Here is a 265,577-nt window from a genome sequence, read left to right on the forward strand (position 1 = left end):
TGATTCTTTGCCTAGATGATCTGTCTAATATTGACAGTGGAGTGTTCAGGTCCCCTGCTATTATGGTATTAGTGTCTATTTCCTTCTTTAGGTCTAATAGAGTTTGTTTTATAAATCTGGCTGCTCCAACATTGGGTGCGTACATATTTATGATTGTTATGTGTTCTTGATGGATCAGTCCTTTTATCATGAAGTAGTGTCCCTCATTGTCTCTTTTTATGGTTTTTAGTTTAAAGTCTATTTTGTCAGATATAAGAATAGCCTCTCCAGCTCGTTTTTCTTTTCTGTTTGCATGGTAAATCTTTTTCCATCCTTTCACTCTTAGTCTGTGTGAATCTTTATGGGTGAGGTGGGTCTCTTGTAGGCAGCATATAGTTGGGTCCTGCTTTTTGATCCAGTCAGCCAGTCTGTGTCTTTTAATTGGGGAATTTAAGCCTTTAACATTAAGAGTTGTTATTGAAAGGTGTTGATTTATTCCTAGCATTTTATTGGTTGTTTGGTTGTCTTAGGTGTCTTTTGTTCCTTGCTTTCTGATTTACTGTTTGGTTTCTTTGTTTGTTGGTTCCTTAGGTTGTAGATAGTGTTTTTGTTAGCTTGTTTTCTCTTCATGAATGCCATTTTTATTGTACTAGCGGGTTTAGATTTTTCTTAGGTTTTTATGGCAGTGGTAGTTATTTTTCAGGAACCAAACCCAGTACTCCCTTGAGGATTTCTTGTAAGGGTGGTCTTGTGGTAGTGAACTCCCACAGTTTTTGTTTGTCTGAGAAATATACTATTTGCCCCTCATTTCGGAAGGATAGCCTTGCAGGGTAGAGTATTCTTGGCTGGCAATCTTTGTCTTTTAGTATTTTGAAAATATCATCCCATTCCTTTCTAGCTTTTAGGGTTTGTGATGAAAAGTCTGATGTTAACCTGATTGGGGCTCCCTTATAGGTGATTTGACGCTTCTCTCTTGCAGCTTTTAAGATTCTCTCTTTGTCTCTGAGTTTTGCCAATTTGACTATGACATGTCTTGGAGAAGGCCTTTTTGGGTTGAATACGTTTGGAGATCGTTGAGCTTCCTGGATCTGAAGATCTGTGATTTTTCCTATACCTGGGAAGTTTTCTGCCACTATTTTGTTGAATATGTTTTCAATGGAATCTCCATTTTCCTCCCCTTCTGGAATACCCATGACTCGGATATTTGAGCGCGTGAGGTTGTCTGATATCTCTCTCAGATTTTCTTCCATGTCCTTGATTCTTTTTTCTTTCTTTTTGTCTCCTTGTGTTATTTCAAACAGCCCATCTTCAAGTTCAGAGGTTCTCTCTTCAACTTCGACAAGCCTGCTGGTTAAACTCTCCGTTGTGTTTTTTATTTCGCTGAATAACTTCTTCAGTTCAGCAAGTTCTGCTACATTTTTTTTCAGGACATTGATTTCCTTGTATATTTCCTCTTTCAGATCCTGTATACTTTTCCTCATTTCATCATGATGTCTAGCTGAGTTTTCTTGTATCTCATTCAGTTTCCTTAGAATTATCACTCGAAATTCCTTGTCAGTTATTTCAAGGGCTTCTTGTTCTATAGGATCTAGAGTATGAGATTTATTAACTTTTGGTGGTGTACTTTCTTGATTTTTTGTATTTCTGGTGTCTTTTTTTTGGTGTTTATTCATTGTGGCAGGGGGTTTCACAGTCCACCGGTTTGAGACTAATGACTAACTAGGATGTTGCTGTGGTTGCCAATTTGGTATGGCTCCCGCCGTGACTGCTCAGTTGGCCTCTAGTGTCTTGTGTGTGTGGTTGCCTCGGGTCTTGGGCTTCTCCGGGGATCCACCTTTCTGGTCAGCTTGTACTCTGCTGGGCTGGTGGATCACGTACCACAGGGTGTGTGATCTCTGTCGAGCTTTCACTTTCTGTACAGGACTTCTCCCCGTTCCGTGTGCTCTGGCCCAGGCTGTTAGATCGTGCAGTGGCGACCCCACAGGGTGTGTGGTTTCTGTCAAGTCTCCGCCTCCCTGGCCGCACGTCTCCCTCCTCTGTGCACACTGTGCTGGGCTGGGGTGTGTCTTCTGCACCCCTCGTCTATCAGCTGGGCCTTCAAGACCCTGCTCAGCACCGCCTCGCCCAGGAAGTCTACCAGGTTTCTGCTAGGCGCAGACGACCGGTCTCTCTGGGTGCCTTTGTAGCACTGTGTAGATCTTTCTCGGGTCTTGTTCACCTTTGTATCCCCCCGGTATAAACCGAGTCTAGTGCCCGCCTGCAGCCTGCTCTCCGGCAGGTTCAAGCGGACCTGGGAACTCTCCTACCACACTATTCCCAACCAGAAATTCGTTAGGCTTTTTTCCAAACTGGTGGTCGCAGAGATGGTATCTGCCTCCCAGTAACAGGAAGTTTACCGGGCCGGAGTCCAGGGTGTGGTGGAGTGACAGTCGGCCCGCCCGTACTTCCTAGCCCTCCCAACACTGGTCGGGACGCCCCACACCCCCAGCCCCGCCAGAGAACCATGGAGGGAGTGGGAGAGGAGGCCGGCCCGCAGGGTCCGGAAAGCCCTGCGCCAGGCCAAGCAAATGGGCTCAGTGATGGCCGAGCAGGGCGGAGCTGCCCGCACCTGGGAAAATGGAGGCAGCACCGGGGCAGTGAGTGGCCTGGTGGTGCAGGCAGGAGCCGCGTGGGCATCCACCCCCCGAACAGAACTGTGCCAGGGATCACTCACAGTGCTGTGCCAGGTCGGGCGCTCGCTCTGTCTCTGGTTTGTTGCCTTCCGTGTTCTCGGCGCTGCCGCCTCGGGCTGTTCAGTCGTGGCGCCGCTCGGGCGCTCCCAGGAATCTTCTTTAATGCCGGCCTGAAACTTCGAATCCTGAATAGGGCAGCTGGCCGCCTTCAGTGCGGCCCCAGCCTCCGGGATCCTGGCTGCATCCACAGCAGCCCTGGCGCCGTGTTCCCTGTTTCAAGACTCGCTTTTGCAGCTAACAATCAGTTCTTTTCCTGCTCCACACTTCAAAGCTGTTGCCTGTCAATGAGGCAGCCTCTCCTGCCGGGGGCAAAGTGGCGTTGAGCCCCCACGACCGGCCAGCAGCAGCAGTCCTCCCTTAAGAGGTGGCCAGAGGAAGGTCCACAAGTTTCCCGGCTGCCTGAGGCCCAGTGGCCACCTTTTCCACCTCAGCTACTCCGCGCCAGCCGCCGCAGCTGCCGCCATCTTGAAACTCCTATATTCCTGATTTTTAAAGTAAAGGCGAAGGCATTCAAGAGACATTCAAGAGGCAAGTCAAGGTTTTCTATGCAAGTAAGGTCTGAGATGCCCAGGAACAAAAATTCTTTTTAAAAATTTATGTTCTAAAGATCCACCATAGCTGTGAAATTAAAAAGACTGGCAACACAAAATTTTGACAGAAATATAGAGCATACAGAACTCCTGAATTTTTGGTTGGGTATGTAAAATCCTTTTCTGAAAATGATTCAAGAGTTTCTTAAAGAACTAAACATATACCTGCCCTATGACCCAGCAATTCTACTCATTGACATGCATCCAAGAGAAATGAAAAGATGTGTCCTTGCAAAGACTCATACAAGAATATTCATTATAGCTTCATTAATGATAGCCAGACTGGAAACACCCCGAGTGTCCGCATAAAGAATGAATACACAAACCGTGGTGTATCCATAGAATGGAAAATGGTCAGAAATATAAAGGGAAAAGTTACTGATAATAGCAACACAGATATATTTCAAAAGCATTATGCTGAATGTAAGAGCCTTATCCAAAAGAGTATATACTGTATTATTCCATTTAAACGAAGCTCTAGAAAAGGCAAAGTTACCCGATAATTTGAAAAAAATCATAATAGTGATTGCCTTTTGGGTGAGGAAGGGAGTGCAGGAATGGACTGGGAACAGACCCAAGGAAATTTTATGGAGTGACGTTAATGCTTTATATCTTGATAGCGATTTGGTTTACATAGGTGTAAGCATTTGTCAAACTCAAAAAACATAACTTTTATTCATTTTGTGTACATTTTGCTTCTAGAGAAAAAACTATAAAAAATACTGACCTGTAATGATATGCATGCTAATACACTTTAAAATGCATCCAAAAGATGGATTGATGATAGAGAGATGGATGTAATATATGATGAAGTAGTATATTAAAGACTAACCATATAATCTGGGTCCTGTGTATACTAGCATTAACTCTAAAATTCTTCCAACTTTGCTGTATGTTTGAAATTTTACATATTAAAATGTTTAGAATATGTGTGTGTGTGTGTAAAGGCAAACTACATTATTGTTTTTCAAAGACTGTATTGACATTGTAGGGGTAACTAAGCTTTACCTTTACCCCTCATAGTTCTTAGTTGGCATGGACCCTGCCTTAGGTTGAATGTCCCCCCAAAACTTAATTCCCACTATAACTGTTAAGAGAGTGGGAAATCCTATTTATAGTAATTGAAAGGTGGGACCACGAAGAGGTGATTAGATTGCAGGACCACGCTGTAGTGAATGGATTAGTAATGGTGGTCAGGGGCATGATCTGAGGGCTTTAAAAGAAGAGCACATGAGGAACTATGTTCTCTGTTCTGCCAGTTTCTGCCATGTGAGACTCCTGGGTCACTGTCGCCACCACCAAGACCCTCGCCAGGTGTATTCCCTGGACTTTGGACTTCTCAGCCTCTGAAACTGTAAATAATAAATTTCATTTTCTTACAAATTACTCAGTTCCAGGTATATTTTTTTAAGCAACAGAAAAACTAAAACAGACCCTTAAACAAAAGACAGATTAACAAGAGAAAAGCAAACAAGTTTTTCAAAGTGTGCAGCACAAATCACATGGGAAAAAAACCTTAATGAAAAGTAAATTGAAATAGTGGCTTAAACTCCACTTGTATAGCATCTTCAACAAAGAACAATAAATTTATAGGAAAATGATAGTTCAAAGGAAAGCAGTTTTAGCCTTCCAAAGAGAGAAAGCTGTGGGAAGGTAAATACATGGGTGGGAACTAAAGAAATAAGTTTTGTTTACAGATTTCTCTCATGCCATCTCTGTGCTGATAAGAGTCTACATTTGTCTCAAGTAAAGAAGAATTTATATGCAGTCTTTAAGCAGAAAAGTGAGAGGATAGAGAGAGCTTTTCCTCCATTTGGTGCTTCTTAATTAAATTCAGCTCAAAAATAATTTTTATCTTAAAAAGGCATATTTCAGGGTTACACACTCTGATTTCGTTCAACATCTAATTTAAACTGCTATATAACATCCAGTTGTATCTGCTAGCATTTAGTATCTTCTTATCCAACATTCTTTGTTGATCAATTAAGAAAAATGTCAAAGTGGAAATAAAAACTATTGATGCATGCATATCTTAAACATCTTATTTTTAACTATAAACATATAAATATATAAGATTTTTTAATGTTTTATTCTAGGTTTACTTATCATTATTGTTTTATGAGCACAAGTTTCATGTCAGTTTTTTTCATGAAAAATAGTAGATGCATTTTCATAATGCATCATATACTATTTCCCTTTATGGTTTCTTCAAATTAGAGAAAAATGTAACCCCAAAATAACTGAATGCATAATTCTTATATATTTTTATTATTTCTTTTAGAGTTTTCTAGCCTACACCTAATGGGTCAAAGAATCTTCCTTAAAATATGTCTTTATAGAGTTCTTTCAACACATTCAATAAAAAAATTCACTTTTCCTTGTCATATTTCACTTTTGGTACCATATATTAAATTGTTTTACAAATTATTACCTATCTATAACAGCAAATATACTTGGCATGAAGAGATTTGGTCAAAAACACAAATGCAACTTGATACAGGTTGAATATTTGTCCCCTCTATAGCTTATGTGGAACCCCGCCCACACCCAGGCACACTGCCAGTGCTTCCAGGCCCCACCCAGGTGCCTGGGGCTTGGAAGCTGAGGACCAGACCCCCCACCACAAGAAGGTACACCACCAGCACCAAAGAGCATGCCAAAAACATCACCTCCATGTGGGGGCCCACCCAGCCACCACAGTAACCACAGCTTCCATGAAAGTGGCTAGATATCACAACCACCATGCAGATGGTCCACCAGCCACTGGAGTGCAATGACACAAGGAGAGTCACCAGTAGAGACCAAAGAAAAGAAAAGGATGTCTCTCTCCACAAAGCCCATTCCAGAGTTACAGAAGAAGCATCTGCTCTATGATTATATTGGGGGACCTGAACACACCTTTCAGCATTGGACAGATCATCTAGGCAACAAATCAACAGAGTAACCATTACTCTTTCAGAAGGAGAGAAGAAATCTAGGGTTATCAGTGGTGGGAGGGGAGAGGAAGAAGGGGATAAGGAGAGATTGGACAAGGGGCATAAAGAATAAGTATTTGTAACAATATATATAGTAGTAATATTGATTTGATCAACATATGTCAACGTTGAATCCTCAAAATATGTATAATCTATTACGATTCAATAAACAAACAAACAAAAAAAGAAATAGAACTATAGAACACATGTGTGTATATATATCTGGAAACACATACACACACACAAAAAAACCTTTAATAGTGATTAGTTCTGGAGACAGGTGTGGGGTTGGGTGTGTGTAAAGGTGACTTTCCCTTTTACATTAGCAGGGGTTGAACAACATTTTCTGTAAAAGTGCCAGCAAGTAAATATTTTAGGCTTGTAGGCCAAACAGCCTCTGTTGTAACAACTCAATTCTACCATTGGAACACAAAAGCAGCCATAGAGGAAGAAGTGTGGCTATATGCAATAAGACTTTATTCATGAACACTGAAAAATAAAAAAATAAAAAAAACAAAGCTCATGTGGAAGATTGATCCCCAATATGGTAGTATTGAAAACTGGGGCCTTTAGGAGGTGATGGATCTTAAGGATACTTTCCGCATGAGTGGTGTAGTGTATTGAATTATGTCCCCCCAAAACTCACTGAAGCTTGAATTGTGTCCCCCAAGTTTTAGGGATTAGAAACTTAGCCCCCACTGTGACTGTTAAGAGGGTGGGAAGTCCTATTATGGTAATTGGAAGGTGCAGCCTTGAAGCGGTGATTGGATAGTAGGACCATGCTTTAGTGAATGAATTAAAAATGGTGGTCAGGGGCGTGGTTCTGAGGGCTTTAAGAGAAGAGGAGAAACTGTCTCACTCTCTGCTCTCTCTCTGCTTCCACCATCTTGCAATATGAGACCACTGGGTCCCTGTTGCCACCATCAGATGGACTTTGGACTTCTCAGCCTCAGAAACTATAAACGATAAATTTCATTTTCTTTATAAAATACCCAGTTCCAAGTATTTTCTTATAAGCAACACAAATGGACTAATACAAGTGGATTAACCCATTAATGGTTAATGGGTTATCATGGATATGAAGTGGTGGCTTATAAGAAGAGCACATTAAAGATGCTTTTGCCATTCTCACCTTGTGATTGCCTGTATCACCATGGGACTCTGCAGAGAATTCCCATCAGATGTGCACCCTGTACCTTGGGCTTCTCGGTCTCTAAAACTGTAAGAAATAAATTTTGCTTCTCTATAAACTACCCCATTTCAGATTTTCTGTCATGAGCAACAGAAAATGAACTAATACACAGTGAAATAATCAAAATTCTACGATAACATAAAATTCAATCTGATTTTAGTATTTAAAAAACTTTACTTAGAAAGAAAAATAAAATAACACTTTCTGTGTGTCATTCAAAAACTATTGTTTGGTTATGTAGTAGTTCTAAATTCTCTTCAGCACAGTCTCATTCGATTCCTATTCAAAATTTCACTCCTGAGAAATTCTTCAAAATGCTAACTTCCTGTTTTCACTTATTACCAGTCCCCAGGTATGCCTTTATCTGATCATCTCACTCTCTCTCTCTCTTCCTCTCTTTCTGTGTCACCTATTCATTTTCTCTTCTGCATGCATCTCTACTATTATCAGTATGGTAGATGCTCTATGTTGGCTTCCTCAATACATATTCAAAATAATGAAATTCCCAGCCCACCTAAATGTGATTGTATGGCATATTTCTGGACATTGAAGTATCAACAGAAGTCCTTAGACAGTGCTTATCTTTCTGAATAAAATCAAACAGGATCTTAAGTAACATCCAGTTTTCAACCAAGTAAAAAACATTCAATTATTTCCTGCATCCAGTATTAAGTCAAAAGAATTTCAAAAAAATTTTTTAACAAGACTTAAAATGAAAAAGGGGTTTTCTGTTTAAGAAATGACTAACAAAATTTATCTTATCTTTATAACCTATTCCATAAGTTGATTGGTTTATTCATACAAAATGAATGAACAACAACAACAAAAAGTGGCCGTACCTTTTGAGTAGATACCGTAACATAATGCTTCTTAAACTAAGATAAGTGTACTTAAGTGTAGGATAAGTAGGATATATAGTACTATCTTAAGGAGTATATGAAATAACAGAATGAACATGCCATATCTAGTATTCATTTTCTTTGAGAGTAAATCATTTTAAACATTATGCTCATATTTTAAAAACAGGTAAAATATGGAATGGAATAAAAAAAAACTTGCATTAATATAGTTCTTAAAACAGAAAAACTGCTTTAAATGATGTCATGAAGAACATTAAAAGTTGAGCTTCTGGGTACAGATGACCTTTTGCTTTTTCCACTGACTTTGTGCAGGTCCATATGAATAATAAATCACATAGCTGAAATCTATGCTGTCTCATCAACATCACTGTATGAAATAAAACCGCAGAGATCAGGAACTCTCTGATACCCTATGTACGGATTCAAAACAGCCTATGAAATCTGCTTTTAGGATTTCTTTCTCTGTCTTTACTACCAGTCAAAAGTAGGAATTAGAATAAAGTGTAAACACTCAGCCCCTGACTTTAACTCTTGAACAAGTGAGACAGGGATGTTTGCATTCACGGTCCTTTCAGTGGCCTGGGCAACAACAGCAGGATGTGGCCCAAAGTCTTCCTACAGGACAACCTCAGAGGAGCTTCTTCCTTACAGGTTCCCCCAGCTCTACCCACAACTGTCTTGAGTCCTGCTCCTCTTTTTCCAAGATTGGGTTTTCAAACTTCCAATAATTCTGTGAACCTGGAAAAAAATTTTTTAACATATTTACATTTTTGCTTAAGTTAATCACAATTGATTTTTGTTTCTAGGCAACAAAGACAGACCACCTCTGACTCAAATAATAGGAATGGTGAGATAACTCAAATGGGACACCACCAAAGTTAGGCCAAACAATCACAACCCCAGGGATTTAATAGCAACAGGGAAGGCGATACTATGCTCTAACTTGATACTATTTTATAGTAATTATTTATATTTTGTTAAGAGTAACTGCCCTGTTTTTCAGATGTTCCAAAGTTCTGGTAGGACTCAGAGGAGGAATGTCTCAACCTAAGTACTGTCAAGTACTTCACCGAACACCCATATCTAAATCTCATGGGACGCTAGTTTAAAAAGCAGAATCTTCAGAAGGAACCTGAGAATCTGAATTTTAAACAGCCTTGTATTGATTGACTTGCAAACTAAAGTTTGAGAACAATGTGCCTAGGCATTTTTTAAGATGTACTAAAACAAATATTACACATGTTTTATTAATAGCAGTTAAAAGTTTTCCTCTTAATCTTTGGTTAAAACAATAACCATAGTATAGTCATGGTGCTATATGAAGGAGTGAATGCTTGAGTATCCCCTTCTAGCTCTATAAATAACAAATTGTTATCTTCTGATATCAATAAAATATAAAGCTTTCCTTCCTCATTTTTCTCCTCTGTATATCCTCCTCTTCATATTCTCTGCCCTAAAGAATTACCTTGATTAAAATGAAAAATAAATAAATGAAGAAAGGGCAACAGCACATTACTCACCAACTCTTACCTGTTGTGGCATGTACCATTTAAGTGATAAATTGCCTGTGCTTGTTAGTGGCTCAACAACTTGGTTATTTAGTTATTTTAGAGATTTCAGTCAGCCTCCTTGATTTACCGCCTTGGGAAATAATAACACATTCCAAACCAGAGAGATATCTCTGTAGATATCTAAAATAGAAGATAAATTTTATTCCAGAATCTGCAGCACAAGAGAAACCACTAGAGATTAAAGTGAACAATGCAGGATCTTCTCATTTATAATACCGAGAAGTAAGGGAATACATAAACACAAGCTATAATATTCAAAAGGGGATAAACAATTAATCTAATTTTACTTTTTTTCTTTCATTATATGACTTATCTTTGATAATAAAATCTCTAAAATTTCCCTTTTATACATCAAAGGCATAGTGATAAATGTATGATATCAAATATACCACTAGACTTTTAAAAAGGGCCCTTGGAGGGGAAATCTCTTTGTGAAACATTAGTTTGTAGAGTTACGAAACAAAAAGAATAAATAAAATGATGTCAGAGGCCTAACAATCGTAGGAAGAATCTTAAGACCTTCTCTTTCCTCGTTTCCTTCCTTGGTCCTCAGTCCAGGATAGGTCAGGGTCACAAGTAAGCTCATTTTGATGGGTCTCAGTGCCTCAGGTTGTGATATTCACAGTTGTGAGCACACAAGTTAAAGATCTGGGTCTCTTTGACTCTGGTTCTCTTTCTAGCTCCCTTTCTCCACTGAATCTCTATTCCCATGTGGCTGCAAGAGGAGGATCAACCACCGCTGAGGAGCTGCGCCACCCTGCAAAAGCCCCTAGTGAAGTACCTAAGCCAAGTCTTAGAAGTGACACAGCAGTACTATTTTTTCTACCAGGCCATCACACTGCTGGTGAGCCTGAGCTTTTCTTATCATGAAAGCCTGAATTAGAAAGACCAGGAATTGTCTGGGCTTAGAGTAAACAGAGCAGAGAAGCCCACTTTGATTCCAGGATTAGGTCTACCTACTTTAGGTATAAAGAATCCTCTACATAGTCCTGCCTAGCTCCCTAAGTGACTGAATCGGGGTTTGGGGGAAATCCTATGATAATGATAAAGTGCTCTTCTGTCTGCCCTTATCTCCTAAACCTTCTATCTCACCAAAGAAAAGGAAAAAAGGATGAAAAGGAAGGTAGAAGAGGGGGTGACCTTTTAGTACAAGACTGAGGAATTTTCAGTCTTGAGTTCAAGCTAACTCTCTCTCTAGGTTTACCCCTTTTATTAGATTAGTTAAAAGTTTGAATTCTAAAAAGTTTTACACCTACAAATATGTGACTGTGTGTATGTACACAGGTCAAGAATTTTGGTTATTTGTATCACTAATCCAGTAGTAATTAAAAATACTTCCTATCAATCTCTATGCTTATAGTATATTGCAATGACAGCACATGCAACATTCTGCAATTAATAGTGATAATACAGAAAATAGAAAATGACACATTTTAATAGTTGAAATCCTCTTATGTTCTATAATGTATTATATATATATATGTACATCACACTGTGCAAAACTTGATCATCTTTCCTTAGCAAAAAAAAAAAGTACTTAAACTACCATATAGTATGACAATTATAGGAATTGTTTGATATAGTACTTCCCTTTTAAAAAAAAGCCCACTCAAGTAGTCTATGAAATATACAAGCAAATTATGTGCTGTTTACCTATATTACTTGTTACTGCAATGTATATTCCAAGGAAAAACATTTGCTTTAAATAACTATAAAATCACCCATTAGTCATGGAAAAGTTTTCCCTTAACCTGCATTCCTTTTCTAGAAAAACCACAGAAATCCGCTAGTTATGACATTACAGTTGTTTTCAGATCTATACTAATAATAAAAACAGTATTATATATTCTTTACAATTAATAAAAATGTAGAACTTGTTAAACCTTCCAGATGAAAAACCTGCTACAGAACTTTAAGGACTCTCCATCAAAACAAAGGATAATTGGGTATTTCTCTATTAAGAAATACTGGCACTAGAAAGCAACCTGGTATGCAGTTGGAAAAAAAAGAACAATTCAATCAGAAAATTCATGCTGAATCCACTGAAGTGGAAAAGTAGAACAGGCCAAACATGAGTCATCTCCACCATAATGGAATGACTGAATAGACGTCCTATCAGCAATATCTTCTCAGAACATATTAGATAATAGATACACAGAGAAAAGAGACTAACTATAATTACCACTTAAAAGTATACCTACTGAGTCCCCTACATGCTCTGTAATAATAGTTTGAATGCTCTCTACATGGGTTTGCATTAAATTTAGTAAGAGTTAATAATAATATCTGACAGTTAATGAGCGTTTATCAGTGCCAGGCACAGTACTAAATGTTTTACAAGGATTATCTCATTTAATGTTCAGAACAAGCCCACAGAGTACTATTAAACCCATTTTTAACAAAGAGATAACTGTCTTAGATTAAGTAGACCAAACAAAATCACACAGCTCTTAAAAACTGGAGCCCAAATACAAAACTAGCCTGCTAACTTAAGAGACTTGCCTCAAAAGTACTATGCCACCTTTGAAAAATATTACACAAATTACAAAATTTTACAAAGGGGGAAAAAATGAGCCCTCGAGTTTTAAAAATAATTTTTCAAAAACTAATAAATAGTTGGATTTTTTTGTGAACTCAAAGGTGCTTGTGCTTTGACTATGCCATATACTACTGGCCTTTCAACAAACAGAATCAGAAAAAAACATTAAGCTTCTGGAACAAAGACTGAGTTCGAAAAAGTAATCCATAGAAGGAGATGCAGATTTCTCCATTTTCATTAATCCTTCTTTTATTTACAACTACTATGTTCTTTGGGAGCAATGTAACAACAGGAAGCAACATGTCTGAATTTCATCACTCACCAGGCAGGCAAGAACACCAGTTTCCAGACTAAACATTATTTTGAAATCACTTTACACTAAGATTGCCAGAAGAAGATGTCACAGCTTTGCAGTAAAGAAACAAACACATGACTTCTGTTGGGCATAATATTTAGTTCCATGGTAAGCAATGAATTAAAGGATTTCAATTCCAAGCTGATATGTAAGACACAATAACTGTGACTGCTAAACTCAGATAATTAATGGAACTTCTAAAGCATATTTTTCTAAGGAGACTTAACGACATGTAATTTTCAATAATTTTAAATAGTTTATGTCTAATTGTTTGTATCAGTCTGCTTACATCTCTAAAGTAATCTTACAGTGGTTGCTAGCACATAGTTTGAATATTCAATAGTTTGGATAAATTCAGAATGAGTAGCATTATCACTAAGAGAGAAAAATAGAAACAGCTCATTTACTCTGAGCATATGTTAAAGAATTACATTAATTTGGGAGACTTTAAAGATGATCTAATCTGACATTTTCTACCTATAGGAGAAATTTAGACACTTGGATTTAATTTTCTGGGTAAGATAACATCTAACTAGAAAACCCTAACACCATTTTCTTCACATAAAATATCTAACTAGAAGAGCAATACACAACATTCTCACTGAAATGTTTATGAAAATCTGGACTATGTATGAAAACTCAATGTGGTAAAACTTACACTTACATTTAACCTATTGACAGATCTATAAAGAAATTTCAAAACCTACACAATATATGGTACTTAAAATCATAATAAAACTTGACACGTGCTTTGTCATTGCTAACAAAGAAAACAACAACAGCACATTGCTCTAAAAGTTGGTAGAAGACGCTAGGTCCTCTTAGTTTTTTTTCCCTTGCTGAAAGTCCCATGAGTTGTACCTACCATGAAGTGAGCAGGCATGTGGTTATCGTTTTATGAGATGACCAGATTGCCTCCTTCACCACAATTAGTATTTCACCTCCCCCAAATATTCAGAGATGGCCCCAGATAGTGGAAATTGAAAAAGGTTAACCATCAATCCAAAAGAGTGGAGTTAGCCTAAATAAATTCCTGCTAGCCACAGTAAATTGGGCAAAGAACTGTGCTTATTAATCCTTTTTGCATTTGTAAACTTAAGAAACTACATATATCCAAATGGGCTGTTACTGCAGCCAAAAATAAATCACAATCATTCTGTTGACAAATATTGACAAAAATAAATCACAGTCATTCTGTTGGCAAATAATGAGGGAAGTGATGGTAAGAAAGCTAAATTCTCATTTTTCATGGTAGAAAATCAAGATAATATCAAATTTAAAATCAAGAAATTATAGGAGGGCATTGAAAGAAGAGGAGAGTCTGTCTTTCTCTCTCTCTGCTCTCTCTGCTTCCACCATCTTGCAATGTGTGACCTGTGGGTTGTTGTTGCCACCACCAAATGGACTTTGGACTTCCCAGCCTCAGAAACTGATTTTGTGGAAGTTGGAACTTAGGAGTTGTGAACCAGAACATTTGGCTGAAGAAATTTCTAAGGAGCAAAGCATTCAGGAAACTGCACTGCTACTTGCAACAGCCTACTCTGAGTTATGGCAGCAAAGGCATGATGTAATGCCAGAATTTAAAAGGGAAACAGAATGTAAAGATTTGGAAAATTTGCAGCCTGGCCATGTGGTAGAGAAGCAGAGAGCATTTTCAGAAGGAAAATTCAGTGGTACTAAGAAGATAACACAAAAGTATGGGATTATTAAGAGAAGGGGAAAAGGGCCCCGAAGGCATTGCAGAAGCCTCTGGGGCCAGTTCTTCCATTTCAGGCCCAAAGAAGGGAGAGGAAATGGTCTTGGGGAAGAGGCTCACTGCTCTGGGCAACCTTGGGAAGCTGCTTCCAGGACCAGCACCCCAGCTGTTTGGGCTGCTCCGGCTGTGAGTAAAATGGTCCCAGGTGTGGCTGGACGTGCAGCTTTGGAAAATACAAGCCGGAAGCCTTGGCAGTGTCCGTGTGGAGTTAGGTCTGCAGGCTCACAGAATGCTAGAGCTGTGGAGACTTGGGAGCCTCTACCCCAATTTCAAAGGATGTATGGAAAAGTCTGGGGGCCCAGGAAGAGATCTGTTGCAGGGGCAGAGTCACTGCAGACAACCTTAGCTAGAGCAATGCCGAGTGGAAATGTGGGCTCAGAGTTGCAGCAGAGAAACCCCATCAGTGCCTTATCTAGTGGAGCTGTGAGAGTGGAACTGCCATGGAGACCCCAGACCTGTGGAGCTAATAGAGTGGAACACCAGCCTGGGAGAGCTGAAGTAATGTTTCACTAGAACCTTTATACATGTTCATTGTAGAAATCACAGATACAAAGAAGGAAAAGGGACCAGGAAAACCAGAGGAGCGAGGCTGCCAGAGGACGTGGGGACCCAACTCCCACAGCAGCATGCAGGGTAGGTCGGACATGGAGTCAAGGTACCTGATTCGCCAACTTTGAAATTTAATGCCTGCCCTGCTGGGTTTTGGACTTGTTTGGGACCTGTTACCCCTTTCTTTTGGCCTATTTCTCTCTTTTGGAATGGGAATATGTATGCTATGTTTGTCCCACCATTGTATCTTGGAAGTAGATAACTTGTATTGATTTCAGAACTGGGACTTTGAACTTTGGACTCTTGAGTTGAAACACGGTAAGACTTTGGGGATGAAATGAATGCATTTGCATGTGAAAAGGATATGCATTTTGGGGGGCCAGGGGCAGAATGTACTGGATTGATTTATGTCCCCCCAAAACTCCCCAAAGCTTGAATTGTATCCTCCATGTTTTATGTATTAGAAACTTAGTCTCCACTGTGACTGTTAAGAGGGTGGGAAATCCTTTTATGGTAATTGAAAGATGGAGCCTTAAAGAGGTTATTGGATTGTAGGACTGTGTAGCAGTGAATGGATTTAAAATGGTGGTCAGGGGCATGGTTCTGCGGGCTTTGAAAGAAGAGGAGAGTCTGTCTTTCTCTCTCTCTGCTCTCTCTACTTCCACCATCTTGCAATGTGAAACCCCTGGGTCGCTGTTGCCACCACCACCAAACGGACTTTGGACTTCCCAGACTCAGAAACTGTAAGCGATAAATTTCATTTTCTTTATAAATCACCTAGTTCAGTGTACTTTGTTATAAGGAACAAAAACAGACTAACATATATGTGTGGGTTTATTTCTGGGCTGTCTCTTCTGTTCCATTGGTCTATCAGTCTGTTTTTGGTTTTTTGGTTTTTTTTAATGCCAGTAACACACTGTTTTGATTACTATAGCTTTGGAGTATAATTTGAAATCAGGAAGTGTGATACCTCTAGCTTTGTTCTTCTTGCTTGGTTACTTTGGCTATTTGGGGTCTTTTGTGGTTCTATATAAATTTCAGAATTGTTTTTACACTTTCTGTGAAAGATGCCATTAGAATTTTAATAGGGATTGCATTGAGTCTGTAGATTGCTCTGGGTAGTATGGACATTTTAAGAATATTAATTCTTCTAATTCATGAACATGGGATATTTTCCACTTATTTGTGTCTTCTTTAATTTTTTTCATCAATGTTTCATAGTTTTCAGTGGACAGATATTTCACCTCCTTCATTGAATTTATTCCCGAGTATTGTATTCTTTTTGATGCTATTCTACATGGAATTGTTTTCTTAATTTCTTTTTTGGATAGTTCATTTTATTAATATAGAAATGCAGCTAATTTTTGTTATGTTGACTTTTATATCCTCAAACTTTACTAAATAAGTTTATTAGTTCTTAGATTTTTTAAGAGTCTTCAGGGTTTTCCATATATAGGATCTGTCATTTGCAAACAGAGAGAGTTTTACTACTTCTTTTCCAGTTTGAATGTCTTTTATTCCTTTTCTTGCATGATTGCTCTGATAGACTTTCAGTACTATGTTGGATAGAAGTGGTGAAACTGGACAAACTGTCTTGTTTGTGACCTTTCAGCTTTGTACTTTTGACTATAATGTTGGCTGTGGGCTAGTAATATATGTCATTTATTGTGTTGAGGGTCCTATACCCAATTTACCTAATTTGTTGAGCATTTTTTTTAATCATGAAAACATGTTAAATGTCATCAAATGCTTTTTTGCATCTGCAAAAAAAAAAATCAAGAAATTATAATATAAACTTATTTTGTAGAAATATGGCAGTATTGTTTGAAGAATTCACTAAAATATTTTACAATGGTTGCCTGAAATGAAAAGAGCTAGGTTTAAAAAGATTATGAGGAAATAAAAATGTATATTAATAGAATTAAAAACGCAGTTGATTATAGACTAGAGATCAAAGAAATGAATTAATGGTATTGAGAAGAATTTTGATGTTAAAATGTATACCATGTTCAAGAATTGTAATTCACAGTATTGTGAAATTCCCCCTCAATTTAATTATAGATTGAATGTACCCCAAAACACCCCAAATGATTTGCTATAAGAAGGGAAAGATTTGAGCAACTGATATTAAAATCTGTATGATGATATCAAGAGCCAAGAATAGCCACTATACAAATGAAAAATAATGATACGATGGCATAGTACTTGCCATGTCAGATATCAACACTTATTACAAAATTTAAATAACTAGAAGACTGTGGCGTTAGCCAAAAAAAAAAAAAAAAAAAAAGCATAGATGAATAAAACAAAATAGAAACCCAGACAACAATGCCCAGGTATACCAACCTTTGATTTATGGATGTTGCAGGTGCTGTTAACAACTCACACCTCTGAGTTTTACCAGAAGAATGTCCTTGGGTGATTATAGCCATCTGACTTGGGGGTGTCTGGAAGTTATGCCCTACAACCCAGGAATTTTCATAACCAATGACTGAAATTTTTTGGTATAAAAGTCCCATTCCTTTGCCTCAAGACAGCAGAGAATCTGCAGTGAAGTGCAACTTATGTTCCACAGCTTCCTGTAGAATCAAGTTAAGGCTAAACTTCCCTTCTAACCACATATTTGCTTAGCTACCCCCTTTCTTACAATGTTTTCTTCTCCTGCCTACATAACCAAAGGGTGCTTCTGTAATAAACCATTGCCCTAGAAAACCCACTTCCATCTCTGCTTCTAGAAAACACAAATTAAGACACAGCTGAATGCCAATTAAACTACCCTTATTATTGATATATTCTTATCTTCCAAATAAGTCTATATTAGATAGATAGAGGATAGATAGAAAGATGTGTATACATTTTATATATCTATAAAATCTTTATAATGAATGTGTGGCATGTTGCATGTTCTCCATCCAACACACTGACAGTGCCTCAGTGAAGAGATAAGTTAAAATTTACTATTAAAGAAAAAGATTTGACAATATGTATCAAGGCCACCGTTACAGCCACAGCCACCCATACTGTGTGACTCCTGCCACTTCTGCTGCCAGCCACAGCCACAACTGCAGTTTCAGCCACCACCACACAGATAACCACACAACTGCATTATTGATGCAGGGAAGATCATGAACAGAGCCACTGGAAAGAGGTGAGCAAGTGCAGTCCTGTGTCCCAGTGGCCCATAATTACTCCACAGGGGTAGTTATGCTACCCCATGGTCCCACACCCAGGAGGTTGGAACTACTTGCACAGCCTACATAACTGCCTTGATCTTGGAAGTGACATCCATGGAGCTGCTGGTGAGTGCAGAAACCCAGGATAGCCAAATAGAGTATGGAAGAAAATTCCTAGCCACCAGCAGTCCATCCCCTCACTGGATGCTTATGACTCAGGAGGACCACCTCCCTTTAGGAAAAGGGAAACAGAAATACAGCTTAGGGTCGCCCATTCAAGCTGAGGAGCTACAATATACTCCAGTGCACTTATCAGGGACATGGGACACTAGTTGGGTGCCAACGAATCTTCCTAAGGTCAAACACCACAGCCCAGGAATGACAGGGCACCCAGGCACTTCTCCCAAGAAGTTGAGATCTTTCCCACATTCTTGATTACCCAAAACAGTGTCAATCACTTCAACAAGGAACCACTAAGTGCCCCATGCCTAGGCCACAGAGATACTCACACACAACTCCAACACTGAATATAGCCCAGGTAAACTACACTGTCCAACTAGAACCAAAACTAAAACACCCTGCCCAATAGTTATTATAAAACATATCTATGGGAGGGAGTCTCTCTCTTCAAAATCCACTTTAGAGTAATAGAACAAGGAACTATACTGCCACATCACCAGACATCAATGTAGGGATACTAGAAATATAAAAAACAAGAAAATATGAAACCACAAAAATAATACAATAATTTTCAAGTACCAGACACTGAACAGCAAGAAACACTTGAAGTGACTGACCAGGAATTCCAAGCAACAATCTTAAGGAAACTCAATGAGATACAAGAACATTCAGTTAAATGACAAAATGAAATGAGAAAAACTATACAGGATATGAAGAGAGATTTTACAAAGAGATAGATACCTTAAAAAAGAATGTAGCAGAACTCTTGGAACTGAAGGATTTATTTAACAAAATAAAAATTACAACTGAGAGCTTAAGCAGCCAACTAGAGCAAGCAGAAGAAAGAACTTCTGATCTTGAACACAGTCTTCTTGAAGTAACCAGGTGGACAAAAATAGAAAAAAGAATTTCAAAAATGAAGAAAATCCCTGAGAGCTATCAGACAACCTTACATGCACAAACATCTGAATCATAGGTGTTCCAGAAGGGAAGGAGAAAGGAAAAAGCATAGAAAACCTATTCAACAAAATAATAGTGGAAAAATTCTCAGCAATTGGGAGAGATCAGATCCAAGGTGCTCAAAGATCCCCAAACAGATTCAACACAAAAAGGTCCTCTCCAATTCACATCATAGTCGAACTGGCAAAAGTCAAAGACAAAGAGAGAATCCTAAAAACAGCAAGAGAAAAGTGTCAAGTCACCTAAAAGAGATTCCCCATCAGAGTAACAGCAGACTTCTCAGAACAAACTTTATAGGCCAGAAGAGAATGGAATGATATATTCAAAGTCCTAAAAGAAAAAAATCACCAGCCAAGAGTATCATACCAAGCAAGGCTATCTTTTAGAAATGAAGGAGAAATAGTGTATTTCCCAGATAAACAAAAGCTGTAGGAGTTCGCCACCACACAACTAGCCCTACAAGAAATCCTCAGGGGAGTCCCACATCCAGAATCCAAAAAATGATAATTAGCAAGATGAATTCACAAGAAAGAATAAAACCAATTGGCAAAACAGAAATGTAAATAAGAAAGAGAAAGAAACTGTGTCTTACCTCAAAAAACGAACAAACACCAAAGGCAAACAACAAAAAGAAAAGAAAGGAGCAAAAGATATTTGAAACAACAAAGTGAAAATCAATAAAATGCCAAGAGTGAAACAATATCCTTCAATAACATCCATAATTGTAAATGGATTGAATTCCCCAACTCAAAAGACATAGACCAGCTAATTGGATTATAAAACTAGACCCAACTACATGCTGCCTATAGGAAATTCACTTCACCTGTAAATACTCACACATACTAATAGTGAAGGGATGGAGAAACATATTCCACACAAATGGAAACTAAAAACAAGCAGGAGTTGCAATCCTTATATTGGATAAAATAGACTTTAAACCAAAAACCATAAAAACAGACAAAGAATACTGCTATATAATGATAATGGTATCTATCCAGCAAGAAGACATCACAATCATAAATATATGTGCACCCAACATCAGAGCACCCAGATATATAAGGCAAACACTATTTACCTAAGGAAAGAAATAGTACTAAATATGATAATAGTTGGGGACCTGAACATCCCTCTCTCAACATTGGACAAATCATCTTGGCAACAAATCAACAGGGAAACACAGGATTTAAACCACACTTTAGGTCAATTAAATTTGGCAGATATCTACAGAAAATTTTATCCTACAACCACAGAATACCCAGTCTTCCCATCAGCATGTGGAACATTCTCTGTGATAGACCACATTAGGTCACAAATCAAGCCTCAACACATTTGAAAAAATTAAAATAATTTCAAGTATCTTCTCTGACCACAATGGATAAAACATAAAAATCAATAGCAAGTAAAACTCAGGAAACTATATGAACACATGGAAATTAAACAACATGCTTCTGAATGACATATGGGACCGTGAAAAAATTAAACAGGAAATCAAATTATCCAAAGCTATCTATAGATTCAATGCAATCCTCATCAAAATACCAATGACATTCCTCACACACACACACACACAAATCCTAATATTCATATGGAACAAAGAAAGACTTAATCACAAAAGCAGTTCTGAGCAAAAATAATAAAGCTGGAGGCATTACACTACCTGACTTCAAATTATACTACAAAGATATAGTAATCAAAACAACACGGTACTGACTTAAAAACAGACACATGGACCAATGGAACAAAATAGAAAAAACAGAAATCAATCCACATACTTATGGCTAATTAATCTTTGACAAATGTACTAAGAACATATATTGGGGAAAGGACAGCCTCTTCAATAAATGATGCTTGGAAAACTGGATATTCACATGTAGAAGAATGAAACTAGACCCATACCTGTTGATATATTCCAAAATCAACTCAAGATAATTGGGTTGGTGGTATGGTGGTGAGCATAGCTGCCTTCCAAAATCAACTCAAAACAGATCAAAGACTTAAATATAAGACTTGAAACTACAAAACTCCTAGAAGAAAACATAGGAGAAAGACTTCAGGATGTAGGACTGGGCAAAGAGTTTATGAATAAGACCTTAAAAGCACAGGCAACCAAAGAAAAAATAAACAAATGGGACTATATAAAACTGAAAAGCTTCTGCACAGCAAAGCAAACAATCAGCCGAGCAAAAAGACAACCTACAGAATGGGAAAAAATATTTGTAAACTACATATCCAGTCACAGAAAGACAAACACTATATGATCTATTTATATGAGGTAAGAGAGAGAGAACCAGCAAGCAAGCAATCACAATATTATGTTGAACTTTCAAAGGAGAGCAGAACTGTAATTATTAGAGGTGGGAAAGGGGGATGGGGGTTAAGAAGTTGGTTAAGGGTCACAAAGAATGATTACTTTTGTAATGATGAATATACTAATTATCCTGATTTGATCATCACATATTGTACATATTGATATTCAACTCTATACCTCACAAATATGTATAATCATTATGTTTCAATTAAAAAAAAGTCTAAAAGTGATTAAGCAGGGTTTACCTGTATAAATTCTTATCATTGAAATAAACAGAAAAAAAAGATTCATATACAGAGATCATTGTCATGGCAGTATTTATAATCATTGCAAACGAGCATTACATTTGAATGGCTGAAACAAAGGAATATGCAGCCACTAAAATCATATTTTTGATATGTGTGGGAAGAGGAATGATCCAAAACTGTATATATTATATAATCCCACTTGTGCTTAAAGCGAAAATATTTTCATGGGTGTAAATGGAAAAAAACCGGAAGCAAACAAAGCACATCAAAATGGGAACAGTACTCATCTCCAAATGATAAAATTATGATAAATTTATTTTTATTTATTCTTTCCTATAAATTATAAAATTTCTATGATTAGCATGAATTATTTTTATAATCTAAAAAATACATATTTAAGAGATTTTGTATTGTGTCTCAGTTTTGAAATTCATTAACTTAAATATATTCCTGCAGTTTTTCATAATGATTATCTCACCAGTGATACAGTTATTCATTACTGTGTGTAAAGTGTTTAGAAATCTTTGACTTCTAAAAAACTGCTTTCTAAAATTAAATAAATTGTTAATTTTTGGTAACTATTTTATGGAACAATTAGCCACTATCATTTAAAACATATGCTTTTTAGATCCTGAGAAAGTACTGGAAAAGACAAACTAATTTTCTGAATTACCACCAGCTCTATCTTCCCAGGCCCATCATTTCTACTGAACCTTCCGAACATTTTCAGTCTGTGTCTAAAACTACAAGGTACCTTGTTTTGTAGGACAAACATAGTGAAGTACTACAGGGCTTCAGAGATTCAATGTGTTTCTTATCACAGGAACATTATCAGTGATGGCCTTATGTGTTAAGGCTGAACATTCAATCACTGTTTTATTTCACAAAACTGCTTAAAGCTTAAGATAAAGGAAGTCAGTGTATTTTTATTTTAGCAATGTTCTGAAAATTTTTCCAATGCAACTTGGCATAGAAACACCCCAAAAGGCACTCATATTTTCAACACAGCTCAGTTAGGAACAAAAATTTTACAAATAGAAGGCACTTAGAGACCTACTAATTCAACCCCATCATTTTTCAAATGAAACTAAAGCTCACAGGTCTAAAGAAATTGTCCAAGTTCAAATTTACTTACTAGACACTGTGTGTCTAATTCTATATTGTTTTAACTTTAAATACTGCTCAGCTACACAAGATCAGAAATGGTTAAGTTTGTGATTTCTAACACTTGGAAAAAAGGAAGGCCATATGAAGAAAAGAAAATGAATGCAGGAGAGTTGCACACTGGATAATTATCTCTACCTTGGAGGAAAAAATAATTGTTTTCTTTTTTCCTAAACAGTAAAAAGGTTGTATTTATATAAAGTTTTCTTGCATTCATTATTAACTTTTCTACTAAAATTCTGTGAGTGATGCTAGTGGCGCATTTTGCTTTCTGTTAATGAGCCAAATATGCAAGTATTACCTCTAGTTAATTAATCTTGATAAGCAAGCCAGTATTTCAACTTCGGTTTTGATGTGTGAAAAATAATTCACTTTTAGGACCTGATTCTGGAAGATCTTACTTAATAATCTATAATTTAAAAAATAGCGTGCAAGGAGTCACTCACCTCATGGCCTCACTGTATGAGAACACACAATTTCAGTACCAGAGAAAAACAAGACAATTTTTTTCTGCTGCTTATAAATGGTAAATTGAAGACACAACAATTTATAAAGAGGTTTATTCATGAATAGGTAAATACTGACTTAAGAAGAGAGAATTCTGTGTTGCTCTAAATTTTGCCTTCAATAATGAGTATATAATTTAAAATATAATTTAGAGGTAACTGTTACACATACTGTTGTGTACTGGAAAAGTATTGATAAATCATAAGTCAGAATTATCAACATTTCAACATTTTGAATTACAACAACTTCCAATATTTTTTGTTTATCTAGGATTTATTTGTATTCAGTTTTGTTCCAATTGTAAACTAATAGTGGCTTTCAAAAATACATGAAACATAGGAAGACAGCAGAAATATAAAGTTTTTAAGAAAAAATAAGACAAAAGTAAAATTAGTTTAGGAAATATGAAGGAACCAAGTGTACAGGAGGTGGGGAGAAGAAAGAAAAGTCTAAGTATGCTAATGTTCTCATTTATAGCTGAAAATCTGTAGCTATTCTAGTATTGAAAACTGTAGTTTAAAAAGGAAATAATCCCAATCTCTTAAATTTTTTAGATATTTTTTTAATTTTGGAGAAATATTCCAAGGACTAATATCACTTTCTAATTAAAACACAAACATTTAGTCTGAAGTTAAATTACTGCAGTTTTAGTTTTTTTATTACATACAGATTAAATATTATGTTTTAATTAAACATTGTTTGTAAACTATTATCCAAAGATGCTTCAAAATTATTTTTACCTAACTACCTATCTTTCTCTTTGTATATACACACGACATACTTTAAATTTTATTCAACAAATACCCATAATGATTACTTCTGTAATGTGTACTTTGACTGATTTTTTTACTTTCTTCTTTGAATTTTCCATATTTAGTTTTTTATATGTAATGAAACTATCATTTTAATGAAAACAATAAATACATTCTTTTTTAAAATAAAAACCTACAAGTTGTGATTTTTAAAATATGTTAATGCAGGTGTTAAACATTTGGATGAGTTTAAATGTGTTCAATTTCATGTGTTAGTAACCTTGTTCCCTAGTTATATCATACTTTGGAATAATAAGAGCTAAGATGTCTGTCAGCACCACGCTCACCCAGTGAGCAAACCGGCCATCCCTATATGGGATCCGAACCCGCAGCCTCGGCACTCCCAGCGCCACACTCTCCCGAGTGAGCCACGGGCTCGGCCCCTAAGATGTAATTTCAATCATGTAGAGCTCCATATCCAAGCCCAGTTCTTTTTTTTATTATTTTTACTTTTTGTTCTTTTGGTTATTTGTTTTATCTTTTCAAATTTATTCTATTTTTTATACCTATTTTTAATTGTACATATTTGTGGAGTATGGTGTGTTGTTTCAATACATGCATATATTGTACGATAATTCACTTAGGGTAGACAGCTGTTCTAGCACCTAAACATTTATCTTTTCTTTGAGGTTATTATGGTCAAGATTCTCTTTCCTTGCTATTTAGAAATATAGAATATAATATTATTAGCTCTAGTCAGCCTACAACACCAGAATTTATTCACCAGCCCAGCTTTATGAATAGAACAACTACCACAACCACCACACACACACACACACACACACACACTGTTCTCTCCATTTACGGACTGGTTTCCACTCTGTTTAAGTGAGTGATTACTGCAGCCAAAGAAGAAAAAACTATTAAAACTATTAATCCCTTACTTCTGGGAAATCTTATATTATTGTTATTTATATTTCAACTTTCTCACTCCTATTCTTCTGCAAATACCAATGGAAGAATTACCTAATCTCTTTCAAGCAATCATCAGTAATTAGACCACTAATGATTAAGAAGATAACCTCATTTTCGGGGGCTGTGGGGAGTCTCTTCTAAGAAACCCATTGAAGTTCTCAAAAGCAGGCACTAAAGGGCCATTTGAACCAACCTAGTGAGAAGCACTAAATTTTCAAGGCAACAGTAACATCCATTGCCAATGTAATAGATGATCTCCAGTATTACTCCACACCCCAACAAGAAGTAAACTTGCAGAGATTAAAAACCAAGACTGCCAGCCTGAAACCACTAAAACTTGGGAGAAGCGGAGAGACCTGCTGAGTCTATGAAAATGTGGAAAGCCATAGAAATCAAGAGAAAGAATCATCCCAATCAGTCCCATCCCCAGCTTCTCCCCTGGCCAGCATGCTGTATGTAGCACACAGAACTGCAAAACCACCATAGCACTTTTTGCTTGAAGCTATTTGGAGCCTGCAGGGACTGAAAGTGCTGTGACCACTGGTAAAAAAAGATCACTTCAGAATGTCACATCCAGTTTCCCAAGTGAGGTTCCCCTGTGCCTGCATAGGAGGAAGGGGCCACAACTAGTGAGAGAAAAACATCACTTCAGAATGCTCCATCCCCCGACACCAAAGCCAGCATAGCACCACACAGAGAAGGCCTCTGAACCTGCTGTCTTAGAGGTGAGAGGAAAGTGGGTATCTGATTGGCCCAGTGGTCTATAAGACTTGGCAGGGGACTCATATGGGGCCTATGGAAGACATTTGGAGTACTGGGAGGGGGGCGATCAACCAGGGATGAATTGAGGCACAATGTTGGCAGCTGATCTGCATCCTAATCAGCATGGGCACCACACAGTGGAGACCAGCCAGCATGACAGAAGTACAGGGGGCACAATTCGCAGGAAAGACTCAGTCCCAGGCGGAATTTTGGCAAAGCTCAGTGCTCTTGTGGAGTCTCCCTATGACCCAGAAGTGACTTAAAGGCTAACAATTAAAATCTGGCTTGTGCAAAAAGTCTTGCCCAGACTGAGAAAAAAGTGGCAAGACAGCAATTTAGCTCAGGCACAGAATTTAAGTTCCAGTCCCTGCAGTAAGTCTTCCCCAACCCAGGAATTAATAGCAGGACAGCAAATTAGTTACAGTGCAGTGTTTAAGTGGTGGTGGTTGCTATTAATTCACCAGAGAACAGAAAAAACTACAGACAAGAGATGAAATTCTGATATAGATCACTCAAGTTCCAACACCACCAAAGAACACCTACAAAACCTGGGAGAGGTAGCCATCTTCTCAAATGTGCAGGCATCGATGTAAAGACACAAAGATCAAGAAAGAACAGGGAAATACAAAACCACCAAAATAAAAAAAATAAAAATTACAAAGCACAGCAATGAACCTAGAACACTGGATTTATGAAATGTCTCAGAAAGAATTCAAAATAGTCCTCTCAAAGATGTTCAGGGAGTCACAAGAAAATAAACATAGAAAGGTAAATATTTGGAAAATAATCCAGGAGCAGAACAAGAAGCTTTACAAAGGAGTAGAATAATTTTTTAAAAAATAGAAATTGTAGAAATAAAGAATACATCATTAAAACCAAAAAACTCTATAGAAAGCTCCAACATCAGACTTGATCAAATAGAGAAAAGAATTAGTGAACTTGAATACAGGACATATGAAATTACTTGATCAGAGAAGAAAAAAGAATAAGAAAAAATGAAACAGAACTGCAACAATTATGGGACATTGGCAAGCAAAATAACCTTCATATAATTGGTGAGCCTGAAAGAGATGAAAAAGGAAGAGACCTAGGAAACATATTAAAGAAAATAATGGCTGGAAGTTCCCCACATAAGGAGAAAGATGACAGTATCTGGATACAGGAAGCTCAGAAGTCACCAATCTAATTCAACCCAAACAGACATACCCCATGGTACATCAAACTAGAAAAGACCACAACAAAGAAAGAAAACTACAGATCATTATATCCAACAAGCACAGATGCAAAAATCCTCAACAAAATACAGTGAACAAAATCAGTGAACTGATTCCAACAACACATCAAAAAGGTCATTCACCATAATAAGTGGCATTTACCCCAGGGATGCAAGCATGCTTCAATATATGCAAATCAATAAATCTGATACAGCACATTAACAGAATAAAGTGGAAAAAATGTTCATTTCAATAGATGCAAAATAAGAATTTGGTAAAATCCCACACCCCTTCATTTTAAAAACACTGAACAAACTAGATATAGAAGGAATATATCTCAACACAATAAAGGCCATATATGACAAACCTACAGCTAATATCATATTGAATGGACAAAGTTGAAGGCTTTTCCTCTAAGATGTGGATTAAGACAAGACTGTCCACTTTCCCCTATCTTATTCAACACAGTACTGGAAGTTCTAGCCAGCACAATAACACAAGAGGAAGCAATAAAGGGCATCCAAATCAGAAAGGAGGAAGTCAAACTATCGCTATTTGTAGATGACATGACCATATATACTGAAAACCCTAATGACTCTAACAAAATAATTGCTAAAATTAATAAAGAAATTTAGTAAAGTGTCAGGATACAAAATCACCATACAAACACCCACTGTTTCTATATGCCACTAGCAAAATAGCTGAAAAAGAAATCAAGAAAGTAGTCCCACTCACATTAGGTACCCCAAAATTGAAATACCTAAGATTTCATTTAACCAAGGAGATGAAAGATCTCTACAATGAGAACTATAAAACTTCTATGAAAGAAATAGGAGAAAACATAAATAAATGGAAATATATCCCATGTTCATGGATTGGAAGAATTAATACCATCAGAATGTTCATATTACCCAAAGCACTATACATATTCAATGCAATCCCTATTAAAATACTCATGACATTCTTCACAGAAATACAAAAAAAAAAAATTATCCCAAAATTTGTGTGGAATGACAAAAGACCCCATATAGTCAAAGCAATCTTGAACAAAAAGGACAAAGCTGGAGGCATCACACTACCTGACTTCAAAATGTTCTATAAATGTATAGTAAACAAAACGGCATTGTACTGGCATAAAAATAGACAAATAGACCAATGCAACAGAACAGACAGCCCAGAAATAAAGCCACACATTTACAGACAACTGATTTTTGACAAAGGTTCCAGGAATGTACGTAGGGGAAAGGACAGCCTCTTCAATAAAAGGTGCTGGGAAAACTAGATATCCATATGCAGAAGAATGAAACTAGACACCTACCCCTCACCATACACAAAAATCAACTGAAAATGAATTAAAGACCTGAATTTAAGACCTGAAACTGTAAAACCACTAGAAGAAAACAGGGGAAATGCTACATGAAATGGGAATGGGCAGCACCTTTTTGAATAAGACTACAAAGGCACAGGCCACTAAAGCAAAAATAGACAAATGGGACTAATTCAAACTAAAAAGCTTCTGGACAGAAAAAGACACAATCAACAAAGTGAAGAAACAACCTACAGAATGGAAGAAAGTGTTTGCAAACTATACACCAAAAGGCTAATATCCAGAATATATAAGGAACTCAAACAACTCAACAGCAAAAAAACCCACAATAACCTAATCAAAAAATGGACAAAGGACCTGACCAAACATTTCTCAAAAAAAGACATGCAAGTGGCCAACAGGCACATGAAAAAATAATCAACATCACCAATCATCAGGCAAATGCACATTTAAACCACAATTAGATATCATCTCACCCCAGTTAGAATGGCAATCAACAAGACAGAAAATGAAAAATGCTGGAAAGGATACGAAGAAAAGGGAACTCTTCTACATTGGTAGTGGGAATGTAAATTAATATAGTCATTATGGAAAACAGCATGGGGTTTCCTCAAAAAACTAAAAACAGAACTACCTTATGGCCCAGCAATCCCACTACTAGGTATATACCCTAAGGAAATGAAATCAAAGTATTGAAGAGGCACCCGTACTCCCATCTTCATTGCTGCACTATTCACAATAGCCAAGAGATGGAATCAGCCTTAAAGCCCATCAGTGGATGAATGGATAAAAATAGTGTGGTGTATATATACATAATGGAATACTATTCAGCTACAAAGAATATGAAATCTTATTGTTTGCAGCAACATGGACGAAACAGAAGACCATCATGTTAAGTGAAGTAAGCCAGGCACAGAAAGACAAATACTGCCTAATCTCACTCATGTGAGAATCTAAAAAAACTGTTCTCATAGAAGCAGAGAATAGAATAATTGTCATCTGAGGCTGGGAAGAGAGGAGGGGCCAGCGGGGATTGCGGGGGAAGAGTGGGGGAAGGAAAGGGGTGGATTAACGGGTACAAAATTATAGGTAGACAGGAAGAATAAGTTCTGGTGTTCTAGGCTGACTAGAGCTAATAATATTATATTGTATATTTCTAAATAGCCAGAAAAGATCTTGACTGTAATTATCACAAAGAAAAGATAAATGTTGTACATTTATCATTGCACAATATATGCATGTGCCAAAACAGCATACTGTGCCTCAAAAATATGTACAATTAATTTTTCAATTTTTTAAATGAAAAAAAATTCAAAGCAGTTCTTACCAGTCATAAACTAGCATTCCGAGAAATATTTTATGTGCTTTTCCTCTTATTCTGGAAGAAGAAACCAAGGCTGGGTTTGACTCCCATTCCTGACTGTTACTGAGCATGTGACTCCAGCACTTGATTTAACTTCAACGTATCTTATTTTCTCACCTGTAAAATGAGGATGTGTTGTGAGGATTAAGTGAGATAACTGAAAATGCCTAGTACAATATCTTACCCCTCAGAGGTAGGAATTCAACAGATCTTTCCAAGTCTAACTGTAAGTCCTGCCTTACTTTCCTGGTTTTTTCCTTACACAATAGTTAATACTTAAATACTATCCTTGCTTTTTAAGATTTCCTCTATTCTACTGCTTGTTTCCCTTTCTCTGTCCTTCCACTCCCAGATTATTTTTCTAGTACTTGTACTCCAGAGCTTCTGAGCACCTGACCTCAGAAGTTATTAACTCCTCCCAACAACTTTCCCAGAAAGTATAGGAAATCCAATGGAAATATAATGTCCAGAGTCTAGACTTGACTTTCCACAGACCCTAAGATGAATAACTACATTAGACACTGTAAATCACAGTTACCTGTGTAGACTTCAAGGAAAAGCTGCCATTATTTTAATGTTATTCGAGGGCCAGCAAAGAACAAATGAAATCTGTAAAATCTTTGTTTATGATATAAAATTCATATCAAATATGAGCTACTTGACACATAAATATTAATGATAAGATCAAAGGCTGTCTGGTTAGCTCAGCTGGTTAGAGTGTGGTGCTGATAATACCAAGGTTCACGGTTCGATCCCTGAATTGGCCAGCTGCTGGAAAATAACAGTAATAATAATGATAAGATTAATAAATATTTCCATATAATTAATGAGTGATTATTGTGTCTGTTTAAAATTAATATAATGCTGTTCTTGATCTCACATGTTCACAGAGTATTACCTTCTGCCAGAACTTTTAAAAAGTAGAAAAAAATTCAGTTATGATATCTGACTTTTATCATAGCTCTAACACTAGCTCACTTTTTCTCCTGGAATTAGTACTGTAACATCTTTGGCCCTTGATTCCCTCATTTATAAAAAGAGGAGTTTGGATTAAACAATCCAAATAGCACTTTCTGCCCATAAATTCAATAGGATTGTTCACTCCTTATTTTAAGAATAAGATAATGACAGTGTGTGCCGCACAGCATTTCATTAAAGAATCATTGATCTTCATGACCCTTACTTGTCACTATTGGGCATATAATGATAGTCTAGTGTCTCTTCTTTTTTTAGAATATCCACATGATAGCACAAAACATCAACATCAATTACACCCTGGAAACTCAACCTGCTTTTTCAGTGCTCATTATCTACAACCCAAATGAAAAGCAGTGGTATCTGTGAGTAAGCACCTCTTTGGTTTATTGCTAATTTCTATCAAAATATGTACAATATATACAAAAGAGAAGTAAAGTAGACAGCCATTTGATATTCAACTTTCGGTCAGAAATTATTCACGCCAATTAACTAGAATGCTGAGGTGTTCCATTTATTTTAAAACACTCATTTTCTAGCCCAGGAGGTTTAGATTTTCAGGTAGCAGTGGTTATGTTCTACCAAGCTCAGGGAAAAATATGCTTTTTCAAATCTCTGTAAGAAATATTATTAACATTTTGTTTAAAGTAACCATACATTCATTTGTTCAACATTTAATGATTATAACTTTGTTAAGAACTGATGACACCTTGATGAATAAGATAAATTCCCTGCCCTTTGGAAGTACATGGTTCAGTAAAAGAAGCAGATAAATAGGCAAATCTTAATAATTCAATTTTATAATAAGGATGTACACAGAGAGGAATGAGAAGGGTCTGGGTATCAAGTAATTATTCATGAAGAATTGGCTAGCACAGTGCCTGGCACATATTTGGGGCTTAATAAGAATTCGCTGAATGTTAAATGAGTTGGCTTTTGACCTAACAGTTTGAAAGACATGTAGAGACTTAATGAAAAGATAGGGAAGGACATGTTAAGTAGAAAAAACAGTCTATGCAAAACATATTGAAATATTACACTCTGATATGTGCAATAGTTTAGTGAGATAGATGAGGCCAACGCAATAGGCAAGTCGTGACTTCTAGTGACCTTGTATGCCAAGCTGAGTTTCAGATTTGCCATAATGGATATGGGTCACATTTGCATTTTAGAAAAATGACTCTGGAAGAATCTGAAGAAGGAAAAGATAGACTCCATGTGAACATATGAAAAGGATATAAGAATAATCCATGCAAAGAAATCCAGAGCTGCAACCCTTTCAGAAAGAAGAGATGCATACTGGAAGTGATTTAGGGGGTGACAGTTTATCTAGAGCACAAGGTAAGATAGAGAGAAGTATCTAGAAACATTCTTGGCATACTGACTTGAAAAAGTCAGTTAATAGTAACACTATTTACTGAGAATTTAGGAGAAAAATGCACAAGAAAGGTGCTGTAGACTATTTGTGTTACCCAAAATGTATATGTTGAAACTTAACCCCCAATGTGATGGTACTTGGAGGTGGGGTCTTTTGGGGGGTGATTAGGTCATGAGGGTGGAGCCCTCCTGAAAGGAATTAGCAGTCTTATAAAAGAAGCCACAAAGAACGCCAGTTCTGCCACATAAGGACATACAGAGATGACACCACTTATGCGCAGGCCCTCACCAGACACCAAATCTGACAGTACCTTGATCTTGGACTTCACAGCCTCCAGAACATTGACAAATATATTTGTGTTGTTTATGAGCAACCTTGTTTATGGTATTTTGTTATAGCAGCCCAAATGGTCTAAGACAAAGGCAAAATGGACTACAATAACATACTGAGATTTGGACATGTTGAGTTTTAAATATTTGTGTAGTATCTAGGATTACACATTCATCTGTCTAGAGGAAAAAATGGAAATGAAACTAAAAAGGACAGATTCTTCTACACATAAAACCTTAGAGCCATTATTTTTCGCATAGTGTTTGAAATTGCAGGCATTCATTAGAGAGATAACCTAAGACAAGTATGAAGGGAAGAGTGCACAGAATGGGACTCCAGGAAAGGTCAATGTATAGGAAAAAGAAAAGCAAATAAAACCACAGAGTGGGTAGAGGCCAAAGAGAGGTGTGAGAAGAACTGAGTAGTTGTTACAGAAGGAAAAAGAGGGAGGCAATTTAAAGAAAGAAATCACAGTAATGCCAAGTTCTGCAAAAGGTCAATTAAGATGAGGAGGAAAGCCAACATCATTTATGATCACCCATGCGAACAAGATAGTTATTTATGTAATTTATCATATTAATAATTTTCAAAAGCCTTGAGTAGTATATTATTTCACTCATCTTACAGTCAGGAAATGGAGACTCAGAGAATTATGCATGTCTTTCCTTATAAGGGTAAGAAATAGAAATCAAACTCAAGTCTGCCTATTCTAAAGCCCTTGTTCTTACCAAAAATACCAAAGATTCTCAGAAAATTTAAAATTTTCATGTACTAGTCTAAAATGTGAAATGATGATGGTAAGCTTCTTGGCTTGGAAAGTATACGGCTAGAAAACAATGATGGCTGAGTTGGTTTGCCATGAACAAGAAGTTAAATACACACAAAGAACAACAATTTGTTTCTGAAGGCCCCACACTTCTAGGGTTCACATGGGAAATAAGAGGCTCAGGTCTGGGCAAAGTATAGCCACTTCCACCATGTAGAATGCAAAGATGCCATGGTACCCTCTTCACACTCCAGGCTGCGACTTGCACATCTCTTCCCTCTCTACCCAACAATGCATTTTATGCACCACTGCCAGATTATGATTTCTAAAGCCTTGTGTCCCAACAACTCAAAAGAATTTTATGGTTGTCCTCTATCTCCAGAATTCTAAATTTCAGAGCCAGGTATTCAAGTCTATTCACAATATTTTCTCAAATTTATCTTCATCTTTGTTACACCTATATATATTAAGTAAAACTGAACCATGAAGATCATGCAGATCCATGCAGACACTCCGGATTTTCACCTCAGTCCTCATTCCATTTTCTTGCCCTGGAATTCCATTTCCCTGTGGCTTCTTGTGTAACATCTACTAATGCTTCAACACACTTGTAAATACTACTTCCTGCTAAAAACTCTTTTTGTTCATTCAAAACTGCTACTTATTGACAAAAGTACTTTGGATAACCATTATCCATGTAACATTAACTAAATGCTTGAGGTAGGTACTGTTAATTCATTAAAATCATAATTATTGCCTTAATTACAATATACATATGCATATATTATGGTATTTACATAAATAAAACATAATCAATATGTATCTTAAATGTGTTACAATAAAACACAATTAATGTGTATCCTAAATGCCAGTGTTTACATTCCACATTATTTTTCCGAAGTGGTGTTAAGTGTATTGTCACTAATTAAAATTCATACTAATAATTTCTCCTTGGAACATTAATGTCTTATTAAACATTTGATTAATTACTCTGTAAAAGCATGCTTTCTACATAGCTCTTAGCATTTGGCAGTCCTAAAATATTTCTGCTAATAGCTGTTTTATATTTAAACTTTAAAGATCTGAAATAAATTTCCAAAAGGGTTCTTATTCCTATAAAATTTTCTTTGACCCTGAAACAATTTCCAGCTTTTTCAAAATTTTGTCTTTATGACAGCTTACTTTCTTTGTCTTATGGAAAGTTTGGGAGATGAATCGGTTTGCAACTGCTGCTTACAGGCTACATAAGTGAAGATGTTGATAGGAAAGTTAGAGACATAGGCATGGAGCTTGGAAGTGAAAGTGGGTCAAGATTTAAACAGATGAGTTACTCATACTGAAAGGATAACAAGTCATTGGAGGCAAAAGGGAGTGGGGCAATAAGTAAGAGAGAAAATATAAAGACTGAAGGGAAAAAAATTGTCAAACACAAACTGAGGAAGGGAAGAAGAGAGACAACCCATAAAAGAACAACTTAGAAAGGAGAAACAATTTAATAGACTGTCATGGCTGACAAGATAGGAGAAAGTTTTAAGACTGTAATTATCTACTCTATTTCAAATACCTCAGAGAAGGGGGTGAAAAAAAATTTAATTGTTCAGTCACTGGTAACAGTGGAGAGAGCATTTACTGGAGTGGTAGAGGTGGAATCTAGAATGACATAGTGGTAAAGCTGTGTGGCTGGAAAATAGGTTACTGTTTGGGGAAGATAAGTGGTAAAAGGAAGATTTAAAAGGGTATATCTCTGGCAGAAAACTTCCCAGGTATGGGAAAAATCACAGATATTCAGATGCAGGAAGCTCAATGATCTCCAAATGTATTCAACCCAAAAGGGCCTTCTCCAGGACATGTCATAGTCAAATTGGCAAAACTCAGAGACAAAGAGAGAATCTTAAAAGCTGCAAGAGAGAAGCGTCAAATCACCTATAAGGGAGCCCCAATCAGGCTAACATCAGACTTTTCATCGCAAACCCTAAAATCTAGAAAGAAATGGGATGATATATTGAAAATACTAAAAGACAAAGATTGCCAGCCAAGAATACTTTACCCTGCAAGGCTATCCTTCCAAAATGAGGGGCAAATAGCATATTTCTCAGATAAACAAAAACTGGGGGAGTTCACTACCACATGACCACCCTTACAAGAAATCCTCAAGGGAGTACTAGGTTTGGTTCCTGAAAAATAACTACCACTGCCATAAAAACCCAAGAAAAATCAAAACCCACTAGTATAATAAAAACGACATTCATGAAGAGAAAAGAAACAAACAAAAACGCTATCTACAACCTGAGGAACCAACAAACACAGAAACCAAACAGTAAATCAGAAAGCAAGGAACAAAAGACACCTAAGACAACCAAACAACCAATAAAATGCTAGGAATAAATCAACACCTTTCTATAACAACTCTTAATGTAAAAGGCTTAAATTCCCCAATCAAAAGACACAGACTGGCTGACTAGATTAAAAAGGAGGACCCAACTATATGCTGCCTACAAGAGACCCACCTCACCCATAAAGATTCACACAGACTAAGAGTGAAAGGATGGAAAAAGATTTACCATGCAAACAGAAAAGAAAAACGAGCTGGAGTAATATCTGACAAAATAGACTTTAAACTAAAAACCATAAAAAGAGACAATGAGGGACACTACTTAATGATAAAAGGACTGATGCATCAAGAACACATAACAATCATAAATATGTACGCACCCAATGTTGGAGCAGCCAGATTTATAAAACAAACTCTATTAGACCTAAAGAAGGAAATAGACAGTAATACCATAATAGCAGGGGACGTGAACACCCCACTGTCAATATTAGACAGATCATCTAGGCAAAGAATCAGTAGAGAAACACAAGATCTAAACAAGACTCTAGACCAATTGGAATTGGCAGATATCTACAGAACATTCCATCCAACAACCTCAGAAAATTCATTCTTCTCATCAGCACATGGATCATTCTCCAGGATAGATCACATATTAGGTCACAAATCAAGTCTCAATAATTTCAAAAACATTGGAATTATCCCATGTATTTTCTCAGACCACAATGGATTAAAACTAGAAATTAATAACAAATGAAACTCTGGAAATTATACAAACACATGGAGAATAAACAGCATTCTACTTAATGACATATGGGTCCAAGAAGAAATAAAGCAGGAAATCAAAAAAATTATTGAAACTAATGAAAACAATGATACATCATACCAAAACCTGTGGGATACTGCAAAAGCAGTATTAAGGGGGAAATTTATTGCATTAAATGCTCACTTCAGAAGAATGGAAAGATGGCAAGTGAACAACCTAACACTTCACCTTAAAGAGCTAGAAAAACAAGAACAATCCAAACCTAAAGTTAGGAGACAGAAAGAAATCATTAAGATCAGAGCAGAACTGAATGAAATTGAAACCAAAAAACAATTCAAAAGATCAATGAATCAAAAAGCTGGTTTTTTAAAAATATAAATAAAATTGACAAACCATTAGCATGGCTAACAAAAAAAAGAAGAGAGGAGACTCAAATAACAAAAATTAGAAATGAAAAACGAGATATTACAACTGATTCATCTGAAATACAAGGAATCATTCGAGACTACTATAAACAACTATCCGCCAACAAATTTGAAAATCTGGAGGAAATGGATAAATTTCTGGACACACACAAGCTCCCAAAACTGAACCATGAAGACATAGAAAATTTGAACAGACCAATAACAATAAAGGAGATTGAAGCTGTTATCAGAAAGCTCCCAACAAAGAAAAGACCTGGACCAGATGGATTCACAGCAGAATTTTACCAAACATTCAAAGAGGAATTGACACCGATTCTTTACAAACTATTCCAAAAGATTGAAATGGACGCAAATCTTCCACACTCATTCTATGAAGCAAACATCATCCTGACACCAAAACCAGGTAAAGATATAACCAAAAAAGAAAACTACAGGCTGATATCCTTGATGAATATAGATGCAAAAATCCTCACTAAAATACTAGCAAACAGAATACAGTAACACATACGTAAAATTATTCACCACGATCAAGTGGGATTCATCCCAGGGATGCAAGGTTGGTTCAACATACGCAAATCAATAAATGTGATACACCATATTAATAAAGTCAAACACAAGGACCATATGCTCATCTCTATAGATGCTGAAAAAGCATTTGACAAAATTCAGCAATCATTCATGACAAAGACCCTCTATAAGTTAGGTATAGAGGGAAAGTATCTCAACATAATTAAAGCCATATATGACAAACCCAATGCCAATATCATCCTTAATGGGGAAAAGCTGAGAGCTTTTCCTTTAAGAACAGGAACTAGAGAAAGGATGCCCACTCTCACGACTCCTATTCAATATAGTGTTGGAATTAATAGCCAGAGCAATCAGAGAAGAGAAGGAAATAAAGGGCATCCAGATTGGAAAAGATGAAGTCAAACTGTCCCTCTTTGCAGATGACATGATCCTATATATTGAACAGCCCAAAACCTCTACAAAAAAACTCTTGGAATTGATAAATGATTTCAGCAAAGTAGCAGGATACAAAATCAACACACAAAAATCAGTAGCATTTCTTTTCTCCAATAGAGAACATGCAGAATGAGAAATCAAGAAAGCCTGCCCATTTACAATAGCCACCAAAAAAATAAAATACTTAAGAATTGAGTCAACCAAGGAGGTGAAAAATCTCTATAATGAGAACTACAAACCACTGCTGAGAGAAATTAGAGAGGATACAAGAAGATGGAAAGATATTCCATGCTCTTGGATTGGAAGAATCAACATAGTGAAAATGTCCATACTACCCAAAGTGATATACAAATTCAATGCAATCCCCATCAAAATTCCAAAGACATTTTTCTCAGAAATGGAAAAAACTATCCAGACATTTATATGGAATAATAAAAGATCACGCATAGCCAAAGCAATGCTGAGCAAAAAAAATAAAGCTAAAGGCATAACACTACCCGACTTTAAGCTATACTACAAAGCTATAATAACCAAAACAGTATGGTACTGGCATAAAAACAGACACACTGACCAATGGAATAGAATAGAGAATCCAGAAATCAACCCACACACTGCCATCTGATCTTTGACAAAGGAACCAAGCCTATTCACTGGGGAAGGGACTGCCTCTTCAGCAAATGGTGCTGGGAGAACTGGATATCCATATGCAGGAGAATGAAACTAGACCCATACCTCTCACTATATACTAAAATCAACTCAAAATGGATTAAGGATTTAAATATACACCCTGAAACAATAAAACTTCTTAAAGAAAACATAGGAGAAACAATTCAGGAAATAGGACTGGGCACAGACTTCATGAATACGACCCCAAAAGCACGGGCAACCAAAGGAAAAATAAATAAATGGGATTATAGCAAATTAAAAAGCTTCTGCACAGCAAAAGAAACAATTGAAAGAGTTAAAAGACAACCAACAGAGTGAGAGAAAATATTTGCAAAATATGCATCTGACAAAGGATTAATATCCAGAATATATAAGGAACTCAAACAACTTTACAAGAAGAAAACAAGCAACCCAATTAAAAAATGGGCAAAAGAGCTAAGTAGGCATTTCTCTAAGGAAGATATACAAATGGCCAACAGACATATGAAAAAATGCTCAACATCACTCAGCATCCAGGAAATGCAAATCAAAACCACACAGAGATACCATCTAACCCCAGTTAGGATGGCTAAAATCCAAAAGACTATGAACGATAAATGCTGGCGAGGCTGCGGAGAAAAAGGAACTCTCATACATTGTTGGTGGGACTGCAAAATGGTGCAGCCTCTATGGAAAATGGTATGGAGGTTCCTCAAACAATTGCAGATAGATCTACCATACGACCCAGCTATCCCACTGTTGGGAATATACCCAGAGGAATGGAAATCATCAAGTCGAAGGTATACCTGTTCCCCAATGTTCATCGCAGCACTCTTTACAATAGCCAAGAGTTGGAACCAGCCCAAATGTCCATCATCAGATGAGTGGATACGGAAAATGTGGTACATCTACACAATGGAATACTACTCAGCTATAAAAACGAATGAAATACTGCCATTTGCAACAACATGGATGGACCTTGAGAGGATTATATTAAGTGAAACAAGTCAGGCAGAGAAAGAGAAATACCACATGTTCTCACTTATTGGTGGGAGCTAAAAATTAATATATGAATTCACACACACACAGACACACAAAAAAAACCATGGGTGGGGGAAGAAGATATAACAACTACAATTACTTGAAGTTGATACGACAAGCAAACAGAAAGGACATTGTTTGGGGGAGGGAGGAGAGGGAGGAGGGAGGGAGGTTTTGGTAAGGAGCAATAATAATCAACCACAATGTATATCAACAAAATAAAATTTATAAATAAATAAATAAATAAAAGGGCAAAGCTCAAAGGGGTATTTAACATGAAAGAAGATTTGGCATTTTGTTGTTTTGTTTTTTTTTTTTGCTAAGTTCTCTGTTTTTGTTTTGTTGTTGTTATTGATGCTGGAGGGTTGTTGTATATTTCATTTTGTTTTAATTAAGTTATATGTTTATCTTTAAGCTCCTCTTATTTTCTCCTTAACTTGCACCAGTCCCACCACTTTCATCCCTCAACACCTCCAAAATTTGTCCTGTTAAGGTCACTATAACCACCATGCTATCAAATGTCAGAAATAACTTCTCTGTCTACCATGTTTGAAATTTCAGCTGCATTTACAATAGTTAATCATTTCTTCCTTCTTGCAATGCTTTCTTTTCTGGCTTCTATGACCCATCATTTTCCTGTTTTCCTTCTAGCTCACCCAATTGGATTCATTGTTGTCTCTTCCTCCTCTGCTTAACCTCCAAGTATCAGGAGTACTCCAGTGTTCACCATGAACCTCCACCTCATCTCTGTATTCTGCTCATCTCTACAAAATCCCATGGCTTTAAATACCATCTCTCACTCAACATTTTTCAAATCTGTGTCTGTTCTGGAATGCCCCTCTGAATGTCAGACTCATAAATACAACTTGCCTACTTTATATATCCATTGGCTGTTTAATAAGCATCTCAAACATTATGTGCTCAAAAGAGAATTCCCAGTCTTCCAACTTTTCAACCATATTCTTCTCCACACATTCTTGAACACTCTACCCCATCCTTCATGTCTCCTCTACCTCTATAAACTGCACTATTAATGGTTCATTTGCTTAAGCCAAAATCCTAGGGTCATCCCTAATATTCCACTTTCTATTCACTACCAAATTCTATTAACTCAGCTTTTCAAAACAGTTCTTTAATCCATCTATTTCGGTCCATCTCCACTACTACTATCTCAGTCCAAGCCAACATCATCTCTCACTCAGAATATGAAATAGCCTTCTAATTGCATCCTGTCTAACACTCTGGCTCCACTTCAATCTATTCTCCACACGACAGCTAAATGAATCTTCTAAAAAATAAATCAAATTATACCACTGCCCTGTGCATTGTACTTAAAATAAAATCTACAATGTTGTACTTATATTCTTTCCTAAGAAAACCTACACCTTCAAATCCTAGCCTACTTTTGAGACATCATCCTGTGCCACTCTTCACTTTGCTTAATATGCTCTGGCCTTAGCCTCAGTTTAAAGCCACATTACTAAAGTCTCCACTTGGAATGCACCCTCTGAAATTTGACTTCACTTTTTCTTGTTATTCAACTGCACTTGATTGTCTTTACTAATAGGTAGAAAGAAAAGAAGAAGAATTTGCCTGACCTATAGCTGTATACCAGGGCAAAGTTAATTTAATCAAGTAAAGAAACAGATTCACCAACAACTGCAGAATACATATTCTTCTCATCAGCACGTGGGACATTCTCCAGGTTAGACCACATGTTAGGCCACAAATCAAGTCTCAACAAATTTTTAAAAATTAAAATCATATCGACTATCTTTTTAGACCACAATGAAATAAAAGCAGAAATAAATAAAATAGAAATTTTGGAAATGGTACAAATACATGAAAATTAAAGAACATATTCCTGAACAACCAATGAATTAAAGAAGAAAGTATGTATGAAATCAAAAATGCCCTTGAAATGAGTAAAATAGAAACACAACTTACCAAAACCTATGTGATAGTGTGAATCAGTTCTAAGAGGGAAGTTTATAGTAATAAGTGCTTAATCAAAAAAAAAAAAAAAGATTTCAAATAAACAACCTAACATTGCACAAGATTTAAACCACACTTTAGAACAATCGAACTTGGTGGGTATCTACACAACATTTCATCCAACAACCACAGACTATACATCCTTCTCATAAGCACATGAAACATTCTGTACAATAGACCACATGTTAGGTCACAAAACAAGCCTCAACACATCTGAAAAAATTTAAATCCTTTCAAGTATCTTCTCAGAACACAATGGATTAAAACTAGAAATCAATAACAAGTAAAACTCAGGAAACTATACAAACATATGGAAATTAAGCAACATGCTCCTGAACAACATATGAGTTCAAGAAGAAATTTAACAGAAAGTCAAAAAAATCTCTCTAAACTAATAAAAATAAAGGCACATCGTACCAAAACTTGGGGTGCTGCACAAGCAGTTCTAACAGAGGAGTTTATTGCAAAAAAATTTACAACCGTAGGAAGATTTCAAATAAACAACCTAATGCTACACCCCAAAGAACTAGAAAAATAAGAACAATGCAACCCCCAAAATGAGAAGACAGAAAGTAATAATTAAGTTTAGAGCAGAACTAAATGAAGTAGAGACCCAAAAAATAATACAAAAGACCAATAATACAAAGAGTTATATTCTTAAGAAGATAAACAAAATAGACAAAATATTCACTAGGCTAACTAAAAAAAAGAGACCAGAAGACCTAAATAACAAAAATTAGAAATGAAGAAGAAAACATCACAACTGATAGCACAGAAATACAAAGAATCATTAGAGGCTATTATAAACAACTATATGCTAACAAATTTGAAAGCCTTACAGGTGAAACACTGTAAGTCATTGGTCTCAGCAAAAATTTTATGGAGAAGACTTCTGAAGCACAGGCAACAAAAACAAAAACAGACAAATGGGATTATATCAAACTAAAAGCCTTCTGTACAGCGAAGGAAACAATCAACAAGAGTGAAAAGGCAATCAGCAGAATGAAAAAAATATTTGCAAACTGTTCATTTGAAAAGGGATAAATATCTAGAATATCAAGTAAAGTTAATCAACTAAGCAGCAAAAATAAAAATTATCCAATTAAAAAATGGCAAATTAACTGAATAGATATTTCTCAAAAGAAGACATACAAATGATGAACAGGTATATAAAAAAATGCTGAACATCACCAGTCATCAAGGAAATGCAAATCAAAACCAAAATGTGATATCATAACACCCCAGTTAGAATAGCTATTATCAAACAGACAAAAAATAACAAGTGCTGGGAAGAATACAGAGAAAAGGGAATTCTTATACATCATTGATGGGAATGCAAGCTAGTAAAGGCAATATGGAAAATTGTATTGAGTTTCCTCAAAACACTAAAAACAGAACTACCATATTATTCAGCAATCCCACTACTGCATATTTATCCAAAGAAAGGAAATTAACATACCACAGAGGTATCTGCAACCCGATGTTTATTGCAGCACTATTCACAATAGCCTGTACATGGAATCATCCTAGGTGTCCACTGACTGATGAGTAAGTAAAGAAAATGTGATATATACATATAATGGAATACTACTCAGCCATAGAAAAGAATGAGATCCTATCATTTGTGGAAACATGAATGTACCTAGAAGACATGTTAAGTGAAATAAGCCAGGCACTGGAGGATGAATATCAAATATTCTAATTCATATGTGGGAGCTTAAAAATAAATTGAGCTTATAGAAGTATAGAGTAGAATTGTGGTTACTAGAGACTGGGAAGGAGAGGGCAGTAAAGGGATAGAGAAAGGTTGGTTAATGAATACAAAATTATGGCTCAATAGAAAAAAATAAGTTCTTGTGGTCTACAGTAAGTGCTAGGCGTCTATAATAAGAATTTATTGTATGTTCTCAACTGGCTAGAAGAGAGCTCAAATGCCCTCATCATAAAGAAATGATAAATTTGGGGGATGATGAATATCCTAATTACCCTTATTTGATCATTACATATTGTATATATGTATTGAAATATAATCTATATCCCATAAATACATACAATCAATATGAAAATAAATACAAAACACTACCTGAAAATGAAGTCACTATCTGATCAAGTTTATGATACTCTGTTTTTCTCCAAACTCTGGCTGTATTCTGCACAAGACAAATAGACAACTTTTTTTTTTTTTTTTTTTTGTCTTTTTTGTGACCGGTAAGGGGATTGCAACCCTTGGCTTGGTGTAGCTCGCACCGCGCTTAGCCACTGAGCACACCAGCCATCCCTATATAGGATCCGAACCCGTGGCGGGATCGGTGCTGTGCTCCCAGCTCCACACTCTCCGAGTGAGCCACGGGGTCGGCCCCGAATAGACAACTTTAATGGAGATGTAACATGAGTTACCATCCCTTTTTCTTTCAAGTATTTGACAGTGCCACAAATGTCTGAAATCCTTCTAGGAGAACTGTACTGCTATGTTTGCTATTATGGCAAGAAGAGACAGTTCCATGATTTTTGATTTGACCCTGTTTGTCACTCAATAGGTCAAGGATCCAATATGGGTATACCCTCTAATTGCTGAGTATTTTCCTTCTAGAAAATGTTGTGGTCTTTCTGAGTCAAGCAGCAGTTGCAGCTGGCAATATAACAATGCTGGATTTGCCATCCCCATCCATGTGCTATGAAAACAGAAAAACTCACTTAGATGTGACTGATCCTGAAGTATTCTGTTGAGCCTGATGCCATCAACATCAGCTTCAGAACATAGATCCCCACTTGTGTGTATACAAATACAATTACTGACACAACGATGTTTCAGTTTTACAGAGACAAATTTATTTGCCTCTTCTGACACCCAAACAGCCTTGGGTTATGCTATGTATAGTGACTATAGTGGATTGAATTATGTCCCCCCAAAACTCACTGAATCTTGAATTGTGTCCCCCAAGTTTTATGTATTAGAAACCTCGCCCCCACTGTGACTGTTAGAGGGTGGGAAATTCTACTATGGTAATTGAAAGGTGGAGCCTTGAAGAGGTGATGGGATTGTAGGACTGTGCAGTAGTGAATGGATTAAAAATGGTGGTCAGGGGCATGGTTCTGAGGGCTTTACAAGAAGAGGAAAGTCTGTCTTTCTCTCTCTCTGCTCTCTCTGCTTCCACCATCTTGAAATTTGAAACCCAAGTCACTGTCGCTATCACCAGATGGACTTTGAACTTTCCAGCCTCAGAAAGTGTAAGCAATAAATTTTGTTTTTCTTTATAAATAGCCCAGTTTTAAGTTATCAGCAACAGGAATGGACTAATACAGTGATCAAGATTGCAACTACTTGAATACACTGCCCATGTGGCCAATCGAAAACAATGTAATGGTCATCCAGATTAGGTTTACCAACAAGTCCAAAACTGCAGTTACCTGAGTCCTTCAAGTTTTGTTTGTTTGTGATGGAGAGTGAGCCACAGAATGTTTCTTCACTGGAAATGAGGATTTTTTTTTTATTCCTATCAATTGCCCCTGTAACTATTGGCAATAAAACCAAAGATCAGCAGGTCATCCTAAATAACCTTGAAAAGATCACAATGGATAATAGATTGTTGGCCTTAGATTATATCCAGCCTATCTAAAAAGAGGCCTACTCATCCCCCTAGGACTTATTTACAGTTGACTCAGTTCAGGACCTTGGGGAGCATAGTTGAGGTCAATACTGCAGGTAGGTTTCACCTTGCTGCTTGGAGTCCTGTTGAGTATCCTTAATTTCACGCAGCGTGAAATACATTAAATGGATTTGGTCTGAGCCTCTTTTCATAAGATTAATCAAAGTGGCCAGTGGAGTGCACATGCATGTAAAAATTTGAGTTTGACCAAGAACATTGAGGTTTGAAGAGAAGAGTTCTGGGAAAGGTAATTTTGCCATGGACTCTGAGCAAAACTGTATGCTCTTGCCAAGTATTCTATGAATACAAGGTTCTGATTACTCTTTATCAAAGGCATTTCTCATGGTTATGCTTTCAGTGATCACCCTTCAGATATGTGGTAATGTTCCTGTCAGAGCATGCTTGCTATAAAATAGGTGGATTCACCAAATTCGTAGTTCCTCAGCTACAACACAAACCTACTGCATGATCACCTGCCCAGGCCCTCTGAATTATTCCCTTGGGACTTGGATAACATGGGAAAATGACACAAACATGATGCCCATGCTGCTTGCTATGCTGTGAGTAATAAAATTTGTTCTCTCTGAACCAAGAGTCTCATCCATAAAATTGTAACAGGTATTCATGAAACTGTAGCAAGCTAACTTAGTAGATTCTAAGGAGAGTAAAATCAAACCCCAGACCCTGAAAATAACCATTGTTGGGTTGAGGTTTTAGTTAACCATTTGAGCAAACTCTTAGAGTCTCTACTAGGTGCTCAAGATAGCACATTAAATCCAGAATCTTTAGATAGATAGATAGTGTAATGGATTGAATTATATTCCCCCAAAGCTCACTGAAGCTTGAATCATGTCCCCCAAGTTTTGTGTATTAGAAACTTGGCCCCCACTGTGACTGTTAAGAGGGTGGGAAATCCTATCATGGCAATTGAAAGGTGGGGCCTTGAAGAAATGATTAGATTTAGGGCCATGCCATAGTGAATGGATTAATAATGGTGGTCAGGGGTGGGGTTTGGAGGACTTTAAAAAGGAGAGTGCACGAGAGGTTAGTCTCTCTGCTCCACCATTTTCACAGTGTTGTATACTCTGCCATCACTGTTGCCACCACCAAGACCTTCACCAGGTGTGTTTCCTAGACTTTGGTTTTTGCAGCCTCAGAAACTGTAAGCAATAATTTCATTTTCATTATAAAATGCCCAGTTCTGCATATTTTGTTATAAGCAACAGAACAGACTAATACGGGTAGATAGGTAGAGAAAGATAGATGATAGAGATAGACAAATCCATATTAGTCTCAGGTTTCTGATGAAGCAAATTGGCAAAATCTTATCATTTCAGCAAATTTTGTATCTCCTCATAATTCACACTTTGTACCCATCTTCCTGTGACCTATAGGAATTTGAGTCTAATTATAGGTCTAGAAAAAAATGAAAGGAGGTCTGACTGAGTTTTAAGGATGATCAACATTCTCCAGAAAGGTGATTACTTCAGGAGAGCTCATCATAGGTTCCTCATGCAAGGGATACTATTCTCTTCAGACTGCAGAGGAAGACCTGCTTCTATTGACAAGGGAGTCCCAATGGAATTTGAAAGGCCCAAAGGACCATCCAAGGAAGAACATTCCTGAAAATGTACTTTCCAGCCTCAGAATGAATTGGTGATGATGCTGGATTTACAATAGACTAGCTGAAGTAAGCATTCATTTATTATGTAATTTTTCAAGCACAATGGTAAGATAAAATTTCCCCAAAGTGTATCTCCTACTCCAAATCATACCTAATTTGAATTTCAGTTGTGAATGTAGGCAAAACCAGGACTTTTTCCTGTGTTAAAATGCAAATTTGAAAAATTTAATAAAATGTCTATGTCAATATGAATGAATCATTAAGATGTTTCCTTGAAATCAGGTTTCACAACCTCAACATTCATATCGAACAACAAAAGACCCCCAATAGCCAAAGCAGTCCTGAGCAAAAAAAAAAAAAAAAGCCAGAGGCATAACACTACCTGACTTCAAATTATACTACAAAGATATAGTAACCAAAACAGCATGGTACTGGCATAAAAATAGACTCTCAGAACAGTGGAGCAGAACTGAAAACCCAGAAACCACCTGCTCAGGCTTACAGCCATCTGATATTTGACAAAGGCAACAAAAACATACATTGGGGAAAAGTCTGCCTCTTTAGTAAGCAGTGCTCAGAAAATTGGATATCCATATGCAGAAGAAGGAAACTAGACATGCACCTCTCACCATATACTAAACTCAACTCAAAATGGATTAAAGACTTAAATATAAGACCTGAAACTGTAAAATTACTAAGAGAAAATATTGGTGAAACACTTCAAGAACGAGGACCAGGCACGGACTTTATGAACATGAACCCAAAAGCACAAGCAAAAACAACAACAACTAAAAAGCCTCTGCACAGCAAAGGAAACAATCAACAGAGTGAAACAACAACCTACAGAGTGGGAGAAAAATTTTGCTAACTGTGCATCCAACAAGAGATTAATACCCATAATATACAAGGAACTCAAGCAATCACACAGTAAAAAAACAAATAACCCAATTAAAAAATGGGCAAAGGAACTGAATAGACATTTTTCAAAGGAAGACATACAAATGGCCAACAGGTACATGGAAAAATTCTCAACATCACTAGTCATCAGGGAAATTCAAATTAACAACACATTGAGATATCAACTCACCCCAGTTAGACTGGCTATAATCAAAAAGACAGAGAATAACAAATGCTGACAAGGATGTGGAGAAAAGGGAACACTCCTACACTGTTGCTGGGACTGTAAATTAGTACAACCACCATGTAAAGCAGTATGGAGCTTTCTCAAGCAACTACAGATAGATCTTCCATATGATCCAGCAATCCCAGTTCTGGGTATATACCCAGAGGAATGGAAATCATCATGTCGAAGGGATACCTGCATTCCCATGTTCATCGTAGCTCTGTTTACAATAGCCAAGAAATGGAACCAACCTAAATGTCCATTGATGGATGATTGGATGAGGTAACTGTGGTATAGATACACCATGGAATACTACTCTGCCATAAAAAAAAGGATGAAATTCTGCCATTTGCAACAACATGGATGAGCTTGGAGAAACTTATGCTGAGTGATATAAGCAAAGCACAGAGAGATAAATATCATATGTACTCACTCATAAGTGGGAGCTAAGAGAGAAAGAAGAAAGGAAAGAAAGACACAGTGATGCGTTGGACTTGCAGAGGGAGAGAACATACCTGGGGACACAAAGTGGAGTGGGGATACAAAGTGGAGTGGGGAAAGAGGGATGGGGAGGGAGGTTGGGAGTAATTGGGGGGATAATTGGGTGGGGGACACAGGGTATAATCACAATTTGTGATAATGGGCATGCTGCCAGTATGGATCTGGCCATCACATCTTAGGCACGAGTGGTGACAATTTGCTTTGTACCCCATGAATATTCATAACCAATAAAAAAATCAAATTGGGAAAAATGGCAGAAAGCCAACTATTACACTTTAAATAATCTATTCAGGTAAGTAGGAAAAAAATGAAAACAGAAAACCTAGAAATTTAAGTTACTGAGAGGGGTCTCTACCACAAAATAACAAGAGGAGAGGAGAGTAAAAAAGATATTGGAGAAACTAGCTACAGTTTTGCCTGAGGGAAGCCTGAGTGGAGTAAGGGAGAAATTTTCTTCTGTTTTCAAGGTAAAACAATCACAATAACTTAAAGAGTCCTTGTTAAATTGTCACAAAAAAATTATTGGTTTTAAAACAGGTCATTTTACAGAGAAATAAAGATTTCACTTTATGTTATATTTAAACTTTTAATAATTGAAACATAAAATAAACAAATTTACCATGACACTCATGCTATAAAATACAGTTGTGCCTTTATCAGGCAAATTTGAATTCCTCTTTGCTCCTATTAACAGTTAGCAGTATTTTTTTCTATGTTATATTGAAACAAATTTTAAGTGGTAGGATTATTTTTATGGGTCTCTCCTACAAAAAGGAGAATTTATTTCTCAGTAAATTCATTTACCTGCTGTTAATTGGTAGAAGTCTGTAATCTGAGAGGTGATCATGCAATTGAGAAAGCTGAATTTCTTGATGTGTTTTCTAGGAGTATGAAAGATTCCTAAATAGCTGCAAGATTGGGCTAGCACACACACAAATCAACAAAGTTGGAGTCCCTAATTCATTTCCACTAGTTTACCCCAGTTGATATAAAAGAAATTGTAATTCCTAAAGAAAATACCTAGGCAAAATTTCCTGAATAATATGGAAAATATATCTTGGTAAGAAAAAAGAGAGAGGATTAAAATAAACACCAGCATTTTCAGAACATGATCAGAAGAGCTGAGACTAGCAATCCCCTGTTGATATATGATAGGAAGCACTGATGTAAAGTGCCTTTCAAGATACTGGCACTATGAACTGAATTCATTGAAGAACATTATTTACCTGCACTGTGTCTGGGAATGTACTATGCAGAAAATGATGATAAAGATAAAAAATTTCAATCTTACTGACAGTGCCTAGGGATGATGCTGTAAGATAGTGCTGTCGACATCACCTTAAAGTTCTGTTTTCAATTGATTATAAATTTCCTCCAAAAAAAAAAGAAATACATCAGTGCTATGTTTCTTTCTTTCTTTCTTTCTTTCTTTCTTTATTTATTTATGTATGTATGTATGTATGTATGTATTTATTTTTAATTTAATTCTTTTAACATAGTTGAATGCACATATCTGTGGGGTACAGAGTTGAATATCAATACTCGTGAGCAATATGTGATACTCAAATCATAATAATTATTATATTCAATAATATACACTGTCATTGCTATTCATGGACCTTTACCAATTCGTTCCTCCCCCATCCCTTACTGCTTCTAGTAACCTCAGTTCTCCTTTTGAAAGTTCAATGTATTATTGTGAATGTTGTATCTTTCTTTCTTTTATTTATATGTTCATTATTTTAGCTCCCACTTATGAGTGAGAACATATGGAATTTCTCTTTCTGCACCTGGCTTATTTCACTTAATATGGTTTTCTCTTGGAGATGCTATAAGAAATATTGAGCAAAAATCTATTCAACTGTTTTGTGTATTTCATCTAGTAAATATTTATTGCTTCCTGATATTAATCTATAAACATGACACCATATGGTTCCCTGTGCTGATCAAAATACATTCTCTGGGACCTAGGTTTACATAAATTCTATAAGCACAGTAACTAGTAAATTAAGGTTTTAACACAACAGAAAATGAAAAACAGAAGACTGGGCAAGAAATACACAATATAAAGTATAATAAAGTATATTAGCCCAAGTCACACTCTTCGGTAAAGCACATTTATTATCTTATAAGTGTATTTTCACACCAATTTAATAATGTCTCATCAAGAAGACTCCTAAGCGTGCCTAAGGAAAACGTTCACTTGGATGATTGCAAATGTGTGCCACCACCTTCTCTAAATGGCATCTTCCTTAATGTCTAAAATTTTATAATTGAATATTTCTTTTTTAGACTAAAGCATTTAAATTGGTTGTTGAAAATGATACATTAAGCCTTTTCAGATTTTTTACCTTTAATGTAGAGCATTAATCTGATTCCTTTCTGAGTAAGGAATTCAATATGGCAAGAGTGTGACCTGAAGAGCCATGGAAATTATCTTTTCCCTCTCTTCCCAAATTTCCAAGGCCTTAACTCTGGTCCAAAATCCCTGGGAGATAGGTCCAAGGAAACTGTAACTAATCTGTGGGGTCATCTCATAAAACAGGGAAGTTTTCAGTACAGGGCTCTCTGAGACGTAGAGCATGGCTTACGAGGAACCACAAAAAGATCCCATTGGTTCAGTAGTAGTTTAAGAGATGGTTTAATGCAAAGGCAGAGATTAGATCAAGAGTGAGTCTAAGCAAATTCGTCTACCGTCTCTTTCAGAGTCCCCTGAAATGAAAGAATGTGTGCACGTGCATGCGTGTGCGTGTGTCTGTCTAGGGAGGACACCCAGACCTAGGTAGAAGTTCTTAATATTGGCTGTACATTAGAATTACCTAGGGAGCTTGTATAAATCCCAATGCCCAAGCCTCACTCCAACTAATTATGTCAGAATCTTTAGAGGAAGATCCAGACTTTGGTACTTTTGAATTTCCACAGGTGAATCCAATATAAAATCAAGGACGTGAAGCACTGTCCTTAAATAGATATTCCATCTAGAGTCAGAAGCAAAAAAAGAGCCTAAAGAAATCCTAAGTATCTACCAGGAGTGCAGAAATTTTTAAAATATAATTTTTAAAAGATTAATATGAAATTATTAATATGAAATAGAGGTTCCAACAGGAAGATGCAGAGTTGATTCAGGGACAGGAGTGGCAAAGTACCAGTTGCCTCACAAAGTAAATAGAGGTCATAGTTACGAGCCTTGTAACAGAACTACTAAGGCCCACACTGGCTCAAAGACTGCTGTCAGCCCAAATATCATCGCGGGGCATGATCACAAAAGAAATGGAAAAGGGTATGCTAAACAATACAAGCCAAAAGAAACTGGCTGAGGTAAAACAAATATCAGTCAATACAGAACTTAAGGCAGAAAAGAAAAAATGAACAGGGACAAAATCCCTAGGGATTACATAATAATAAAAAGATCAATTAAAGAAAATAACCATGGTTATGCATATATCTAAACACAGACTTTATATATATATAAAGAAAAATATGTTCAAATAGAAGGAAAATGTGAAAAGCCCCCAGTCATTTGGGGAAAAGTTTACATATATGACACTGATATGTCAAGACATTTTATTGAGTATATAAATTTTTATAAAACAATTAGTAAGTGTGATCTAAGACATATAACACAAGCACTGAGGTTTTTCCTTCAGATATATATGGAATATTTACCCCCAAAATGACCTCATACAAAATAACAAAAGAAAAGTTAAAAGATATCAAAAAATTGCATCATATACACCATGTTCTCTGATCACAAAACGAATTAGAAATCCGTAGGTAAAAACAGCCTCTCACTCACTCTCACTCTCTCTCTCTCCATACATATATACACACACACAAGTATACTTTCATATATGTGTATGTATATGTGTGTGTGTGCTTATATATACACATATGTATATACACATGTATATATATATATTTGAAATTTTCAAAATTCAGTTCCAACTAACTTATGGACTACCTCAGTGACAATAATAAAATAATACGGAGTGAAAAATGCAAGTACTACACATGGCATGAGGCTTAGTGGTACTGAAGTTTAATTTACAGCCACAAGTACCTATATTATAAAACAAGAGATTAAAAACAAATGAATTGTGCTCAATTCAACATGCTAGAATAAGAGCAAGAAAGTAAATCTACAAAATGAGGGGAGGAGGAAATTTAAATAGACAACTGAAGACGTTGTACAGAAAACTAAAAGAAGAAAATAATAATTTTTAATTAATGAAATCAACATATCTCCAACAAGACAGGAAAAAGAAAGCTGCAGCTAAACAATACTGAGAATGAGAAATGAAATGAAACTTAAGTACATTGAAGATTGTTGATAAATGTTAAATATAATTCTCTAGAAAGACGAAGATTACCAAATTGACTCAAGAAAAATAAAATTAACAGATAAACATTAAATAAATTAATCATCCATCAAAATCTCTTCTCTCAAGACAGGCTGCCCAGACAGTTTTTCAGGCCAGTCTTCTCAACCTTACCCAAAACAAACGAACAAACTAACAAAAACATTTTTAAAATACAGCAGCTTTAAGCCAGGGTGAAGAAAAACAAGAACTCATATGTTGCTAGTGGGTTCATAAATATTAAAACCACCTCAGAGAACAATTTTGCATCATCCTATGAAGTTGAAAATGTCCATAGATAAGATACTACAATTCCAATTCTAGGCATTTATATAAAAAAAGTTCTCAAACATATTTTCACGAGTAGTATACCTGACTGCTTGTTGCAACATCCTTTGCAATAGAAAAATTTGGAAACATTTTATAAGTTCTTCAACAATAAAATAGGAGTATTTATATTGTGATATACTTGTAGTGGAATACTAATCACCAAGGAAAATAAACAAATTAGAGTTACATCTAACAACATGAATATTTCTCAGATAGGTAACATTAAATGAAGAAAATACATGGCTCATAATGATGCCTACAAGTATGATGCCATCTAAATAAAATTAAAAACACACATGAAAACACAGTATATGCTGTTCATAAACACATACGAATGTAACAGCATGTAAAAACAAGAATAAAGATTATTTTTAAAAAGTCATTTTCTCTGGAAAGGAAAGAAGAATATCTATAATGAAGAAAATCAACATAACCAAGAAGAGAAAAGAATATTTGAATTAGTTATTTATAAATATGCTCTACTCCAAAATTACATTTTTATCTCAGAGTTTTAAATAATCCGCAAGAGTTAAAAATCTCTATTTGCTGTTAATGTCAAGGTTTCTTAAGATTTGCCTAGCTCTTTTTTATGATAATGTCAGAAATTACTCACAAATTTTAAACAAATATCTGTATCGTACTCCATAATATGTCTGTTCTTGATTTTAGTAGTACTGAAAAATCCTGAACACTGAGAGTAAGAAAACACAACCCAAGTGCTTGCAAGACTGTTTAGCACAGAAAGATGCAATCCAGTTCTTCATCACTAGTTGATACTGTCTTCTAACGTTTTGAGGAAATTAAAGCCTATCTATAAGCACTGGCTGATGAAAGGGAATTATAAGTACTAGGAGGTAACTGTGTAAACCATGAGATGCTTATTAATTATCTGATGATGATTTAATACTAATACATATTAGTCTACTTGTCCTTAGAAAAAAGAAAAGATAATAACACCAGCTGCCAAAAAGAAAAAAAAAATTGTTCATTATGAGTTTTAATATCTTGTAAATGTTTATCTGGATGTTTATCTGGCAATCTATTAAAATTATATAGATATATTTCTAAACAGAGGTAATACTTAAAGTACTTAACAACCAGCATGGCATGGGCAGCAGTCAATCAGAAAATCAGACTGACCAATCAGAACAGAAGCTGACCACAAACAAAAGGCAAATAAGACCCTTCTATTAAAAGGATAAGAAAAGGTGGAGATAATTATTATTTCCATACTATATGTGTCCCTGCTTTCTCATTATTAGAAATGATTCTCAAACTTTAATTTGCATATGAATCAACTAGGAACCTTGAGAAAATACAGATTCTGATTTAATAAGTATAGAGTGGGCTACAAAATGTTGTTATTCAAAGTGTGGTGCTCAGATCATCACAACAGGGAGCATCTGGGAGTTTGTCAGAAATCTGAAATATCAGGGACCTTCCCAAACCTACTGAAGAAGAATCTACATTTTGACAAAATCCCTGGATAATTCATGTACCAAATATTAAAGCTGAGAACCACTAGTCTACATGACATATGACCTGGTACCTCTAAGGCAAAAAAGGAAGTGGGGAAGATTTTACAGAATGGAAAAAAAAAACACAAGAAACATAACAACCAAGTACAATATGTGGTATCGGGTATGCAGATTGGAATAATAGTAAAGCATTATTGCTCATTCTGTCAGCTGTGATAATGACATGTGGTCATGTTAAAAAAAACAGCAAAATATTAACAATTGCTCGAACTAGACAATGGGTATATGGAGGCTCATACACAAATCTTTCTATTTTGTGTATGTTTAAAATTTTTCATAATAAAAGGTTAAATAATGATCCCCAAAGGTTAATAATTTATTCATTTAAAAAGAGGTATAAAAATATTGTGCTAAATTTCTTCTCATACCAACCAGAGAAACATTCAAGGTATTCCAATTATGTACATTATCTAAAGTTCCAAACCCCAAACTTTATTTGCTCAAACTCCAATTTTCATAGCACATAAGTATATATAGTCTTCTGAATAAGTACCCAATATAAGGCACAAGGGATAATAGCAAAAATAAAAGATTGTGAAAAAATTATACTTGCTTTCAGCAAGCCCGTTTGCAATAGTCATTTTAAAAAAGCCTAGGAATTAATTTAACCAAGGAGTTCAAAGATCTCTACAATGAAAACTACAAATCACTGCTGTAAGACATTAAAGAGGATACAAAAAGATGGGAAGACATTCCATGCTCTTGGACTCAAAGAATTAACATTTTAAAAATGCCCATACTACCCAAAGCAATCTACAGATTCAATGCAATCACCATCAAAATACCAATGACATTCTTCACAGAAATACAAAAAACAATCCTAACATTCAAATGGAACAACAAAAGACCCTGAATAGCCAAAGCAATCCTGAGCAAAATAAATAAATAAACAAATAAAACTGGAGGCATAACACTACCTGACTTCAAGTTATACTACGAAGCTATAGTAGACAAAACAGCTTGGTGCTAGCATAAAAAGACACTCAGACCAATGGAACAGAATAGAGAATCCAGAAATTGACCCACAAACTTACAGCCAATTGACATTTGACAAGGGCAACAGGAGCATACATTGGGGAAAGGACTGCCTTTTTAATAAACGGTGCTGTGATAACTGAACATCTGTATGTAGAAAAATGAAACTAGACCTATACCTCTTACCATATACAAAAATCATCTCAAATGAATTAAATACTTATATATAAGACCTGAAATTATAAAACTACTAAAAGAAAACATAGGGGAAACAACTCAGGAAGTAGGACTGGGCAAAGACTTTATGAATATAACCCCAAAAGCACAGGCAACAAAAGAAAAAATAAACAAATGTAATTATATCAAACTAAGAAACTTCTGTACAGCAAAAGAAACAGTTAACAGAGCAAAAAGACAGCTAATAGAATGAGAGAAAATATTCATGAACTATACATCAGACAATGGATTAATATCCAGAATATACAAGGAAGTCAAACAACCTAACAGTAAAAAAATAAGTAACCTGATTAAAAAATAGCAAAGGAGCTGAGCAAGCACTTCTCAAAGGAAGATATACAAATGGCCAACAGACACATGAAAAAAAATGTTCAACATTACTAAGCATCAGGGAAATAAAAATCAAAACCACACTGAGATATCATTTCACCTAAGTTAGACTAGCCATTATCAAAAAGACAGAGAATAACAAATGCCGGTTAGGATGTGGAGAAAGGGGAACCTTCTTATATAGTGTTGGTAGAATTGCAAATTGGGGCATCCATTATGGAAAATGATATGGAGGTTTTTCAAACAACTACAGACAGAACTGCCCTATGATCCAGCAATCCTGCTGCTGAGAGTACACCCAAAGGAATGGAAATCATCGTGTTGAAGAGATACCTGCACTTCCATGTTTATTGCAATTCAATTTACAATAGCTAAGAGCTGGAATAACCTCAATGTCTATCATTTGATAACTGGGTAAGGAAAATGTGATATATATATGCACAATTGAATAGTACTCTGCCATAAAAAGGAATGAAATTCTGCCATTCACAGCAACATGGATGAACTCAGCAAAAATTATGTTTTGTGAAATAAACCAAATACAGAAAGAGAAATACCACAATGTCCACATTCATTAGTGGGAATTGGAAAAATAAAATAAAATAAGCAAAAAGAAAGAAAGGAGGAAAAAAAGAAAAAATGAGAGAGGGAGGGGGAGGGAGAGAGAGAGAGAAAGATAGGAAGGAAGGAAGATCACAATAATTCCTTGAATTTTCAAAAGGAGAGAACAGAACTGAGGACATCAGAGATGAGAAAGGGGGAGGGGGAGGGGAGGTTAGGGAGAAATTGGTAAAGGGCCACAAAAAAGGTTTACATTGTGTAATGACTAATTAATTAATTAAAATAAAAATATAATTGCTTTCATTAAAATATATTCCAGAAAGATGATAGTAAATCTTTTTCCAAAAATATTTTCTAATTTTTTCAACCATTTTTCTCACTCCTATACCAGTTACCTTTTCCTGTCTAAACTCCGATTACCTTAAAAAATATCTTTAGTTTAGGTAGCTCCCTAATAATGTTTCTAAAATATGGCCTGTGCATTATCTGCATCAGGATTATTCAGTGTACTTACAAAAATAGAGATTGCACCATTCCCCAAACACTGGGGTGGGACCAGATAATCTGAATTCATCAAAGCACTCAGATAATTTTTAGGAACACTGAAGTTGGATCTTTTAACTTTTAAAAATGTGCTGTGAATGAATTTCCACTTCCAGCATGAAAGATTAATTTTTCTTCCAACATAAGCAAGTAGAAAACTGGATAAATATGCAAAACTACTGTTTTCAGATGTTGGACAATAGATACCATAGGATTTTGATTCTTTAAAAAATATAAACAAATGAGATAAGTGCTAGAATTGTCTCAGCTTACTCCCTGGAGGTAGTCTCATCAACTAAAGAAAGAAAATATTGAGTTCACAGGGTCCTGAGGCTAGAATTTGCAGGGTAGAGTACAAAAGAGGAAAAAGGTGCAAGAAGAGAGAGCTTGAAAATCTGCAAAGGAATTTCCCCCACATTTGTATAAAATGGGATAAAATCCCATGACACAGATAAGTAACTACCAGAAATCACTAAGATAAACAATTCCCAAAGCTAACACAGAACTAAGAATGATTCCTATGAAGAACCCTAATAATATGTGGGATTGATTCTCCAGAAAGGTAACATCTTGGTAGTGGGGCTAAAGTCCCATAAGAAAGGCTGACCTGGATTCACTCAAACAAAGGTTAAAAGAAAGCATGAAAGAATCAAAATGATCCATAAACACTCACCCACTTCTCAGAGTGAATTTCAACACTCTTTAAAGAAATACAACAAAATCTTTCTACCCAATAATGTAAATTTTACAATGTCAGCACCAAACCAAAAATTACCAGGCATGTAAAGAACAAGGAAATATAAACATTAAACAGGAGAAAAAACAGTCAATAGAAACAAGCCCAGACATGGTGTAATAAGTCATTTCAGAATGATGTAATAAGCAGAAAATGACCTTAAAATAGCTATTAGAAATATAAAAATGCTCAAAGATTAAAAAATAAAAGCATAAATACAATATCTGAATTGTAAATACACTGGGTAGAAACAAGAGATCAGACACTTAACAAGAAATATCAATGAGCTTGAAGACATAGTAATTGAAACTATCCAAAATGAAATAGAAGAAAAAAATTTTTTAAATAAACAGAGTCTCAGTGACATGTGGGACAATATCAAAAATTTACAATGTATTTAACTGAAGTCTCAGAAGGAGCTCAGGTTGGGGGGGGGAGATTATGTAAAGACAAAATGACCAAATTTTATTTGCAAATTTAATAGAAATTATAAAGGTACAGATCCAAGAAATTCAACAAAATCCAAACAATGAACAAAAAACACACCAAGGTACATAATAACAAAATTCATAAAAAATGGTCATAAAGAGAAAATCTTAAAAGAAGACACATTATTTACGATGGAACAAAGATAAGAATGGCAGCAAAATTATCATCAGAAACTATGTGAAAGTTGAATGAAATCTTTAAATTGTTGGAAGAAAATTTTAAAACCTTAACCTAGAAGTCTAGACCCAGCAAAAATATCTTTTATAAATGAAGATTAAATAGAGGCTTTTGAAACAAACAGAAAGTAAGAGTTTTCATTGCAATGCTGCCAACCTGGAATAGGAAAAATGTTAAAGAAATTTCTTCAGGCACAAGGAAAATGATAACAGATGGAAGTGATAAATTTGTGGATGAATATAAAAGGTAATTTTTTAATTTTTATTTTTATTAGAAGAAAACTTGTATTACTGAGGTAGGCTAGTTGCTCTAATAATCTCAAATTTTCAGTGGCTTAATACAGTAACAGTTTGTTTCTTACCCAGGCAATAACCAATGTGGGTCAGCAAAATGAGCTCTGCTACATGCATTCACTCAGGTCTCCAGGATTATTCTGTCTTGTGACCCTGCCCTTGTCTAGTGCTTTATAGTCTTTTCTATTCAGCAAATGGAGAAAGAAAGAGACATTGCCTGTTGAACTTTTTAGGGGCCAGGACTGAAAATGGTGTACATCGCTTATACCAGATTTCAGTTGCTTGGACACCACTAAATGCAAAAGGGACTATGTGTCTAACAGGAAAAGGGAATCTATGAATTAAATAACTATCCAGTTTATGCCCTAAGAATCTTCTAATCTGTACATTTTAATTTACGTAGAAGTATATTGGGGTCCAAGGAGATAAAGATCACGTGGCAAGTAAGAGTCAGCCTGGGCCCAGAAGTTACATGCTTTGATCCCCATTTCAGTGTCCTTGCCTTTCTATCAAAAGGTGGCAATTTGCTCTTACTTCTATTCTACTTTCATCATTGTTTGTTTGCCCTTTAATTGAATTAATTTTAAATTCAAATACTGTCAGTCTTTTTAGACTGCTGTAATAAAATACCATAAACTAGGTAGATTATAAACAATGGAAATTTATTTCTCACAGTTCTGGAAGCTGAGAATTCCAAGATCAAGGCACCAGCAGATGTAGTGTCGTATGAGGCCTACTTTCTCACTGAGAGCCATCTTTTCACACCAACTTCACATGACAGAAGGGGCAATGGGTCTCTTTTTGCCTCTTTGACAAGGGCACTAGTTCTATTTATGAGGTCTCTGACCCCATGACCTACTTTCCGCCCATTGGCCCCACTTCCTAACACCTTCACCTCGAAGGTGAGGATTTCAACATACAAATTTGGGGTGGATATAAATATTCAGATCATAGCAAATATTAAAATGAATTCAAAGCTGAAAAAATAAAAATTAAGCTACTGTCAAATTATACAGCCAAACATTATTTCAAAGTCAAGTTTATTAGGGGTTCAGTTTGCCATGTAAACCACAAGTTCGTAAAACATATAAAGTGTTTTAAACTATCTCCCTGAAATAAGAAATGATAAATGAATTGTATTTAATTGTATGTGCAAAGGTAACTCAGTTGTGAAAAATGTAGCCCTTGGTACTGACTCTTGCATGCCACTGCTATACATTTTCTTATTTCCCCATAAATAACAGATTTTCTTAATTAAACAAATATATCATCTATACCTTGTGATTACAATGCAACAATTAAAATCCTGGAATTAGAAGAAGCGTCATTTATTTTAGAGCACGCAGAGTTGTTCATCTTTCCAAATAACTACAGAAAAGAGGCTCCCCACAGTTCATATACTGGTTATGAAGGTAATATTGTATAACTCATCACTAGATGAAACATGACAGACAAATTCAAAGAAAGCAATGGCATTTTAATTTTTGAGGTTGATGAAGCATATACAATAGCAAAACATTCTGCTTGTTACAATTTCATGTTATTAGAGCCTGAACTTTCTCTCACCTTAGACCCAGTTAAAGTTACTATTAAATTCAGTGTTAGTCTTAAACTGTTTTTTCTTAATCTTTCCATGTCACCTATGTAAATAAATCTACTTCACATTTTCTCCTACTACATTTGCTTAAATAATCCCTACATGTATTTTACCATTAATTTCTTTCAACTCTCCTTTTCAATTTATTTTCCCATCCTTAGACCTCATAATATATGTTAGCTATGGTTTACGCCCTGAGTAAGGAAGTCTATAACCTTCTGTCATATATGAAAGTTTGTCTTGTCCTCATGAAATAAATAGATTTCTACCATGAATGAAGTTAAATGCTCATAATTCAAAGACAAATTATCTGTGCTGGGCTCCAAATTAACCGTGTACATAAGTGTGCCATTCACAAGTCAGATCATTCAGATATGTAAGTAAAGATGAGGTAATCATAATCTCCAGTAAGTTACAACTTGATAGAACCATCCCACCCTAAACATAGTCTCCTGGAGAATTTGATAGGATTTTTAATGTAAAATCTAACATCCCCAATTATTTTCTGTGACTTGGAGCCAAACCCAGTATAATATGTGAATTTATTTTGCCAACATTATACATATCAGAAAGGGCATAAATACTGAAATGACCTTGAATTCCAGAAAAGTTCAGAAACATAAATTATAAGGCAAAGACTATTTAGAAAACTTAGGAAGTAATGTGATGAGGATAAATACATAGGTCAGTTCACGTTCAAATAATATTTTAGAAATAAGTAGATTTAATCATCTGAGGAAAAACAATATTGTATCAAGAATACAAGTAGAACCAAAGAACAAGGACACTGAAAAATACATGCCATTTTAATGTTAATTGGTGTTTATAAGATAAATTTAAAATAACTAGCTTGGAGGGTTTTGTTTGTTTTTATGCACAATTAAGATTACAAAAGCAAATTACTGTGTCCACACATTTGAAAGGGAACCAACCAGAATTAGACTATCACTGAGAAAGGACTGCATAGTTAACAAACAAGATAGCCTGCAACTCCAAATTTCTTTCCATATTATGTGACTAGATAGCACAAAAAAAGTAGATGTCCAAGCCTAATAATGGCACAAAATAAGCAGTACTTTGAGTATTATTCAGGAATTGGCACATTTTGTTTCTAGGCTAGAATTGGGGTGGGAGGGGGAGACTTGTGTAGTCAAAAAAAGAAACAAAGAAAGCAGAAGTGATTTATATTTGTAAAAATATGTAAATCCAGGTATGCTTATTTAGAATATCTCAGGGATGCAGACCTGTCAGTGATACCACTGACCCAGTAGCCAGTGAGTACAAATAAATCAGACTAATCTAATTCATGCTGCTTCTATTTCTCTATTCATCTGCCTATCGGCACCTCTACAAATTCTTAGACTAGAAGTAGGGGGAGGTAACTTCCTAAGCAGTACTTTGGAGTTGAATTGGCTTTGTGACTATCCTGACAGCCAACAAACTTTCCTCACATTCCTAACAGCTGACAAGGAAAGGTGAGATTGCCTAGATTAAGAAAAGGAGAAGGAAGCCCTCAATAAAAGAACATAAAGATAGGATACAGAAGCCATAATGAAATTGAGTTTTAGCTAAGAATTGGAATAGACACTGGGAAGAAATGATAGTCAACAGAAACTTCATCAGGAAAACTCTAAATTAGTTTATCTCAAATATTATACAAGATTATTATGCCTATTAATTATAGTCAGGTAAAAACAGGAAAAAAATCCAGCTTTCAGTGCCTGAATTAATCGTAGGTACATGCCCCAGGAGTCTGGAAACCTGCTTTTTAACCAAGGATTTATCACTAAGTAAATAAGCTATCTGGAGAAAAATAACCTTTATCTATCTCAATTTGCTTACCTTGAAAATGGTCATTTTTATTAGATTATCTCTTCTAACATGAAAATTCTATAACTAGACTAAAGCTAACTATGTCAAACTTTCAGCAGCAGAAGAAATTCAGGGTTAAGTTCAAGAGTCTTGAGTTCTTGGCTCTTTACTTCAGCCATGACACCAGGCACTCTAACATCACAGACCATTAAAGTATAATATACTCCATTTTTTCACTCTTTATTTCCCATGTTTCTTTCTTCTTGATTGTTTTCTTGCCAAAGAGTACAACATCACACATTGGTTAACATCTGACAGTCACAGGAGGTTGACTTACTGGTCAGCATGCAGTAGCCTATGAATCTTTCTGAGTCTATTTGAAATCCCAGATTTTTGGAAATGGCAAAGAGCCACAAATCTAATAAATTACAGCTTATGGAATACAGAAAAAGTAATCTTTTCTCAAAGATTAAAAGGAGAAAAACAATATATCTTGGACAGCAACTTTAGGATGTCATGTACATTCCTATACAAAATAATTTTTAAATGTTTGCTCTTTGCCACGCACACAAACACACACTAACCCACAAGCTTCTGCCTACTCTGTATTCCTTAGCAAACCCAAGTGCAATCTTCCCTCTACAATCTTTTCAGTCTAAGGAAATAAAAATATTACACTGAGAAAAGAGCCTACAAAAGCAGTTAATCAAAAGTAATTTGGAATCCCCATGCAACCTCTTATAGCTTTCTCAGAAATAAATATATGTGAGTACATTCAGTAATTCTAGAAAACAACATCCTTTCCCACCTTCTATTTCCCTACCTTTTAGTAAAAAGGCTACTGAAGGTAAGGTAAATGTTTGAACCATAATTTGAAATGAAAAGACAGACAACGAAATAGCAGAGCATAGTAGACCAATTTTCTATCCCACTGCTGTCTTGCACGATTCTTTCCATTCCCCTGAAAATATGTAGGAAGCATTTCTATTTAAAACACACATTAAAAAAGAAGCATGAAGACAAAATTTGATTTCAGTTAGTAGTTACTGAGATTAATTTTTAAATAGCAGGCTGTGAATTTTGTTATACTCATATAAAACTGCTCAGATTATCTTATGTTCAAGCATAATATGATTTAAGTATTAACTTTCAGAGCATTTTGTTTAGAAAATAAATAGATAACAGCCAAATAAAAACAAATCACATTACTATATTATCCTCTCTTTTAGAAAATTTCAGAGACTCAAACCTGTTGGCTGGAGGACTGTGATTGATTGTGTTCTAGTTTTTCAGCAAAGCAATCTTCCTTTGCTCCAGCCCTCATCCCCCTGGGGTGGGATCTCTCAATGACCCTTAAACATGCCCCTGTATTCACACACACACACACACACAGCTAAATATAAAGCTTCAGAACACATATTTGCTCAAATGTATTCCTTTACTTATTTTGTACTTAGGAATTTTTCTCTAAAGGACAAATAGAGTTTTACATGCATTTTATATGTCTAAGGGGAGCTGGATGTTCCCCTTTGGTGGTGGGCCAGATATTGAATCTGATGACTCATTTTTAAGCATGGCTTCCCAGCAAATTTGATAATCATCTAGCATAAAATAAACTCAACCAGATTTCTGCCAGAAATGAGAGTAAGATCTCACTAGACCAACTCACACACAGAAAAACAATATAATGTTTCAATATAATACAAAACAGCTACCTGACTGTATTTAAGCATTGATCCCCAATATGTAAGATGATAAGATTCCTGAAGGCCTAGGATTAATCATTTTCTTATATCCGAATTTATTTATTTCATTATAGTGCTTTCCCCATAGTTATAGCTCAATATACATTTGTTTTCCCCATAGTTATAGCTCAATATACATTTTTTGAACTGAATACCCTGTGTTTAATTATTGCAAGGTTGATTAATTGTAACTGATTTTAGTAAATGTACAGAAATGCCCTTTTCCTGACCATATCCTGCACAGTAATTACGTAATGGTATACTTCAAGAAACACAAGTCAGTAGGCAGGATCTGACATCTTAAACCAAATAAAAACATAGCAGAATCACCTTTTCCAGAATTCTCCCCTTTGTTACAAATAACAGCAACACTTACTACAAAGTGGATTATCTCCTCATAGTGTTTCAAATTCTTCTCAGATAACCCGCCTGGATTTGGGACGGGTAAAGGGAAATGTTAATAGCAAGAAAAAAGCCCTGAGGATTATTCCAGAATCATCTCAATTTTTAAAAACAGCAAAACTCTGAAGAATAGAAGAAATAAAGTTTAATTTCTCTACTTCTTTTGTCTCAGGGTCAGGTACAAGATAACAGATCAGTCCCTAGCACAGACAAATAACAGGAATGTTTTGAGGGCATTATGCACTGCACTAGTATCTTTATTTGAAGTCTATGAGCAAAATTTCTCTTAGAATTCGGAAACTCTCATATAGCTCGAAGGAGTTTCATTTTGTAGCCTCTATGGGAAATCCCATTGGAATGGCCACAAGGAATAAAAAACTATATCATATAGATGTCTAGAGGTTAAACTATACAAACACATGGAAATTAAACAGCATTCTACTTAATGACATATGGGTCCAAGAAGAAATCAAACATGAAATCAAAAAATTTATTGAAACTAATGAAAATAATGATACATCATACCAAAACCTGTGGAATACTGCAAAAGCAGTACTAAGGGGGAAATTTATCACATTAAATGCTGACTTCAGAAGAATCGAAAGATGGCATGTGAACAACCTAATACTTCACCTTAAAGAACTAGAAAAACAAGAACAATCCAAACCCAAAGTTAGCAGATGGAAAGAAATCATTAAGATCGAGCAGAACTTAATGAAATTGAAACCCAAAAAGTGATACAAAAGATCAATGAATCAAAAAGTTGGTTTTTTGAAAAGATAAATAAAATTGAAAAACCATTAGCATGGCTAACTAAAAAAAGAAGAGAGAAGACCCAAATAACAAAAATTAGAAATGAAAAAGGCGATATTACAACTGATTCATCTGAAATACAAGGAATCATTTGAGACTACTATAAACAACTATATGCCAACACATTTGAAAATCTGGAGGAAATGGATAAATTTCTGGACACACACAAACTGTGAAAACTGAGCCAAGAAGATGTAGAAAATCTGAACAAACCAATAACAATAAAAGAGATTGAAGTTGTTATCAGAAGGCTCCCAACAAAGGAAAGCCCAGGACCAGATGGATTCACAGCAGAATTCTACCAAACATTCAAAGAGGAATTGATACCAATTCTCTACAAATTATTCCAAAAGATTAAAACAGTGGCAATCCCAAACTCATTCAATGAAGCAAGCATCACCCTGATACCAAAACTGGATAAAGATACAGCAAAAAGAGAAAACTACAGGCCAATATCCTTGATGAATATCGATGCAAAAATCCTCAATAATATACTAGCTAACAGAATACAGCAACACATACACAAAATTATACACCATGATCAAATGGGATTCATCCCAGGGATGCAAGGTTGGTTCAATATACACAAATCAATAAATGTGATATACCATATCAATAAAATCAAACATGAGGACCATATGATCATCTCTATAGATGCTGAAAAAGCATTTGATAAAATTCAACACTCATTCATGATACTCTCTACAAGATAAGTATAGATGGAAAGCATGTCAACATAATTAAAGCCATATACGATAAACCAACTGCCAATATCATCCTGAATGGGGAAAAGCTCAAAGCTTTTTCCTTAAGAACGGGAACTAGACAAGGATGCCCACTCTCACCACTCCTATTCAACATAGTGTTGGAAGTACTAGCCAGAGCAATCAGAGAAAAGAAGGAAATAAAGAGCATCCAGTTGGGAAAGATGAAGTAAAACTGTTCCTCTTTTCAGATGACATGATCCTATATATTGAACAGCCTAAAGCCTCTACAAAAAAACTCTTGGAGTTGATTAATGATTTCAGCACAGTAGCAGGATACAAAATCAACACACAAAAATCAGTAGCATTTCTATTCTTCAATAGTGAACATGCAGAAAGAAAAATCAAGGAAACTTGCCCATTTACAATAGCCACCAAAAAATAAAATACTTAGGAATAGAGTTAACCAAGGATGTGAAAAATCTCTATAATAAGAACTACAAATCACTGATGAGAGAAATTAAAAAGGACACAAGAAAATGGAAAGATATCCCATGCTCTTGGATTGGAAGAATAAACATTGTGAAAATGTCCATACTACCCAAAGTGATATACAAATTCAATGCAATCCCCATCAAAATTCCAATGACATTTTTCTCTGAAATGGAAAAAACTATCCAGACATTTATATGGAATAACAAAAGACCACACATAGCCAAAGCAATTCTGAGCAAAAAAAAAAAAAAAAAAAGTGGGAGAGATAACACTACCTGACTTTAAACTATACTACAAAGCTATAATAACCAATACAGCATGGTACTGGCATAAAAACAGACACACTGATCAATGGAATAGAATAGAGAATCCAGAAATCAACCCACACACCTACAGCCATCTGATCTTTGGCAAAGGCACCAAGCCTATACACTGGGGAAGAGACTGCCTCTTCAGCAAATGGTGCTGGGATAATTGGATATCCATATGAAGGAGATGCAACTAGACCCATACCTCTCACCATATACTAAAATCAACTCAAAATGGATTAAAGAATTAAATATACACCCTGAAACAATAAAACTTCTTAAAGAAAACATAAGAGAAACACTTCAGGAAGCAGGACTGGTCACAGACTTCATGAATACAAACCCAAAAGCACAGGCAACCAAAGGAAAAATAAACAAATGGGATTATATCAAACTAAAAAGCTTCTGCACAGCAAAAGAAACAATTAACAGAGTTAAAAGACAACGAACAGAGTGAGAGAAAATATTTGGAAAATACACATCTGACAAATGATTAATATCCAGAATATGCAAGGAACTGAAACAACTTTACAACAACAACAGCACATGAGCAGTCTGTAAGTCACACTATGACTATGTTTTAAATTTATTTATTTTTTAATTGACTCATATTGATTGTACATATTTATGGGGTACAGAGTGAGATTTCAATACATATATATAATGCATTATGATCAAATCGTGGTAATTATTATAGTAACCCAATTAAAAAATGGGCAAAAGAGCTAAATAGGCATTTCTCAAAGGAAGATATACAAATGGCCAACAGACATATGAAAAAATGCTCAACATCACTCAGCACTCAGGAAATGCAAATCAAAAGTACACTGAGATACCATCTCACTCCAGTTAGGATGGCTGACATCCAAAAGACTGTGAATGATAAATGCTGGCGAGGTTGTGGAGAAAAAGGAACCCTCCTACACTGTTGGTGGGACTACAAAATGGTGCAGCCTCTATGGAAAATGGTATGGAGGTTCCTCAAACAATTGCAGATAGATCTACCATATGACCCAGCTATCCCACTGCTGGGAATATACCCAGAGGAATGGAAATCATCAAGTCGAAGGTATACCTGTTCTCCAATGTTCATTGCAGCACTATTTACAATAGCTTAGAGTTGGAACCAGCCCACATGTCCATCATCAGATGAGTGGATATGAAAAATGTGGTATATCTACACAATGGAATACTACTCTGCTATAAAAAAGAATGAAATACTGCCATTTGCAACAACATGGGTGGATTTAGAGAGAATTATATTAAGTGAAACGAGTCAGGCACAGAAAGAGAAATATCACATGTTCTCACTTATTTGTGGGAGCTAAAAGTAAATAAATAAATACACAAACTGGGGTGGGAGGGAAGAAGACACAACAATTACAATTCCTTGAAGTTGATACGACAAGCAAACAGATGGGAGGTTGTTGGGAGGAAGGGTGGAGAGTGGGGGGAGGGAGGTTTCGGTAATGGGCCACAATAATCAACCACATTGTATATTGACAAAATTAGATAAAATTTTAAAAACTAATAAAATTTTAAAAAATAAAGATGTCCAGAAGTTTAACATAGGTCACGTACATTGAAGTATTCAGCACACTGTCCAGCACATGAGCAGTCTGTAAGTCACACTATGACTATGTTTTAAATTTATTTATTTTTTAATTGACTCATATTGATTGTACATATTTATGGGGTACAGAGTGAGATTTCAATACATATATATAATGCATTATGATCAAATCGTGGTAATTATTATAGTCATCATCCCCAAAATATATCATTTTTTTGTGATGAGAGCATTTGAGCTTCTCTCTTCCAGCCATTTGAGAACATACAATTAATTATTGTTAATTATATGTGCTTAGCACTACTGTAGACCACAAGAACTTATTTTTCCTATCTCGTTACAATTTAGTATTCATTAACCTACTTCTCCCTATACCTCCTTCTCTCTGCCCTTCCCAGCCTTTGGTAACTACAATTCTATTCTCTACTTCTATAAGCTTGACTTTTTTTTAAGCTCCCACGTATGAGTCAGAAAATGCGACATTTATCTTTCCGTGCTTGACTTATTTCACTTAACAAAATGTCTTTCAGGTTCATCCACGTTGGAGCAAATGACAAGATTTCATTCTTTTCGTGGCTGAGTAGTATTCCATTGTGTAGATATACCACATTTTCTCCATCCATTTATCTGTCAGTGAGTACCTAGGTTGACTTCATACATTGGCTATTATGAATAGTGCTGCGGTGAACATGGGGATGAAGATATTTTTTGGTATGCTAATTTCTTTTCCTTTGGATAAATACCCAGTAGTGGTAATGCTGGATCATATGGTAGTTCTATTTTCAGTTTTTTGAGGAAACTCCAGACTTTTCCATAATGGCTATACTAATTTACATTCCCAACAACAATGTAGGAGAGTTCCCTATTTTTCTCATCATTGCCAGCATTTGTTATTTTCTGTTAAAAACCCATTCTAACTGGGATGAGATGAAGCTCATTGTGGTTTTAACCTGCATTTATCTGATGATTAGTGATGTGGAACATCTTTTAATATACTTGTTGGCCATTTGTATTTCTTCCTTTGAGAAATATCTATTCAGGTTATTTGCCCATTTTTTAATTGGATTATTTGGTTTTTTTGCTGTTGAGTTGTAATTATCACTATATTCAAAATAGCTGTTTTATTCATAGTTATGAACAGAAAAATTATGTAAATTATTTGTTCACAGCTACTAGCTAATTAAAAAATAATATTTAGACATGGGTCCTAGCTGCTCCAGCAGTGGGAGGAGCGGCAGCAGCCAGGCAGCCCAGCCTCGTGAAGGCTCTTGGTGTGCCATGGCCCACAGGCACTCAGTGTGTGCTCTCCCTGCCACCAAGATGTCCAAGAGGAAGGTCAGCTCAGCCAAAGGTGCAGCAAAGGAAGAGCCAGAGAAGAGATGGGCAAGGTTGTCAGCTAAACCTCCTCCTGCAAAAGTGGAAATGAAGCCAAAAGAAGCAGCAGCAAAGGATAAATCTTCAGACAAAAAAAGTGCAAACAAAAGGCAAAAGGAGGGCAAAGGTAAAACAGGCTGAAGTGACTAACTAAGAAACTAAAGATTTACCTGCAGAAAATGGAGAAACTAAAAATGAGGAAGTCAGAAGCGAGTCCAGCCTCTGATGAAGCAGGAGAGAAAGAAGCCAAGTCTGATTAATATTATATACCATATCTTATCAGTGGTCCCTGTCACCCTTGTATGATTCAGAGGAAATTTTTCATCAACTATTTTGTAAATGCAAGTTTTTTAGTAGAAACATTTTTAAGAAGGAGGGAATCCCACCTCATTCCATTTTTTAAGTGTAAATGCCTTTTTTAAAGAGGTGAAATCATTTGCTGATTGTTTATTTTTTGGTACAACCAGAAAATAGTGGAATATTGAATTATGGGAGGTGTCAGCTTAACATTCCATAGATGGGGGGATAGTCTTTATATCCTGTAATACAAAGCATACTAAATGGCAATTTCGAGTCACAGTCGTACATTTAATGTGTCTTGAATATTTAAAATTACTTCTATTATCATGTTGTTTTTTAATAGAATTGTTTCTTAAAGAAAACCCCTCCTTAATCATTGTTCTCTCTGTCAGAATTGAGTGCACTCTGTCACATCTTTGGTCATGGTAGTCCAGTTTTTCTAATAATTTTATTAATGTGTTGTGAATGATTGAAAATTTGAGTATGTAGTGTATATGATATTAAACTGTGAATTGGTGGGACTTATGTAACAGCTTACCAACAACTTGATATCCTCTTAAGGAAAATTTGCCTCCAAATTTGAAGCTGGAAGGTCACTGGAAAAACTTTTTAAAAATATCATGATACGTGGCTTTTTAGAATTTTGGTACATACATTATGACTTGAGTACAAATTGAAATGTCTGTGTAATGATCCTCAACAAAACCAATTAAATCTCAATTATGAAAGAAAAAAACTAATTTTAACCTAGATTTTCTATGATGTTCCAGGCTCCTACCCTTTTCATAGAGTTATTTCACATTATTTTAATATTTTGTCTATACCTTATGATCACAAGATAGAATATAATTCAAGTGACCTTGCAGCTCTAGGATGATATAGTTTGAGCCCTTGTGGTACCAACTCCTCAACAGCAATTATAGGCACGTATTAGTCATCTTTCATGGATCAATGCTAACAGTTTATTCTTTTTTGACTATTTTGTTTCTGATTCTTGTTGTGTTTTTCTGGTTAAATGGTTTTGTAGTTAGGATTTGATGAGGTAAGAGGAGCTCTAGTGAACACACAAAAGACATATCAAAGAGTGGTCAGTGTGGTGAAATTAACCCAATTCAACAAGGGTAATATCTTCTTTTGGCTGGTTATTGTAAGACCAGCAAAATGTGATAAAGGAATAGATTGGCAAAGGAACTCCCCAGTGCTAATATCTGGGGTGCCGAAGAATAAAAACAGAACCATTGGGGTAACAAGCAGATAATACTAAATAAAAAAAAAGCTTACATGTACTAATAAAGGTAATAAACAAATAAGGTAGAAGCAGTTTGGAAACTGGGCAAGTGCAGTACATGATGTCGTAGCCTACTGGGAAGCAAACGTTTCCCTAAGAAAGTAAACGACTTTAAGACATTAGAAAACAGGGACCAAAAGTGTTAAATTTATTTCAATAAACATATATTGCCACTGTTGTAGATGATAAGAATGCATCCATGGAGAAAAAAAAAGATTATTTCTGTGTCTCTTTTTATCATGAGACAAAACATCATTAATAAATGTTTATGGATGAATCTCTTTTAATATGTACATCGGCAAATACAGAGAACTGAAAGCTAATATGCCTACCTGAATTACAATTGCTATTGCTGTCAAAGCACACTGACTATATGTTATTGATAAAAATGTCCTTTTATTCTCTTAGATAGATTGGCTTAAAAAACTAAAAATAGAACTAACTACCATATGATACAACAACCCTACGTCTAGGTATAAATCCAAAAAAAAAAAAATTAAATCAGGATCTCAAAGAGATATCTGTTCTCCCTTCTTGATTGCAGTATTCTATTATTCACAAACACCAAGATGTGGAAACAGCTTAGATGTCCATCAACTGATGAAAGGATAAAGAAAATGTAGTATATACATACAATGGAATATTATTCAGTCTTTAAAAGGAAGGCAACCTGGGCTGGCTGTTTAACTCACTCAGTTAGAGCATGGTATTATAACACTAGAACAAGGGTTTGGATCCCCACAACGGCCAGCCACCAAAAAAAAAAAAAAAGAAAGAAAGAAAGAAAGAAAGAAAAACAGGAAATCCTACCATATGTTACAATGCGGATGAACCTGAAGAACATTATGCTGAGCAAAATAAGCTAGTCACAGAAGGACAAATACTGCATGGTTCTGTTTATATGAGGTATCTAAGATAGTCAAACTCATAGAAATGGAAAGTAGAATGGTAGTTGCCAGGAATTCAGGGCGAGGGGGAATGAGGAGTTGTTCAACAGGTACAAAGCTTCAGTTTTGTAAAATGAATGAGTTCTTGAGATCTTCTGTATAACATTGTGCCTATAGTTAACAATACTATATTGTTCACTTAAAAATGTGTTAAGGGGTACATCTCATGTTAAGTGTTCTTATTACAATAAAAAATTAACTTACTGAATAAATAAAAAACAATTTAAACAAAATTTTTAACTTACCCAAACATAACAAAAATACCTCAAGCTGTACAGTAGAATACAAATGGAAAGTTTTTCTCACTCTTCAAATAACTCGAGGTAGTACTGGGTCAATAGATCAGCTCTTTTCCACTAAGTTATCCAGTCAATGGAGACTGCCATCTTCAACATGGGATTTCCAGGGTCTCATGAGAAATTGACAAATTCCTGGCAAAAGAGGAAAAATTATAGAGCACAAGGGAGAGATTTTTAAGAGTCAAATTTTAAATCACTCCTGCTCATATTCTGTTGGCCAGCATTCAATCATGTGGTAAAAGTTAACTGAAAGGGAGGCGAGTAGATGTAGTCTCTCTGTGTCCAAGAAGAAAAAAAAGGTTGTTTTGGTGACCAACCTGTAGTCTCTGCCACACCAAATTTCTTTTCCATTATAGTCTGTATTTGTGCTGCAAGAGATGAAAATCGATATGAAATAAGAACTGTAGCTCTTCCCATGATCCTCTCTTGCTTCTTGCCATCCTTTCTCATCCCCGGTGTCCGCCGCCATGAAGGTCGAGCTGTGCAGTTTCAGCGGGTACAAGATCTATCCCGGACATGGGAGGAGGTACGCCAGGAACGACGGGAAGGTTTTCCAATTTCTTAATGCAAAATGCGAGTCAGCATTTCTATACAAGAGGAATCCTCGGCAGATAAACTGGACCGTCCTCTACAGAAGAAAGCACAAAAAGGGACAGTCGGAAGAAATTCAAAAGAAAAGAACCCGACATGCAGTCAAATTCCAGAGGGCCATTACTGGTGCATCTCTTGCTGATATAATGGCCAAGAGGAATCAAAAACCTGAAGTTAGAAAGGCTCAACGAGAACAAGCTATCAGGGCTGCCAAGGAAGCAAAAAAGGCTAAGCAAGCATCTAAAAAGACTGCAGTGGCTGCTGCTAAGGCTCCCACGAAGGCAGCACCTAAGCAAAAGATTGTGAAGCCTGTGAAGGTTTCTGCTCCCAGAGTTGGTGAAAAACGCTTAAGTTGGCAGATCAGATTTTTAAATAAAGATCCAACTTTAACTTAAAAAAAAAAAAAAAAAAAAAAAAGAACTGTAAAGCATATTTCCATATTTAATAAAATATCCAGGAGTTATTAACAGGAATATTTGACTTGAAATATACATTGCAACCTTTTTAGTTACTACCCTTATATTTTCAAACCTGTGCATGATATTTATAAATAAAGCACATCACTGTAGTATAGAAACTCCAGAGCTTTGATAAATATGCCACATCAAAGAAATGATATAGAGACTGAGAAAAAAAATACCTTATTGTGTTGCTCCATTTTAAATTAGAATGAGTTGCTGTTCATATAAGTCAGAAATGTCAGGATGTTAATAAGCCCTAAAAAAGGGAAAAAATGGAAAATTAACTATTTTTATTCTTTTCTGACTTCACAAATATGTAAAATATGTTGAATTTTCAATACACTATTCCCTCATTCATTTGTTAAAATGTTTTAGCAGCTCAGGAATATTGAGGGAAGATTACAAATTTATAAATATATAAACACTAGTGATCATTATTATATTTAAACTGTTTCTAAAGTTGATAGCTTTTCATAATTCAACTATACATAAGAAGAAAAACACAACTTGGTTTCAAAAAATTACTATACTTTTAATACTTTATCTGTGGTCTGCTCTCCATGGACATGATAAAGATAGTAACTTGTTTTATTATTTCCTCTGGCTTTTCTGGGCTTTTTAGCCTAGTCTACTTGAGAAATTATTTGATGCAGTTGATGTTTTATGCAAAAGCTGTATCCCTTGTCAGTAAAAGATGGTGCAGAAATGGCAGGAAGTATGGGTGTCAGGAAGAGCCATCCCCCAACTCTTAGCAACAAGTTCCTTTGGAGTAGTAGAGGAGGTAGACCTACATAAAGAATTATGTGGGCAGTTTCAAGATGGCGGCGGCTGCGGCGGCTGGTGCGGAGTAGCTGAGGTGAAAAAGGTGGCCACTGGGCCTCAGGCAGCCGGGAAACTTGTGGACCTTCCTCTGGCCATCTCTTAAGGGAGGACTGCTGCTGCTGGCCGGTCATGGGGGCTCAACGCCACTTTGCCCCCGGCAGGAGAGGCTGCCTCATTGACAGGCAACAGCTTTGAAGTGTGGAGCAGGAAAAGAACTGATTCTTAGCTGCAAAAGCGAGTCTTGAAACAGGGAACACGGCGCCAGGGCTGCTGTGGATGCAGCCAGGATCCCGGAGGCTGGGGCCGCACTGAAGGCGGCCAGCTGCCCTATTCAGGATTCGAGGTTTCAGGCCGGCATTAAAGAAGATTCCTGGGAGCGCCCGAGCGGTGCCGCGACTGAACAGCCCGAGGCGGCAGCGCTGAGAACACGGAAGGCAACAAACCAGAGACAGAGCGAGCACCCGACCTGGCACAGCACTGTGAGTGATCCCTGGCACAGCTCTGTTCTGTTCGGGAGGTGGATGCCCACGCGGCTCCCGCCTGCACCACCAGGCCACTCACTGCCCCGGTGCTGCCTCCATTTTCCCAGGTGCGGGCAGCTCCGCCCTGCTCGGCCATCACTGAGCCCATTTGCTTGGCCTGGCGCGGGGCTTTCCGGACCCTGCGGGCCGGCCTCCTCTCCCACTCCCTCCGCGGTTCTCTGGCGGGGCTGGGGGTATGGGGCGTCCCGACCAGTGTTGGGAGGGCTAGGAAGTACGGGCGGGCCGACTGTCACTCCACCACACCCTGGACTCCGGCCCCAGTAAACTTCCTGTTACTGGGAGGCAAATACCATCTCTGCGACCACCAGTTTGGAAAAAAGCCTAACGAATTTCTGGTTGGGAATAGTGTGGTAGGAGAGTTCCCAGGTCCGCTTGAACCTGCCGGAGAGCAGGCTGCAGGCGGACACTAGACTCGGTTTATACCGGGGGGATACAAAGGTGAACAAGACCCGAGAAAGATCTACACAGTGCTACAAAGGCACCTAGAGAGACCGGTCGTCTGTGCCTAGCAGAAACCTGGTAGACTTCCTGGGCGAGACGGTGCTGAGCAGGGTCTTGAAGGCCCAGCTGATAGACGAGGGGTGCAGAAGACACACCCCAGCCCAGCACAGTGTGCACAGGGTGGGGAGACGTGCGGCCAGGGAGGCGGAGACTCGACAGAAACCACACACCCTGTGGGGTCGCCACTGCACGATCTAACAGCCTGGGCCAGAGCACACGGAACAGGGAGAAGTCCTGTACAGAAAGTGAAAGCTCAACAGAGATCACACACCCTGTGGTACGTGATCCACCAGCCCAGCAGAGTACAAGCTGACCAGAAAGGTGGATCCCAGGAGAAGCCCAAGACCCGAGGCAACCACACACACAAGACACTAGAGGCCAACTGAGCAGTCACGGCAGGAGCCATACCAAATTGGCAACCACAGCAACATCCTAGTTAGTCATTAGTCTCAAACCGGTGGACTGTGAAACCCCCTGCCACAATGAATAAACACCAAAAAAAAGACACCAGAAATACAAAAAATCAAGAAAGTACACCACCAAAAGTTAATAAATCTCATACTCTAGATCCTATAGAACAAGAAGCCCTTGAAATAACTGACAAGGAATTTCGAGTGATAATTCTAAGGAAACTGAATGAGATACAAGAAAACTCAGCTAGACATCATGATGAAATGAGGAAAAGTATACAGGATCTGAAAGAGGAAATATACAAGGAAATCAATGTCCTGAAAAAAAATGTAGCAGAACTTGCTGAACTGAAGAAGTTATTCAGCGAAATAAAAAACACAACGGAGAGTTTAACCAGCAGGCTTGTCGAAGTTGAAGAGAGAACCTCTGAACTTGAAGATGGGCTGTTTGAAATAACACAAGCAGACAAAAAGAAAGAAAAAAGAATAAAGGACATGGAAGAAAATCTGAGAGAGATATCAGACAACCTCAAGCGCTCAAATATCGGAGTCATGGGTATTCCAGAAGGGGAGGAAAATGGAGATTCCATTGAAAACATATTCAACAAAATAGTGGCAGAAAACTTCCCAGGTATAGGAAAAATCACAGATCTTCAGATCCAGGAAGCTCAACGATCTCCAAACGTATTCAACCCAAAAAGGCCTTCTCCAGGACATGTCATAGTCAAATTGGCAAAACTCAGAGACAAAGAGAGAATCTTAAAAGCTGCAAGAGAGAAGCGTCAAATCACCTATAAGGGAGCCCCAATCAGGTTAACATCAGACTTTTCATCACAAACCCTAAAAGCTAGAAAGGAATGGGATGATATTTTCAAAATACTAAAAGACAAAGATTGCCAGCCAAGAATACTCTACCCTGCAAGGCTATCCTTCCGAAATGAGGGGCAAATAGTATATTTCTCAGACAAACAAAAACTGCGGGAGTTCACTACCACAAGACCACCCCTACAAGAAATCCTCAAGGGAGTACTGGGTTTGGTTCCTGAAAAATAACTACCACTGCCATAAAAACCTAAGAAAAATCTAAACCCGCTAGTACAATAAAAATGGCATTCATGAAGAGAAAACAAGCTAACAAAAACACTATCTACAACCTAAGGAACCAACAAACAAAGAAACCAAACAGTAAATCAGAAAGCAAGGAACAAAAGACACCTAAGACAACCAAACAACCAATAAAATGCTAGGAATAAATCAACACCTTTCAATAACAACTCTTAATGTTAAAGGCTTAAATTCCCCAATTAAAAGACACAGACTGGCTGACTGGATCAAAAAGCAGGACCCAACTATATGCTGCCTACAAGAGACCCACCTCACCCATAAAGATTCACACAGACTAAGAGTGAAAGGATAGAAAAAGATTTACCATGCAAACAGAAAAGAAAAACGAGCTGGAGTGGCTATTCTTATATCTGACAAAATAGACTTTAAACTAAAAACCATAAAAAGAGACAATGAGGGACACTACTTAATGATAAAAGGACTGATCCATCAAGAAGACATAACAATCATAAATATGTACGCACCCAATGTTGGAGCAGCCAGATTTATAAAACAAACTCTATTAGACCTAAAGAAGGAAATAGACACTAATACCATAATAGCAGGGGACCTGAACACCCCACTGTCAATATTAGACAGATCATCTAGGCAAAGAATCAGTAGAGAAACACAAGATCTAAACAATACTCTAGACCAATTGGAATTGGCAGATATCTACAGAACATACCACCCAACAACCTCAGAATATTCATTCTTCTCATCAGCACATGGATCATTCTCCAGGATAGATCACATATTAGGTCAGAAATCAAGTCTCAATAAATTCAAAAAAATTGAAATTATCCCATGTATCTTCTCAGACCACAATGGATTAAAACTAGAAATTAATAACAAACAAAACTCTGGAAACTATACAAACACATGGAAATTAAACAGCATTCTACTTAATGACATATGGGTCCAAGAAGAAATCAAGCAGGAAATCAAAAAGTTTATTGAAACTAATGAAAACAATGATACATCATACCAAAACCTGTGGGATACTGCAAAAGCAGTATTGAGGGGAAAATTTATTGCATTAAATGCTCACTTCAGAAGAATGGAAAGATGGCAAGTGAACAACCTAACACTTCACCTTAAAGAACTAGAAAAACAAGAACAATCCAATCCTAAAGTTAGCAGACGGAAAGAAATCATTAAGATCAGAGCAGAACTGAATGAAATTGAAAACCAAAAAACAATTCAAAAGATCAACGAATCAAAAAGTTGGTTTTTTGAAAAGATAAATAAAATTGACAAACCATTAGCATGGCTAACAAAAAAAAGAAGAGAGAAGACTCAAATAACAAAAATTAGAAATGAAAAAGGCAATATTACAACTGATTCATCTGAAATACAAGGAATCATTCGAGACTACTACAAACAACTATACGCCAACAAATTTGAAAATCTGGAGGAAATGGAGAAATTTCTGGACACACACAAGCTCCCAAAACTGAACCGTGAAGACGTAGAAAATTTGAACAGACCAATAACAATAAAGGAGATTGAAGCTGTTATCAGAAGGCTCCCAACAAAGAAAAGCCCAGGACCAGATGGATTCACAGCAGAATTTTACCAAACATTCAAAGAGGAATTGACACCGATTCTTTACAAACTATTCCAAAAGATTGAAACGGATGCAAATCTCCCAAACTCATTCTATGAAGCAAACATCATCCTGATACCAAAACCAGGTAAAGATATAACCAAAAAAGAAAACTACAGGCCGATATCCTTGATGAATATAGATGCAAAAATCCTCACTAAAATACTAGCAAACAGAATACAGCAACACATACGAAAAATTATTCATCACGATCAAGTGGGATTCATCCCAGGGATGCAAGGTTGGTTCAACATACGCAAATCAATAAATGTGATACACCATATTAATAAACTCAAACACAAGGACCATATGATCATCTCTATAGATGCTGAAAAAGCATTTGATAAAGTTCAGCACCCATTCATGACAAAGACCCTCTATAAGTTAGGTATAGAGGGAAAGTATCTCAACATAATTAAAGCCATATATGACAAACCCACTGCCAATATCATCCTGAATGGGGAAAAGCTGAAAGCTTTTCCTTTAAGAACAGGCACTAGACAAGGATGCCCACTCTCACCACTCCTATTCAACATAGTGTTGGAAGTACTAGCCAGAGCAATCAGAGAAGAGAAGGAAATAAAGGGCATCCAGATTGGAAAAGATGAATCAAACCGTCCCTGTTTGCAGATGACATGATCCTATATATCGAACAGCCTAAAACCTCTACAAAAAAACTCTTGGAGTTGATAAATGATTTCAGCACAGTAGCAGGATACAAAATCAACACTCAAAAATCAGTAGCATTTCTTTTCTCCAATAGTGAACATGCAGAAGGAGAAATCAAGAAAGCCTGCCCATTTACAATAGCCACCAAAAAAATAAAATACTTAGGAATTGAGTTAACCAAGGAGGTGAAAAATCTCTATAATGAGAACTACAAACCACTGCTGAGAGAAATTAGAGAGGATACAAGAAGATGGAAAGATATTCCATGCTCTTGGATTGGAAGAATCAACATAGTGAAAATGTCCATACTACCCAAAGTGATATACAAATTCAATGCAATCCCCATCAAAATTCCAAAGACATTTTTCTCAGAAATGGAAAAAACTATTCAGACATTTATATGGAACAATAAAAGACCACGAATAGCCAAAGCAATGCTGAGCAAAAAAAATAAAGCTGGAGGCATAACACTACCTGACTTTAAGCTATACTACAAAGCTATAATAACCAAAACAGTATGGTACTGGCATAAAAACAGACACACTGACCAATGGAATAGAATAGAGAATCCAGAAATCAACCCACACACTTACTGCCATCTGATCTTTGACAAAGGCACCAAGCCTATTCACTGGGGAAGGGACTGCCTCTTCAGCAAGTGGTGCTGGGATAACTGGATATCGATATGCAGGAGAATGAAACTAGATCCATACCTCTCACCGTATACTAAAATCAACTCAAAATGGATTAAGGATTTAAATATACAACCTGAGACAATAAAACTTCTTAAAGAAAACATAGGAGAAACACTTCAGGAAATAGGACTGGGCACAGACTTCATGAATACGACCCCAAAAGCACGGGCAACCAAAGGAAAAATAAACAAATGGGATTATATCAAACTAAAAAGCTTCTGCACAGCAAAAGAAACAATTAAAAGAGTTAAAAGACAACCAACAGAGTGGGAGAAAATATTTGCAAAATATACATCTGACAAAGGATTAATATCCAGAATATATAAGGAACTCAAACAACTTTACAAGAAGAAAACAAGCAACCCAATTAAAAAATGGGCAAAAGAGCTAAGTAGGCATTTCTCTAAGGAAGATATCCAAATGGCCAACAGACATATGAAAAAATGCTCAACATCACTCAGCATCCGGGAAATGCAAATCAAAACCACATTGAGATACCATCTAACCCCAGTTAGGATGGCTAAAATCCAAAAGACTATACTATGAACGATAAATGCTGGCGAGGCTGCGGAGAAAAAGGAACTCTCATACATTGTTGGTGGGACTGCAAAATGGTGCAGCCTCTATGGAAAATGGTATGGAGGTTCCTTAAACAATTGCAAATAGATCTACCATACGACCCAGCTATCCCACTGTTGGGAATATACCCAGAGGAATGGAAATCATCAAGTCGAAGGTATACCTGTTCCCCAATGTTCATCGCAGCACTCTTTACAATAGCCAAGAGTTGGAACCAGCCCAAATGCCCATCATCAGATGAGTGGATACGGAAAATGTGGTACATCTACACAATGGAATACAACTCAGCTATAAAAACGAATGAAATACTGCCATTTGCAACAACATGGATGGACCTTGAGAGAATTATATTAAGTGAAACAAGTCAGGCACAGAAAGAGAAATACCACATGTTCTCACTTATTGGAGGGAGCTAAAAATTAATATATAAATTCACACACACACATACACACACACACACACAAACCGGGGGGGGGGGGGAGAAGATATAACAACCACGATTATTTGAAGTTGATACAACAAGCAAACAGAAAGGACATTGTTGGGGGGGAGAGGGGAGGGAGAAGGGAGGGAGGATTTGGTGATGGGGAGCAATAATCAGCTACAATGTATATCGACAAAATAAAATTAAAAAAAAAAAAAAAAAACCAGTGTGGTACAGGCATAAGGATAGAGATATTGGGGGTACAGAAATACACCTTCACACTTGTGGTCAATTGATTATAACAAGGTTGCCAAGACAACTCAATGGGGAAAGAACAGTCTTTTCAACAAATTGTTCTGAGGCTACTAGATATCCACATGCAAAAGAATGAATTTTGATCCCTACCTCATACCATATAGAAAAGTTAATTTAAAATGCATCACAGGCCTAAATGTAAGATATAAAACTGTGAAACTCTTAGAAGAAAACACAGGAGTAAATCTTTGTGGGCTTGGGTTAGGCAATAGTTTCTTAGATATGACACCAAAAGTGCCAGTGACAAAAGAAAAAAACAGATAAACTGGACTTCAGCAAAATTAAAACCTAAAGCACTTCAAAGAATCCCACCAAGAAACTAAAAAAGACAACCCATAGAATGCAAGAAAATATTTCTAAATCATATGTATAAGGGACTTGTATCCAAATATACAAATGACTCTCACAATTCAATGATAAAAGGACAAATAACCCAATTTAAAAATAGCGAAAGTACTTGAAAGACATTTTCCAAAGAAGATATTCAAATGACCAATAAGCACAAGAAAAGATGCTCAACATCATGTGCCATTAGGGAAATACAAATCAAAACCACAATAAGCTATCACTGCACATCCACTAGGATGGCTAAAATAAACAAGATAAAAAATAACAAGTGTTGGTAGGGAGGTGGAGAAATTGGAACCCTCCTACACTGCCAGTGGGATTGTAAAATCATGCAGCCAGTTTGGAAAACAGTTTGGCAGTTTCTCACATGGTTAAGAATAAAGTTATCAAATGACCCAACAACGCTACTCTTGCTTTCATACCCAAGAGCAATTAAAATAAATAGCCACACGGACCGAGCCCGTGGCACACTCAGGAGAGTGTGGTGCTGGGAGCACGGCGACGCTCCTGCTGCGGGTTCGGATCCTATATAGGAATGGCTGGTGCACTCACTGGCTGACTACCGGTCACGAAAAAGACAAATAAATAAATAAATAAATAGCCACACAAAAACTCGAAAATGTATGTTCATAGCAGCATTATTCATAATAGCCAAAAAGTGGAAACAGCCCAAATATCCATGAGCTGATGAACGGTATGGAATATTCAACAGAATACACAATGGAATATTCAATGGAGTACAATGGAATACTATACAGCCCATTAAAAGGATAAAGTATTGATACATGCTACCTCATAGATGAACCTTGAAAATATTATGCTAAGTAAAAGTAGATAGTCACAAAATATTACATATTGTATAATTATTTTAATATGAGAAGTACACAATGGGCAAATACATAGAGACAGAACATAGATAGTGTTTGTCAGGGTATGTGGGGAAATGGAAAGTGACTGCTAATTGACACAGGGCTTTTTGCCGTACTAAAAATGTTATAAAATTAGATAGTGGTGATGGCTGCACAACTCTGAATAAACTAAAAACCACTGAATTGTATGCTTTACAAAGGTGAGTTTTATGGGATGTAAATTATATCTCAATAAAGCTGTCATATAAAAATAAAAAAATAAAAAATAAATAAAATAAAATAAATTAAAAAAAATTTTAAAAAAAAGAATTATGTGGGCAACTATATTTGCAGGAAGCACCCTGGCTTTGTAGAACTAAGAAAAAGGCAGCATCTGTATTGTGAAGACACCTGTACTAGAATGCCATCTTCTGCTCCTACCTATGTATAAAAACAACTAACAATAGCTAGCCCAGAAAAACACAACTCATAAAATTTAAATATTTTAAGAATTTTAAAATTAAAGGAAATAAATTAGCACAATTATATATGTAATATATGAAAACTAAAAAAAAAAGCAACATAATTTATTAAGAGTTGAAGAATACTTAACTAGAAAAAAATTTTCATAGGACAGATTTAAAAACAAATAAATATTTCCTTATTCATTAATAAAAACTTAACAAAGTAATTTTCTTTATAAAACAATAGAAGTATAAATGCAAGAATTCAGGAAGGAGGTGGAAAAACAGCAGGAGGATATAAAATATAAACTGGAAGAACTCAAGAAATAATAAAATTTTAAAATGACAGACATATGAAAAAATGCTCAACATCACTCAGCATCCAGGAAATGCAAATCAAAACCACACTGAGATACCATCTAACCCCAGTTAGGATGGCTAAAATCCAAAAGACTCTGAACGATAAATGCTGGCGAGGTTGCGGAGAAAAAGGAACTCTCATATATTGTTGGTGGGACTGCAAAATGGTGCAGCCTCTATGGAAAATGGTATGGAGGTTCCTCAAACAATTGCAGATAGATCTACCATACGACCCAGCTATCCCACTGTTGGGAATATACCCAGAGGAATGGAAATCATCAAGTCGAAGGTATACCTGTTCCCCAATGTTCATCGCAGCACTCTTTACAATAGCCAAGAGCTGGAACCAGCCCAAATGCCCATCATCAGATGAGTGGATACGGAAAATGTGGTACATCTACACAATGGAATACTACTCAGCTATAAAAACGAATGAAATACTGCCATTTGCAACAACATGGATGGACCTTGAGAGAATTACATTAAGTGAAACAAGTCAGGCACAGAAAGAGAAATACCACATGTTCTCACTTATTGGTGGGAGCTAAAAATTAATATATAAATTCACACACACACACACACCACACAAAACCGGGGGGGGGGGGAAGAAGATATAACAACCACAATTACTTGAAGTTGATACGACAAGCAAACAGAAAGGACATTGTTGGGGGGGAGGGGGAGAGGGAGAAGGGAGGGAGGTTTTGGTGATGGGGAGCAATAATCAGCCACAATGTATATCGACAAAATAAAATGTAAAAAATAAATAAATAAATAAAAAATAAAAAATTTAAAATAAAATAAAATGATAACCAAAATGAAGATAAAATTTGATGACCTAAGGTCATTCAGAATACACAATGAAGCATATAGAAGATAAAAATTTGAAAATCGGAAAAAAAAATAAATAAATAAACAAACAAAAGAAGCTTAAAAAACATCAAAGACAATGTGATAAATATAGAAGACAGGCAAAGGAAATCCAATATATATATATAACTGAAGTCCCCAAACAGCACACCAAAGCAATGAAGTAGAATAACTATTCAATTCAGGAAATTTACTCTGAACTACAAGGAGACTTTTTGACAGGGCGTGAAGGAAAATGGACCTAGAAGAGTCAGTAAAAGACATACCCCAAACAAATTCTGGACTGCAAAGGTAAAGAAAAAAATCCTTTGAGAAAACAGAAAAAAGAGTCAGGTCAACTATAAAGGGGAGGGGAGAATTAGTCTTTTATTGAATTTCTTCATAAGAATAATTAGTGCCAAAAGATAACAGTGCAACATTTTATGAGATATATTTTATATTCATCTGAATTATCTTACAAGTACAAAAACTAGAAAGAAAACACTTTTAAACATGATAGAACTCAGTAATATTGTTTCTTCTTCTTTTTTTCTTTCTTTTTTTTTTTTTTTTTTTTTTTTTTTTTTTTTTGAGGAAAATGCTAGAGATCAATCCTTAACAAAACCAAAGATGACTGAGGACATTTTGGCAAAAAGCTTAGTGGTGGGAGCTGAATATACTGGACAGGAAAATTAAAAGTAAAACAGATGTGGGGATTAGAGGAAAATGTCAGATGTAAAATTTATATACTCTGAGAATGTGAAAGAAATGGCATAGTCATCAGAAAAGTGAGGAAAAGGGGGCAGAGGAAGGGCAAATGTATAAATTTCCTTGTCTACAATAGATTAAATATGAAATTAAAGAATATTATTTAAAGCTGAGAAAAGTAAATATAAGTATATTTTACATTGCAAAGATAAACATTAAAAAAGATAATACTGTTTATTGAAATCAAGTAATGAAGGAGACAGGAAGAACAGAGAGGAAGAGGAAACATTGCATTTTTAAGATTGCTTAGAGCAGTAAACAGAAACTATCTGAAGAAATAAGAAAGTAATATATTATGTGAAATCCAAAAGCAATCACTAGAAAAAAATGTAAATGTTTCTAAATATTAAAAGAACCATACACTTTTTAAAAAAAAAAGTTGTTGGCATACAATTCTCCATGGGTCTTTTGTGTGTTTCGGTACATCCTCTAGGAAAAGGCACTGGCTGCCCTTGCTCCAGACTATAGTTTCAAGGATGTTTATTGTAGTGGATTGAATTATCCCCCCAAAACTCATTGAAGCTTGAATTGTGTCCCCCAAGTTTTATGTAATAGAAACTTATCCCCCACTGTGACTGTTAAGAGGGTGGGAAACCTATTATGGTAATTGAAAGGTGGAGCCTTGAACAGGTGATTCGATTGTAGGACCACGCAGTCGTGAATGTATTAAAAATGGTGGTCAGGGTGTGGTTCTAAGGACTTTAAAAAAAGAGGAGAGTCTCAGTCTCTCTCTCTCTCTCTCTCTCTGCTCTTTCTGTTTCCACCATCTTGCAATGTGAGACCCATGGGTCGCTGTCACCACCAGATGGACTTTGCAGTTCCCAGCCTCAGGAGCTATGAGCAATAAATTTCATTTTTTTTATAAATCACTCAGTTCCAAATATTTTGTTATAAGCAACAGAAACAGACTAATACATTTATATAGCAATCAACCTTGAAAAATGAAAATAATGTCTCCTTTTATATCAACAGAAAGATTTTCTTATGGTCCAGTATAGTAAAGACAATGTCTCCCTCCAATTTACAAATCAGGCAGGCTTACTGCTCATTATGAAAGAGTCGGGTCCTCTAAGTTCAGGATTTGTTGCCTATAATGCATCCCTTTGTACATGCCAATGTCATCTGGCTCTCTTGGTATCACTGTATGGGAATTTATCATCAGGGAACTGGCACAAATGTTGATACTCTGGCTACTGTTATCACTGTTAGTAATAAACTATCTTTTGTCATTGACTCAGCTATCTCGTGTCTTTTGCCAGCATCTATGAAACTGTGGCAGGCTGTGTTGTTAGTTTACAAGGAGAGTAAAATCTCAGATGCTTAACAGTTCTTGACAATTACATACAAAAAAAATTATTAGAAAAGCTACTATTAGAGAAAACATAAAATATAATATGACAAATCCAAGACCAAATGAATCAGTAATATTAAAAACATAAAGTGATAAACACAGAGATTAAAAGAAAATTATATTTAGATTGAACACAAAAGCAAAACAAACTATGGTGCTTCTGTAGATTAAAGGTCCCCCCAAAACTTAAAGCTTGACCCCCATTGTAACCATGCTAAGAGGGCAGAAAATCCAATTATGGTATTTGAAAGGTGGAGCTTTTAAGAGTTGATTAGATTATGAGGATTGTGCCTTTGTAAATGGATTGATCCGCTCATGGAGTAATGGGCATGGTTCTGACGGCTTTATAAAGAGGGCAAGAAAGAAGGTTAGCTCACTCTCGCTCAGCACATTTTTTCACCATGTGAGGATATGCTGCATCACTGGAGAGAGTCACCGCCAAGAAGTAAGTGCTCACTGCCAAATGTTCTCCCTGGACCTTTGACTTCCCAGCCTCCAAAACTGTAAGAAATAAATTTAATTTTCTTGATAAATTACCCAGTTCCAAGTATTCTGTTATAAGCAACAGAAATAGACTAATACAGGTATATTGAATATTTTTCCTAATTTTAGCTCCCTCTTTGATTAAAACTATACATCTGTACTTTTGCTATGTGTCTTTACAATATCTCTCACAAAAACTGAGTGGATCGTATTTTCCTATCTTATTGATCTTGGGCTTGGCCATGTTACTTGCTTTGGCCAGTGCAATGTTAGCAGATATGACATGAGCAGAAGTATTAAATAATGTGCTTGTGTAGTTCAGCTTGCCCTCAGGTGCTATTGTGATTCAAAAGAAAATGTCCCAGGTATCTGCTTATTCAGAAGGAGAGTTAGGAAACAAGTGTAGTGGACCTGAACCTAATTCAGTTTCTAGGTTCTATAGATAGAGACCAAGCTCTACTGGTTTCAACTTAGCCCAGGAAACCTGCAAGCGACATATTCTTGCAAGCAAGAAAATCAGTGTTTTCTTATATAAATTCTGAGATTAGTCAGCAAAACAATAACTACTCAATAAATTGGGGATGATTGAGCAGCTACCTGGGGAAAAATATCAGATTCTTACATCATAATATTCATCAGGATAAATTCCAAGTGGATCAATATTTAAAAAAAAAAAAAAGAAGGCTTAGGAGAAATTACTTATAACCTCAGAATTGAGGAACAGCAAATTATTCTTAATCTTGAAACTGTAAAAGAAATAATCAGTATTTTTAACTATAAAAACATTTTCATGTCAATAACAACCATAAGTAGGGCTTTAAAAAATGATAATCTGGGGAAAAAATTGCAGCTATCAAAGACAAAAAAAACCCTCTTTCCTAATAACTAAAAAGATCCTATCAATTGATTGGTGAAAGGCCAACTCAGTACAAAACTGGGCAATGGATAAGAATTGAAAGTTCAGAGAAAAGGAACTACAAATGGCTCTTAACTATATAACATGCTCTATCTCTTTCACAATAAAAGAATTGGGAATTAAAACAATACTGAGCTGCCATTTCTTACCTATCAGTCTAGCAAAAACTAAAAAATTTGATAACCCAATATCAAACCTAGGATTTGTATAACAAAGAAAGAAAAAAGAATATAATCGTATACTTGAAAATCACCAATAGAGTAAATCTTAAATGTCCTCACCACATACACACACACACACACACACACACACACACACACACACACACACACACACACACACACACACACACACACACACACACACAAGAATGATAGCTACATGAGACGATGGATATGTTTATTAGCTTTATTGTGGTAATCATTTCACAATGTATACATATATCAAAACATCACATTGTACAATATAAATATATACAATTTTGTTTCTTAATTATAGCTCAATAAATCTGGAAAAAATAAATATATTTAAAAAGAAAAAAGTACATGTATTTACTTTGGATCCCATGTACATAGAAATTATCTAGAAAAATAACTGGAAAATCAGAGTGGTTACCTATTGTGAGAAAGAGAAGTGAGAGATGGGGGACAAAGGTAAAAGATGTTTATTCACTAAATATCTTTTTATATTTTTTGATGTTTGAACCATAAGGACATTATGCTAAGTGAAAAAAGCCAGTGACAAAAAGACAAACACTGTATGATCCACTTATATGAGGTACCTAGACTAGTCGAATTCATAGAAACAGAAAGTAGAATGGTAGTTGCCAGAGGTTATGGGGAAGGGGAAATGGGAAGTTGTTTAATGAGTTAGAAAGTTTCAGTTTTGCTAAAAGAAAAAGTTCTGGATATGTGCTACACATAATGTGAATACTCAACACTACTATTAAGTACTGTTAAACTTCACTAAAAAATTAAAGTATACCCTTAGAAATGGTTAGTCAAAATGAAAAATTTTATGTGTATGTTACCAAATTGTTTTAAAAGACTATCTAAGACTGTACTATTTTTTTAAATAGATAACTTAAAAAATTAATCCAGATTCCTACTTTGCCATGAAACTTCAGAATCACAAATTCTCACTTTCTGTATAGCCTATAGTTTATTCTATACATATTCTTCATTTCCAAGATTTCTAGCTGATTCTTCTTTACATTCATTCTTTCACAATTTCTTCTTCCTTTTAATAAATAATTTTCCTTCATTTATCACTTACATATCCCAAATCTACATAATTATAACAAAATTTTTTATAACTAATTTTGTCTAAATGATTTAATAATTGCATTATTGGTTTGGTTGGCTCTCCTAGAATTAACTTTCTTTCTGTATTCGAGAACTTGTGTTTACAGACTCCTTTGGGTAGAATTTTGGCTGATTTTTTTTATTTCCTTTTTCTTTTCTTGCTCTGCCTCTCTGTTCATGCTTCCCTGTCTAGTGATTTTGCAGTTGCTTCCACTTAACTACAAGCTGTACAGAATCAGATCTAACAAAACTTGGTTCAGGACTACTGTCCCTTACACACTGAGGATATGGCAGATCCAGACAGGACAAAATGGAATAAAATGCAATTATGTATCTGAAATTAGTCTCTTTGTCTTCCTACCTCCCCTAAACACAAAGCATCATATAAACCCTTACCCAGGACTTTTTTTTTTAGCTTCCTTTCATAACTCTCTAAACTCCACCCTGAGTACGCAGTCTTATTCTGATACCAGCAAATTCCAGAAACAATTTTAGACCCTATTACTCTGTAGGAACTAAATTCCCAGCCCCTATTATTGCCTTCATAGCCTCAAATCTGGTAGCCCCTATCTTTAGTCCCACTCACTGCCTGATATTTCTGCTCAATTTCTAGTCTACGAAACATTTATATTATTTAGGAGGCAAACAGTGATTCTGGTTTTCTCTTTCAATATTTCATCTATAATTGATTAAATTGGTTTAAATAGAGGTGTTACATCAAAAAAAAAATTATTAAATGATCTTCACCCAAACTCCAGTAAAAACATTAGGGAGTTTAAAGAAATCCAAGAAATACATTATATAAAAAAATAAAATGAATTTAAAATAAGATATAGAGAACAGGTAGATAGAAGGATAAGAGCAAAAAAGAAATATGCAACTGTGCAGACAATAAAATCGTGAATAGTTTCTGAATAGAGCTGCAATCTTCTTACTCATTTTCTTGCTATCAAAGTAAAAAGGTAAATAAAATCTGTCACACATTTTAGGTCGTTAAGAAAAAAAGAACATGCTTGTTATTCAATAGAAATAGCTTTTCCTGATTCTTAAATTGAACACAAGAAAGGTTAATTTCCTCAACAGCATTTCTAAAGAAATTGCTGTTCTAAGGAACAACGATAGGCATATTGAAAGGAATTTTATTGCATTTATCAATACAATCCGAGCATGAACCCAACACATAGCTTGGTCAAGACAACTTTGCTGGAGATAAAACCAGCATGATTCAAATATACTTCTTTCTGATGGTGCTCCATACAGTGATAAAATACAGAATATCTGGCAAAATGATAGGAATTCAGGACCTTAAGGCCATGTTTATATTTTGCATTTCTTTCGGAGAAAAAAAATAAAAAGCTGACAAGCAAAATGTTTATTATAATCTCTATCTTAAATTCACATAATTTGTGTTTGAATATGCTAAAAATTTACACTAGACCACAATAAGGCTGACATCCTCTTGTGAAAGGTAACTTAAAGCAAAGACTGTCCACCACAGTTGTTATAGTTAGCAGTTCTCTGGCTTTTGGTCTCAGATTCTTTTAGACTCTTAAAAATGGAAACCCCTAAAGAGTGTTCAATTGTGTAGAACATATCATTCAATATTTACCATATTAGAAAAATAATACTGAGGAATATTCGAAATATTAATTTATTTTAAAGCAACCATAATAAATCCATTAAATGTTAATGTAAATTATATGTTTTCAAGAAAAATAACAAAGAAAAGGAAACAAACAGAAATTTAGTGAGAATTATGTTCTCAAATTTCTTTAATGTTTGATTTAATAGATACAACTGCATTCTTATATCTGCTTCTGCATTCAAACTTTTGCAATATGTTATTTTAATTTTAAAAATATGAAAAATATCAGACAAATGTAATGGAAATGGGAGGAATAGTTTAATAGTATTTGGAGATATTTGGGAAAATTCTTCTTTGATACTACATCAAAACTTGACAAGTAGATATATCTTACATGTTAACTGCAATGTGAAATCTGTTCACACATTTCACTTTACAATATCAAAAAAAAAATCACATTTTTTAATATCACCACCCATGTCATCAATAAAGCCTTTAATTATTGGGGAGCTGTTGAATTCACAGTGGCAAATTCAAATTTTCCAAATTCCTAATTTTCATTTGAAGTTCAAATTTTATCATTGACAGCAAGTATTGTCAGGTGTAAAATGACAGGCTCACCTTACTTATTTTTGAGAAAATGCTTGCAAATACCTACATCTGAATAACCACAGTTTGCCTGTCAGTCATTCTTTGAAGAAAATGGTATTTTAGGTAAATCATACATGTGCTCTTGAGACAACCATCATAGTTTGGTGAGTGGCAGAAGAGCTTCATGTATACTTCCCATGCCATCAAATAGAATAAAGTGTAGTCCTGTGTGTAAGGTTTCAATAATTTTTGCTGCTTCCTCAAAAACATTTTTAAGTAAAACTGGCATTTTTTAAAAAGATAGTACATGTCAGTAGAGAATACGACGACTGTTAGTACAGTTTGGTGCCACTGCCTTGATCTGTAATAAGGTGCCAATGATTTTATCCACCACAGGTTTGTCACCATCATGAAAAAGGCAAAGAACATCTCAGTATTATTATGAAAATAGTTTGACCTCTTGGAGTATATGAAAGTGTCTCAGTGATACTCAGGGGTTCATGATCGTCCTCGGAGAACTACAGTCTAAAAAATTAAGATAAGGGCCTTAGATTTAGATGTTTAAATAGATTTATTTACCTATGAGGACCACTTTTGAACAAATTCTGCTGAAATACTACTTTTTTATTGAAACAAAATTCATGTAAAGTAAAATTCACCACTTAAATCATTTTAAATGTGTACAATTCAATGACTTTTAGTACATTTGCAGTGTTGTGAAACCATCACCACTAATTTCAGCACCCCAAAAAGAAACCCCATACTCATTGAACAGTCATTTCTCATTCTTCTTCCCCACAGTCCCTCGTAACCATTAATACACTTCTGTAGATTTACCTGTTCTGGACATTTTACAAATGGAATCATACAATATGTGGCCTTTTATGTCTGGCTTCTTTCATTTAACATGTTTTCAAGGTTTATCATCTTGTAGCATAAGTCAGTACTAGTCTTCTTTATAACTAGATAGTATTCCATTGTATGGATATACAATGTATTGATTATCCATTTATTTGTTGATGGGCATTTGGATTCTTTTCATCTTTTAACCGTAATGAATAATGCTGCTGTGAACATCCATGTACAAGTTTTTCTTTGAACACCTATTTTTAATTCTCTTGAGTATATAACTATAAGAAGAATTGCTGGGTCATTGAGGAACCTCCAAACTGTTTTTCACAGCAGCTTTACCACTTTCTGTTCTCACCAGCAGTGTATGAGTGTTCCAATTTCTTCATATCCTTGCCAACACTTATTTTCAATTTTTTATTACAGCTGTCCTAAAGGTGGGAAGTCTTACTGTGGTTTTAATTTGCATTTACCTAGTGATTAAAAATATTGAGCATCTTTTGTTGCTGACCTTTTGTTTATCTTCTTTGGAGAATGTCAGCTCTGATCCTTTGCCTATTTTTTAATTGTGCTGTTTGTTTTGTTGTTGCTAAGTTGGAAGTGCTCTTTATATATTCTGGATACTGCACTCTTGTAAGACATATGCTTTGCAAATATTTTTCCCATTCTGTGAGTTTTTTTGAAACTTTCTTGATAATGTCCTTTAATGCAAAACCTTTTTAAATTTTGGCAAGTTTCAATTTATATATTTTGAAGTAGCATATTTTAAAAATAAAAAGTAATGATGATTTTGCACAGTAGAAAATAAACAAAGGTATTTAGCTGATCAAAAGTAATTAAATTATCCAAAGCAAAGCCTATAACTGAAAATTTCCCATTTGAGTTGTGTTTAAATGCATTTACTTCAAATCTTCTTTCAATGCTGGATAATTTAAACTTGACACTTGACTATAAGTCTGCTTTAAATTAATTATTTGAATTAACAATCATTTGCATAATGAAGACATTTCTATTTGAGAGGTTTCCATTTAGTTAAAAATCATGGTTTTGCTCTAAACACCTAATAAACCTATTTTAAACTAAATGCTTAGTTTTAAGGCATGGTTTTACTCTGGACTCTATAAACAGAGTTTATTTCAAAAATGCATTACAAAACAATTATTTTATGCTAAAGACTACTTATGGCAGGGAGTAGTTTTTCCTCACTATTAATTCTAGTAAGAAAATCTAAATTTTAGTTGGATCCACAATCACCCAGAAGAAAGAGGATTTTCACAGAATCCCTTGCCGTTAAGATATAGCTGTGTAAATAAGTGGCTGAAAAATGCAGGAAGATTTTCTTGGCAAATCATTTTAATAGAAGCTACACATACATTCTACCCATTATTCCTCACTTCCCATTGTCTAGAATGCAGATAAGATGCCTGGAAATGAGATGGACATACTCAATTATGAGATGATATTGGAAATGCATAAAAGACAAAATATAGAAGGAACCTCAACTTCTGACACTGTAAGAGAACCACTCCAGTTCCATATCATCTACTTGCAGAGGCTTATGTGAGAGAATGATACATTAGACCTTGTCTAAGCCACTGTTATTTTGTTTTGTCTGCTAATTGTAGGCTACCTCTGACCCTCAACCTACCACCAATAATACTTGGCTTATAAAGTCCTAAGCCAGTACAAATTTAGATTCTGAAACAATTTGACTTGGAAAGTAACTTTTCAGAGGTGCTTGTATTCTTGGCTACAATATTTTATTTCTGAAAAACTGAATGTTAACAACTCTACAGATGTAAATAATTAGTGATAATTTTTACCTTTCATTAGCAGAAGTAATCAACATGTAGCAGTTAAAAATGATATACATTGTCTAAGCTTAGTTTTAATTTTGCTAGGGCTTTAATACCCATGAAATATATATTAATCAGAATATGTCTCTAAGAATTTGAATAGAATAAGATTCTCACATAATGCTAGCAGATGGTTTTACATGATTCACTGAAGCAAATATAACCTACTTGTTTGAACTCTTACCCATGGAGAAATGATCTCACACACAGGAAGCTTTTTGATAAATGAAATATGGTCTCTATGGTATGACAATTTAGAAGAATACAAAAACCTATCCTACAAATTCAGTCCTAAAAGTAAGTGATGAAAACATTAGTAGAAGTTACTAGTCATAGACATAACTTTAATATGTAAACATACAAGTGTGTTTGTCAGTCTTGTAAATAATGTTTCCCTGCTCCATCTGTTTGTTTGTCTGTTTATCACAAGTAACAAAAATCAGTTATATTCCTAAAGGTTTTAAGAACATTCCTTTGAAATAAGGAAGTTCTAAATCAGAGTTATAATATAGAAAACAGGATAAAAGAATCAAGAAATTCACAGAAGATTTTCCTTCATTTTTATTTATAAGGAAATATGATGCTTACCAGCCTTTGGATATAGTGAGATGAGAGGTGCTCAGTTTCCCTGGGTTTGGGTTTCAGGACACACCTCTGGGTTTCAAGCCACTCCCTGAGGTCTCAGGTCCCTCTTCTAGGCCCTCCCCTAGAGGAAAGTTACAGTTGCTAGTTAGACCTATTTTCAGCACCAACATAGGAAAAATGAGGTCAAAAGGGGCTGGCTTGTGCAAATCCAGAGGCTGGGCTTGCTCAGTAGAGAAGAGTTATATAACCCTGGTAGCTGAATGACCTTCCACTTGAGATGCTAAAGAGCACAGAATATTCTTGAATGTGTTTGATGCATGCAATAGGATTTGACCAATGAACATGCTCCAAGAAGAAACCAATTGAGCATGTGCAAGACTAGGAACCACCTCCTTAACTGAATATCTATTACATAGCTTAATTGTAAAAGATGAATCCCAGCAGAAGGCAGGGTTGTTGCTCACTTTCTTGGGGCCAACCCACACTTTGCTGGCTGAGGTGTGTATGCTTTCTTTTTGTATCAAACTTACTTTCAGCAAGCAGCTGCTCATTCTCTTAAGCCAGCCTGCACTCTGTAGTAAACTTTAAGTGTGTATTTCTTACTTTTGTATTGAACTTGGTGTGGGCCCTGCTCAGTCTCCGGAGCTATGCCACACTTCCTCTGTGAAATCTGTTTCTCTTATGCATTATAACAAACCTGTTCTCACTTTCTACCATAACATTTCTCTTGAATTCTTTCCTGTGGTGGAGTCAAGAACCTGGTAAAAAGATGGGATCAGTTGAGGCCTGCTGTCGGGTCCCCAGACCCTTCCTCTGGCATCAATAATATAAATACTACTAAAAGCTTACTATATGAATTTTTAGAAGAGCAATGCAGTTTTGCATGCTTTTATAATCTAGAAGAGAAACTTAAATATTTTGAAAAAAGAGTTGTACTTATATGTTTCCAATAGTTATGTTATATAGTAATTATTAATATACTTAGAAGCTTGTGGTCAGATTTTATTTAAAAATGACACTGTTATAGATATCAGTTATTAGATTCCCCCGGATTCCAATTATGCTTCTGCAGGGCTGTGGTAACAGAGTAAAATATCTGTCTTAATTGAGTAAGTTCTTTAAAGGCAAAGAATCATTAACACTTCCAAGTGTCAAGTTGTTAACTTGCCAAATTTTATTTACAACTAATATTTGAACAGCAATAGAATATAGTTGATATGTTCAAGAGATCTAGTTTCTAATCGCAAACTTCCATGAATAATGTGAACTGGAACAAATGATTCTGCTTCTCAAGTCTTCAGTTTTCTTATTGGTAAAATGTGATGATTTGAACTGAATTCTAGAATCATTTCCAGGTAGAAAATGCTTTGATATCATAAAGCTAAAGCCTAGAACATTCTTCTCCAATTGAAAGCTGAGACAAGACGCTAATTGAGACAAATTAAAAGTGAGACAATGACACTTACTGCAGAAAAAATAGGACAATCACGTGGATATGTTTATCGCTTTTATTTGGGGCCAATTTAGCATATAACCTCATTTTTTTTTGCAGTTTTAAAATCATTTATTTCAAAAGGTAGAGATGACAGAGATAGCCTTAATGCCTCATAAATAATATTTACATTTGTCCTTCACAATTATCTTTTTTTATTTTATTATAGTGTAGTAAGAACATAACATGAGAACTATCTGTTTAACAAAACTGTAAGTGTATAATACAAGTATTATTAACTATAGGCACAATGTTAACTATAGACACAGACCTCTAGCTTGAATAATCGAAACTTTATGCCTGTTGATTAGCAATATTCCATCCCCCAACATCCTGATAATCATTATTCTATTCTCTGATTCTATAAGTGTGACTATCTTATATAAGTGGAAACATGCTGTATTTGCCTATGTGACTGGCTTATTTTGCTTAGCATAACGTCTTCATGGTTCATCCATGTTGTTGCATATGGCAGAATTTCCATCTTTTTTAAGGTTATTTGAATAGTATCCCATTGTATGGATATGACACATGATTTTATCCATTAATCTCTTGTTGGACATATGCTTCCACAATTTGACTATTATTGATAGTGCTGTGATAAACATTGGGGTGCTAATATCTCTTCTTGAGGTACTAATTTTTACAGAAATAGAAAAAATAACTCTAAAATTCATATGAAACCACAAAAGATCCCAAATAGCCAAAATAATCTTTAGAAAAAACAAAACTAGAGGCAACATATTTCCTTATTTTAAAACATACTATGAAGCAATAGTAATTAAAACAGTGTAATTTTGGAATAAAGACAAACATATAGACCAATGAAACAAAATAGAGAGTCCAGAAATAAATCTATACACATAACGGTCAATTGATCTTCCACAGAGGTGCAAAGAATACACACTGGGGAAAAGATAGTCTTTTCGACAAATGTATTGTGAAAACTGGATATCCACCTGCAAGAGAATAAATTTGGACCTTTACACCATACACAAAAATCAACTCAAAATATGTTAAAGATTTAAATGTAAGTCAAGAAACTATAAGACTCTTTGAAGAATGCATAAGGGAAAAGTTTCATGACGTTGGTCTTGGCAAGAACTTTATGGATACAACACCAAAAACACAAGCAACAAAATCAAAAGTAGATAAGTGAGCTTACATCAAACTGAAAAGCTTCTGCATAGCAAAGGACTCAATTGACAGGGTAAAAAGGCAACATGCACAATGGAAGAAAATATTTGCAAACCATATATCTGATAAGGGATTAATTTTCAATATATATAAGAAATTCCTACAACTCAATAGCAAAAATGTTAATAACCTGACTAAAAAATGGGTAAAAAAACTTGAATAGACATTTTTCCAAAGTAGACATACAAATGGCCAACAGGTGTATGAAAAGGTCCACAATCAGACATCACTTCACACCTGTCAGGATAGCTATTATCAAAAGAAGAAAAAGAAAAAAAAAAGAAGAAAAAACACAAGTGTTGGCAAGGATGGAAAAATTAAGTCTTGCACACTGTTGTTGGGAATGCAAACTATTGTGGCCACTATAGAAAACATTATGGAAGTTCCACAAAAAAATTAAAAATGAAACTATCATATAATCCAGCAATTCCACTTCTGAATATTTCTCCAAAAGAATAGTATATAATCTTCATTGCCAAAAACAGATACTGAATGGTAGTTTGTCTGAGTTGCATAGAAGGTCATTTCTTGGGACAGTGAGTAACCCCCAGTGATATCTTTGAATATTTCCTGTATGCTAAAATCTGAGAAGACCCTTTTCTTCCCCCTCAAATGTAGCTGAAAAATAAGAAGACTGGGTCAAAGATTAAATGTCTCCTTTCTTATCACAGGTCTAAGCCAACTCAGATCACCACAGACATTCATCCTCTAATTGTGGAGTCCAGTTATTACTCTGTTTGGAAATGCATAAATATACATACATTATTGTTCAGATCATAATGTTTAATTGTAAAAATAGATGTGTATGTTTTCATGGGTATAATTCTCTTAGCTTACAAGAAAAATCAGGTAAACTTGAAATACATCCTTTTAGAATGACAAAATAAATGTTTAGCAGAACTTCCTTCGCAAATAAATATTAGACTTTTTCTACTTTTTGCCCAAGAAGATTCTGCAACGTTCTGTGGTTTGAAAGATGAGGGCCAAGCACAAAGATGTGGGAGCCATGAAAGGATGTGACTGCCAGCCATTTATACTAAATATCTATACCTGAGGAACCAGTAGAACTATGTCAATTTTCAACAAATCGTAGCTTTTGAGCTTTTATTCATCAAAAAATAACTTCCCAATAAATTAAAGTCATTGATCCTTCTATTCTAATTCCTATGTAGATTGAATGTCCAGTTAAAATACAATGTGATTTTCATAATGTAATTGAGACCTAGTCTTTATCATTTTCTCCAACAATACTACTGTCATAATGCTTGGTGATTTTTTTTTATTGCCTATGAATATTCATAGGGTACAAAGCTGACCATCATCACTCGTGCCAAGACGTGATGGCCAAATCCTTACTGACAGCATGTTCATTTCCACAAACTGCGATTACACACAGTGTCCACTACCCAATTAACTCCAACCTCCGTCCCCATTCCCCCTTCCCTCACTCCACTTTGTATCCCTAGGTATGCTCTCTCCCTCTGCAAGTCCAACACACCACTGTGGCCTTTCTTTCCTTCCTTCTTCCTCTCTTAGCTCCCACTTATGAGTGAGCACATGTGGTATTTATCCCTCTGTGCTTTGCTTATTTCACTCAACATAAGTTTCTCCAAGCTCATCCATGTTGTTGTGAACGGGAGTATTTCATTCTTTTTTATGGCAGAGTAGTATTCCATGGTGTATATATACCACATCTTCCTTATCCAGTCATCTGCTGATGGACATTTTGGTTAGTTCCATATCTTGGCTACTGTAAGCAGAGCTGCAGTGAACATGGGAGTGCAGTTATCCCTTTGACATGATGATTTCCATTAATATCCATGCAGTTCCCTAATCTCTACTCCTTCAATAATTTTGTTCTCTACCCCTTTTGTCACACACTCCCACAGATCTGCCCCAAACTGTACCTCCTTCGCAATCTCAATTTTAAAAATTACTCTCTTTTACAACCAACCCCTCTTAAGTGTTTGTTTATTCCCTCTAGTACAAGACTTTAAACATTTCTTCTACCACCTAGGACTTACAAACTTTTGATTTTTTTTTTTCACAGTAACTGTCCCCATTACATTCTAATCTCCTTCCTTATACATCTTAAATTCTATGATCTGTCTTTATAATCACATTCTCAATCATCTTCCCCACCCCTGATTAAATCCAATCCCATCCTTACTCTGCATTTGCATTCATGCAGGTAAAAGTGGCTGGAGAAAAATACACAATTGTGATGGCTGATCTTACTTTAAATTCAAGATTATTAAACTGAAAAAGACCCTTTATGCTCCCCAAACAATCATAGCATATTTGCATAGCATCGTCTCTGACTTTCCTTGTTTGTATTTCATAGCTTCTCCACTTTCCTCAAAACTTTAACACCTCCACCACCATATAATGACATGACTTCCATTTCAATGAGGTATCTAAAGCAATTAGAAGAAAGCCATCACAAGCTCCCACCATCACATCTACAGGACAATATTTATCTGTGCCAAAGTAGTCCACCTTCTCTCCTTTTATCTTAGAATGACTCCTTCGCTTGTGTCCTAGATCCCATCATCCTCTGGCTTCTCCAGAGCACTGTTCCAGGAACTCTCCTCTTTTTAAGGCATCATCAAATTTCCCTATCTATCTCTACTGGACCACCCCCTGCTAGCATACAAACACGTAGAAATACACTCTATCCTGTAAATAATCTCATGTTACCATGCATCACCTTCACTCTGCTTTTATAGCAAAACTCATCAAAAAATATATTGAACTCCCAATCTTTTTCCTTCTATTGACTGTAATCCAATCAGGCCTTAGTCACCACTGTTTCACTCAGTTTTGTCAAGGTTACCAAAGATCTCCTCCTCTGACCTCACCTTACTTAATATACCCACAGCATTTAAACCAGTTGACAAAAAGATTTTTGACTCCTTGTCAAAATCCTTTCTTCAATTGGCTTTCTTACTCTCTTTCTTGATTCTACTTCTATAGCACAAATCATTTTTTCTAGTTTCCTTCTTTGGTTTCTCCTTATTTCTCCATTTTCTTAACATTGGAATATTCAGTATTTGGCGTCTTCTTCCCACAATCTACACTCATACCCTGGATGATAGCTTTTAATACAATCTATATGCTGATTTATCCCAAATTAATAATCAAAACAGAGCTCTCAACAAAACTTGACTCATATATCCCACTCAGTATCTACTGGGATATCTAATCCCATAGCTCTGGATTATCTAACTCCCAAATCTTCTCCTGTGGCACAATTTTCATCTCATTAAATGACAACTCCATCTTTCCAATTGCCCAGCTGAAAGACTTGGAATCATCCTTGATTTCTGTCTTTCTTGCACACCACACATCCAATTCATCCATAAATCGTGTTGGCTATAGCTTCAAAATATATTCAGAAACTAAGAATTTCTTAACACTTCACCTAATTCAAGCCATTACACATCTCACCCAGGTTGCTCCATTAACCTTCAAGTTGATCTTGCTTTTTCCATATTTGCCCTCTTAAAAGCTATTCTTAGAACAATAGCCAGGGAAATCCATTTTATAATGTAAGTTATATAATATTACTTTTCTGAAAACCCTCTTGTCTTGATTTCTGACTTAGTCCATTTTCTGCTGCTATAACACAATACCACAGACTGGGTAATTTATAAAGAAAAGAAGTTTATTTGGCTCATGGTTCTGGAGGTGGGGAATTCCAAGACTATTTCACCAGAATCTGGCAAGGGTCATCCCACAGTGGAAGGGCAGAAGGTGAAAGCAAGTACACAAGACAGAAAGGGCACCAGAAGCTGGCTCACTTTATAACAACCCACTCTGGTAATAACTAACCCACTCCCATGATAACATTAATCCATTCATGATGGCTCTGCCCTCATGACCTAATCATGTGTGATTAGGCCCTATCTGCTAACATTATTGCACAGGGGATTAAGTTTCCAACACATGATTTTTTGAGGGACATATTTAAACCATAGCAACTTCCCACTACATTTGGAGTAAAATCTAAGTCCCCTACAATGGCCTACAAGTCCTGCATAAGCTGCATCATCTCTTTACTCTTCCTCTCCTGAAGGCCTCTATGACATCCTCTCCTACCACTCCTCCCTTTGCCCAATCCATCTGAACCACATTAACATCTTTGCTGGTTTATGGACATCCCAAGCCCAGTCTCTGCCTCAGAGTCTCTGCATTCCCCATTCTCTCCTCAATGAGGACCTTCCTGACCACCCCCGAATAACAATACATATTTAACATTCCAGAAGCCCCATCCACCTCACCGTGCTCATTTTTCTTTTTTCTTTTTTTTTTTTTTTTTGCCTTTTTCGTGACCGGTACTCAGCCAGTGAGTACACCGGCCATTCCTATATAGGATCCAAACCCGCGGCAGGAGCATCACTGCGCTCCCAGCGCCGCACTCTCCCGAGCGCGCCATGGGCTCGGCCCTCATTTTTCTTTGAAGTACTTATCATCTTGCATACAATATATTTATTTGTTTATTTTTCTATCTAATTTCTAAATGTAGTCTCTATGAGCAAAAGAATATTGGTTTGTTCACTTCTCTATCTCCAGCACCTAAACAATGCCTGGTATACAGCAGTGACTCAATAAATATTTGTTGAATGAGTAATTTTACGTAACTTGAAATGGAAATCTGATCCATAGACAGTCTGTTATTATTTTAAAAACACAAAATCTCAAAATGCTAGAGCTGGAAAGAGATTACCTAACAAAAATAAAATATTTCCATTATCTTCTGTGGAACCCTTGACAGGCCATGGGAGCTTGAGTGAGGACCAGGGACATGTAAGTGTTCAGTTACCACCCTGCTCTGCACCCAATCAAAGTGGCCCTATATTTATTTTTTTATATTTTAGGCTTAGACATCATGTTTTAATAAATATTTTGAAAAAAGATCTGAAAACTAAAAACTAGAACTATAGACCTGGTGTAAATCTCCACTCACAGATGAGAATTTAGTCTTGGAAAATGAAGTGAGTTAACCCACATTAAATGGCTAGAGTTTGAGAAAACCAGGACTGGAACTCAGGGCTCATTCCTGTACTTGTGCTCTTTCCACTCCAGGACAAGGTTTCTCCCTGTAGAGCTGTTTGTTAATGGCATAATGTTTGAATAACAGATTTGTGTTGCTTTTCTGAAATATCCGATTTTGTTTCAGATTGAAATAATATGATCGATTTCTTACAAAATGTTTTACATTTCAAATTCAATAATATTCTTTTAGACTGCTGAAAATAGTACATGTAGAGTTAAAGTTTTCATAATTTTACATGAAGAAACTAATCTATATTCACATTGCTAAAGCAATGCAGAAGGCTTGATTATAATTTGCTATATTTAAGTATTTTCCTTAAATTGATTGTGTAATTTAAATTTTCTGCACGCTATTTCTCAATTTCTCTTTGTGTATCCATGGACAGACTCTTCAGTACACAGCCCAAGAAGCTGAATTGGTTTGTGATTGGAACAAATGAGAAAGAAAATGTATAACCCATGTGCCTTCTAGTAAGCTAACACAATGCCTGTGTTTCTCCACCAGGTTTATATTAAACACTGATTTGATGCACCAGCTAGCCCATTTCTTGTAAATGGGTTTTCTTCTATTCATTGTTTAGTAAGCTCCTTGTCTATGAGATATCTCCCTAGGCTGAATAAAAGTCTCTGTAGACTCTGACAGCCTTGGAGGTTTATATGTTCACTAGTGATCTTTGGAGCCCTCTGACAATTTCACTTTGACATATTTGATATATTTGATATACTTTACTTTTCCGAGTAAGCATATTACTAAAGACCTTAAGCACTTAAGCCTTTGGACATTTAAAGTCAATGCTCAGAGAAAAATAGGAATCTTATCAGAATTTTTGATTTCTATTTAGGAGATGGAATACCTAATCATTTCTTCATTTATTACAAAGGAGGTAAATTCAAGGCAGCAGTAATTCTCTTGATCAAAAGAAGTTTTCAGCCTCAATGGACTGTTTGTGGTTCCCATGGTTGGTCCTATATAAAAATATAGGCCAAGGGCAAAGAATTATCCCCAGATAGTCTCCCCATAACATCTATATTTTCAAGATTCTATTTGCTGGTAGTTGAATGTTCAAAACTAAAAACTAAATTATGTTTACAGCTCACAACTGTAGTCTATAAAATATAGACAAAAACATAGATGTAGAGTATTTATTTACAACACAATGGAATTTATTGCTTCATTACTTAAATAATCAGTGATCCTTACTTAAAATTATTTGATATATAAATTCAGTATACTCAGACCTTGAAATCTATCTTTGTCACTAACTAGCAGTATGACTATGATCTTGGCCTCAGAGGTAGAAGAATAAATAGGATAGTGTGTTCAGGGTACCCCGTGCAGTGCATGACACATAATAGTTTGTTAACCAACATTCATTTCCTTTCTTCCTCCTTTCTCCTATTTCAAATTCATAAAACCTTGCCACATAGAATACCATAATTTCATTCACTTGTTTATTTAAAAGAATATTTATTAGGTACACATGACACACCAATTTCTCTGCAAGGCATTGGGCATAGAGCTATATACAAAAAGTCCCTGTCCTCATGGAATTTGCACTTTAGTGGGGGACACAAAACAAGACTTGTGTTGTACCTTAAGAGCTTCCTAGAGAGAAGATTCCAAATAATTTATGTAGGTAGTCTACCATCAAGGAGATATAACACAACTTCTTACTCCTTAAGTGTGGGCTGCACATAGTGACTTCCTTTCAAAAAATACACTATGGAAAGGGGGGAAAAAGAAACTTTAGAAGCCTGATAAACACTATCTCAGCCAGGGGATGGAGGTCAACATTAACAATGATAAATCATGTTAATAGTATGTACCCTTGAAATGAAGTGATGAAAATGGCACTTTACCCATGTGGTTTGCCTCCCAAAACACATAACCCAGTCAAATAATGAGAAAAACATCAGACAAATTCTGACTGAGGGGCATTCTACAAAATATCTGAGCAATACTCCTCAAAACTGCCATGGACATAAAAAAAAAAAAAAAAAAAAAAAGGAGTTTGAAAAACTGTCATAGCCAAGAGGAGCCTAAAAAGACAGAATGACTAAATGTAATGTGGTATCCTAGAAGGGATTCTGGAACAGGATAAAGACATTAGGTAAAAACTAAAAAAGTCTGAGTAAAGCATGGAGTTAAGTTACTGTATTAATATTGGATTATTAATTGTAAAAAACATATCATACTAACATAAGATGCTAGTAATAGGCAAAACTGGATATGGTATATATGGGATTCTGTCAATCTGCATATTTTCTGTAAATCTAAAAATTTTCTAAAATAACAGTTTATTGGAAAAGAGAAAACCCTGCCATACCCCATAAATCTCCTCCTAGGTATAAACTAGGTATTTAACCAAAAGAATCGAAAACAAGTATCAAACAAATAGATGCACATGCTTATTAACAGCAGCACAATTCACAATAGCCAAAACGTGGAACTAGCCCAAATGTTCATCATCAGATGTGTGGATAAACAAACTGGTCTGTACGTACAATGGAACACTACTCAAATGTAAAAATGAATAAAGTACCGATACATACTAAAACATGGATGAACCTCACAAACATAATGCTAAGTAAAAGAAGCTGGACACAAAACGTTGCATATTGTAACTATTTCATTTATATGAAATATCCAGAATGGCCATATCCATAGAGACAATGCAGACTGATGATTTCCACAGACTGGGAGAAGGGAATCCCGATTATGTAAATGGATTTAAACACTCAAGAGAAGAGAAAGAACTATTAGATTTAATTTTTTAAAATATACCCAGCTACATCCTGCTTAGAAGAGACATTCCTTAAATAAAACAAAAAGTTGAAAATAATGGGATAATTAAAAATGTACAAGAACATACTAATCAAAAGTAAGCTGGTAAAGCAATATTAATGTCAGGTAAGATAGAATAAAGGCAAAGGATTTAACAAGGATAAATAAGGAAAGGAACACAATAACACAAGTACAAAATAACATGAACGTCTATATTTCTGTACCAGACAGAGTAATTTAGGCTGTGCTTCAGTGATAAATTACACTGGCTTTAGACAGCAAAGGTTTATTTCTCACTTACACGAAGTCCTAGGCAAATTTCATAACTCTACAGACCAGCAGTTCTCCATGTGGTGACTCAGAAACCCTGGCAGTTTCAAAGTTGTGGCTCAGTTATCTCAACATACAGCTTCCTTGGTTGCCAAGGCAGAGGAAAAGATGAGCCAAGTGTTCTGCAGGGTTTCTTCAATACTTCAGCCCAGCAGTGACATGCATGACTTCAACTAACAGGCAGTTGGCAAGAATTTGCCACATAGCATAACCCAATTGCTAAGAGGGTTGGGAGGTGTGATGAAGCACATGCTTGCTCAGTAGCATTAAATGTCTCTGTCACAGCAATTAACAAAAGATTGTTGAAATTCATAATGTAAAATTGGACAATAATACAAAGAAAAATTAATTTTAAAAATCCTAACAAAACAGTTTTAAACTACTTCTATTAGAGAAGGAGCGATTGAACAGAAATAAACTACAGTATATGTTGTTTTTAGACATACACATATGTAGTGAAATACTGTTTTTAAAAATGCACAGAAGTGCTAATCAGCCATCTTCAAGACAGTGGGCTGCTTCTCAGAAGGAAATGAGAGAACCAGAATTAGAGAAAGCTACACAGGAGATTTCAACACTGCTTGTAATTATTTTATTCCAGAAATAAAAATCTAAAGTATAACAAAATGTTACTATTTGTTCAAGCTTTATACTGAATACATGATACTAGTTACACTATTCTCCATTATTTCCTGTATATTTGAAATAGTTCATAATAATTTTTAAAAGAATCTATATATAACTGCAATAGTATTTTATGATACGTAACAAATTTCCCCCAACTTCCTGGCTTAAAACAACATATATTTATTACCTCACAGTTTCCACAGCTCAGAAGTTAGGGCATGGCTTAGCTGGGTGATTATATTCTCACGAGGCTGCAGTTTAGGTGTTGGCCATGGCTGGGGTCTCATCTAAGTCTCAAGGCCCTCATCTTTGCCATGTCATGTAACCTTATCAAAGGAGTGGCTATTTCATCATATGCACAAGTCTTCCTCACATTCAAGGGGAGAGGCTTATTTAGAGCATATATACCAGGAAGTAGGACTCTTGGGAGCCACCTTAGAATTCTACCTACACAGTGTTTTAGGATTCTCTTAATCTAGTGGAAGACATGGACATAAGGACAAAGATTTAAAGCAATGTGAGATGAGCTATATTAGATGTGTGTCCTCATTTGGGCTCCCTAAAGCTGATCCAGATTGAAGACCTTAGGCACAGTTTATCTGGGGTGATTCCAGGAAGCATATGTAAAACATAGAATGAAGAAAGGCCAATACAAATAGTGCATTAATGAGCAGGATACCACTGTGGGCACAGCAGCTAAATCCTACTGTGGACCCTCTGAGAACCATGTGGAACATGCTTCACATTTATCCCACTGATGGATGGGAAGGTTGAAGCATTTTATCCACTGACTCCTGTCCCCTGTTGGCAGAGGCTCTCCCTCACTATCTAGGTTGCCACACTGCCTGGCAGGTTTCTATGGTGCCAGATATATCCCTCAGAAAGTAAAGAAAAGAGATGCAGATGCTTAAAATGGGAAGTGGTCAGTGTGTCAAAACCTCCCTCCCCATCTGCAGGTAGCTCAAAGCTAGACATGTAACAGTGTGGAGTTGGGGCATTAACAACATGTGTTACAATGTGGGTATGCAGCAAAGACTTGCTGCTATAACAGATAAACTCCCAAATCTCAGTGGCTCAATACAATGAAAGTCTATTTCTCACATAAAATTCAATCAGTAAGACAGTGGGGCTGCAGCAGGTAAAAGGGTGGCAGATGTGTTCCCTGCAGACATTCAGGAAACCAGTTGACAGAGGCTCTGGCATCTTCAATACATGGCTTCTAAAAACACTTGTCTGTACAAAGGTATTTCAAAAAGTTAATGGAAAGTAGAATTAAAATATAATACAAGTCTTTCTATGAACTTTTTGAAGACCCTTCATGTAAACAAACACACAGAAGAGAGTGGAGTAGATTGTGTGGAAGAAATGCAAGTTTAAGGATACGTGGTGAGTCTGGCCTGTTATTTCAGTTGGTTAGAGCTCAGCCTTGTAACACCAAGGTCAAGGGTTCTGATCCCCATACCAGCCCGCCACCAAAAAAAATAAAAAAGGCTTACATGGCCACACCAGAAAGGGAGTTTGAGTAATGTAGTCTAGCTGTGTGCCCATTAGAAAAAGAAAATGTTATCAGTTGAACAGGTGGTAGACTCTGCCACAGGGTACGGGAAGCAATTAACATACCCTGAAATGCTCAGAAAGACTTAAAAGCATAGGTGACCTTTAGGTTAAATCTTGAAGGAAGAAGGTATGATGGTTAATTTTATGCGTCAATTTGACTGGCCATGGGGTGTCCAGATATTTGGTTAAACATGATTCTGGGTGTGTCTGAGAGGGTGTTTTTGGATGAAATTAACATTTGAATTAGTGGACCTGAGTAAAGCAGATTGCCCTCCCCAATGTGGGTGGGCTTTGTCCAATCCAGTGAAGGTCTGAATAGAACAAAAAGGGAGAGTAAGAGAGAATTGCTCTCTCTTACCTGTCTTTGAGTTGAGACATCAGTCTTCTGCCTTCAGACTCAACTCAGACTGAAATTTACAACCATCGGCTCTCTTGGGTCTCAGGCCTTCAGACTCAGACTGGAACTCTGCCATCTGCATTGTGCTGACTGCAGATCTTAAAACTTCTCAGCTTCCGTTACCACGCAAGCCAGTTACTTATAGTAAATCTATATATCTGTATCTATACCTATCAACATATATAAATCCAATTGATTCTGTTTTTCTGGAGAATCCAGGATTATAGATAATTTGTCATGAAATTAAGAAAAAATAAAAGCATTCCAGGCAGAGCAAAAAACATATACAGAGGGACAGGAGCAAAGAAGAATTCAGGCAGATTCAGTGAACGAAAGTAGATTTGTTTTGATGGAGCCCACAGTAGATGTGAGTAAGAATCTGCAAACGTGGGCAGGAGTCTGACAGTAAGACTCCTGACTTTACACCATGAAGGAAATGAAGGGCTAGAGGGTTTTAAACAGAAGGATAAAGTGATACAAGGGGTTTTACAGCTCTGTTTTGGCAACTGCAAGAAAGACGCTTTGTAAGAGCAAAAGGATTTTCTGCTAAACATAGTTAAATATCAGCTGTCTTGAGCTCTGTGACATTTAACAAGAAAAGATGATGCATTTAGTCAAAAGTGCGTGGGCCTGAGTTTAACGCTACCTGGCAAGTTTATCATGAGAATTGGATGGTTTGTATGTAAAGCTAGCACAGTTTGTGACAAATAGCATATGCTCAAAGAAAAAAATTAGTTTATTTCTTCTTGAACAATAAAATAAATAGAAAGCACAACTTAACTGAGAGCAAGAGAAAAAAATGCAATTGGTTGAAACTCTTACTTTTGAACACTGCTTGATATTGCTAATATCCTTTGTGAACAACTATGTCCTGTCAAAGGAACAGCCAACAAATTTTCAATTTGTAGCCAACAGCTTGAAACTCTGAGTAATCCCCAGCCCAAGTGCTTGCTGGCATATACTAATTGGGTTTGAGGAACGTACAATAGAATATTTAAAGAAGATAATACTGAGCCCCAATATTAGTATTGAGAAACATTGACAATTAATAATAAATTCATAATAAAACATAACCAAGAAAATACTTTCATGTTGAAACTATTTGACTCTACATTAACCAGCTACCTAAATATATTTCTTACATCCTACTCACTTTTTAATAAAATGTTTGTCTCTTACTTGAGAAGTTTGCATTTCATAATTACATACGTAATATTCATGCCTTGTGATTCCCCCTCAGGAAACAATTTATTCTGTATGTTTAGTTTCTAAATATATTTAATATAATTGATTTAAGGCATGACAGGCTGAAAGCATGAACAAAATTCCACACAGTGAAAATCTGAAGATAACAAATTTTATTTGATAATTCAAAATCCTAATGAATACAAACTATTTGTCAAAGAAAAAGAAAAGCTAAATGAAAGTTTTTAAATAAATAGTGTCTTTTTGTATAATTAAAAAGCTAAATCACTTCTGAGTTACTATCATGCCATATTCTTATTTACTTTTACTCTTCTTTAGTAATGTTAGATGTATAACTTATTTAAAAGGTTCCAATCCCTAGAGCAGTAGAGCACTGTTTCTCAAACTTGGCTGCACATTTAGAATCATCAGGAGACCCTTTAAAAAAAACACTCATACCTGGGCTTCACCTCAGATCCACTGGAAAAGAGTACTTGAGAGTAGACCCTAGGCATGAGAATTATTTTTCAAAATCTCCCCAGATTGTGGAGAAACGTGCAACTTGCCCCCAATCCCTTTGCACACTGCTGCTACGCTCTTCCGGCCTTCAATGTCACACACCTGGACTCTTGCAATAGCCGCCCAACATGTCTTCTCACATCCCACTTACCACTGCCAGATTAAATGTCCTAAAACAGTACTTATTAAACTTTAACATGCATACAAATAACCTGAAGGTCCTGCTAAGAAGATTTTAAGACAAAGGCTCTAATTCAGTAGATCTCTGGTGAAACTTGAGATTCTGCTTTTCTTTCAAGTTCCCAGGTGATGTCCATGCTGCCAGTCCACAAACCACACTTTGATGATCAGGTCCTATTTGATATTATATTAACAAAAAAACAATTAGTAATTAAAGTGTGTTTTTATTATTTACCACCTTAGTGTGAACATAAAGACACTTAAAAATGAAACGGAGAAAAGTAAAAGTACATTCTTATAAGCACAGGAAGTTACACACACCCACACATATAAACACATACATATACATATATACAAATTAGCAGTTACAGTAGGAGTCTTTAAGTATTTTTTTTTTTAATTTTATTTTGTCGATATACAATGTGGTTGATTATTGTGGCCCATTACCGAAACCTCCCTCCCTCCTCCCTCTCCCCCCTCCCACCCAACAATGTCCTTTCTGTATGCTTGTCATGTCAAATTCAAGGAATTGTAAGTGTTGTGTCTTCTTCCCCCCCTCCCCCGGTGTGTGTGTGTGTGTGTGTGTGTGTGTGTGTGAATTTATTTATTTATTTTTAGCTCCCATCAATAAGTGAGAACATGTGGTATTTCTCTTTCTGTGCCTGACTTGTTTTACTTAATATAATTCTCTCTAGGTCCATCGATGTCATTGCAAATGGCAGTATTTCATTCTTTTTTATAGCTGAGTAGTATTCCATTGTGTACATATACCACATTTTCCATAGCCACTCATCCGATGATGGATATTTGGGCTGGTTCCAACTCTTGGCTATTGTAAAGAGTGCTGCAACGAACATTGGGGAACAGGTATACCTTCGACTTGATGATTTCCATTCCTCTGGGTATATTCCCAGCAGTGGGATAGCTGGGTCATATGGTAGATCTATCTGCAATTGTTGGAGGAACCTCCATACCATTTTCCATAGAGGCTGCACCATTTTGCAGTCCCACCAACAATGTATGAGAGTTCCTTTCTGTCCGCAACCTTGCCAGCATTTATTGTTCAGAGTCTTTTGGATTTTAGCCATCCTCACTGGGGTGAGAGGGTATCTCAGTGTGGTTTTTATTTGCATTTCCTGAATGCTGAGTGGTGTTGAGCATTTTTTCATGTGTCTGTTGGCCATTCATATATCTTCCTTAGAGAAATGACTATTTAGCTCTTTTGCCCATTTTTTAATTGGGTTGCTTGTTTTTTTCTTATAAAGTTGTTTGAGTTCCTTGTATATTCTGGATATTAATCCTTTGTTGGATGTATATTTTGCAAATATTTTCTCCCACTCTGTTGGTTGTCTTTTAACTCTGTTAATTGTTTCTTTTGCTGTGCAGAAGCTCTTTAGTTTGATATAATCCCACTTGTTTATTTTTCCTTTGGTTGCCCATGCTTTTCGGGTCATATTCATGAAGTCTGTGTCCAGTCCTACTTCCTGAAGTGTTTCTCCTATGTTTTCTTTAAGAAATTTTATTGTTTCAGGGTGTATATTTAATTCTTTAATCCATTTTGAGTTGACTTTAGTGTATGGTGAAAGGTATGGGTCTAGTTTCATTCTCCTGCATATTGATATCCAGTTCTCCCAGCACCATTTGCTAAAGAGGCAGTCTCTTTCCCAGTGTATAGGCTTGGTGCATTTGTCAAAGATCAGATGGCTGTAGGTGTGTGGGTTGATATCTGGATTCTCTATCCTATTCCATTGATCAGTGTGTCTGTTTTTATGCCAGTACCATACTGTTTTGGTTATTATAGCTTTGTAGTATAGTTTAAGGTCAGGTAGTGTTATGCCCCCAGCTTTATGTTTTTTGCTCAGCGTTGCTTTGGCTATACATGGTCTTTTGTGATAAAGATATAACCAAAAAAGAAAACTACAGGCTGATATCCTTGATGAATATAAATGCAAAAAACCTCACTAAAATACTAGCAAACAGAATACAGCAACACATACGTAAAATTACTCACCACGATCAAGTGGGATTCATCCCAAGGATGCAAGGTTGGTTCAACATACGCAAATCAATAAATGTGATACACCATATTAATAAAATCAAACACAAGGACCATATGATCATCTCTATAGATGCTGAAAAAGCATTTGATAAAATTCAACATTCATTCATGACAAAGACCCTCTATAAGTTAGGTATGGATGGAAAGTATCTCAACATAATTAAAGCCATATATGATAAACCCACTGCCAATATCATCCTTAATGGGGAGAAGCTGAGAGCTTTTCCTTTAAGAACAGGAACTAGACAAAGGATGCCCACTCTCACCACTCCTATTCAATATAGTGTTGGAATTAATAGCCAGAGCAATCAGAGAAGAGAAGGAAATAAAGGGCATCCACATTGGAAAAGATGAAGTCAAACTGTCCCTGTTTGCAGATGACATGATCCTATATATTGAACAGCCTAAAGCCTCTACATAAAAACTCTTGGAGTTGATAAATGATTTCAGCACAGTAGTAGGATACAAAATCAACACACAGAAATCAGTAGCATTTCTATTCTCCAATAGCAAACATGCAGAAAGGGAAATCAAGAAAGCTTGCCCATTTACAATAGCCACCAAAAAAATAAAATACTTAGGAATTGAGTTAACCAAGGAGGTGAAAAATCTCTAATGAGAACTACAAACCACTGCTGAGAGAAATTAGAGAGGATACAAGAAGATGGAGAGATATCCCATGCTCTTGGATTGGAAGAATCAACATAGTGAAAATGTCCATACTACCCAAAGTGATATACAGATTCAGTGCAATCCCCATCAAAATTCCAATGACATTATTCTCAGAAATGGAAAGAACTATCCAGACATTTATATGGAATAAGTATTTTGATTACTGATCACTTTAGAACTTTTACTCGTCTCTTTTTTCAGATTTCATTTATATCTCTAAGTTCTTTTTTCATTTTTCTTCAATTTGAACTATAAAATTATTTCCAACCAATTAACAAATAAAGATGTATTGATCACCATCCATACATTAAGATTTCCAGAGTCGTGAAGAAAATTATTGGTACCACTTCCTAATTCTAGGTACTTTAAAAAAATTTTTTTTGATTTTTTTTCTTAATTTCATTTGACATTTTAAATTGAAAAAGTAGAATTTTTTCCCTTGCTATTTAGTGAATATCCATGATGGTTAAAATGGTCAAGTAAGAATATGGCTTTCTAGAGGGCTTTAAGCTCTAGGAAAACTCACAGAAGAAGCTGATGTACACTAGAGAGCTCTGTCCCCTTATGGACACTCACTGTAAAATTTAATATTTCTCCCCAGAGCAAGTTTGAGACCTTTCTAAATAAGCTAAATATGCCAACGGTTGGCAAATATGACTAAAATATTTATTACAAACTATAATTAATGATGAGTATGGGAGAAAAAAACTATTACAGAAATAGAATTGCAAGATTAGAGAAACACATTTTAGCATATTTAATTTCATAATCTTCCTAGCCATCTATAATTTAGATTTTTAAAAAAGAACTTTTCATAATGATAGTCTAGAAATCAGCCGTGCTATATAGAAATTAATACTTTACTGATATTGTGTACTCATTTAAATATCAGTAACTAGAAACATATAGACTGAAAAATATTTTCTAGAATTATTGACAAGTATTACTTAATCTTAATATAATGAGACATTTCCTTCCATATGATTGCCAAAGATCCATAACAAGAAAATATTAATAATTTGGCTTCTCAGTTCTTTGAACTCAGACTGGAACTGCTATCATTTCTCCTGGGTCTGCCACTAGATGACTTCAGACCTTGAGACTTAGCCTCCACAACTGCCTGAGCCAATTACTTATATAAATAAATAAGTATTTACAAATACATATATATTATATATATCCTACTGGTTCTGTTTCTCTGTAGAATCCTACTAATACTCTGTTCAATGGGTAAAAAGTTTCAATAATGCAAAATGAAGTAGTTCTAGAGATCTGCTGTACAACATTGTGATTATGGTTAACAACACTGTGTGGTAGACTTAAAACTTTGTTAAGGGAATAAATATCATGTTATGTGCTTTTTACCACAATAAAAGGGGGTGGGGATGGGTAAAGGATTCCCATTGACAAGGCCTATATATTTTGAACAATGCCAGAATCACTAAAAGTATACAAACTCCTAAAAATAACACCCTTGAAGAGGACAACATTCACTTGTATATAGAAGTTCTGATGTTTCTAAATTCTCCCATTACTCTATTGGCATTTAAACTAAATAGGATTTTACTATCCACGGGTTTCACTAGAAACTAAGGAGCTTTGCATAAACATAATGATGTTTTAAGATTGGACTTTTAAAATGGATATCAACTACTAAATTATAGGAAGTGTTCTCTATTTAGTTAACAGTGCCATATCCAGTGTAAATATCATGAGAGTTGCAGTTTTAATATTTAGAGTCATCACCAGAATCACAAACACATCACAAAATATTACACCTGGGAAACCTTGAAAATGTAACCTGAGAGTCTTTTCAACTTGAAATGAATTACAAGAAATGAAGTAAAATACAAATATGTCCCCAGCCTAAGTTTAGAAAACTCATGAATTATTACACCAAAAGGGCCCCCGAGCCCCAGATATTATTGTAAACCTCATCTACCTTGTTGTTATACATAGAACTATTTATAATATCAAAATAATATGATATTTGGGATTTACTCTTGTAACTCCAGTGTTCATAATAGTTATAATTTGCTTCTCAAACTACTCTTGAGTAAAAACACACATTAACATGATTATAATGAAGTCACTGGAGGACTACTGTTGCTAAGGAACATCAAAGAAATTTAGCATGGATTGAAGACTTATTATCATATGCGCCATTGAAATAGACAATTGGGTGCTTTTCCTTTGATTAGATGTTATATATCAATCTGACATCTCTAATATTTCCCCAGTTAAGCTGATAAATGAAATCAATTTTATATTATATAATTTAGCATCTACTGTTTAATTTGGAAATAAGATTGTGCCCTTATAAACCTGAAAATACAAACCATAGAAATGTAAATACAACATAACAAGTTGGAGATATTCTGTTGTAAATATTTTTACCACATTTTGTTTCACTCACTTTTGTGTTTTATATTTCCTTGCCACCCAGCCTCTTTTTCAAGGAAAACAAAGAATTGATACATTTCCTAAGGCTATTGATGAAAGAGCCCTTACTCAAAGAAAAAAAAGTTAGTGATTTCTGATCACTAAATATTTCATGCCATAATAATTTGTGTGTACAATTGAAGAAATAAATGGCTCAGGTTTCAGATTTTCATGAAAAAGATAGATAAGACTGCTAACTCGGGATTTTACTATGTATAGCATTAGTTTTAAAAGCGACATCTTAATGTGAAAAATTGTTTAAAAACCATTTCAACCTTTTGTTTTGTCAGCTAACCTTTAGAGTTGTATACCAAATCATTTTTCTCAGATTAGCTCAACATATTAGTTAGTTTTGGAGAAATACAGCTCATCTTTTATTGTGTTTTAAACCTATTCAGTGATGTACAACATGGAATGTGTTACCAGAGTCTAACTAATTGTTTCACCCTATCCTTGGTATTTTATGTATCATTATTATGATGAAGGGGTGGTAGAAAAGGAAGGAAGAGGAGAAGAACTGTTGGGTATACAAAGTCAAACTCTGAGAAAACAAAGGGAAATTAATGTTTTCTATTCAATTTCAAATAACAGGTTAATTATTAGAGTAATATAAAAAACAATTTATCACATTGTTTGGGAGTTTACCTAAGAAGGCAGGTCAAATATAATTCTAGATGAAAACCTAAAAATAACTTTCTCATATTATAGTTTAAAACGTTTCTAATAATTAAGAAGCTATATCATATCATTCTGACATGAAATGATTCATTCTTATCTCAGAAGAATCTAATTCCATATGCAATTGATTTATTCATTTGATCTGTTAGTCAACAAATATCCACTGAGTTTCTTATCGTGTGCGAGGCATTGTTATAGATGCTGATATTAGAGCTGGGAACAATACAGATAAAAATTCCTGACCTCTTAGAGCTTTCCTTCTGGTAAGAAAGTCAGACAATAAGTATGACAAAGGGATAACACAATGTCAGATAATGATAAATTTTCCAAAGAAAAATAAATAGAATAGAGAATTAGGCAATAGAGCTTTTACATTTACGGAAAACAAAAAAAAGCTTTTCTGAAAAGGTGACATTTGAGCAGAGACTTGAATGAAATAAAGGAGTAAAACACATGAATATCTGGGAAAACACATTCCAGGGAGTAGGAGCAGCAAGCGCAAAGGCCCTGAGGTGGGAGTGTACCTAGTATGTCTAAAAAACAGCAAGGAGATGAGTATGGCCAGCACAGTGAATGAAGAGGAAGAGTAACAAAAATTGGAAGAGCCCACTGCAGCAAATAGTCATAGACAGCCTTAGGAGAGCCATTTTTGTAGAATACAGCTTTAGGCAGAATGCTAGCCACAAAGTTTTTTTGTAACCGTGGCTCACAGCATAGCTCATGAGGAAATGCTGCAGAACTTAGTGCTTGGGAAAAGCAAAATAATGAGAGCTAATCAGTAACTTGCAGATTTAACCATTTTTACTTTGGAGTCACAGCTGTCCCGGAAAAAGATGACATCCAGCTTATGGGAGCTATATAATGCCCACGTCCCAAGGATGAGTTGAAGAGTTACAAGGCTGACCATTAGCTAACAGAAACCTGGAGTCTGCAATATTGCATGTAGCAGCCTCCTGATGGGAATAACCTCCCCCTTTTGTTTTCCCACACTTTTGCTTTCAAAAACTTTTGCTGGAGCTCATGAGCCCTTGAAACGGTTTTAGTCTGACTGTCTCCTTAGGTTCCAGTCCTGAATAAAGCTTCCTACCTCACACCAACATCTGGGACTTACAAGTCATTTGTTTCTGAGTGGAGAGCAGCCAAACTTGGGTGCCGGTAACAAAAGTACAGGTCAAAGAGCTAGCCAAAAGCAAAATCTCATAAATCTTACCCATGACAAAAATTTTGATTCAACTATTAAGTTAGGGGGACACTGAAGAGGAAATAGATTTGGCTAAAGAATACCAGTTTGAGGCATAAGATATGTATTTGAACCTCAAGTGGAGATTTTGAAAAATACAGTTTAATAAGTGAATCTAGAACTTAACAGAAAAGGCTGTAGATAGAAAGTTGAGTTACTGCATTGATAGAAAACAAAGTCCTGGGACTGAATGAGATGACCTGGTGAATAAGTGTAACTAGAGAAGGAATGAAAAGAAATAGAGAAGTTAAGAAGAGGAAGGAAAAGCAAGGAAGACTGAGATAGTGTGAACAGCAAAGTGTAGATAAAACCAGAAGGGAATAGTGACCTAAGCCAAAAGAAGAGAGTGTTCAAGATTTGGGAACTGATTGTTGTCAAATGATGCAGATAAAGTCAGATAAGTTAAGGATACGGAATTGATCATTGATTTTTAGAAATTTGAAAGTATTAATGACGTTAACAAGAGGGATTTCAGGAGGAGAGAGGAGATAAAAGTTTTGTTGGGGTGTGTTCAAGAGAAAGTTGAGGTGAAGAAGTAGCAAGAGTGAATGGAGAGAACCCTTCTGGAAAGGGGTTAAGACAAATGGAGATAAGAAATAGATTAAGGTAAAGGGAATAAGAAAAATGATAGTGGTACCTGAAGAGGGATGTAAAGTCAGGGAGGGCTATTTTAAAGACAGCAAATATGTTGGTATGTTGTTGGCAATGGTCTAGTAGGGAGAAGGAAATTGTTAATAAAGAAGAGAATTATAGAATCAAAATCTTTGAAGAGGGTGGGATCCAATATACAGGTGGAGGTGACATACCTAACAAGAGCAAAGAGAGTGAACCCATTGGAAGAAGTGGTAAGGCAGGGTAGATGGTGTTAAAGATTGAATTGTGCCCCCCAAGTAAGTTTTATGTATTAGAAGTTTGATCCCCACTATGACTGTTAGTAGGGTGGGAAATATTATAATGGTAATTGAAAGGTGGGCCTTGAAGAGGTGATTGGATTGTGAGGACTAGGCTTCGTAAATGGATTGATCCATTCACTGAGTAATAAGTTGATAGATTAATGGTGGTCATGTGCACTTTTCTGATGGCTTTAAAAGGAGCCAACTGAAGTTAGCTCTTTCTCTGTTCTGCCATTTTCTATCATGTGAGACCCCTGCATTGCTGTAAAGCCACCACCAAGGAAGAGCCTCACTGGATGTGTTTCCTAAACTTTGGACTTCCAAGCCTCCAAAATTGTAAGCAATAAATTTCATTTTCTTACAAATTACCCAGTTCCAGGTATTTTGTTATAAGCAACAGAAACAGACTAATACAGATGGTTACAGATATAAAAAGGGTCTAGACTTGCTGGTATCACCAGAAAATAAGGTACTTATTTTCTGAGTGCTGGTATGTATTTATTTACAAATGCTTGTCTGTGGCTAATCAGTCATGTCAGCCCATTCATTCCATGTAAGTCAACCTGAAGGTGTGGGCTACAATCCTTTATGGCTAATTGATTGTCTCTGTTTTATGGCTACAAACTATATCCCACAAAAGAGAGATGCTTTTCACAAATGAAACCAGAGGTCTCATTATGAAATCTTATAAGAGAAGTAAATTAGTGAGAATACATCACTGCCAGTCTCCAATAACTCCATGGCTGGATAATGATAGCCTGTTTCCAATAGGTTCAGCTACATCCACTGCCTAAATCAGAGAAGGTCTTGTTTAACCAACAATGTGTTGGGAGCTTCTTCTCTTGTAGTAAATGTTTAGAAATAGATGTATGGTCTCTCCTCATACTCAGACTAGAAATGGGAGGAGAAAGCAGGGTAGGAAGGAGGAAAGAGGTGTGAGGAAGTGTATTTCAATCCCTGGATATTTAAGTAAGCATTAAGTAGCAGCCTCATTATCTACTCCTCCCCATAAGGATATAGATCTACTTATCTAGTTTCTTCTATCCCCTTTCCCAGGCACTATGTCCCCTGTTCCATACCACAAAAGTCAACAAGAGGTAACAATTGCCTAGAAACTTGGGTGATTCCTGAGCTAAATACACACAAAAATCAGCAGAGCTTTCACAAAAGTTACTAATGAGATAACTGACAGTCACACTTTCTCCCCAGTGTCCTAAAGTGTCAACATAAATGATTTCTAGAACTGCTCTGGTACCTGCTGTTTCATAACTCTGATGATGAGATAACATGTTAACACTTTTCAACTTTATCCTCCCTATTTGATCCAAAATCATCAAGACTTTTTTAGCTTTATGTAATGTCCTTTACGTTGCTAAAGCACCAGGATTCCTCTTATTTTATTATCCAGACTTCATCTTCATATACTCATTTGAAGGCAAATATAAAATCAAAAGGCAAAAAACAAGTACCATAAAATAAGCATGAGAATAAGCATGAGCACTGAGAGACTGGATATAATGCCTAACATTATTTTATTAGGACACCCTCTAATTACGGTATTCTTAAGTTTGGGTAAATATTAACTATAAATTCAATTATTAGATTGTTAGGGAATACAAGCCAATTATGCAAGACAAACAAAACCTGAATTTTAAGTTCATATTTAGGCATATTATATAACAACCTTTAGTTTTTATTAAATGTATAATAGCAATTATAATAAGAAATCAAAGCATTTGGAGTACATATTATTTTCAAATTGAAGGAAAAGAAAAAAATTTTAAGAAAAGCTGACCCTGTCATTGAAGGTATGATCCCCAAAGCTAACAATAAATTCAACAGAATTCTATGAGCTTTCAGAGGAACTGAAATTGAAACTGATGATTTCTAAGATATCTAAGAAATTTTTCTAAGATTTCTAAAAGTATGGAAATGTTCGAAATTTGGCCATGTTGAAAATAATGCTATTTATGAGAGGGCTTTAGGAAGCATGCTATCATTCTGAAGCTAAAAAAGAGAGCAAATTATTTTTCTCTATTTAGGTTAAAGTTGCTTTGTCTTCCTCTTTTCTGTTTTGGTATAATCGGGTATTATTTTTGTTGTTGCTTCTGTTTCTTTGGGCTTTTTTGAAAATAGTGGATGAACACAAGTCTGAATTTGTATTACTGTTGCTGATTCTCTACTAGGCAATCTCCACATTCTAATTCGGAAAGGGAAATTATCTTGCCAAATAATAAATCCTTAGGATGAAGGTTTATTTTCATGCTTAAAATTACAAACAACAAACAAATATTTACAGGAGTCATTTAGGTAACATAAAGGAGAGAAGCTGGCCACTAAGACAACAGGAAATGTTGGGAGCTAAAGGGAATTGCAAATCTCAGGTCCCACAGAAAGGCATTCTGATGATGATGATGATGACGATGATGATGATGATGATTTTCACCCTTTGACTCCTACTTTAAATTCAATATTTTATATGAAGGATTTCCTTAAAATAAGTAATTCTTATAATAAAATTGTTCAAGAGTCACACAGAATAAACTTCTGTTTAGTCCTAAAGAAATCACATTCTTTGGAAAAATTAGTTGCAGTTAAAATGACTTGGCACACAAGTATACAAAAATTTTTTCATGTTGCAACATTTTCTTAGATTTACTCATTATCTATATATTTTATAGCTAGGAGGCAAGAATAAAGAAAATTTAGAAATAGAAATTAATATTTACTGAGTATTAATATTTCCAGGCTCTACAGAGAATTATTTCAGTCATTAGCTCATCTAATACTCACAGTAAGATTATAAAGTAGATTTTATTAACCCCGAGATACACAGGATAAAACTGAAAGTAAAGATACTAAGTGACTTGCTCAAAATCACACTAATAAACAATGGAATTAGGACTGGAACTCATGTTTTTCTTTCTTCATCCAGTCAACATCATAAAAAAGAAATCTGCCCTTTATAAACCATTGCAATTTTCATGATGACATTCCTGTTCACTGCAAAAGGTGTGTACATATATTCTGAACTTCACGGCTCAAAATAGTCTTCACTGGCATTATTTATTTGGTAATTTCTTTGTAGAAACACTGAACAGTGAAATAATTTCACAATATATCAATAAAGTCCATTTTTCAACTGCATTGACATAAAGCAAACCAAGTTTAATCAAAAATGTGAAACAATTTTACTGATAGAAATAATTATGCTCTCTTGTGGAAGATAACTAAGAGCAACATTTGGCATCACAGAACATTCTGTCTTAAGAAATTTGCATTAAATTTGTGGTATTTGTCAATCTCATCCAAATATCAAACACAGGCATAATCCTCAAATAAACTAAATGCTGCTGGCTTAAAAAATAATTGCAGTGCATTGCCAATTCAGAATAAGATTTTCAATGTCTTTGCAATTATGCCTGAAAGCATCTTCACAACGCACATTTCAATGTGGCTAAAAGCCTATTAATATTTTTATTGCAGGAGGCATGACCTCGATCATTCAGTTAGGTTTGTGTGTAATTACTGAGAGATGTCTCTGGAACATAGGTTCTATTTCACACTTTAAATATTTTTTAAATCTGTTTCATTATTTCTCTGTTTGAATAATTCAGTTTCCTAGAGATATTCCTAAGTGAGAATTTAAGAGCATGGGGAGAGAGGATATATGCATGTACACACAATTGTTAAATGCAGGCATGAAAAATGATCTTCGAATAACCTTAAATAGATGATATATGCATGTGTGAAGAGCAAGAGAAAAGAATGAACACTATTGCATTTTTTTTCTGGATTTTAAATACTCAATACACATGAGAAGTGTGTTTTAAATACTTTAAACGTGTACATACACATTCTAAAGGCCTAGAATGACACCTTTATCCTGTCTTTTTGTAAGAAAAGTTGGCTGTTGCACCAATCCAGATTCTTAGCTCAGAAATATTATGGAGAGATATCTCAGCAAAAGATCACAGTGGCCTGTATTTTCCTTCATAGACACTCCTGTTATTTGGATACATAAAATGAACCTCTCTTCCACTCCCTCTACTCTCTATGGTTAACAAACTTTGCAGCAACAGCAGCAGCCAATCCCATTCTCCTTGCTGCCTAAAGCCCACACAATAGCTGAATTCACTGCACCTTTCTCATTTGCTAGATGTTACAGAGGCATATGCTATGCATGTGTGAATAGGCCAGTGCACTAGGAGTAGTTGCTGTTGTGAGCAGCAATCCCTGCCTTTATGAAATAACTACAAAACTGACTCAGGCTGATATGTCCATGATAAAGATATGGGAGCCAGGTGACAGGACTGTCTCCAATGAATCTTAGCCCTGGAATTCACACTCCTGTGTATTCCCCTGCCACAATGGATAGAACTGAACTGTGATATCAATAAATACTGTAGAAATCAGAGTGTGACTTCTGAGGCCAGGTCACAAAAGCTTTCTTTCTCTTGCATCACTGACTCCTCGAGAAGCAGACCGCCCTGTGTCAGGGGAAACTCAAACAGCCCCATGGAGAGATTCTTGGGATGGAGAACTGAAGCCTCCTTCCAATTTCCAGCACCAACTTGCCTTCCATGTAAGTGAGCCATCTTAGAAGAGGATCCTCCTGACCCAGTCAAGCCTGCAAATGACTGCAGCCCTGGCTGACATGAAACTGCAATCCCATGAGTTAACCGAAGCCAGAACCAACCAGCTATGTTGCTCTTAAATTCCTGCCCAATAGGAAGTATATGAGAAAACAAAGGTTTGCTGTCATTTTAAGTCATGAAATTTAAATGTATTAGAATAACTAACATGAACTACAATTGCTATCCAGTTACTAGATAACTTAGAACTTTCTATTGTTCACAAAAATACTATCTTGGGATTCTAATGATCATTTTACTCCTCATATAGTTTTGACAGATAAATACGGAATCCACCAAAGTGTCAATGTTAAGGCATTAACCCTTTCCCTCCCTCCCTTACTCTACTACAGTATTAAATAATATTTCAAGCTTTTTTTTTAAAACATTGATTTCATACACAATTTTGTGTTCCTTTGCATCCAAGGGTTCCAGCAAGGGAATATGAAATTGGAGAGAAAGAGAAGAATGGGTTTAGGAGACAATTTGAAAGTAAAAAAATAGGTCCTTGTGACCAAAATAAATAGGACCTTGTGGCCTTCAAATTTCCTCAATTTAATGTTGAGGGAAGGAATGAGAAAGGGTACAGAAGAGATAGTGCATTCAAACTTCCATTTATTTATTTATTCACCTATTCAAAAAACATTGATTGAGTTCCTACTATGTCTCATTTAGCATGCAAAAGCTCTAGGAATAAAAGATGACCAAGACAGGACCCCTTTTTCTAGGAAGGTCACAGTCTGACAAAGGAGGCAAAAACACATCCAATCAACTATAACACAATGTAATATATATTGCTTGAATACTCTACCACTGGTATAGTTAGTGTACAGATAAGTGAACTTTTAGTAAAAATTCCACACTCTTTTCTAAAGTTTTCCAAAAACTAAAATTGTCTCTTTTTCATTAATTAATTAATTAAGCAAAATAAAGAGAAATGATTCAACTAACAACCTGTCCAAATGGTCAGCAAAAAATAAAATAAAATCGTGATCATACAAAACAATATCTATTTATTCAACCAAATATTCACTTGATTTTTTAAAAATTATGTTTTAAATAGCATTTTCTGTTTATACATAGTTCTCATCTACACTTCTGTACTGTTGTAAATTGAATATAAGAACAGTCACATTTTCCATATAATATTCACCTACTTTTTGGGTAGAATTCTAGGTTAAAATTCTATCTAAGATTTCTGCTTCCAAACATCACTGAATAACTGGCACTGTATTAACTATCTTGCTTTAAACATCTGTAAATCTGGGAAAAATATATGAAGCATATAGTATGTCAGACATTTGACAAGGAGCACAGAACTGTAATCCATGAGAAAAGGAAAACCCATGAGGTGAGTCCCACAACCTCCCAGTCTTTGGTTTGGAAACACCTTCCAAATCACTGCACAATGGTGTGGAATCCAAGCAGAGCACAGCCGTCTCCTTTTTGTAGAAACTGGTAAAGCTCTTTGTAAAATCTATATGGGAAATGTGAGGACCCAGAATAGACTAAATTATCTTGAAAAACAGGAACAAGATTGAAGTATTTACATTATCTGATTTTAAAACTTACTATAAAAGTTACAGTAATCAAGACACTATAGTGTCACCTTAAGGATAGTCAAATAGATCAGTGGAATAAAATTGACAGTCCAGAAATAGACACACAGTTACATGATCAACTTTTACAAAGACATCAAAGTAGTTCAATGGAGAAAGGGAAGTCATTTCAACAAAAGGTATTGGAGCAACTGGACAACCATATGGGAAAAAAGCTCAACTTCAAATGTGTTTCCCACAGTACTCAAAAATTAATTTGAAAAAGATCATAGATCTAAACATAAAAACTATTATTGAGTTTCAGGAATTCTTTAAATATTCTGATAAAAATGTGCATATTACATTTTTTTTTCTAAAGTGTATGAGTACCTACTCATTTTCTTAATAAATCTTTTCTTAATGAATCATCTGTTTGGTGCGCAGAAGTTTTCAACTTTTGTGAAATCTAATTAAATCATCTTTTCTTCTGCATCTTGTCTAAGAGGTCATCATGGCAGAGGGATAATTATACTCCCATTTTTATAGCAGTGCTATTTACAATAGCCAAGAGTTGAAACCAGCCGAAATGCCCATCATTGGATGAGTGGACAAGGAAAATGTGGTATATCTACACAATGGAATACTACTGTGCTATACAAAAGAATGAATTACTACCATATGCAGCAACATGGATGGACTTAGAGAAAATTATATTAAGTAAAATATGCCAGGCACAGAAACAGAAATACCACATGTTCTCTCACTTATATGTGGGAGCCCATAAAAATAAATAAATAAATATACACGCAAATAAACAGGGGGAAAAAAGACACAACAATCACAATAATTCCTTGAACTTGTTAGGCTAAATGAATAGATATGATGTTGGTGGGGGAGGGGAGAGAAGAGGGAGAAAAGGAGGAATTGGTAAAGGGACATATAAATCAACTACATTGTATATTGATAAATTTAAAAGTTAAAAAAAAAAGAAAGAAAAATTTTTGATCTGAAAATTGCAGATATTCTCCTGCTTTCTTCACCTTGTAGAGGCTCAAGTACAAAAGGTTGCATGTAATGACTACTCAGGTGTCTTCTTCATTGGGTATTTGAAAAAATACAGAATTTATTAAAGGCTGCTGAGAAGGCTAACTTCCACTTCTAGACCAGATCACATATGAAGGAGAACAAAGGACAGCTACAAATGTCAACTTTCTATCACTTTAAGTACTATGCCTTAAAATTTTATCCAAAAGGAAAAATAAACCACAAGATACCTTGCTCAAATTTCTTACATACCATGAGAATAGGCAATAGAAAACTTTCAAAATAAAAGTAAAAAAAAAAAAATCACAAACACAAAAAAATTTCTTTGACACCTATGACATTCTATTGGCAAAGAAAAATTGTGTTAAGGCTCAATAAACTTTTCCCACCGATATTGTATTTTCAATCTAACACTATGCTAAAATTATGATAAATCTTTGTCATTGTTTCTGAAGTGCCCTTCATCTAATTATTCAAATTACATGAAAAACTGCCCCAAATCTATTCAGTCATACAAATGATACCTTGTATGAGTTTTAAGGAAAGCATAAACATACAAATCTTTACAATCACATCAAATTTCAGTTAACTGAGATGTAATCAAAGGTATAATTCCAATTGATCGGAATGACATATTCAAAACTGATGAATTATGCATTTCCCCAATGAAAAAGTCTTTATTAGTGACTAGTATATACAAGAAATGCCTTCTTTAAAATCATAAACACTAAACTATTATATATATTATCACATGTATATGTACACATAATTACATATGTTTAGCAGTAAAATTATAAAAAATTCATCCTAGTTTATAGAATAAAGAACAAAACAAATTTGAAATATTCAATATTTATTGTGTCCCTTTCATGTTATAATATGCTATAATCTGGACTGATACAAAAAGTAACAGAACTTGAGTACACCACAAAGTATTGCCTTGAAGGTAGAACACTGAGTTCTGGCCTGGCACTCCCCCAGCTAACATAGTCTCTCACTCAGTTTCTTGTCTCCATTTTAACACTTCGGATACTACAATGATTGCCAAACTAAGGGAATATCTCCATGAGAAACTATGGAAATTTGAAAGAGCTTATCCATTTATGTACATTCATTCAGCCTCTGTGTTCTCTATTGCTGATTCAGCAGAAAAACAAAGCAAAAGCTCCTTGAGCCAAATTAGTCATTATGTGCCAATCCATGAACTTGGACCAGCCTTTGAAATATGATCTAGCTAGTAAGTGCCCAGATTTGTGCTATGTTTTGGGAACACAAAGATGAGTAAGAAATAACTTAAACCATCAAAGTGAAATAGCTCTCAAATATTCTGAACGAGGCCAATTCAATTGGGAAAATGACCCACAGCAAGTGTGCCGAACACTTGACTTAGAAGCAAATTTTAGGAGCATTATATACTAAAACTTTTTAGCAAGAGAGTTATAAATGATTCGTTTTAGACTAGAATCCATTTATGCCTTAAAGTCTGATTATCGCAATATTATAGGTCCGAGTTTTTGCTGATGTAAGTATGCACTACTGCATACTATTGAATTAAGTGAGCAACCCAAAATTGGTAAATCATTGATAAAATGACATTAAAATATCAGTGATTTATAATTTAAAGTCAAGAATAGCAGCAATTTAAAAATTACAGCTAAGAGATGAAGAACTTGTAAAGTATCTTTACTGGAATTATTAAGAATTACAACAAGCATTGTTTGGAAGAAAAGAGAATTTTAAGAAGAATATAATATATAATAATAACATGATAAAGCTTATGATGTAAATTTCAGTAATCCTTATAAATCATTTTGTAAACAAACCTTTGCCTCCACTCATTTAACGAGTTTAAGAGTCGTACATGTGCTAGGCACTATATTAGGTGCTGGGGTAAAATAGAGAGCAAAAAAGTAGCTAATATAAAATGATCACACCATCAAAGCACACACACTCTAACAGGGGAAACATAATCAATCAAAAATAAGTAGAAAATGGAAATACTGTGAAATCATATATATATGTATCCTTTACATGTGTATATGTAATATATACATATATGTGTATGTACACACACACGATAAGAGAATTTGGCTGAATCACAAGGTCAGAGGAGGCCTCCTGAGGAAATGACCCTTGAGTTAAGATATGAAAGATGAGTATGGAACATCAAAAAAAGTATAACTAATGCCTGTGTGGGGGAGCAAACTTAGGGATTAAAATGGCGTCAACACTTTCTTGTTTGTTTTTTTTTGTTTGTTTGTTTGTTTTAAAAGATGACCGGTAAGGGGATCTTAACCCTCAACTTGGTGTTGTCAGCACCACGCTCAGCCAGTGAGCGAACTGGCCATCCGTATATGGGATCCGAACCCGGGGCCTTGGTGTTATCAGCACCGCACTCTACCGAGTGAGCCACGGGCCGGCCCAACACTTTCTTGTTTGGCTGAAATAGGCAGTGAGAGAGAGAAGCACAGTGCATGATGAGAATGAAAAATTGGGTTAGGAAAACAATATGCACAAGCTTGTAGGCCTTTTTAAGGAATATCTAGCAAAATGAAGTTTTGATTTAATATTTAATTTACAGAATATGCTGATGAGATTTTGAGAAAGCTAGAAGAGAAATTAACATCTATAAGAAATGCTTTTTGTCTTCCCCTTTTGGAAAGATGGTGAGTATATTTTTATATACAAGAGATACTTGCATTACACTGCATTATATAGTTGCTATTGTCTATATGTGTATACTTCAAATTTGGATGATGTGGACTGTACTAGATAGTGTGTGTTGATACTCAACAGAATAATATATAATCTCAAGGGCCATATGAATATCGTACAGTACATATTATGTTTAAAATATACATTAATAGTATGGTGATGTGTGTTCAAAGATATTCAACATCATCCTTTTCCTTGTAAACAAATATTCCCCCGTACCACAGGATTAAGAGCTTAAAAACTACATTTCCCAGACACTCTTGCAAGAAATTTTTTGGCTTAAATTCGGCTCGAAAGAAGCACTCTCATAAAATGTGGACAGTTGAAGAGAAAGAAGAGCATTGTTCTCCTCCAGAAGCAATGTGTAAGACACGTGTGTCTGAGATCATGAGCAAGGTTTTGACTGCAAGTAACTTACTTTGGAGTTGATCCAGAAATAGGAAAAGAGAGTGGAAAAGTGACACGGGGAAGGGAAGAAAGCCAATAAAAGGAAATTGAGGGGCTGGCTGGTTAGCTCAGCTGGTTAGAGCATGGTGTTGTAACACCAAGGTCAAGGGTTCAGATCCCTATACCTACCAGCTGGCAGCCTCCAAAAAAACCACCAGGAAATTTACATATGGTTTACAGCTATAGTCAATTGAGCCTCACCCCTGCTGGAGACCCTCTGAGGGACTATACAGCACATACAGTCATCCCTCAGTATCCATGGGGGATTGGCCCCAGGACTCTCACAGATACCAAAATCGGCAAATGCTCTAGTCCTTTATATAAAATGGGGTAGTGTTTGCATATAACAAATACTACCTCCACACATCCCCATATAACAACACTTCAGTTAATGATGGGCTGCATACAAAAGAAACAATTAAAAGAGTTAAAAGACAACCAACAGAGTGGGAGAAAATATTTGCTAAATATACATCTGACAAAGGATTAATATCCAGATTATATAAGGAACTCAAACAACTGTACAAGAAGAAAACAAGCAACCCAATTAAAAAATGGGCAAAAGAGCTAAGTAGGCATTTCTCTAAGGAAGATATACAAATGGCCAACAGACATATGAAAAAATGCTCAACATCACTCAGCATCCGGGAAATGCAAATCAAAACCACATTGAGATACCATCTAACCCCAGTTAGGATGGCTAAAATCCAAAAGACTATGAACGATAAATGCTGGCGAGGCTGCGGAGAAAAAGGAACTCTCATACATTGTTGGTGGGACTGCAAAATGGTGCAGCCTCTATGGAAAATGGTATGGAGGTTCCTCAAACAATTGCAGATAGATCTACCATACGACCCAGCTATCCCACTATTGGGAATATACCCAGAAGAATGGAAATCATCAAGTCGAAGGTATACCTGTTTCCCAATGTTCATCGCAGCCCTCTTTACAATAGCCAAGAGTTGGAACCAGCCCAAATGCCCATCATCGGATGAGTGGATACGGAAAATGTGGTACATCTACACAATGGAATACTACTCAGCTATAAAAACGAATGAAATACTGCCATTTGCAACAACATGGATGGACCTTGAGAGAATTATATTAAGTGAAACGAGTCAGGCACAGAAAGAGAAATACCACATGTTCTCACTTTTTGGTGGGAGCTAAAAATTAATATATAAATTCACACACACACACACACACAGACACACACACACACACACGCACACAAACCGGGGGGGGGGGGAAGAAGATATAACAACCACAATTATTTAAAGTTGATATGACAAGCAAACAGAAAGGACATTGTTGGGGGGGATGGGGGGAGGGAGAAGGGAGGGAGGGTTTGGTGATGGGGAGCAATAATCAGCCACAATGTATATCGACAAAATAAAATTTAAAAAAAAAAAAAAAAAAAAGAAAAAAAAAAAAATGATGGGCTGCATACAAGATGGTGGTCCCATAAGATTATAATGGCTATATCATATGTCCTAGGTGTGTAGTGGGCTATACCGTCTAGGTTTGTGTAAGTACACTCTATGATGTTTGCACAATGACAAAACTGCCTAAGAGAAAGAGCTGAGTTATCCCAGACAAGGCTATGCTAGGCCAACTAGTCCCCAGCAGACTCACTACTGACCACAAACCTATGAGTGAGCTCAGCTGGTACCAAGCAGACCAGACCAGCCTACTTGTATATTCATGAACAAAAAAATAGGTGCATTTTTCATGTCACTGAGGTTTTATGGTTGCTTATCTTCTAGAATTATTCTGGCAATATATAGCTGATACAGAATCCCAGTTCAGAAAGTCCCCAGTTAAAATACACCAATGACAAGTAGTCGTGATAGTTTACCAGCCTTTCTGTATCAATTTATATAGCAATCTTTGAAAAGATGTAGTTTGGTGTTTCCCTTAACGGAAGACCGGGCATGGAAGGTAGTGTGAAGGGAATTAGACATGAATGTCTAGATAGCAAAGTTCCAGTTGTGGCTGTACCACTAAGTAACTGGGGCCTTGGACAAGTTAAGTCATTTGTCTAGGTCAGTTGTTCCCAAATCTGGCTGTAGAATTAAAGTTCTGGGAAAGTTTCTTGTTTTTAGTACAGATTCCCAGCAGGTTAGAGGTTATACTAGAAATAAGCTTTTAAAAGTTAGTTATCTTCAAGATTTGGGGTCTCAAAGCCTCAGTTCTCCTATTTATAAGGTATTTCTATGGTTCATTCCAGATAACTTTCTTTGTTATCAGTCTTTTCTTTGGTGAGTTATTTGTATGAGTAAATTTACTTAGGAAATAAGTCATGCGTTAGCACCTAAAAAATAAATAAAGATCCTCTCCAACTGTGAGTTAAGCCCTCCAGTATGAAAAGTTCTATGTATTTTCTAAGTTAGATGGTGTTTACATGCACAGTAAATACAGTCTAGTTGTGGTAGGCAGAATTCGAAGATTTCCAATCCCTCGTATACACACACACTTCTGTCAGTCATTCAGTCAAACGCTAGTCTAGGTGCTCCTATAAAAGCATTTTGTAGATGTAATTAAGCTTCTAAATCAGTTGACCTTAAAATAGGGAGAGTCTCCTCAGCAAGTCTGGCCTAACCAGGTGAACCGTAAAAGAGACCAAGTTCTTCCTGGCAAAAGAGATTCAAAGCACAAAAGGGACTCAGTATGAGGGATATTCTCTATTGCTGGCTTTGCATATAGAGTGGGCCTCATGGCAAGGAATGTGGATGGTCTCTAGAAGTGAAGAACAGCCCTTGGATAGCTATCAGCAAGGAAATGGGACCTCATTCCTACAACCACATGGAACTGAATCTTGCCACAACCACATGAGCTCCAGATGAGAACACAGCCAAGCCAACAGCTTGAGTTTAGCCTCGTGAAACCCTGAGCTGAGAACCTAATTGAGTCATGGCCGGACTTCTGACCTACAGAACTGTGAACTAATGAATGGGCACTTTTTTCAAGCTATAAAGTTTGTGGTAATATGTTGTACAGCATTACAAAAATAACACACTGATGGAGAGTTCTGTGTTTGAATTTTGGAACTCAGGGAAGCTGAGTTTCCTGGATACATTGCTATAATTGATTACATGACCTAAAACAAAGCAGTGACTTCCCTTAATGCCTTCCTTTACCCTGTAAAATCCCATAACAAAACAGCTTAATATTATACAAAGTAATATATTCGGAGGGTAATATATCTCCTTAAAATAAATGCATAAATAAAATCTTCACTGTATTTGGTACTTATCTTTTGCATTGTGAAGGCTCCCTCCTCCTTATCATAAAAATGGATTAACTTTAGTTAGGAGTCTAACAAAAAAATAGTAATAATAAGTATGATATTCCAAAAAACTTCAGCTATCAGTTCTGGCATACTTTCTAAATGATGTTATTATTATTTTACCTGCTTAATTTTTAATGCCTCTGAAATTTCATTAGTATTACAACTTAGTTTTTAATCCTTGTGCACTGGGGTAATTCTGGGTTAATATTTTGGCAGAAACCAGTGTTCTGAAAGCAGGGAAGAAAGGGAGACAGAAATCTATTCAGTTTACCTTGTAAAATGCTCTGAGGAATCTCTTTAAATCAAATCACAGTTACAAAGAGATATCCACATTGCAATGTTCATTCTTTTAATGATTGCTTCAGTGATGATGTTATTAAAATAAAGAAATCACATTAGAAAAATTACCATAATAAGGTATCAACATAAGTCATTTATTTTACAAAAGATGTTGGCTGCCATCTCTTGGACTGCTTGAGCATTGTGCTTTAAAAAAGAACAAACAAATTAAGCCTTTAGCCTTTACATTGCTAAAATTTCTTCACAAAGGAACTAAGAAAAGTTGCAAATAGTTAAGCAGCAAGAAACATTATTTGTATGTACTTAATTATTTCACTAGAAATCTGACTTATAAAACATTTATGTATGTGATTAAATTTTGGGGGGTGTGTTTAAAAAAAAAAAAAGATTTACCCAAACAGGAAGCCAAAAAAAGTATACATTTTCCTCATTTTACGTTTTATGTTTTTATTTGAAATATTATTTGCATACCTCCAAACAGTGATTCTTCCATCTTCTTGTATAGTTATGGCTGCTCCACTGGTCATTTCTGTGTATGAAATGTATGAGTTAAAACTGCAAGATTGATTCAATTCCTCCGAAACTGACAATACAAACCTTCAAGAGATAAATATAGTTTCTCATTAGAACCAAGTTTATTTTTAACTAATGGACATAATGTAGTCGAGACTAAGGACAAGAGAAGGCTTGATTATTGGTGTAAAACATGAGTACATGTAAACTATACTCATTTTATGGAAATTAGTGATAAAAACTTACATTTCAATTTTTTAAATTTTTTTCTCCATTCCTGATTGTGTCTGTATGGTATCTGTGCATATTTTCTTAATTTTTTATAAGTGAATGATTTCCGAAAAGTGAAAAAGAAAGTATGTGAGAAGACTCAGTCACTAAATATACATATTTAGTTTTACCTAGATTTTAAAGGCAAAAGACTATAAAAATTAAAACCACAGAATTTTTTTTAAAGGCAGTTTTTCTGTAATTTTTAAAGGAATCCTACAACAGCCTGCACGTAACCAAATGAAAATTCTTAAATGATTCTGCTTTTCAAAGTAATAATAAGTGTGAATAAACTCAAACATCACAATCTCATCGGGGCTGAATCCGTGTGTGAGAAGTAGAAACCTCTATTGGCAATTAGGAGATTGCAGTAATGGTGTACAATTTTGCAAAACAGTATTTTTTCACTCTTAAGAACTTTGAATTTCTGCGGTTCTTTTTTTTTTTTTTTTTTAATTTTTATTTTGTCGATATACAATGTGGTTGATTATTGTGGCCCATTACCGAAACCTCCCTCCCTGTTTTTAATGTGTTCTATTAAACAATTTGAGAAGGTAAAAAGATCCATTTCGTTGCTTCTGATGTGAAAATTCCTTAGGTATTTGAAATGATCTCGCTTTTAAACTATTGTTATTTTGTTTTTAAGTATTGAGTGTGCATATAATTCATAATTATTTGCTCTCTCATCAGACAGATTGTCTAGGATGAAATTACAGAAAAAGGAAGGAAAGATGGGTCTGCTATACAAATCATTTTGAATTTGAACTTAATTATTTAAGTAGTAAAATTTACATTACTTGATTTCTTAATTATCTAGGCAAAAATTTCAAGTGAAATTCCAAATTCATGGAAAGAATAAAATATGTGAATACAAAGAGAACACTAACTCTTGTCACTGAGAAGAAATTGGTTGGTGCTGCTAGTCTAGAGCTGCAACCCCATTGTGACACCTGGTGGAAAGTGTTGAAAAGGCACATGAGAATCACATGTTGTCCACTACAGCAGCCACCTGTGGCTACTGAGTACTTGCAATGTGGCTAGCCCAAATGGAGATGTGGTGGTTGGTGGTCAAAGACTTAGTGTTAAAAAAATGCATGACATCTCACTAATAATAATGTTTTATACTGGTTACATGTTGAAATGAAAACATGCTGGATATATTGATTAAATACATTATGAAAATTAATTTCAGCCGTTTGTGTTTTCTGTTTTCCTTTGTGGCTACTGAAAATTTTAATGTTACATCTGTGGTTCACATTCGTGGCTTGTGTTATATTTCTACTGGAGAGCGCTGTGATAGCATCCAAGACTTAAATATTATAAAGACATTACAGCTCATTCGTGAAAATAGGAGATGTATGTAATTCAAGATTAACACATGGTAGGCAAAATTTTAAAATGACTCCCAGTTATTCACGCCCTTGTGTAATTCCCTTCCTGTGAATGTAGGCAGGATCTGTGAATATGATGGGATATCATTCCCATTGATTATAAGGTAAAAGTAAAGGGATTCTGCAGATGTAATTAAGGTCTCTAATTAGTTGACTTTGAGTTCGTCAAAAAGAAGATTATTCTGGATGGGGCCTAACCTAATCAGATGAGTTGTGGAGAGAGCCACGTGGCAAAGAATGGCACGCAGTCTCCAAGATCTGACAGCCTCACTCTTTCAGCTATAAGAAACAGAATTCTGCCCATAATCCTTGAGTTTGAAAGAGGAGCCAAGTCTCAGATGAGGCTGCAGCTCTGTCCGTCAGCTTCATCGCAGCCTTGTGAGACCTCAAGCAGAGGATCCAGCTAAGCTGTGTCTGGACTCCTGATCCACAGAAACTGAGAGATAATAAACGTGTGTTGTTTTAAACTGCTAAGTGTGTGGTAATTTGTTGTAGAAAACTGACACACATGCATTTGAGGTTGTGGGGTTTTTTTTAACTTTTTTTGTGTATTAATGATATTACAAATGCTCACTGGGTTTTTTTCAAAACCACCTTTTTTCTTCTTTCACCTAAGACATACCCATCTTAAGAAGTCAAAATCAGCAATGAAAACCATAACCTTATTGTAGCACATACTTCACTATAACTTCATTATAGCATGCACTTTATTGCAGCATATCAGAAATAAATACAAGAAAATTATATAAAGACTAATATGAACCTCTCAACAGAGCTATGCTTTGTAAATTCTAATAGCCCCAATTCAGATCTCTTTTAAATTTGAAGCAGTGATGCATCTACTTTTTTCTTCTCTACTTCCTTGAATTCCCCAAATTTATAACACAGTCTTGAGTCACAGTTCCTCAAGATTATCTTGAAGAATAGTGGTACACAATGAGCTGCCCAGGAGCTTTGCCAATGATTCTGAAAGTGGTGAGTGTCACTCTAGCTTCTTTAATCTACTCACTGTTCATCAAACTCATCATCATCTTTCTGTGCTCTTGATTCTGTGCACACAGTTTGCTTTTCCTGGAAAATAAATTTTCCATTGCTTCCATGCCTGGAAAAGGTCACCTCTACTGTGAACATTTTCCATTTCCTTCTGTTGACTTCTTGTACAGCTTTTGCTTTTTCCTAATTAAAGATTTCTTCTATTCAGTGATGCTGACTAGGAGAACAAGTGTGGCAACATGGCTTGGCATTTTTGTAATTTATTAACTATACTGATTTCACCAGAGTCTGTGAGAGAAGCGATGGGTTTGTCGTACTAAAAAAGTTATCAAGTATGCATGCTTGGATATACATATTTATACAAGAAACAAAAACAAAACCTCTTCCTTCCTTTGTTTCATCTCTTGACAACTTTCCCGGGGATTGCAATAGAATCATTCTTTGGTTTCTCCCATTTGCATGTTATTATAATACAGGGAGTAATCTGTCTCTGTCTTCTTATATTTCCCTGACTTTGCTAGTGTTAAGGCAATAGGTCTGTTTTCTCAATATTCTTGCATTTTGCCTTCTGATTTTTAGAAGAGGCCTCTTTTTCTTAAATTACTTTTTACTTTGTCAACATATTTCCAAAGTACTGTAAGACTTTTATATTGCATTCTTGTCACCCTAAGGCTGAGTTAGTTGCTCTTCGCACTATAGTTTCAGAGCAGTTTGCAGACTTTACCATGTTGTATAATAACTACTTCATGTCTATGTCTACCATTAAACTAAGAACAGGAGCCATACCTTATTCAACCTGCATCCTTAATCTCTAGAAGACAATAAAATAAAATAAAACAAAACAAAATAAAATTCACTATCTAATGTGGCTTAATTAAAACCTCACTTAGCTTAATCAAAACATTTAAAACACACTTGCCAACAAGCCACCACCAGAAGCACCCCAGGCCCCCAAGCCAGGGTGGTGGGGGACCAAGGGCCTCAGCCATGCCCCCACAACATCTGCATCCAGCCCAGCAACAACCACACAGCTTCCACCAGAAGTGCCCCAGGCTCCCGAGCCAGGGTGGTAGAGGGCCGAGGACCTCAGCCATGCCACCTGATGTCTGCACCCAGCCCAGTGACGACCACCTAGCTGCTGCCGGAAGTGCCTGGGGTTCCCACAGGGGGTGGTTGGGGGCCTCAGCCATGCCCCACTTAAGTCCACATCTAGCCCAGCCACAACTGAGCCACTGCTGATAGCCCCCTGGGTTCACCTGCCGGAATGATGGAGGTGCCATGGGCCTCAACCACACCCCTCCTTCTTCCTCCTCCCACCCTATTTCCCTCCTTTTTCCCCTCTCCCCCTCCCCCCAACTGCTCCACAACATCTTAGAATATAAAAAATAATAATAATAAATAAATAAATTTTTTTAAAAAAACCCTTGCAATATCACTAATAGTAAACTTTTTTCCCTCTGCAATAAGCTGATTATTTAGTTGGCTGAACTTTACCTGCAAGGAGTCATGTCATAAATGAGGAAGTGGGAAGGAGAGGGAGGAGTAGGTATGAGTTTAAAACTGTTCTGTATCCCCTTCCCCCACCCCTCCTTGCCCTCCCACTCTCCCTCCACATCTCCCACTCTACCCTACCCCACCTCAGTTACGTGCCCATTGTCATTATCTAAGGTTTATCTAAGGTTTCAGAGCCAGAACTTCTTTGACAAGTATTTAAGAAGTTTACGAAGTTGAGGGCTGGGCAGTTATCTCAGTTGGTTAGAGCTTGAGGTTATAACACCGAAGTCAAAATTTTGGATGGATCCCCATAGCCATAAACTGGCAAAAAACAAGTTACTAAAAATATGACTTTCCTATAGTTGAATTTGACGTTGTAGATTTTAGAAGAAGAAAGTGAGGATGCAAAAAAAAAAAAAAAAAAGCATGTAGTTCTGAAGAAAAAAAAGATTAAAATTATGCTCCTGTTTTTCACACTGAAGGTCCTGAGTGTCCCTGAGGTATTTTGGTTAGCTCCACTTCTCATTACTGGTGATATTTATTTTGATAATTATAGTGTAGAAAGGCTTTTTTCTAAGTGAACATTTTGTGACTCCTATATTTATCTGAGTTATTATCTCCGTATGAGCTTAGCTATTGTTTGAGCCTGTCTCAGCCAAGTTTATTGGCAATTTCAGTCTATTTGCCAACAACTTAAGAAACATTCGTTTTAAACTGAAGTACACCCCAATCTTTAGATTCAATCCTGCCTCAGGTTCATAAAGCCAAATCAATAGAATCATTCAAATGCAAGGTTAGCTCTTATCTTGGAACCAAGCTCATTTCTATTGATTAAATTTTATTTTTGCCTTATTTTGAAGAACTAAAGGACCTTGGGAGTGATGTAAAAAGAAAGGCACCATAAAAAAATCTATTAATGTCCCCTTGTAGTACCAATTAATTTATATAATTTTTACTTCCAATTTCATTCCAAATACAATAATAGCATGTCTTTTTGTATTTACAAATTATTTTTTCGTGATTGATAGGTGGTTTTTCAGGTATCAACTGTTATAAGTTTTTTCTAAAAATATTGGGGGAACAAGAGGACTGAGAATAAATCAGATATATTGCACATGAAAGTCACAACAGATTTCTGTAAAATCAGAGAATAAAAAGAGTGTTCATGGGTACTTCTAAGAATTAACCTATTTTTAAGGAGTTTTAAGTTACAAAAATTGGCCTATCAAAGTACTTGATATTTTTATCCTCTACGTTTTTTTCCTTGTGGATATTTTGATATCCTTTTTATTTTGTCTATGATGACAAAAGCAAATATACACGTTTTTGTAAGGATAAAAGATTCATAGAGACAAATTGAAGTTTCCCGGAAAAAAGGGAATCCTGCCTCAAGACTGCAATATCAACTCTTGCCTGAGTTTTCAGCCTGCTGGCCTGCCCTACAAATTTCAGACTTTCCAGTCCCCAAAATCTCATGAGCCAATTCCAATCAATCAATCAATCAATCAATATGAGAGTACTCCAAAATTTCATGGAAAAGTGGAATTAAAAAATAATATAAATTTCCATGAACTTTTGAAGTACCCTCATAAATAAATAAATAAATTATCTTTCTCTGGAGAACCCTCACTAATAGATACTGTATTTTCAACTACAAATAGGCGTGCAGGAAATGTCAAATTTCTTTATTTCTTTTAAATTAAAATAATTCCAACTCTAAGCTACCATCACACAGGCCAGCAGCAAATTCAACCTAGGTCCCTAAAGTTCACAAGCATCCTCTCATCTTTCTTTATCATGCTCTCCTTTGATATCTTATTTTTCCAAGGCCACTTGGTTCCTGCTAGTACACAGCTCTGCTCATTCCATTTCAAACCTGAGTATAGGAAACTTTGTCAAAGTTGGGCATCCAGTGCCCTGGGACCAGTCTCTCTAGGAGAACCACACAGCAAATCCACTCAACTGTCTTGCCAGTTCCTGAGGGTACTGCCAGGGTATAAGGTGTGGATCACCACTATACTTAGGGTTCATGAACCTCTAGTCTCAATCTTGAGGAATTACTCTTCCCTGACTCACTTCCCTCGAAGAAATTAGCTCTCTCCTCTACCCTGAATATTCCTCAGAAGCTCAGGTCTTCTCATAAAACAAAAGCCAAGAAAGCAAACTACTTGCAAGCCACATTCACTTTTTATCAAATAATACAAATTCCTCTTGGGATGAGAAAGAACAAAGGCCAAACTCTCTGCTGGTAATGAGGGGAGATAAAAAATACAGAGAGATGTGAAACTCAAATTAATGCACCAAAAATCATCATATTCAATGATATGTTGGTAAATATTAATCCCTCAGCTCTCTGGAGAAAAGGGAAGAAAGAAAGAAACATAATTTGTAGGATCTGCCTAATTTCCATGTTGTAAATACTCCCATTGTAGTTGATTTCAAGCTAACCATGTGACTGAACAGAGTTGGAAAAAGATACGCACTAGCACATAATTATAAAGATATTCGCTATACAGATATAATAGATATAAACTCAAGAACATAAATAATGCTGAATATTTATTACCTTTGTTCATAATATAATTTATTTTATTGTGAGTTTGAATAATTTAGTTTTTAAAAATGGCTGTGTTAAACAACTAGCTCACAAAATTCCTAAAACTTATCATTCCACTTTTATGAATCAATACCTGCTACAAGAAATGCCAAAAGTCAAATAATTGGCTAATACACCACTGATCTTATCACACAGTGAAACACCCCAGGCCTGACTCTGATGGATACCCTGTTGCTATGGTTTGAATGTTTGTATACCTCCAAAATTTATGTTGGAAATTTAACCCCAAGGTGATAGCATAGAGAGCTGGAGCCTTTGGAGAAAAAATTAAGTCAAGAAGGCTCTGCTCTCCTGAATGGGATTAATGCCCTTATAAAAGAGGCTTCAGAGAGCTGCCTGGTCTTTCCATCTCTTCTGTCATGTGAGCATACAGTATTCTTCCCTTTTTTCTCTTCCACTATGTGAGGATTCAGCAATAAGGTGCCATCTTGGAAGGAGAAAGTAAGCCCTTGTCAGATGCCACATCTTCTGGCACCATGACCTTGGTTGGCCTCCCCAGCCTCCAGCACTGTGAGAAATAAATTTCTATTATATACAAATTATTTGGTCTGTGGTATTTTCTTATAGCAGCAGGAAGAGACTAAAACACCTGCATAATGAAAATTGACTTAGTCTCTGCAAATAAGGGCAATGAATTCAAAGAACTCAAAGTTTTGTCGTTTTCTTTTTACTTCTTCAGGACAGAAAGAGCAGTCGCCTGCTCTACTGAGGACACCGAAGTTTCCTGTCAGATTGCCTGTTGATTACCATCTACAATAGCAGTTCTCGAACTTGTTGGTCTCATGACTACTTTGCACTCAGTAATTATTGGGAAACCAAAGAGCTTTTGCTTAGGAAGGTTAATATCTCAATATTTACTACATTAAAAATTAATACTGAGAAGTTTCTTTAATATTTATTCATTTTAAAGTAACAATAATAAACTTATTACATATTAACATAAATATCTTTATGAAAATAACTATTTTTTCCAGAAAAAAAAAATTAATGAGAAGAGTAGCACTGTTTTACATTTTTGCAAATCTCTTTAATGTCTGTCTTAATAGAAAATGGCTGGATGCTCATATTCGCTGCTGCATTCAGAACATGTTGTTTTGCAAGATGTTATTTTGATTAAAGTATACAAGGAATATCCAGTCTAACATACGTATATAATATATTGTTAGAAAAGAGAAGTATATCTAAATATCTTTCAGATAATTGTGAAAACTATTTTTCGATACAAACCCAAAACTCAACAAATAGATTAGCTGCAATGTGGAATTTGAAACTATATCAATAAATTTTCATACTCTGTTACATTAAAATCCACTGATCTATCTTGCATTTTGAATGCATGTTTTACCTCACATGATGTTGTAAGCTCATGCATTGGTGTTTGAAAAAATATCAGTTCAATGAGTTATACAGATCTTCCAAATGTTTATTATAAAATAATTTAAAAATCACATTTGTTAATACTACCACCCATGTCATTAGAAAAGCCTTTAGTTATTGTGAAGCTGTCAAGCCCACAGTGACAAAGTTTTTCAAATTTCTAAATTTTGCTAAAAAGATTACATTTTATCATTGGCAGCAAATAATATAAGTGGTTTTCCTTGAAGTGATAGTTTTACTTAGTTCTTTTTCAAGAAAATGCTTGCCAAATAATCACCTGAATAACAAAATATTTGCCAAATAACCACATCTGAATAACTGTAGCTCATTAAATACAATTCTGTTCCATAAGAAAAGAACTAATTCAGCTTCCAACTCAATTGCACAAATGCTTTTCCTTAAGAAAGCCATTTTATTTCGGTATGCAGCAAAAGAGCTTTATAAATACTTCCAATATTATCCTACAGAATGCTAAAATGACATGTACCTGAGGATGAAAATTTAATAAAATTAATAATTTGTACTGCTCTGTCAAGAACATTTTAAATGAAACCTTTTTTTCTGTGAGTGTGTAAGAGTGAAGAATATAATGACTACTAGCACAGACTGAGTATCCCTTTCCCAAAATGCTTGGGACCAAAAGTATTTTAGATTTTTTTTTCCATATTTTGACGTATTTGCATTATACTTACCAGTTCAGCATCTATAATCCAAAAACTGGAAATCAGAAATGCTCTGTGAGCATTTCCTTTGAGTGCCATGTTGGTTTTCAAAAATTTGGGGATTTTCAAATATTTCAGATTTCAGACTTTAAAACTAGGGATATTCAACCTGTACTGTCTTAGGCAATTTGGTCTGCTACAACAAAATGCCATAAACTGGGTAGCTTATAGAGCACAGAAATTTGTTTCTAGCAGTTCTGGAGGCTGGGAAGTCCACATCAAGGAGCCAGCAGATTTGGTGTTTGGTGAGAACCTGCTTTCTGGTTCATGGACAGCACCTCCTCACTGTGTCCTCACATGGTGGAAGGGATAAGACAGCTCTCTGGTTTTTCTTTTATAAGGGCACTAATCCTGTATATGAGAGCTCTGCTTTCATGACTTAATCACTTCCCAAAGGCACTACCTCCTAATACAATCACCTTGAAGGTTAGGATTTCACATTATAAAATTTGGAAGGACATAAACATTCATACTATAGAATTTCATTCCTGCTTCCCTAAAATTCATGTTTTTTCTCATGTGCAAAATATACTCTTTCCATTCCAATAAACCCCAAAATCATAAAGCTCAAAAGTCGAAAGACTACTGTCTCATTTAAATATCACCTAAATCAGATAAGGATAAGACTCAAGGTACAATTCATCTTGAGGCAAATTCCCCTGCAGCTCTGAGCCTGTGAAATCAAATAAGTTATGTGCTTCCAAAATTCAATGGTGGGACAGGCATAAGATATACATTTCCATTCCAAAAGGGAGAAATAGGAAAGAAGAAAGGGGTTACAGGTCCCAAGTAAGTCTGAAACTCAACAGGGCAAACATTAAATCTTAAGGCTCAGGAATAATCTTCTTTTACTCAATGCTCTACCCTCCAGGCCCACTGGGGTAGAGGTCCTGCCTTCCAGACCCACTGGGGCAGGATCTCACTTTCCAGACACACTGGGGCAGCAGTCCTACCCTCACAGCTTTGGCCACCCCAGCAGCTTATGCCTGGACCCCACTGTGACAGTTCTGTGAGTGGGTCATGGGTTGGAAGAGCCTCTGGGCTGACATTATATGCCAATGGCTTTACTGGTCTGGGGTTACAGGGGAGGCCCTACCCCAGTGGCTCCACTGGGCATTTCCCTGAATGGGCTTTCTATGGTGGCTTCAAACTCAACTTGAGCTTTTTAACTCTGGACCTGTGATAGGAGTGACAGCCCTGATGATTTCTGAACTGCCTTTGGGGTCATTCTTCCATTGTCCTGGACAATAGGTTTGACTTTTGTTTAAATGGCTGACTAATCTTATCAGATGTTCATTTGGCCAGACCCTTGGTGTTCTTTATTAATTAGGCTTTCTCATTCCTTTCAATATAAGTTGGCTAAGAATTTTCCAAATTTTCAAGTTCTGTGTCCCTTTTGATTAATAATTCCATCCTTAAATCATTTGTCACATCTCACATTTTACCATAAGGAGCTACAAGAAACCAGACTGCTTTTTCAACAATTTTCTTAGAAATAGATTCAGCTAAATATCGAATTTCATTGCTCACAGCTCTACCTTCCACAAAACACTAGGACATGAACACAACTCAGCCACGTTCTTCACCACTTTATATGAAGGATCACCTTTCCTCTAGTTTCCAATAACATGTTCCTCAATTCCATCTGAGACCTCATCAGAATGGCATTCACTATCCATATTTCTACCAACATTCTGTTCACAAGTATTTAGGTATTCTCTAAGAAGTCTCAGGCTCTCTCTACAGCTCTCCTCTGCTCCTTCTGAGTCCTCACCAGAATTGCCCTTCACAGTCTATCCACAGCAGTTTAGGCCTTTTCTAGCATTCACTTCAAAACTGTTCCAGCCTCTACCCCATTACTCAGTTCCATAGCTACTTCCACATTTTGTATATTTGTTACAGCAGCACCCCCACTAATTGGTACTGGTATTTTGTCTTAGTCTGTTTGGGCTGCTATAACAAAATACCATAATCTTTGTAATTTATAAGCGACAGAAAATTATTCCTCACAGTTCTGGAGGCTGGGAAGTCCATGATCAAGGCACCAGCAGATTTGGTGTCTGGTGAGGTTCTATTTTCTGGTTCTTAGATGGTGCCTTCTTGCCATGTCTTCATGTGGTAGAAGAGGCAAAGCAGTTCTCTGGGATCTCTTTTATAAATAAGGGCACTAAGCCCAATCATGAGGGCTCCACTTCATGACCTAATCACCTCCAGAGGTCCCACTTCCTAATATCATCACCTTAGGGCTTACAATTTTAGCATTCAAATTTTAAGGGGACACAAACATTCAGACTTCAACAAGAACTGTTAGGGGCCAGTGCACTGATTTGTGCTAAGGTGCCAGTACTGTTACCCACCATTGCTTTTGCACTATCAGTGCAAATGTTAACACATGTAAAAAGCAAATAAAGTCTCAACTTTACTATGAAAATTATTTTTATCTCTTGGATTTCCTGAAAGGTCTTGGGCCCGCCAGTATCTATGTATTTTACTTTGAGAACCTATGATCTACAACATGCGGGTGCTGGAAACCAAGGAGTTGGCACAATTCTCTCTCTTATCTCCCGTCAGAAATGGGGCAATTCAGTACCATATAGCTGCAGCTTTATGTATGAATCCTAACCTAAAAACAGACTTTCAGACTAAGAAAGGTGCAAAGATCAGATTCATGTAGAGCAGATTAGAAGAGGAAAACCAGTTGGAGGGCATTTGCAATCATTCAAAAATAATGTAATAAGAACTTGAATAGGGTGGTAATATCATAACAAAAAAAGAATGATATCAGCCAATTTAAGAAGTATTGGAAAAATCAATACATCAATAATGTTTTAGCTGTGGGAAAAAAATGGCAGAGGTATAACAGAAGATGATATCTCAAGTCCAGGATTGACAGCACTAATAGGAAAAAAGTGGGATCAAGAAGAATTACTGAAAAAAGAAGAATAGAAATAACAATAACAACTATGAACTAAACACTTTTTTTTTTTTTCCCACTATGATCTAAGCACTTTGGTCTTAGACATTTTTTAAATTTAGATTTGGGATATGTTCTTGTAATTTTATTTTTATTTACTTTTTTCTTTTAGAAAAATGATCTTTTCTGTGATCCATGATTTGTTCTTGGAAAAGCACTGTGAGTTGACATACTTGCTAAAAAAGGGCAATTGTTTTACATGAATGGGAGTGGCTTCTTTTTTTAACCAAATCATTGGGCTAAGACGTTGTAGTGCCCATTGGATGGACAGTAAGACAGAGATACAGAAACAAAGAAAGAGGAAGAATGCTATTAAAATGACAAATCATAACATTACTGTCTTACCTCTTTGCTAGTGACTCTTTCTTTATTCTCTACTATTACCACACTTCCACTGCAGTATATGACATCTGGTGTTATACCAGGCATAAGTTGAGGGATTACACTAAAATCATAGCATTTTTAATACTGGTTAATGTGTAAAAAGAAAAGAACATTTTAATTTAGTAGAGGAGAATGTGAGTCAGTCCACACATTATTCTTTGAACTTCTATTAAATTAATCAACACAGATTGTCTGGTACGTACTTTCTTTTTTATTTTTATTTTTATTTTTTATTTTTTTTGTGACCAGTAAGGGGATCGCAACCCTTGGCTTGGTGTTGTCCGCACCACGCTCAGCCAGTGAGCGCACTGGCCATCCCTATATAGGATCCGAACCTGCGGCGGGAGCGCCGCTGCTCTCCCAAGTGCGCCGCTGCTCTCCCGAGTGCGCAACAGGGCCGGCCCTGGTACATACTTTCTAAGATGACCCTCATTGATCCCAGGATCCCTGTACTAGTATTCATGCCCTTACATAATTCCCTCCCCTTCAGTGTGTACTGGATTTAGTAATTTGCTTCTAACAAATAGAATATGGCAAAAATGGGAGGATGTCACTTCCAAGATTGTCACAAAAAGATGTTGGCATCCTACTTGCTTGCCCTCTTCCTCTCTAGCTTGCTCGGCCTGATGGAAGCCAGCTGCCATGTCATGACTGTCCTACAGAGAGGCTCACTCTGTAAGGCTCTGAGAAAGAGCTCCACCCTACAGCCTGTGAGAAGCTCAGACACACAGTCTGACAGCCCATGAGGACCTGATCCTTCCAACAACCACTTGAGTGAGCTCAGAAGTGGATCTTCACCTATTCAAGCATTCAGATAATATCATAGCTCTGGCAGGCCCCTGATTGCAGCCAGAAGTCCCAGTAAGCCAAGCTCAGATTTCTGACAGAGAGTGTGAGATGATAGATGTTTGTTGTTTAAGCCACTGAGTTTTGAGGTAATTTATTACACTGACATCGAGAACTAACACAGATGAAACAATTGCTCAACATTCATTTATTTATTCAATGAACATTTATTGACTGAATGTCTTTGTGCCAGTCACTATAACAAAGAGAAGATAAGCAGATGAGACTATGACATGGGCCCCCTTCCCTGGAGGAAATCAGTCTGGTGAAAGACATAAATAGGTAAATAGATACTATACAGTATCTATAATAGAGATATAAGAAAAAATTATATGGCAATTTAAAAAAAACAAAAAATTCTATTTGAGAAGGCTTCACTGACTAACTAACTGCAATTTGAGTTAGACCACAAAGCTTGAGCACGTTAAGACACTGGCAAGTGGCACTGATTCAGTTAAAGCTGCTACTTCCAGGAATCAAACCAAGGAGGCTGCATGCAATCATCTGGGAACCACCTATATGAAGTTAATAGATAAAGGCATGAGAGACAGTAAGATCTCTTCAGATAAAAAGCATATGGAGAAAACCAAAGACCCAAGACTCATGTAGGTAAAATAATGGAAGACAATGTTTGATTGACATGATGAATAAATATGGGGCCATGAAGTGTTTGTCAGAGATGACTCGGGGGAAACAAAATCATATAATTGGAAAAAGCTTGCTGAGGGAGATAATAATTTTAGGAATTGTTTGAATCATGCAATGAAGATATTTGGCCATATGAACAGGAAATAAAAATACTTCCCAACACCTTTGGTAAAATGGTGCAATACAGTTTCTACGTAGTAGAAGTAATTATTTTTTCAATACTAAAAATTTAATATCTGAAATCAGAACAATTGGTTAGTTACCAAGTTAATACAGTATACAGAAACTAGGTTTTTTTAAACTTTGTGATCAGTGAGATATATAATTTCCTAAGTTAACTTAAAACTACAAAATGAACTTTTGAGCGATTATAATTTAATCACCTTTAAAAAAACCAATTTCACTAAGGTAAATAAAAGCACAGAACCATGAAAAAACTCAATAAATATTGGTTGAACTTAAAACCAAACATCAGTAAAATCTGTGCTACCTAAAGACTTAAAAGCCTGAACTTTGAGGTAATAAGAGGGTTCTGGCTCTTCTACTTAATAGATGACTCTGGACAACTAATATAATCCTCAATTTTCTTATTTGAAAAATAGAGATGATCATAACTACACCTTCAAAACCAGATTTTTGTGAGTTCATATTAGGTAAGGTATGTGAAAACACCTGAAACGTTTAAACCACAATACAATTCTTACAGCTATTCAAGAAAGCTATCATATCATGGTCATTAAAATTATTTTTCAAATTACAGCAACTTAGCTTTCTATTTAACTGACAAAAAAAGTACATTTTGATTTTTAGCCTTGACATATGGCAATGAAATATGAATTACACATTGGATTCACATGTAAATGTCAGGAAAACTTCCCTGATTTTTAATCTGAAATTAATTCCATATGGAGGATCTGTTGCATTGCCAAAGGAAATTAATAACCTGATCAAAACCACGAAATAAGGTCTGCTGCACTTACTTTATCTTCTTTTACTCAATGGCTTTTTCAAATCTGTGTGTTACCTTTGCCTCACAATGTGAAAAGACCTTTTACTGAAGATCATTTGCTGTGTGTATTTTGGGGTTTTGTTTACACTTGACATTGAATTAATATATTCCAATTCTCCCTCCAATTGACTTGCAAGATTATGTAGTTGGCTAAAAAACAAACAAACAAAAAAGCCTGCAGGTAAGTCAGATAATAAACTGCAATTTAGCAGGCTATTAATCTTCTGTGATAAATAGGAATCAGAAAGTTGCACAGAAATTGGACTACAGCATCCAATAAGGCATTCAATAGTGAACCAACATGTCACTTCCTCCACCTTATTCTGTAGGCCTCAATGAAGCAATGGAAATTTTCTTCCTCTAATTGAAGTTAGATAGCACATTTCTTTAAAAACATCCTTTTCCCACAAGAACACATAGAAGAGGATATACATAATACATTAAAAACACCAATTAGCATGATTTTCTCTAGCACTACTCAACAGTAGATGAACAGGAGAGAAAAGGCGGCTTGTGGAACGACAGATGGTCAAGGAGGGAATGACTGATCTGAAACAGGCAGAGAATGCTTTCCAGTGAGTTCATAACTTATCTGCCTATTCACCCTGTCCCTTTACTTTTAGTAAAGACCACTTCAAAAAAAAGTGGACTACTGGTAGAAAGTCACCTGTGCTTACCCCTTCCTCCAAATATGTATATTTGTGTCTACTCACCTCTTATCTCAGAGACTGGTACTTTCTCCACCTTTCTAAGGAGAGCACCTCTTCCTATGTCCTCTAGCTAACCCTCTTCAGCCTCCTTGATTTTGCTTCGTTCAATTATTCACTTAAAATTTCTGAATCTAGGCTGTCTTTGACCTCTCAATCATTAAGCACACTTACGCTTCCCCACCATCTTGTACATATTTCCTTACTTTTGTCATTCCCTCAATCTACTTCTTTTACTTAAGAATCATTTATATTTGCTCTTTACACTTCCTATTTGATTTGTCTATCCATTATAATGCAGCTGTCAACTCTAATCCAATTGATCTCATTTAGATCACCAATGTCCTTCTAACCTGACCCAATGGGCTTTTTTCAATTATATTTCTATGTTTGCCTAGCATTTGACACCATTGCTCCTCTTAAAAACTCCTCTCTTGCTTTTTTAACACAATTCTTTCCTTGTTTTTCTCTGATAACTCTTTGCCTTTTTCCTTCAATTTCTTTATGTTAGTTATCTATTACTGTGTAACAAATTACTGTAAAATTTAGTGGCTTGAGCTAGCAAACATTAATTATCTCAGGTTCTGTTGGTCAGGAATTCAGAAGCATCTTGGGGGAGGGAAGACAAAGCATTCCGGCTCAGGGTCTCTCATAAGGTTGTGAGACACTGGATGTGGCTGCTGTTATCTAAAGGCTTGAATGGGGGTAGGGGATCTATTTCCACGATGGTTCATCCACATGGCTGTTGGCAAAATATCTCAGTTCCTCTCTAGCTTTTTACAGATGTCTCACTTCCCCACTGGATATTAAGCAAGAAGCCTCAGTTCCTAACCACATGGGTCTCTCCATAGGCTGCCTGAGTGTCTTCATAACAGATAGCTTCCACCAGATCAAGCAATGAGAAAGAGAGTGAGACAGAGACAGAGGAAGAAGCAGCAGTACCTTTTATGCCCTAGTCTCTGAAATTGTACACTGCCACTTCTGTTTTAGTTTTATTTCTTGGAAGTAAGCCGCTAAGTCCAGCCCAACACTTAAGAAGGAGACAATTAGACTCCATCTCTTAAGAATATCAATTAATTTATGGACAAATTTTATACTACCACAAACTTCTACATTTTACTTCCTGAATGTCATTGGTACTTAGGGGTCTTACCTTGGCCCTTTTACCATCTCACTTTATTCACTCTCTCTGGGTGATCTCACTAATTCCCATGATTTCAATTGCCACTTACATTGTGGGTTAGTCTAAAATCATTATTTCTAGACCTGGCCTCTCTCCTAAAAACCATATTTGTATTTTCAACTGCCTATCTTACATTTTCACCTAGAAAGCCAACCTGGCCTGTCCAAGACTAAATTTCTGTTTTCCTCTCTCCTTGCTCCCAGTTGGGCTCTTTATTCTATATTGTCAACCCTGTCACCCAAGTTAGACAATGTGAAATCCTCCTCCATTCCTGCCTCTCCTTCTCACTTCTCACATCCTTTGATATAGATATATCCCTACTGCTTATGCCTCTTAAATAATGCTCAGTGTATTTTCTTCCCTCCAGCATCCCTCTTTGCATCATCATTCCTCTTCAAGTCTACTACAGTGGCCTAGATTTTACTGTGTCTAGTCTCTCCCCATTCCAACTGACCTTTTGTCCAATTTACCTTGGCTAAAACATAGATCTGAGATCAGATATCTCTATAAAAACCTTGAATGGCTCACTAATAACTTTAGTTTGAAGCCCAAGCTCTTTAAAGTGCTAATATGTTTTTAGCTTCATCTCCTGTCACTGTTTCAACACACCCTCACCAAGTCATTGTCATTCCCTGAAAATGTCATGTACTTTTACACACTTATATATTTGCACATGCTATTTCCTCTGCCTGGAATACCCACTACTCTGTGCTCTCCTTGGCAAACTCCTATTTCCAAAGTTCCAACAGCACCTCCTCTGAAATACTCTCTCTGATTTCCCTTGGTGAGAAGTCATTTTACCTATGATGGTTCAATATCATCTTTCATATATACAAGTACTGATGCCATATCTTTGTCATCTATAGGTTGTGAATGTTTTTAGCATGGTTTCAAATGTTCTGTCTTTATTCTACTTATGGAGAATTTTTTTTTTTTTTTGCAGATTTTTTTTTAATTGAAACATAATTTACTGTACATATCTGTGGGTACAACATTGAATATCAATACCTGTGTGCAATATGTGATACTCACATCAGGACAATTAATATATTCAGCATTATACAGTGTAACCATTCATGGCCCTTTACCAATTTCTTGCTAACCCCCACTCCCTTCCCCATTCCCACCTCTGGTAACCTCAGCTTTGCAGAATTTTTTTTAATCTCTTCTGATTTTGTGTTGCCAAACTGCATCAGTGAAGAAGGTAAAGTGCCATTTCAACCCCAGGGCACAAGTAAATATTTTACAAATGTTTATACCTTTTTCACTTTGCATTTCCCATTCCCAATTCCCTACAACCTCCAACTCACAATTACAAACTGACATTTCATAATAACCAGCTAAGGTGACATTAGGAAAAGTGGAAGAAAAGAAGCTTACAAATGTGTGTGTACACCCATTTAGAGATGTTTATCTTCATAAGTGTCATCTCTTAATTTTGTCCTTTTATTGTGGAATCTTGGCACTTAGTAACATTCCTATTATTACTGAAAAATTCCCCTAGATGAATGAGGGTGCTCATAACAACTTAGTAGAGAGGATTTTTATTAAATTCACCTTCAATAGATAAGACAAATACAAAAACTAAATATACTCTTACAGAGCAAATGGAGAAAGAACTCTCAGTTCTCACCTGAGTTCTCAGCCATCATTTATTTTTTTAAACACATTTATTGAGCTCCTTCAAAAAGACACATTGTGTTAGGCACTATTAATGCAGTGGTAATCAAGACAGCCAAGGTCCCTGTTCCCATGAAGTTTACATTCTGGAACAAGAGACACCCAATTAAGAAATGAAGAAATAAGAACACAAAATAATTACAGGTTGTGATAAATGTGTAATTAAAGAAAACAGTGATGAAAGAGATTAACTGGGGGTGGAGTGTGGAGGTTCTTTAAATATAGTTGACAGGGATTTGGAGGAATTGGCATTTGAGCTGAGACCTGCAGGATGAAAATGAGCTAGTCATATGGAGATCTGGGGGAAGAACATACCTCAAAAAGGGAACAAGGGCAATAATACGCTAGATACAGTACCCTAGTCACAAAAAGACCCCTCAAAAAAGCACGTTATCAGCATGTGGCAGTATCCATATGTACAAGAAAAGAACCATAGGCCAATACAATTTGAAATATCCACTCTTTTCAGAACTCCATGTCTTAAATTGGATGCTTAGTATGATTTTTCCTAATTCTGAATTAGTAGTCACATTTTAAAGCCAATCCAAGAGTCAAAATTACCAGACCCTGTTAACACCCTCCTACCTGAAAGGTTCTTCTCCCTGAGTGTCCCTGCCACAGTTGCCTCTTCTCAGTTTCCTCCCTGAGCTGCTTTTTCTATATTTGCCTTTTAAACATTGTTCCCCACATTTCTATTCTTTTTCTGCTATGTAAAATCTTCCTCAAAGTAATCCATTCCTATTGACACCTATATGTTCCAAGCTCTGAGTTTCCAAGTCAAACATCCATACGCCACTGGATTTTTCTATATAGATGTCCATTTGCAACCTAAGTTCCACACAGCATAAATGAGATTCATTCCTTCCTGCCCTGCTCACACACTCCATACATTGCCTATGTAACCTACTTAGCACCATCACTGATCATTTCCACATGCTTGATCCCTGGAAGTCCTCTCCTACCTTCTGACTTCTTCCCCCTCAGCTCCCACATCCAATCACCCAATCTCCTGATTTTACATTCTTAATATTTATTGATGGAAGCTCATTTAGAAATTAATGAGTCAATACTGCATTTTTTACTTCTTTACACTTTAACCTGGATTGTATAGTAGTATCAACTAACACTAATTATGTGTCTACACGTGCCAGGAACTCTAGTGATTCACATGCATTTATATCATTTCATCCTTTCAACAGCTTCAGGAGCTAGCAATGGTATAATTCTCTCTTTTTTAAATGTAAGAACACTAAAGGTTAGAGGTGTTCAGCAGCTTGCCTAAAGGCATCTATATAAATGGAAGGGAGAAGATTTAACTCACACATTTCTGATTTTAAAATCTGATCTTTAAAATGCTATGTCTTTGAAAAGTAGTAGAAAATTAGCTTTCATAAGAAAAAATTAAGCATTTAACTTTATAGTTTTTTTTCTAGGAAAAAACTTAACACTTTAAAGGTTTCAGGATTCTGGGATAACTAGCACTAAATCCAGCTACATAGGTGGTATGGTGTTCAATACATTAAAATTGTGGTTCTGAAAGGTGCTCAGGTGGCAAACACCAGAAAGTTGTGGGGTTATTTGGGAAATTTAAAAAATTGATACATGTAATTTTATTAAAAACCGAGGTATAATGTTTCTAACATAAAATAAGACTATTTTACATAAATATCCCCACGTGATTCTGAATGTACGTAAAAAATTTTATAGTCACATGAAATGTTTTATCCATTACTATTTTTTTTTGATGTACTAGCTGAAAACTGCTAACGACCTACTAATTTTTTTAAAAATAAAATGTGAGGAAAGAAATCTTAAAACTGAAAATGTATATATTTTTTGCGTATGAATAGAAAGACATCATCACTCAATTTAGCAGATTATCTTAGTCCAACTTACTGAGCACTTCCATATAATTTGAGAACCACTGCAATATGCGTTTATTAAGCACCTCTTATGTTTAAGAAAACACACAAGAAATTACTGGAAAACAAAGAAGAATAAGATAATCACTAGTCTCAGGCAGTTTATAAACTTACAGAGAAGGGAAAATCCTTATAGCATTTAGATTTTGTGTTCTAAAACTACATACATGTATAGAAAATTTCTATGCTTGATACAGGCAAAAAAATGACACTATTGTAACTACAGAATAATCAACAATGTAAAATAAAATGATGATGTAATCAATGTAAAATAAAAACCTGTGTATATGTACATGAATAGACTTTGAAGAAGTTTAATAGGGTGACACCATCAAATCTATACATCAGGGAACTTATTTTCAGAGTAATGAATTGTAAAGAAATTGAAGCAAGAAAAACAATTTAAGAGGCACTTGTAACATAGTCCAAGCAAAATATGTGGCCCTGAAATAAGGTAGTAAGGGGATGATTTGAAAGATACTTCAACAGGTAGAATCATTAGGACTTGACTGGATTTGGAGGTTATAGGAATTGAAGACAGCTCACCAAAGTTTCTAGTTATGGTACCTAGATGGAAGGTAGACAGTTTTTGTTTGGGGTTATAATCATAAGGCTATGGACAGCTCTACGCATGAGAGATAATTGGTTGGGGTGTGAAGGTGGGGAATAAGAAAAGTTGGCCAAAAATGGAGAACATAAACTGAAATAACAGAAGATAAAAAGCAGGCATTATTGGGCTGAGGAAGGCATGAATGCCTTGTTTTGAATTCAAAGGGACATGGGAAATCATCAGAAAGAAGCTAATTAGTAGGGAAATGACATGATTAATGGCAATCACAGAAAATGACTTTAAGTTCAGTGAAGCAAAACATATTTGGAAATTGTACATCTTGATTTCTTGACAAATGCCATAATAACTATTATCATAATAGCACCAAGAAATATTTCAAATGGAAACAGATAAGTCACCCACTTAAGAAAATTTTATGTCAGTGTAGGTTGAAGGGAAGGTTTACAGTATTTTAGCTCAAACTGACAAGTTAAAAGAGATTTTACATGCTCTACTGAAACACTGGAAAATCTTTTATTTTATTTTGGAGGAGAAAAAAATGTCTTAAAGGAGACTGCATGTCAGAAGTATTTTGAAGCACTCAATATTTAAATCAAAGTACTTTCTAAAATGTACTGCTTCAACCCCTAAGATCAGCATTTTATATGGCCATTCAAATTAGTCTTGTCTTCATGACAAGAGTTTATTTAAATTAGTGGTCTTGCCTATAGACACAGTAATAGTAAAACCCATTGCATAGTTTGGTCCTTTATCAGTCAGAGCTTATATTTAGCTTGCTAGGGCTGCCATAACGAAGTACCACAGGCTGGGTGGCTTAAACAATAGAAATTTATTTTTTCATAGTTCTGAAGGCTAGAAGTCCAAGATCAAGCTGTCTGCATGGTTGGTTTCTTCTGAGGCCTCTCTTTGGGCTTGCAGATAGCTGCCTTCTGGATGTGTCTTCACGTGAGTTTTCCTCTGTATGCAGGCATCCCTAGAGTCTGTGTCCAAATTTCCTCTTCTTATAAGGACACCAGTCAGGTTGGATTACGGCCCATCCTGATGGCCTCATTTTAACTTAGTCACTTCTTTAAGGCTCTACGTCCAACTACAGTCAGGTTCTAAGGTAACAGAGGTTAGGGCTTCAAAATAAAAATTAGGGGAACACAATTCGGACCATAACATAGTTCTTAGTTGCAAACGACTAAAATCAACTCCAAGTAGAAAAGAAACTTATTGGAAAGATTACTCATAGAATCTATAGGAAGCCTGGAAAATCAGGCTTGGAAAACAAAAGAAGCAACAAACAATAGCAAAGAATGAAACTAAGGTTTAATGTTAAATTAACTTTGGCCTAAACATCTCTTCAGTAATCGTAAACTGTAACCTAACTTGATGTGTAAACAGACTGTAACCCACTCTTGTAAAAAGTAGCTTAGTCTCAGCCAATTATAGGCAGACTACTATTCAAACCATGTTCAAATAAGGCAAACACCCAGCTGTTACCAATCCAGCTGTTAATGTACCTCACTTCCAATTTTCTGTATGTCACTTTCTTCTTTTCTGTCTACCTAGGCATAGGAGGGAGATGACAGGCAGAACCTACCTGCTCAGTCCTAAATTATGTACCTAGGATCTGGCTCTGCAGAACAAGGAAGAGGTAGAAACTTGTCTCTTTTCTTTAAAAATGGAAATTTTAACACAATGGGTGTAGTGGACTGAATTATATCCCCCCAAAACTCCCTGAAGCTTGAACTGTGTCCCCCAAGTTTTTATGTATTAGAAACTTAGCCCCCACTGTGATTGCTAAGAGGGTAGGAAATCCTATTATGGTAACTGAAAGGTGGAGCCTTGAAGAGGTGATTGGACTGTAGGACCATGCAGTAATGAATGAATTAAAAATGGTGTTCAGGGACATGGTTCTGAGGGCTTTAAAAGAAGAGGAGAGTCTGTCTTCCTCTTGCTCTCTCTCTCTGCTTCCACCATCTTGCAACGTGAGACCCCTGGGTCGCTACTGCCACCACAAGATGGACTTTGGACTTCTCAGCCTCAGAAACATAAGCAATAAATTTCATTTTCTCTATAAATTACCCAGTCTCAGGTATTGTTATAGCAACACAAAACGGACTAATACAATGAGTAATCCCTCCCACACACACAGGAAGGACTTTAGGCTGCTGGGTAGCAAAAAATAATTTCTATTTCAGTACCAAATCTACTGTCTAGTGACTCAGGCCCAAGAAATACATTCTGATGTACTCTAGCAGATTATCAGAATGGCTACATCCAAGGCAGTAAATTCATAGCCTGTCTACCAAATCAGACAGACAGGTATGGCACTATTTTTCTCTAAGTTCTTTTATGGTGAGCATTTACCTTCAGGTTGACCCTGTTCCCATTATTTCCTAATGTATTTCACTTATTCTGTCACTCAAGTTTATATCTTTGCTTAGCTGAGCATTTGAATTTGTAACCCTTGGAATATTCCTTCTAAGCTTTGTTTTGCAGAAGTTTAGTTTGAATTATAAAGTCAATAAAAATAGGAGTAGAAGGTATAAAGTTCTTAGCTTTGCTTCCATTTGCAATTGGGAGACTACACACACACACACAAAAAGCATTTATCTTATTTCAAAAAACAGTGAATTCAATGAGCTGGACTTCACTATTTCTAAAATCTATGAAAACATGAATGTATGAGGGGAGAGGGCTATCAGAGCAGGTACTATATTTAGAAACGTTTATTTCCACGTGAGGCAAGGATGGCTCTGCTTTCTCTACCTGGATTAGAACTTCAGGGAAGAAACAAAGCAAAGGTCAGAGAGAGGCAGAAGGAAGTTAAGAATTATGACCCTGGAGCCACTATTGTAACATTATGAGATTCTAGATTCATTGTAACTTCCCTATATTTGTTACTTATAATTCATCAGCTTCATAATAATGACTACCAACAAAATTCTTCAAAAAACAAAGACCCAAAGTGTATCTTTGGAGGAACTAAAAAGAGAAAGTTAAGGCAACTACATTACACCACAACAGAAAGTCTTAAAGGAGATGATTCCCAAATAATCTAATAGATGATAATACTGAGTAAAGAGAGAAGCAGGCTGCATCCCTCCATCCTGACAAGTACTACAACAATTGCAAAAATAAATAAATAAACAAGGAAGAAAATAAGTAAAAGAGCAAAAGAGCAGGGAGGCCATCAACCTGGGAAGAAGCCCAGTTGAAGAAAAGTTTATATATTATTTATTTTTATATACTGTATACATAAACACACACTACATACCTGGGATTTTTTGACATTATCCTATGTAAAAATTTGCTAAGCAAACAATCAATTGCACTAATTAAAGGGGCTTATAGTTTTCTCCCTATGCAAATTAATAAAAAAGATTAAAAACTCTTATTTAGAAAGAGGATTCTTGGCTCTACAACGCTTCATAACAAAAACAGTTTAAACAATAATCATGGGACAAAAATAACAGCCAAGCACTGTACATTTTAAAAATATAGTATTTTTAGTTTGCACAAATATTAACGGGTCCTATTCACTTATTCATCAGGTACCTTTTCAAACAGAATCTACTTCTGTAACGTTAGGTGGTAGGCATACAGGCTTTGAAGTAAGACTGCCAAGTTTAGACTCCCTGGCTCAGTCCTTAACGTGACCTTAGTTATCTTTCTTCCCACCTATGCTTCATCTATAAAATGGGAACAGTAGCAACTTCTACACCTCCGTGTTGTCATAACTTAATGAAAATAATGTGTGTAATGTGCCAAGATTAACAAACAAACTAAGTTTGGTTACTTTCATATTATGAAAGTGTTTTTAGGAATCCTCTACGCACTTTCCTAAAGTCTGAAAATAACTTGGTAAGTAGTACTTCAAAGAAATTTAAGTGTCCCATTCTCTAGGACGCCATCCTTGGCGCTCTTCAAAGGAAAGAACCCTTCAAATGAAAGGAAAAGTTTTACATATTTTCATAATCCTTCCCAAGAATCTGAATCACTTCGCATTCGGGGACCGTCCAGCTCCACCCTGACAGGGCACAAGAAGTAGTAACTGGATAACCTGGCTCACGGAGCAGAGCAGTTGCGGCGGCTGTTGAGTGGTCACTCAGCATGGGGAAGATACAGAAGATCATTAACCCGGTCGGCAGGAAAAGCCTCCGGCCAAGGCGAAGATGGACGAGAGTCACCCATCCTCAGAGTACGCGGAGGAAGCACTGACGCTCATGGGCTCCAACCAGCTCGCCCAGCTTCACCCTCAGACCTGTTGCAATCTAGAGCGGACCCGGTGAATGAGCGACAACACATTTCATGTGCAGTCACTTTCCCACGTCCGGCCCGACCCGCTCCTGGTCGGACTCAGCGGACGCCCACGCGCACGCGCACCTCCGCTTCCGGGCGCCGCTCCTCGCTATCCACAATGCTCTGCGGCACCGACCTGTCGCAAAGTCCGCCTTTCGGCGGCGAATGAGCGACTCGCTTTCCGTGTGGTGCGGCGGCGACGGTGGCCCGGGTCTTCCTCCACATCCTGCCGCGGGGCCAGATCCCCTGACGGTGTCCAGCTGTATTTAAGTGTGGCCGGTGCCACTTGCCTCCGCAATGCCCCCCAAGAAACAGGCTCAGGCCGGGGGCAGCAAAAAGGCGGAGCAGAAAAAGAAGGAGAAGATTATCGAGGTGAGTAACCCCCCCTCCCCCACTCACGCCGCGAGCCCTCCGGAAAGCAGCCCCTCAGTTCCTGGCTCCCTGGGGCTTCCTCTTAACATTTTGCGGGGCCAGGTGTCTCTCCCATCGGCTCTGTGAGTCCCACTGCCTTTTCTCCAGTTCCCTGATGACGCTCGCTGCCTCTCATTGCTATAGTGACGCTGCTGGCGCCCCGGCACCTGGGCTTTGCCTCACCGCCCACACGCCCGCCTTCACCCACTTGGTTGCGAAGTGACCCCTGGGTCTGTGACAGGATTTTGTCCTTCGCTAGTCTTCTCAGAATTAGAAACGTTTCTAGATTTATGTTTAAAGAAATACGCTGAACGGGCTCGGGCTAGAGTCTTTCTGAAAGGCCGATTGGTAACTGGTCTTTGTGTTCCTTATTTCTTCACCCATCACCCAGGAGTAGTACTGTTAATTCTTTCAAGTCAACAAATTGCTACTTGACGACTTTTCTGATCCACCTCTAAACTGTTTAAAGTCTCATGAAGAGAGGAGGTTTCTTTCAGGTGGCAGCTCAGAGTCTTGTACATTGTGTTTGATATATATATTTTATGTATGTGTGTATTAGATTGCATAGAATAACGCTTTAAAAGAGGTGGTTTCCAGTGTGTTAAGCCCCATACCCCTGCTTGGTTTGATATATATTCGTTTAGCGCGTTGAGCCTGTAGCCCTTCAATGGCCGAGGAACGCTATCTACGTTCTTACTTGTTTTGCACTTGTTTACCAACGACTGTGTCACGGAGTTTCCTTAAGAGAGTGTTTGATATTCCAAAGAGAATATTTGACATTCCATAAACATATAGCAGCCAACGAGATATTTCTTCCTTCGATTTCTGCTGTTAATCCTCCTCTTAATTAAAATAAATAGTACCTCATGTATTAAAGCCATGATCATTTTACTGCATAAGGTGTATCTGAAGAATGGATAGCCTTTTATGGAATAGTATATTTTTATTAAAACACGACCAAAATAGATGTTGGGTGTTTTGAAATAAGATGTTTTATAACTGGTTATTGTTTTTTAGTACTCGGTTATTACAGCCTTGTAAAATAGCAGTGAAAGCTCTCAGAGTTTTGTTGCACAAACCTAATTAGAACTTATCTTTGTCAAATTTCACATAATTTTTAAAGACTGCGGTTTAAGTAAAATGTTTATGAAGAATTCTGGTAACCTTGGCCAAATTCCGACTCTGAAACAGAACCTATATGTTCTTATTGCTAATTTGTACTATTTAAACCTGTCGCGAAGTACCATAATCAAACATTTAGAAACAAAATGATTGTTACCGGCATACCTGTGTTTACTATCACCTTTTTGAACAGTCTGGATTCCTAGCACTTAGGTAAATCTCTGGAGATGGTGATCTGATGGCATTCAGTACAGTGTAAACAAAGGGCATTTTAGGGATGTCGTTTTATTTGTAAGTTTTCTTTACTGAGATTGATTTAACATAGTAGACCATGATATAAAGTAAAGCTCCCACATAAATGAGAAATTAAATGTTTCATAACAATTTAAAGTTATGAAATGCACTTTATGCATTATAAAACTTTATATACAAGGATAGTTATTTATATTATGTTTAATTGGTAATACGTGAAAGTTACAGCATCCCATCAATTCTAAAAATGATTCACTATTTTTAAGCTAAAGAGAAAGCAACTTTAGTTTAATGAAGATACCTCCAAAGAAAAATGCAAAACAAAACAGCTACATTCTGTGACATAAAATATCTTAATGGAGTGGTGAAATTAAGCCTGGCTTTGTTTTAGTTTTTTCCACATTTAAATGTATATGATGAGCCTTTTTTAAAAAATGGCAGTAAAGTTTTGCAGACTCAAGTGTGCTGTATTGATGTTTGCTACCACTGGAGAGTTACGGTATTATTGCCTGTTACAGTGTTAAGTTATAGCATTTGTGAAATTAGATTTATAGAGAATATTCTGTTATCTAGCCTGGTTAAGAAACAGTATATTCTGCTTTAGTAAATACTATATGCAACTTTTTTTTGTTTGTTTTTTAAACTTCCCTGAAAGCTCAGCATATCCCAGTGACTATTGCCAGAGGATAAGGAAAGGTAGATCAGACTTAACTCCCAGCTCCCCAATCAAGTTTCATCCAGGACAGTAAAATTTCAACTACAAATTGTTCTCATTATCAAAACATTTGAAAGTTAAAGTAAAATATGTTTTGTGACAAACTTACAATGAACATAATTGAAACCTGATTCAAACTGGTTGTTGATCTCTGTGACTATCATAACTTTTGTGAAAAAAATAATTCTTTAGAGTCTATTTTGACATGTAAAGACTAATACTTATTTAAAAGTCTGGTTAACTCTGGGAGGTGTTATAGATATATGGCCTAAAATTTTAAATTTGTAAAAATTCATAGTTAAAGAGAACATATGATTTTAAGCAGCACTTTTGAATAGATTTTAAAATAAATGGTTGGCCTATTTACCTCTCTCCTCTTCTGTATCTCTCCCCTCTTCTGTACCTCTGTTGCTTCCACTGCCACTACTGAGTGGAAGCTTACTGTGGAAAAATAGCAAAGTGCAGTTTTTGAAGTAAAGAGCATGAGAGGTAGCATACTTCAATGAAAAGATCACCAGCTTTAAAGTCAGATAGCCTTGGTTTTAGGCCCATATTTCAAATTTCTAGCTCTGTAGTTTTAGACAAGTTACATGACCTATCTGAACCACAATTCTCATCTGCAAAATGGATTATTACAGAGCTGTGAGTTCAGTGAGATAACATATGTAAGTGCCTGCCATATGGCATACATACTTAATAAATGGCACCTATTGTTATTATAAATATTATATTTTAAATAAGAACTACGTAGAGAAAATAATGATAGATTGACCTGTACTGTCTATATGGTGCTTACTTCTTGCCCACCTGAAATTATTTATTTATATTACCTTCATTTTTTTCTTTGCCTCTTTAAACTCCCCCAAATTTTATGAATTTATTTGCATTAATAAGAATTTTCTTTCTTAAATGAGAGTATCAAAGAGGGTTATGGCTCTGTTAGATATTCACACATTAGTCTCAAATGGCATTACCATTTGCTTTCTTATAGCTAAAATTTAATATCAATTTGAAATGAGCATTGAGCAATTAAAGGTTTGATTATGGAAAAAGGGGAAATAATCTTTGGATTTAGGGCAAGCAAATAAAGGATATCCAGCTAAGGACTTGTAGCAGCAAGGAAGTAGTAATAGTGACATATAGAAACAGGATCCAGGTGTGTAAGGATGGTGAAAGAGAAATTATTGGTTGCTAATGAAGAACTTTGGCCAACAGTCGAGGTCGACTGTTTATTACTTGAAGCTAGATTAACCAGTTGTAGAATATCCACTGCATGGAAGGACAACAAAAATATATTAGTGCATTTGTGGGGAAACTAATGAGGAAAAACAATGTCAGCCTCTGCTTACCCTAGTGTCCCAACACACACACACACACACACACACACACACACACACACACACACACACACACACACACACACACACACACACACACACACACACACACACACACACACACACACACACACACACACACACACACACACACACACACACACACACCTTTCCCTATAACCTAACTTTTGGACCTTTATTAATCCAGAGAGGACCACTTAGAAAGCTTTTTATGCACCAGCCAGCCCCCTAAGTTAATGAAGTTTCTCTGGGAAGCAGTTTTTCATGGTGGAAAAAAAAGGACTGCTTGAAGTCAAATATATCTTGATTCAGATGTAATCTGTCCTTTATTAGTTATCACCTACTGAGCCAGACAGTTTTCAATATTTTAGGGAAAAGGAAAGAACAGAGACACACAAGCCATCTACAAATCATACATTTACATAGCTCCTTCAGCTCTCTCAGTGAGATAAGTATTATTCAAACCCAGGAATTCTGACTACAGAGCCCTTGCTGTGAACCGCTGTGCTACAGTGTCTCCTTGTAGTAAATATTTTAATTTTCACAACAATCTTAAAAGGTTAGATACCCACTGTGCAAATAAGAAAACTGTAGCAAAAAGGCTAATTACCCACCTGTTTGGGATTAGAACTTGGTCAGTTTGACTCCAGAGTTTTACTCTTAAATTTTTCCACTGTATAACCTGCCCCCTATTAGCTATGTAACTTAAAAAGAATTGTTCGACATTTCTGAGTTTCTGAATCCACATTTACAGAATGGGCTAACAGTATATTAAAGGGTAGTTAAGAGGATTCAATAAAGTATATTCAGGAGTTTATGTTTAGTGAATATTAGATAAATAAGTGTTCTCTTCCTCTGTGGAAAAAATAATTTCTGAACTCTAACCTAATGAGGGATTCATTTATTATCTCTTTAAACTAATTATGTGCTAAAGCAGTGTAATTAAACCTGAAAACTTTTTCTTCTGGGATCTGGAGCTTATATACCTCTACCGAAAACTGCTGTTGTGAATGCTTCTTTCTAGTTGGCCAGGTCCCCTTAGGAGACTTTTTTCTTTCCTCTGTATTCATGTATCAGTATCTACCTTGCTATTTGGCCTTGTTTATTCATAGTTTGCTGCTTCTGTATAGTTACATACGGGGCACGGGTTGACCCCAGTTTACTTTTCTCTAGCAAGGCATCTATAGGTAACTGTTGCAATTTGATCTTGATTATATTTTTACCAAAGTCTCTTCTCCCTCCCATTAGACTCACTTTTTGTAAAAAGAAAATACGGCATTTTACACTTAATTGCTGTACAATGATCATTTCTCCCCATATGTCACATTACCCTTGACTTTCTTTCCTTCTAATTGGATTGAGTGTTAAACTTTCTTTTCCAGAAAAACAAGGTAAGCCATCCATAAAAAAAACTTAACGTAGAGAATTTCAGTTTGTATGTGCCTCCTACTACTTTTTTTCAGCCTCTTCTTACCCTATGTAAGGCTATACAAAATTCATGTAGAATTTTGTGATATTTTGGGATATTAAAACACAAAGCAGGCATTTAAGGAAGGAAAGCAAAGTTTTGGTATATGGATGGATATAGATGTCATGAATAAAGAGATATTTCTCAATAGGAAATAACCTTTTAGAACCAAAATCCTCTTGAACCTTTGATCTTAAGAATATTGAAAGATCTGTTTTATTGGTTTTGAGAGGCTGTAAAGATTATGTCACGTTGAATGTTTTAAAATACTAATTTTCTCAATACTGTTGCTTTCCATTTCCAACTTGTACACGTAAGTGGTATTTTGTATCTATAATACTTTCTTCCCATTACCCTTTTACTTCCCTTAGTAATAATACCGAAATAAAGGCTTTAGAATGGCCACTTAATTTATCTCAGTCTACAGTAAATGCCTCTCAGAGGGTCTCAGGTTACTTTCAGAAGTAAAGACCTTTTCGCCTCTTCTTCCTCTCTGAAACCGTTGTCTCACAAGACAGTGAGAAAGACTTAGAGTAGAACAGTCAGGACTGAATGCCCACCCAGGAGTGTGCCATTGAGAAGTAAGTGAATTTGCTCTGCAAAATTCTGGAAAAACTCAACTATGGGAGGCACTAGGTGATGCAGAAAGTGAGAAGTTGAAAACTGGGGGTTAAAGTGTTAGAAGTAGCTAATAGTTCTTATCTGCCACCACTCAGTCAGGTGACTACCCCTGCAGGAAACAGGAGGTGTAGTCTCTAGGAGAAAAAAATAAATGAGCAGGTCTCTCTGCTTCTGGAACATGGGGGGGGGGGGGGTTTAAAATGTGGGCCTGAAAATAACCACTAACGGGTGTGTTCAGTAAACTAAGACATCTTCTCCCATCTGCCCTTTTCTCCTGTCTTATAGCCAGGCTTATTGTCCTCCCAGCCAGACGATCCTTCTCCAGAGAAACAGAAAAGACACAGAAAAAAAAGATTTCACATGCTTGAATTTGGTGGTTTCCTGTCAGGCTTGCTACCCATTCACCATAGGGTGAAGCCCACTGATGAGGCCTGCTGTATTAGTTTCTTAGGGCTGCTATAACAAATTATCACAAACTGGGTCATTTATAACAGCAAATTTATCATCACACAGTTGTGGAGGCTAGAAATCCAAAATCAAGGTATTGGCAGGGTCATGCTTCCCCTAAAGGCCGTAGGAAAGAACCCTTCCTTGCCCCCTCTTGGTCTCTGGTGGCATCTGGCAATCCTTGACATTCATTGGCTTATAGCTGTGTCGTTCCAATCTCTCCCTCTGTCTTCACATTGCCTTCTCTCTGTCTTTGTGTACTTTCCTCTTCTAAAGACACCAGTCATTGAATTTAGGGCCCACCCTAATCTAGTATGACCTCATCTTAAGTTATTACATCTGCAATGACCTATTTCCGAAGAAAGTCACATTTAAGGTCCAGTGGACATGGATTTTGGGGGGACACCATTTAACCTACTACAACCCTCAAACACACAAACTTGCATATACTTGTACAATGGCTTCTAAATTTTTTTTTTTTTTTTTTTTTTCCTTTGTCTTTTTCGTGACCGGTACTCAGCCAGTGAGTGCACCGGCCATTCCTATATAGGATCCGAACCCGCAGCGGAAGCATCGCTGCGCTCCCGGCGCCGCATGCTCCCGAGTGCTCCACGGCTCGGGCCTAAATGTTATTAAATATGAGTAGATACCAAGGATCACTGTTAGTGCCCAGCACATAATGAGTATTTCATAAGTGATAGCTGCTAGTTTATTAGTAGTATTCCCAAATTATTATATTAATAATGTTTGAAATTTAAATAAAGCATTGCTTTTTAAGTTAGATAGGCTTCAATTTTAATATTTCCATTTTAACATCAGCTAAGAATGTATACATTTCAGTAGTTTGGTTTCTTCATTAAATTCAGTTGGTTTTGACAGGATAACTTTATTACCCAAGAAATCAGTCCAAACGTAAAGTATGTTCTTCCCGTTATGCAGTATTCCCCAAAATGTGTTCAGCAGAGTATAGTCTCTCAGGATACTGTGATAAAAATACATTCTGAGGTGAAGTAAGATTTGTAAGTGCTGCATACTGTATCCCTTCTGGTAAAGGCTGTGAGATATCTATGCTTAAGAATTAAGAATCCTGTTTAAACAAGAATTTTTCTAAATTTATTTGATGTTGGACTTCATGTGCTAATATAACAACTCTACACACCCTGTAGAAACGGTGAGTCGGAATACATCCTGGAAAAAGCATCATAGAGTAACAGGTTTAATGATGATAATTATAAGTTTGTATTGACCTGTGAAGAATCCTGGGTGATGTTTCAAGGACGCACACTAGCCTGACTTGATGTGTTAGTGTTTTGCCTGTCTTTGTATAATAACATAAGGAAGAATTTTTTTTTTTTTCAGCTGGTAGGTGTAGGGATCTGAACCCCTGACCTTGGAGTTACAACACCACACTCTAACCTACTGAGCTAACCAGCCAGCCCAGGAAGAATACTTTTCTTATCAATCAATAAAGGAAAGATGATTTTTAGACACCACTGGAAAAACAAATACTAGTATAATTTGCTAAGATATTTCTGTGTCCTTTTTCATTTAGGACAAAACTTTCGGTCTAAAGAATAAGAAAGGAGCAAAGCAACAGAAGTTTATCAAAGCTGTCACTCATCAAGTTAAATTTGGTCAACAAAATCCACGTCAGGTAAATTATTTAAATTTCCATATATTCTTCTTATGGATATAATATTATACAGCATCTCTTACAAATAAAAATATTTGGTATTAAAATTGTACTTCAAAGTGGAATACTACTGTAAATCTTTTGCATCTTGACTTTCTTACTGAGCAATACCTCTTGGATGTTCCTCCAAGCCATTTTGATATAGCTCTCATTTATTCTAATAATGGCTGCATACTCTTCCGTAATAGGGGTTGTGTTACATCCATCCATTTCACTGTTTATAAGTGATCACTTTGTTTCCGGTTTTCTGACACTAAGAACACTCCTACAAGAAATATCCTTGTACATGTGTTCTTACATGTGTTTGTGCTTTAATTTCTGTGGCATAAATTACCTGGTAGCCGACTTTTTTAGATGAAAGGGAATGGATTTCTAATTTTATTAAATTTTCTTGATCACTTTCCATAGATACTATAATACTTCACATTTTCATTTGCAGTGCATGACTAATAGGTGCTAAAGTTCTTTTTAATGTTTTCCAATCTGAGAGGTATAAAGTGATACCTCATTTTTATGTTGTTTTCCTCACTACTAGAGAGTATGTTTTCTTATGCTTAGCTGTTTGGGTTTATACTTGTATGAACTGCATATTCATTTCCTTTGCTTTTTTGGTTGTTTGTCTTTTTATTGTCAGTTTATGAGGGATACCTTTTGTCTGCATTGCAGATATTTGTGATGTTTCAGTTATACTTTGTCATATAACAATGTTTAGTTTTTATATTGCCAGATGGGTCTAGCTTTTTAAAAATACGGTTAAAAGATGTCCCCTGCCACTGACTATGCATGTTTTTCCTAGATTTTTTTCTGGTTATTTTATTTTTTACAGTCTACAGTTTGTCATATAAATTTATTTTATATGTCAAGGTTGTTTTGTTTTAAGTGAATAGCCACTTAACCAGCATCATTTATCTCACTGAATTGAAATACTATTGACATTATAGTAAAGTCTCAAATATGTTACAATCTATTTCTGAATTCTCTTTTCTATTTATTGTCTGTCCCTAAATCAGTATCACATTAGTTTTTATTATCATGGCCTGGTAATATATTGTTAGCCATTAAGGCAAGTCCTTTCCCAGAATGTTGCTCCTTTTCTATTTTTCTTGGCTGTTCTTAGACATTTATTCTTTCATATGAATTTGAGAATTATTTCATCCATTGGCATTTCATTCAAAAAAATTAGCAATATTTTCTTCAGAATCTTTAGACTTTTCACTCCTTAAGATTTTATAAACATGGATCTTTATTTTTAAAAGTACTTTTTTTCCACCACCCCATCTCCTTTTTCTTTATGGAAACTATTTTTTCTTTTTGTTTATTTTTAAATGTAGGAGGAAGGAAAGAATTTCTCAAGCACTTACAGATTTTTTAAAATCTGAGCATATGAAAATATATATTTGTGAGATGGTTAACCCCTATCTGAAACAAATTTCTCTCGCTCATGCTGTCTACAAATCATTACCCCAACACTTTCCTTTTACTTCCTAGCCTGAGCCTAGAGTCAAAAACTATTGTTCTTGTAAGCTGCTAACCTAACAGTCTGGGTTAATAAAAATCTACACTCAAACCTTAGTATCAGACAGATATGGATGTGAATCTCTCTATTTTTTTTTTTTTCCTGACCGGTAAGGGGATCATAACCTCTGGCTTGGTGTGGTCCGCACCACGCTCAGCCAGTGAGCTCACCGGCCATTCCTATATAGGATCCGAACCTGCAGCCTCGGTGCTCCCAGCGCTGCACTCTCCCGAGTGAGCCACGGGACCAGCCCTCTCCCTATATTTTTTGTTACATGATCTTAAATTATTTAGCGACACTCGTCTTTATCTGTAAAGTGGAAGAGTGATCATCTCTGCTAATTTTTTTCTGGTGGTTAAATGAAGTCATTTAAATCTTCTGGCAAATATAGATGCATAAGAAAAATTCACTTTCTTCCCTTAGTCCTTTTTTCAATCCTATTCTCTCTAGTACTCAGTGTGTCCTGGACTTTTTCTTCTAGTGGGAGATATTTTGAGTGGTGATTTCACATTTCATAGACATAGGAAAGCCATAAATTTGTATTGGCAATTCGATTTGGTAGTACATTCAATATTATATTTTTGATACTTTCTTGGGGTAACTGGTGTTTTATCTGTGAATGTGGGGGTACTTAACCACCGTATATAACTTGAAATGAGCAGCAGTCCTGCTCCTAGAGCTGGACATGAGGTGCCCTGCTGTAGGCTCTGTGCTGTACAGGACAGCCCTGTGTGTCTTCTCCAGACTTCTCTCTCCCCACAGGGAAGGAATCAGTGAGGCCAGGGGGATGTGCCCACCCAGATTTTGCACCACTCCCCCCCACAACAGCTCTGAGCCTGCTTTCAGGGTCTGCAAAAGCTTCTTCCCTATGCCCATCCCCATCTAAGGTACACTGTGCTGTCAATATGCCTAAGATAGCCAAAAAGAATGGACAGAGCCTGGATTCATACCATTTCCTCTCCTGTACTGTCTACTCCCCTCACCTTCCCCGCAAGGTGGGATGAACTGTGGGTGGGAAGAGGAGGAGCCAGGAACTGACTCTTACATTACTGCCGTGCTTCACTTTGTAACTCCATGGAGGCCTAGCATTTTAAATTTGAACCTGTTCTTCCAGGTCATAAGGTGTACTTGTCAAGTAGGAGTGCAAACCATATTATTAAAAATAAAGTGACTTAATTTTTTTCTTTTTAAAAATGTTTTTTTGTTTAAACACATCTACCATATTGTCAAAGGAAGGATTTGGGATGTCTTTGACCTAGTTATATACTATTTGGCTATTTCTTTCCTAAAATTTCCTCTCCCTTGAACACTTTTTTCTATCTACTTGTTTGGTGTTTCTTGGTCTCTTTAATGTACTTTTTAGGTTTTATTGACCCATTTAATATTGATATTCTTTAAGGAATTGTCCTCTGCTCTTGGCACTTTTTTATGCCATCTTTTAGTAATCTCATACACAACCAAAGTTTTAATCAATTATTATCTGTAAGCTGCTATTTCCAAAATCTTAATCTCAAAACAGACCCTCTCTGGTTTCAGTGGAATCAATATCCATTTCCAAGTGCCTTCTAAATAGCTCCACCCAGATGCTCTGTAAGCATCTGGTACTCAGTGTGTCCAAAACAGCTCATCTCCACCTCCTATCCTGAAACCAGTTCCTCTTGTATTCCCTGTCTTGTTTAACAGCACTAACTATACATATGATAGTCCTGGACTCCTCCTCTTCCTTTGTACTTCATATTTGGTCAGTCACTTAGTCCTATCAATTCTGCCTCCTGAAGAGCTTTTTCTGTCTCCTTTTCTTCATTCTCACTACTAATGCCTATTTTAAGCTTCTGTGTTTTCTTGCCTACAGTCATTGCAGTAACCTCTTTGTCTTCATTCTTGGATTCCTTGTGCATCCTCCACAAAGCTGCCATCCTGATATTTATAAAATACAACCTGTCACTGGTTTACTTTAAATCCTTGAGTTGTACCCTATCACCTACTGATACATAAACTTCTCACTGATGTTTCTCGTACTTTGTTCTTCTGGTCCCTGTGTCTTTGCACTGGCTGGCTCTTTCTGCATTCCTTTTCTTGCCCCTCAGTAGAAGTTATCCGTAAGGTTATCAGCTCAGTCTAATTTTCTTAGGCATATAGGCATTCTTTTTTCCCAAGTGCTATGTATTATGGTTGTTGACGTGTCTGTCTTTCTACTACATTCTGAGCTTTAAATAAGCATCATTATCTTTTCATCTTTGTATTCCTTGTCATCTGACATAGGACCTGACATATAAATGTTTGGATGAATCCTCTAATCATATTAGGTATGTAAATCGTGTGCCTGGAACTATATTAAATGTCATGTTTTTTTTGTTTTGTTTTGTTTAATCTCCTACACTGACCTAGCCCGGTGTTTTTCCACAAGGGCACTATAACCCTTTATGGTATTTTGATGGTACAGTTCATTATTGTATGTGACTGTACATTTCAGGATGTTTGCTTCTCTCATCTTCAAAATGCACCCTACGTTTCTAGGGAGTGGGTTGTTTTCACAGAAGAACATCTTATGTGAGAACCATTTGCTAAAAATGCTGGGCATGTAGTAAATGCTTAATAAATGCTTGTTGCTTTAAGCTTTTGAGTATGCTTTTACTAGGCATGGTACCATTTATAGACCAAAAAAACAAATTAATTACAGGATTTAACAATTTTAATAGTTTACATATAAACTATAAACTATATGAATATAAATACATATAAATATAAAAATGTCTTATTATGTTACTGATTACTGTGTAGTGAAAAGAATTTTGTAAAAGTCAAATTTACATTTTAAACCTGAAACTATTATAGGTAGCACAAAGTGAAGCTGAAAAGAAACTGAAGAAAGATGATAAGAAGAAGGAATTGCAGGAACTAAATGAGCTGTTCAAACCTGTAGTTGCTGCTCAAAAAATAAGTAAAGGTAAATAAATTTCAGAGGGGTTATTTTTATCAAATATAATTCACATTAAAAATTAGTGATTTGTTTTGATGTTTATTTTCTTTAGATAAGCCAATTGTGTGTGCTATGAAAATGGTAATCCTATATCATTGGCTTGCTTATGGTTCCTTTATATAGGCACACAGCTGTGTCATTGTACAACTATAACTCCAGCTGTTAACCCCACACTTAAGACCAAATTAAGGATTTTTAGATAGTCTACTGGTTGTCTTTGGTAATAGCCAAGACAAAGTTATAGTTGTGTAAAATTGTAAATCCCAACTTTTTAACAGCATTTCTCCATTTATACTTGTTTCTCTTTTGCCTCTCACTAGACAAGTGACTATAGAATAACATATGTGTTATTTGGTTTCTCATCCCCCTTTTTAATAAGAATAAAAGAAACAAAAACATTAAATGCTACAGAAGGAACTTCAAAGAAAATGTCTTAATCATCACCTATAAATGCTATTTTCCTCTTATATCAGTGGATGGAAAGTAGCAAGTTAACAAAAAGTAATTCCATCCTAGATACAAGCTATACTTTATTGTCTGGCAGATTGTTATACAAATGCCATATGCCATTTGACATAGGTGCAGATCCTAAGTCAGTGGTGTGTGCATTCTTCAAGCAAGGACAGTGTACTAAAGGAGATAAGTGTAAGTTCTCTCATGACTTGACTCTGGAGAGAAAATGTGAAAAGCGAAGTGTTTACATTGATGCAAGAGATGAAGAACTTGAAAAAGGTATTTTTTTTTAACACTCTTTTAAAAATAAATGCATATTACTTTTGGTTTGCTACTAAGATATTTGTAACTTGTAAAAAACAACATTTCAATCTTCGTAGAATTATGTTCGTAAAGAATAATTAATTGGGTTTGTTGTTATCTTTTATAAAATGTGAGTTTACCACATTACACCATTTGATTAAGTAAATGAAGATGCTTATAAATGAGTGGTTTGTTTTGGATTTGACTGTCACTCTTTTCTTCAGTTCTACCTTCTCATTTTAGTAAACTACTTGGGAAGCTTTGGTCAATAATCTCACAACACTGTTTATTCTTACCTTTGGTGTTAGGTCCTTAGTCTTATAATACAAATTTCTGTCTGTTTAAGGAGATATACGTTAGGGGAGCAGTAGATAAAATTACAGTATGTAATCTTTATATCTATTTTAATTTAGATACTATGGATAATTGGGATGAGAAAAAGCTGGAAGAAGTAGTGAACAAGAAGCACGGTGAGGCGGAAAAGAAAAAACCAAAAACTCAAATAGTATGTCCTTTTCTTGAATTGAGTTGCTGTGGTATTTATTATTAGAATTATGTGGCAAGGTATTTGCTGCTACTTTCTATTGGGTTATTCTTTAAGTTACTGGGAAATCTCATTTCATCAAGATAAAGTGCATCCTGCTTTATTTTTGGAATTTAACAAAATTAGATTCTTGTTCACAAATAGCCTTTGGCAACCATGTGACTGAAGTTCTTTAAAATATTTTCTGAGGTGACCTTACTTTCTCAAATAGGGATGAACACAATCACATATTCAGATAAGAATTCTTAATTTTGTGCATAATGAAAGGAGGCAAGCCTGTTTAACCCATTTAATTAATAATTTGGTCTTAATAGGAAGAATTTTTTTTAATTACAAAGTTAAAAATACTACACATGATTTCTAAAATGAGTTTTTGGTAGGTAGTGGCTCTAGTATTCCAGGGAATGTACCTTTATAAACAGGTGCCTTATTTCTCAGACTCTGCATATTCACATATTTGTCTACAATGCAGTTACAGTGAAAAATCTTGCTGTGCTAGAAAAATTCTAAATTCTGTTTTCACATACGTCATATTTTTTCAGTAAAAGAATACTGTTTATTAGTAAATTCTTCCTTCTTACTTGCAAAGCTAATTGCCTGAGACTTCCGTAAAATTTCATCTTGCACCCATTCATGATTTGAAGGGTCACTATCCTTTATGCTCCTTTTGTACCTTGCTCCCTTGCAACTCAGATGTAAAAAATTACCTGTAATGTCAGGTAATTCTAGTTTTGTATCATTACTGCATGTGATTGATTTTTAGGAAAGATCAAAACAAAATCACTTTATTTTTTATAACCATTTATAAATTCTGATTTATTTAAAAATCAGGCTTTGGGATTACATTTACAAAGGCTAACTAAAACAAGTCCTTTTTGTATAATTCAGAATTCAGAACAATGTCTAAAATAGAGATTTTATATAGATCCTCTCTAAAGGGAATTTACCATTGTATAAAATAGTTTAAGATAAGTTTTTATGTACATTTCTGCACATAAGTGTGCTCTGTTTGTAAGGGGTTAGCCTCAGGCTGTGAATAGAATGTACTCGGTCCATATACTTAAGCATTTACCTCATAAGTGGACTATACTGTACTGCTACTTATGAATAATATTGTCTCTATAGGTGTGCAAGCATTTCCTTGAAGCTATTGAAAACAACAAGTATGGCTGGTTCTGGGTATGCCCTGGAGGAGGTGATATTTGCATGTATCGTCATGCTCTTCCTCCTGGATTTGTGTTGAAAAAAGATAAAAAGAAAGAAGAAAAAGAAGATGAAATTTCATTAGAAGATCTAATCGAAAGAGAGGTAAGCTAATATCTTTTTTTACCATAAAAAAACTGAAAGCTATATTTATTGTGAAATTTTAATATTTACCACTTGGGGGCGATAGCATGTTGTTATCAAAGGTAAAAAAATACTATTGTGACCTTTTCCCAAAGTTGCCTTACTTTAATTATTCTTGTATGTCTCAAATGTAAATGTAGCCATAAACATTAGCTAATCATGGCATTAATTTTAGGATTATGAAACAGTGTTTTAAGTACTAGGTACTGGCTTATTATTTTTATAAGATTGAGTTATTAAAAATTTTTAAGCAGTTCTCAGATTGATTGAACTTATAGTTTTAGATCTTTTCCCTGATTTCTTTTTTTAAACACCATTATACTAATCATTAACATATGTGTGGAAAGAAACATCTCCACTCCAGTTTTTCAGTTATTCTTTCTGCTAGTACAGAGGAACAAGACTGATTGAAGAGGATCTTCAGTTATTTATCTCTGGCTCAGCACCAAAGACAGTTTTATTCTATAAGTTAGCAGACTTGGCTACTGAGAATGATATGGAATTGTTGAGATTATTGGAAATATTAGATTTAGGTTGTATATTTCAAACTGTATCCATTTTGCCTCATGTTGGATAATGTAAATGTGTGGGGATTTTTTTTTTTTTTCTTTTTTTTTTAAAGATGACCGGTAAGGGGATCTTAACCCTTGGCTTGGTGTTGTCAGAACCACACTCAGCCAGTGAGCGAACCGGCCCTCCCTATATAGGAGCTGAACCCATGGCCTTTGTGTATCAGCACCGCACTCTCCCGAGTGAGCCACGGGCCAGCCCTGTGTTGGGATTTCAAATAGACATATTGTTTAGTGTCTTACACAGGATATGCTATAAGGGGTCTTTCAAAAAGAACATGAAAAGATTTGTATTACCTTTTAATTCCATGTTTTCACAAACTTTTTGAAGTACCCTCATGTACTGTAACAGAAAATGTAGACTTTAGAGTCAGGTATACTTGCGATTGTTTATATTTCTAGTTTTACCACTTATTAGCTATTAATCATTGGTAAATTTCCCATCACCCGCTATTTGCTTGTTTGTGGAGGTCAGTGTGTTGGCATATATGTATAAAGCACTTAACACTGAATACGTGGCAGACGTTCAGCAAGTATTATTTTTCTGTGTATTTATTACCTGATTATTGTCCTTGAGGAGCAGGTGTGTTTTTTTGTTTAGTTTTGTTTTTCATCTCCTGAGGAACACAAATGAAATGTGATATCGTTGTGGTGCTTTTTATATTTATCATTTTCGGCGTTGGTTTATACGAGGGCACTTCAAAAGGTTCATGGAAAAAATGGAATTAAAAGATAATATGAATTGCATTAAAACAATTTCTCATAAGTTCTACTGACCTTCAGGGTTGAGAAGAAATCTAGCTCAGAATAATGCATTTTAAGTGTTTGCATCTCTAGACACTCATTTTGCTCATTGCCATGTAAAGATATATTAGTTTATTCCAAATTTAATGTCTTCAGGATAGTCATAGGCAAGGAATTAATTACATTAAGAGAAAACTGCTATTAAATACTATCATAGGTGACTTTTGGGGAAAAAAATAACTCTTATGTTTTCAGCGTTCTGCCCTAGGTTCAAATGTTACCAAAATCACTCTAGAATCTTTTCTTGCGTGGAAGAAAAGGAAAAGACAAGAAAAGATAGATAAACTTGAACAAGATATGGAAAGAAGGAAAGCTGACTTCAAAGCAGGAAAAGCACTAGTGGTATGTCTGAGACTCACCCAAATTCTTTATTCTTTCTTCCATTTTATTATTTCTGTGTCATGCAACATTTTTTTCGTATTTAATAATGTGTATTTCTAAAGTTAGTGACCAGGAAATGTTTGAATATTGTCCTGAGTTGATATATTTGTGTGTCTGAATAGATCAGTGGTCGTGAGGTGTTTGAATTTCGTCCTGAACTGGTCAATGATGATGATGAGGAAGCAGATGATACCCAGTACATCCAGGGAACAGGTGGGGATGAGGTAAGAGGAAGTTTTGCACCTCATCTTCTTAGGTTAATTGAAAGAAACAATAGAGAGAATAGAACAGCATGATTAAGAGCATCAGCACTGGAGCCAGAGTGCCTCAGTTCAAATCCTTACTCCAGCCATGGGAAATTACTTACTGTAGGCCTCCACTTTCATCTGTAATATGGACATGATGATAATCCCTACATCACAGGGTGCTTGTGAGAATTAAATGAGTTAATAAGTTTATATTTATTTATAGTTCTCTGTAGAACTTAGGACAGTACCTGGTATGTGCTTAAGTATTGTGTGTATTAGCTGTAAAAAATATTTGTTTTATTCTCCCTCTAAAAGAAAAAAAAAAGGTCTTTTTGTTTAATATTTTATGCTAATTAAAAAGCACAAAGTAGGGAGCTGGCCTGTTAGCTCATTTGGTTAGAGGGTGTTGTTGATAACACTAAGGTCAAGGTTTAGATCCCCATACCGGTCAACTGCCAAAAAACAAAAAAAAATACAGAGTAGGGAATATGAGACAACAGCAGAGTTATTTGGTTGTATATAGATTTAGTAATGGCAGACAACTGACTGTTCATTTTTTGTGTAGTTATAAAATTTTGGCCTGATGTCAGGGGAAGGAGCTTCAAATATAGCATCGCTATTCTTTTCTCAAGAAGTTCAGAAAAAAATGAATTCGGCAGTAGTCAATCATTTGTTTCTACTTGGCATCAGCAATAATTTTGTTTTGTTAATATAAATGTCAGAGGTAAAGTAATTTATGAAAACTGTTCTTATTTGTAACAACTTCCTTTTTTATATATTGTTAAAGGTTGATGATTCAGTGAATGTAAATGACATAGATTTAAGCCTGTACATCCCAAGAGATGTAGATGAGACAGGTATTACAGTAGCCAGTCTTGAAAGATTCAGCACATATACTTCAGATAAAGATGGTAAGTAATGCTAACTTGTGTATAATTCTAAGAGTTAAGAAACTGTCTAAAGGGGGTTAGTCCAGGCTTGACAAACTTAGATGTCTGCAGGTGCCAGACTACTAACGTAAATGTCTGCTTTGGACATATATAAAAGTAGTGGTGAATAGTGGAGGTTATAGAAATGTGTTACTGACAGATATTAAAACCTTTAACTGAAACCAGACTAGGACATAAATGAGTTTGAGAGGCAGCTGAGTTTAGTTTGGAAACTCATGAGTCTGAGATTTTCTGGTTATCAAAAGTAGCATTGTTTAGAATACGGTGTAGATATTTGCAAGAGAAACCAGTTTAAAAGTCATCTGCATTGGTAGCTGAGAGTGAGTGAGCTCACCCAGGAACAGTATGTAGAATGAGACCACTTTAGAACATACTGCAAACATCAGTGTTTTAGGGTAGACAAAAGAGGATATGCTTGGGAAAGACACTGAGAAAAATTAAGGTCAGAGAAAAATTAAGAAAGAATGATTTCAGAAAAATCAAGTAGAAGAAGAATTACAAGTAAGTCATTAGTGGCAATTAAGAAAGGAGTCATGGGAATTGGGTCCCAGTTTTCACTGGGACTGCAATGATATGAGGAATGAGAAGAAAAATGAATACAGACCACTCACTCTTAACTTTGAGGGGAAGATATAGTCATGGGGAGGCTTTTTAGGATATAGGACACCTAAATGCATCTATAGGCCAGAGAAAAAGGATTGGTAGAGAAGGAGAAATTGAAGATGAAAGGAAATTAGTTATAGAAGCAAGATCTGGAAGTATAAATAATAAATGAGAACAGAGAGAAGGCTGTCTAGGTGTATTTGGAGATGAGGATTGTTGGTGTAATTTATTTTTAGTTGTGCCTTGAATGAGAGGTTTGAAGAGAGGTGTAAATGTTTGACATGCTTGCTATGGGAGAAGAAGGCAGAAGGAATACTAATTAAGGCAAAAGCTGAGAGAGAGAGAAGGGTAAGCCTCATTTTTATAATAAAAGCATACAAGTTATAACTTGAAAAACTGTCCTGCCCTCCTGAGATCTGAGAATGCTGTGAGACTATTGTCTTGCAATGTGCAGACTGATTTTCTCCTTGTAGAAGTATGGCTTTGGTGATAGCAAGCACAATTGCAAATACTTCAGAGGTTACAGTCCCCTAGGCTTTGTCATTAGAGATGTTTAAATAGCTAAAATCTAAACGAGGCTGTTAAAACTTGTCTTTGTATAAATGTTGATGAACATTGAACAAGAAAAGGCAACATTTTTGTTTTCTCAATCACTTATAGTCTATAAGGAAAACTAGTTGCATAATGCTATTTTTTTTTAACAATCTGATTACATGATGAATTTTTCTGATTTCACACTCCCAGCATTACAACTAGTGTTATTTAACTACTATTTGCAAAACCTAAAGCCAAGTAGCTGCTTATATTATGAACAGTTTTTGGTTCCATACTATTTATTCATACAAAATATTATTTGAAAGTTGACTATTTAAAAAGCTAATTGCTAGGTCACATAGGGAACATAAAGTTGTAGAAGATTGATCTTGCCCTCAAATGTATAAATCATGAAGTATTCAAATGTCTATATTAAAAAATAGTATTTTACAGTAGGTGTAGATAATTGGTACAAATAAGCTCAGAAAAAAAAATTAGTTCTTGCTAAAGTAATCCCAGAGATGACTTTCATAGAAAAAGGAAAGAAGGAAGTGTACTATCATTCTGTGCTGTCAATTGCTAATGGAATAGCATTTTCTGATTCTAGGCTTTATTGCTTTCTATTTTTATTTTTAGAGCACAAATTAAGCGAAGCTTCTGGAGGTATGGCTGAAAATGGTGAAAGAAGTGATTTGGAAGAAGACAATGAAGGGGAGAGACAGGAAAATGGAGCCATCGATGCTGTTCCTGTTGATGAAAATCTTTTTACTGGGGAAGATTTGGATGAACTAGAAGAAGAATTAAACACACTTGATTTAGAAGAATGACACCAAACAAGTCAATGAAAAAATTAAATCAGCTCAGCATGAGTTGAAATTGACTACATTAAGTTTTTTCCACCTAGAATCAACAGGATGTTTATTTCCCATGCTGGTTGTAGAGGGCTTACTCTCCTCCAAAAAAGGAATATTCTCCTTACGTCTTCTCTTCTGACTTTGACTACATCTCATAGTAAGTTCAGAGTAGTTCATGATAAATTGAAAATATAATGGTCATTGCAGAAAATGATTGACTGTTGTAACTGTCCACTCAAGTAGGAAGTGTAACTGCTTTTCCAGCTTTTGGTTTTCATTGGGCATGTGTTATTAATAGGAACAACATAAATTTATATTTACAAAATGCCCTTCATTTGATGCAGTTTTTAATGAGTGATTTCATTTCCTTTGTATTTATATGTTTAAAGACTGCCTAAAATATGAGCACTGTACTTCATAAAGGAAACTGCATATGCAGATTCAGTATTGTGTATCTTTGGACACTTAGATGGACATTTCAAATGGAACTTCTTTAAAATGACAGGATCAGCTACAATGCCCTGTGTTAAACTGTTCAAAAGTTTTCTCTCTTCTTTTTTGCCAATAAAGTTGTAAATAAAGAACATCATACATTAAAATCCAAATATGGGCCTTTTTTTTTTTTAAGTTTTTCTATGAAAATTTTTCTTAACATCCCTAGCTTGAGGATTTTAACTAAATACATCTTATAGTATCATAAGGCACAGACACTTAACAGGTTCTCTTTAATACTTATTACAGAACTATGTACAGTATTGACAGTATTACTTTGGTTTTAATAACGCTAATACTTAGCTTCCAAAAGACACTAGGTGATGTTATATGAAAGGGTAATTCCTGAATTGATAGATCATCAACCTAATTGAATATCACCTCCAATTAAACCAAATACTACTTGAGAATCGTTGCTGAGATTCATGGTGTTAAAGATAATACATACTGAAGTTTGATTATTCTGTTCAGAAGAGCATAAACAAATTCACCAGAAAACTCTGGGATGAGGGTCTTCAGCACTGTAATCCCCCGAAAAGTTAGGGTGATAACACATTTCAGATGAGCATACTTTGCTAATGATATTTAATACTTGTTATACCTTTTTATCATTGTTAAGTGTATTTTCACTAATTTAATGCTTCTTTTGTTATTTGCAAATATAAATGTATTTTCAGGCAACGGAGATAATAGCTCTAAAATGTCAGGTGGCCTAGGCCCTAACCTTATTTCTGCCTCAGATGAATTATATGACTTTGAAATCTCTGAATCTTGGTTTCTTCATTTACATATAAAAGTTAAGACTGAATGATCTTTAAAGTGGTTCTGAATTGTAAAAACTAAAAAAATGTGATTGTAAGTCTTACCAAATGATGACGTCAAAGTTGATAAAGAAATTGGCTTCCTAAACTATTCAGTACTAGTAATATAATTGACATTTTTCAAAATAAAACACCATGAGCCAAGTTTATTTCCTATCTACAATGAAAGTTTACTTAAATATATAAAAAAGACTGCTTGAGTTTTAATGTTTATATCCATGAAAGATTTGTTCCATCCTTTCTTCTGAAGAAGTTTAATGTTACTTACTGCAGTATTTAATAATGAAACATTTTCAAAATAGTCTGAAGATCTTAAGCCTTTTTAAAGCTATAACCCAAGCAATCTATTTTTTCCATTTGTGAAACCATCTAAAAACTTAAGAATTTATTTCATAAGTAAAAGTTAAAATCCTTTATATATATATATAAAGGATTTATATATATATATAAAGGCCTGTAGAAACAAAAGTATGCTGAAAGCTTTTAGTTGTTTAATTTAAAACATTACGGGCCGAGCCCGTGGCGCACTCGGGAGAGTGGGGCGCTGGGAGCGCGGCAAAGCTCCTGCTGCGGGTTCGGATCCTATATGGGAATGGCTGGTGCACTCACTGGCTGAGTGCCGGTCACGAAAAAAAAAAAAAAAACATTACCACCTTATAGCAAACATGATTTTAAAAAACAAGTTTTCAGTCAGTCAAAGGGAAATTGCTTCATGTAGAGGTAATTTTTGATACCTACAAGTCTTTAATTCTAAGATGGCCTTCATCTATCTCACCTTGAGGTTTCTTCCATTAAAAAGACAGTACATGCTCAGAGAATGCAAAAGACTTTTAATCTGAGAAAATCAAAATGCAAAAGTAAATCTGCTTCTAAAATAATGGTACATTTCAGAGGCTGATAGAAATAATTTTTGCATTGTTCACAATAGTTATCCTATATTAATTTAGTTAATCTGAAATTGACTCTACCTTTTCAACCACATTTATACATAACCATAATTTTAAATAGTTTTTTTTCCAAATTGCTTTTATATAATTCCCATTGTTAACATAGATCTTTGTAATTTAAATTACATGATTAAGCTTCATTTTAAAAGATTTGTGGTTTAGAAATTCAGAAACTTAAAATGTAAGCTTTCCAAAGGAGAGGAGCTATGTCTTTGCACTTATTTCTTTATATTTAGTAAAATGAAACCATTTTCCCAAACATAAGAACTTTTTGTTTTCTCCTTAATGTCTGTGAGATTTCATCACCCTGCAGTCTTTCCATTCTATACTCAGTAACCGTTACAGCCTGTGATAATCCCATGTTTGTTAAAATCTTTCTAACTCAAAACAGTTATGTTGTTAATTTTACCTTATCTTTCCAAAAATGACTTATCAGATACTATAAGCCCATTGTACATGGACTGATGTAAATTGTACAATTGTACAATATATTTTTAATATTTTAATTAGCTTTGACAATTAAGTAATTTCGAATGTGATAGTAATGAAACTGTAGGATCAGAGATTTAGATGTAACAGATCATTAAGAAAGCATTGCATTCATCCTCAGGTTTTAACACACACAGTGGACAAAGGGAGTTTGTGACAGAAGTTCATGTTGATAATTAATGGTATTATTATATGAGTTCTATGTCTATTCTGGGTAGTAAACTAGTAAACTTTTTGTAAAGAACTTTCAGAATCACAGACTAGAGACCCCTCACTCCATATGTTAAGTGCAGGACTGTGATTCTGATGTGTATATGTACTGTTATGTTAATGATTCCAGGTACTTAGCACATTGTTCTTATCACATGAACTCAAATATGTGATGCAATGAATGAATTTCAAGGAATACCAAAAGAAATTATGAACTACCAAAATCTTGTGATTTGGATTTTTGTCTTTTTTTCAGCATATATCATACTTATGATAGCAGTGTTTTCTGGGTAAAGATAACACCTTGTTCTCAATTAGTAGAAATTACTAGAACCTGAACTCTAAACTATAATTTGGCAACATCTGCAAAATTTTATATCTTCAGAAACAAATCTGAATGAAACATTAGTCCAAATTCATTTTCCTATTTCCCCTTTTTTAAATGTATGTTTTTCCTTTTATCGTTAATTGCTTTTTGTTAATGTGGAAAGAAGAGTAAATGTGATTGATTAGTTTTTATTCATTCAATTAATAGACCCTTGTATTGGTACCATAGCATGAGCTATATGACATAGTTTAAGACGTGGTCTCTGCCTCATTTGAGCATAACATTTTAGAGGGGAAAATCACAACTATGCAAGGCAAATGTAGTAAATGCCTAACCATTAATAGGGGTGCCTTTTCAGACTACAGGCAGACTTTTCAGTTACTTTGTTCAGATTTCATTGAGTGTATTTTTTTTAAAGAAAGATGTCCTTTGTGAAAATATTGTGAAGGAAATTTTTCAGGCCAAAGTGGTTATTTTGTACCTGTTCTGCAGAGACGTACATTTCCATATCAACTGATCTGGTTTTAAAGCAAATGTATGAGGATATGTAAAATTAACTGGTCCTTATGGGACCTAAGCTCCAGGACTTAGTTTCTCTTTAGTTAGCCTTGTGCTGTAATTCAAAAGATAATGGATACTTAACCACCTTCTTTTTTTTTTTTTTTTTTGCCAGTTAATCTCTAGTGTATACTCATGTTTCCAAAGGACTATATCAGCTTCATTCCAAATGTGCAGCTGTGTTGCATTCCACCTGTGAATTCTTTAAACTGTATTTTTATGTAAGTCTTAGGAAACTATTTTAGTCACAAAAGTCGTCGGTATGACTTTCACTACTGTACATTTTAAGAATTTTCTGATGTTACAATATTTAATTGGTAGTTATTTATTTTGAGTAATCTTATTTATAACTTTACAGCATGTATAGAGATGTAGTATCAAGGAATGTGTAATTGAAAGTAATTAAATAACTGAAACCTAGAAGTACAGTATATAATAATACAGTAATTGTGTGAATCGCTTCATGATTATGTGTTATTGTATATATTATACATATTTCACTTAAAATTAGAGTTCAAGGTGGGATAAGTAGAATCCACTGCATTAGAGATGTTCGTCCTTGAAGTTTTACACAGTGCTGAATAGGTAGTGAAAGTAAAAACTTTAATAACTAAATCCTTTTTGATAATTAATTTTGTGAATTAACATTTGATAGAAAAACCAGTTAATTTGTGAAGATGCATTGTATATCAGTTGTATACAAGCTGATTAACTACATTTGGTAGTTTATTCCATGGGCCATTTTCTTGCAATATATTAGGAATTATTAGATATTCCTACACCTCTCGCACTGGTTACCAACCATACAAGCAAAAGTAAAAATTAACTTCTTTTCTTTTTCCTTAATTTTTAATTGACTAAAATTAATTGTTTATATTTATGGTTAATTAACTTCTTTTTCACTCCAGATTCATTTTCCACCCCTGTAGGGAGGAAAAATAATCCCTCATATCTTCAGCCTGTTTATCTTGAAGAAAACGTAGAACTAAAAGGTATTATATAATCTAGTTTGAGCTAATCCTAGCTAATTTTTAATTACTTCATTGGTCTTTTTTATATTTTTCCCCAGAGCAGTCTTCTAACTGGAAGGGCAGAGTCTCAGCTATCTAAAGAACACTTAAATGTATGGAATGGCTATGTACAAGAGACCCCCATCCAGCTTTTGACTCCCACTGTCCTACCCCTGTTCTCTCCCAGGAAGGTTTTGGGCAGCAAAGAATTCTTTTTAATTCTTTAATTATTTTATTTAAATATTTTTATATGTTTAATTAACTCAACATTAGAGATAACAACTAAGAAGTTTATTTAATTGGTAGGTTTATTGCACGGGTAGCTTCTGATTGATGACATCTATAAAAGTCAAAAGTGTCTGAAGGGTGAAAGTTAATACCCTGTATAAAAACAAAGCAGAATAATTATGAGTGACAGTATTAACACAGGTGTGTTTAGAAGGCTGGGAGGGCATTCACAGAGACAGTAGTTCTGTAACATGCTAATAATCGTAGGAGGGTACTTCAGATTGTTCATGGAAAAATAGAATTAGGTAATACAAATCCTTCCATGAACATTTTGAAGTAGTCTTATATACCCCTATGTCCATGTACATCATGCTACTGTACAAAAATAATATTATCTAAAAATACAGGAATGCAAAGACAAGTGAAAATGGTTTAGCAACAATTCTCTTGGTAATCCATTTGTACGAAATCAAAGGTTTCATCTGGTCGAGAATGTAAATGTACTTTTCACCCTTTACATGTGTCATGTGCATATAAAAGGAAGAAATCTTTTTAAGAAGAGTTCTAAAGCTAGATATGACAGAATCTTACTTTATTAATACTGAGCAAGCATGTTGAGTTCCATCTACTAAATTTAAATGCATTAATGTAAAATATTACTCTTTAAAAAGAAAGCACAAAAGAATTAGCTGTCATCCATATTTCAAATTTGGGAATGTCACACCAGAGACATTTGGCAATTGATTTCAATCAGCTATCTCTACTGAAGGCTAAACTACAATAAAATTATCAAAATGGAAATAACCAAGTATGCCTTGTTCAGATGTCTTTGTTTACCCCCTCCTCCAGTTTGGTTATATAAGAACTACAAGATGGAAGTAAGGTGAACTTTTGTTGAGGAGAGGATACAAGGTAGTACACTTCTGTTGCTGTTTTTCAGAAATACTGAATTTGAGTTTTCGAAGGAATGAATTTCAGGATAATAAGAAAGCCATACCAAACTGCTTTGTATTTTAACAAGCACCCTAAAATTTTTCATGGAAAACTGAAAGTGCGGTATAGAATATGTTTTTTATTATGTTCAGAAAAGTATGTCTACCTTTTTTTCAAGACATTATTTTTAAATCCGTTTACCGAGTATTTAAATGTTCAAAGGATGGTTTTCAGAGCATTTCTGGAAATTTTAATTAAAAGAAACTAGTTGTATGAGGAGATAAAGACTGGTAAATATTTACTACCACCACCACCACCCAAAAAAGCACCATTCAGGTAGTAGGAAACAGCAAAACTGGAATTTAAGTTTTCCTAAATGGATTTATTAGCCTGTTAAGCACCATTCAGGTAGTAGGAAACAGCAAAACTGGAATTTAAGTTTTCCTGAATGGATTTATTAGCCTGTTAGCATTTGAAAGTTAATGGTATTTTGTAGCCAATCATCTTAAGCTTCCTTCAGTAAGTATTTTACCTACTTTTACATAGTTTTTATTAGAAATAGCACCTATTCAAATTTAACAGGAGCTTTGTATGGTGCCTTGTACTCTACCAGTTTATTGGAAACCAAAAGAAAATAAGTACAGATTATTTTTTAGTTTCCATAAGATTCTTAAATGCATAATGTAAGGTATCACTACTCATTCTTCCTGAATAGAATTGCATGGTGCTAACTGTTCAAAAGACTATCCATCTTTTTCATCTTCTCTTCCCTTTGATAGTTGAAGATCAGAAGACCAAATGCAAAACTGACTGTCAGAACTTGTCCAGAGATAAACAATAAAAGCATAGGAAAAAAATTAGTTAGTCAATAGAATTTCAGAGGCTTTGACAACAAACTTAGGCTGCCAACATGTTTATTCTTGTACATTGCTAACAGGTTTATTCTTGCACTTATATTTTTATGTTTGATTTAGTTGCATAAGTAAATGAGGTCAACATACTTGCCTGCAGAAATGAGAATGAACCCTTCTATGAGAAATAGAACAATATTTTGGAATTTGTTGTGCAATAGCTTTTATGTGGAGATTTTGGCCACAGTTATTTTGTTGTCATTTTTGTTTTTTGGTGGCTGGCTGGTATGGGGATCTGAACCCTTGACTTTAGTGTTATCGACACCCACTCTAAGCAAGTGAGCTAACTGGCCAGCCCTAGCCACAGTTTTAAGTGAAATATATTTTATTTTTCAAAATGCAAGCTTATGAGCCAAATTTCAAGGGGTAAATTGATAGATATATCTGATTAATTCCTCTAATAAAACCAAATTGTCTTTTATAGATCTTTACTAACCTTTTAACACAACTTTATTAAGATATAATTGACACAATAAACTACACATGTTTAAAGTATTCAATTTGATGTTTGACAAATGTATTTACCTGTGTAACTATAATCACAATCAAGATATAATGTACATATTCATCTCCCCCGCAAAAGATTCCTTATGCCCCTTTGTAATCCTTCCCTCCTCCAGCAAGCACCTCACCCCCCATCCCCAGGTTAAGCACTGATAACCGTAGGTTAGTTTACATTTTTTATAGTTTTACATAAATGGAATCATATAATATGTACTTTTATTTTTATTTTCTTTTTTTGCTTTCAGCATATTTATTTGGAGATTTATCTATGTTTTGCAAGTATCAATAGTACATTTTTATAAACTGCTACGTAGTATTACTTTGTATGGATATAACACAGTTTTTTTATCCATTCACCTGTTGATGGACTTGGGTTGTTTCCAGATTGGGGTTATTACAAATAAAGTTAATATGAACATTCATGTACAAGTCTTTGTATGAACATATTGTTTCACTTCTTTTCAGTAAATAGCAGGAGTAGAATGTGTGGTTCATATGTTTTAAGTTTTTAAGAAATATTAACAATGTTTTCCAAAGTGGCTGTGCTATTTTATGTTTATATACACAGTTTATTAGAGTTCCAGTTGTTCCACATTCTCACTAGCAATTGATATGGTCACTTTTAGTTTAGGTCTGTAGTCCATTTTGGGTTAAACTTTGTACATAGTCTAAAGTATGGATCAAAGTTCACTTTTTTGAATGTGGTGAACAATTTAATTGTTTTACCATTTGTTGTAAGGACTGTCCTCCTCTGAATTGCCTTTATATCTTTGTCTAAAATCCGTTGACCATCAATGAACAGTTCAATGGTGGGGTTTTTTTTTAACTCTACTCTGATTCATTCATCTGTCTTTACACTAATACCATACTGTCTTGATACCTGTAGCTGTATAATAATGAAGTCTTGAAATCAGGTAGAATGAATCCTCCAACTTTGTTAATCTTTTTCAAAATTTCTTTGGCTATTTTAGATTCTTGGCATTTCCATCATGAAACCAGCTTGTCAATTTCTGCAAAAAAAAAAAAAAAAAAACCCAAAACCCCTGATATTTTGATTGGGCTTGCATTAAATCTGTAGATCAGATTTACAAAGAACTGAAATCTCAATATTGAGTCTTCTGACTCATATTTATATCCATTTATTTAGGTCTTTTAAAATTTCTCTCAGCAATGTTTGGTAGTTTTCCGTATAAAAGTCTTAAAAATCTTTTGTCAGATTTATCTCTAAGTATTTCATATTTTTTGATGCTATTGTAAGTGGAATTTTTTTAAACTTCAATTTACAGTTGTTCATTAATAGTATAGTATATAGAAATACACTGATTTTTGCATTTTGATTGTATTCTGCTACCTATTAGTTCTAGTAGCATTTTTTGAGATTTCACAGTCTTCTACATAGACAGTCACGTCCTCTATAAATAAAAATGGTTTCTTCTTTTTCAATCTGGATAAATTTTATTTCTTTTTCTTATGTTATTGTATGAGTCAGCAAACCTGTTAATATAAATAAAGTCTTCTTCAAACACATCTATCCCCAATCATTTATGCATTGTCTATACCTGCTTTCATGCTACATTGGCAGAGTTGAGTAGTTGCCACAAAAACCAAATGGCCTCACAAAGCCTAATATTTACTGTCTGTCCCTTTACAGAAAAATTTGGTCAAACTCTGCCTTATTGCACTGGCTAGGACTGTTAGTAAGCTATTGAGTTAGAGATGAAACATTCTTGCCTTGTTCATGATCTTAAGTGGAAAGCATTCAATCTTGCACCATTAAGTAATGGTGTTAGCTATAGACTTTTTTATAGATGCCTTATATCAAATTGGGATTTTTTTGTTTTTGTTTTTGTTTGGCTTTAATCAATCAAGAATGGATGTTGGGTTTTGTCAAATGTTTTTCTGCATCTATTGAGATGGTCAAATGGATTTTTTTTTTAACTTGTACATATGGTGAAACCAGCCTTTAATTCCTAGGGTAAACCCCACCTAAGCCTAATGTATTTTCTTTTTATACATTGTAAGTTGATCTGATAAAATTTAGAATGCTGCTGTTTATAACTGATGAATTGATCTGTAGGGGTTTTTTTGTAATGTCTTTGGTTTTTGTATCAGGGTAATGCTGTCCTCATAGAATGATCTGGGAAGTATTTCTTCTCTTCAGTTTTCTGGAAGGTGTTGTGTACAGTATTATTTCTTTAAATATTTGGTAGAATTCACAATTGAAACCACCTGGGCCCTTTCTTGGAAGGTTTTTTTTAATACAAATTTAGTATCTTTAATAAACATAGGGCTATTTAGATGATTTCTTCTTGAGTAAGCTTTTGTTTGTCTTTTAAGGAATTTGTCCATTTTGTCTAAGTTGTTGAATATATTGGCATAAAGTCGTTCATAATTTTCTCTTATGCTTTTCATATCTGTAGAATATGTAGTGATGTCACCTCTCTCATTCCTGATATTAGTAATTTGTGTCTTCTCATTCTCCTGACCAGTCTAGCTAGAGGTTTGTCAACTTCTGTTTAGCCCTCAAAACCAGCTTTTGGTTTTATTGATTTTTCTCTATAATTTACTGTTTTCTGTTTCATTGATTTATACCCTGATCTTTATTATTTCTTTTATTCTGCTTACTTAGGGTTTAATTTGCTATCTTTTAGTTTCTTAACATAGCAGTTGAGGTCACTGATTTGAAGTTTTGCTAACAGTAAAGGCATTGAGTGCTATAAATCCCTCAGCCAATTCCTTGGCATAGATCCTCATGTTTACCCATAGTAGCTTATGTTTTTAGTCAGTTCTGCTTTACTTTTGTACAAATCTATTTGAGAAATAGCTTTGCTAATATTGAGAATGTTTATACTGCGAATCAGAGGTTTAAGACAGCCTGAAAGGGAATAACATGATTTTTCCTATTAAGATTCTTTTTTAAGGGCCAACATGATACTTTAAGCATTTGAGCAGAAATTCTTTATATGTGAATACAGTATGAAATATTAAAATTTAATGAAAACAATTCAGGTGTCATGCAGATGTCAAGAACTTCAGGGTAAATTAATAAGGGGTCTATTGGATTGCTGAAAGAGCAATCTTGTTGTACTATATGTTTCTTTTCAATTTACTGTTAAAGTGGTGTATCCATATTTAAAGTGATTTTATGGAACAAGAAAGATTCCCCCAAATAAATTGCTGCTTTCTCTTTCCCAAGGCCATTTATGTAAAAACCACAACTATTATCAAATTATTTAAAACCCTATAGAACTTTATAGAAGCTAAAATGTTTAGTGGATGGCCTTCTCAGAAAAGATACAAATTATTGGTATGTCTTGTTTTTATTTCCATATGTTTAGATTAGAACTATTGCTTTAAATTGATTATTAGAGCTCAAGAAATATTTGGACATATTTAACCACTTTTGTTTTCTTGGTTCATTTCTATGCCCATACATTGAAGACTGAGGTTAACACTACCCTAAAAATGGAGAAAACATTTTGAAGTGAAAACAACCTGTTCAATCAAGATCTAAACTTTAAAAGCTAAGTTCTAGAAATTCAGGGAACATTCAGCATGACATTTTATTTTGCCTCAGACCTCTGAACACATTTAGCAGTATAATCATCCTGGGACAGAAGAAACTACTCAGCCTCTGCTTAGGCTGTTCTGTAGTAAACATATTGCCAGTAAAGCTTTACAGAATTTTTTAGTGCCATTAATACTGCGGTCCATTTTTAAACAAAGATGAGACCATTAATGTCAGACAACATAGTGTCTGACAAGATTCTAGCCAGTCATTTATTGACTTTCCACAGCCTGTTACTGAATGTCCTTTACTATCAAAGAACAAGCTTTCCACAATGACTATATTTAAAATTATCAGTTTTATATTTGAAAGGCCAAGTGCCAATCTGGAAAAATTGGTTGCGTTGATAAATAATAAATTCTTCATCTTGCAGATTCCCACAACTGCCTGAATTCATTTCACAATATTGGCAAAGAATCTGAATTCTTCACTGGATACATATATATTTCTCTTCCAAGCAGGTATTAAAAACACATTGTCTACTTTTCAGAGAATTGTAGCTGAGTTGCTGTCATATGTCTTTTTGACAGTAGTTTAAGGTTTGGAATGTATTGAAATTGCTTAGCAAGATTCATTATCCTGCTGTATTTTCTTCTCCATAAACTTAAAATAACCTCAGTGGGCTGAATCATTTGTTTTCAGATATGTGAAGAAATATGTGGTCTTTAAAACTGTTTTTCCTCAAAGAAATGAATTTCATTAAATGAGGGAGAAGATAGGTAAATAATTGCATAGTCACTGTTTCCAGTTAGATTGTAGTAAATTATGGTTGTTATTGCTACTTACTAAAGCATCAAGGTTTAAAAGAAAAGTTTTGTATTTAATGTGCCTTCATATGACTTTGTTTTCAAGGCAAAAGAATGTGAATTTGCATTACAAAATGTAAAATTTTTAAAAGCACTTTTTTTTTCTCATTCATAAATCAGTCTTAAATTCAAGATGCCTTTTTTATATGTGATTATCAATTCTATACAGTAATTTTACCTGGCCTTTCCTGGGTAAGACATATCTCTGTATAAATGAACAGTACGCCATGGGCTTTCACATGTGAACACTAAGTGATTTGGCAATATACCATGTGGTACTGAATACACTAATAATACAAAGATCGATTCTATTCTTTAGTTTTCATGTTATCACTGATACTGTGAGAGAAAACTTACCTTGATAGTTTATGGCAAGTTCTCTGGGAACATTATTCTTATACCTGCACTAATGTAGGAAAGTGACAGAAAACATAGACAGTTGAGTGGCCCACATCACTTTTTGCTATGTTTACCTGCTTGTATCAATCCCTCTAGTCTTGGGCTAAGAGTATATCTATAACATGACTCTCAGGAGTTCACATTCACAAGAAAAAAGTTGATGAAAATTTCATGAAATGAAAAGCAGAAAACAGGTTGTGAAGTTGCCCTCTGGTTTCCTGACCAGCTACTTTCAAACTCCACATGAGCAGTTGGTAATTTTTACTGCTCAGAATGATCTAATAAGTACAGAACTGTCTTTAACTTCATCTGGTATTTACAACTTAAGGATTTTTCTAAAAAGGACTTCCATCTTCCAGGCCTCTTTGCCATCTTTGATTATTTTCTATCCCTTGGCAATCTCATTCACTTTCATGATTTCAGTAATCATTTACATGTGGGCACCTATCTCCAGACTCACATTTCCACTAAGCTACTACACAGCTTACCATGAATATCCTGTCAATACCTCAGATTCCAAACTAAATTCATCGTTTTTTTTCCTAAATTTTTTCTTTCTTTTTTATTCCTTTCTTTTTTCCCCATTATTAAGGCTTTATTATCCAGCCACTTAGACTAAAAAATACCTATTGATTATTCAATTATTCTGCCACACAAAGATTTTTCACACAAAATATTCACATGACCACTATCCTTTATTACTCAGGCTTTATCCTTTATTACTCTTGTCTCCTTTCATAATTAGTCAAATAAAATTTGACTTCCAAACCAGAACATTTTTGATTATGAAAGGGACACTATGAAGGGTGAAGAAGCCTCTTTTAATATTTATACTAGGACAACTGGTATACATTGGGACTGTCCCTTGCAAACCTGGGCATATGGTCACTGTATTCATAATTAATATAACCTATTTCCTTTCCTTCTTGTAACTAACCTATCCAAAGCACTGCTAGATTTATCCTCTTAAAGCATAGTTTTAATAATGAGTTCTCCCTCTCCTTAGTTCTTCAGTGGCTCTAAATTGTCTACCAAATAGAATCTAAATATTCAGGTGATTTTCAGAGTCTTTGGAGGTCCCAACTTGTCATTGTCCCCTCTCCTACCTTGTCATTTCTTTAGTCAAGTAACTCAGTATAATATTTAACATTTTGATACTGAGTTACCTCATTAGTAAGGTGGGAATTAAAATGTCTGTTCCTCATTTGTGTGGCTGAAATGGCCTATTATATGTAAAGAATGTAGGTTGGTACATAGGTGCTTAGTAGCAAGTACTTAATACAAAGGCATTGAGGAACTGGCAGCTATTATATTACATTATTACAATGTTATATTATTACATATAGTTTTGTATGTCTTATCTACATTTCCTACTTTGTAAAATAGTCTCTTCCTCTTCTGTAGTCCCCAAATCTCCACATTCCTAAATCCTTCCTATCTTGAATATTCTGAAGATGCCTTTCCATGAAATGACCTTTGATTCCCCAAAACTGTATATCCAAAATTCACATGGCAATATGTGTCTTTCTACCTTATTTATGTGTATATCTCAGCTCCCATACTTGTGTTGTTTCCTTGAGGGCAGGAATTTTGTCACTCGTTGTAGTGCCCTCCTCCCTTAGTGCTGTGCGTTTAGGCAATGAATATTTGTTAATTATTCAAATTTTTATTGTTAAATTGCTCATTTCTTTTGAAAATTAAAACTTTGAGACCTATGGTACTATTTTTGCCAAATATGGTACATCTCTACAATAAAATACTATGCAGCTATTTAAAAGAATGAAGTAGATTTTTCCATGTACTGATATGGAGAGATAACCATAATATTCTGTTGCATATTTTTTAAAAAGGCAAATATGAAAATTGTATTATAAAAGTATGTGTATGTGTATAATGTGTGTCTATATATTCCTTTTTTAAAAAAGGTCTAGAAGTTATAGACCTGTTAACAGTAGTTGTCTTTGGTATTTGTAGTAGGGAAGGTTATAATTAATTACAGATAACCTTGACTTTCAGTTTTTTGTTGTTTGGGTGTTTTTCTAGTTGTAAAAAAACACATAACATTACATTTACCATCTTAACCATTTCTAAATGTACAGTTCAATAGTGTTAAATGTATTCACTTTGTTGTGCAACAGATCTCTAGAACTTTTTCATCTTGCAAAAATGAAACTGTATACTCATTAAACACTAATTCCCCATCTTCCCTCACCTCTGGATAACCACCTTTCTGTTTTCCATTTCTGTAATTTTGACTGCTTTAGGTACTTCACATGAATGGAGTCATTCAGTATTTGTCCTTTTATAAGTGGCTTATTTGCTAGTGTAACATCCTTGAGTTCCAGCTGTGTTGCAGCATGACAAGATTTCCTTTTTTAAGGCTACGTAATATTTAAATTTATGTATATACCACATTTTCCTTATCCATTCATCTGTCAATGTATACTGGGGTTGCCTCCACCTCTTGGCTATTGTGAATAATGCTGCCGTGAACATGGTTGTGCAAATATCTCTTCAAGATCCCGTTTTGAATTCTTTGGGCTATATACCCTGAAGTGGAATTGCTGTATCGTATGGTAATTTTTTTTTTTTTAATTTTTTGAGGAATCTTCATACTGTTTTCCATAAAGGCTGCACTATTTTACATTACCAACAATAGCACACACAGTTTCCAATTTCTCTGCATTCTCCCCAACACTTGTTAATTTCTGTTCTTTTGATAGTGACCATCTTAAGAGGTGTGAGGTGATATCTCAATGTAGCTTCTTTGATTTGCATTTCTCTTATGATTAGTGATGTTGAGCAACTTTTTGTTTTCTTGTTAGTCATTTGTACATCTGTTGCTTTGCCTCCCACAGATTTATCACCTCTCATCTCCTGAGTGACAGAGCCGCAAAAAGTATTACTCAAAGCCCATCTCTTCTGAGCAGTGAGAGACCCCGAAGGGGTTAATTTCCCAGAACCCTCAAGAGAAAGGCATTCCTTCCTTTGGAAATTAACCACTGAGCTGGGGTTCTTTCCCCACATTTATTCTCCAGACCAGGAAGTTACAGAGAGAGAACATAGGTGGGGTTATAGTTTAAAAATAGAGGCTGGTAGCATCAGTGAAATAACAAGGTGACATTCCATAATGCAATTTGCAAAAGGTAAGTCAATCCACCAAGAAAAGCTTGATCTTAGCAAACACTGTTTTTCCCCACAGCAATTTCCCCAGTATTTTACATATCAGTCAAGTAACTTGTCTGTCCTTGAGCCAGTAACTTTGCTGTGTTACAGAGACTTTAGCCTGAGGAAAGTTTCCTGCCTTTTGCAAGATTAACATTTCTATATGTAATTCCAAAAGGTTAGGCAAAACCTGAGACTACGGGGCTTTGGAAAACTAGGCCCTGTGAATTATACTTGCTTTTATAAATTGTCAGTGTACTTCACATACTTCTTCTTTGGAGAATTGTCTATACAAGTCTTTTGCCCATTTTTTAATTGGGATATTTGTTTTTTGGTTTTAGTCATAGAAGTTCCTTTTATATTCTGGATATCATCAGCTCCTTATCTGATAGGTGATTTACAAATACTTTCTTTATTCCACAGTTTGCCTTTTCACTTTATTTCCTTTGATGCACAGAAGTTTTTAACTTTGATATAGTCACGTTTGTCAATTTTTGCTTTTGTTGCCCGTGCTTTTGATATCATATCCAAGACAGTTTGCCAAATCCAGTATCCTGAAGATTTTTTCCTATGTTTTCTTCTAGGTGTTTTATAGTATGGGGTCTTACATTTAGATATTTAATCCATTTGACTTAATTTTTCTATTTAGTGTAAGGTAAAGGTCCAATTTCATTTTTTGCCTATGGATATCCAGTTCTTCCAACACCATTTGTCAAAGAAATTATCATTTGCCCATTGTGTAGTCTTGGCACACTTGTGGAAAATCATTTGGCCATATATACGAGGGTTTATTTGGAGATCTCTATTCTGTTCCATTGATCTATATATCTGTCTTTATGCCAGTACCACATCGTCTTGATTACTGTTGCTTTGTAGTATATTTCAAAGTCAGGAAATGTGAAGCCTCCAAATTTGTTATTTTTCAAAATTATTTTCGCTATTATGGGTTCCATAAACTTCCATAAGAATTTTAGGATTTTTTTCTATTTCTGCAAAGAATGCCATTGGGATTTTGATAAGTATTGTATTGAATCTATAAATCACTTTGGGTAGTATGGACATTTTAACAATGTTAAGTCTTCAATCCACAAGCATGTATGTCTTTTCATTTATTTGTATCTTTAATTTTTTTAGCTATGTTTTATAATTTTCAGTGTCTAAGTTTTTCACCTTCCTGGTTAAGTTTATTTTTAAGTATTTTATTCTTTTTGACGCTATAGCAAATGGATTTTTTTCTTAATTTTCTTTTTAATGGATCATTGTTAGTGTATAGAAATGTAAGTGATTTTTGCATATTGATTTTGTGTTCTGCAACTTTGCTGAAATCATTTACTAGTTCTAATAGTTTTTAGTGGAATCTTTATACTTTTCTACATATAAGATCGTGTCATGGGTGAATAGAAATAATTTTACTTCTTTTCTAATTTGAATGCCTTTTCTTTCTTTTTCTTGTATAATTGCTGTGTCTAGGATTTCCAGTACTATTGTTGAACGGTAGCTGTGAGAGTGGGCCTCCTTGTTTTATTCCTGATGTTAGAGGGAAAGCTGTCAGTCTTTCATCACTGAGTATGATGTTAACTGTGGACTTTTCATATATGGATTTTATTTTATTATCCTGAGGTAGTTTCCTTCTATTCCTAGTTTGTTGAGTATTTTTACATTAAAGGGTATTGAATTTTGTCAAAAGCTTTTTCTGCATCAGTTGACATGATCATGTGGGTTTTGTCCTTTATTCTGTTAATGTGGTATATTATATTGATTTATTTTCATATGTTGAATTGACTTTCTGTTTTATTCATGTCTGTTTTATTTATACCATTTTTTACAAGGAGCGTGTATTCTAAAATATGAAAAAAAAATTGTATATGTGTGTATATATGCACACATATGAAAGACAAGATGAACATCTTTACTACCTAAAAATGTCTTAAAAGTTTAAAATATGTTTATTGTACAAAATTTTGAAAATATAAAAAGTATTAAAAAAAAAAGAAAACACCAAATCTCCCATCTCATAAATACCCAGTTAATATTTTTTCTCTACTATGATTGGGAGTTTGGGAGTTTTTGTTTATTTGTTTGTTTTTCTCTCAACATTATAACAGAAGTATTTTCCTGTTTTAAAAACTATATTTACATTATTTTAATAGTTTGAATGGCAGAAACACTTTCCCTATTATGGAATTATGCCTAAATTCCTAAAGTATTTATATAACATATATATGAGTAAGTATATATTAAGATTTACATTTCATTATAAATACATTATAATTATGGAAACTGAAGATACTAGAATTAATTAACTGGATACTTAAAATGAAAGTACTTTGAAAGAACTCTTTTTTAAATCCATTTGCATTTTGTTAATTTAGATTTAATTCTTCTTTACGTGAGGTTCAAACCCTGTAGAGTTGAGGAGTAATGGTTACAAAGCAACAGTAGTGGTGACAATGATGATGATGATAGCACTTTATATCTATTGAGCATATAGATATTGTGCCCCAAACATTATGCTAAATTCTGTACATGCTAATCTGATGAATTCTTCATAACAACCCGGTGGTCTGTGTACTGTTATCCCCATTTTACAAAAAGGTAAATGAAGCCCAGAAAGGTTAAGAAAATGATGCAAGGTCACATAGCCAGTAAGTGTCAGAAGCTGAATTCAATTCCCAGTCAGTCTTAAGAGCTTTGCTAAGGGCATTATTTTACGAGTAGCTCTTTATTCCTAACCTTAGCTAGTATCCTGTGGGGCTATTGTCATTACAATATAAAATCAACATTACTATGATTTAATTAGAAGAATATCTGAGTCTATTCAGCTACTCACTTCTGGGGGATGGGTCTGCAAAATGAATTAATTGCGCCAAGGCACAGCAGATCTATTCAAAGTGAATACCCAACTCTGTGACCAAAAGGATTGTGTAGTGATACCAGTGAACTCCTAAAGCAAGCAGATTAGCCATTTAATAAATCCATTTGTTATAGTCCTGAATCTAGTCATTCCTTCCTTCTCAGTGTGACATCCACACAGCAGTTCTTATAACTAGAGCTTTTTAATTAGAATGATCAAAATGTCCCCATTAATAATATACTGTCATTATACATAGTGTTAACTGTGTGAAGCTAACTTGCTTGCTTCACATGGAGAACTTGTTGGTACAGAGAGCAATTCACTTGAAATCATTACAGGAGCAGGGATCAGTATAGCAACCGGTCATTTGGGTGCTATGTCTGCTTAGCAACAACTCTAGTCCATTCCGTCAAACATGGAGTGAAAAAAATAGTCAGATCCCTACAATTTTGTTGCTTTGTTAAGCATCTCAATTTTTCTTTCATTTGCAACAAACACTTGTGTAGCTACTACGCGCCAAGCACTCTACTAGGTTGAGGATAACAGGGGTTAAAAAATATCTTTAGGAGGCACCAGTCTAATAGGGAAGACAGAAATATAAATGGACGGTTTCTGTACAGTGTAAAAGAGATGTGCATGTGTGCTGTGAGGAGCACTCAAAACAGGGAGGATCAAGATGGGATAAAACTGTAACTAAAACTTGAATTGCAAGTTAAAATTGGCCAAGTGAATAAGCGACGGTTGGTGTTTGAGCAGCATTAACAGAGGTACAGAAGTGTGAGGGAGTACAGCTCATTTGAAAACCATATAGTTGGAACATGAAGGTGGAAGAAGTGGTGAGAGATTTCTGATTTATTGGTTGAAAACATGCTAGGAATAAGGAAACCATAGTTAGGATGCAGGATCTTAAGAATCCAAAAGTAAGCTTTCTTAGTCAAATAATATTGCTAAAATTAAGGGAATATTCTTGGTTTGCATTCTTTCCAACATGATCAAATTTTTGAATCTTGATCAAATTCGTAAAAGCTAAAGCTTTTAATGACAAGTAAGTTTCTTACTTCTATCCTTTACATAGGGCTAAAAGAGAAATCTGAGATGCTGATGTAATTAAGTGGCTTGTGTAGAGGAGTGAAGACTATACCAGGGCTCGGTCCTAAGACAGTTCAAGAAATACCTCACAGCAAAGAGATGGGTCAGCTCCTGCTTCTTAAAATGTTCCAATGGCAGAAAAGCCCCCACTGCCTATTGAGTCCTCAGTGTTGCTAGAAATGATTAGCAATCAATTTCATCCAACCCAAGCAATAACTGAGTTAATTTTATTGACTCCATTATGCCATCAAAAGGCCAGTTTTTGATCGCCCAAACATGTTTTCCACTTACTTACATATACCACTTGCCCAGTTTTCTTTGATTCTTAATGAGCTATTCAGCAATAACTTTCAAACATGGTTGTTATTAATATTGTCTCAGTCTAATATGCTTATAATTTAAAGCCATTAGCCCATACATAGAATATGTTAGGTTTGATTATCTGTATTGGCCAAATTCTTTTATATTTATTGATTTAGATAACACAGAAAAAAGAACTAAAAAATACTGTCAATTAACTTCATAAATGAAATTTTTGAAACAATGGAATAAGCTACACACATCCTGTATTAATATAAAAATTTTATTTTTGAGTTATTTCATATATTCAACATGATAAAGAAAAAAAAATTTCCAGAGTTCACCCCAATTTCAAGTTAATTTCTATCAACTGTCTAGGTCTTTTAACCATTACTTTAGGTTTTACTTTCTGAAAAATAGCTAAATGGCAAACTGGAGCTTAATATTTCTCATTAAAGAAGAATGTGTTACTATAAATATGTTTTGGAGTCCCTCATCTGAACATAGGAAGAAAAAATGTTTCTCTCTCCTTACACGCATGCTGCCCAATTTATGCACAGACCACAAACTGACAAGCGTCTCCCATAACTTGATACAGAAGGGAATGCAATTACCTAGTAGTCATGATCCCTTGCTTCTTAAGTTCCCTGAAAATTGCCTCGTGTCTTGGCACATTTACAATAAGCATAGACGCCCCACCCAAACTCCAGAAACCATACAATCAAGCATGCCTGCCAGCACTGATAAGAGTTTCTTGAATCTGGATCCTCAGAAGCCCAAAGTGGATTGGAGAGTATAGAAGTGCAGGCAGAAAGGCTCTTTTGGCCTCAGAAGTAAAAATTCATAGCCAGTGTGTCATCCATCCTCCTCCTCCGGCTATACTGTAGACTTGTTTTCGAAGTGTTTTTCCCATCCGTGTACAGACACTGCTATATATGTGTATTGAAAGGTGTGGTTGATTCGCACTTGAATAGACTTTTTCTTGGAATCTGCTAGCTGTATGATATAACATCATAAACAACTTCCTTGTTATGTGAAAGGAAAGCATGATAACACACTGATGTCCCCAAATGGAGACTGACTACTACTGCAAATTCTTGAGTAAGCAGAAACAAAAACAAGCAAGCAAAAAGATTTATATAGATTAAAACATGTTCTTGGCATAGCAGAAAATGTTGAATGGGGGTGAGGGCATTTTCAGCAACAAATGAACTAAACATTGAATCTCAAAGGAAAACATTGATATCAAACTAAAGTAACTAGAATGTCAACAATAAACCCTATAGCTCAGCTGTCCCAATAAAAAAACAAGAATGTTGACTTTTTAAATATACATGTATCCAGAAGAATTATTGGAAAATTTTTTAATCCATATCTAAGTATCTCTAAGTACTGGAAATATGTAAAATATTTTAGCATAGATTCAAAAAATAATTAATATGCAAGACAGATTAATTTAGAAGATATTTAAAGGATTAAATGTAGGTTGGTTATGCAAAGGATTGACAAAGAATACCCTGCCCTTATTTCAGTTCTTGCTGTGTAAAGGAGTTGAGCTGGCCGACTTAAATGACTTCTTTGTGCCCAGGACATAGCTTGTCCCAAATACCTTTTGCATTGCCTGGAAGCTCACAAAAGAAGAGGAGTCTCTCAAGGGTTCCTAGAGGCTATGGACTTGTTTGAGTACACCATGCTGTCTTTGTACATAGTATCCAGCAGAGTTCAAAGTACAAATAGACAATAAATATTGATGACTTGAGTGAATTAATTCAATTTATCTCTCCTGGAATATATATCAAATTATCTTTTTTTAAATGTTTCTAATGTGATACACTTTAGACCTCAATGTTAAAGTGAATAATCACAATTTGTTAGACGTGAATGATTTCAAAATTCTTTGCCTACTGAAAAGCAAGTTCAGGGAGACCCTTAAACCTCCCCTTACCCTAGACACTAAAGTTAATCGCGTCTGGCAAGAACAGATGAGCTAATAACTTCTATAGTTGAATCATATCCTTCTCCATCTTCTACACATTGTGACTATGTGTAGTAACATTTTATCATTCTTTAATTTGTTAGAAGTGCTGATGGAAAATTTCTTCCCTTCCTCATATTTTTACAAAAGCCTGAGTTGCAAGATTTTAAGCTCGATGGTAATACAGCTACATATTATCACCCTTGACATTTGCAGACTGAAAAGAACTCTTTTTCCACTTGGTTTCTGGCTTCATTCACTTACTCAATAAACAAGACTTATTTATTGTAGGAAGATTTAAAGACCAAACTCAGCATGGTGAAAATGGCAATGGGATAGGTTTTAGAGTAACACAAGCCCTAGTCACAAATCCTGACTCTTCCTCTCAATAGTTGGATGACCTTAACCTTCTGACCTTACTCATCTGTAAAATGTGGAGAAAAAGATTCACCCTAGGGATGCTGAGTTTTGAAGAAAATGTATGTGAAGCACTAAGCACAAAGCCTTCCCATTTATAACTGTCAACTCCCCTTTCCTTGCCTCCTTCCCCTCTCTCTTCTCTTGATGCTGTACAACAAAATAATGTTTCCAAAAGAAAAGATTAAGCCATGCATTTCTTCATCCTTTACACAAATTATACTTTTCTTTCTAGTACTAATCCTTATACAATTCTACTACATTAAAATATCAACAATAAATTATAATTAAAATATACTGATGATAATGATACTTTTCATGTACATTGCCTTCCAAGTTGTTTGAAGAACTTACTAGATACAATAAACTCTAAAGGGCATGATAGCCTCATACAGCTGATTCCAAGGGTAGGACTATCACAGCAAGGTTTGATCTAAACGCTAAAAGGATCTCATCAAGAACCTGGTTGTATAGTTTAATCCACAGACTAGGTCCTCCTCTAGTTGTCCTGATGATGCAGGAGAGAGAGGAAAATTCCCTGAGAGAGATACTGGAGAAAACAAGAGGGGATGTGCATACATTTGAGCAGATATCTGGGGGGAAAACATTCCAGGCAGAGGGAAATTAGATGCAAACATAATGGAGGAAGGGGTATACTTGGTATATTTGAGAAACAGCAAGAAGGCTTGCGTGGCTGAAGTAGAGTGAACCACACAGGCAGTGGTAAAAGATGAGATCAGAGAAGGAGCAAAAAGGCCCATTACTATGGGTCTTGTAGGACATTGCACAGATATTGGCTATTGCCCTAGGTAATTTTGGGCAAGGAGTGACATGATCTCACTTACGTTTTGTTTGTGTGTTAGTCTGTTTCTGTTGTTTGTAACAAAATACTTGAAACTGGGTAATTTACAAAGAAAAACAAAACTGCTATATGTGCATATTCTTCTGTGGACATAAGTTTTCAACTCATTTGGGTAAATACCAAGGAGCACAATTGCTGGATCATATGATGTTTAGTTTTGCAAGAAATCATTTGGTATCTTCCAAAGCAGCTATACCATCTTGCCTTCCTAACAGCAATGAATGAGAGAGTTCCTATTGCTCCACATCCTCGCCGGCATTTGGTGGTGTTAGTGTTTTGGATTTTGGCCACTCTAATAGGTGTGTAGTGGTATCTCATTACGATTTGTAATTTCCTAGTAACATATGATATGGAGCATCTCTTCATGTGCTTTTATTGCCATCTGTATATCCTGGCGAGTTGTCTTTTTAGGTCTTTGGCCCATTTTAAATTGGGTTGTTTTGTGATTATTGAGTTTTAAACTTTGTATATTTTAAATAAGTCCTTTAATAGATATGTGTTTTGCAAACATTTTCTCCTAATCTGTGATTTGTCTCGTTCTCTTGACCATGTGTTTTGCAGAGCAGAAGTTTTTAATGTAGTTCAGCTTATCAATTCTTTCTTTCATGGATTGTGTCTTTGGTCTTGTATCTAAAAAGTCTTTGCCGTAAAAAAATAAATAAGTAAACAAATAAATAATAAAAAATAAAAATTTAAAAAATAAAAAGTTTTTGCCATACCTAAGGTCATCTAGGTTTTCTCCCATGTTATTTTTCTAAGAGTTTTATAATTTTGCATTTTACACTTTGGCCTGTGGTCCATTTTCAGTTAATTTTTGTGAAGTGTGTAAGGTCAGTGTCTAGATTTATTTTTTTGCATGTGGATATCCAGTTATTCCAGCACCATTTCTTAAAAAGACTATCTTTGCTCCATTGCATCATTGCCTTTGCTCCTTTGTAAAAAATCAGTAGATTATATTTGTGTGGGTCTATTTCTTGGCTCTCTGTTCCATATCTTTTATCTATTTGTATGTTCTTTCACCAATACCACACTGCCTTGACCGCTGTAGCTTTGTAGTAAGTATTGAAGTTGTGTACTGTCAGTGCTCTCTGTTCTTCTCCTTTAATGTTGTGTTGGCTATTCTGGGTCTTTTGCCTCCCCATAAAACTCCAAAATTAGTTTATCAATATCTATAAAACAACCTGCTGGGATTTTGCTAGGAATTGCATTTAATCTGTTGATCAAGTTGAGAAGAACTGACATCTTCACAATATTGAGTCTTCCTGTCCTTGAACATGAAATCTCTCTCCATTTATTTAGTTCTTTGGTTTCTTTCATCAGAGTTTGGTAGTTTCTCCCATATAGATCTTGAACATATTTTGCTACATTTATACCTATGTATTTCATTCTGGGAGGAGCTAATGTAAACAGTATTGTGTTTTTAATTTCAAATTCCACTTATTTATTGCTGATATATAGGAAAGTGATTGACTATTATATTACCTTGTATCCTGCAACTTTGCTATAATTGATTATTACTTCCAGGAGGTTTTTTTTTGTCAATTCTTTTGGATATTCTGCATAGACAATCATGTCATCTGTGAACAAAGACATTTTGTTTCTTCCTTCTAATTGGTATACATTACATTTCCTTTTCACATCTTATTGTTTTGGTAGGACCTTCCAGTATGATGTTGAAAAGGAGTGGTGAGAGGAAAAGTTTTTAGTTTCTCACCATTAAGTATGATGTTAACTGTAGGTTTTTTTAGATATTCTTTGTAAATTTCAGGAAGCTCCCCCCTATTCCTTTTGTGCTAAGAGTATTTTTTAGTTGATTTTTTGGATGGTTGGTTTGTTTTTATCATGAATGAATGAGTGTTGGATTTTGTCAAATGCTTTTCCTGAATCTATTGATATAATCATGTGAGTTTTTCTTCTTTAGCCTGTTGATGTGATGGATTTCATTAATTGATTTTCAAGTACTGAAGCAGCCTTGCATTCCTCAGATAAATCCCCTTTGGTCATGGTATATAGTTTTTTAATACATTGCTTGATTTGATATCCTAATATTTTGTTGAAGAGTTTTGCACCTGTGTTCATGAGAGATGTTGATCTGTAGTATTCTTTTCTTGTAATTTTTTTTTCTGGTTTTGGAATTAGGCTAATGCTGGCCTCACTGAATGAGATAGGAAGTATTTGCTCTGCTTCTTTCTTCTGGAAGAGATTGTAGGGAATTAGTATAATTTCTTACTTAAATATTTGTTAGAATTCACTAGTGAACCTATCTAGGCCTGAGACTTTCTATTTCAGAAGGCTGTTAGTTACTGACATAATTTCTTTAATATGAGGGTACTCCAAACAGCTCATGGAAAATGAGATTAAAAATAATGCTAATCACTCCATGAACTTTTTGAAGACCCTTTTTATATATAGGCCTATTCAAATGCATATTTTTCTTGTGTGAGGTTTGGTAGATTGTGTCTTTCAAAGAACTTGTTCATTTCATCTAGATTATGAAATTTGTGGACCTAAAGTTGTTCATAGTATTCCTTTATTATCCTTTTAATGTCTGTGGAATCTGTAGTGATGTCCCTTCTTTCATTGCAGATATCAGTATTGTGTCCTCTCTTTTTTTCTTAGCCTGGCTAGAGGCTTCTTGATTTTTTATTGATCTTTTCAAAGAATCAGCTTTTGATTTCATTGATTTCCTGCTTTAATCTTTTTTTTTTCCTGCTTTAATTTTTATTATTTTTTCTGCTTACTTCAGATTTAATTTATTCTTCTGTTTTCTAGTTTCCTCAGGTGGAAGCTTAGATAATTGAATTTATATCTTTATTCTTTTCTAATATGTAATTCAGTATTTTATATTTCCCCCAACCACTGCTTTCACTGCATCCCATAAATTTAGAAGGTGCATTTTCATTTTTAACAGTTTAAAATATTTTAAATTTTTCCTTGAGATTTATTTTTTGACCCTTGTGTTATTTAGAAGTATGTTGTTTAATCTCCAAGTATTTAGGAATTTTCCAGCTATCTTTCTGTCAGTGATTACTAGTTTAACTCCTTTGTGGTCTGAGAGTAGACAATGTATGATTTCTATTCTTTTAAATTTGTTGAAGTGTGTTTTATCACTCAGAATGTAGTCTGTCTTGCTGAATGCTTTATGTGAGCTTGAGAAGAATGTGTACTTTGCTATTGTTGGATGAAGTAGTCTATAGATGCTAATTATAACCAGTTGATTGATAATGCTGTTGAGTTCAATTATGTCTTTACTAATTTTTTGCTTGCTGTATCTGTCCACTTCTGCCAGAGAAGCATTGAAGTCTCCAGCTATAGTAGTGGGATTCATCTATTTCGCCACTCAGTTCTATCAGCTTTTGCCTCACATATTTTGATGCTCTGTTGTTAGGTGCATACATGCTAAGCATTGTCCTATCTTCTTAGAGAATTGACCCCTTTATCATTATATAATGCCCCTCTTTATCCCTTATAAGGAAGATCCTTGCTCTGAAGTCTGCTCTGTCTGAAATTTAATATAGCTATTCTCACTTTCTTTTTTTTTTTTTTTAAAGATGACCAGTAAGGGGATCTTAACCCTTGACTTGGTGTTGTCAGCACCACGCTCACCCAGTGAGCTAACTGACCATCCCTATATGAGATCTGAACCCAGGGCCTTGGTATTATCAGCACCACACTCTCCCGAGTGAGCCATGGGCTGGCCCTTCTCACTTTCTTTTGATTATTGTTACTGTGGTATATCTTTCTCCATGTCTTTGCTTTTAAAAAAATATATGTGTCTTTATATTTAAAATTGGTTTCTTGGGCTGTCCAGTTGCCTCACTTGGGAGAGCATGGTGCTGTTAACACCAAGGTCAATGGTTCAGATACCCAAACTGGCCAGCTGCCAAAAATAATTAATTAATTAAAATGGGTTTCTTATAGACAACATATAGTTGGGTTTTTTTTTTTTTCCACTCTGACAATCTATTTATCTTAATTGGTATATTTAGACCATTGACATTTAAAGTAATTATCAGTATGGTTGGATTAATATTTATCATATTTGTGACTGTGTTCTAGGCTAATTCATTGCCTTTGTTTTTTATTTCTATTTTTTACACTTTTTTTCACCTTTTGTATTTAATTGAACATTTTTTATGATTCCACTTTTCTCTACTTTCTTAGCATTATCAGTTATGTCATTATTTTTTTCATGGTTGCTGTAGTTTGCAATATGCACTTACAAGTCTGCTTTCAAATAATGCTACTAATCCAAGTCTACTTTCAAATAATGCTATCCCATTTCATGAGTAGTGAAAGTACCTTATTAACAACACAGTAATCTTAATCCTCCCTCCTATCCCATGTATCATTTCTGTCATACATAAACTTATGTATGCATACATAATTGAGTACACTGTTGTCATTATTTTGAACAAATTTATCTGTTAGATTAAGAATTAAAAAAATAAATGTTTTTATTTTAACTTTACTTATTCCTTGTTTGATGCTTTTCCTTTCTTTATACTTATCCCAGTTTCTGACCTATATCATTTTCTTCTTTCTAAAGAATTTCTTTTAATATTTCTTCCATAACATGTCTACTGGAAACAAAGTCCCTCAATTTCTGTTTGTCTGAGAAAATCTTTATTTCTCCTTTACTTTTGAAGGATAATTTTGCAGAATACTCAATTCTAGGCTAGTGGTTTTCTTTCTCTTAACACTTTAAATATGTCCTCCACTGTCTTCTCACTTGCATGGTTTTGAGAAGTTACATGTAATTCTTATTTTTGCTCCTGTGTAAGTAAGGTGATTTTTCCTTTGGCTTCTTTCAAGACTTTTTTTTTTTTATTTTGATTTTCTGGAGTTTGAATATCCTATGTTTAGTTGTAGTTTTTTGGGTTTTCTTTGCTTGTTTGTTTGTTTGTTGTTGTTTGGCATTTATCCTGCTTGGTATTCTCTGGGTTACTTGGATCTGTGGTTTGGTGTCTGACATCAATTTGGGGGAAATTCTCAGTCATTACTGCTTCAGATATTTCTTCTGTTTCTCTCTTTTTCCTCCTGTTTGTATTCCTATTACAAGTATGTTACACCTTTTGTAGCTGTCCTACAGTTCTTGGGTATTCTGTTCAGTTTTTATCAGTCTTTTTTTGTTTCTTTGCTTTTCTATTTTGAAAGTTTTTATTGACATATTCTTAAGCTTACAGAGTCTTTTCTCAGCCATGTTCAGTCGACTAATGAGCCCCTGAGAAGCATTCTTCATTTCTATTACAGTGTTTTTTTTTTTGTTTGTTTGTTTGTTTTTTTTAAAAAAGATGACCGGTAAGGGGATCTCAACCCTTGGCTTGGTGTTGTCAGCACCACGCTCAGCCAGTGAGCAAACCGGCCATCCCTATATAGGATCCGAACCCGTGGCCTTGATGTTATCAGCACCGCACTCTACCGAGTGAGCCACGGGCCGGCCTTATTACAGTGTTTTTTATTTCTAGCATTTTTCATTCTTGGAATTTCCATTTCTCTGTTTATATTGCCCATCTGTTCTTGCATGCTGTTTATCTGTTTCAGCCCTTAGCATATTAATCACAGTTGTTCCAAATTCCTGGTCTAGCAATTCCAGCATCTTTGACATATCTGAGTCTGATTATTATGCTTGCTTTGTCTCTTCAAATTAGTATTTTTTGGTTTTTGTTTTGTTTTTGCCTTTTAGAATGTTTTGTAATTTTTTCTTCATAGCCAAACAGTATGTACTGGATAATAAGAACTGTAGTAAATAGGAATTTAGTAGCAATGTGGTGGTAAGGTGTAAGGGGAGGGGCAGCATTCTGTAGTCCTATGATTATGTCTCAGTCTTTTAGAGAGGCTGTGCCTCTGAACTATGAATTTCACAAGTCCTTCTAATTTTTTCCTCCTTAGGTAGGACAGGATGGCCACAGTGAAATGAAGTTGGGTATTTCTCTTCCCCAAGGTCAGACATGCTCTGATAAAGCCCCAGCAGGTTGAGCTCTTGTAAAATAGTTTATCTTGAGGGGCTGGCCCGTGGCTCACTTGGGAGAGTGCGGTGCTGATAACACCAAGGCCCCGGGTTCGGATCCCATATACGGATGGCCGGTTCACTCACTGGCTGAGCGTGGTGCTCACAACACCAAGTCTAGGGTTGAGATCCCCTTACCGGTCATCTTTTAAAAAAAAAAAAAAAAAAATAGTTTATCTTGAGGTCTGGCCTTGTTAAGGACAGTATGCTCTCGCATATTTCAAAATGGTTCCTTTTCTCTTCTGCCCTGCTAGAAGCACAAGGGGATTTTCTGTGATATTGACTGTGAGAACCAGGTCATCCTCCTGGAGGTAAAAGTCATAGATGTGTGGGGTCTTCCTATTACTGAGTCCTCCTGGAAGTTTTAACTCTCAGACCTGTCTACTCTGAGCCTCCAGCAATTTATCAATTTCAGTTCAGGTTTTCCTACTCAGGCCATAGTTCCCTTATAGGTTTCTGCTCTGAGGTTTCTACTCTGTTAAGTTGTGGTTCTCTGTATTTTCTTGTTTGTCTCCCCAGTTTTGGGTGCAGCAGTTTACCCTTTGATCCCACTTCTCTGATTGATCTAAGAAGAGTTGTTGATTTTTCAGTTTGTTCAGCTTTCTACTTGTTGTTAGGACAGAGTGACAACATCGGAGCTTCTTACATGCTTCTTCCATGCTGGGCTAGAAACCACAAGTCTGTTTTTGTTTTTAAGATAAGAGATGTGTATTACAGTATATCTGTATTCTGACGGGAATGATTTAGAAGGGATAGGAAAACTGATGGTACAAGAGAGGGGATAAACTTGAGAAAGAGATCATGGAGAATGTAACAGGATGGAATCCAATGCACAGGAGACTATTAGATTAAGACAGGAGCATAGATACTTTTCCATGGGAAAAGTTTAGGCAGAGTATATGCGTCGAATGCAAGTAGGTCAGTAGATGTGATGGTGAGAACACGTGGAAGTTCTCTTCTGATTGTTTCCATTTCCTCAACAAAATGGGAGACAAGCCATCAGCAGAGTAAGGATGGGAGAAGTGGCAGCAAAGGTTTGAAGAGAGAAAAGGTGTGAAATAATCAACAAGTGAATTGACTTGACAGTAGAGTAGGCTCTCAGGGCTATGCCATGGCATGAATTTGAAATGAGAACAATCAATATGGTTGTCTTCTGTCAGCTATTTTCAGCTGCCCAAGTACAGGTAGGGGAGGCGCAGAGTTTAATTTAATCAGGGAAGAATTTTGCAGCAGTGCATGAAGGCTAAGAGTACAGACCTTGAAGTCAGACTTCCCAGGTTTAAATCCTGGTTCTGCTACTTAGCAGCTGTGTAGTCTTGGACAAACTGTATATCCTGTCTGTGCTTGTAGCCCCTCAGCCTTGTTTCCCATTTACAGAGAGACTAGATGCATTTAGGAAAGATCTTCAAGTTTCCACCACCCTGGCTCCCAACCCCCCTACATCTAGGCCCATGTACTCTGCCATATGCTTATAGGGTGTTGTTGAGTTAATAGGTGTAATGTGCTTATAACAGTGGTTGGCACACAGAAGGTTCAATAAAAGTGCTTTGTTATCTGCTACAAGTAAGAGGAGGAAAGTATAAGGAAAGCTGGGTGTGTATACAAAGGAGTAGTTTGAGTGATGAGTGATGAACTGAAATCTTGCTTTTTTAAATCTCAGTAAAAGTGGAGGAAACTCTTTTTAACTTTAAGAAAACCCCTTCATCCACAAAAACGCTATGGAATTTGATTAGAACCCAAATGAGAGAGAGGCAGACTTGAAACATAATCTCTCATGCAGTTCAATGATGAAAGGAGAAACATATGCCAAGAAAATGACAAATACTTAATGCAAATCAGAGAAATTTTGCAACTTTGTTGCAAATGGCCTTTTTTTTTTTTTTTTTTTTTTTTTTTGCCGTAATTAGTTTAGTGGTGAGGATTGACTATAATCCCTGCCCAAAAAGCAACCTTAGAGCTGTTTTCATACTGCCACTTTCAGGAGTCTAGAGTTACATGGCAGCTTGCTACATATCTTAAGTATTCTGTGTTCATTGGCTACAAAAATTACTTCCATATTCTCATTTGTGTTTTTTTGTCAAAGAAAAGGCAGTTTCAGTGTTTGCTGTCCTCAGAGTTTCTCTATTTTCCTTTTAATTCAGTGACTACATCATGTTTGTCATGAGGACCTTTCTTTCCAAATGTATCATAAGGGACTCTGTTAGAGAATGAAGAATAAAATAGTTTTATGAGATAACAAAGCATTTACCAAGTCATACAAATGAGCAAGTGAAGTCTAGTGGTTAAAGAGCATGGCCTCTGGAGCTAGACTGCCCAGGATCAGCTCCCACCTCCCTTTCCTACTACTGACTGTGTATCTGTACTAGTCAAGGTTCTCCAGAGAAACAGAACCTATAGGATATGCATATAAATATATGAGAGGAAACTTATTAGGGGAATTGGCTCATGGAATTATGAAGGCTGAGGAATCCCACAATAGGCCATCTGCAAGCTGGATGTTGGCAGGGTGCTCAGTCCAAGTCCGGAAGCCTCAGAACCAGAGAAAAGCCAACGGTGTGATTCTCAATCCAATGCCAAAGGCCTGAGGGCTAGAGTGCTGCTGTTGTAAGTCCTGGAACACAAAGGCTGAAGAGTCTCAAGGTCAGATGTCCACAGACAAGAGAGAAAAGGATATCCCAGCTCCAGCAGAAATAAAGTGAGAGATCTGCCTTTTCTTCAGTTTTTGTTTTCTCCTGGGCCCCAGTGGATTGGATGGTGCCCACCCATATTGAGGGCAGATCTTTCCCACCCAATCTACTTAGTCTTACATGCTAATCTCATCTGGAAACACCCTCATAGACATACCACAAAATAATGCTTTACCAGGTTTCTATGTGTTCCTTAATCTTGTCAAGTTGACACTTAAAATTAACCATAACAACATCGTTGGATTATTCTCTTGATTTTCTCCTTTGTAAAATGGGCATAATAGGATTGGGTGTGAGGATTAAATAAACTAATAGATAAGAATATTTAGAACAATACTTAACACAATATGCACTCAATAGGTATTATACACCACAATTAAATAACACATGAATGGATTGTAGTCTTCTGTAGTTTTCTTCCTAAGAACCATGCCCTGGGACTTGGCATGACCAAAACACATTTGCATACCTCTACCCTGTTTTTTGTTTTGTTTTGTTTTTTCTCAAATAACATGCGCTTGTCCCTACCAAAACTTTGCTTTTTTTTTTTTTAAGATGACCAGTAAGGGGATCTTAACCCTTGACTTGGTGTCAGCACCACGCTCTCCCAAGTGAGCTAACTGGCTATCCCTATATAGGGATCTGAACCCGTGGCCTTGGTGTTATCAGCGCCACAGCCTCCCAAGTGACCCAAAACTTTGCTGTCTTAAAGTTTGCTCAGTATATAATGTGTGGGAAAAGGCAAAGCAGAGACGTCTCGGGTAGGATCATGAGTTCATACACTCTGCCATATACCACTGGGTTGCTGTTGAGTTAATATGTGTAAAGTGCTTAAAACAATGCCTGGCTGAAGCATTTGTTATCTGCTAGGAGAGAAAGAGGGAGGAAGAGAGTAGGGAGGAATCTGAGGGCAAACTACCTCCAGTTATCTAAATCATTACTCAGTCCTCCTAACTACCTTGAGGATGTATCCCCTTGCCTCCACGTTTCCAGAACACACTGTGTTCCCTCTGGCTACAAAATCCCTGTGAATGTTTGTCCATCTGCCTAGGATCCCCTTACCATGACCAACCCACCCATTCTTACTTTTTAACCCCTCTTCCTTTTCAGATCTCAGCTCTGGGACTGGTTCTTCCTGAAAGAAGGGTTTTTTGATGCCTAAGTCAGGTCTTCAGTCCTTTGTTAGAGGGAAACTTCATAGCACTTAACTTTGCCTGTGGTCGTCTTTATGATTATTTGGTTTGTCTGTCTACTTGTGGTCAGTCTGACACATGGTAAGCAATCTGTAAATAGTTATCAATTAATGAATGAATATTGCTCTGATTCTCAGACTTTGAAAATTTTCTCTTCTCCCTAACTTCTTCACTGTGAATGGTTAGACAGTGATTTAAGAAGTAGCCAGTGGGCAAAGGGGTTGGGGGCTCTATCATCTAGTGGCACCATAACTGGGACAAAAGCAAAAAAGGCAGAAAGCTCATTTTAAAAAGTGTAGAATACGAGAGTTGGAAATGTTCTTAGAGACTATCTAGTCCAACTTCTTTGTTACTGACAACACAAGAAAATTCATTAGTTAGTGTTTTGGTTGAGGACTTTAGCCAGCCACCTTCCAAGCAACTCTATATACAAATAAAAAATGTGCTTCAAACTATAAGAGCTTAAATGTGACTCATCAACATCTGCTTTCTTTAAATATTTTTCTCTCAGAGACTAAAACCACTTACAAAGATAGAATAAATTCCTGCAACTTAACACGTGGCAAAGGACAAACCTCTTAAGCCATTTTCTTTGTAATCTACTCATTTTAAATCTCAGATGGCTTTCTCTATCACAGAACTCTTTTGTGAGGAATGTTCGAAAGGATCTATTGAATTGTAACTATAGAACTGCTTATTTAAGATTGCTTTAATAAGGGAATAATCAAAGTAGCATCTAATTTCAGTGGAAAACTGCCACATTTTTTTTTCAATTTTGCCATTATAAAGATATATTTGTCAAGGTAATAGGACAGAATTTGCATTTTAACAGTTCACTAGCTTCATTTTTTATAGCTTTAAACATTTCGACCTAAGGATGTGGGTTTTCATTTGTACTCTTGTCCCAGGCCTGGCTCTACAAAAATGTCTGTCTTCCTTATTACCCACATTCTTGACTTAGGGGAACAGAGTTGTACACTTTTCATGGCAGTTATAGCATTCCTCAACATCAAGGACCATTTTGGCTTGCTATAGTTAACATCATCAGCATGTTCCAGGCACATTCTCTTCTCCCTCTTTTTTTAAAATTAATTGATTTATTATTATCTTTCATTTTACATTCTAAGATCTTGTTGCAGAGCAGTTGGAGGGAGGGGGAGAGGGGAAAGGGAGAGGAATGAGTGAGAGGAGGAAAAAGGGGGGACATGTTCAAGGCCCATGGCACCCCCCTTATTCTGGCAGGGGAGCCCAGGGGGCTTCCAGCTGCAGCTCAGTCATTGCTGGGCTGGATGCAGATGTCAGGGGTCATGGCCAAGGCCCTCAGCTCTGCCCCCACCACAGCTTGGGTGCCCAGGGGACTTCTGGTCTTTCTAGGTTTTATAGGTGTTCTTTGATGATGTTAGACCTTTACTGGTTATTATCAGAACTTTGTCTCTGATCTGTGGGGTTTTTGTTTTTTCTTTCAGTTCTGTGTTGGATTATTCGCTTTTCCCACCACTTAAACTCTGCACTGAAACTAATTTGTTGTCCTTTGCTTAATTCTAAAATGGGGGAACTTCCTGTGAGGACCAGCACTTGAGCCCAGTGGTTGAGCTAAATTGCTGCTTTGCTGCTGATTCCCCAGGGGAAGGCTCTTTGTGCAGCTCGGGTTTTAATTGTTGACCTTGTAAGCACTTCCAGGACTTGTGAGGTCTGATATACCTGGGTTATGTAGAAACTGTGGTCTGAGCCTGAGTCTTTTTAGCGAACTGCACCCCCTGCAGTTCTATATTACTGACCAGTCTCCACTGAGTGGACCTGTGCCGATTGGGGGGCAGATTAGCTGTCCTTGCTGTGCCCCAGTGTTCTCCCAGTGAGCCCATCTCCTCCACCACCTGCACTCCAAACACTTCCCATGGGATGGGCCATGCTCCAGTCCTTTGTGATGACTTACCAGCCTTTGAATGGCTCCTTTTTTCAGTTGTCTGTGGCCCCTTGCTCCTCTGTGGGTCCATGGGAGCCACCAAGGCCCTCTTCTCCCCTGCAACCTCCAAGCAACATCATACAAAGGGTACGGCAGCAGCTTTTGCCAGCTCTTGTTTCATGAGCTCACCAGGGCCAGCCTTGAAGGGGCTGGGGCTCGAAACAGTCAGAGCAGTCTTTTCTTTCTCTCATTGTGACTTCTTTTGCCTTCATGAACTCCGTAGTTCTCCCCTTCTCCTCCCCTGAGTTCTGGTAGCCCCAGCTTGGTTGTCGTTTCTTTTTAATAGCTGTAAATAGGTTGGTTGTGGGAGTGGATGATGTTGGGGACTGTCTATTCTGCCATCTTGATTGGAACTTTTGTTTTTAATTAGTTTATTTATTATTATTTTTTACATCTAGGATGTGGGGGAGCAGTTGGAGGGGAGGAGGGAAGGGTTTAGAGGGACAGAGGTGGGGGTGGGAGGGCAAGGCTGGCCCATGGCCAGCTCCTTCGCTGGCCTGGTTGCAGAAGGCAGAGTGGCATGCCTGAGGCCAGAGGGACCCCCACCCAGCTCAGGAACCCAGGGGACTTCCATCAGTGGTGCAGTTGTCACCAGAGAAAACTGCCATATTTTGATATTGATATCAAGTTACCCAAATATTAGGGAACTGAAAGAACTCTAGGCTGAAGGGGCAAAAATCAAAGTTTGTTTTGATAGTATCCCTTTTTTGTCATTTTTTTCCTTTCTTTTTGAAAAGGAGAAAATTTGCCCTGAAACTGCCTCCTCTCTGCCCAGGGCCCTCCATAAAAGTTCTCCAATAACATGGACCTTGTGCTATGTTACAAACATTCCTTACTTTATCTGTACATCTCATTCCCTCCCTGTTCTTTTTCTTCTCAGTAAAAAAGAATGGCAAAACATTTAATCACTGTTAATGTGTTAATAGGCTAATATCCTGTCTCAGCAAGATAATAACACCCTTTGCCCAGTTAAAATCCAAGATCCCAGAAAGTCCCTCTGGAGTGACTAATGTGGGGGATTTCAGTCATGGCATCAGACTCATGGGTTGAAATATATTTGAGCAGTTGAGGCTTTCTCCCCTTATCCTTTCAATGACACTGTGTGGAGAGCTTCCTGTTATTGACTTTGAACAGGATCAACCCTAGAGATCAAAAGACCAATTATGGCCAATAAAACAGCCTAAGAATCCAACAATGCAAAAAGTTCTGTGTAAATTAAAATTCATTTCCTGCCATAGATATCTGCAACAAAGCTAAAGACAAAGGAAAGACATAGAGAGCAAAGTATAGACTATATGAAGAATTTCTACAAATTAAGAAAACATGGAAATGCGATAGAAAAACAAGCAAAAGTTATGAACAGGAAACTCATAAAAAATTAAGTGCAAGTGCAAATGATTCACACACATTTGAAAAGATACTCAAGCTCATTTGTAACCAGGAAAATGCACATTGAAAGAGCCCTGAAATACATTTAAAAGTTTACCAAAATTTGGGTAGGAAGTAGGGAAATCCTTATTTTTTTATATACTGTTAATGAGACTGTAAAGTGGTAATGCCATTTGTAAGCATCTACAATGTTTAAAATTTGCACTTTTTGGAAGCAATTCAATATCTCCCTATTCATTCTAGAAAATACTTCACATATGCATAATGAGACACCTACAAAGGACCCCACTGCAACATAATTTGAATGACAAAATATGGAAGAGTACTTCTAAGCTGTTTTATTCCCCAAACTGAAATCAATATCCCCCCTCACATTCTGGAAAAGATCCACTAATGATCCCCCAAACTCATTTCCTAAAGATACCTGAAACTGCAGGTGTGATATTGGCACCATGACAGGAATAGCCTAAGAGAACAAGCCAACAAGCAGAGAAAGAATCTGGGTCTTTCAGGATATCATTAAACCAGTGGCACCAAACTTTGGAGAAGTTCTGCCTGAGGATTATTTTTTGAGATTGTCAATGTCTGTTGTTGCAGGCACTTATCTTAGGTTTTCTAACATTCCTTACCTAGTCATCCACTAACCTCTAAAACCTGATATCTTCTTCAGAGACTTTTGTACTCCATCTGCAGTCTTTTTCTTCACTTTAACCCTTGTCACCCTCCCACGGATAAACAGTGAGATATGATTCATGAAGATACTAAAAGTAACACTTATTATTAATAAAAAATCTATACTTTGAGCTCTTATTAGGTGCCAAATGTGAGACACTTTACATATATTATTCCATTTAATCCTCACAATAGTTCTAAAAGGTGGGCCTAATATGACCTCTACTTTCTGGATGAGAAAATAGATGTGGAAAGGTTTGATAACTTGTAGAGGGTCACCCAACTAGAGAGTGGTAGAGCTGCAACTTGGAGAAAGGCCTGTCTGACTGCACGGCTGACTTGTGAACCCACCAGGTTGCATTCCTACACAGCCTTTCCTCACTGCTTTCTGGACCTCCACTCCCCTAGGCTGCCCCCTGGCAAGGCCTCCCTATACTTCATCTTACTTGATGTTCTACTTCCAAGATCTTGACCCCTGAAAATCCACATACTGACTTCAACTTTAAGCCCTCCATTTCTTCATGATCACTGAACCTGTTTTTATTCTAATGGTGTTTGTTTGTGTCTTGAACTTTCTCTTTTCTTCAGTTCATCCCTCTTTACTGGGTTCATTTGTCATATGAGTAATATAGCAATCCATGTCAATAACATACTCTTAACACACAGCATTCCTTGCCATTTTTATCTTCTCTCATTCCTGTCTTAGCATTTTCAAGCTCAATATAACGAAAAAAAAAAAAATGCTTTTTCTGCTCTTACTCCCAGGACAGTAAACATTTCTAGGGAAAGTCCGTAGACTGGGTCTACAGCAATTAATGTGTCTAATTTCAGCTAAGCTCTCATTAGTCCCTAGAAATTATTGCATTCAGCTACAGTCAACTCTCAGCCTTCCATGCATCTCTCCTGTCCTTCAGTTCCTACCGCATTCCTGGAATTCTCTCAGAATATACTAGTTTCGTTCTCATTTACCAGTAAGATCCAAAGTATCTGATGTAGAACTTGTGCAATTTCATTTTCTCTATCTCAACATCTCTTGGTAATTTCAGTCTGCCCACCTCTTTCCTTTATTCTTGTCTCTAAGGAAAATGTAAGTCTCTGTCTTTATGAGGCACAATCTGGGCTCTATTCCCATTCTTCCCTGCTTCCTCTAGGATCTTATTTCACCAGCAACCTCTCTTGATGGTGTTTTCATTTGCTCTTCCTGTTTGAGTTTCTAAAATTATTCTCCCTCCTTATAAAGATCCTTCCCTTGACCTTGCTACCCTCTCAGTTACTGCCCTGTGTTTTTTCTTCTCTTCTTTGAAAAACATCTTTAGAAAGTAGGCTACTATCATAGCTTCCATTTTACTTACCACCCACTCATTTCTCAGTTTCTTGGAATTTGGATTCCACCCTTGGTTCTCTTTCTAAAACTGTTCTCTCAAAGGTCGTCAATCACCTCATAATTGGCAAAGCCTACCATTTTTCTCAGGCCTTTATGTACCATGTAGCACTATTGGACACTCACGTTTTTCCTGTAATTTTCTCCTTTCTTGGTACTGTGACTGGTGTCATTCTAGATCTACTTCTGGATCTCTAATCTCTCCTTATGTTTCCTTTCCTGGCTTCTCTTCTTCCTCCCATCTTCTCTGAGCAAACATCTAGTAAGGCTCATCAGTGCTCCTCTCTTCTTAGATTCCCTTAGTGTTCTTGAGTATTATCTCAGTGCATATTATTCTAAATATACCTTAAGCTCAAATACCCCTAAATTCCTGATACAGATAGCAAACTGCCCACTAGATATCTTCAGTTTAAATTTTAAAATATAACAAAATCCCCCCAGCATCACTGCAAGCAGAGGAAATGTGACTGCATCCATGTTAGAAGTTCCAGAATAACCTGGAAGGCATGAAGAGGGTGGGGTAGAATAGGGTAGGGGAGGCAGGATAGGGTGAGAGCAACACACACACACCGGTTTTTACAGTGCCAAGGTCATTTGGTTGCATTTTGATGGCTACTTTAATGAAAAGTTTAAGTTGTTTTTGGAACTTGGATAAAATCTGGGTAGACTCTGATATGCCTTAATACACTTCAACTGCCCCTCTTAAGCCACAACAGGGCCTTGGGCACCCATGTAAAGAATCAGCAATTTCACTTAGCTGCTTAAAGAATGTCTCTGTATCTACTCACAGCCCTCCATCCCTTATCCCATTTGCTTTGTTTTTGCAAGTCCAGTGTTATTATTATTCAACAATATTTATTGAACAAGGGCCCTACATAAAAGAAACACAGTTTCTACCCTCATTAAACCAGCAGTCTAGGAAAGGATGTGAATACCAAAGGAGAGTACATAGTGCTTAGTGCATTGTAAGTGCTTTACGGATATCAATAATAATAATAATACTTCCTGTTATTTTATTGCTATTGTCTCTTGCCTAGAATCAGCCTCTCTGCTTATCCTTCTTAGATTCCTTGGTTGAGCTCCGATTTTCCTCCTTAGCACTTTCTTATATCACCCAAACTCCAAGTTCCCCAGACAGTCAATTTCTATCATTCTCTGTCTCTGTCTCTCTCGTCTCTGTTCCGGTGTCTTTCTCTCTCAAACACACACAATCTCTCTCTCTCTCTCTCTCTCTCTCTCTCTCTCTCTCTCTCTCTCTCTCTCTCTCTCTCTCTCTTCCTCTCTCTCTCTCTCTGCCTTCAGTATCAGAGCTCATGTATAATGCCTCAGATTTAAATGGATACTTCTCAAAATTTAAATTGATTAATTTACACCTTTTAGCTATAACTAAAGGGAAAAAAATTCACTATCCTGTTCTGGAAAAATTATCTGTGTTCAAAAGAATAATAGAATAGGCCTATCTGCTAAAAGAAGACTAGTAAATGATCAAAATTAATTTCTTGAAATTTTGTTTCCATTTAAAATGTGTTGAATGAGCAATTGCTCTGTTGAGAGATTACATACATCTTTCCAGTCAGCAGAATGTTGTTCAAAATGTGTTTCTAAAGAACATGAGTTACAATGATTTCACACTTGCCAAAAAAAAGTATAATTCCTGTTTTGAAGCCAATGGAAGCTCAAATGCTTCTGACTGTGTCAGATCTGACTGGAAACAGAGCCCTTAAGTGAATGAATCATTGAACAAAATCATTTATTAATCCTGACACTATGTAGGAAAACCAGCTAGATCCTTGCCTTGTAGCAGTTTTCAGTATAATGGGGAGATAGAACAGATAAAGACATGTATAAAGATGAACACTAAAAAACAGCCTGCATTATATGCCAAATGAGTAGTATAGCTCAGTACTGCTAAGACTATCTAAACTGGAGTGTGGAACAATTACTAGTACTCTTTTATTCTTAAGGGAGTTTCATGCCTAATGCCAAAACAAAGGGTATGTCTTCTCAGATTCTCACTGTGAACAATATAGTGTTATTCCAACAGTGGCTACAGCACATGGCAAGATAAAATAATGGAAAGTGCAGTAAACTTGCCCAACATCTATTTATTCTACTCTGGCAACAGCCCACAATTTACATTTGAGGATTGACCCCTTCCCATTCTCAGTCCAGGTGGTTCCTATGTGGCTAATTCTCCTTCCAGCTCTGGAGGGCACTACGTGATCCAGACTTGGCCAAACAGAGCATCATTTCATATCGTGTCCATTACTTATTGACAAGCAGGTCGATTGTGCTAATGAGACTCCCACACTTTGTGGGAGCCACCAAGGTGGCAGACTCCTTCTTTGCTGGACTCAAACCAGAAAGGTCATGAAGATGGGGCTGTTGCAGCTCTCTTGTCACCAACAGGAGCCTCAGAATGAAGTCTGAGAGTATCACACATGAATCCTAACATGGAGATTAGAGCTGAGCCACAAGAGAGATGGAAGCCAAGAGCTCCCTACACCTGGGTTTTTCAGTTATGTAAGCCAATAAATTCCTTCCTTAAACTTGTTTGCATTTGAGGGTTTTTTTTGCTTTTTTGCATTTTGCTTTTGCCCCACACAACTTGCAAGTGTGGTAAATTTTAGGCAAACAGTGGCTCATTCAGGAGCTATATATTAAAGAAACTCAGAACCCTGTTCAGGTTCAGCTGCCACAAAGCTTAAAATAAAACAAAATAGTTATCAAGGAAACTCCCTGTCTCTCTAATCCATTGAGTCAACCCTGTTTCTTCTCCAGAACTCATGACTCAGGTGACTGCAGCCAGGGTATTGCTTCTTCTATGAGGAAATTCTCAAGTCAGATTTTCTGTACTATCCACTTAACCCTGGGAGTGCCCCAATGTAGCTGGTATTCATTGATTACCCTCTCCACCGTCCTACCTCATGATTCTGCCACTTACTGGCTGTGAAACCTTGGAAAATCCTCTCCCTGCCTCTAAGCTACCCTCTCCTCCTCTTTCACTGGCACCACTACTGTGTTCTTTCCTCTCAGCAGTTCTCTTCTGTGTTCATTGTGGAGGAAGGGTCTTGTCTACCTATGGAAAAGGAGGGCATCACTTCCTAGTGTTCTTGTCTGTGCCAAGTAATAATTATTAATGTTTGTGGAATGCACATTAGGAGACAGTCATGGCTAAGAGCTTTATATTGATTACCTCATATAATCTTTTCAATAACCCTGACATATGGGTTTAATATTATTCCCACTTCACAGATCAGGAAACTGAGGCATAGATCAGTTAAATAAATTTCTCAAGGTCATACAACCAGTAAGTGGCAGTACCATAAGTTGGAAAGAAGATTACATTCTCCCGCGAATCTTGGCCACGTTTTTTTGGACTCCAGCCAAATGCTGATATTTATATGTGTCACACAAGGAGAGGAGAAGGGAGGGAAGAGGGATTCCAGGGTCAGGCAGACACCAGATGATTCAGTTAAGCAGAGATAAAGTAAAAGAATGTACGTAAGACCTTAGCTAGAATGGAAAAGAGCAGAACGGTAATGTACAGTTACAAGGAAACTGATGTCTTCCAATTTGCAATTCCTCATAACAAGCACAATTCTGGAAAGATGGGATACCTTCCAAACTTATGTATCTTTTATCTTTGTCAGGCTTATTCCAGAGACCTTGTCTTGTTATGTACTCCATCAGGGTTTTTTCCTATCACTGTAATTCATTAATTCGGCAAATATTTATTGCTTGTTTATTATACACCAGCCACTATGCCAGGCATCAGATACAACCACTGGCAATAAACGTCAGTGTGCCTACTTTAGTGGAGCTTATACTATCAATCTATTTATTACACAAATAAGTGTTAACTTACAATTAAGTATTTCAAAAGAGAGACTTTTCCATCTCTCTTTTGAAATACTTAAAGTATTTCAGATGATTCCATCTGGGAGAGTCTATGATAGGAGATGTGGCCTCCCAGTGAGGGAGACTCGGGCATCCCTCCTTTGAGGGTGAGCCTGAAGAAGGGTGGGCATTTACTAGGTGCGGAGGGGGTCCTGTGGGAGAAGTGAGCACGGCTTCAGAGAGGTTCTGAGAGAAGGACAGTAGAGCTGGAACATGGGGATCGAGGGCGTGGGGCCAGATCATGTCGAAAACCATGTTAAGGATTTTAACCACATTTTAAGAATGAGATTGAGTTGATTCAATTTGTATTTTAAAGAGATGGTTCTCATTTACATCCCTGTTTCTGAAGTAATTGTAGTGCCTCTGAGGCAATGAAAATGTTTGTTTCGGCTAAGATTACCCAGTACTTTATTCTATATCCTAGTGCAAAAAAAAGGTGGGGGGAGGGGAGAAGGAAAGAAGGAAGAAAGGAAGGAAGAAGCAAAGAAAGAGGGAGGGAGGGGGAGAGAGAGAGAGACATATATTTGGAGGATAGTTGTTTAGGCCTTCAGTCCCCACATTTGTTTCAGTTGAGACACTGCCTTCATCGTTTTCTTTCTTCTTCTCAGCATCTCCGTCCCTTTTTGTCCTCTACCTTGAATGCCCACATTCTCCCGCAACTCACCAAACATACTGCCTAAGGCTGCACTTCCTTACACTTTTCTCATCTCTGAGTCATTCTCCAATCCTAGGTCCAAATCAAAATGTAGATGTTTTTGTCTCATTCCTCAGGCCTTGTTCTATTTTATAAGCATATAGATGTGATCACACTGTACAGATGTGGCAAAGACTGCCAGCTGCCAAGCCAATATCCACTGATTCCTCCTTTCTTAGTGTTTTTATTTGATTTATTAGTGCACCCAGATAAAATTCTGTATTTCGCAGGCTCCCTTGAAGCTAGATGCATGCCATATGACTGAGTTCAAGTGAGGTATAAGCAGAAGTGAGATGTAAGCAGAAGTGTCATACAGAAGCTTCCAGAAGCCTTCCTGAAAAGGCAGCTAGTGTGGACTGTTAGCCTCTTTTTCTTCCGTATCTCTTTCTCTTTTTGCTGGCTAGATTATAGATATGGTGGCTGGAGCTAGAACAGCTTTTCTGATCCACGAGGTGATCTTGGAATGGAAGGTGCTAGGAGATATCTAACAAGAAAGGAAGAGCTGGAGTTCCTGAAGGTATTATGAACAGAGCCGCTATATCTGCCCTAGGCTGCCTAGCTCTGTGGAGAAATAAACTTTGATCATATTTAACCCACTATTGTTTGGAGCATCTGTTACTTCTGCCCAACTTAATTCTAACTAAAACAGTAAGACTTCTGGGAAAACCTGTTCAAAAGAGGATGTGCCTTTAACATGCATCTTTTTTGTTTCTCTTCTTCCACTTGCTTCCTGGATCATGGACATGAGGGACAGGGCATTGGCAGCTATTCTAGCCAACCTTGAAGATGACAGATAGAAAGAAACTGGGAGCCTGATGACTGTGCAACTGTCCCGCCAGCTCCGAACCTATTTTCTGTGAGAGAAATGCAAACTTCTCTCCTGTTTAAGCCACTGTTATTTTAGTTCTTTAGTACTAGTAGCTGAACATAATTTAAACCTGATAAAATCTATAATTCCATAAAAATTCCCCCTTACCCACTTAACGTACTGCTGTGGTTTGAATGTGTCCTCTCCAAAATTCAGGTGTTGCCCATGGGATAGAATTAAGTGGTGGGGCCTTTAAGAGGTGATTAGGCCATGAGGGCTCCTTTCTCATGAATGGAATTAAGGCCCTTATAGAAGAGGCTTCACGAAGTATTTGGCTAGCTTGCTGCCATCCTGCTTTCCACCTTCCATCATGTAAGGACACAGCATTTCTTTCCTCTGTAAGATGCAGCATTCGAGGTGCCATCCTGGAAGCAGACTGGACCCTCACCAGACAATGAACCTGCCGACACCTTGATCTTTGACTTCCCAGACTCCAGATCTATGAGAAAATACATGTCTGTTCTTTATAAATTACCCAGTGTCAGGGATCTTGTTACAGTAGCACAAAACTAACTAAGAAAAAAGCAAAAGCATTTTTAAGTTATTGAAAACTCTTTGTGATTATCATTGCTAATGCCAGCATTATATTTCATTGAATAGGTGTACCATGATTCAACCATGCAGGACCAAATTTTCAGAACTTTACAACTTTTTCTTTTGTTTAATTGCCACTCTAATTCGAACTTAGAAAGTTATTTCATATTAAAGTATGATTATTATACATGTCATTTCCTACCAAGGCTCAGTTTCATTTTTCCAGTTTCATCATATCAGTCTATTTCATGAAGAAAGTTAAACTGGGTCTGAATAAGCTCGATGCTTCTAGAGGCATTCTTTCTTCCCCCAAAGAGAAGAGAATTTGGTAACCTATAAAAAGTAACTCCTTTGTATTTCAGCAGCAGCTCAGGTATGTTTCCATGATCCACCAGTTGTGCCCTCTGCTTGGATATTCCTAACTCCAGGCTTTTGACTGATGCCTAAATTTTGTCTATTTGCTGGCTTTCTTCAGAATTACACCTCAGTTGCACTGTCCACCTGGATTTTCATTTCCCATTAGACATTATATCTCTGTCTCCTGCATTTTGTATATGGCAGGGCTGCCGGTTCCATCCCATTCCTGTGTCCAACCTGGGCCATTCCAGGTATAACGTCAGGTAATTTCCCTGAGAATTCCTGTGGTATGTTTTACTTATGTGGATGAATTTTACTTGGGTGTCTTAGGTATCCATAGTTTCCAGACTCCCAAGCATCTAACTCTAGGCATGACATTTTGTGGAGAGTATTCACTGCTGTCCTGTTGGCTGGGGATCATATTCCATTAATCCTGATTGATCAAAACCAATTTCCAGGGGCTGGCCTCTTTTCATATTCTGCTTTGCCTTGTTTCCAGATGAAATTCCTGGAATATTTAGGCTATGTGCCCTACTTGACCATCACTTATGTTCTGTACTTTGAAAGCTTCTTCTTATGCCCCCCAAATATGACCCAACTTTGATTTTGGTCTTTGGCCTTCACTAGACTGAGTTTGCAATATCCAAATTTAGCTTCTGATATTTGGCCTTGTATTGTGGAAACTGAAAACCAGTCCTAGTTTATCACTAATCCTGCTATTTTTTTTTTACTAATTTCCCTTCTTCCCTTAGGATTAGTTTTCCTTACTCTCGATTTTCCACCCTTATAGGGATGTGGTATATTGGCATCCAGGTCTGTCTAGTTTGCTGGGAGCCAACCATGACAACTAAAGCTGCTGTTGCATTTAGTAGAGAGATAATTGCCAAGTTAATTTGGTGAGTTGCAGCAGATCCACCAAATTGTTATCTAATGAAGTATGCATAGCCACGTCAGTGACCACTCTCAAAAGAACCCTGAGAATACCAGGGATAGCATCCAGACAATAAAGGCTGACATTTATTTTGCAGTTAACTCTGTACCTGGCACATCCCTAAGCATTTTTCATCTTTCTCTTATTTAATCTTTACCAAAATTATATGGTGTACATGCTATCATTATCCCTCTTTCACATATGCAGATACCCAAGTTTTGAGAGGTAAGAAAATGGTCCTGGGGATGTGGTAGACTAAACTATAGAGATAGAGAATCTCTCCTACCATTCATTACCTTGAACTGTTAGACAAAATGTAATAAATTGTTTGCAAAAAGAATGGGACATTGCCAGGCATTAAAAGAGAACTAAAACTTTATGGGTGAGTTTTACCCCAGGGTGGATATATGTTTGAAATTGGCCTAAAAGTCTAGGGATTTGGACTTTAAAACTCAACAGTAACAAGAGACAAGATAGAGATTTGAAACCGAGACCTCTGTATGAACCAAGACTCACAAAGATCCCCAACCTTTGTGAAAGGAGGACTAGAAAAAGTCTGCCTGTGAGCCCCCAGGAGAGCACAAGGAAATATCTCTATCTAGACAATTTGGTGCTGGACCAGTGGTAATCAGAATGTCTGGGAAAAACAAATGGAAGAGCATTCTGAAGAGTGCTCCCATAAATTAGGCCACAGGAAGTTCTTATAAGAAAAGCAGTCCCTGATGAATTCTAAGGAAGATAAGGAAATAATTTGTCTGAGCAAGAGCCAGTAGATACTGTAATTGGAGAAATTAGTACATACCTCCAAGAACTTGAGAAAACAGAATAATATGAAATAGGGTACAAAATAAGTAGTCTGAAAATAAATAAACACACCAATGAAGGAGGAGAAACATAAGAAAGAAAACATATTACAATGAAAAAAGAGCAGGTGGATTTGAAACAAAATCAGAATAATTGTAAAAGGAAAATATTGAGAAGTTACTTGCTAGAGGTCACTCAGCTAGAAAGCGACAGAACTGGAGCTCAAAACTGAGCTTCATCTGTCCCACACTGTATTTTCTTTTCTTTTCTTTTTTAAAAAATGGTCTTTATTTTTATAGCAGTTTAAGGTTTACAAAAAAATTGGGCAGAAAGTACAGACAGTTCCCATACTCCCCACCACAGTTTCTCCTATTACCAACAATGTGTTACATTTGTCACGTTTGTGAACCAACCTTGATACATTGTTATTAACTAAAATTTGCATTAGTGTTTGCTCTTTCTGTGGTACAGTTCTATGGGTTTTGCTAAATGCTTAATGTCATGTATTTACCATTACAGTATCATACAGAATAGTTACACTGCCCTAAAAATCCTCTGTGCTCCACCAATTCATCCATCCCTCCTTCCCTTACGCCCTGAAACCCTGGCAACCATTGACCTTTTTCTTCCCCCATTACCTTAAGCACTTATTTCTTTAGGTTGGGTACATTCAAAGTTCTCTCTTCCAGCTAATTGAAAGTCTACTGTAAATTATTGTTAATTATAGTCACCCTGCAGTGCTATAGAACACTAGAACTTACTCCTATCTACTAGTAATTTTGTTTTGTTGAGATTTTTAATTTTATTTTTTTCATTGTATATGTTAATGGGGGTACAATTTGTTGTTTCAATACACAAAATATATTTTGTATAATGATCTAATCAGAATAGTTAGCATACCTATAACCTAAACGTTTATAATTTCTTTGTGGTTATAACATTCACGATCCTCCTTTCTGCACATCTTGAAATATACAATATAATATTTTTAGCTATTATCCACCTAAGGCACCAGAACTTATTCTTCCTATCTAACTGTAACTTTGTAACTTTGTACCAGTCTATCAATCTCTTCCCAGCCCCACCTTTCCCCGCCCCTGGTAACCTTTATTCTAATCTTTATTTCTCTATTTTTTTCCCCTCTTCTTAAATTTATTTTTCTTAAGTGACCCATGATAATTGTATATATATATGGAATACAATATGATAATTGGGTACATTCATACTATGTGCAGTGATCATATCAGGGTGTTTAGTGTACCAATCACGTCATTCTTTTTTGTCACTTCTTTTTGTTAGGAGCGTTCAACATTGCTATGGATCAATGTCTCCCCAAAACTTAGTCCCTACTGTGACAGTGTAAAGAGGGTGGGAAACTCTATTATGATAATTGAAAGGTGGAGCCTTGAAGAGGTGACTTAATTGTGTAGACTACCCTTGTGAATGGATTGATCTATTCTTGGAATAATGGTCATGCGTCTGAGGGCTTTCAAAGGAGAGTTCATGAGGAACTTGCTCTCTCTGCTCTGCCATGTGAGACCCATGGGTCACTGCTGCCACCACCAACACCCTCACCAGATGTGTTCCCTTGATGTTGGACTTCCCAGACTCTGAAACTGTAAGCATAATAAACTTTGCTTTCTTTATAAATTACACAGTTCCAGGTATATTGTTATAAGCAGCAGAAATGGACTAATACAGAAAATTGGTACCAGAGGAATTGGGTGTTGCTTATAACAAATAATTGAAAATGTGGAAGGAGCTTTGGAACTGGTTATTGAGGAAAGGCTGGAAGAATTTTGAAGAAGAAAACTAGAGAAAGCCTAACTGCTGGTGGGAGTTTAGAAGACAAGAAAGCCAGGGAACATTTGGAACTTCTTAAAGACTAGTTAAATGGTGATGGGTGGAATGTTGATAGAAATATGGACAGTAAAGGCCATTCTGAGAAGATCTCAGATGTAAATGAGAAGGGACTTATTGCAAACTGGGGCAAAGATCACCCTTGCTATGAACTGGTAAGGAACTTGGCTGCATTCTGTTCATTCCCAAAAGTTACATGGAATGTGGAACTTCAAGGTACTGACCAGGGTATTTGGTGGAAGAAATTTCTAAGCAGCAAAACATTCAGGAAGCTGCATGGATACTTGCAACAGCCTACACTGAATTATGGTGTCAAAGGCATGACATAAAGCCAGAATTTAAAAGGGAAGCTGAGTGTAAAGATTTGGAAATTTTGTAGGCTGGCTATGTGGTAGAGAAGCAGAGAGCATTTTCAAGGGGAAAATGCAATAGTGCTAAGATTAGTACAAAAGAAAGGGATTGTCAAGTGAAGGGAGACAAGGTCCTGAAGGCATTGCCCTCTGGGGCCAACCCTTCCATTCCAGGCTTAGAGACCTAAGTAGACAAAATGGTCTTGGGGAAAAGGCCCAAGGCACCCTCTATAGGCTCTCTGTCCAGGGCCACCTTGGGATGCTGCTCCCCACACCAGCACCCCAGCTGCTTTGGCTGCTCCGCCATGGCTAAATTGGCTCCAGTTGTGTCTGGACCCTCAGCTCTGGAAAATACAAGCTGGAAGCCTTGGTGGCATTCACATGGTATTAGATCTGCAGGCTCATAGAATGCCAGAGTTGAGGAGGCTTGGGAGCCTCTACCCCAATTTCAAAGGACATATGAAAAAGCCTGGGGGCCCAGGAAGAGATCTGTTGCAGGGGTGGTTACACCACAGAGTCTTTGCTAGAGTGATGCCAAGAGGAACAGTGGGGTCAGAGTTGCAGCAGAAAAACCCCACCAAGGCCATGCCTGGTGGTGCCATGAGAGTGGGACCACCATGGAGACCCAAGACTCTTGGAGCTACCAAAGTGCAATATCAGCCTGCAAGAACTTGAAGCATGGCCAAAGACCAGGAAAGCCATAGGAGTGGAGCTCCCTGAGGAATTGGGGACACAAACCCCACATCAGTGTGCAGAGGATGTCAAATGTGTTGTTAAGGTACATGATTTGCCAAATTGAGATTTAATGCCTGCACTGCTGGGCTTTAGACTTGCTTAGAACCTGTTACCCCATTCTTTTGGTCTTTTTCTCCCTTTTTGAATGGGAATATGCACCTTATGTTTGCTCCACCATTGTATCATGGAAGTAGATAACTTGTTTCGATTTCACAGATGGGACCTTGAGACTGGACTTTTGAGTTGAAACAAGTTAAGACTTTGGGGATGGAATGAAAGTATTTGTATGTAAAAAGGACATGAGTTTTGGGGGATCAGGTGCAGATTGTTGTTGATTGATGTCCTCCAAAGCTTAGTCTCCACTGTGACAGTGTAAAGAGGGTGGGAAATCAATCCTATTATGATAATTGAAAGGTGGAGCCTTGAAGAGGTGATTTAATTGTGTGGACTACCCTTGTTAATGGATTGATCCATTCTTGGAATAATGGGCATTGTTCTCAGGGCTTTAAAAGGAAAGTGCATGAGGAGCTCTCTCTCTCTGCACCACAATTTTCTGCCATGTGAGACCCCTGGGTCACTGTTGCCACCACCAACACCCTCACCAGATGTGTTCCCTGGACTCTGGACTTCCCAGCCTCTAAAACTGTAAGCAACAAATTTCATCTTCTTACAAATTACCCAGTTTTGTACATTTTGTTGTAAGCAACAGAAATAGACTAATACAAACATCATCTTGACTAGCTATTCAAAGATACACAGTACTTTGTTAACAGTAGTCTCCCCATATTACTACAGAACACTAGATCTCATTCCCCCTATCTCTCTAATGTTTTCACTGTTCACCCTCTCCCTATTCCTCCCACCCCCTCTCCCCACCAGTCTCTAGGAACCACTATTCTACTCTCTACTTCTATGAGATCAACTTCTTTAGCTTCCACATATGAGTGAGAACATGTGGTATTTCTCTTTCTGTGCCTGGCTTATTTCACTTAACATAATTTTCTCCAAGCTCATCCATATTGCTGCAAATGGCAGAACTTCACTCTGTTTTATGGCTGAGTAGTATTCCATTGTATATATATGCCACACTTTCTTTATCCAATCGTCCATGGTAGGACATTTAGGTTGATTTCAAATCTTGGCTATTGTGAATAGAGTCACAATAAACATGAGAGTGCAGGTGTCCCTTTGACATTTTGGTTTCCAATCCTTTGCTTATATCTACTAGTGGGATTGCTGGATCATATGGCACTTCTCTGCATTTGTTTGAGAAATCTCCATACTGTTTTCCATAGTGGCTGTACTAATTTATCTTCCCATCAACAATGTATAAGAGTTCCCCTTTCTCCACATCCTCACCAGCATTTGTTATTTCCTCTTTTTGATAATAGCCATTCTAACTAGTGTGACATGACATCTCACTGTGGTTTTGATTTGCATTTCTCTGATGATTAGTGATGTTGAGCATTTTTTTGTGTGCCTGTTGGCCACATATATATCTTCTTTTGAAAAATGTCTATTCAGTTGCTTTGCCAATTTTTTAATCATATCACTTGTCTTCTACCATTATGTTGTTTGAGTTCTTTGTATATTTGGGATTTAACCTCTTACCAGATGCACAGTTTGTGAATATTTTCTCCCATTCTACAGGTTATCTTTTCACTCCAATGACTATTTCCTTTGCTGTGCAGAAGCTTTGTAGTTTGATATAATCTCATTTGCTAATTTTTGCTTTTGTTCCCTGTGCTTCTGAAGAATTATTCATGAAGTCTTTGTCCAGACCTAAGTCTTAAAGTGTATTACTTATGTTTTCTTCTAGAAGTTTTATAGTTTCAGGTCTTACATTTATATCTTTAATTCATTTTGAATTGATTTTGGTATATGGTGAGAGATAGGGGAATAATTTCATTCTTCTGTGTATGGCTCTCCAATTTTCCAAGCACCATTTATTGAAGAGACAGTCCTTTTCTCAATGCATGTTCTCAGCTCCTTTGTCAAAAATAAGTTGGCTGTAGGTATGGGGATTTATTTCCGAATTCTCTATTCTGTTCCACCAGTCTGTGTGTCTGTTTTTCTGCCGGTACCATGCTGTTTTCATTACTAGTGCTTTTTAGTATACTTTGAAGTCAGGGAGTGTGATACTTTCCTTTTTGTTCTTTTTGCTCATGGATTTGCTTTGCTACTATTTTATTGAGGATTTTTGCATCTGTGTTCATTAGGGATATTGGCTTGTGGTTCTTTTTTTTTGTTGTGGCCTTACCTGTTTTGGTATCAGGGTAAAGCTGGCCTTATGGCATGAGTTTGAAAGAATTCCATCCATTTCAATTTTTGACATAGTTTAAGAAGTACTGGTGCTGTTGATTGATTGAATTGTGTCCCCCAAATTGTATATATTAGAAGCTTAATTCACACTGTTGCTATTGAGTGTGGGAAATCCTATTACAGTGATTGAAAGGTGGGGCCTTGAGAGGTGATTAGATTGCAGGACCATGCCTTAGTGCATGGATTAACAATGGTAGTCAGGGGCACAGTTTTGAGGGTTTTAAAAAGGAGAGCACATGAGGAGCTATCTTTCTCTCTCTCTGCTCTGCCATTTTCTGCCATGTGAGACCCCTAGGTCACTGTTGCCACCACCAAAGCCTCCACCAAATGTGTTCCTGGACTTTGGAATTCCCAGCCTCTGAAACTGTAAGCAATAAATTTCATTTTCTTTATAAATCACCCAGTTCCAGGTATTTTTGTTGTAAGCAACAGAAATGAATTAATACAATTGGTATTAGTTCTTTTTTAAATGTTTTGTAGAATTCAGCAGTAAAGCCATCTGGTCCTGGGCTTTTCTTTGTTGGGAGACTTTTTATTACTGATTCTATCTAATTACTTGCTATTGGCCTATTTAGGTGTTCCATTTCTTCTTGGTTCAGTGCTGTAGGGCATATTTGTCCAGGTATTTATTCATTTCCTCTAGGTTTTCATATTTATTGGCATATAGCTGTTCATAATAATCTCTGATGAACTTTCATATTTTGGTACTATCTGTTGTAATGCCTCCATGTCAATTTCTGATTTTATTTATTTGGGTCTTTTCTCTTTTATATCTTTAGTCTCGATTTTGTTTATTTATGCTCAGATTTTTATTATTTCTTTTCTTCTACTTATTTTGGGTTTAGTTTGTTCTTTTCTAGTTCCTTGATGTACACTGTTAGGCTGTTTATTTGAAATTTTCCTATTTAGGCATTTATTGCTATAAACTTTCCTTAATACTGCCTTGGCTATACCCCATAGGTTTTGGTATGTAGTGTTTCTGTCTTCATTACTTTTAAGAAATTTTGTGATTTCCTTTTTAATCTCTTTTACCAATTGGTCATTCAAGAGCAAGTTTTTTAATTTCCATGTATTTGTGTAGTTTCACAAATTCCTCTTGTTGTTGGTATCTAGTTTTCTTCCATTATGGTCAGAAAAAAATACTTGATATGTATGTTAGTCCATTTTTGTGTTGCTATAATAAAATACCTGAAACTGGGTAATTTTTTTAAAAAAGAGTTTTATTTGGCTCACAATTCTATGACAGATGCATCCTGTACAGGCCTCAGGCTACTTCTACTTATGGCTAAAAGCAGAAGGGCAGCCAGCAGATGCAAGATCACATGTTGAAAGGAAGCAAAGGAGGAGAGGTACCAGTCTCCTTTAAACCACTAGCTCTTGTGGGAACTAATACAGCAAGAAGTCAGTCACTACCCTCCCCCCGCACTGGGAGGGCATTAATCTGTTCATGACGGATTCACCCCCATTACCCAAACACCTCCCAACACTGCCACATTAGATATCAGATTTCAACATGAGCATTGGGGATACAAAAGTTGGGGGGACAAACATATCCAAACTATGTCAATAAGATTTAGATTTTTTTGAACTTGTTCAGACTTGTTTTGTGGCCTAACATATAGTTAATCATAGAGAATGTTCCATGTACTGATGAAAATAATATGCATTCTGCAGCTATTGTATAAAATGCTCTGTTTATGTCTGTTAAATCCATCTGGTCTATGATGATCTGTGCAATGCCAAGAATGAGAGTGGGGCATTAAATTCTGCAACTATTTATTTATTTTGGCAGCTGGCTGGTATGGGGATCCAGACCCTTGACCTTTGTGTTACAAGGCAGTACTCTAACCAATAGAGCTAACCAGCCAGGACCAAAGTCCCCAACTGTTGTTGTGTTGGTGTCTATCACTCCCTTTAGATCTGAAAATATTTGCTTTATATATCTGGGGGCTCCAGTGTTGGGTGTATATATACTTATAATTGTTATATCCCCTTGCTGTACTGATCCCTTTATCATTATATAGTGCCCTTCTTTGTCTGTTAGTACTGATTTTGACTTAAACTTGGTTTTATCTGATATAAGTATAGCTACTCCTGCTTGCTTCTGTTTTCCATTTGTATGGAATATCTTTTTCAATCCTTTCACTTTCAGTCTGTGTGTCTTTGTAGGTAAAGTGTGTTTCTTGTAAGCAGCATATGGATAGGTCATTTGTTAAATCCATTCAGCCAGTCTGTCTTTTAATTGGAGCAATTAATCCATTTACATTCACAGTTATTATTGATATGTGAAGTCTTACTCCTGTCATTGTGTTGACTGTTTTCTCTATCCTTTCTTCCTTTCTTCCTTTCATAATGTTCATCCTTACCATTTGGTGGTTTTCTATGTATTGATAAGGTTTGATTCCTTTCTCTTTCTAATTTGTGTATCTACTCTATGAGTAAATATTATGTTTTCAGGTATTTTCATGATGGTTTTTAATGTTCTTTCTCTTCTCAGTATAGGACTCCCCTAAGCATTCCTTGTAAGGCTGGTCTGGTGGTAATTTTTGCTTGTCTGAGAAGACCTTATTTCTATTTCTGAGAGATAACTTTGCTGGGTATAATATTTTTGGCTGGCCAGTCTCCTGTTGCACTCCTACACTCTTCCACTGTTGCTCCCATCAATATTTTGCTGTTAGTTCTGGTCCTTTTCTATGGGAGGAATGTGCCCTGGACAGCTCTAGTCCACCATCTTTCCACATCTCTCATTGTAATTTTGATCCATTAACCACTATCCATTTTCTATTATCCATTAATCCCTATCTCCTCTCCCTACTACCCTGTCCACCCTCTGGTAACCACCATTCTACTCTCTACTTCTATGCAATCAACTTTTTTAACTTCCAAGTATGAGTGAGAACATGTGGTATTTCTCTTTCTGTTCCTGGCTTATCCTCACTTAATATCCTCCAGCTCATCAATGTTGCCACAAATGACAGAATTTTTTCTTTTTCATGGCTGAGTAGTATTGCATTGTGTATATATACCACAGTTTCTTTATCCATTCATCTGTTGATGGACCCTTAGGTCAATTCCATATCTTGGTATTGTGAATAGAGCTGCAATAATTATGAGAGTGCAAATAGCAAATATCTCTTCAACATACTGATTTCCTGTCCTTTGGATATATACCCGCTAGTGTACCACATTGTATTTTGTAAACATCAAGACGAACTAGCTCCTTACAGATCAGAATCTAAGCTAATGAATTCCATAGGAAAACCTTACTCTTTTGACTTGGTAAAGTCTCTTCGGGGTAAGCATATTACTAAAAATCACATATCGAGGTAAAATGACACTAAACCCTTGCTTTTCTATAGAGAATTAAGAGGTAACAACACAAAAGCTTTGAAATTGATAAGGTTAACAAAGGTTTTATAAATTACTAAGTGAACAGACTCATCAGCAGCTGTGATAATAAATGGCTTAAGTCATCTATTTTTCCTTGAAACTTCTGAACTATTTGCCAGTTGTTGCTTATGGTTATTCGGATGAGTGGAGTAGGAGTCCAGTTGAGATTACAGGGTGAAAAAAAAAAAAAAAAAAAAAAAAAAAAAAAAGAGATTACAGGGTGGAAATAGGTCATTGAGCCATGGAGGCGATATTCAAGAAGAGAGTTGAGGGTATTCGTTGTTTTAAAATATTTGGACTCTGGTCCATTAGCTCTCTTCTTCTCTCTAACTTTTCTACCAGTCCTAACAAACAGGAAATTTATATATTACTCCAAATTGAACAATGGTAAAGACTGATAAAGAATTAGCTGAAGTTTATTGAGCTACAGAACTGGCAACAACCAAATCACAGAAACACCATTACTTTGGGCCACAGCCAGGTCCTGGAGCTAGATTTTTTATTTCAATAGTATAGTCTCCAGTGCAAGGACCTACAAAGATGATTGTTAATGATGAATTCATTGTTTTGCCTTTCTCACAGATTAGCATTATTTCACAGGTACTTATCTCTGCATTCACAGAACCTCAATTCAGTTAACATCTCATACTTTTCTTTCCACACTTTTCATTATGTCCCATTATATCTAGTGCATCAAGTGCTCAAAATGTTAGTTGAACATGTTAGAAGAATAAAAAGGGGGAATTCTGTTTAATGCCAGCTGGTAAGATGTGATCAAATAAGTGTGATATATCTCCCTTCTGTGTCTTTCCTGATTACAGGAAAGATTGTGTCTCCTCTCCTGCAAATATGCTACAGCCTTCAGAAAGGTGTTTATTAAAACTCAATCATGAAACTTGGGGTTTAAATGATATAAAACAACAAGTGAGTACTGGTTTTGTATTTTCTGCTTTCTTTGTTTTCACTGTGAAATTTGATTTTAGTTTTTGTCAGGCAACCAGAACCTGGAGAATTTAAGGGTACTAATTAAAACAGGGCCATCTATTTACTCCAAGCTGTGCTCAGCAACAGTGCTAAACTGACTATGCACACAAGCAGCTCTGGAAAAGGGTTTCTGCAGATACAGTCACTCGAAAAGACAAAGCAGTTGTCATACTTTCAGGCCATAATTACATTCTAGTCCAGCGAACAGTGGTAATTAATTGTACTTTGTGCTCAGCGTAAAAATAAACAAACACAGGGGGAGGTGCAGTGTCTGGTAAATGCCACAGGCATTCTTGGAATTTAAGCTAGTTTCTTTGAATGGTGTAAAGGAAGTGAAAGTCTCACTTTCTCCCAGAATAAAACCAGGTAACCGGCAGCTGACCTGTAACCCCAACCCCAAATGAGCCTTTAAGTTTGATAGCTTTTGATAACAAAAATAGAAGCTTAATAAAATAAGGCACTAACATTGCTAATATTCTCTCAAAAAAAACCCATAAATTACTTGTATAGACCTACACAAAGCTTTTCCTAAATTAAACACTTTGGAAGAATGGTAAATAAATGACTATATATATATATTTATATAATTCATTTATTATATAATATTATAGAATTCCAAAGGAGGAAAACTGTCAAGGGAGATTTCACATACATATTTACTTACTGTCCCAATGTGGCCTAAGGAAAAGTTTTCAGACCATTGAGGATACTTTAAGTGTAGAATCATTGACTAAAAAGGCAGAAGAAACCATTTAATTTGATCTTTTATTTCTTGATGGAAATACTGAATTCAAGGAAGGTATTAGAAGCCCCTAAGCTTAATGGCAGAGTTTCAATCCAACCTGTAGCATCTGAAAGTGAGTCAAAAACTCTTTCCACACACCATACTGTCTCACAGCAGAAAACGAGGAATAATCAATTTTTCCATATTCTAGAAGCCCTAGAATCTAGAATCTAAGGGAATTCTACAGCAGTGAACATTTTGTTCTCTTTAGGGTTAATTAGACTTTTCATTTCTTCCTTAAGTCAAACTTTTTCATGTAGGTAGTCATTTTCATGCAGCAAAGTGTTTTCGTTTTTGCTCTTGTTCTTGTTTGTTTGAAGTATTCTAAACTTTAGTCCATTGGAGTACTACTGGCATGATTTTTAACACATCTGCATATCTACCATGTGCTTTTTTAAAAAAGTTACGTTAATTTAATTTAAAGAGGACCTATGCCCCTGCCTAAATAAATAAACAAACCAAAATCATTCGCCATATTAGAAGGTTGTAACCTCAGAAATGAACACAAAATAATGTTACTAAATTCTCTCAGTAGATACTGTTGTCTACTAAAGGTGCCCAGCCAAAGGCCTGTCCTTCTTTGTTAAAAAGATTAGCAAGTGTGAGTAGAGACATTAATACAAATTAGTACCGATCTGAGCCTTAACTTTTGTCATAATGACTGAAAGAAAATTGAAAGCGGAATAAATTCTTACTGTGATTCAAGTATTTAATATGAACCTTGTACAACACTTTAAATAAACTCTTTAACCAGTGGTTCAGTTTGGAGAAAACTATTACAGTTAATGCATTTACTATTATTAATACTTCAAATTAGGGTCCTTTAGGATCCTGTTATTCCCTGCAAGAATGATAAGAGGCAGTACAGCATAGTGGAGGCCCTAGATACATTCAAATATATAGTAGCTAAGGTATATTCAGAGTTTGACCTCTAACATGATTTGTTTGGATTCACATCCTGTCTTTACTACCCAGTTCCCTGTGTAACCATGTGGAAGTCATTATTCTGTAAGCCTCACTTTCTTCATCTTTAAAATGGGGGCAGTGATAGTACTTGTTGAGTTGCTGCAAAGATTTAAAGGTCTAATGCATGTAAAAGCACATAGTGAGTGCTTAATACTAGGGTACTTCAAAAAGCTCATGGAGAGATTTGTATTATCTTTTAAGTCTATTTTTTCCTGGAATTAAAAGATAATACAAGTCTTTCCATGAATTTTTTTTAAGTATCCTCATAAATAACACAAATCTTTCCGTTAATTTATTGACGTATCCTTGTAAATGTTAGCTTTGTTACTGTTTTGTTATCATGTTCTACACTGCACTACTACCATGTGGCCTAAGTTTTAAGAAAACGTGTTATGAGCCTCTCATGGCAGGAAGAGTAAACTACCATTGTTTAGAACTAAAACATGTTTAGGTGGCTGACTCTGTATGAAGATCAGACCAGGCTAACTTTTTCCTCATTATGGGAAACTTCTGTTGCATAAGAGCCATTTTCCACTTTGCCCTCAAAAAACTTTTACCCTGGGGCAAGGGCACACTAAAGAGAGTAACCACATAGTTAAATATTTGCAAAACAATTTGCCACCTACCTCCTAATGGTCTTGTATCTCTTCTGAGTCACCTTTTCAAGTTGGCAGTGATTCAAACTGCTATCGGGGCCATGCAGCACCATGGGCATGTGTGGACTTCTTAAGGTGTTTGCAGGGCACAGTAACAGCTGCTGGGGTTGGTGAGAGTGGCAGCTCAAATAAAGGATCCAGTCACAGATTCCAGAGTGTTTGGGCACTAGGGTAGAAGACTGAGCAGAGAAGATATGGTGGGTGTTGGGTAGGCGTGAACAAGAGAAGAAAAGAGAATGTATGATGAATGAAGTGGACAAAGAAAAAAATGAGATAAATAAAAAAGAAATATTCCATGGAATAGCACTCCTGCATAAAGTACAAGACACCCAAAAAGTATTCCTTAATTTAAACAAGACTGCAGGAAAGAAAAGATCATGGTTTAAAAAAGATGTCATAAAAATAAGTAATACTAAAATGACAAAATAGAGGAAAAAAGAGGAAGGTGTTTGATTAAGAAACAAGGCTTTTATGTCAGCAGCCATCTGTCTGTGTAAGTATATATCATATACATACTATATTCGTATCAGTGGCTTTGAAAACATATTTGAATTGTTGTCGATATGTCTTTATGTGAAAACCAATGATAAGTTAAAGACTTGATTTTCTTCCTTAAGTCACATTCCTTGACTTTAGTCAAGCCTCACAAAGAGTAACAGACCATAAATTTTAGTCTTTTCCAAGCCAGAATGACTCTGGGTGGTGGCTGTTTGGTTTCTACTAGAAACATTAAGAGAAATAAATTATTTTTGACTCATGGAAGAAATATTTTCCAACAATCATGATGTTAGAGATATAAAGTTTCCCAAATATTTAGGGGAAAATATTTATTATTATTATAACAGAATGATGAAATCTATTGCTTTTCTCAATTGCTGCTCAGAAAGCATAACTGAAAGTGGACACATTGAAAAGACTGGTAGTGAGCCTTCAAGCTGCAGGCTCTCAAGATTACAGTTCGTGTGTAACAACAAGCATGCCAGCTTTTTTTTAGAGCATGCCTCCCACCCAGATGATAACAATAAACATTAACCAGTGTCAAAGTGACCTGGCCGATGAAAGACAGCAGTTCTTAACATTGGCTGTACACAGGAAGCAACTGAAGAGCTTTAAAAAACCAAAAAACAAAAAACAAAATCAAACAAAAAAAACCACTGGCACCTGCTCCCACCCCAAGAGATTTGAATTTTATTTGAATGGGATGCAGCCTGGGCATCAAGCATTTTAAAAGCTCCCCAGATGATTCCAATGTACAGTAAAACTTGAGAAACACTAAAAACCTTGCCGCTAACAAGCACGGTCCATGGACTGGCAGCACAGCTATACCTGGGAGCTTGTTAGAAATACATGTCGGGCCCCACCTCAGGCTACTCAAGGAGAATCTGGATTTTCCCAAGATCCTCACGTGGTTTATATGCATATTTAAAGCCTGAGAAGCACTGCTGTAAGGAATTCGTGTCATTGATCTTTATTTTTTTTTCTTTTCCTGATGTTAGACAATAATTACATGATTAATAAAATATAAAAGAAAAATAACTCAACTTTTGATCTCTAAAACTCAGAAAAACAGACTTTCATTCTCTATGACGATCTGTAGGGTAAAAAAAGGTGGATTATATGCAGCGAGATCCACATATGTAGGGTTGCTAGATAAAATATAGGATGCCCAATTAAATGTGAATTTCAGATAAACACATTTATTATTTTTTTAGTGAAAGTATTTCTCAAATATTGCATGAAACATATGCATACTAAAAAAATATTCATTTTTTATCTGAAATCTAAATTTAACTAGACATCCTGTATTTTTAACTGCTAAATCTGGCAACCCTACATATATTCCCAGAGCCTCTCTTTGCTCTCTAGGCTCTCCCAGTAAGAAAGGGGAAATGATACCATAAATGGCCAACTGGATGTCCCCTAAGCCGTCTAGACTGATTGACTGAAATGTTGTTTCATCTCCAATCCAAACAGCCAGGACTCTGTGACTTCCCTAAGCCAGGCTGGTGACTCATCTAATTGGGAGAGTAATGGGAAATTTACTTGCTGACTCGGGAAGACACAAACCTTGGCAAACATTTCCTTCAGTCTAAACCAAAAGAAAAAAAATCCCAAGTAAATTTCAGATGCAGGAAAATATATTAAAACACTTTAACTTGAGTCAGCAGACAAATTAATCACATGTTTTCTTTCAGTTGATTAAAAGACATTTTCATGGTTTACTTGACTGTTATGCTCACAGAGGCTGGTATTTTTCTTGAGAGTTACTGGTATTTTAGCCCCCTCAGAGGCCACTCTCCAAGAATACATCTTAAATCCATTTTCTTGATACTGCATGTAGTTTGCAAATACAGTGGTAAATTCTTGTAGCACAGACATGGGTGTGGATTGGACAGCTACTCTACTTTTGTCACTGATTCACAATAGGTTTTGCAACCATGGGCAAGTCTGATATATCAGTCCTTCTTCCTGAAATGAGAATTTAATTTTATACTCTGTACCTAACTTCTCAGGTTGATTTCAGTCCTTCTTTATTCTCTCCACCATTTTATGTTTATTTATTTTCTCTAGGTATATTCATTTACTTGTACTTAAAATAGTAAGATCTATAATGAGGAGAGTGATATTTAACTCTGTGCAATAGGTGATGCTCAAATCAGGATAATTAAGTATACTCAACATTATATAATGTAATTGTTTTTTGTGGCCCTTTACTGATTCCTCCCTTACCTCCCTCCCCCTCCCCCTCTCCTACTTTTGATAACTTTTGCTCTGTTCTCTCCTTTTGAAAGTTCAATGTATTATTGTGATTGCTATTTTCTTTCTTTCTTTCTTTCTTTCTTTCTTTCTTTCTTTCTTTCTTTCTTTCTTTCTTTCTTTCTTTCTTCTCTCTCTCTCTCTCTCTCTCTCTCTCTCTCTCTCTCTCTCTCTCTCTCTCTCTCTCTCAACTCCCACTTACTAGTGAGGACATGTGGTATTTCTCTTTCTATGCTTGGCTTATTTCACTTAACCTAATTTTCTCTAAGTTCATCCACGTTGTTGTGAATGTCAGGATTTCATTCTTTTTTATGGCAGAGTAGTATTCCATTGAGTAATCATACCACATTTTCCTTATCCAGTTGTCCAATGATGGACATTTAGGTTGGCACCAACTCTTGGCTATTGCAAATAGAAATGTGATAAACATGGAGTGCAAGTATCCCTTTGACATGATGATTTCCATTCCTTTGGGTATATACCCAGCAGAGGAATTGCCAGATCTTATAGCAGTTCTATCTGTAGTTGTTTGAGAAACCTCCATACCATTTTCCATAATTGTTGCACCAATTTACAGTTGCAGCAACAGTGTAGGATGATTCCCCTTTCTCTGCATACTCACCAGCATTTGTTATTCTCTGTCTTTTTGATAATAGCCAGTCTAACTAGGGTGAGATATCTCAATGTGGTTTTGATTTGCATTTCCCTGATGCTGAGTGAGGTCAAGCATTTTTTCATGTGTCTGTTGGCCATTTGTGTATCTTCCTTTGAGAAATGCCTGTTCAGCTCCATTGTCCATTTTTTAATCAGGCTATTATTATTATTATTTTTACTGTTAAGTTGCTTAAGTTCCTCATATATTCTGAATATTAATCCCTTGTTGGATGCATAGTTTGCAAATTATTTTCTCCCACTCTATAGGTTGTCTTTTTGCTCTGTTAATCATTTGTTTTGCTGTGCAGAAGTTTTTTAGTTTGAGATAATCCCATTTGTTTATTTTTCCTTTTGTTGCTTGTGTTTTGAAGGTCATATTCATAAAGTCTTTGCCCAGTACTACTTCCTGAAGCACTTCCCCTGGTTTATTTTAGGAGTTTTATAGTTTCAGGTCTTATATTTAAGTCTTTAATTTATTTTGAGCTGATTTTGGTATATGGTGAGAGGTCTGGGTCTAGTTTCATTCTTCTAAATGTAGATGTCCAGTTTTCCCAGCACCATTTATTGAAGAGGCAGTCTTTTTTCCTACATATGTTCTTGATGCCTTTGTCAAAGATCAGTTGGCTATAAGTACGTGGGTTGATTTCTGGATTCTCTATTCTGTTCTGTTGGTCCTGGTGTCTTTTCACACCAGTACCATGCTGTTTTGGTTATTACAGCTTTGTAGTATAATTTGAAATTGGACAGTGTTATGCCTCTGGCATTATATTTTTGCTCAGGAGTGTTTTGGCTATTCTGGGTGTTTTGTTGTTCCATATGAATGTTAGGATTGTTTTTTTCTACTTCTGTGAAGAATGTTATTGGTATTTTGATGGGGATTCCATTAAATCTGTAGATCACTTTGGATAGTACAGACATTTTCACAATGTTAATTCTTCCAGTTCATGAGCATGAAAAGGATACAGAAGATCAAAGAAACAAAAAGTTGGTTTTTTGAGAAGACAAGTGAAGTAGACAAAACCATTAGGTAGTCTAACTAAAAAAGGAAGAAAGAAGACCCAAATAACAAAAATCAGAAATGAAAAATGAGCCATTACAATCAATACCACAGAAATACAAAGAATAAAATTAGAGTCTATTATAAACAACTATACGCCAACAAATTTTGAAACCTGGAGGAAATGGATAAATTTCTGGACACATAAAAACTACCAAGACTGAACCAAGAAGAGATTAAAAAAAACCTGAACAGACCAATAACAAGCAACAAGATTGAAGCAGTAATCAGCAGTATCCCAACAATAACAACAAAAAATCCCAGGACTGGATGGCTTTACTGCTGAATTCTACCAAACCTTTAAAGAGGAATTAATACTCCTTCAAAATATTCCAAAAACCTGAAATTGAAGCCATTCTCTGAAACTCATTCTATGAGGCCAACATCACCCTGATATCAAAACCAGACAAATAAACAAAAAAAGAAAACTATAGGCCAATATCTTTGATGAACATAGACACAAAAATCCTCAATAAAATATTAGCAAATAGAATGTAGCAACAAATCAAAAAAATTATACACCATGATCGAGGAAAGTATCTGAACACAATAAAAGCCATATGAAACAAACCCACTGTGAAAATCATCCTAAATGGGAAAAAGTTGAATGCTTTTCCCTTAAGAATGGGAGCAAGACAAGGATGCCCACTCTCACCACTCCTACTTAGCATAGTATTGGAAGAACTAGCCAGAGCAATCAGTCAAGAGAAAGAAATAAAGGGCATCCACATCAGAAGAGATGACATCAAATTGTCCCTGTTTGCAGATATGATCCTATATATAGAAAACCTAAAGTCTCTACAAAAAAACTCTTAGAGTTGATAAATGATTTCAGTAAAGTTGCAAAATCAACATGCAAAAATCAGTAGCATTTTTATATTCCAACAACAAACTATCACAAAAAGAGATCAAGAATGCTAGCCCATTAAGAATAGTCACACATACACAAAAAAACCTAACAATAAATTTAAACAAGGAGGTGAAAGATTGCTACAATGAGAACTACAAATCACTCCTGAAAGAAATTAAAGAGAACCATTTTATGTTTAAATAAGATCTTTTGCTGTAATCAAAAATCACTAAAGGATATAAACTATGATAGAAGGTGAAACTAAATTCATATTAGTTAATTTTGACATTATTTTTTGTATTTGAAATGTTTTTGATGGGAAAAACCTGAATAAAATAGTTGTGAAAAACATGCAATTCTCTCATATTAATGATTTTTCTTAAGTCCAAAGTTGCTTTTGAGTAGGTCCCAAATGTAAGTGTAGATACCAACTTTTTTTTTTTTTTTTTGAGTTTTTGAATCTTTTCTGCTACTGTTGGACCCTTGTATTTAATGAGAGTATTAGCTATGATATTGACAATCCTGGTTTCAGGACCTGGAAGCAAATCAACCTGTTTCTAGCAAACACAGGAAGAAACTTCCATTCCAAATCAAAGCCTACACAGGCCATATTTCAGAAGTTTCATAACTGCTTCAATCCCCAAAGACATGATGGTGAAGGCTCAAAGTATTAAATACTGCAGGGTACAGGGGAAATAAATACAGCTGTAAAGCATTTTTGACTCTATCAAGAAACAGTATCTATTTCCCTTACTTTGAACGTGGTCTGGCCTTGTAACTTGCTTTAACCCAATAGATTAACATTTCTGTGGCAGAAATGTTGTTGAGCAGGCAAGCCTAGGCCTCAGGAGAGCTTGCAACTTCTACCTTTGCTGTCTTGGAACACTGAGAATGCCACATAAGGAAGCTGCTCCAACCAAATGGAGGATAAGTCACAAGAAGGAGAAGTGAGCACCCTGCTGACAGCCAGCACCCTGCCAAATACTGAGTGAGGCCATTTTGGACCTTTTGGTCTAGCCATGCCTCTACCAGAATAATGCTGTCTTAGTGAGCCCAGCAGAAACCATAAGATAAATTGCTAGTCAACCCACAACAGAATCATGAGAAATAATAAACCATTGCCTAAATCTGCTATGGTCAGTGGGGGAGTGGTTGTTATGTTGTAATAGGGAACTAAAAAGGTGGAATTCTCAAACTTCAGTGTGCATAACACTCCACAATAGAAATTGTTAAAAATAAAGATACCAGGTCCCCATCCCAGGAATTCTGATTTAGTAAGCCGAGCATGGGATCCCATATCACACTTTTTGTACACGTACCCCAGATGGCAGTGGTCCTCAAGCTATCCTTTGAGAAACGCATCCTAGCAAGATTTCCTTCAGCACAGAGGTGGCCTGAGGCAGGTGGCCACCCCTGCAAATTTGGTGGGAGATTCTCACTGAAATTGATATGGGCTAAGGTCTTGAAGTAAGAGGCTAAGCATTAAAACTGGCAAAGTTGAGGCAGAAGTGGGAAAAAGTGTTCAGATTTTCTGAAGCGTCATGAAAGAAGGAGACAGGAGAATAGGGAAGGCAGGTGATTGAAGAGTTATATTTGCATGGAGAACAATATAAACTGCAGGTAAACATTCCAAAACCACTATAGAAAGATGAAGGTGAGTCCACTTGAGAAAAATGACTGAGTCTTTTACTTATTCGTATGCCCTCATCATATCTGCAACAGAATAGGTGTATCATAAAACTAAGCTGGTTTGAAGTATTGAAAGCCATGGTTTTCAGTTGGGCTTAATCATGGTGGTACCTTGGGAGCACCTGGTTTCTGCTTTTATCAGTCTTACATATGTCAATTCTGCTCACATGCCATTTGAAGAGAGGGTTCCACTGCTAAGAAACATTTGAAAGTCAGTCAGTTAAAGAATGAAGGAAATGTTATTTAATTGAAGGGGATTAATTATTGGACAAGTGATACTGTAGTTTCAGAGATGACTGTTTTTCAGAGGTAGATAAAAGATTCAAACTTAGTCTTCTCATGGTTCTCTTTTGCCCTCAGGAGGTGATGAGAACTCAAAAAACCTTCAACAATTGCCCTCACCTAAGTACCTTTGGGGAGGTCGATTGCATTTCCTTTGCCACAATGAAAGTAAAATAACTCATGGTAAAAACACCAATTTCTAGTATAGTAACATAACTTCTACTCAGAAATCTCCCTTTTCAGGAGCTATTTGTGAAATTTTAGTTGCTGAAATAAGGAGTAAAAGAAAATCGTCAATATGTACGGAGTTGGCATAGAAGATCCTTCTTGACTTTTATGGGCTTGAAGATTCTCTGAAACTCACAAAATGATTAATGCTTTTTTTTTTCCTTTCTTTAGGCAAAAGGTGGAATTAACTGTTACTCTTAGGTAAATCAAACAAATTTATGTGTGTTTTTGCCTAGAATATAAATTATACATATTGTAATATTGAAAATATATAACATTTTCACAATTGCTGTGAGAATCCTTTTTGTTTATAAATTATGCCCACTTGCAATTAACACATTTGTGTTAGTTCGGGTTGACTTGGCTGTCTTACATTGTCAAATTAATGCACAGATTCTGGTGGCTTAATGCAAGAAAAGCTATTGCATGTGAGACACATTTAGTAAAAGTATGTGATGCAAACATCAGGTTTTATTCTATCTACCAAGGCAGCATGAGTAGAAAGTAATACAAAGTATGCTTTCTAGCAAATAAAATTCCTAAAAATATAATAGTTTCACTGTCAAGGCGAAAATAAAATGCCTCTAAATATAGTAGTACTCAAAGTGTGGCAAGGCCAAGAAACAATTTTCAAATCATCACAACCATAGAACTAGGGTTAACTGAGGAAATGTCTTGTTGGATTGACATAGTCCCCACAATATCTAAAGATAAACTTATAATTTGTAGTACAGAAAAAAAATTTTAAGGCAACATTGCATTTTGACCACAAAAATACTATACCAACGATCAAATAATTTTGACACTTGGCTCGAAACTAACAAAAACAGATTTAAGTAACAGTAAGAAAGACTGCGTAATATTATAAAAATTTTATAATCAAAATAACTAACTGGTATTGAAATTAAAAATTTGGGGCACATGTGCGGATTCTTTCCCCCTATGTTAAGTACCAAGAGTTATATGGGAAAAACTCCTAGAGGACAAGATGCATTACTTATCAGTCTGCAGTGGCTGCATGTTGTATTTATATGCCTGGCTGCATTACCTCCTTAGTGGAACCACCCTTCCTCCATGCTAAATTGTAAGGACCTCCATCAACCACAGTGCTGCACTACATTCTGGTCACAGGAGTGATCACCTGACCCAGGCAAGGCCAATCATAATATCTCACTCCTCTAAATACAGTGATTGGTTCAAGGATGAGCAATTATTACAAACAGAGCCAATAAGAATCATTGCCTGGAGTTGACATACTGATTTGAGAAGAGGGCAGTTTTTTCAGCCAGGGATTGCTAAACTAGGACACCTAGCCTGAGATTTCAGGTAACCATCTTCCTTAGTCAACTGGGGAGCCTAAAACAGTAAAAGAGGGTAAGGCCAACACAATGAAGGAAGCAGAGCTGGAAAAGGAGTCATGTTGTATTGGAAGCCAGAACCAAGCCTGGGCTTCTTGGTTATGTGAATCAATCCATTCTTTTTTTTGCTTTAGCTAATGTGAGTTGGGTTATTGTCATTTGAGACTCACAGAGTCCTGACAAACACTTCATTCTTGAAAGTGCTGTAGGATCTGCCACAATGCCATAGCATCTTATATGTAGCACTGAGTTAGTAAAGATTTTAACTGAATAAGCATGTATAAATCTATCTTCTGGCATCACTGAAAGGTGTTGTAGGTGACCTTGGCATAATTTTTTCAAGGTAATTATCATTGTCTACTTGCTTCTCTAACTAAACTTCAAGAAAAAAAATTATCCTTTTTTTCTTTAAAGTTTCATTTCCCATATGTAACATTGGATTCTGATAGTGTTGGCTGAATTCTTAATGTGCCCATGTGAAATATCATAAGACAATCTACACATATATTTGTATATATATTATTGTCAAGCTGTTTTCAATCACTTTTTTACTTCTACATTTTTCATCTTCACATGATTTATTTTATAAATGTTTATTATGCCATTTTTCTGGTACTTATAAATGGTTGTGAGACATGTTAATAAAATCTTTTTTAACCTATATTGTTTATGGCAGTAATATAATGGAAAGATAAATGCTCTTCAGGAGAACTGCTTTCTAGTCCCAGAAACACCTTTTATAAATTTTATGACCATGGCCAATTCCTCTCTGAAACATATTTTCTTACAGCAATATATAGGTATATAGCATATATAGTTTTATGAAAAAGAAAAAAATTTGTTTCAAAATCTAGAGCCAGAATTCTTTTTAAAGTGAGGACTTTTTTTTTACGTAGTTTGCTATTTGAAATTTGAGTCTGGCAATGTAAGTCCGAATTATAATATGAAAAAAATAGGGCAAAATTTTCTAAAAGAAAAGTCTAAATTGCTGAAAATGAAATCTGAGAGAGATGTAGATATAGCCTTGGCCTGGAGGGAAGACAGAGCGGCCTGGGAATGAGGAGAAAAGAAAAAAGAGGGTCTGGTGGAGGTGGGTACACACAATGTGATGCGAGATCTGTAGTCACAGTCAGTGAGAAGTTCCCAAGGTAGGAATAACTGAGAGCTTTACAGAATAGAAATATCTAATATTCAACAGTAAGTGGTTAGCTGGTCTCCACCGCATTACCCTCAACAGTATTACCCTCTGTCATTATCCTCAAACTTTCTACAGAATCCTGCTACATGCAACAACTTTGCATTTGTGTTGCTTTGTGAAATTAATGTAAAAGGCACTGTGTTCTGTTTGGGGGTTGGGGTAGGGTATGTGCAGGACTGAGTGAACAGACCATATGCAGAAAGCAAGGTACCAGTGAGACTGAGAACTCGGTGTTGGTCCAGGTCTCTTTGAGAATCCCTGGAAAATTGAGAAGGATGCTGGAAATAGTGAGACTTACTCACAGCCCACAATCTCAGATGTGCAAGTAATATCACATTATTTACTGTAAAATCAACTTGATCTGACTCACAAGCCTTTTTGTTCCTGCATGACCCCATCAATTTCTGTGGTTTTTCTCCTTCCAAGCAGAGAAAGCTCTGGTGAATCTGGAAGTCCCTGCATTTAGGGTTTGGTCTCCATCACCTGGTACCTTGCCATCACATTTGAAGATGAGAGATGTGTCCCTGAAGGGAAGAGCTATGAAGGCAGTAAAAAGAAGAAGCAGGAAGGTCAGGAATGTTGACGACAGAGAAGTTTCTGTTTTTTCCACTGCACTTGGCTCACTGTAATTCTGTGATGACTAAATGAATGAATGAATGAGTGAATTCCAAATAATAGAAACAGAAAAATTTTGTGCAGAGTGGAGCAGAAATGGAGAGAAAATAAAGTATAACCACTTATTTTTGCAGATATGGCAATATAAAATTGAAAGGGACTTTAGAATCCATCAAATCTGATTCTTTAACCACTGTATGAATACTGTCTATAACTATATTGTCCAATTTAACAGCCACTAGCCACATGTGGCTATGGAAAATTTTTTGAAAATTGAAATTTAATTTCTCAGTCATAGTAGTCACATTGTCAGTGCTAAAAAGACACATGTAGGTAATGCAAGTATTAAGAGTAGATATGGAATATTTCCATCATTGCAGAAAGTTCTATGAGACAACACAGACGTGTTACATCCCTATCGTATGACCATCCAGCCTTAGCTTACGTTCTTCTTAATGAGTGCCATTCATTATCACAGTTTGGACCAGCCATAATTGTTAGATTGTTCTTGAACTTTTCTTCCATATATTTATCCTAGATTTTTTAGATGTATGAAAATATTTATTCCCTATAGGGAGTACTTCATTACAATAACTGTTTAAAAATTTTTGAAAGGATAAAAACATTTTAAAATAGTTTGAATAGCTAAACTTAAATAGTTAGAATAAAAAAAGTTAACTCAGCTTCTTAAAGAGCCTCACCTATGCCTAAAGAGTAGAATTAATTCAGGTAACCATCTCCATAATAGTAATTATTTTTTCAAAACTCGAAAAAAAAACCTAACCAAAGAAGTACCTTTTTGCTGCACAAACACACTGAACATGCACTAAACCTTTTATTATTATTTTTTCATTTCTATGAGCTAAACCTAATGCAATTATGCAATTAAGAGCTCTGTATCTAACTCCTTAGTGAATGTAATCATTTTCTACTAAATCCAAATATTTAACATTTCATGAAAATCCCCCGACACATTTCCATAATGATTGAAAGGTGGAAATCCTTAATTAGTCTTCACATTTTAGAGGAAGTTAAGAGTGGAGATTTTAGAAAACCTTCCGAGTGAATCATTTGAAAGGCACAAACTTGGTGACAACAGCAGCCCATATAAAAATTACAGTATTGCTCACAAAAACTTAATTCATACTTGTTTTATTAACACCAACAATTAGATGAGCTTCCATAGAGCACACAAAACTCTCAAAGTCACTAAAAAGTGAATTGACTCTGCTTTCTATACACAATGACCTTGTATCATCAAGAAAACTGCCAGCTGATTCTTCTATTTTAGCTACTTAAAATCTAGAAAGAGTGGTCAATGTATCTAAAATAATTTTATCAAAATGGGGTAAGATTAAATATGCTTGGCACTCTAAATTTCTTATTTGGGGCATCAAGGTGGGTATATCAGGATTGATAGACAAGGTATATTTGAGAACCCATGGAATAGCAGCTTAAACAAAGATAGAGATATGTTTTCCTCTCACATAATACAGTGTGGAGATTTATAGTCCAAGACTGGAATGATGGGTTCATGATTATTAGAAACCCAAACTTTTTGCTCTGTAGTTTTTAGATGATGACCTCTATTACCAAGTATGCCTCCATGTTCACAATATTGTTGCTACAGCTCCAACCATCACATCCATGTCCCAGGCAGAACCATAAAGAAATTGCAGGGGGAAAAGGGTTCCTGACAGTTAAGGTAGCCCCACTTATAAGAGCTTTCCTAGAAACTCCAACTGAGAACTTCTGACATCTTTTGGTCATCTATAAGGGAGCTAGAAAATGTAAGGGTTTTTTTTCCCAGACACATTACTGACACCACATAATATAGGGATTTTATTAGCAAACAAGACAAAGACAATGAATATTGAGGAAGTAACTAGAAGTTTATGTCAAAACAGACAGATTATCCTTTTTCTTTGCTAAACTTCCATTATTGGACAGATCACATTGTATAAACTTATTTATGTTGGAAACAGAATAGAGTAGCAAGGAAGAGAATAGGCTGTTATTAGGGTGTTCCTATGTTTCAGTTTGCCCTGAAGAATTCCAATGTATGGCTGTCATACCAATATAATTATTATTAGTGCCTGTAGTATGCTCTAAGGTGTTCTCAGATGGACAATAAATTGTATGGTCACCCTATAATAAACTGGCTGGAAAATATCTAACATTTTCGAGCTCTGTGACCTTAGCAAATAGCTAACTTCTCTAATTACTGTTAGTATTAGTAATTAGCATACTATTACTAAATTCTCAAATCACTAATACGTTGTATTAGTTAGGTTGCCAAATAACAAATTACTCCCAAAATCTATCGGCTCAAAACAACACCCATGTTCTCACTGTTTCTGTGGGTCAGTAATTAAAAGTCTGCTTAGATGGATGGTTCTGGCTCAGGATCTCTCCTGAGGTTAGGTGTTGGCAGGAACTGTCATCATCGGAGGGCCTGCCCGGGAAGGAGAACCCACTTTGAAAATGACTCACTCACATGGCTATTGGGAAGAAGCCTCAGCTCCTCACCGCGTGGGCCACTCCAGACAGCAGCTTGTGTGCTGTGTTCTCACAACATGGCAGCTGGCTTCCCATCCAAGACAGAGAGCAAAAGGAAGTCTCAGTGACTTTTTACGCCCTAGTCAAAAAAGCCCACACCATCATTTCCTCTTTATTCTATTCATGAAGAGCAATTCACTAAGTCCAGCTCATTCTCCATGGGTAGGGAACTAGGCTCTTTTTGAAGAGAGCGTATTTTAAAATCACATTTAGGGCCGAGCCCGTGGCGCACTTGGTAGAGTGCTGCGCTGGCAGCGCGGCGACGCTCCCACCGCGGGTTCGGATCCTATATAGGACTGACCGGTGCACTCACTGGCTGAGTGCCGGTCACGAAAAAACGACAAAAAATAAAATAAAATCACATTTAATTTTTCTCACTTGTAAAATGGGGTAAAATTATCCTCACGGAGTAATCGTATTGTTATTAAGAGGCATAACCCATGTAAAACATTTTAATGGAGGACTTGGCACATAGACCTCTAATGTTAGCTACTGTTACATACTTAAGTTATTTGTCTAATCAAACTGCAGGTTTTTGACAGGGGTCATATCTAATTTATTTTGGCAATTCAAACTTCAATTGAAGTGTTGGGTATATAGGGGGCCCTTAATAAATATTTAATGATTAAATTAATGATCAATATATTCTTTAAGAAGACCAGTTAGCTGGAGTGTTTCTATAAGTGGAAAGAAAAACAGTATAACAGTCATGTGAACAAATTTGTTTCATTCATGTTAAAAGATCAGATTTTCATAACTCTATACCATAGGGTGTGAAAAAGTACATACTAATGTAATGCACCCTAAGTTATATAACTTGACTCATATTCACTAGTATATAATGGTATTACAGGATTACTTTATGTTCTTGGTATTTAAAATTTCTCCTGCAAAATTGGGTTTCTATAAACATGTGTCTACCTATGACTTTTTGAGACATGAACTTTAACTTATTAAAGAAAGTATTTCAATAATTATTTAGATTACATATTACTAAACAATAGTAGGATTAAAGCAGGTATCTAGTGAGAAGAATTTTAAGAACTATATATATGTATTATAAATGGTGTGTTTTGTCATTAATGACATATTTTCTTGTCATTTTTTCCAAAGAAAAAATAAATACGTGTGTAACTTTATTTTTTTTTTTTATTTTTTTTCATCTTTGACCTTTATTTTTTTTTATTTTTATTTTTTTTTAATTTTATTTTGTCGATATACATTGTAGCTGATTAATGCTCCCCATCACCAAAACCACCCTCCCTTCTCCCTCCCCCCCTCCCCCCCAACAATGTCCCTTCTGTTTGCTTGTCGCATCAACTTCAAATAATTGTGGTTGTTATATCTTCTTCCCCCCCCCCCGGTTTGTGTGTGTGTGTGTGTATGTGTGTGTGTGAATTTATATATTAATTTTTAGCTCCCTCCAATAAGTGAGAACATGTGGTATTTCTCTTTCTGTGCCTGACTTGTTTCACTTAATATAATTCTCTCAAGGTCCATCCATGTTGTTGCAAATGGCAGTATTTCATTCGTTTTTATAGCTGAGTAGTATTCCATTGTGTAGATGTACCACATTTTCCGTATCCACTCATCTGATGATGGGCATTTGGGCTGGTTCCAACTCTTGGCTATTGTAAAGAGTGCTGCGATGAACATTGGGGAACAGGTATACCTTCGACTTGATGATTTCCATTCCTCTGGGTATATTCCCAACAGTGGGATGGCTGGGTCGTATGGTAGATCTATTTGCAATTGTTTAAGGAACCTCCATACCATTTTCCATAGAGGCTGCACCATTTTGCAGTCCCACCAACAATGTATGAGAGTTCCTTTTTCTCCGCAGCCTCACCAGCATTTATCGTTCATAGTCTTTTGGATTTTTGCCATCCTAACTGGGGTTAGATGGTATCTCAATGTGGTTTTGATTTGCATTTCCCGGATGCTGAGTGATGTTGAGCATTTTTTCATATGTCTGTTGGCCATTTGGATATCTTCCTTAGAGAAATGCCTACTTAGCTCTTTTGTCCATTTTTTAATTGGGTTGCTTGTTTTCTTCTTGTAAAGTTGTTTGAGTTCCTTATATATTCTGGATATTAATCCTTTGTCAGATGTATATTTTGCAAATATTTTCTCCCACTCTGTTGGTTGTCTTTTAACTCTGTTAATTGTTTCTTTTGCTGTGCAGAAGCTTTTTAGTTTGATATAATCCCATTTGTTTATTTTTCCTTTGGTTGCCCGTGCTTTTGGGGTTGTATTCATGAAGTCTGTGCCCAGTCCTATTTCCTGAAGTGTTTCCCCTATGTTTTCTTTAAGAAGTTTTATTGTCTCAGGGTGTATATTTAAATCTTTAATCCATTTTGAGTTGATTTTAGTATACGGTGAGAGGTATGGATCTAGTTTCATTCTCCTGCATATCAATATCCAGTTATCCCAGCACCACTTGCTGAAGAGGCAGTCCCTTCCCCAGTGAATAGGCTTGGTGCCTTTGTCAAAGATCAGATGGCAGTAAATGTGTGGGTTGATTTCTGGATTCTCTATTCTATTCCATTGGTCAGTGTGTCTGTTTTTATGCCAGTACCATACTGTTTTGGTTATTATAGCTTTGTAGTATAGCTTAAAGTCAGGTAGTGTTATGCCTCCAGCTTTATTTTTTTTGCTGAGCATTGCTTTGGCTATTCGTGGTCTTTTATTGTTCCATATAAATGTCTGAATAGTTTTTTCCATTTCTGAGAAAAATGTCTTTGGAATTTTGATGGGGATTGCATTGAATTTGTATATCACTTTGGGTAGTATGGACATTTTCACTATGTTGATTCTTCCAATCCAAGAGCATGGAATATCTTTCCATCTTCTTGTATCCTCTCTAATTTCTCTCAGCAGTGGTTTGTAGTTCTCATTATAGAGATTTTTCACCTCCTTGGTTAACTCAATTCCTAAGTATTTTATTTTTTTGGTGGCTATTGTAAATGGGCAGGCTTTCTTGATTTCTCCTTCTGCATGTTCACTATTGGAGAAAAGAAATGCTACTGATTTTTGTGTGTTGATTTTGTATCCTGCTACTGTGCTGAAATCATTGATCAATTCCAAGAGTTTTTTTGTAGAGGTTTTAGGCTGTTCGATATATAGGATCATGTCATCTGCAAAGAGGGACAGTTTGACTTCATCTTTTCCAATCTGGATGCCCTTTATTTCCTTCTCTTCTCTGATTGCTCTGGCTAGTACTTCCAACACTATGTTGAATAGGAGTGGTGAGAGTGGGCATCCTTGTCTAGTGCCTGTTCTTAAAGGAAAAGCTTTCAGCTTTTCCCCATTCAGGATGGCAGTGGGTTTGTCATATATGGCTTTAATTATGTTGAGATACTTTCCCTCTATACCTAACTTATAGAGGGTCTTTGTCATGAATGAGTGCTGAACTTTATCAAATGCTTTTTCAGCATCTATAGAGATGATCATATGGTCCTTGTGTTTGAGTTTATTAATATGGTGTATCACATTTATTGATTTGCGTATGTTGAACCAACCTTGCATCCCTGGGATGAATCCCACTTGATCGTGATGAATAATTTTTCGTATGTGTTGCTGTATTCTGTTTGCTAGTATTTTAGTGAGGATTTTTGCATCTATATTCATCAAGGATATCGGCCTGTAGTTTTCTTTTTTGGTTATATCTTTACCTGGTTTTGGTATCAGGATGATGTTTGCTTCATAGAATGAGTTTGGGAGATTTGCGTCCGTTTCAATCTTTTGGAATAGTTTGTAAAGAATCAGTGTCAATTCCTCTTTGAATGTTTGGTAAAATTCTGCTGTGAATCCATCTGGTCCTGGGCTTTTCTTTGTTGGGAGCCTACTGATAACAGCTTCAATCTCCTTTATTGTTATTGGTCTGTTCAAATTTTCTACGTCTTCATGGTTCAGTTTTGGGAGCTTGTGTGTGTCCAGAAATTTATCCATTTCCTCCAGATTTTCAAATTTGTTGGCGTATAGTTGTTTATAGTAGTCTCGAATGATTCCTTGTATTTCAGATGAATCAGTTGTAATATCGCCTTTTTCATTTCTAATTTTTGTTATTTGAGTCTTCTCTCTTCTTTTTTTTGTTAGCCATGCTAATGGTTTGTCAATTTTGTTTATCTTTTCAAAAAACCAACTTTTTGATTCGTTGATCTTTTGAATTGTTTTTTGGTTTTCAATTTCATTCAGTTCTGCTCTGATCTTAATGATTTCTTTCCGTCTGCTAACTTTAGGATTGGATTGTTCTTGTTTTTCTAGTTCTTTAAGGTGAAGTGTTAGGTTGTTCACTTGCCATCTTTCTATTCTTCTGAAGTGAGCATTTAATGCAATAAATTTTCCCCTCAATACTGCTTTTGCAGTATCCCACAGGTTTTGGTATGATGTATCATTGTTTTCATTAGTTTCAATAAACTTTTTGATTTCCTGCTTGATTTCTTCTTGGACCCATATGCCATTAAGTAGAATGCTGTTTAATTTCCATGTGTTTGTATAGTTTCCAGAGTTTTGTTTGTTATTAATTTCTAGTTTTAATCCATTGTGGTCTGAGAAGATACATGGGATAATTCCAATTTTTTTGAATTTATTGAGACTTGATTTGTGACCTAATATGTGATCTATCCTGGAGAATGATCCATGTGCTGATGAGAAGAATGAATATTCTGAGGTTGTTGGGTGGAATGTTCTGTAGATATCTGCCAATTCCAATTGGTCTAGAGTCTTGTTTAGATCTTGTGTTTCTCTACTGATTCTTTGCCTAGATGATCTGTCTAATATTGACAGTGGAGTGTTCAGGTCCCCTGCTATTATGGTATTAGTGTCTATTTCCTTCTTTAGGTCTAATAGAGTTTGTTTTATAAATCTGGCTGCTCCAACATTGGGTGCGTACATATTTATGATTGTTATGTCTTCTTGATGGATCAGTCCTTTTATCATTAAGTAGTGTCCCTCATTGTCTCTTTTTATGGTTTTTAGTTTAAAGTCTATTTTGTCAGATATAAGAATAGCCACTCCAGCTCGTTTTTCTTTTCTGTTTGCATGGTAAATCTTTTTCCATCCTTTCACTCTTAGTCTGTGTGAATCTTTATGGGTGAGGTGGGTCTCTTGTAGGCAGCATATAGTTGGGTCCTGCTTTTTGATCCAGTCAGCCAGTCTGTGTCTTTTAATTGGGGAATTTAAGCCTTTAACATTAAGAGTTGTTATTGAAAGGTGTTGATTTATTCCTAGCATTTTATTGGTTGTTTGGTTGTCTTAGGTGTCTTTTGTTCCTTGCTTTCTGATTTACTGTTTGGTTTCTTTGTTTGTTGGTTCCTTAGGTTGTAGATAGTGTTTTTGTTAGCTTGTTTTCTCTTCATGAATGCCATTTTATTGTACTAGCGGGTTTAGATTTTTCTTAGGTTTTTATGGCAGTGGTAGTTATTTTTCAGGAACCAAACCCAGTACTCCCTTGAGGATTTCTTGTAAGGGTGGTCTTGTGGTAGTGAACTCCCGCAGTTTTTGTTTGTCTGAGAAATATACTATTTGCCCCTCATTTCGGAAGGATAGCCTTGCAGGGTAGAGTATTCTTGGCTGGCAATCTTTGTCTTTTAGTATTTTGAAAATATCATCCCATTCCTTTCTAGCTTTTAGGGTTTGTGATGAAAAGTCTGATGTTAACCTGATTGGGGCTCCCTTATAGGTGATTTGACGCTTCTCTCTTGCAGCTTTTAAGATTCTCTCTTTGTCTCTGAGTTTTGCCAATTTGACTATGACATGTCTTGGAGAAGGCCTTTTTGGGTTGAATACGTTTGGAGATCGTTGAGCTTCCTGGATCTGAAGATCTGTGATTTTTCCTATACCTGGGAAGTTTTCTGCCACTATTTTGTTGAATATGTTTTCAATGGAATCTCCATTTTCCTCCCCTTCTGGAATACCCATGACTCGGATATTTGAGCGCTTGAGGTTGTCTGATATCTCTCTCAGATTTTCTTCCATGTCCTTGATTCTTTTTTCTTTCTTTTTGTCTGCTTGTGTTATTTCAAACAGCCCATCTTCAAGTTCAGAGGTTCTCTCTTCAACTTCGACAAGCCTGCTGGTTAAACTCTCCGTTGTGTTTTTTATTTCGCTGAATAACTTCTTCAGTTCAGCAAGTTCTGCTACATTTTTTTTCAGGACATTGATTTCCTTCTATATTTCCTCTTTCAGATCCTGTATACTTTTCCTCATTTCATCATGATGTCTAGCTGAGTTTTCTTGTATCTCATTCAGTTTCCTTAGAATTATCACTCGAAATTCCTTGTCAGTTATTTCAAGGGCTCCTTGTTCTATAGGATCTAGAGTATGAGATTTATTAACTTTTGGTGGTGTACTTTCTTGATTTTTTGTATTTCTGGTGTCTTTTTTTTGGTGTTTATTCATTGTGGCAGGGGGTTTCACAGTCCACCGGTTTGAGACTAATGACTAACTAGGATGTTGCTGTGGTTGCCAATTTGGTATGGCTCCCGCCGTGACTGCTCAGTTGGCCTCTAGTGTCTTGTGTGTGTGGTTGCCTCGGGTCTTGGGCTTCTCCAGGGATCCACCTTTCTGGTCAGCTTGTACTCTGCTGGGCTGGTGGATCACGTACCACAGGGTGTGTGATCTCTGTTGAGCTTTCACTTTCTGTACAGGACTTCTCCCCGTTCCGTGTGCTCTGGCCCAGGCTGTTAGATCGTGCAGTGGTGACCCCACCGGGTGTGTGGTTTCTGTCAAGTCTCCGCCTCCCTGGCCGCACGTCTCCCCCCTCTGTGCACACTGTGCTGGGCTGGGGCGTGTCTTCTGAACCCCTCGTCTATCAGCTGGGCCTTCAAGACCCTGCTCAGCACCGCCTCGCCCAGGAAGTCTACCAGGTTTCTGCTAGGCACAGACGACCGGTCTCTCTGGGTGCCTTTGTAGCACTGTGTAGATCTTTCTCGGGTCTTGTTCACCTTTGTATCCCCCCGGTATAAACCGAGTCTAGTGCCCGCCTGCAGCCTGCTCTCCGGCAGGTTCAAGCGGACCTGGGAACTCTCCTACCACACTATTCCCAACCAGAAATTCGTTAGGCTTTTTTCCAAACTGGTGGTCGCAGAGATGGTATCTGCCTCCCAGTAACAGGAAGTTTACCGGGGCCGGAGTCCAGGGTGTGGTGGAGTGACAGTCGGCCCGCCTGTACTTCCTAGCCCTCCCAACACTGGTCGGGACGCCCCACACCCCCAGCCCCGCCAGAGAAGCGCGGAGGGAGTAGGAGAGGAGGCCGGCCCGCAGGGTCCGGAAAGCCCCGTGCCAGGCCAAGCAAATGGGCTCAGTGATGGCCGAGCAGGGCGGAGCTGCCCGCACCTGGGAAAATGGAGGCAGCACCGGGGCAGTGAGTGGCCTGGTGGTGCAGGCGGGAGCCGCGTGGGCATCCACCCCCCGAACAGAGCTGTGCCAGGGATCACTCACAGTGCTGTGCCAGGTCGGGCGCTCGCTCTGTCTCTGGTTTGTTGCCTTCCGTGTTCTCGGCGCTGCCGCCTCGGGCTGTTCAGTCGCGGCGCCGCTCGGGCGCTCCCAGGAATCTTCTTTAATGCCGGCCTGAAACCTCGAATCCTGAGTAGGGCAGCTGGCCGCCTTCAGTGCGGCCCCAGCCTCCGGGATCCTGGCTGCATCCACAGCAGCCCTGGCGCCGTGTTCCCTGTTTCAAGACTCGCTTTTGCAGCTAAGAATCAGTTCTTTTCCTGCTCCACACTTCAAAGCTGTTGCCTGTAAATGAGGCAGCCTCTTCTGCCGGGGGCAAAGTGGCGTTGAGCCCCCACGACCGGCCAGCAGCAGCAGTCCTCCCTTAAGAGATGGCCAGAGGAAGGTCCACAAGTTTCCCGGCTGCCTGAGGCCCAGTGGCCGCCTTTTCCACCTCAGCTACTCCGTGCCAGCCGCCGCAGCCACCGCCATCTTGAAACCCCCCACGTGTGTAACTTTAAAGACTGTAGTTATTAAAGCTCTTCTGATTATGAGTGTTTACATTTATCATAAACTTGAAGGAAAAAAAGAGTTAGAAGTTTTGGTTTATAATCTCCAGTAAAAAGGCTATATTTATAAAAAATGATAAGTAAGAGGAAAGTATTAGCAATCATTTATCTAATGCCAGAAACATTTTAAATTATTCCAAATGATTCCTTTTATGACTCATGACATAAAAAAGTGATTTTTAAAAAATTCTATATTCTTTCAATGTACTATTATAAAAAAATGTTAGCTAATTCTGAACATTCCACAAATACTTTGCTTTCTATATCTAAGCCTCTGATTTGGCTTTTCAGTAGTAAAAGAGTAACTTAGACAGCATCCCCCTCTTCCAAACATGGATCTTTCTTGCAGCATAAGTGCTATACTGAGAAATGCGATCTATAGCACACATCAGAGGCTTCAACATCTCAAGTCTTAAGAACAAATTAAATCTCCTTAAGTAGTTACAATCTTTAATTAATTTAAATGGAATATTTAAATAATTAGTCTTCTTTTACATTACTACAACATGTTGATAATTGAAAGGAAATTCTGTAAACCACCAGGCATGTTCTTGAAATTGAGAATACCAGTCTGGAGAGCACAGTGGTTTTCAAAGTGAGATGCAGAGAACTCAAGGAGTGCATAGGACATTTCTTGTTATTTATGATTAATTTTTTTCTCTCATAACCCCCAAACCCTAATCCTAAATTGCAACAAGGAATGAAAAATAGCTACAAAATCTTAGAAACACTATTCTTGAAGTTAGTAGTTTAATCCTATTTTTCTGCTAGTTATAAAATAAATATACTAGATATTCTTGGACTTTTCTACTTCTTGGAAACTACATATTTACTCTTTCATTTATGTAAGAATATGTATTGAGTTATTACCTTCATGCATCTATTCATAAAGGTGCCAATCACTTTTATATTCATACATTCATTTATTCTTAAACAAATACTTATTGGTTTCTTACTATTCAAAAATAATTGTGCTGGGCATTGTACATTTAATGATGCATAAGGGCAACATGTTTATTTCCCTCATAGAATTTGCAGACAATTCATCAATGAATTCTTAACAATTAAAAAAATAATAAATTCAGCACTGTATTCAATGTTATAGAAGAATATATAAATTAAGAAAACACTGATTCTATTTTTAAGGAACTGAGAATTTCACTAGGAAAAGATAATAAGATGCCTGAAAGCCTCAAGAACTAATATTAAATAGAATATATTCAAATGCTGTCAAAAACACCAGGAAGTAAATACAAGAAAGTAATTGAATGCTAAGTTGCAAGTGGATTAGACTTGGAAGTACAAGTCATTTTAAAGAGAAAGTAGAAAATGAAGTCATGTAAAGCCCCCTGGAGAAGATGAGTCTTGAGCTGAAGTTTGGGTGGAAATGGAATTGGAGAACAGGTAAAGGAATGGTATTCCAAGTCAAGGAGAAAAGAACCTCAGGAACAGAGGCATCAAGGAAGTGAGGAACATGCTGTATTTATAAGACATAAAGACACCTGCTCAGGTGCAAAGCTTCCTGCCCAAGAGGCTCTGCTCAGCTTCAGGCACAGAATTTCAAGCACTTGTTCATAGGTATGAAACTCACCTCATGATTGCTGTCTTGGTACTCTGAATCTCAATTTTCTAGGATATCTTCTATCATAGGTTTACAAACCCTGAAAGATTCCTTGAAAAAGAACTCTTAAGGCAATAGGACCACATGGAAGATGCCCAATAAATGTACATCTCCAGGAGGAAATATGGATATTTAAAATGACTCTAATAGAAACAATACGTTTTAACATATAGTTTCTTAATCTACTCATTAACTTTCTCTTCATACTTGAAGTTGTGTAATGATGTCATAATTTTGGCATTCCTAAGTTACATTCTTAGGATTATTATCCACAAGTAATCAATATGGTCTTTTCGACTTGGTCTTTAAGTCCCATGGTGTTAAAAAGAAAAGATAAAATTATTAAAACCACAGTGTATAAGTGAAATGAGTAAACTGAATGCATGTTGGAGAGAAAAGAAATATTTAGATGGTGAAAGGTTATCTACTACTGAAGTTAGAGATAAAAACATTTCATATTTTATTTGACTTCTAAATGTATTCAGTACTGAGGAGAAAAATCAAGAGAGGTTTCCTAGATAGTAGTTATTTTTATTAAGCAACAGTCCATTTAAGTTAAACCCACTGAGGGGGAAAAAGTTGTGAGAGAAGAGCTTCATTTATGCTTTCGAACTTTCAAAAGATGTTATCTGTGTCTTGTTTTTTAAACATGAGAACTAATACATTTCTACATGTCCCCCAACATTTACCTGAAACTTCTTAAGTTTGTAACTAACTTTTCCCAGTATATGGAAAGAATGTCTGATCTAAAAGCAACAAATGATTGATTTCTTACTGTTATGAAAATATAAACGTATGAATATAAGTGAGGATGAGAAACATTTCTTCTTTTCATTCTCAGTATTGATGAATGTGAGCCAGTTTATCCTCTGTGAACATCATTATTCTGCCTAATGTGGGGAATGATATTTGAATGAAGTCAGATGGCTTTTCATTTCATGGGGCTATCCATCCTCGCTATTCCAGGGAAGTCTCTGGAGCCCAGGCTCCTGAGGATGAGGAAGACCTCGGAGATCATCACCAGCTCCCTTCTTTGCCCCCAAGGATACGGAGGCCAGGAGATATGAAGAGATTAGCAGAGGGAATACACACACAAAATTCTCTCTTCTTTTTCATATTTGCCCCACAAAATATTCACTTCAGATTATTTTCTTGATAGTAATACTTCAGTAAATTAAGACCATTTTTAGTCTTTAATAAAACCACGGCTTAGGTACACTTTCAAAATTTCTTCCTGGACAATCTTTGTCAAGTTAGTGGAACTTATTTGACGAAGACAAGAATGATAAAATTTGATTAAGATATTTTATGGCAAATATTATACTGTACAACTTCAGATGGAGTAAAGGTAATGATAATTTTAGTACCATACTGGCAAGCCACCCAAAAAAAAGGTGAATTAAAAAAAGATAATTTGTTAAGTAAATTTTCAGATCACATTGAATATATTGTATCCCTTTTATTTTTGTTCGTTTATTGTTACATTATGTATTTTCATGTTATAAAGGCAACCCAGTGGTAACAAGCCCCAGTTGGAGTCGGATCATCTGGTGTTCAAAGTCTGCCCCTGTCACACTAGCTTTGTGACCTTGGAAAATTATTCAATCTTACAGGAAATAAGTGTCTTCATCTTTAAATTGAGGATACTAATAGAACCTCCTTGATAGGGTCGTGTGGTTAAAAAGCAACTTAATGTATACACAAAATGCTTAGCATGACACCCAGCACGTAATGAGTAAGCTCAATAAAAATGTTCTTAAGCCTCTGGACTACGGAATTAATTCCTAAGGCCCTGTGTTGAGCTCAGAAGATACAAACACAGTCAGGCATGGTTCCTGAGAGAAGGCTTCCTGGAGGACGGGATGATGCCTGATACAAGTCCTGAAAGAAGAGAAGGAAGCAGCCGGGTGGAAGACGTGTAAGTCGTATGTGACAGAAGGATGGGGGCTGCGGAAGTGGTTAAGAAGGAGAGCTAATACTTTCAGGGAGATGGAGCCCTGTGAACAGAGATGGCATTGTGAGGAAGTCGTATGTCATTTAGTATGGCAAAAGCTCCTTCGCAAGGTGGGGAGTGGTAAGAGGTGCTAGCGGAGAGCATGGCAATGAATAAGCTCCCCCGTGGGGATGGGCCGGGCAAGATGGCAGGCTAGAGGAGCCTAGAGCACATTCCTCCCCCAGCAAAGGACAAGAACAACTAACAGACACCTAAATGTTGACAGGAGCTTCTGTGAGAGACCACAGAAGTGCAGCAGGTGACTAGTGAGATCCCTGTGGAGCACGAAAACCCAGGGGTTGGCACAGAGAGCAGAGAGAGGTACCCAGCCTCAGCTGCCATGTCTCCGACACCAGGATTGGTGCAGGAAGCATTTTACCTTGTGGCAAAAAGGTAGACAGAGGACCCACACTCTTTACCACAGAGGACCACAGATCCTTTGGCAGGACAAGCCTGGAGCCAAATGTGGGACAGCAGTCTAGAATACACATACTACGTCACTCTAGAACAGTAGCACAAACTGTGCACTCCCCACCTTCCATCCCTGTGACCCAAGCCAATGAAAGATGGTGCCATCTTGAAGCCAGAGCTACTGCAGGAGCCTATCCGGCTCTGGGACAAGTGTCCAGGGTGCTTCCCCAGTCTTAAGGCTCTGCCCTCCTCCCAGAGTGCTCAGTTGAGAGGCTACAATGCCCTGATCCTTGTGGCTTGAAGCCTGGGCTTGTTGCAGCTATGACTCTAGTTCTGCAGTCTGAAAAGCCAACCCTACTCCTGCTGAACAGATGCGCCTCCACAACCCCAACCAAAGATCAAACAGGCAGACCCTCATGCAGACCACCCCTCTTTCCACCCCCTACCTCCCACCATTGCCAGCTGACTAGGCTATGTGTGCCTGAGCTCCAAACCCAGAAAAACAACTAATGGGTCTCTGCCCTAATGAATATGCTCTTGGGCCAGTGGAAATAAAGTGCATACACCCCTCCTGGAGAAGGGGCCAGGCAATTCCATCCTAAGTAATCTCAACTAGTAGCCTTGAAAACAGTCCCAGAAGTGACTGCACTGGCTCTTCAGTGCAGGCCTTCCTAGCAGCTCTGCCTATCACCCAGAAGCAGCAGGATGGGTTACTTCCCTGCAGTTCTGCCTAGCAGCCTCACCCACCACCCAGAAGTAGCTAGACAGGTCATTTCCCTGCAGGCCTGCCTAGCAGCCCTGCCTACCACCAAGGAAGCAACTAGGCAGGTCGCCTCACTGCAGTCTTGCCAGTGTCCTCACCCACTTCCTGAGAAGCAGTCAGTGGCTCTGCCCTTGGCAGTCCAGTTCCTGAACTTCAAAGGAAAGCATGACCTCACATTGAGCCCCAAGAATTGGCACAGCAGAAGGGCCACCAGCATAACTGCACTTAGCTAGCTAGCCAAAACATACCCATGCCCCTGGCTCAGAAAAACAGCTCAGCTGTCATGCACCTGGAAGACCCACCACCGAGTCTTTGAGCCATCACATGCACACACATCTGAATGAGAAACACCTTAGCTGATATGCTCCTGGTGGGCCCAACCCTGGTCAGAGAAGCAGCACAGTGACCCTGCCACTGGTAAACCAGTCCTGGAGACCCTCACGTGCTATTTGTCCACACCTCCAGCCCAAGAATCAATCCAGCAACCACATCCCAGTGAGCCATCACCTGAGACTACTGACCCACAGGGTGCATGTGCACACCCCCAGCCTGTGAACAAACCCAGCAATACCTACCCCAGCAAAGCCGTGCTACCAGCACCACAAACCTGGTGATCAGTTGCTAAGTCACTCACAGACATAGCAAAAGTGGATTAAGGCTGAAGAAACTGCACAGAGTCTACACTACTGCATCCATCCAAAACAAAGCCATTGCAATCTACCCAGCTGACACCCTAGGATGCATTTGCAGGTGAAAGTCTTTTCCCAAAGAAGCTACTCTACAAACCTCAAAAAGGCTACTATTCCACCAGATGCACACATACCAACACAGGGAAACAAGAAACATGAAAAAACAACGTAACATGACATTACCAAAAATACAAAATAATGTTCCAGTAACCAATTCCAAAGAATTGGAAATTGCCAACTTGCTGAAAAAGGAATTCAAATTAATCATCTTAAAGAAACTCACTGAGATATAAGAGAATACAGAAGAACAGCTCAAGGAAGTCAGAAAAACAATTCACGATCTGAATGAGAAATTGAATAAAGAAATAGATATCATTTAAAAAAATCAAGCAGAAATCTTGGGATTGAAGAATTCATTAAATGAGATAAAAAATACTTCTGAGAGTTTCAACAACAGACTAAATCAAACAGAAGAAAGAATTTCTGATCTTGAAGATGCAGTTTTCAAATAATGCAGACCAAAAAAAAAAAAAAAGAAGAAGTAAAAAGAATAGAAAAGGAAGAAAAAGCTTACAAGATCTATGAGATACTATTAAGTGAACAAATATGGCCATTCCAGAATGAGAACAAAAAAGATATTAAAAATTTATTTAAAGAAACCATGGCTGTAAAATGTCTCTAGTCTTGGGAAAGCTGTGAATATCCAAATCCAGGTCCTCAAAGGTCTCCAAATAGAGTCAACCTAAATAGGTAATCTCCAAAACACAAAAGACATCCTATGCTCATGACTTGGAAGAATCAATATTGTGAAAATGACCACACTGCCCAAAGCAGTCTACAGTTTCAATGCAATACCTATCAAACTACTAATGACATACTTCACAGAAATAGAAAGAACAATTCGAAAATGTATATGGAACAACAAGAGACCCCAAATAGCCAAAGCAATCCTGAGCAAAAAGAACAAAGCAGGGGGTATCACACTTCCTGACTTCAAAGTATACTACAAAGTTATAGTGGTCAAAACAGCATGGTACTGGCAGAAAAACAGACATGTAGACCAATGGAACAGAAAAGAGAATTCAGAAATAAACCTATACACCTACAGTCAACTGATTTTTGACAAAGGAGACAAGAACATACATTGGGGAAAGGACAGTCTCTTCAGTAAATGGTCCTTAGAAAACTGGAGATCCATATGCAGAAGAATGAAACTAGACCCCTCTCTCATACCATATAACAAAATCAACTCAAAATGCAATAAAAACTTAAATGTAAGACCTGAAACTATAAAACTTTCAGAAGAAACCATAGGGGAAACATTTCAGGACATAGGTCTGGGCAAAGACTTTATAAATAATACTTCAGAAGCTCAGAGCAAAAGCAAAAATAACAAATGGGATTATATTAAACTAAAAAGCTTCTGCACAGCAAAGGAAACAAAGTGAAAAGACAACCAGCAGAATGGGAGAAAATATTTGCAAACTATGAATCCAATAAGAGATTAATACCTAGGATATATAAAGAACTCAAACAACAAAACAGTAAAAAAAAAAAAAAAGATCCAATTAAAAAAATAGGCAAAGGAACTGAATAGACATTTTTTGAAAGAAGACAAACAAATGTCCAACAGGCATATGAAAAATGCTCAACATCTCTAATCATCAGAGAAGTGCAAATCAAAACCACAATGAGATATCATCTTACCCCAGTTAGAATGGCTATCAATAAAAAGACAGAAAATAACAAATGCTGGTGAGGATGCAGAGAAAGGGAAACTCTTATACACTGTTGGAGGGAATGTAAGTTAGTACAGCCACTATGGAAAACGGTATGGGGATTTCTCAAACAACTACAGATAAAAGTTCCATACAATTCAGCAATCCTACCACTGGGTATATATCTAAAGCAATGGAAATCAGCACGTTGAAGAGACACCTGTATTCCTATGTTTATCATGGCTCTATTCATTCACAATAGCCGAGTTGGAACCAACCTAAATGTCCTCCTATGGATGATTGGATAAAGAAAATGTGGTACATATACACAATGGAATGCTACTCAGCCATAAAAAAAAGAAATGAAATTCTGCTGTTTAAAGCAACATCATGAACTTGGAGAAAATTATGCTAAGTGATATAAGCCAGGCACAGAAAGAGACATACCACATGTTCTCACTTATATGTGGAAGCTAAAATATTTGATTTCATAGAAGTAGAGAGTAGAATAGTGGTTATTAGAGAATTGTGGGGGGAAGTGGTAGCCAAGGATGGAGAGAGAGTGGTCAGCGGATACAAAATATTAGAGAGAAAGGAAGAATGGGATCTAGTGTTCTATAGTAATATAGGGAGACTATAGTTAACAACAAAGTACTATGTATCTTTGAATAGCTAGTCCAGATGATGTTGAATGTTCCTAACACAAAGAAGTGACCAATGTTTGAGGTGATGGGTATATTAAGCACACTGATATGATCATTGCACACAGTATGAATTTACCCAAATATCATATTGTACTCCATAAATATATACAATTACCATGGGTCAATTAAGAAAAATAATTAGAAAGAGAGGGGGGGAAAGAGAGAAATAAAGAGTAGAATAGTGGTTACCAGAAGCAGGGAAAGGGAGTGGGGAGGAAGGCTGGGGAAAGGTTGGTACAAAGTTATAGTTAGATATGAAGAATAATTACTGATGGCCTAGGGTGACAACAGCAAATAATATTGTATTGTCTGTTTCAAGATAGTCAGAAGAGAGGATCGCGAATGTCATAACCACAAAGAAATGATAAATGTTTAGGTGATAGGTATGCTAACTATTCTGATTAGATCATTATACAATATATGCATTTATTAAAACAACAAATTATAC

The 265,577-nt window shown here is 36.2% G+C and overlaps 2 protein-coding genes and 1 pseudogene across 3 annotated transcripts; all 3 read left to right on the forward strand.

The window, feature by feature from the left end:
* The first annotated feature begins 69,872 nt into the window (after window positions 1–69,872).
* On the forward strand, window positions 69,873–70,186 carry LOC134371598 (non-histone chromosomal protein HMG-14-like; annotated as a pseudogene).
* A 2,993-nt stretch (window positions 70,187–73,179) lies between these two features.
* On the forward strand, window positions 73,180–157,260 carry LOC134369514 (large ribosomal subunit protein eL24-like). The gene is made up of 2 exons (XM_063085984.1): window positions 73,180–73,736; window positions 157,116–157,260. The coding sequence occupies exons 1-2, from the start codon at window positions 73,228–73,230 to the stop codon at window positions 157,258–157,260; spliced, it is 654 nt and encodes a 217-aa protein (XP_062942054.1). The 5' UTR covers window positions 73,180–73,227.
* A 394-nt stretch (window positions 157,261–157,654) lies between these two features.
* On the forward strand, window positions 157,655–178,289 carry ZC3H15 (zinc finger CCCH-type containing 15). 2 transcript variants are annotated; one of them, XM_063103473.1, is made up of 10 exons: window positions 157,656–157,883; window positions 165,458–165,559; window positions 169,950–170,061; window positions 170,674–170,826; window positions 171,264–171,355; window positions 172,520–172,702; window positions 174,310–174,456; window positions 174,618–174,719; window positions 175,531–175,654; window positions 177,467–178,289. In XM_063103473.1, the coding sequence occupies exons 1-10, from the start codon at window positions 157,809–157,811 to the stop codon at window positions 177,655–177,657; spliced, it is 1,281 nt and encodes a 426-aa protein (XP_062959543.1). In that variant the 5' UTR covers window positions 157,656–157,808; the 3' UTR covers window positions 177,658–178,289. The 2 variants fall into 2 exon arrangements, with proteins under 2 accessions (XP_062959550.1, XP_062959543.1); XM_063103480.1 differs by lacking the exons at window positions 174,310–174,456; window positions 174,618–174,719 and having other exon boundaries at window positions 157,655–157,883.
* The last annotated feature ends 87,288 nt before the right edge of the window (window positions 178,290–265,577 follow it).

Source organism: Cynocephalus volans, chromosome 1 (assembly GCF_027409185.1).
Source record: "Cynocephalus volans isolate mCynVol1 chromosome 1, mCynVol1.pri, whole genome shotgun sequence".
Classification (NCBI taxonomy): domain Eukaryota; kingdom Metazoa; phylum Chordata; class Mammalia; order Dermoptera; family Cynocephalidae; genus Cynocephalus; species Cynocephalus volans.

Bases quoted from the DNA above. Each gene is read 5' to 3' on its own strand.
- LOC134369514 (XM_063085984.1), top strand. From the start codon at position 73,228: ATGAAGGTCGAGCTGTGCAGTTTCAGCGGGTACAAGATCTATCCCGGA. The intron at 73,737-157,115 runs TTTAACTTAAAA...CCCATTCTCTAG, and splicing joins TTTTTAAATAAAGATCCAAC to GACGCCATCCTTGGCGCTCT.
- ZC3H15 (XM_063103473.1), top strand. From the start codon at position 157,809: ATGCCCCCCAAGAAACAGGCTCAGGCCGGGGGCAGCAAAAAGGCGGAG. The intron at 170,827-171,263 runs GTATTTTTTTTT...ATTTTAATTTAG, and splicing joins AGATGAAGAACTTGAAAAAG to ATACTATGGATAATTGGGAT. The intron at 171,356-172,519 runs GTATGTCCTTTT...TTGTCTCTATAG, and splicing joins AAAAACCAAAAACTCAAATA to GTGTGCAAGCATTTCCTTGA.